General features: G+C 41.1%; 7 protein-coding genes across 23 annotated transcripts; 6 read left to right on the top strand and 1 right to left on the bottom strand.

Annotated features, from left to right (window-relative positions):
* Positions 1-15,196: 15,196 nt before the first annotated feature.
* Positions 15,197-38,459, bottom strand: dthd1 (death domain containing 1). Its single transcript, XM_061914657.1, has 11 exons — positions 38,326-38,459; positions 37,105-37,417; positions 36,855-37,034; positions 35,404-35,660; positions 35,052-35,210; positions 28,085-28,374; positions 24,955-25,205; positions 24,810-24,867; positions 24,457-24,739; positions 20,084-20,181; positions 15,197-15,210 (listed from the first exon to the last, which is right to left on the bottom strand). The coding sequence occupies exons 1-11, from the start codon at positions 38,457-38,459 to the stop codon at positions 15,197-15,199; spliced, it is 2,037 nt and encodes a 678-aa protein (XP_061770641.1).
* Positions 38,460-85,848: 47,389 nt separating this feature from the next.
* On the top strand, positions 85,849-183,128 carry si:ch211-200p22.4 (phosphatidylinositol-binding clathrin assembly protein). 13 transcript variants are annotated; one of them, XM_061913782.1, is made up of 21 exons: positions 85,849-86,406; positions 86,706-86,851; positions 125,617-125,759; positions 154,612-154,687; positions 154,758-154,860; positions 155,235-155,328; positions 155,399-155,510; positions 155,710-155,816; positions 156,901-156,942; positions 159,973-160,058; positions 160,120-160,243; positions 164,715-164,848; positions 165,283-165,383; positions 170,739-170,849; positions 176,707-176,847; positions 176,930-176,960; positions 177,037-177,169; positions 177,533-177,556; positions 179,614-179,670; positions 179,736-179,852; positions 179,947-183,128. In XM_061913782.1, the coding sequence occupies exons 2-21, from the start codon at positions 86,722-86,724 to the stop codon at positions 179,959-179,961; spliced, it is 1,881 nt and encodes a 626-aa protein (XP_061769766.1). In that variant the 5' UTR covers positions 85,849-86,406; positions 86,706-86,721; the 3' UTR covers positions 179,962-183,128. The 13 variants fall into 13 exon arrangements, with proteins under 13 accessions (XP_061769766.1, XP_061769769.1, XP_061769761.1 ...); XM_061913777.1 differs by having other exon boundaries at positions 85,850-86,406; positions 164,709-164,848; positions 165,280-165,383; XM_061913780.1 differs by having other exon boundaries at positions 85,850-86,406; positions 164,709-164,848.
* Positions 183,129-184,679: 1,551 nt separating this feature from the next.
* On the top strand, positions 184,680-193,543 carry zgc:92429 (uncharacterized protein LOC445063 homolog). The gene is made up of 10 exons (XM_061913792.1): positions 184,680-185,056; positions 185,329-185,378; positions 185,484-185,540; positions 185,616-185,770; positions 185,837-185,940; positions 189,053-189,105; positions 189,175-189,245; positions 189,309-189,411; positions 192,774-192,956; positions 193,030-193,543. Exons 1-10 carry the CDS (start codon positions 184,993-184,995, stop codon positions 193,465-193,467), a joined length of 1,278 nt encoding a protein of 425 aa, XP_061769776.1. The 5' UTR covers positions 184,680-184,992; the 3' UTR covers positions 193,468-193,543.
* A 4,441-nt stretch (positions 193,544-197,984) lies between these two features.
* LOC133560826 (AP-1 complex subunit sigma-1A) lies at positions 197,985-227,730 on the top strand. Of its 2 annotated transcripts, XM_061913794.1 has the most exons (6): positions 197,985-198,150; positions 205,464-205,642; positions 215,040-215,148; positions 224,399-224,536; positions 224,694-224,759; positions 226,812-227,730. In XM_061913794.1, exons 1-5 carry the CDS (start codon positions 198,148-198,150, stop codon positions 224,739-224,741), a joined length of 477 nt encoding a protein of 158 aa, XP_061769778.1. In that variant the 5' UTR covers positions 197,985-198,147; the 3' UTR covers positions 224,742-224,759; positions 226,812-227,730. The 2 variants fall into 2 exon arrangements, with proteins under 2 accessions (XP_061769778.1, XP_061769777.1); XM_061913793.1 differs by having other exon boundaries at positions 224,694-227,730.
* Positions 227,541-233,729, top strand: vgf (VGF nerve growth factor inducible). The gene is made up of 3 exons (XM_061913791.1): positions 227,541-227,683; positions 227,783-228,160; positions 229,414-233,729. The coding sequence occupies exon 3, from the start codon at positions 229,459-229,461 to the stop codon at positions 231,175-231,177; it is 1,719 nt and encodes a 572-aa protein (XP_061769775.1). The 5' UTR covers positions 227,541-227,683; positions 227,783-228,160; positions 229,414-229,458; the 3' UTR covers positions 231,178-233,729.
* Positions 233,730-240,789: 7,060 nt separating this feature from the next.
* LOC133560829 (tubulin polyglutamylase ttll6-like) lies at positions 240,790-262,301 on the top strand. Its single transcript, XM_061913801.1, has 12 exons — positions 240,790-241,296; positions 241,381-241,431; positions 244,136-244,195; positions 255,011-255,051; positions 255,184-255,302; positions 258,748-258,878; positions 258,962-259,115; positions 259,187-259,330; positions 259,397-259,482; positions 259,546-259,771; positions 261,826-262,004; positions 262,080-262,301. Exons 3-12 carry the CDS (start codon positions 244,137-244,139, stop codon positions 262,279-262,281), a joined length of 1,341 nt encoding a protein of 446 aa, XP_061769785.1. The 5' UTR covers positions 240,790-241,296; positions 241,381-241,431; position 244,136; the 3' UTR covers positions 262,282-262,301.
* A 400-nt stretch (positions 262,302-262,701) lies between these two features.
* Positions 262,702-285,943, top strand: gc2 (guanylyl cyclase 2). 4 transcript variants are annotated; one of them, XM_061913799.1, is made up of 25 exons: positions 262,702-262,846; positions 268,414-268,749; positions 268,818-268,946; positions 269,004-269,183; positions 274,334-274,451; positions 274,514-274,815; positions 274,882-275,013; positions 275,078-275,181; positions 276,974-277,092; positions 277,259-277,343; positions 277,408-277,504; positions 277,577-277,699; positions 277,798-277,878; positions 277,943-278,119; positions 279,906-280,062; positions 280,122-280,271; positions 280,357-280,505; positions 280,571-280,734; positions 280,879-281,071; positions 282,754-282,928; positions 284,602-284,700; positions 284,764-284,858; positions 284,921-285,006; positions 285,139-285,239; positions 285,542-285,685. In XM_061913799.1, the coding sequence occupies exons 2-24, from the start codon at positions 268,468-268,470 to the stop codon at positions 285,236-285,238; spliced, it is 3,297 nt and encodes a 1,098-aa protein (XP_061769783.1). In that variant the 5' UTR covers positions 262,702-262,846; positions 268,414-268,467; the 3' UTR covers position 285,239; positions 285,542-285,685. The 4 variants fall into 4 exon arrangements, with proteins under 4 accessions (XP_061769783.1, XP_061769784.1, XP_061769781.1 ...); XM_061913800.1 differs by having other exon boundaries at positions 277,580-277,699; XM_061913797.1 differs by lacking the exon at positions 285,139-285,239 and having other exon boundaries at positions 285,542-285,943.
* Positions 285,944-288,358: the final 2,415 nt, after the last annotated feature.

The following is a 288,358-nucleotide window of genomic DNA, read 5'->3' on the forward strand; positions in this document are numbered from 1 at the left end:
CCAAACAGAGAAAGAATGAATATAGAACTGATGGTTTGGCTTCTCCAGGTTAGGAGTCCTTCATTTTTGATCTGAGCTCCTCTAGGTACTGCAGACCTGTTTAATGACACTCACTTGTAATAAAGCAACTATATGTTCAGCAAAGCGTCTCCGACGTCTTTTTTATCCAGCCGCACTGCCGTGTCACCTCCGGGCTGACGGGCACCTGGCACGGTGTAATGTGTTAGTTTTGTCCCTGACAGTTTGGTTATGTTTTAGTTTGTCTTTGTTTCCTGTCAGTGTTTTTTCTTTTGGTTATTTCCTGCTTTTCTCCCTGAGCGCTGTTTCCCCTCAGCTGCGGCTGACGGGCACCTGGCCACACCTGGGGTCAATCAGCCGGCTGTTATTTTAACCTGACCGAATAATCCAGCACCACGTTGGGGTTCGTGTGGTGCTGGATTATTCTGGCAGGTAGTGTTGGTGACGAACCCCAAGATGCAGAGTATTCTGTCAGGTTTAACTAGCAGCCGGCTGATTGTAGCTGAGATAGGCACCATCGACCCCTGTGACCCCAAAGGGAATAAGGGGCAGGAAATGGATGGATGGATGGATGGATGGATGGATGATTGACACCAGGTGTGGCCAGGTGCCAGGCAGCCGCAGCTGAGGGGAAACAGCGCTCAGGGAGAAAAGCAGGAAATAACCAAAAGAAAAAACACTGACAGGAAACAAAGACAAACTAAAACATAACCAAACTGTCAGGGACAAAACTAACACATTACACCGTGCCGAAACATAACACTTTGCCAGTTCAGCTGGGATAGGCTCCAGCCCCGCGACCCCAAAATGGACAAGGGCTAGAAAATAAATGGATGGATGCTAAAAATGCAAGTTTAATGTTGATGATGTAAATTTGTTAAAGTAAATTGTTCATTTTTTTATATTTTCTCTGAATTAGGCATTGAAGCTATACATGTCGAGCAAACTAATGGATAGCTTACTTGACTAATAAAATAATCAATAGCTGCAGCTGTGTGTGTGTACGTGTGTGCGGGAGTGAGAAGCTTGGCTGCCACAGAGCGTCAGCGTTGGCGAAAAGCCAGTGGCCCCTTTTGATAAGGACTGTGTGTCAAGGGTGTGAAATGAGGTCACAGCTCAACAGAGAAGCCCGCTTTTCGTGAATCACCTACCTACTTTTGGTGGGCCGTCAAATGTTTTTTAATGCATTCACTTTGTGCTCTGATGCCGTACTTTACCGTTTGGATGTTAAGACAACAAAATGTATGTTGGGACCAATTGTCAGCATGGCATGATCTCAATGTTAAATGGAAGCACATGAGGATGTTGCAACAGTGTTCTCTTGTGGATTAAAGGGAGATTGCAAGATGCTTCAATGGTTGGCACACATTATTAAAAAAGGCTCTTTCTTGCTCATTACAGGGGTATTTAAAATTATATTGTATCCCTCTCTGGAACAATAGTTTATTTTAATAAAATACTCCATAAATCTCATGTTGTGTGCGGTGTTATTCTGCATTCTTCTCTTCTGTTCAGATGCTCCAGCCTCCTCCCCAATAACTAATTATTTAGAGGGGAACATTATCACCAGACCTATGTAAGCATCAATATATACTTTGATGGTGCAGAAAAAAGACCATATATTTTTTTAACCGATTTCCCAACTCTAAATGGGTGAATTTTGGCTAATTAAACGCCTTTCTGTTTATCGCTCTTTTTGCGATGACGTCAGAACGTGACGTCTCCGAGGTAATACAGCCGCCATTTTCATTTTCAACACATCAGCTCTGTTATTTCCGTTTTTTCGACAATTTTTTGGAACTTTGGAGAAATCATGCCGGAGGGTGTAACAACACTAACAGGGAGGGGGATTCAAGCTGCACCACTGGCCCGAAGATGCGAAAGTGTCTGCCGCCAGACCCCCATTGAATGTGCCAGAGTGTCTCCACATTTTACCGGCGATGACAGACATGACACAGAGATGTATGGATAACCTGCAGATGCATTTGCAACTATATTACGTTTCCTTCCACCCACATTTAGTGCGAAAAAAACACTTACCAATCGAAGGATTTAAGTTGCTCCAGTGTCACGAGATGCAAAAGTCCTGATTGTTTGGTCCGCACATTTTACCGGCGATGCTAACGCAGCTATTCGGCCATGCTTTGGCTATGAATAGCGTCAATAGCTATTCGCTCAATAGCTTCAGTTTCTTCTTCAATACTTTCATACTCCAACCATTCGTTTCAATACATGCGTAATCTGTTGAATCGCTTAAGCCGCTGAAATCCGAGTCTGAATCCGAGCTAATGTCACTATATCTTGCTGTGCTATTCTCCATTGTTTGTTTACATTAGCAGCACTGTATGAAGTCACAGGGAAATGGATAGTCACATCCCAAATAGCAAAAATCAAGCACTTTAAAGCTTTTTTTAGGGATATTCGGGACTGGTAAAATTTTGAAAAAAAATTCAAAAAATACAACAAGCCACTGGGAACTGATTTTTATTGTTTTTAACCCTTTTGAAATTGTGATAATGTTCCCCTTTAACAACTAATATGGATACTCACGATCAAAAGTTTACATACACTTTGTCATGTCTTTGTGATCATGTTTTGTTTAGTCGTGTTATGTTACTTCAAGACTCCATTAGTTCATGTTTTTTCACTCCATTGTTTTGTCTCCATGACAACCCATTAGTTTTCACCCCTCCTCATGTCACGCACCTGATTCACTTGGACTCATGCACCTGTTGTCAATCGCCACATCACTTTTAAAGCCTGCAGTTGCCAGGCAGTCAGCCTGGCGACATCACACTCTATACACCCTTGTTATTCATGCTGATGATCCAAGCTGATCTTTTTCAGGCTCTTTTCTCTTTCCAAGTGAGTTTTCTTTATTCTTGCCATAGTTTGCAAGTTTTGTTTTATTTCCAAAGTTCTGCTTTTGTGCAAGTTTTTGTTTATTCCCTTTGTTTTTGTAGTACTTTTGAGTGTTAAAATTAAAAGGTGTCATTACCTTCACGCCATGTCCGATCCAGTCGCTTCGCACCTCGGGAAAACAATCCACACCATAGTACCTTTCATTACTAGGAATATGGTGTGGATTGTGTTCCCGAGTTGCGAGGTACATAATGTCATTGCTGTTTTGAGTTTCCAATAATTTCTACATGTCTTGTTTTTTTTTTGTTTTTGTTTTTGATGATAAGAGTGATTGGAGCACATACTTGTTGGTCACAAAAAACATTCATGAAGTTTGCTTCTTTTATGAAATTATTATTGTGACGTCTTGGTGGCATTGTGGTGACGAGTTGTTCTCTCGTGGGTGCAGCGAAGATGGACACAGCGTGAGGTAGGAACAATAATTTATTCATACTAACTAAAACAGACTAAGAACCAAAAACACTTGCTCGAAGGCACTAACAAACAAAACAGAAAGCGCCAGCATGAGCTAGGGACAAATAACTGAAATAGCATGGAAGCTAATGTACACGAAGGTAGTTACCACAACGCTGGAAAGAGTGACGTCAACTGTAGCATGAAGCAAACAAGAGTCCAAGAAAGAATGTCAAACAAAGGCGGTCTTAAATAGGGCGATAACTAATCAAGGGCAGGTGCACGTGATCAAAGGAGAGACAGGTGACACTAAATGGGTAACTATGACAACGGAACAAAACCAGGAAGTGACACAAAGAACTGAGGAAGACAAATAATAGACAGAATGTGATAACAAACAGAACCAAAACCAGAATAAGCCATGATCCAAGACGTGGATCATGACAATTATGGGTCTACTGAAAATGTGACCAAATCTGCTTGGTCAGAAGTATACATACAGCAATGTTAATATTTGGTTACATGTCCCTTGGCAAGTTTCACTGCAATAAGGCGCTTTTGGTAGCCATCCACAAGCTTCTGGTTGAAATTTTGACAACTCCTCTTGACAAAATTGGTGCAGTTCAGCTAAATTTGTTGGTTTTCTGACATGGACTTGTTTCTTCAGCATTGTCCAAACATTAAAAGTCAAGACTTTGGGAAGGCCAGAGGAGTTGTTGGCCATTAGAGTGCACAACTCCTCTCTGGGGGGGTAGGGGGTACTGGGATGACAGGGGATGTAAAACAATAACAGTGCAATACTTTTTCCTAACATGGTCACTACTGCCTAGTTTCTCTTGTTATATTCTTATTTTAATGTTATATTTTTATTCCCATTGTTGCTTTTTATTTGTATTTTTAATGTAATATGTTTCTATTTTGTTCCCATTATTACCCCCATTATTTACTTTTTACTTTTTAAATTTGATCTCAATTATTTCTGTTCACTGCTGCTGGAATTAAAATTTTCCTGAGGGAACTCTCCTGAAAGAATCAATAAAGTACTATCCATCTATCTATCCATCTATCTATCTATCTATCTCTAAAACCTCTATTCTAGCCTTATTTATCCATTCCTTTACCACTTTTGACGTGTGTTTGGGGTTATTGTCCTGTTGGAATTGTTTCCCCAGGATGCAAACGGATCACTCCGGACAGGACTTGCAGGTAAGAACATATTTGAATCTTCTCAAGAAATCTTGGCAGGGCATGAGATAAACAAACAGCATGAATGAACTGTGGCATGAAACAAACACGACTTACTTGGCAAGGCATGAGGTAAACACTCAGCACAAACTATGGCATTGTATGACACAAACAATGACGTCAGGCCGACTGACCCAAAAAGGCAGGCTTAAATAATGTCTCATGATTAGAGCCAGGTGAGCGTCCCGAACACAAGAGGCAGGTGAAACTAATACGCAACCATGGCAACCAAAACAAAAACAAAATGCACAAAAAACAGGAAATAAAGTCCAAAACTAACAGAACATGACAAAAACATGATCCGGACCATGGATCATGACAGGAACACCCAACTGCGCCCAAGACCCAACCTCCGGGCTGATGATTTTAGGTTGTCCTGAAGAATTCGGAGGTAATCCTTCTTTTTCATTGTCCAATTTACTCTCTGTAAAGAACTAGCAAAACAGGCCCAAAGCATAATGTTACCACCACCATGCTTGACAGTATGAATGGTGTTCCTGGGTTTAAAGGCCACACCTTTTCTCCTCCAAACATATTGATGGGTATTGTGGCCAACAGCTCAATTTGTGTTTCATCTGACATCACATTGACAAAAATAAGACCTTCTGGAGGAAAGTTCTGTGGTCAGATGAAACAAAAATTGAGCTGTCCGGCCAGAATACTCAGCAATTTGTTTGGAGGAGAAAATTAGAGGGCTTTAATCCCAGGAACACCAACCCTACAGTCAAGCAGGGTGGTGGTAGTATTATGCCCTGGGCCTGTTTTGCTGCCAATGAAATCAAGTTTTCCAGTTCGAACGTTGAGTATTTTGTCTTTGCAGTCTATTCAATGGAATATAGGTTGGAAATAGTTTGCAAATCATTGCATTGTGTTTTTATTTACAATTTTCACAATGTGCCAACTTCACTGCTATTGGGTTTTTATATACTTATAATAGAACCATTTTAAAACAGGTCAGCGGTTGCAAAAGTTGCTCCTTTCACTGCTAATGTATACTATAGCGTAATGTGTAATTTCTGGTTTTCAGATGTGATTGCTTGGACTCTATTTGAATTATTTACTTGCTATGCTTTTATTCACCTACTTGACAATTTTCTGTTCACAGCTAGTTGCTCTTCGCTGTCACGCAGTTCCAGCTGTACTTTTTTTACAGTTTACAAAGCACATTTTTTGCTACTTTTCATTATTCCTTGTCCTCCAGTGATAATGGAACTTGTCAGATATGTAGTAAATTTGCCATCTTGATTAAATATTTCTCAAAGCTCAGCGGCGGAGAGAAGACTTAAAGGCAGAGCCGATACAGGTGGGTTAAATCCAAACACAGGCAGATGTAAAAGAGACAGAAGGCAAGGTTGAGTAACCAATGGTTCAACGTACATGGGACAAGGTCATGACATAAAGGCAACAAACTGAACAACAGGGGAGTATTTATAGACACGGTAATGAAAGAGCTGTGATGGAAAGCACCTGGGTAGACATGGACAGACACTGATTGGGAACACCTGAGCAGGCAAGAGGCAGGCCTGACAATATTAGTAACTTTTTTTTTCGCGACATTTAGCTGCATTAGACTAATGTTCATGGTTAATTGCAACGACTTGTTGGACTAACCCCAGCACACTGCAAAAAGTCAGTGTTCGAAAACAAGAAAAAAAAAAGAAATGAGGGGTATTTTATTTGAACTAAGCAAAATTATCTGCCAATAGAACAAGAAAATTCGGCCTGTCAAGACTTTCCAAAACAAGTAAAATTAGCTAACGACAATGAACCCAAAAATACCATAGAATAAGTATATTCTCACTAATAACAAGTGCACTTTTCTTGGGAGAAAAAAAATAAGAGAGACATTTTTGCTCAATATGTTGAAAAATATTCTTAAATTAAGTAAATACTAGTGCCATTATCTTGACATAATGATATACAGTTGGGCAAAAAAGTATTTAGTCAGCCACCGATTGTGCAAGTTCTCCCACTTAAAATTATGACAGAGGTCTGTAATTTTCATCATAGGTACACTTCAACTGTGAGAGACAGAATGTGAAAAAAAAATCCAGGAATTCACATTGTAGGAAATTTTAAGAATTTATTTGTAAATTATGGTGGAAAATAAGTATTTGGTCAACCATTCAAAGCTCTCTCTGATGGAAGGAGGTTTTGGCTCAAAATCTCACGATACATGGCCCCATTCATTCTCTCCTTAACACGGATCAATCGTCCTGTCCCCTTAGCAGAAAAACAGCCCCAAAGCATGCTTCACAGTAGGTTAGGTGTTCTTGGGATGCAACTCAGTATTCTTCTTCTTCCAAACACGACAAGTTGAGTTTATACCAAAAAGTTCTATTTTGGTTTCATCTGACCACATGACATTCTCCCAATCCTCTGCTGTATCATCCATGTATCCATTTTGGTATAAACTCAACTTGTTTATACCTGTAGTACAGTGCCAACTGTACTACAATATGAGTACGTGTTTTCTATTGTTTCATTGAAAATAAAACAGCAAAGGTCATTTGGCCGTCATCAGTTTTTATTATGAGACACAATTGTGTCAAAGTCATGATTTTTTTTTATGTTTAATATAAGAAATTATTATTTAAAAAAAGTAGTTTTATACTTGTGAGTGTTGATGACACGGCTTTGCAACAGTTGCTATTCTAGTTTCAAGCATGTTTTACTCAATACAGGTCATAAAATCTCAGCAACAAGCTTTAATATCTTACTGAGATCATTTAGGACCAAAACACTTAGAACAAGTAAAACACTAACATAAAATCTGCTTAGAGAGAAGAATAATCTTATCACACACAATATAAGCAAATATCCCCCTTATTTGAGATATTTGAACTTACTTAGCTTTCAGTTTTTGCAGTGCAGCTCTGGCTTGCTCTGTTGCAATTGGTCCAGGGTTAAAGGGTGGAATGGTTGACTCCAAACCGTGGAACCTGAAAGTACGTTGAGATGCACAACACCTTGATCACCCAATTACATGGACCTGCTATTCAACTAAATTGCCTTGGAAGCTACAGGGGCCACATTACTATAAAGTATAATGACCGGCAGGGCAAAACGGTTGAGATAAAAAAAAATATCATTTACCATGCTTTGGTTGATGAATAAACAAAGAACTACACAGAGAAGAAGCCGCCATCCACGACTCTTGTCCTTTGTGAATTTTTCGAAGGTACCATGGTTTCCGGACCATTGGGCACACCAGATTATAAGGCGTACTGCCTATGGTCTATTTTTGATCTTTTTTCATGTATAAGGCACACCTAATTATAGGGCACATTAAAGGGGTCATATTTTTCTTTTTTCTTTTTCTAAATGTAAAACATTTCCTTTTGGTCTACATAACATGTAATGGTTGATTTTTGGTCAAAATGTTGCATAGATTATGTTTTACAGATCATCTTCAAGCCGCTTTCTGACAGTCGCTTCTGGGTGTGTCGTTTTGTCGGCGGTCTTATTTACGTAGCTCACCTTTTTTCAGCGTCTTCTCCCCGTCATCTTTGTTGTTGCGGTGTTTCCTGCGGGTGTTAATAGTAACAAACTGCTGCAGAGAGATGGCTAACAATGCAGGTACTAGCGATTGAACTAGTTTGCCTTTAAAGCCCTCCAACAGTGTTTTAAATACATGCTGTAAGTATGTCTGTAATGGAATAACAGGTACCCTATTTTCCGGACCATAGGGCGCACCGTATCACAAGGCGCACTGCCGGATTATAGGGCGCATTAAAGGAGTCATATTATTCCTATTTTTTTTCTTAATGTAAAACACTTCCTTGTGGTCTACATAATATCTAATGAGGAATCTTTGGTCAAAATGTTGCATGGATTATGTTTTACAGATCATCTTCAGGCCGCTTTCCGGGCCGTATTGTGGGCGGTCGTATTTACGTGGCTCACCTTCGACAGAGTCTGCTCCCCGTCATCTTTGTTGTAGCAGTGTAGCGTGCAAGGATGGGAGTGGAGGAAGTGTCAAAATACGGAGTTAACTGTTTTAATGACTGTGGAGAGGCGGAGCCGACGGGCCGACAGCGGGATAGGACAAATCATGGTCCTACCCAAGATGGCGGCCAGGAGGCGGAGTATGCTGTGGAACGGAGAAACGGGGCGCGCCTGGAGTGCCGCTGCAGCAATCCGAGTCAGGTGCGTAAATCACACAACTGCTCTCAATCCCTGCATTTTCTTCTGCAGTCCAAAAGGAGAGAAGGAGGAGCGATCGGGGCAGAAGTAGAAGGAGAGAGACGAACAACCAGACGGAAGACCAGACGAGCGAGAACCACAGAGAGCCACGGAGCGACCGAAACCAGCACAGGAAAGACGCGGACGACTGAAAAGGAGACCGGCGCGAGCAGCGGATGTGGAGCTGAAAGAGTGACCGACCGACACTGCGAGCGACACAAGTCGTACTAAAACACTTTGATGGACAGGGCTAAAAAGTAGGGCAAAGGGGTGTATTGGGACCGTACTTGCCAACCCTCCCGGATTTTCCGGGAGACTCCCGAAATTCAGCGCCTCTCTCGAAAACCTCCTGGGACAAATTTTCTCCCGAAAATCTCCTGAAATTCAGGCGGAGCTGGAGGCCACGCCCCTTCCAGGTCTATGCGGACCTGAGTGACATGTCGACAGCCTGTTTTCAAGTTCGCTTTCCCACAACATAAACAGCGAGCCTGCCCAATGACGTTGTAACTGTAGAATGATCGAGGGTGAGTTCTTGGTTTCTTATGTGGGTTTATTGTTAAGCAGTTTCATTAACGTCCTCCCAGCGCGGTAACAACACACAACAACAGCAGTAACGTTTTCATCTACCATAAAGCAGTTCGTCTGCCGTAAACAGCAATGTTGTGACACTCTTAAACAGGACAATACTGCCATCTACTGTACATACATATGTGACAAAAACATCCATGGCTTTCAGAGAGTGCAGAAGAACGAGGAAGATACAGCAACGCCGACAACGAGTAAGATGAAGAAATATGCTTGTACGTTTCAAGTCTCAGCTGCGATTGGACCAGGATTGCCACCGGGAAGAAGTAGTGGACTACCAATTGCTTGGCAGTGAAGATCTTCCTCAGGAAGCAAATATTGACCGGTTTTGGGCCATGCTAGGGAGAGATGGAAGATTCCAGACTCCAGTGCATTTGATGAAGAGCACACAGCAATGCATCATCAGAGAGGGTGTTCAGCATGGTTAGGAAAATAGTGACAGACAATAGAACAAGGATAAACAACTCAACCCTTAACTCAACAATGAGTAGAAGAGTGTTATGTGTGTATATGTGTAAGTAAATGAACACTGAAATTCAAGTATTTCTCATATATATATATATATATATATATATATATATATATATATATATATATATATATATATATATATACATGCACCTGGGGATAGGTTGATTGGCAACACTAAATTGGCCGTAGTGTGTGAATGTGAGTGTGAATGTTGTCTGTCTATCTGTGTTGGCCCTGCGATGAGGTGGCGACTTGTCCAGGGTGTACCCCGCCTTCCGCCCGATTGTAGCCGAGATAGGCGCCAGCGCCCCCCGCGACCCCAAAAGGGAATAAGCGGTAGAAAATGGATGGATGGATGGATATATATATATATATATATATATATATATATATATGTAGGTGTGGGAAAAATCACAAGACTACTTCATCTCTACAGAACTGTTTCATGAGGGGTTCCCTCAATCATCAGGAGATTTTAATGGAAGCATTCACATAGAATGGTTTACATAGGGCACAGAGTGGGTGGGTACAGGCAGGCGTAGGGCCGTGGTGATTGGCTCATGTGTTGCCTAGGAGGTGTTTCCGTCTGTGGCGGCATGTTGAAATGATTTCACTGCGCTTGTTGAGGGATGATAGATCTGGATGATATATAATAAACAGTTTCTCTTTTAAGCATAGGTTGCATCTTTTATTACCACTTTTGTAAGGTGTGCTGGATGCAAGAATTTGCCATGTTATTGAATATTCAACATTATTGTCTTTGAGGTTCCAAATGTGTTTGCTGAGTTCTGTAGAATTCCGCAAAGTCTGGTTTCTAAAGGAGGCGTTGTGATTATTCCATCTTGTTTTGAACGCTCCTTCGGTTAATCCTACGTACGTGTCGGATGTGTTAATGTCCTTGCGTATTACCTTTGCTTGGTAAACGACTGATGTCTGTAAGCACCCTCCGTTGAGAGGGCAATCAGGTTTCTTGCGACAGTTACATTCCTTATTGGTTTCAGAGTCGTTTAGTCTGGGGGTAGGCAGTCCTTTTGCAATTGCTTTGTTGTGGTTTGAAATGATTTGTTGTACGTTATTCATACAGCTGTAGCTCAATTTAATGTTGTTCTTGTTGAATATTTTTCTTAGGGTGTTGCCTTTGGGGAAGTGTTTGTCGATCAGAGTGAGGAACTTGCGGCCGATGTTGGTTGAGACGTTTTTACTGAATGGCGGATTGTACCAGATGATGTTGTTTCGTTTTCTGCTCTTTTTTGGTTGGTTTCCTGGAGTGGGTTCATAGGTGAGGGTGAAGTTGTATCCGCTTTCATCAAGTGCTTTCTGGTACGGGGGGGTTGCTTGGTCGAATTCAGCTTTGCTAGATGACAGCATCGATAACCTTTTATTAATTCCGGTAGGTATTCTTTTCGTGGTGGTGGGTGGGTGGTTGCTGTCATGGTGCACGTATTGGAGTGTTGTGTTGGGTTTCGTGAATGGTTGGTAGCTGTTATTTCTCAGGTTGAAAGTGACGTCGAGGAAGTTGACGGTTTGCTTGTTGGCTTCAATCGTGATCCGTAGGCCGTTTTCTTTGAAGATTTGGCATATGCGCTTCTTGGTGTTCTCGCTGCTCCTTGGTGAGGCGCGGCACACTGCCAGTCCGTCATCACGGTAAATACCAAGGTTCAGGTTGAGGCTAGCAAGCTGGGAGAGGAGGAAACTCCCAACGAGTTCGCACGTTTCTGCTCCGTCAAAACTCCCCATAGTAACGTCAAATGTTATATTGTTCTTTTTTTGCCATGGTGTACTGTTGTGGATGAGTATGGAGTTCTTTGCGTGGATGATGATGTTTCTTTCGTTGCCTGTGATTGAGTCGTAGTCCGAGACGAAGTTTAGTGCTTGGGTCAGTAGGTCTTGCGTGATGGAAGGGTAAAATTCTTCGATGTCGAAGGAGATAAAGTTGTGTTGTTGTTTGTCTTGGATGTTGTTAAACCATTTGATTACTGCTGCTGTATTTCTCCATTGGTTGAGTGGTGTTTTGTCCTTGATTTTTGTGTTGATTCTGTCCAGGATTATTTTGCTGATTTTTCCTATTTCGGATTTAGTTGGGTTTATTAGTCGGCATGTTGGGTTATTTGCGAAGTTGGGTTTGTGGTCCTTCAATGTGATGAAGGCTTCTTTGTTGGCTGTGGCGTCCACCCTGTCCTCAATGTCCAGTTCGGTTGCGATCCGCTTGTTTTCCAGGTGGATGTTCTGTAAAGTGTTGGATTGCGCTTTTTTGTATGATTTGGTGATGTTTTGTCCAGTAAAGAGTTATGTTCTGGTATGTCCATTCTGTAGAAGTTTGTGGTTTTATCGGCGGCTATGATGAGGTTGCTTACTTTCTTGATGCGCTCTGTATCATTTTTCAGCTTGGTGAGGAATGGGTTGCGGGCTGGCTTAAATTTGACTGATTGTATCATTTTGAGCATGTCGTTCTCAAAGTCCTTTAATTCCTTGACTGTGGGTGGGTTCTTGGTAGATTTGAATCCGTAAGTTTCCTTTTGCGTTCCTTTTGTTTCAGGGTGGAGGAAAAAGTGTGCTTTCCACCGCATCCTTCTTAGGAAGTGTTCCGTCTTTTCTATGAGTCTTTGCTTGTAGTCCTTCTGCGCGGGTATGGGAATGTTCTTCGTGGAGTAGTCGATGCTGAACTTTTCCATTTCGGATCGTCGCACAGTGCTCAACAAATGTCAATTTGGAGCGGAATATGGTGCTGATTATTTGGTGCTGATTATTTTCACCGGCCTCTGATTAGTGTTGGGGACGCTCACCTAATCAGAGAGCTATTTATTCCTGCCTTTCACCACACTCTGTCTGGCTGTCTTGTTTGCTGTCAGCAACAAGTTACGTGTGTGTATACCTTTATTCTGGTGCCTGTGCCTGTTTATTTTTTGATTCCTGTGCTAAGTTTCAACTTAGCTCGCCGTATTATCGGCATGCTTGTTTGTATTTTTGAATTATTTAGGAGAATAAATCATCGTCTTACCTGCACTGCCTCCGGAGTTCCTGCTGCATCTTGGGAGTACGATCCGCGCATCACCATGCAACCCAGACATAACACTTACCCTTGTATTAAAAATGAAAAAAATTATTGTGTTTATTGATACATCACTGAACAGTTTTGTACAGTATTTCAAGTCAAAGCATAACGTGAAAGAAAGTACAAGGTTGTAAGGTTGTATCAGCTATTATTTCAACACTGGTGGCCAAACGATAGTAGTAGAAGCAGTAAGTAACCATTTTATATCATAATTAGCAATGAATATGTTTAAAATGCTGCAATCTTCGGCATCATCGTTGGTCGCGCCATCAACAGACAGCTGGCTAGCAATAGCATTAGCATTAGCACTGGGTTTTTCTGTGGTTTTCACACAGGTGTTAGTCATAAAACTGTTTTTTTTGTTTTTGTTTTAAAGCATATCAACTGACAGGTAAAAATCATTTGGGAACTCTTCAACTCTTAGGAGTAACATATTTGTTTCATGGTTTTTTCGCAAACTTGTTTTTGAGGTCGTTCCAGAGGCAGAGTACTTGCGAGAGAAAGTGGGGGGGGGGCGGCCGGCTAAAGTGCGGGCGTGGCTCCATAGAGGTGGTTGAATGGTAAAGTTTTTGTTTATGAGAAGGCGCACAAGATAAATACAAGATACTTTATTAGACATTACACTTAAAAAGTTCAACAATTTGTTTACAGTCAACCCGTCCAAGAAACAGAAGTAAAATATGACAGGGGGTAACAGGACATGGGTCACTGCATTGGTGATACCCTGTAAACAGATGATAAAAAGAAAACATGAGGGGCGGGGGTGAAAAGAATCCATGCCCAAACTATGCTACTAATATACTAATATACAACGGAAACTTTAACCTTAGTCCTAACCTAAATAATAAATATAAATCGTTTGAGGTGCTTACTATGAGCTCTGTCACACTGCTGCCTCTATACCTGGCTGTTATCTACCGCACCCCAGGGCCCTATTCTGACTTTATCAGTGAATTCTCAGAGTGTGTTCCTGATCTAGTGACGCACACCGGTAATATAATGGGGGACTTTAATATCCATATGAATAACCAATCGGACCCACCGTGCATGGCGCTCCAATCCAATCCAATCCACTTTATTTATACAGCACATTTAAACAACAATAACGTTTCCAAAGTGCTGCACAGCCATGTTAAAAACAATATTATGCTCCACCAATGACTGAATAAAACAAAAAATGAATAAAAATAAAACCAATAAAAACAATATAAAAACAAATATGATTAAAAACTATTTTAAAGGGTAAAATCAATTAAAACAGTAAAATAGAAATCAAAGTGTATATAAAACACAGAGGACAATAGAGGTCAGAGGACCACACAACTCACGTAGTGTTAAAAGCCAAAGAATAAAAGTGGGTCTTAAGACGAGACTTAAAACACTCCACTGTGGAAGCAGTTTGAACATGGAGCGGCAGAGTGTTCCAGAGCTTAGGGCCGACCACAGAGAAGGCCCTGTCTCCCCTGGTCTTAAGTCTGGTCTTGGGCACCACGAGCTGGAGCTGGCTTTCGGACCTCAGAGCGCGCGCAGGGATGTAAATTTGGATGAGGTCCGAGATATATTGAGGTGCCAGTCCATGTAAAGATTTAAAAACAAACAGCAATGTTTTAAATTCAATTCTAAAATGAACAGGGAGCCAGTGCAAACTCTGAAGAATTGGGGTTATATGCTGGCGTTTCCTGGCCCCTGTTAAAAGTCGTGCTGCCGCGTTCTGGACTAACTGCAACCGGGAGAGAGCTTTTTGGCTAATGCCAGCATAAAGTTTATTGCAGTAGTCCAGGCGACTTGAAATAAAAGCATGCACGACTTGTTCAAAAAGGTTAAAAGATAAAAACGGTTTAACCTTTACTAAAAGACGAAGGTGATAAAAACACGATTTTAAAACGCCATTGACTTGTTTGTCTAGTTTAAAATCGCTGTCTATAGTGACGCCAAGGCTGGTGACTTTGGGACGCACATAATATTGCAATGGTCCCAAGTCAGTAAGGGCCGGACCAAAAACTAAAATTTCCGTTTTTCCCTCATTCATTATTAAAAAATTCTGGGCTAACCAAGCCTTGACGTCGCATAGACAGTTAAGAAGGGGTGTCAGGGGGCCGTGGCTTTTTGAAATCGGCATATAAATTTGGCAGTCATCTGCATAAAAGTGATAAAACACTCCATGTTTCTTAAAAATATCTCCAAGAGGGAGGAGATAAAGAGCGAACAGGATGTGGGCTAATATAGATCCTTGGGGGACACCACAGCAAAGCGGGGCAGAAGAGGAGGTGGCGTCCCCCAGCCTGACAGAGAAGGACCTCTCAGACAGGTAAGATCTGGACCACTCTAACGCAGGCCCCCTGACACCCACACAGTCTCTCAGGCGATCTAAAAGAATTGTGTGGTCGACTGTGTCAAAGGCAGCTGTAAGATCTAAAAGCACTAAAATGGCAGAGCTGCCAGAATCAGACATTAAAAGCAAGTCATTAAAAACCTTTAAAAGTGCAGATTCAGTACTGTGCAAAGCTTTGTATCCAGACTGAAATGGATCTAAAGTGCTATTTTCATCTAAAAAAGGCTGCAGTTGTGCCAGAACACATTTCTCCAAAATCTTTGACACAAAAGGTAATTTGCAAATGGGCCGATAATTTGACAAACTTGTCGGATCAAGACCTGGTTTTTTAATCAAAGGCTCAACAACAGCTCTTTTACAAAAGAAGGGGACACAGCCAGAAATCAAGCTGCTGTTGATAATGTTCCTAACAGACGAATCAATAGTGTCCCAGATTTCTTTAAAAAAGCGAGGGGGAACTGGGTCTGTGGAACATGATGAGGGTTTTAGCTTGCCGACTATTCCTGTAAGTTCAGGCTTGGACACAGGCTCAAAGTGACAGAACACAGTCGAGCACTGAGTGGCCACATTAAAACTTAATGGAAAACGCGAAAGATTTGCCCGAATAGAAGCAACCTTATCATTAAAAAAGGAGAGAAATGTTTCACAAGTTTCACTTGTCATCTCCAGTGAAGTGGCTGGATTCGGTTTAAGAACATTACTGATAGTATTAAAAAGAACACGTGGCTTACTGATGCTATTTAAAATTAAGTCTGACAAATATTTTGTTTTCTCAGCTTTAACCACACTTTGATAATTTCGACAGTTTTCTTTTAAAATTTGATAGGAGACTTCCAAGTGATCCCCTTTCCACTTGCGCTCCACCCTTCGCCACTCACGCCGAGCTGTGCGTGTGGTTTCATTGAGCCATGGTTCCTGTTTTAGTTTGGGACGTATAGCTCTGAGGGCCGCTATACTATCCAGAATCTTAGAACATGTCGAAAGAAAAGAGTACATCAATTGTTCAGTGTCTGCAGGGTGTGATATACTCTGCATGTACTCAGTAAACAAAGTAGAAAAGGCGGCTGCGGTGTCAGACCTAATAACACACGCATGACGCACGGCAAGCGGCTTTACATCAGGTTCAAAACTTAAATTAAACATAACAGGACTGTGATCACTGAACACCGCATCACCAATAACAACATTGTCAACAATAAAACCATAAGACAGTACAAGGTCTAGTGTATGCCCGCGTTCGTGTGTAGAACCACACACAGACTGTACAAAGTTAAAAGAGTCAATGACATTCAGGAAGATCCAGGATAAAGGTTTGTCTGGGCAGCAGGTGTGAATATTAAAATCACCAACAATTAAGATACGATCATATTTGGGCAGGATTTCGGCCAGAAATTCAGAAAAGTCATTTATAAAGTCTTTGTGGTACTTGGGTGCTCGATATACGACGACACACAGGACGACATCAGAAAGACCCAGTTCAAACATGCATAGTTCGAAGCTTGAAAAGGAGGATTGCAGGCGAATCTGACGGCATTTAAAGTCATTTTTAAAAACGACTGCTAATCCTCCTCCTTTTCGGCCGGACGTCCGCGGAGAATTAAAATAGGAACACTCCGGAGGCAGAAGTTCATTAAGAGCGGCGGACTCACCGACTCTCAGCCAGGTTTCTGTCCAACAGAGGAGGTCCAGTCCGCGGGAGACGAATAAATCCTTCAGGATAAATGTTTTGTTGGTCAAGGATCTTGCGTTAACAAGACTGAATTTAACGGGGGCCGGCTCGTCCAAGGCCGCTGCTAATCCGGGTGGGGCCTGACACAGAGCCCGCAGGTGGCGGGAATTCACGCCGCGTCTCCGGGGGCGGGGACAGCAGGAGCGAGGCGGGCGAGCTTCCCTCTGCAGACAGACAACAGGCACAATCCAGGACCCGGGGGGATCCAGCGAACGCGGGTGCAGGAAGAGACCAGGTGCCGGACCATACCTCCTTCGGGAAGCCACGGAAAGGCGGGCCAGGAGTGCCCTAACTCTCACCAGCTGGCCGCCACGTTTGCCGCGGCGCCGGTGGCGCTTTCGCCGGGGGGGAGGAGCCAGTGGGCGAAAAAGGAAAGGAGGAATCCGGCCAGGTGAGAACGCTGACTTGGACGTCGAAAAACCAACGTCGAAGTTGATCATGTCCGTGTGAGAGGGACACAGATCCAACAGTGTTTGGCAATCATACACAAACAGTGAGTCGACAGGGACAACAAAAAACGTGAACAGCACAAAAACAAACAGAACTGACAGCGATAGACGGCAGGCCATAGCACACACTGGCGCCATCTTGAATGGAGAAAAGAAAGAGACTATAATGTATAGCTGTGGTCTTACATGAATAATAAATGAACCCACGCATCGCAATGGTAATACGATAGACCTAGTGCTTGTCAGGGGTATCACCGTTTCCAAAGTTATGATACTCCCGTATACTAAAGTAATGTCCGATCATTACCTTACAAAATTTGAAGTTCAGACTCATGTTCAGCAAGCTAATAATGATAAGAACTGATAAAGCAGCCGCAACATTATTGCTGCCACAATGACGACTCTTGCTGACCTACTGCCCTCGGTAATGGCACCATTCCCAAATTGTGTGGGCTCTATTGATAACCTCACCAACAACTTTAACGACGCCCTGCGCGAAACCATTGATAGTATAGCACAGCTGAAGTTAAAAAAGGCTCCAAAAAGGCGTACCCCATGGTTTACAGAAGAAACTAGAGCTCATAAATTATCAAGTAGAAAGCTGGAACGCAAATGGCGCACTACTAAACTTCAGGTTTTCCATCAAGCATGGAGTGATAGTTTAATAACCTTAGCTAAAGCAAAATATTAACCAAATCTCATCCGCCTTAATAAAAACAATCCTAAGTTTTTGTTTAGTACGGTAGCATCGCTAACCCAACAAGGAACTCCTTCCAGAAGCTCCACCCACTCGGCAGATGACCTAATTAATTTTTTTAATAAGAAAATTGAAGTCATTAGAAAGGAGATTAAAGACAATGCGTCCCAGCTGCAACTGGGTTCTATTAACACAGATGCGACTGTAGATACGGCGGATACTGTCCTCCAAAATAGTTTCCCTCTTTTTGAAAAAATAACATTAGAAGAATTGTTACAACGTGTAAGTGGAATGAAACAAACAACATGTTTACTTGACCCACTTCCTTGGAAACTTATCAAGGAGCTCTTTTTATCATTAGGTCCATCAGTGCTAAATATTATAAACTTATCACTTTCCTCTGGCACTGTTCCCCTAGCATTAAAAAAGCGGTTATTCATGCTCTCCTTAAAAGACTTAACCTCGATCCTGACCTCATGGTAAACTACCGACCGGTTTCTCACCTTCCCTTTATTTTGAAAATCCTCGAAAAAATTGTTGCAGAGCAGCTAAATAAACACTCAGCGTCCAACAATTTATGTGAAACCTTTCAATCCGGTTTCAGGGCAAATCACTCTCCAGAGACAGCCTTCGCAAAAATGACTAATGATCTATTGCTAACGATAGATTCTGATGTGTCATGTATGTTGCTGCTCCTCGATCGTAGCGCTGCTTTTGACACCGTCGATCATAATATTTTATTAGAGCGTATGAAAACACGAATTGGTATGTCAGACTTAGCCCTGTCTTGGTTTAACTCCTATCTTACTGACAGGATGCAGTGCGTCTCCCATAACAATGTGACCTCGGACTATGTTAAGGTAACGTGTGGAGTTCCTCAGGGTTCGGTCCTTGGCCCTGCACTCTTCAGCATCAACATGCTGCCGCTAGGTGACATCATACGCAAATACGGTGTTAGCTTTCACTATTATGCTGTGACACCCAACGCTACATGCCCTTAAAGCTGACCAACACGCCGGATTGTAGTGAGCTGGAAGCGTGTCCTAATGAAATTAAACGATGGATGTCCGCTAACTTTTTGCAACACAATGCCAAGAAAACGGAAATTCTGATTATCGGTCCTGCGAGACACCGACCTCTATTTAATAGTACAACTTTTACATTTGACAACCAAACAATTAAACAAGGCAACTCGGTAAAGAATCTGGGTATTATCTTCGACCCAACTCTCTCCTTTGAGTCACACATTAAAAGCGTTACTAAAACGGCCTTCTTTCATCTCCGTAGTATCGCTAAAATTCGCTCCATTTTGTACACTAGCGACGCCGAGATCATTATCCATGCGTTTCTTACATCTCGTCTGGATTACTGTAATGTATTATTTTCGGGTCTCCCCATGTCTAGCATTAAAAGATTACAGTTGGTACAAAATGCGGCTACTAGACTTTTGACAAGAACAAGAAAGTTTGATCACATCACGCCTGTACTGGCTCACCTGTACTGGGTTCCTGTGCACTTAAGATGTGACTTTAAGGTTTTACTACTTATGTATAAAATACTATACGGTCTAACTACAGCCTATCTTGCCGATTGTATTGTACCATATGTCCCGGCAAGAAATCTGCGTTCAAAGGACTGCAGTTTATTAGTGATTCCCAAAGTCTGCGGGCTATAGAGCGTTTTCCAATCGGGCTCCAGTACTCTGGAATGCCCTCCCCGTAACAGTTCGAGATGCTACCTCAGTAGAAGCATATAAGTCTCATCTTAAAACTCATTTGTATACTCTATCCTTTAAATAGACCCCCTTTTTAGATCAGTTGATCTACCGTTTCTTTTCTTTTTCTCCTCTATCCCCCTCTCCCTTGTGGAGGAGGGGGACACTGGTCCGGTGGCCATGGATGAAGTACTGGCTGTCCAGAGTCGGGACCCAGGATGGACCGTTCGTCCAGAGTCGGGACCCAGGATGGACCGCTCGCCTGTGTATCGGTTGGGCACATCTCTGCGCTGCTGATCCGCCTCCGCTTGGGATGGTTTCCTGCTGGCTCCACTTTGGACGGGACTCTCGCTACTATATTGGATCCACTTTGGACTGGACTCTCACCGTTATGTTAGATCCACTATGGATTGGACTTTCACAATATCATGTTAGACCCGCTCGAATTCCATTGCTTTCGGTCCCCTAGGGGGCGGGGGGGTTGCCCACATATGCGGTCCTTTCCAAGGTTTTTCATTGTCACTGTCACCAACGTCCCACTGGGGTGAGTTTTTCCTTGCCCTTATGTGGGCTCTACCGAGGATGTCGTTGTGGTTTGTGCAGCCCTTTGAGACACTTGTGATTTAGGGCTATATAAATAAACGTTGATTGATTGATTGATTGATCATTTGTAGTGCAGCTGAACACATATGAACACACATTCTGACATACAACTAAAGACTTGCAAAAGCGGGGGGTTGTTTTTTCTCCCAAAGGACTTATATACTTTTCAAAGGGGGGTTTAGTTGTCTTTGTCACATCTAACTTTGGTTTTAATGGTAACGGCTCCTTTGCTGACTTAGCTTGATAATTAATACCTCACACCCTCATGTCGGGGCTCTATTGTGTGTACCTTTATTCGTGAGGTATTTTAAAACGAATCATTTAGAGAAATACCTAATTATATACCCCAATAATTGGATGATAGTTAGCATGCAGAAATATGATGGGAAGATCGATATACTTGTTTCATTAGGTGTTTGTGTATTCTAGCAATATATATAGTTAGCATTAAAAATATTCACATCATTCTCTTTGGAGAACAATACAGAGAGATGCTCCAAAAAAACTAAAGAAGGCAAAAAAAGACTAAAGAAGCAAAAGCAGGGTAAATAAAAGGGAGAAGGGAGGTAAGCGCCCGCCTTTATTGAAAGCAAGCAGAAAAATCCAAAACAAAACTTCCCTAGACGTGCAGTTCATATGTTCCTTCTCCTCACAATGATCGTATTTCAGTCACACTACGTCAATTTCCGTGACTTTCCGCGTTTAATGGTAGATTTGGTGTTTATTGGTCAAGTCTGTGATTCCGTCCGCCATTACAGTAACGCGGAATCAGAAGCCCCTATGATCCGGTTTCGTTTTATAAACTGTACCATCCATGCTAAAACAGAAGCGTGCCGCTGTTTTTAAAGGCCAACTGAATGAAACCCAATACTACCGACCACGCAGTCTGATAGTTTATATATCAATGATGAAATATTAACAATGCAACCCATGCCAATACGGCCGGTTTAGTTTACTAAATTACAATTTTAAATTTCCTGCGGAGTTTCTTGTTGAAAACGTTGCGGAATGATGATGCGTATGATGACGCGTATGATGACGCGTGTTTGTGACGTTATTGGTTGGAGGGGACATATTAGCCCAGCGCCACTTACGGCCAAAAGTCGTCTCTTTTCATCGCATAATTACACAGTAATTTGGACATCTGTGTTACTGAATCTTTTGCAAGTTGTTCAATTAATAATGGAGACTATAAAGAATAATGCTGTTGGTGGAAAACGTGGATTGCAGCTGCCTTTAGCACCAAAACATAGCCTGTGTTTCTTTGGTTGTTGTGATTTTTTAACACAGAGCGGTCAAGCAAACATGTTTCTCTACGTCAACCAGCAGGTTTTTGGATGGGAAAATTGTGATATTAAGTCGGCTCTTACCGGAGACTTCAGTGGATTATGCGACTCCCTCCCGCAGCTCAAAAAGGCAGCTGTGATCTTGGCTCCTCCATTGGCTTCTCTGAGAGACACTGGCGTTCACCGCAGCCATCCGACTTTCAGGTATGACTTTATAATAAGGGATCTTCCAGAATTATCCTATTAAATGTGTATAATTACATCTGAAACGGTCCCACTGCCGCCGCCTGGAGCCGTCGCTTTTTCTTTTTTTTTCTTCCTTTGTTTTTTTTGTGTGCTGCACTCTAACTTTCCTCATCAACAAATCTTTCATCCTCGCTTAAATTAATGGGGAAAGTGTCGCTTTCTCTGTCCGAATAGCTCTTGCTGCTGGAGGCTCACATTATAAACAATGTGAGGGTGTGAGGAGCCCTCACACCGGTAACGTCACGCGCACATCGTCTGCTACTTCCGGTAAAGGCAAGGCTTTTTTATTAGCGACCAAAAGTTGCGAACTTTCTCGTCGATGTTCTCTACTAAATCCTTTCAGCAAAAATATGGCAATATCGTGAAATGATCAAGTATGACACAAGGAATGGACCTACTATTCCCTTTTAAATAGGAAAATCTCATTTCAGTAGGCCTTTAAGGACTAACTAAAAAGAGATAGTCAAAGATAATCTGCATGACACTGGTCTAGGGATTTTGGAATCTGCTGCAAAAATATCTTTTAACTGAATTCCTTTTTTGATAGCTGTGTGCTAATGGTTATGAGCAAACAGTAAAGAAGAATTGGATAAAAGATGTAATTGGATGAGGTAAGTCATTATGTCCACTGAAAACAATAAGATCTTCCCATCGCTGCCTGTTGAGATACATGTTTCTTACACTTTCTGGCTGCCGGTTTCAAGAAAAAGTACTGAGCAGCAGTCGCTGATTAAGGCTTAACACTCAGCAGGTTGTCATCCATGGACTTCCTGATGCTGTGATGTGATAAATTCAAAAGATCTCATGGATATCGTGTGAAGTTCTTCAATCTGACTATTCTCAAGATTTAGCAATACTATAAAAACAAAACCTGCAGGGATCATATAAAAACACACCAACCTCATGATAAGGCACTTCCACGCCATGTAGAACAAAAGTACCTTCAACTTATACAAAACCCAAAACCAGTGAAGTTGGCACGTGTAAATCTTAAATAAAAATAGAATACAATGATTTGCAAATCCTTTTCAACCAATATTCAATTGAATAGTCTGCAAAGAAAAAGATATTTATCATTCAAACTGGAAAACTATGTTATTTCTTGCAAATATTAGCTCATTTGGAATTTAATGCTTACAACATGTTTAAAAAAAGCTGGCACAAGTGACACAAAAGACTGAGAACATTGAGGAATGCTCATCAAACACTTATTTGGAACATCCCACAGGGGAACAGGTTAATTGGGAACAGGTGGGTGCCATGATTGGGTATAAAAGCAGTTTCCATGAAATGCTCAGTCATTCACAAACAAGGATGGGGCGAGGGTCACCACTTTGTGAACAAATGCGTGAGCAAATTGTGGAACAGTTTGAGAACAACATTTCTCATCCAGCTATTGCAAGGAATTTAGGGATTTCACTATCTATGGTCCGTAATATCATCAAAAGGTTCAGATAATCTGGAGTAATCACTGCATGTAACACTCAATGCCCCGTGACCTAGGATCCCTCTGGCGTTACTTCATCAAAAAGCGGCATCAGTGTGTAAAGGATATCACTACATGGGCTCAGGAACACTTCAGAAAACCATTGTCAGTAACTACAGTCCGTCGCTTCATCTGTAAGTGCAAGTTAAAACTCTACTATGCAAAGCGAAAGTCATTTATCAACAACACCCAGAAACACCGCCGGCAGTGCTGGGCCCGGGCTCATCTAAGATGGTCTGATGCAAAATGTAAAAGTGTTCTTTGGTTTGATGAGTCCACATTTCAAATTGATTTTGGAAATTGTGGACGTCATGTCCTTCGGAAGAAAGAGGAAAAGAACCATTGTTCTAGGCGCAAGTTCAAGAGAAAGCATCTGTGATGGTATGGGGGTGTATTAGTGCATGAATAACTTAATCATCTGTGAAGGCACCATTAATGCTGAAAGGTACATACAGGTTTTGGAGCAACATATGATGCTAACCGAGCAACGTTATCATGGAGGCCCTTGCTTATTTCAGCAAGACAATGCCAAGCAATGTGTTACATAGTAAAAGAGTGCAGGTACTAGACTGGCCTGCCTGAAGTCCAGACCTGTCTCCCATTGAAAATGTGTGGTGTAATGTGAAGCCTAAACATACTGAGACCCTGGACTGTTGAACAACTTAAGCTGTACAGAATTGAAGAATTCCACCTGAAAAGCTTAAAAAAATCGGTCTCCCCAGTTCCCAAACGTTTACTGAGTGTTGTTAAAAGGAAAGGCCATGTAACACAGTGGTAAAAAAAAGCCCCTGTGCCAACTTTTGCAATGTGTTGCTGCCATTAAATTCTAAATTAAGGATAATTTGCAAAGAAAATTCAGTTTCTCAGTTCCAACATTAAATATATTGTCTTTGCAGTCTAGTCAATTGAATATAAATTGAAAAGGATTTGCAAATCATTGTAGTCTGTGTTTATTTACAAATTACACAACATGCCAACTTCACTGGTATTGGGTGTAAAGTAAGCCCGTTAAGGAGCAGCGTCTTTATTTCATATTGTGTGAGGTCGCTGCCTGGCGTAACAACAGCTCTGCAGCAAGGTCAGGCCTGCCGCTCCTGGCCAAGCAGCGTGCCAGCTGGGAGGCCTGGGGCCATAGCGAGGAAGCAGGCAGTTCCCTCCTCCACATGGTCAACATGCGGAAAGCCTCGCCGGGAAGGTTGTCCCCGGCCCGGAGCTTCGCCAGCTGAGTGGAGCTACGGCGAATACGCAGAGAATGCGCCAGAGGGCCTAATTCTTCTTCTGAAAGCTCCCCGGACAGCCAGAGAAGGAGCGAGTCTGGGAGGGAGTCTGGTGGGATTCGTGGGAAAGAAGTGAAAGTTAGGGGCAGACTATGCTTTGTTGGTCAAATACGTCTCACCTGTCCTGTCACAGAGCGATATCTTCGGCGTGACGGGCCGTCTGATGCTTCGGTCTCGCTAAAATTAAACAGCAAGGGAAATTAAACAAGCGGGCTCTAAAGTCGCGGATTACTTACTTGTTCATGAATCATTTGGAAAAAGCACCTTAGGCAGAGTCAGAGGCAGCGTGCACACAGGTTCCCCCAGGTTCTCCACGTCCACCCTGACCACCTTGTCCCATCGCCACTCCGCCTGACCTCTGGTGGCCTTGTAGAAGACGGCCGCGCCCTTGTAGTGAGGTGAGCTGTAGTTACCGAAGGGTTCCACCTCAGTCAGGGGCACCAGCAGCTCGTTCCTGCGCTGACTGTGGAAAGTGATGCGCTCTTTTAGAACGCCACACTTGCTTGCCCGAGGTCCTGCGGCAACATATAACATCTGGATAGGTCATCAAACAAAGAACATCTTGCATTTCCTCACCACAGGACAAAGGTAGCTCCATCATACAGTAGATTCCACGTGTGTACAAACTGTCTGCACCTGCATGGTCGTCATTAATCTAATATAATTAGAGACAACCGCTCATGCAAGCAGCTGTGTAAGCAAAGTGCTGCTTGCAACCTTTCCGGCTACCTTTCTTTGCATGTTGTGTTTAACCTTTTAGCATCAGGTCGCTGTTGAGCACAGTTTAAGCTTTGTTTAGTACACAATGATGCGTCAGAAAAGTATTCGTCTCAGGGAGTAAGTCACTGTTCAATCCCAAATTCTTTCGGATAACTATGAAGGACGGCCCTGCGATGAGGTGGCGACTTGTCCAGGGTGTACCCCGCCTTCCGCCCGATTGTAGCTGAGATAGGCGCCAGCGCCCCCCGCGACCCCAAAAGGGAATAAGCGGTAAAAAATGGATGGATGGATGGACTATGAAGGACCATCAAGATAGAATAGGAAGATTACCAAGTTTCAGTCTAAGCCTGGGCCCCTGGAGAGCGGGTCCAGACTGAAGCCAAGGGAAAAAACTCATAGCCATAGCCCACATAAGCATGTGTGCAAGAGGGAAACAAACATCAAAGAACACAAAGGACATTAAAGACATCAAACGAGCAGAGCTGATGCACCCAGACATTTCTACATACAGTCCCAGAAGTAAAACAACAACAACAAAAACATATACACTGTGGTGGCCTCTGCAGTGTTCCACGCAATCGTCTGCTGGGGTGGAGGGAGCATGGCCAGAGACAGGAGCAGACCCAACAAAGCAACCAAGAGAGCCGACTCCACTTTCGGCCGCCCTCTAACACTGAATTTGTGTGGTGACTTGTCCAGGGTGTGCGCTGCCTTCCACTCGAGTGCAGCTAGCATAGCCTCCAGCCCCTTCCCACTATCCCAAAAGGGACACAAATGAATAGAAAAATGCATTAATGGATATCTTTACTTGATTTACTATGGACTAAAAGGAAAAGGTCACACAAAAAGAGTCCCACGTCTTCCTCTCGACAAATTTTTGACTTGTTTGAATATATTTGAAAATACATTTTTGATGCCACATTCATCTTAAAGGGCAACCGCACTTTTCTTTGGAATTTCACAATCATTATGAAAGACTCGATGACAGATTGGTCATTGGTTGATTATTATTATTATCACCTAGCGGCAGCATGTACATGCTGCCGCTAGGTGACATCATACGCAAATACGGTGTTAGCTTTCACTGTTATGCTGATGACACCCAACTCTACATGCCCCTAAAGCTGACCAACACGCCGGATTGTAGTCAGCTGGAGGCGTGTCTTAATGAAATTAAACAATGGATGTCCGCTAACTTTTTGCAACTCAACGCCAAAAAAACGGAAATGCTGATTATCGGTCCTGCTAGACACCGAACTTTATTTAATAATACAACTCTAACATTTGACAACCAAACAATTAAACAAGGCGACACGGTAAAGAATCTGGGTATTATCTTCGACCCAACTCTCTCCTTTGAGTCACACATTAAAAGCGTTACTAAAACGGCCTTCTTTCATCTCCGTAATATCGCTAAAATTCGCTCCATTTTGTCCACTAAAGACGCCGAGATCATTATCCATGCGTTTGTTACGTCTCGTCTCCATTACTGTAACGTATCATTTTCGGGTCTCCCCATATCTAACATTAAAAGATTACAGTTGGTATAAAATGTGGCTGATAGACTTTTGACAAGAACAAGAAAGTTTGATCACATTACGCCTGTACTGGCTCACCTGCACTGGCTTCCTGTGCACTTAAGATGTGACTTTAAAGTTTTACTACTTACGTATAAAATACTACACGGTCTAGCTCAATCCTATCTTGCCGATTGTATTGTACCATATGTCCCGGCAAAAATCTGCGTTCAAAGGACTCCGGCTTATTAGTGATTCCCAAAGCCCAAAAAAAGTCTGCGGGCTATAGAGCTTTTTCATTTCGGGCTCCAGTACTCTGGAATGCCTTCCCCGTAACAGTTCGATATGCCACCTCAGTAGAAGCATTTAAGTCTCACCTTAAAACTCATTTGTATACTCTAGCCTTTAAATAGACTCCCTTTTTAGACCAGTTGATCTGCCGTTTCTTTTCTTTTTCTCCTATGTCCCACTCTCCCTTGTGGAGGGGGTCCGGTCCGATCCGGTGGCCATGTACTGCTTGCCTGTGTATTGGCTGGGGACATCTCTGCGCTAATGATCCGCCTCCGCTTGGGATGGTTTCCTGTTGGCTCCGCTGTGAACGGGACTCTCGCTGCTGTGTGGGATCCGCTTTGGACTGGACTCTCGTGACTGTGTTGGATCCATTATGGATTGAACTTTCACAGTATCATGTTAGACCCGCTCGACATCCATTGCTTACCTCCTCTCCAAGGTTCTCATAGTCATCATTGTCACCGACGTCCCACTGGGTCATTATTGTCACCGATGTCCCACTGGGTGTGAGATTTCCTTGCCCTTATGTGGGCCTACCGAGGATGTCGTAGTGGTTTGTGCAGCCCTTTGAGACACTAGTGATTTAGGGCTATATAAGTAAACATTGATTGATTGATTGATTATTTGCAAAACAAAATTAAGTTTCTCATATCTTGTTTTTGCAGTATATTCAATTGAATATAAGTTGAAAATGATTTGCCAAATCATTGTATTCTGTTTTTATTTACCATTTACACAACGTGATTTGGTATTTTTACAGCAGTTTTGGGGTAGCTGGTGTTTTTTGGTACCTAAGAAAAAATGTGTGAGTAAATTGATGATTAAAGTTTACAGTCAAGTTACCGGGAATGATTCTCTTGTCTAACCTGCACAGGTGACATTCCCGCAAAGGCGTAGGACGAGCTGATCCCCCTCCCGCATGCAGATCTCCGGTGACGTCTGCAGGGCTGCTCTGTCACCTCCTGCCTGCAGTCTGGACATTTCCCAACTGAGCTCCCTGCTCGGCAAGGCGGACACCTGGACGGCACGGGGCTCACCCTGGCGGTGCCGGATGACCACTCTAACCAGGTGGCCACGCACTGAGTCCACCAGGTCCTCTGCCAGGGATGTGAGCTGGCAAGGCTGCATCGGGGAGAGGAGGCGGACCACCAGCAGTCTGCAGGAGGACGGAACAAAAAGGATGTCTCTTTCATTCTTGCTGCACACGCAAGACTTTTATTTGCATACGGGTGTTCACATTAAGAAGTACGGCAAAATTCAGTGCACTGTCAGTGCTTAGATGTGGCATTCAAAATGGACACTTCACCCTCGATTGCTTGGTTTTAAATTATGTCACGTCCCTCTCATTAAATATGCGTGGTGGTCAAGCTAGCGTCTGTTCTCAATGGGTACAAGGCGCCATTTAGCCTTTCTCAAAGTTAAATGCCCCGCCTGTGTGTTGTTTTCGCATGTACAAACTGTTCAAATCGCCACAAGGGTAACATTTTCTTCAAAGTTCCTGGAGAGGTTGATGTGTATTTCTGGTCTTGTCACCCCCTCTCAGCCATTTTGGTGACAAGGCAGTGCGGCTGGATCAAAAGAGACATCGGAGATGCTTTGCTGAACAAAAAGTTGCTTTCTTACAAGCGAATGTCATTAAACAAGTCTGCAGTACCTGGAGGAGCTCAAGTCAAAAATCAAGGACTATGTTTAGCGGTTGTTGTTTGATTGTGCACATGACAATGTTGTTCTTGTTTGACATTTGTGTGTGCATTTAAAAGCGAGTAATTTTGGTGTGGCCCCTTTAAAAGTTTCCCAAAGGTGGGGGTTTGTTGTTACCGCCATTTTTTGAGTCATGTGACGTAAGCGGTCATTCATTCTCGTCTTTGAGGAATAAATGACGCACACATTTCAAAGATTTTCAAGTTGTCTTGCTTTTAATTTGAAGGAGCCAAACCCATCTATCCATCCGTTTTCTACCTCTTGTCTCTTTTGTGGTCGCGAGGGATGTCGCTGGAGCATATCTCGGCTGCATTCAGGCAGAAGGCGGTGTACACCCTGGACAAGTTGACACCTCATCGCAGGACCAACACAGATAGACAGACAACATTCACACTCACATTCACACACTAGGGTCAATTTTAGTGTTGCCAATCAACCTATCGCTGGTGCAAGTTTTTGGAGGTGGGAGGAAGCCGTAGTACCCGGGGGCAACCCACGCAGTCACAGGGAGAACATGCAAACTCCACACAGATAGATCCCGAGCCTGGGGTTGAACCCAGGACTAAACAGGACCTTAGTATTGTGAGGCAGATGCACTAACCCCTCTTCCACCGTTCTGCCTAGGAGCCGAACCACCGTCTTATATTCCTTCTTTCTCTGTCTGGGTATGTGTTAATTCAGGAGGGTACAACCTGACCATTTAAGGATATGTTCATCTGTAAGTGACCGGAAAACAACCTCTAAAAGTTGTAACTTAGAAGTTGACATGAAGACAGACATGGAGTCTCTCCTCCAGGATGGAGCTATCACTTTAGCATTCCGAAGTCTGAATTTATTGCCTCTTCTCGTGAGAGAGTTAACCCAGTCCATATGCGAATGTCCAACTAAGGCTCTTTAATTTTTCATGGACTCAAACATTATTTACTTAAACCTGGTGGTTCGCTTTCTCCAAGGTGAATATAAACATTCACCATGTGTTGAACATAATGAGTCAATTGATTCTCTTCAAGGTAATCAAGTACGGCGGAAGAGTGCAAGATTTAACGAAATGATAACAAAAAAAGTCGCATGCATTCTAGTCCAAGGGAGCAGAGTCGAAGAACAACTTTCCATAGGTGATGTTCTACAGACCATTTTCAAGCCGCTCTCTGGCAGTCTCTTCAAAATACGCTGTTGTGTGGACAGTCTTATTTATGTGGTTTCCATATCGAGTCTACTGACAGATATAAGTTAGAACGATAGGCTACTTTGTGTTAGAAATGGCAACAGCGAGGATGCATGTGCATGTACGAGCCAGTCTGCCCCACAACAAGAGTGTAATGAAAAAGAAGAAACTTATTGACTACAGTATCGAATTACAATGGCGGAAATGCGCAAAACACGAAATGTCTACCATTTATAGAGATATCCGCTGATGTCACAACTGGGAACAACGTCACAAATTGGGCAAATTCAACACGGCTTGTTAGGAGGAAGTATAAAGGAAGGCAAGATTGTTTTAGAAATATCTCCGCCATGCCTCCATGGTTTGTTTTTAAATTTGGGGGGCTTATGCAGGTCCCAAATACCCCAAAACAGGCACCAATAGGAAAGAAAATTTAACATACATGGTCGACCACTTCTGGATAAATCCGTCTATTAATGTCGATATGTAGTATTGTTAAAACAGAACTGCATTTTTATTTTTTGCCTGTCGTTTACAATCATTATTAAAGACATGACGAGGGATGGATTTTTTTTTTAATGCTTTCTAAATATTTAATAAAAGTAAATAAAAGTCATCTGACAGCGGAACCAATGGGAGCTTCTCTATTTTGCCGATAAAATCCAATAAATAACAAATCAAAAACCACCAACAATACTCCATTTACATTTTGTGACCTGAATATTAACCAAGTATTAGTGATATTGTTGTTATAAGCGCGAACACAGACAAACTATTTATCGCGGTGAAATTAACACTTCCATGTGTCCCTATGTTTACATCGTCGAGTGGTCTGCCGCTTTCTCGCTTTCTTGTTTCCTGTAAATTTATTCCAGATTATAAATCATGCCTCTCACCTGGACGGAAGAAGTCTGAGAAAGTGTTCCGACAAGTTGGTACTCTTTGACTGCCATTTAGGACCCGAAACTGGAGAGGAAGACACAAAAAAGATGCTTGGTCTCCCCCGCCCCCCACCACTTGTCTTCGCGAGGAGTCATTCTTCACCTAAATGGGAATATATGAGCAGTCGGCATCCTAATGACAGCAGACATTGTAAAGTAAGTAATGTTTTATTATGTTAGTTGGCTTTCAAGAAGTCTGCAGTGAGTAATAATTGTTGTGATGCGTTTTTGAAATGGATGATCAATGATCAATATACAAACATATTAAATATACAGTACAGGCCAAGAGTTTGGACATACCTCCTCATTCATCCATCCATCCATCCATTTTCTACCGCTTGTCCCTTTTGGGGTCGCTGGAGCCTATTTCAGCTGCATTTGGGCAGAAGGCGGTGTACACCCTGGACAACTCTCCACCTCATCGCAGGGCCAACACATTTAGACAGACAACATTCACACTCACATTCACTCACTAGGGCCAATTTAGTGTTGCCAATCAACCTATCCCCAGGTGCATGTCTTTGGAAGTGGGAGGACGCCGGAGTACCCGGAAAGAATCCTGAACCTGGGATTGAACCCAGAATTGCTCAAGACCTTCGTATTGTGAGGCATATGCACTAAGCCCTGTTCCACCGTGCTGCCCGATCCTCATTCAATGTGTTTTCTTTATTTCCATGACTTATTTACATTGTAGATCAGGGGTCACCAACCTTTTTGAAACCAAGAACTACTTCTTGGGTACTGATTATTACAAAGGGCTGCCAGTTTGATACACACTTAACAAAATTGCCATAAATAGCCAATTTGCTCTATTAACCTTAAATATATATATATATATATATATATATATATATATATATATATATATATATATATATATATATATATATATATATATATATATAAATATATATATATATATATATATATATAAATTGGTCCGTCATTCCATCGTACATTTTTTTTCCTGATAAAAAATGATAAAATAAACTTAATTGAACGGTTTAAAAGAGGAGAAAACAGGAAAAAAATAAAATAAAATTTTGAAACATAGTTTCGGGAGGTGTTTAGGGCACGTCCAACCGGTAGGAGGCCACGGGGAAGACCCAGGACACGTTGGGAAGACTATGTCTCCCGGCTGGCCTGGGAACGCCTAGGGATCCCCCGGGAAGAGCTAGACGAAGTGGCTGGAGATAGGGAAGTCTGGGCTTCCCTGCTTAGGCTGCTGCCCCCGCGACCCGACCTCGGATAAGCGGAAGATGATGGATGGATGGATGGATGGATAGTTTATCTTCAATTTTGACTCTTTAAAATTCAAAATTCAACCGAAAAAAAGAAGAGAAAAACTAGCTCATTCGAATCTTTTTGAACAATTTAAAAAAGAATTTATGGAACATCATTAGTAATTTTTCCTGATTAAGATTAATTTTAGAATTTTGATGACATTTTTTAAATAGTTTAAATCCAATCTGCACTTTGTTAGAATATATAACAAATTGGACCAAGCTATATTTCTAACAAAGACAAATCATTTTTTTTTTCTGGATTTTCCCGAAAAAAAATTTTTTAAGAAATTCAAAAGACTTTGAAAAAAGATTTAAATTTGATTCTAAAAATGTTCTAGATTTGACAGAATATTTTTTTTTATTTTAATCAAAATAAGTTTTAAGAAATATTTCACAAATATTCTTTGTCGAAAAAACAGAAACTAAAATGAAGAATTAAATTCAAATGTATTTATTATTCTTTACAATAAAACAATTAATTTACTTTAATTTATTTATTTTAATTGTCAGGAAAAAAGAGGAAGGAATTTAAAAGGTAAAAAGGTATACGTGTTTAAAAATCCTAAAATAATTTTTAAGGTTGTATTTTTTCTCTAAAATTGTCTTTCTGAAAGTTATAAGAAGCAAAGTAAAAAAATAAATGAATTTATTTAAAAAAGTGAAGACCAAGTCTTTAAAATATTTTCTTAGATTTTCAAATTCTATTTGAGTTTTGTCTCTCTTAGAATTAAAAAAGTCGAGCAAAGCGAGACCAGCTTGCTAGTAAATAAATACAATTTAAAAAATAGAGGCAGCTCACTGGTAAGTGCTGCTATTTGAGCTATTTTTAGCGCGTTGGTGACTCCTGTTGTAGATTGTCAGTGAAGGCCTCAAAACTAGGAATAAACACATGTGGAGTTATGTACTTAACAAAAAAGGTGAAATAACTGAAAATATTTTTTGTATTATAGTTTCTTCAAAATAGCCACCCCTTGTTCTGATTACTTTTTCGTCCACTCTTGGCATTCTCTTGATGTGCTTTGAGAGATAGTCACCTGTAATCGTTTTCTCTTCACAGGTGTGCTTGAAGCTCATCGAGAAAATGCCAAGAGTGTGAGAAAACAGTGATCAGAGCAAAAGATGGCTATTTTGAAGAAACTAGAATACCAAACATGTTTTCAGTTATTTCATCTTTTTTTAGTTAAGTACATAACTCCACATGTGTTCATTCATAGTTTTGATGCCTTCAGGGACAATCTACAATGTAAATAGTCATGAAAATAAACAAAACGCGTTGAATGAGGAGGTGTGTCCAAACTTTTTGCCCGTACTGTATATTTAATATTTACCTATATTGATCATTAATTTCAAAAACGCATCGCAACAATTATTACTCACTGCAGAATTCATGACAGCCAACAAACATAATAAAACATTACTTGTGTGTGTCCAAACTTTTGGCCTGTGCTGTACATACAAATGTGCTCAAATATTAAATTACATATATACATACATAATGTATATAAAACCTCAATGGAGGTGTTTGGAAAAAAATTTAAGGGCTTTATTGACAGAATTGCGCGGCTCCCACAGGCTCCACTGTAAGCAAACTTTTGATAGCATTTACGTCCATCATCATGTCGCTCATAATGATTGTGAACGATAGGCAAGATTCCCCAAAAAGTGCAAGTCCACTTTAAGTTCATCATTAATACTCATGTGCAAACGTCAAAATGGTTTAAAAACATACGAAGAAGGATGGGCGAAGCAAAAAAAAGTGGTTCTCAACCTTTTTTCAGTGATGTACCCCTTGTGAATTTTTTTTTTAATTCAAGTACCCCCTAATCAGAGCAAAACATTTTTGGTTGGAGAAAAAAAAAGAGATAAAGAAGTAAAATACAGCACTATGTCATCAGTTTCTGATTTATTAAATTGTGCAAAATGTTACTTATTTGTAGTGGTCTTTCTTAAAAGATTTGGAAAAAAAGATAAAAATAACTACAAACTTGTTGAAAAATAAACAAGTGATTAAATTATAAATAAAGATTTCTACACATAGAAGTAATCATCAACTTAAAGTGCCCTCTTTGGGGATTGTAATAAAGATCCATCTGGATTCATCAACTTAATTCTAAACATTTATTCACAAAAAAAGAAATATATAACATCAATATTTATGGAATGTATCTACAAAAAAATCTAGCTGTGAAGTGAATTATATTTATATAGCGCTTCTTCTCTAGTTACTCAAAGCGCTTTACATAGTGAAACCCAATATCTAAGTTTTACATTTAAACCAGTGTGGGAGGCACTGGGAGCAGGCGGGTAAAGTGTCTTGCCCAAGGACACAACGGCAGTGACTAGGATGGCGGAAGCAGGGATCGAACCTGCAACCCTCAAGTTACTGGCACGGCCGCTCTACCAACCGAGCTATACCGACCAACACTGAAAATTGCATTGTTGCATTTCTTTTCACGGTTTATGAACTTACGTTCATATTTTGTTGAAGTATTATTCAATAAATATATTTATAAAGGATTTCTGAATTGTTGCTATTTTTAGAATATTTTTTAAAAATCTCCCGTACCCCTTGGCATACATTCAAGTACGCGTTCTCCCATTTGAGAACCACTGTGAGAGGTACTTCAAAGGCTTCAGTATACACATTCATTTGAATACTTCTGAGTTGGCAATTTGTATTGTCATCAGTTTGCCCTGGTAGCAGCCTGAACACATACTGACAAACAAAAACAGTCCAAACCTGTCAAAATTCTCCATCAGTTCAAAAGACACGAGGCCATTCTGATGGCTCTGGATGTCGATTCCCTTGGCAACGTTCCACTGATGGTCTTTGCAGCACAGCACGCTCAGAAGCTCAACAGGGTTGTCTTTGGAGGACTGAATAGAGGAGCCCAGCATCCTAGCACAAAAAGTATTTTTTAATGCTAAGTTGGATTGAAAAGGCAATTACCTGTGGAGTCATCACATTAAATGTTGCTGAGGGGACACACTTTTTAATGAGCATTTAAGAAATGCATCCATATGTGTCACAATAAGTAGATTATTCTAACAAAATTATATGTATTATTTTCAACAATTGCTTCTTCGTTTACCTCCTTTGCTGGGAAGATGATACTGCAGGGCCAGCTGCAGGCAGAGTGAATGAACGCTTCACAAGGACCACCTGTCCTCTCATGTCTTTCCACTTGTCAGGATTTGGCGGACAGGGAAGTGTCACCGTGAGGGGTCTGAGCAGGGGCTGAGAGGACGGGTGGGCAAGGCAGAGGAGCGGGCTGGTGGACACCACCCTGAGGTAGGCTTCACTTTTGGACTTGACGGTGGCCAGAAGGATGGTGTCAAGCGGCTGGATCTGAGGTTTGGGACAAAGGTGTTTTTTCCAAACTCATCTAAGCACGGGCACATAAATTGTCATCAATGTGTAGAAATGCTTCCTGTCATGTATCATGTCTTAAAGGCCTACTGAAATGAGATTTTCTTATTTAAACGGGGATAGCAGGTCCATTCTATGTGTCATACTTGATCATTTCACGATATTGCCATATTTTTAATGAAAGGATTTAGTAGAGAAAATCCACGATATAGTTTGCAACTGGAGAAAAGCCCTGCCTCTACCGGAAGTCGCAGACGATGACATCAGAAGTTGATGGCTCCTCACATATTCACATTGATTTTAATGGGAGCCTCCAACAAAAAGTGCTATTCGGACCGAGAAAACGACAATTTCCCCATTAATTTGAGCGAGGATGAAAGATTTGTGTTTGAGGATATTGATAGCGACGGACTAGAAAAAAATTTATAAAAAAAAAACGAGATTGCGATCGCGTTGCATTGAGACGGATTCATATGTTTTTAGAGCCATTTACAAGGATAATTCTGGGAAATCCCTTATCTTTCTATTGTGTTGCTAGTGTTTTAGTGAGTTTAACAGTACCTGATAGTTGGAAGTGTACGTCCACGGCCGGGTGTTGACGTGCAGTGACTCAGGGAGTCGACGGCAGCTGTATGGACGGCACAAGCTCAGCTGATCTCCGGTAAGAAGCGACTTTTTAACCACAATTTTCTCACCGAAACCTGCTTGTTGACAAGTGGTCGGGATCCATGTCCGCTGTGATCCATAGGAAAGTTTCAACTCCGTGAATTTTAAACAAGGAATCACCGTGTGTTTGTGTGGCTAAAGGCTAAAGCTTCCCAACTCCATCTTGCTACTCTGACTTCTCCAATATTAATTTAACAAATTGGAAAAGATTCAGCAACACAGATGTCCAAAATACTGTGTAATTATGCGGTTAAAGCCGACGACATTTAGCTGTGTGTGTGCGCAGCGCTTATACTTCCTAAAAACCCGTGACGTCTTGCGTACACGTTATCATTACATAACGTTTTCAAGAAAAAACTCCCGGGAAATTTAAAAATGCAATTTAGTAAACTAAAAAGGCTGTATCGGCATGTCTTGCAATGTTAATATTTCATTATTGATATATAAACTATCAGACTGCGTGGTGGGTAGTAGTGGGTTTCAGTAGGCTTTTAAGACGACTCGTACCGTGTACTGCACAATGACGGAAGCCGTGAAGGATCCCGGGAGGTAGTAAAGGCAGATGCGAGGGTCCACGAGAGGTTTGTGAGACACGCCCCTTCTAGGAACTGTGAAGTGTTCTCGCTTAAGACATGAAACCACGGCAAACAAACCCAGTGAGTACACCTTCACTTCTGCAAAAGAGCCCTGAGGCCACAATTTCACAGGTCGTTTGGACCATCCAATGAATTATTTGATCATGTAATTGTTGCTTTACCCTCTGTCCACCGTGTGTGCCCTCTGTTGTCATAGGAGTGAGGTAGCTGGCCCTCCTCTCGCGGTCCACCAGCTTGACAGCGATGGTCCTATAGGTGCCGCGGTGACGCACACAGAAGGGAATTGCAACAGTCAGAGGGTAGCGGATGACACCACAGCCGTCAACTCTGACCCTGATCACTCTGCTGACCAGCTCCTCTGCATCGCTCACCATCAGGCAGCTTAGAGCGTCAGCCACTTCACAGTGCAGGACTTCAGCCACACCTAAAGGTGCTTGTATGAAGCATGCACCCAGTATATCCGAGTTCTGGAGTCTACAAACCAAAACAGTGGTCAATACATGGATATGGTGCATGGTATGTGTGAAAAAGAGACAAAATGACCACAGGTTTATCCCAGCATGCCTGTTTTGTGGTGTGGTAAATTATAATGTGTACAGTTTTCTAATATAATTATGAACTAGCATGTATTTAGACTTGTTCACAGAATCTTTTAGGGGATTGTTCTATAAGGAAATATGCCCTTAGATAGCTTTGGGTGCAGATGTCCATCAAAGCTCATCCAGAGAGTGATGACCCTTGTCCCCAGGACAATTGGAATCCTAAAGAAATGCAGGCTTGTTTTTTAGGAGTGACTATAAACACATTAACAACATCTGGGGGGAGTCCCACAGGTAGGAGTCGAGGGGTTGGAGGACACATGTCTTACACTGAACAGAGGAATAAGGTCAGGAAATAAATTGACAACAAACTGTGTTTGTCCAGACTGGCCGGCTCTGAGGCTAGAATTACAAAACAAATAAAGCTTTTTGTTAGACGATTCCTCGTTGGCGTCTTCTTGGCTCATCACCCGTCACAAAGTCACTTTGTCCTGGGTGAGTGACACGTTCAACAGATATACAACAGTGGTTACCCACTTATCAGGGGATTTAATGAGAATGTGCTTTACCATCGCTCATAAACAGAGTGGTTTACATCATGCACTGTGAACTTTGACAACAGTCTAAGTGTTGCACAAACGGGCTTTGTTCTGCTGGCGGCATGAAGATACAAGCTCATTATATTTGTTAAGCATGAAAAGTTCCAGTGAGCAGATAATCAATCATTTCTTTCTGAAACATAGGTTGCACCTTTTGGTGGAATTTGCTGTATGGTGGTTCCAGATGTGCGTGCTGAAGATTTTGTGTCTCTAATGTGGCAGAATGACGCACTGTGGTTCCTACCCCTTTTTTTCCAAGTCATTTTCCGTTAGTCTAATGTACGTGTCCGTCTTGTCCTTGTGACTTAGTAAATGATGGTAGGTGATTGGAGGCAGTTTCCGTCGAGTGGCAAGGCGTCCCTTTGTCGGCAGTTGCATGTCTTGTTTACTTCTGATGTGGCGGCGGTGGTATCATTTGCTTCTGGAGGTGTTAGTATACATTTGTTTTGGTTCTTGATTATCTGTTTGCGTTTCTACAAAACCCAAAACCAGTCAAGACTTCACAATCTACAGTCCGTAATATCATCAAAAAGTTTAGAGAATCTGGAGAATTCACTGCATGTAAGCGATGAAATTACGGATCTTCAATCCCTGAGGCGGTGCTGCATCAAAAACCGACATCAGTGTGAAAAGGATGTTACCGCATGAGCTCAGGAACACTTCAGAAAACCACTGTCAGTAACAACAGTTGGTTGCTACATCCGTAAGTGCAAGTTAATACTTTACTTTGCAAAGCGAAAGCCATTTATCAACAACACCCGAGTTCATCTAAGATGTTCTGTGGTCTGGCAAGTCCACATTTCAAATAATTTTTGGAACTGTGGACGTCGTGTCCTCTGGAACGAAGAGGAAAAAAAACGTCCTGATTGTTGTGAAGTGATTCACCAGTAAACTACTGGGTGAAGCAAAATCTGGAATGCTGACCAGCTCTAGGGAAGATGTGGAGGTGTTCCTAAGGGAAACTCATAATGACAACTACAAAAATCAGGCCCTGGGTGCCAACCATAACACCGACAGCTTGGAAAAACCAAGAAAGGAACTCATCATCAGTGAACCATCCTGGAAGGAAATCCAAGATGTGGTGAAAAAGGCCAGAACAGGATTTGCCCCCAGCCCTAGTGGTATACCCTATAAGGTGTATAAAAAATGCCTGATGCTCCTTCGGAGGCTGTGGATGCTGTTCCGGAGGATCTGGAAAAAGGGCACCATTCCATCATGGTGGAAAAGGCAGAAGGCTGATTTGTGCCAAAGGTAGAGAACTCCTCAACCATAAATCAATTGCGTACAATATCAATTCTTAATGTAGAAGGCAAAATCTTCTTTTCTGTAATGGCAAAAAGGATGACCTTACACGTGACTGAGAACGGATATATTGACACCTATATCCAAAAAGGTGGAATTCCAGGCTTCTCTGGATGCCTGGAACACACCGGAGTTCTCTGTCAGATGATCTGGGAGGCCAAAACAAGCAAAGACAACCTGACTGTTGTCTGGCTCGATCCGGCTAACGCCTACGGATCAATCCCTCACGCCCTCATTCACACTGCATTAGACCATTACCACCAACCCTTTGCACATCAAGGGAATGATAACCAGCTACTTTGGGGGCATCCCAAAACAGCCAATTTCACAACTCAGTGGCAAAACCTGGAAAAAGGAATCGTAACTGAATGCACAATCTCCACCATCCTCTTCATCATGGGTATGAACCTCCTCATAACATCTGCTGGGAAAGAAGCCAGAGGACCAGCAATGGAATCAGGAATTCGACAACCCCCAATAAGGGGTTACATGGAAGATCTCACCGTGACGACTACAACCCATGTGGAGGCGAGATGGGTGCTAACAATTCTGGACCACATGGCAACATGGTCCAGAATGAAGTTTAAGCCCAAAAAATTCAAGGAGCATGGTGATCCGGAAAGGTAAACTGACGAAGAGGTTCAAGCTGCAAGTGCAAGGAGAAGTGATTCCATCGATTGAGTAGAACCCTATTAAGTTGAATTAGCGAGGTCAATAGGGGCAGAGATTGGAGAATCTATCAAAGCCAGTTTGTGCCAAAATGTTATGCCTGATCATACACCCACTGTAAACCCTGACCGCAGCATGTCTCCCACCCTGACCAGTGTGGCACCACTGATATTGATGCTTCAAAGCTGAATTTAGTACTAGGTTCTGACGTTAATATTCCACCGTACTTTAGAGGGGATAAAACAGATAAATACTCCATCTTGGAGTGGGAGGAGTTAATGAGGAGCTACACATCCAAACAGGAATACAGTGGTACAGAGAGTATTGAGGAGGTTGTAAACAGACTCCTGGGCAAGGCCAGGGATGTCACCAAGGTATGGCTGCGCAGCAATCCTGACACAATGGATGTTAATGCATTCTATAGTGTGTTAAGGCGCCATTTTGGTGACGTTGTGCACTCTGACCTACCTTTAGCTAACTTCTATGCAGTACAGCCTGTTGCTGGAGAAAGCCCTCTAAACTGCTGTGTTATACTCAACAAATCAGCTGAAATGACAGAGCAATGCTTAGTCAGTGAAGGCGAGCCTGTTACGGAGTTGAGTCGTCAGGCAGTTATTTTGTTTGTCCGTAACTCCCCTCATAAAGAACTGGCACTGATATTTAAAACAAAACCACCTCGTGAATTGTCTGCCCAGGAGGTACAAGAACACCTTGATAACCATAGGACGGTGCAGACATTTTGTGGGAGTCAACCGTCAGTACAGAAGGAGGTGACAGTGGAAGTGGATAGTCAGTGATATTCAGATGGGTGGGATTTTATCCTCTGCTCCCAAAGTCATACCGGACCAACTACACTCTGTTGAGGAAAAATCCACGATGGACAGAGTTTTGCAGTTACTTGAGCATACATTGTGTAGTAATGCTCAACTAGCACACAACTCGCCTCATGATACGGCACACAATTCATCGCAGAACAGAGCATCCAGATACACTCGCGACTGCAGAGTGTGTGGCAGTTCTGACCATAGCACCAGTGTGCACTGCCAGATGAACAAGTTGTGGGTTCTTCCGAGGATGTTGTAATCGTAATGATTTGTGCAGTCCTTTGAGACATTTGTGATTTGGGGCTATATAAATAAACATTGATTGATTGATTGATTGATTATGCTTCAGGTGTTACTTAAAAGGCCATATTGGTGCTAATTGTAGTCAAACAGTTCCGACTCAGTCACCACCCAATCGGGTCCCTCAGAGTTCGGAAAACTAGACAGCTCCTCTTTGGCGGAGGGCAATGTGGGGCTAAGTGGTTTTCCCTCTATTGATGATGATATTCAATCAGTGTTTTCTGCTGCCTGCGAATTAGTGCCATCAGACAAAACTGTGATTTTTCAGAAAACTATAAGGACAGGCGAAAGTGACAGTTTGTTTTTCACTACTGTGGTAGCAGGGGACAAAGTCAAGGTTCGGGGGATGTTAGATAGTGGGTCCATGGCCACTTCTCTGCGCGCAGATCTTGTACCTCATTTGAGGGAGGCGGGAGTAGTGGGTGGCGATTTAATATCCTCTACAGATATTGTTCTCATTGGGTGTGGTGGGAAGCAGACAGAGCCAGTGGGGATTTGTGAGATGAAACTCAGACTGTTTGACTCTGACTATCTTGTTCCAGTGCTGATTATTGACGCACAGGTGGACAAAATGATTGTGGGCACTAATCTTCTGAAACCGATCATCAAAAGATTTAAATCTGATGAGACTTATTGGCGTAGAGTGGGCAAATCTGATTCGACGCAGCAGCAAGTGTCCAGTGAGTTCATTCGGTTGCTAGCCAATCTGGAAAAGTGGAGGGGGGACAAGATTCCGGACAGAGTGGGGACAGTCAAGCTTAAACAGGCAGTAACATTGGAGCCTATTAGTGAATATGTTGTGTGGGGCCGCCTTCCCAAAGAGACTAAACTCTCAGTTGGCAGTACTGTTATCTTGGAGCCAAGTTTATCACTTTGTGTGCCCCGTAACATACTAGTCGGCAGAGTAGTGACTCCTTTGTGGGGAGATGTGTGGGTCCCCGTAAAAATAATCAACCCGACTACATCCACATTGACTTTGAGAAGAAATGCAAAAGTGGCAGATGTTTTCCCGTGCATCGCATTGGAGGATCTTGATGATGGTATTGAAGAGACTGTTAACCAAAATGTGGTGAGAGTTGACAGCACACAGCTTGGTGATCGGCAGTGTGATAAGAGAGGATTCTATGCTCGAGGGTCTGAGTCTCGAGGGTTGTCAGTGAATGAATGTGACATATCTCCAGCTTGGAAAGAGAAATTGACTGATTTGATTGTGAAATATGAAAGCGTGTTCTCCAGACACACTTTGGATTGTGGGGAGGCTACTGGCTTTTGTCACCGTATTCGTTTGTCTGATGACCGTCCCATTAGGTCGCCTTATTGGAGGCTCTCTCCAGCACACTACCAGAAGTTGAGAAAGACTCTGGATGAGATGGAAGAACGGGATATAATCAGAAAGTCAAGTAGCGTGTACGCTTCACCTTTGGTGTTGTGTTGGAAGAAAAATGGTAACCTCAGAGTGTGCACAGATTTTCGCAGGTTAAACGCCGGCACAGTCAAAGACGTTTACCTCTGCCTCATCAGGCGGACGTGCTGGCAGCGTTGGGGGGTAATGCCTTTTTCAGTACGCTTGATCTAACGTCGGGCTATTACAATGTGCCACTCCATGAGGATGATAAGAAATATACTGCCTGTTCGTCACCTCTGGGATTACATGAGTACAATCGCATGCCTCAGGGCCTCTGTAATAGTCCAGCAACTTTTATGAGAATGATGCTTACCATCTTTGGTGATCAGAACTTCATACCTCTGCTTTGCTACCAGGACGACGTGTTGGTCTTTGGCAGGACAGAGCAGCAGAGTCTGGAAAGGCTGGAGCTAGTTTTCAAGCGTTTGCAGCAGCACAACCTGAAGCTCTTTCCGGCTAAATGTAAATTATTGCGGAGATCTGTAAAGTTTTTGGGGCATATGGTTTCTCAGGAGGGTATATCCACTGATTCAGACAAGGTGCGGGCCATTGTGAGCGTGAGTGAGTCTGACATGATGGACAATGATGGGGTCACGCCGTCAGTTGATAAGTTGTGCTCGTTCCTTGGTATTGTAATATATTATCAACATTTCATTGAGAATTGCTCTATGATAGCTAAGCCGCTTTTTCAACTTCTCTCAGGGGGTAAACACCCACGTGGAGCTCTGGTAAACTGCGTCGAAAAGCTGTACGCAGACTTACTCCTGCCAATTGGAATGAAGAGTGTAAGCAGGCTTTCGAAGCTCTGAAGCAGGCTCTTGTCGACCAGGTTTTGCTAGCCCATCCTGATTTTTCTAAGCCTTTTATTCTGTCTGTCGATGCATCCACCAGCGGACTGGGGGCTGCACTTTCACAAGTTCAGGACGGTTATGACATAGCTAGGCTTGTTGCCTTTGCTAGCAAGTCATTGAATCACGCTCAATCAAAGTACCCAGCTTATAGACTTGAGTTCCTTGCAATGAAGTGTGCCATTCCTAAGTTCAGTCATTCGTTGCAGGGACAGAAATTTACTCTGTGGGCGGATAACAATCCGCTCAAATACATACTGTCGAAACCAAAACTGGATGCATGCGAGCACAGGTGGGTGTCTAAACTGGCTACATTTGATTTCGACATCCAGTATCCTCCTGGACCCAAGAATACCGTGGCTGATGCTCTGAGCAGAGAGCCTTTTGTGAGGTGTAAGGTGATGCATAGGTTGACGAGAACTCCTTATGATGTTTTGTTAAGGGAGGCAAGTGGCGTTTTAGGGTTCCAAGTGCAAGATATGTTTTATCTGTCCTGTGAGCAACCAGGAACGAGTGAGCAGCATCCAGCTAACTCTCGTTCCTCTATAGTCCATGGGGGTGAGGCTTGTGCTGCCGGTAAGATTACGAGACAGGAAGTGTCCACAGTATTGGATGCGCATTGTCACTGGGAGGATGGTGTTTCGGTTAGGACCGTCTCTCAGGGGAACGGCCAGGCTGAGCGATTTAACCGCACCGTGAGTTCGATGAGTCGAGCTCTACTGCCACATTTAAAAGCAAAATGGCCTCAGATGTTGACTTCACTGACTTTTGCATATAACTGCAAAGTTCATGAAACCACAGGGTTTCCGCCATTTTTCTTGATGTTCGGTCGCACTCCTCGATTGCCTGTCGATGTGATGTTTGAGAGCGTTCTCTTGGATGGAGAGACCGTGGATGTGGACAAGTATGTTCAGTCTCTGGGACAAGATCTGAGGGAAGCAAGGACACTAGCTCTGAAACATATCAGGAAACGACAGGCCGAGCAAGCTGAAGTGTATAATCGAAAGACAAAAGGATTCTCGGTAGAAGAAGGTGATAGAGTTTTGCTAGCCAACAAAGGAGAGAAAGGTAAAACGAAATCATCAGATCGTTGGGAAAGTGCAGTACAGTGGGGCAAAAAAGTATTTAGTCAGCCACCGATTGTGCAAGTTCTCCCACTTAAAATGATGACAGAGGTCTGTAACTTTCATCATAGGTACACTTCAACTGCGAGAGACAGAATGTGAAAAAAAAAATCCAGGAATTCACATTGTAGGATTTTTAAAGACTTTATTTGTAAATTATGGTGGAAAATAGGTATTTGGTCAACCATTCAACGCTCTCACTGATGGAAGGAGGTTTTGGCTCAAAATCTCACGATACATGGCCCCATTCATTCTTTCCTTAACACAGATCTATCGTCCTGTTCCCTTAGCAGAAAAACAGCCCCAAAGCATGATGTTTCCACCCCCATGCTTCACAGTAGGTATGGTGTTCTTGGAATGCAACTCAGTATTCTTCTTCCTCCAAACACTACGAGTTGAGTTTACACCAAAAAGTTCTATTTTGGTTTCATCTGACCACATGACATTCTCCCAATCCTCTGCTGTATCATCCATGTATTCATTTTGGTATAAACTCTGTCATCATTTTAAGTGCGAGAACTAGCACAATCGGTGGCTGACTAAATACTTGTTTTGCCCCACTGTATATGTAGTTGTAAGCAGGGATGACAAACTTCACACATACAGCATTCGACACCCGGTCACTGGGCGGATCAAGACAGTTCACAGAAGTTTGATCATGCCAGTTAAGTTTTTGCCGCTTCCTTCATGGGAGGAATCAGATGAGGAAGTTGAGTTTTCCGTCCTCAGTGATAGTCAGAGTCCGCGGTCTGGGGGTTCGTTGGGCCAGGAAGAGCAAAGTGATGCTAAAACTGCACGTTGGGTATCTGGTCTTTCTGAGTCGCCAGTAGAGGGGGAGGCTGATTTTTCTGTTTTGTCAGATTTACTCGAGGGTCACGGTGATTTAAGAAAAGGACAGCGTTTCGATAGGGGGGATGTCAGTGGTTCTCCTGAAACAGTCGAGGCTAGTTCAGGTAATGTTCATCTGCTTGACCATTGAATCGACACTCATGCTGTGTCTGAGGTACGAGATTTTGCATTCTCAGTTGTGACTCCGTGTGTGAATTCTGTTGCTGGGAGCCAGTCCCAAACTGTAGTTACTGTGCAGGAGGGGGGTTCTGTGAGATCTTTGAGAAGTGGACTCCGCACAAGATTAGGTAGATTAGTTAGGCCGGTAAATAGGCTTATCCAAGTTATGTTCACACAGAAAGTTGAGGTTAGGGGTTAGAAACTTCCATCTTTAAGGGTGAAGTTTTTTTTTCTCCCTTGTGTCTTCTTCTCTCCTCTTTTTTTTATAATGAGGAGTTTTTGAAATGCTGACAGAATTTCTTATTTTTTTTATCAATTTTTTTTCCAGATGTTTATAGTATCGGGTACATATTGCTGCCACTATGTATTTTTAAAGCCTTAAATTGTGTATACGACACTTTTCCCTATGGTTGAGTAAGAGATTGATCACCTCGTGCTCATCCTGATCCTGAGTTGGATAGTTTTATTAACTGGGTAGGCTAGTTTATGAGTTTGTAATGAGAGAATTAAATAGTGGTACCTGAAGATACTATATATACAATTTTTTTTTCTGTATTGTCTAATTAAAGCTGTGAGTCACGTTCATCTTATAGCACAAAACAGTGGGGGTGAATGTAATAGCGTGATGTTGTTGCGCTATATTATGAACGACACAGGGTGTTGTGTTTTATTTTGAAGTATTGGTTTTATTTTGAAGAACCGGATGTCCGGTGCGGGAAGTGACTTTGCTGTTTTTTTCGGATGTTTACTTCCTCTTCTTTCGGACTTTTGATGAGGAGGTAATAGTTCTTCACTGCTCCGTGTTTCTTAGAGTAAATATTATTTCTAAACTTTCATAATACTTTAAAAGTTAAAACATTAATGTTGTAGGTATAAGTGATGTGTTGTTTTAAGTATTTTTTTATGCACACTTTTGTTAAGTAAGGATTAGAGCGTCGAATGTTTGAAATGTTTGGTCATAATTAGGCATGGTATTTACGCAGGTATCACTCCGCCAGAAAGTAGAGACCTGTGTATGTGTTTCGTGTTTCCAACGCAGGTATGTGGATTTGTGCATTATTTTTATTTTTTTTGTGATAAAACGTTTTTGTTAACGTAATTTAAATGATTATTTTTATATGAATGAATGTTGTTTATTTTTTCTTCTTTCGGACTTTTGATGAGGAGATATCACTCTGCCAGAAAGTAGAGACCTGTGTATGTGTTCCGTGTTTCCAACAGAGGTGGCCAATAAATGATGAAACGATGGAATGGTGGAGTGTCTCTTAGTTAAAAAAATACACAACGCAGAATAAGACCGTGACAATATCCTCTCTACTGGAGGATATTGTCACGGTGTCAGTTTTTCCGTTTGTTAGCTGTGATTGTTTTGTGTTCTATGGTGTAGTTGTATCTGCTTTCGTCGAGTGCTTTCTGTTATGGAGATGTGGTGCGCTCAAATGATGCTTTGTCGGATGAGAGTGAGAAAAGGTGTTTGTTGATGCCTGTTGAGTTAATGTTTGTTCTGGTGGGTGAGTAGTTATTTTCGTGGAACCACACCGCCGTATTCCGCCAACTCACCAAGCACATCTGGAACCTGAAGGACAACAACATTGAACATTCATCACATTTGTCGTACAGCAGTTCCAGCAAAAGATGCAACCTTTGTCTCAAAGAGAAATTATAAATTATCTGCCAACTGGAACTTTCCACGCTCAACACACGTAATGAGCTCGTTACTTTATGCCGCCACAGGAACATAGAACCTTTTGTGCAACATTGTTAAAGTCTGCACTGCGTAAATTAGATTTGGTAACCATGAAACAGGCATGTGGGGATAAACCGGTAGTCCATTTCTCTCTCTCTCATGTTGAGAGAGAGAGAGAGAGAGAGAATATAGTTGTTGCCATATTTTGCCTTGTTCATTCTTGCAATATTTCCTGCCATCTTGTGTTGATTTATATGGGATTTCCAGTTCATCTTATCATCCATCAGACACGCAAACATTTGATCTTTTTTGCTCTTATAATGTCTACACCGTCTATTTGCATTTGTGTTTGGCTTTCTCTTTTGCTGTTACCAAATAACATTATTTTAGTTTTACTGAGATTCAGAGATAATCTGTTTTTGTCAAACAACACTTTAAACTTGTTCATTTTTTCGGTTATTATTTTTATCGGTTTGCGTGTGGTCTAATTTCAACAAAACACAGTTGTGTCGTCTGCAAATAACAACAAATTTAAATATTTTTATAACTTTACAAATGTCGTTCATATAGAGATTAATCAACTTTTGTCCCAGTATTTATCCCTGAGGTATGCCATAAGATATATTTAGTGTCATGTTTAGTGATCATGTTTTGTTTCGTTGTGTTATGTTACTTCAAGAATCCATTAGTTCTTGTTTTTTCACTCCCTTGTTTTGTTTCCATGACAACTCATTGGTTTCACCTGTACTCATTTGGACTCACGCACCTGATTTGTTTAGGACTCACGTACCTGTGTTTATCATGTCACTATAATTTAAGCTGGTAGTTGCCAGGCAGTCGGTCTGGCGTTATTGTTGTTGTTCCATGCTCATTCTCATTCATGTTAATTCTCTTCATGCCATAGTTCATGCTTCATGCCCTGCACATAAGTTTTGTTTATTCAAGTCACAGTTAGTGAGTTTTTCATGTCCTATGTTTTTTGCCTTTGTGGTAATTTTTTTTTTTTTTTAGCCAAGTTTGTTTTCCGCCTTGTGCGCGCCTTTAGTTTGCACTTTTTTTTATAGATTAAAAAAAATATGTATTTACTTTCACGCCATGTCCCATCACCACACTATAATCCACGTTCTGACATTTAAAGTTGCACTCGTAGTTTCACGTACTGTTTCCTGTTGGTTAACCAGCTGCTTATCCAATTTGAGACCAGCTCTCAGATGCCATACAGTTTTAATTGGTTGATTACGATATAATGATTAGTTGTGTCGAATGCTTTTGTTAGATGCATAAACACTGTCGCTGCACACTGTTTACCATCTATTGCATAGGTAATCACCTCCGTTAGGTTGGGTAATGCCATTGATATTGACATTTTCACTGTGTATCCGTATTATTTATCAACAAGTGTAGCCTTTTCTTTATTATTTGTCCAGTCTTCTGTAAAATATTGTTTTAATAATTCTGGAAAAATATGCAAGTATGGAAACAGGTACATAGCTTGTTACTTGGTGTCTGTCACCAGTCTTATAATTTAGTAACATTTTTGCAATTTTCACTGTTTTATTTTAGAATTTACCTGTTTGTATTAGAAATGGCAACAGCAAATGATGCATGTGCATGTACGAGCCAGTCTGCCCCACAACAAGAGGATAGAGAAAAACAAGGAACTTACAAATAAAATCTATCATTATTATAATTATTATTATTGTTATCATTATTATTATTATTGTTATTATTATTATTATTATTGACAAAAGAATCGGACTACAATGGCGAACAACGGAAAAGCTCTTTGAGTAAATCTCTAGCATATATAGATCCGCTGACGTCACACTTGGGAAAAACTCCACAAATTGGGCAAGTTCCAAATGGCTCGTTTGGAAGAAGTATGAAGGAAGGCAAGATTGTTTCTTTAAATATCTCCGCCATGGTTTGATTTTATGTTTTTGGGACTTATGCAGATTCCAAACACAGAAAAATAAGGACCAATCCGAAAGGATAGTTGTTTTTGCATAATAGTTATCCTATAATCGCGCTAATGAGTTTTTAGAAAACAACAGTGCAGCAAGTATATTTAAAGTGCAAGCTGAGGTACATAAAGCTGCTCGTCAGGACGTTGCCAATGTTTCTTCAACGATGGCAGACTTGGCGGCTAATTGAATAGAAGTGTCAACTGGAGCGTTTACAGTTTGAGGACGACAAGGTTCCATACCCGACTGTGATCCATTCTTTGCTCGTCTCCTTCTGTATATTCTCAGAGACAGTGTCCAATTTGCTTTTTCCGTCACAACTTTGATCGTTGTAGTTCAGTCCTCCTTCTGTGTCGTCGTTGTTGGTAAAAGAGGCATGGCCTTGATCTTCTCCCTCTTTAGCCTGTTCTTCACACCCTGACTGGGCCTCTTGAGGTGTCTCTTTACGGTTGGTTTCTATCAAGTTCTTACTTGCAGCTCTTTCTGCACTCACTTGTATTATTTCAGTGTCCAGCTTTTTGAATATAGTGTTAAATTGGTCAAGAATGTGCTCCAAATCGTCGATAACACTCCAATAAATTCCACAGTCCGGAAAATGAGAGCATTTGCATTGAATGTCATCTGAAACAAAACACATGCATATGTCACGAGTATTTGTCACAAACTTTTTTAGGTTGCAACCACATGAAATACAAGTTGTCCTCTTTACTACCATGCTCAAATAGATGGCTACTGTTTATTTACTTTCAGCAACGCATGTTTTTTTTTCTAGAAAGTAGGTTAAGTGAAAACTCCAAGTATGTAAACTCTAAGATGCCATGGGAACTTACTCCTTGATCTAACCTGGTCATTGGCGAAAGCCTGACTTTTTTTTGTGTCTCTTTCTTTGTGATAAACCGGAAGCAAACTGTCAGACATGATGTGTCTGTTCCTTTTTAACCAGTACATGTCCAAACATTCCTGAACATGTTTAGGTTGGGAGAGAATTTTGAGGCCATGATTACTTAAATATACAGTAATTATATAACACTACTAAGAAAAAAAGATGTTGATAGTCAATGATACAAATCCTTAAATTTTCACTTAACCTGTTTTCTGGAATACCCTCTGATCGACCACTCTTCTTTAGACATGCAAGAAGTAGAAGTACACAAGTATGGAGACACATTTCTTTATACGGATGTTACTTGAATTAAGCATGAAGTCATAGAAGACAATATTGGGCTCATTTGGGCATCTGTATGTCCTGGGGTGACAAAATGACCTCTGTGGTGCTTTTTTTGTGGACTTTTGGATCTGCCTCCCGGGAGCCTTTTGGCCATGGAGACCAGCTGCTGGGTCTCTGCTACACCGGAGTCTATTTGAAGGGACTGGAGGAGGTGCGGATGAGGGGACAGGGCTGCGGAGCTAGCACTGAGCGCTGGGACAGAGAGGCTTCGCGGTGTCTCGACTGGGTGAGCAGGTGTCGGACACCTCAGTCACCTTGGACGTATCCTCGCTCATCCATGCGGACTGGACATTGGCCGAGAGTGGGGTCGGCAGTCTTGGTTGCTTTGTTGGGTCTGCTTCTGTCTCTGGCCATGCTCCCTCCTCCCCAGCGGATGATGGCGTGGAACACCGCAGAGGCCACCACAGTGTATATGTTTCTTTTACTTTTTATTCATAGCTGTATGTAGAAGTGTCTGGTTGTATCTGCTGCTTTAATGTCTTTAATGTCCTCTGTGTTCTTTGATGTTTGATGTTTCCCTCTTACATGTGTGTACTATGGCTATGAGTCGTTGTTTTTTTTTTTTCCCCTTGGCCTCAGTCTGCACTCCCACTCCAGGGCCCAGGCTAAGACCGATTTTTTATTTTTTTTATTTTAATCTTCTATTCTTTTCTCCCATGCCCCCACACCCTGTTTACCTGTATGTCATCTTTTTTGTAAGGGGCGCTGGAAGCCGGCAGACCCGTCGGCGATCCTGTTCTGTCTCCCTGTAATGTTTGTCTGATCTTGAATGGGATTGTGCTGAAAATTTTAATTTTCCTGAAGGAACTCTCCTGACGGAATAAATAAAGTACTATCTAATCTAATCCATCTAAATGACAGCCCTCGGGCAAGTGCTGCCCACCAGCTTCCTCAATTTGTCCCGCGAGATGTCATGTGTTCAACAAAGCATCACACCGTGGATTACCCTCAAATTACTCTGACATACCAGGTGGGTTTCTAAATTGCAACACAATTGCTGCCATCTAGTGTGAAATGTGAGTAAATCAGATCAATACTTGGAAGTACTTGAGAGCAACAGCACAGTCCAAACAAACCTGCCCTAGTCATGGTGCAAAAAAAAAAATGCAACTGTCATAAAGATCAACGCATATGGTTACACATAGTACAACCTGCTCACTGAACATTATGACCTTTGAAAAGGTCATCACAGAAGTAAACAAAGAAGGAGTCAACCTTTCACATACTCTAATTATCCAATTACATTGATTATATATCCATTATATTAATGATATATTCACCATTCTAATATGTATACACACATACTCTATGTATGTATATTATATATGTATATATGTATATACATATATACTGTATGTATATATGTGTGTGTGTGTGTGTGTGTGTATATATATATATTTACATAATTATATGTATATATGTGTGTGTGTGTATATATATTTATACATACTCTATGTATGTATATGTATGCATACATATATATATGTATATAATATATATAATCATAATAATTATACACATATATACATACATAGAGTATGTATATATATATATATATATATATATATATATATATATATATATATATATATATATATATATATATATATGTATATACATACATACACTCATACACATACAAACCCTGTTTCCATATGAGTTGGGAAATTGTGTTAGATGTAAACATAAACGGAATACAATGATTTGCAAATCCTTTTCAACCCATATTCAGTTGAATATGCTACAAAGACAACATATTTGATGTTCAAACTGATAAACCTTTTTTTGTTTTGCAAATAATCATTAACTTTAGAATTTGATGCCAGCAACCCGTGACAAAGAAGTTGGGAAAGGTGGCAATAAATACTGATAAAGTTGAGGAATTCTCATCAAACACTTATTTGGAACATCCTGCAGGTGTGCAGGCTAATTGGGAAAAGGTGGGTGTCATGATTGGGTATAACAATAGCTTACGTGAAATGCTCAGTCATTCACAAACAAGGATTGGGAAACAGTCACCACTTTGTGAACAAATTCGTGAGCAAATTGTCAAACAGTTTAAAAACAAGATTTCTCAACGGGCTATTGCAAGGAATTTAGGAATTTCACCATCTATAGTCTGTAATACCGTCAAAAGGTTCAGAGAATCTGAAGAAATCACTGCACGTAAGCGATGATATAACGGACCTTCATTCCCTCAGGCGGTACTGCATCAAAAAGCGACGAAAGTGTGTAAAGGATATCACCACATGGGCTCAGGAACACTTCAGAAAACCACTGTCAGTAACTACAGTTGGTCGCTACATCTGTAAGTGCAAGTAAAAGTCTACTCTGCAAAGCCAAAGCCATTTATCAACGATACCCAGAAACGCTGCCTGCTTCGCTGGGCCCGAGCTCAGCTAAGATGGACTGATGCAAAGTGCAAAAGTGTTCTGTGGTCTGACGAGTCTACATTTCAAATAGTTTTTTGGAAACAGTGAACGTCGTGTCCTCCAGACCAAAGAGGAAAATACCATCAGGACTGTTCTAGGTGCAAAGATGAAAAGCCAGCATCTGTGATGGTATGGGGGTGCATTAGTGCCCAAGGCATGGGTAACTCACACATCTGTGAAGGCACCATTAATGCTGAATGGTCCATACAGGTTTTGGAGCTACATATGTTGTCATCCAAGCAACGTTATCATGGACATCCTTGCTTATTTCAGAAAGACAATGCCAAGTCACTTGTTACAACAGCATGGCTTGATAGTAAAAGATTGCGGGTACTAGACTGGCTGGCCTGTCGTCCAGACCTGTCTCCCATTGAGAATGTGTGGCGCATTATGAAGCCTAAAATACCACAACGGAGACCCCAGACTGTTGAACAACTTAAGCTCTACATAAAACAAGAATGGGAAATAATTCCACCTGAAAAGCTCAAAAATGTCTCTCCTCAGTTCCCGAAGGTTTATTGAGTGTCGTTAAAAGAAAAGGTGATGATACACAGTGGTGAACATGCACTTTCCCAACTACTTTGGCACGTGTTGCAGCCATGAAATTCTAAGTTGATTATTATTTGCAAAAATAAACAAAGTTTATGAGTTTGAACATAAAATATTTTGTCTTTGTAGTGCATTCAACTGAATATGGGTTGAAAAGGATTTGCAAATCATTGTATTCCGTTTATATTTACATCTAACACAATTTCCCAACTCATATGGAAACGGGGTTTGGATTATTAGAGTATAGCGAAGAAGTAAAGCTTCTCACTTACACGAGACAACGCTTGTGCAAACCCAGGTTCCATATGAGTTGGGAAATTGTGTAAGATGTAAATACAAACGCAATACAATGATTTGCAAATCCTTTTCAACCCATATTCAGTTGAATGCACTACAAAGACAAGATATTTGATGTTCAAACTCATTAACTTTATTTTTTTTTGCAAATAATAATCAACTTAGAATTTCATGGCTGCAACACGTGCCAAAGTAGTTGGGAAAGGACATGTTCACCACTGTGTTACATCACCTTTTCTTTTAACAACACTCAATAAATGTTTGGGAACTGAGGATACTAATTGTTGAAGCTTTGAAAGTGGAATTCTTTCCCATTCTTGTTTTATGTAAAGCTTCAGTCGTTCAACAGTCCGGGGTCTCCGCTTTCGTATTTTACGCTTCATAATGCACTACACATTTTCGATGGGAGACAGGTCTGGACTGCAGACGGGCCAGGAAAGTACCCGCACTCTTTTTTTACGAATCCACGCTGTTGTAACACTTGTCTTGCTGAAATAAGCAGGGGCAGCCATGATAAAGTTGTTTGGATGACAACATATGTTGCTCCAAAACCTGTATGTACCTCCCAGCATTAATGGTGCCTTCACAGATGTGTAAGTTACCCATGCCTTGGCCACTAATACACCCCCATACCATCACAGATGCTGGCATTTGAACTTTGTGCCTATAACAATCCGAATGGTTATTTTCCTCTTTGTTCGGGAGGACACCAAGTCCTCTGTCTCCAAATATAATTTGAAATGTGGATTCGTCAGACCACAGAAAACTTTTCCACTTTGCATCAGTCCATCTTAGATGAGCTCGGGCCCACTGAAGCCGGCGGCGTTCCTTTGTGTTGTTGATAAATGGCTTTCGCTTTGCATAGTAGAGTTTTAACTTGCACCTACAGATGTAGCGACCAACTGTAGTTACTGACAGTGGTTTTATGAAGTGTTCCTGAGGCCATGTGGCGATATCCTTTACACACGGGTGTCGGTTTTTGATGCAGTACCGCCTGAGGGATCAAAAGTCAGTAATATCATAGCTTACGTGCAGTGATTTCTGCAGATTCTCTGAACCTTTTGATGATTTTACGGACCGTAGATGGTAAAATCCCTAAATTCCTTGCAATAGCTCGTTGAGAAATGTTGTTCTAACACTCTTCGACAATTTGCTTACAAAGGGGTGTACCTTACCCATCCTTGTTTGTGAATTACTTAGCATTTCATGGAAGCTGCTTTTATACCCAATCATGGCACCCAACCGTTCCCAATTAGCCTGCACACCTGTGGGATGTTCTAAAAGGGTATTTGATGAGCATTCCTCAACTTTATCAGCATTTATTGCCACCTTTCCCAACTTCTTTGTCACGGGTTGCTGGCATCAAATTCTAAAGTTAATCATTATTTGCAAAAAAAAAAAAAAAGGTTTATCAGTTTGAACATCAAATATGTTGTCTTTGTAGCTTATTCAACTGCATATGGGTTGAAAATTATTTGCAAATCATTGTATTCCGTTTGTATTCACATCTAACACATTTTCCCAACTCATATGGAAACGGGCTTTGTAGATATATAGATATATATATATATATATATATGTATATATATATATATATATATATATATATATATATATATATATATATATAGTAACTAATTAGATTACCATAGTAACTAGTATATCATGCAAAAGCGCAGATTCCAACCATTGAAATACTTTTTATAGTTCAAGACTTTCGGTAATTTGAAAACATCACTGCACATCATAATGACAGTTACAGTTTCCATCTTAAAGATCTAAAAAAATCAGTTGGCAATGTCCGGCAGGCCAAATTGAAAACCTTCACGGGGCGCAAGCGACCCCCAGGCCTTAATTTTTCCAGGTCCGTCATACACACTGGCGTCACCAGAGGCTGTGTGGTGGAGGGACGCAACAGTGGGCATCTAGTTCCAGCCACTAGATAAAGGACTACACCACCCATAATGCAACCAGGCCAAGAAGCTGACACCTGAGGCTGCTTTGGGCCATCCCAGGCTGGCCAAAGCCCATCACAAAGAAATAGTTGAGCTCTTTCCTGAACCTTATCAGTTTTCGGTTCATGGTCCTGGACAAAGCCACGGGAATGCCGATGCCTTATCCGAAGGGACGTCTTTTGCTCATGGTTCCCCCTGCCGAGGGCGTCAGGGTTGGAGAGGTAAGATGTTTGGCGTCACTAGAGGCTGTGTGGTGGACGGACTCTACATTGCTTTCACAGTGGGATGCCACTTCCAAAATTGCCGGTAAATAAAGGACTACAGCTCCCGGAATGCAACCCGGCCAAGAAGCAGACGTCCTTGAGGCTGCTTTGGGCTAATTAACGACTTACAAAAGACTCCTGAAACGAAGCGCAAGAAAATGAGCAGAGCTCGGGGGCTGGAAGGACCAGGAGCAGAGGAATAAGGATTGCATTTACGGACTTTGACAAGAGCACATGAGACCTTTTAAAGAAGACTAATGGCAGCACGGGGGAACAGGGGTTAGTGCTTGTGCCTACCAATACGAAGGTCCTGCGTACTGAGATCTTTCAGTGTAGAGTTTGCATGTTCTCCCGTGACTGCGTAGGTTCTCTCCGGGTACTCCGGCTTCCTCCCACTGCCAAAGACATTCACCTGGGTATAGGTTGATTGGCAACACTAAATTGGTCCTAGTGTGTGAATGTGAGTGTCCAGGGTGTACGCCACCTTCCGCCCGAATGCAGCACCCCCCGCGACCCCAAAAGGGACAAGCAGTATAAAATGGATGGATGGCTGGATAATTGATAACCTGATTTATGTTGAAGAACAGTTTAAATTGAAGCTGAAGGAACATTTTAATTTCTCATGCTGGATTGAAACTCCCACTCTTTGCTATGACAGTGAAAATAAAGAAAACAAACAGTTACTGGAGAAAACACAACAATATATATGAAATAACTTTGACCAAATTTCATATTGGAACCATTTCACATGCATGCAGCATTTTCACTCTGCTATGAACTGACTTCTTAGGAATTTGCCCACCATGTGCTTGAGTGCATGGCATTCAGTCTTAGCAGGCATACCTGGAGAAAGCGCACCCTCCTGTGGCTCTTTGTCGGGAATGCACCCTTGGAGAGCATCTCTCCAGGCCGTCACTTTGCTTGCATGAAAAACACTCAGCTGTTTCATCGCTCCCAAAGTCCTCCGTCTCCTCTCGTTGTCCCCGCCGTGTCCTCCCGCTGTTCCCCGGATGGTGTCAACCAGCATGCGGAGGAGTGCGTCGTCCATGCTTTGAAAACCCTCACTCATGTTTGTCATGAATTATGAGCGGAAAATGCAGCCGGAACTCGGTCAGAAATGTCAAAACACACTTTTTGACGTCCTTAGGCAGATAATAAAAAACCTTCTTACTTTCTAACACTTTGCATGGAACAGTGTCCTTCAGGCTTTTGAGGGTTCTCATGAGCGCTATCCTAGTGTACAGGAGTCAATGCTTTAAGGCTTGCAGTTGTAAAACATGTTGCCAAGGTGACCCCTAAAGGCGTGACATGGAGGCACAAAAGAGATGCCACACAGAGGCAAACTCACAAGGAGACAAGGACTGCCTGTCCCTTTACTGTTGCTCATTTTACACGCTATTGCAACTTTAGAGGTTCCTTATACCATCACTGTAATAGTCTGCATGGGTTGGTTAACATCTCTGTTTTTGTGCTTATCTGCATTTGATGATCAGCTAAGGGTGTACTGAAGGTCGCATTCCGACGTTATTTTTATAGTCAACATTTTTTTGCAGGTGGATACCAGACCAAATAAAAGATTAAAATAAAATAAAAAAATCGGTCTGAGCCTGAGCCCCTGGAGAGGGGGTGCAGACTGAGGCCAAGGGAACAAAAAACAACTCATATCCATAGTACACATCCCTCTTACGTGTGTGTAAGAGGTAAATATCAAACATCAAAGAACACAAAGGACATGAAAGACATTAAAGCAGCGGAGCTGATACAACCAGCCACTTCTACATACAGCTATGAATAAAAAGTAAAATAAAAATATACACAGTGGTGGCCTCTGCGGTGTTCCACGCCATCGTCTGCTGGGGTGGAGAGAGTATGGCCAGAGACAGGAGCAGACCCAACAATGCAACAAAGAGAGCCGACTCCACTCTCGGTCGCCAACCAACTCTCGGCCAGTGTCCAGTCCGCATGGATGAGCGAGGATACGTCCAAGAAGACTGAGGTGTCCGATACCTGTTCATTCAGCCAAGACACTGTGAAGCTTGTCCGTCCCGGCGCTTAGTGCCAGCTCCGCAGCCCTGTCTCTTCATCTGCATCTCCTCCAGTCTCTTCAAACTGACTCTGGTGTAGCAGAGACCCAGCAGATGGGCTCCATGGCCAAAAGGCAGATCCAGAAGTCCACAAAAAAGCACCGCAGAGGTCGAAAAAGTGCCACCCCTTGTCACACAGTCCCAAAGGGTCCCAAAATGCAAAAAAAATAAATACATATATATATATATATATATATATATATATATATATATATATTATTTTTTTTTTTTTTTTTTTTTTTTTTTTTTGTTTTTTGTTTTTTGTTACAGCGGCGCCATCTTCAAAAAAATCCACCCATTTCATACCGCTTATTCCCTTTGCGGTCGCGGGTTCGCTGGTGCTTATCTCAGCTACAATCGAGCAGAAGGCTGGGTACACTCTCGACAAGTCGCCAACTCATCGCAGGGCCAACACAGATGGACAGACAACATTCACACCAATATTCACACACTAGGGCCAATTTAGTATTGCCAAACCACCTATCCCCAGGTGCATATATATATATATATATATATAGCCACTCCAGCAGTGCCAGTTGTTCATACAGCTACAAAAGTATACATATAACAAAACAAAAATATATATATATATATATAAAAATGTATCAATAATTTATATTGCGCACACATGATTGTACCTTGCATAGACAAGCAAACCAAACAAAAACATAATCTCAACACTCTTATACACTGTGGTGACCTCTGCGGTGTTCCACGCCATCGTCTGCTGGGGTGGGGGGAGAATGGCCAGAGACAGAAGCAGACCCAACAAAGCAACCAAGAGAGCCGGCTCCAGTCTCGGCCACCCACGAACTCTCGACCGGTGCCCCGTCCGCATGGATGAGTGAGGATAACTCATTCAGCCAAGTTTGTCCGTCCCGCAGCCCCGTCTCTTCATCCACATCTCCTCCGGTCTATCCAAACTGACTCTCTGGTGAGGCAGATCCAGAAGTTCACAAAAAAAAAGCACCGCAGAAGTCACAAAAGTGCCAACGATTGTCGTACGGTCCCAAAGGATTCCGAACCGAAAGGAAAAAAAAACACATGAAAACATCAGGAACACTAATGGGTGATACAAGAGCACAGAGCTCCTCCCACCAGCAGCCACTACAGCGGCGCCATCTAGGGAAATAAAACACACTTGGTATGTTTACATGCCCTTAAAAAAAATCATTGCAATGATTTGGTTGAAACCATTCACATTTCAAAAATATGGGATTTACATCTCAAGAACATATCTAGATATTCCCCTTAACGTGTTTTTATTTAAAAATATACATATATTTTTCAAATACAATTTCAAAATAAAGTGGCCAAAAGCTGAATTTAAATAATCATATAACCTGTCATATTCATTTAAATAGTTTTCCTTTACATGAGAATATAAAGAAGAGATTATTTTATTACTCAGGATAATCATCAGTGGAAGATAAGAATCGTAATAATACATCAGTATTATTATTATTATGACTATACTATTATAATTGGATCCCGTGGAATTTAAGTCTCCCCCGGTCTTTAAAAACAAGTGACGCCTCTGTTTTTAACTTTGTTTGGGGGTCTTTAAACACATCACTGTTATGTGCAATGGGACGCTAAAGTCAAACTTGTACATAACAGACCCAACAAAGCAACCAAGAGAGGGAAATATACATATATTTTAAAATACAATTTCAAAATAAAGTGGCCAAAAGATGAATCTAAATAATCATATATCCTGTCATACTTTTATAAATAGGATCTGTCAAGTTTTCCTTTACTTGAGAATGTAAAGAAGAGATTATTTTATACTCAGGATAATCATCAGTGGAAGATAAGAATCATAATAATACATCAGTATTATTATTATTATGATTATTGTTGCATTTTGGATGCATTTTGATGCGCGAGTTGTCACCCCCGAATGCTACAGGACTTCGAACAAGGCAGGATAGAAGATAGGAGCTTGTTTTAATATAAAAAATTACAAAATAACACTTGACAAAAGGTAAAGCAAAGACGTGCCAATACACTGGAAGCTAAATGCTAACAGTTAGCAAGAGTCGAGTTCAAAGTCCACTAGGGAAGGACGTGCAGAGCGCACGCGAAGCTAAGATGAGACTTAGCAGAGTAAATACAAAGAAGAATTACCAACGCAACTATTGCATAGAGCAAACAAAGATCCAGACAGAACTCAGGTAGCAGGCGGGCTTAAATACTAAAACAATAATCAAAAACAGGTGTGCAACAGAAAGGCAGTGCAGGTGGGGCAGATGACGTCGCCATGGTGATAGAAACAAAGCAGGAAGTGCACGAACAAACTCAAAAATCTAAACAACAAACGATCCGTGCAGCGGATCGCAACAATTATACTATTATAATTGCATCCCGTGGGATTTAAGTCTCCCCCGGTCCTTAAAAACAGGTAAAGCCTCTGTTTTTAACTATATGTGGGGGTCTTTAAACGCATCACAGTTATGTGCAATGGGACCCTAAAGTCAAACTTGTCCATAACATTCCCCAACGCTGCCATATACAATACCAAAACCAGTGAAGTTGGCACATTGTGTAATTCATAAATAAAACAAGAATACAATGATTTGCAAATCCTTTTCAACTTATAATCAATTGAATGGACTGCAAAGACAAGATATTTAATGTTCGAACTGAGGTGTTGTTCATAAATAGCTTTTACTTTGCATAGTAGAGTTGTAACTTGCACTTACAGATGTAGCAACAAACTATAGTTACTGACTGTGGTTTTCTGAAGTGTTCCTGAGTCCATGTGGTGATATCCTTTACATACCGATTCCACTTTTTGATGCAGTACGAAGGTCCGTAATATCTTCGCTTACGTCCAATGCTTTCTCCGGAATCTCTGAACCTTTTGATGGTATAACGGACCGCAGATGGTGAAATCCCTAAATTCCTTGCAATAGCTCGTTGAGAAATGTTGTTCTTAAACTGTTCGACATTTTGTTCACGCATTTGTTCACAGAGTGGTGACCCTCGCCCCATCGTTGTTTGTGAATGACTGAGCATTTCATGGAAGCTGCATTTATACCCAACCATGGCACCCAGCTGTTCCCAATAAGCCTGTTCCCCTGTGGGAGGTTCCTAACAAGTGTTTGATGAGTGTTCCTCAACTTTCTCAGTCTTTTTTGCCACTTGTGCCAGCTTTTGTTTAATATGTTGCAGACATCAAATTCCAAATGTCAAGTTGTGTTTTGTTTGTTTGTGCTCTCCCCTAACTTGAAAAGGGTTTTGACTTTAGGACCAGGGGTTACAATGGGACTTCCCTCTTGTTTTAATCCAATGAGACAAAACTCTGTAATTCCACTTCTGTCCCCTGGGGGGAAATGGGAGCCAATTTCACATTTGGACATGAGGCCCTTCTGTTTGGGTGAAGGCTTTGGTCTTGTGTAGAGTTTGTCAAAACACCAAATGCGCTAATATTTGCAAAACATTAACAAAGTTTACCAGTTCGAACATTAAATATATTGTCTTTGCAGTTTAAGTTGAAAAGGATTTGCCAATGATTGTATTCTGTTTTTATTTACGATTTACACAACGTGCCAACTTCACTTGTTTTGGGTTTTGTGGATAGAATTGTTATATTTTTTAATTTTTCCTGTCACAAACTACTTTGAAAATGCTAGTGCTGTGTGTGAATACTTACATTTGAACTTTGATGAAGTCATTACATCTGTGTAGAGTGAAGTTAAGTGCGAGGTTTGGCGCTATACAGATGGAAAAAATATTTCGTATTTTTGATAGGTGGAGTAGGTAGTCCTTAGATATTCTTAATTTGATTCAAACATATTGAACTGCCATGCCTGTATTACTTTTATATCAACGTTTAGGGTCATTTTTTTAATAAATTACAAAAATATGTATTTATTCTCGCAATTAATGTATTTTCTTTATGCAAAAAGGCTACATTTACAGTAAAAATCTAAATAAACTAAAAATGTGTAATTCTAAAATACTGAAAGAAAAATTAAGCATAACAACAGCTTGAGCTCGCCTTTCTCTGTAATATCCTCTCAAGATCTCTGCATAGCTTTTAAAATCTCAGCAATTGAACCATTTTCATTTTTTTCTTACTCTCCCTGATGTGTCTTTCATGTATTAAACTAAATCAACATAGAAAGTGGGTCAATTTGAGTAGGTCAGCTTGGTCAAAAACATTGAGTTTTATCTTATATAGTGGAATTTCAAATTGCCATTTCATATCACTATTTTGGCTGCTTTTTAGACAGCAACATGTGCATTTATTTATGACTGAAGTTTTCTTCCTTGTCTCTCTGTCCTGTGTGCTCAGCTGGAAATCACACTCTGATAACTTTTGCAACATACTGCAGCAGAGGCTGTGTTTTATGAGACAACTATGAGGCTGTAAATTACATTGTGCTGATTTTCTGCAAAGCTATCTTAGAGTAGAGCTTTGATTAGTGTGGTTTTGCAACCTAAAGTGCCACTGGGATGCAAATTGGTTAACATACACAGAATAGCAATGGTAGTAGACAATACAATTGATCATTTGTATATTGACTGAATTATGACCCAAACAACAAAGACATTTTCAAACTCACCTCAACTGCTGTCCTCAGAATAGAAACATCTCCAACCAGGAGGAAGATTATCTGAACCAAAGTGCAAAACAAATTGTTTCAACTGAACACTATGTAAGAGAGCAATGTGCCATAACACCAGCGCTTTAGCACTTTTACTGGCACATTACATTGTCCAATGTCTTTTATATGTTCCTAGGTAGTCATGTTTAGTCCTTTTAGTAGTTGATGTATGTGTTTTGATGTAATTGTGTATTTTCTGCACTGTGAATCCATAAGACCCAAGAAAAATTTCCCTAATTTTTGCTTTTCATTTGTATCCGTCACTCTTTCTCTGTCACTTGTACGTGTCAATCGCTTCACTTCTGTGTTGTCTTTTTTGTCCGTCTCTGCATGGATTGTACCGATAGGGATTGGCTTAACCGACATGCAACTGGCGGATCAGCAGCGCAGAGATGTCCCCAACCGATGCATAGGCGAGCGGGTTATCTTGGGTCCCGTCTCTGGACGAGCGGTCCATCTTGGGTCCCGATTTTGGACAGCCAGTACTTCATCCATGCCTACCGGACCGTACCCCCTCCACAAGGGAGGGAGGGACATAGGAGAAAAAGAAAAGAAACGGCAGATCAACTGGTCTAAAAAGGGGGTCTATTTAAAGGCTAGAGTATACAAATGAGTTTTAAGATGAGACTTAAATGCTTCTACTGAGGTACCATCTCGAACTGTTACCGGGAGGGCATTCCAGAGTACTGGAGCCCGAACGGAAAACGCTCTATAGCCCGCAGATTTCTTTTGGGCTTTGGGAATCACTAATAAGCCGGAGTCCTTTGAACGCAGATTTCTTGGCGGGACATATGGTACAATACAATCGGCAAAATCGGCTGTAGGTAGACCGTGTAGTATTTTATACGTAAGTAGTAAAACCTTAAAGTCACATCTTAAGTGCACAGGAAGCCAGTGCAGGTGAGCCAGTATAGGCGTAATATGATCAAACTTTCTTGTTCTTTTCAAAAGTCTAGCAGCCGCATTTTGTACCAACTGTAGTCTTTTAATGCTAGACATGCCATCATCCATCCATCCATCATCTTCCGCTTATCCAAGGTCGGGTCGCGGGGGCAACAGCCTAAGCAGGGAAACCCAGACTTCCCTCTCCCCAGCCACTTCGTCCAGCTCTTCCCGGGGGATCCCGAGGCGTTCCCAGGCCAGCCGGGAGACATAGTCTTCCCAACGTGTCCTGGGTCTTCCCCGTGGCCTCCTACCGGTTGGACGTGCCCTAAACACCTCCCTAGGGAGGCGTTCGGGTGGCATCCTGACCAGATGCCCGAACCACCTCATCTGGCTCCTCTCGATGTGAAGGAGCAGCGGCTTTACTTTGAGTTCCTCCCGGATGGCAGAGCTTCTCACCCTATCTCTAAGGGAGAGCCCCGCCACACGGCGGAGGAAACTCATTTCGGCCGCTTGTACCCGTGATCTTATCCTTTCGGTCATGACCCAAAGCTCATGACCATAGGTGAGGATGGGAACGTAGATCGACCGGTAAATTGAGAGCTTTGCCTTCCGGCTCAGCTCCTTCTTCACCACAACGGACCGGTACAACGTCCGCATTACTGAAGACGCCGCACCGATCCGCCTGTTGATCTCACGATCCACTCTTCCCTCACTCGTGAACAAGACTCCTAGGTACTTGAACTCCTCCACTTGGGGCAGGGTCTCCTCCCCAACCCGGAGATGGCACTCCACCCTTTTCCGGGCGAGAACCATGGACTCGGACTTGGAGGTGCTGATTCTCATTCCGGTCGCTTCACACTCGGCTGCGAACCGATCCAGCGAGAGCTGAAGACCCCGGTCAGATGAAGCCATCAGGACCACATCATCTGCAAAAAGCAGAGACCTAATCCTGCGGTTACCAAACCGGAGCCCCTCAACGCCTTGACTGCGCCTAGAAATTCTGTCCATAAAAGTTATGAACAGAATCGGTGACAAAGGACAGCCTTGGCGGAGTCCAACCCTCACTGGAAATGTGTTCGACTTACTGCCGGCAATGCGGACCAAGCTCTGGCACTGATCGTACAGGGAACGGACCGCCACAATAAGACAGTCCGATACCCCATACTCTCTGAGCACTCCCCACAGGACTTCCCGAGGGACACGGTCGAATGCCTTCTCCAAGTCCACAAAGCACATGTAGACTGGTTGGGCAAACTCCCATGCACCCTCAAGAACCCTGCCGAGAGTATAGAGCTGGTCCACAGTTCCACGACCAGGACGAAAACCACACTGTTCCTCCTGAATCCGAGGTTCGACTATCCGACGTAGCCTCCTCTCCAGTACACCTGAATAAACCTTACCGGGAAGGCTGAGGAGTGTGATCCCACGATAGTTGGAACACACCCTCCGGTCCCCCTTTTTGAAGAGAGGAACCACCACCCCGGTCTGCCAATCCAGAGGTACCGCCCCCGATGTCCACGCGATGCTGCAAAGTCTTGTCAACCAAGACAGCCCCACAGCATCCAGAGCCTTAAGGAACTCCGGGCGGATCTCGTCCACCCCTGGGGCCTTGCCACCGAGGAGCTTTTTAACTACCTCAGCGACCTCAGCCCCAGAAATAGGAGAGTCCACCACAGATTCCCCAGGCACTGCTTCCTCATAGGAAGACGTGTTGGTGGGATTGAGGAGGTCTTCGAAGTATTCCTTCCACCTGTCCACAACATCCGCAGTCGAGGTCAGCAGAACACCATCCGCACCATACACGGTGTTGATAGTGCACTGCTTCCCCTTCCTGAGGCGGCGGACGGTGGTCCAGAATCGCTTCGAAGCCGTCCGGAAGTCGTTTTCCATAGCTTCCCCGAACTCTTCCCATGTCCGAGTTTTTGCCTCCGCGACCGCTGAAGCTGCACACCGCTTGGCCTGTCGGTACCTGTCCACTGCCTCCGGAGTCCTATGAGTCAAAAGGACCCGATAGGACTCCTTCTTCAGCTTGACGGCATCCCTCACCGCTGGTGTCCACCAGGGGGTTTTAGGATTGCCGCCCCGACAGGCACCAACTACCTTGCGGCCACAGCTCCGATCTGCCGCCTCGACAATAGAGGTGCGGAACATGGTCCACTCGGACTCAATGTCCAGCACCTCCCTCGTGACATGTTCAAAGTTCTTCCGGAGGTGGGAATTGAAACTTTGTCTGACAGGAGACTCTGCCAGACGTTCCCAGCAGACCCTCACAACGCGTTTGGGCCTCCCAGGTCTGTCCGGCATCCTCCCCCACCATCGCAGCCAACTCACCACCAGGTGGTGATCGGTAGAAAGCTCCGCCCCTCTCTTCACCCGAGTGTCCATAACATGAGGCCGCAAATCCGATGACACAACTACAAAGTCGATCATGGAACTGCGGCCTAGGGTGTCCTGGTGCCAAGTGCACATATGGACACCCTTATGTTTGAACATGGTGTTCGTTATGGACAAACTGTGACGAGCACAAAAGTCCAATAACAAAACACCACTCGGGTTCAGATCCGGGCGGCCATTCTTCCCAATCACGCCTCTCCAGGTTTCACTGTCGTTGCCAACGTGAGCGTTGAAGTCTCCCAGTAGGACAAGGGAATCACCCGGGGGAGCACTTTCCAGTACTCCCTCGAGCGCTCCCAAAAAGGGTGGGTACTCTGAACTGCTGTTTGGTGCATAAGCACAAACAACAGTCAGGACCCGTCCCCCCACCCGAAGGCGGAGGGAGGCTACCCTTTCGTCCACCGGGTTAAACTCCAACGTACAGGCTTTGAGTCGGGGGGAAACAAGAATTGCCACCCCAGCCCGTCGCCTCTCACTGCCGGCAACGCCAGAGTGGAAGAGGGTCCAATCCCTCTCGAGAGAAGTGGTTCCAGAGCCCTTGCTGTGCGTCGAAGTGAGTCCGACTATATCCAGCCGGAATTTCTCGACTTCGCGCACTAGCTCAGGCTCTTTCCCCCCCAGTGACGTGACGTTCCACGTCCCAAGAGCTAGCTTCTGTAGCCGAGGATCGGACCGCCAAGTGCCCTGCCTTCGGCTGTCGCCCAGCTCACAATGCACCCGACCTCTATGGCCCCTGCTATGGGTGGTGAGCCCATTGGAGGGGTGACCCACGTTGCCTCTTCGGGCTGTGCCCGGCCGGGCCCCATGGGAACAGGCCCGGCCACCAGGCGCTCGCCATCGTGCCCCACCTCCGGGCCTGGCTCCAGAGGGGGGCCCCGGTGACCCGCGTCCGGGCGAGGGAAATCTGGGTCCATGATGTTTCTTCTTCATATAGGTCTTCGAGCTGCTCTTTGTCTGATCCCTCACCTAGAACCTGTTTGCCTTGGGAGACCCTACCAGGGGGCTTTATGCCCCCGGACAACATAGCTCCTAGGATCATTGGGACACGCAAACTCCTCTACCACGATAAGGTTGCAGCTCAGAGAGGAGATGCTAGACATGGGAGACCCGAAAATAATACGTTACAGTAATCGAGACGAGACGTAACAAACGCATGGATAATGATCTCAGCGTCGTTAGTGGACAAATTGGAGCGAATTTTAGCGATGAAAGAAGGCCATTTTAGTAACGCTTTAAATGTGTGACTCAAAGGAGAGAGTTGGGTCGAATATAACACCCAGATTATTTACCGAGTCGCCTTGTTTAATTGTTTGGATGTCAAATGTTAAAGTTGTATTATTAAATAGAGGTCGGTGTCTAGCAGGACCGATAATCAACATTTCCGTTTTTTTGGCGTTGAGTTGCAAAAAGTTGGCGGACATCCATTGTTTGATTTCATTAAGACACGCCTCCAGCTAACTACAATCCGGCGTGTTGGTCAGCTTTAGGGGCATGTAGAGTTGGGTGTCATTAGCATAACAGTGAAAGCTAACACCATATTTGCGTATGATAAGTGAATTTAATGATCTGATCACAACCAGTACAGCAAAGGTCGATAAGAGCTGAGTCAATCAAGTTAGAAGCGCCCTGTCAAAACTTTAAGTCGTTTACTATAATTTCTTGAGTATATGACAAGTCCGTATGGGACGGCAACAGCGTCTGGGTTCGGAGTCAGACCGTAGCATACTTGCCAGCCTTCGAGAGCTCTGAATTTGGGAGATGGGGGGTGGTTGAGGTGGGCGGGGTTTGGTTGTAGCGGGGGGGGTGTATATACTAGCGCCTCGTAAGAGTTAGTGCTGCAAGGGCTTCAGGGTATTTGTTCTGTTGTGTTTATGTTGTGCTACGGTGCGGATGTTCTCCCGAAATGTGTTTTTCATTCTTGTTTGGTGTGGGTTCACAGTGTGGCGCATATTTGTAACAGTGTTAAAGTTGTTTAAACGGCCACCCTCAGAGTGACATGTATGGCTGTTGATCAAGTATGCCTTGCATTCACTTATGTGTGTTTAAAAGTCATATAATGGGACTGGGCCAGCCCGCTGTTTGTATGGAGGAAAAGCAAACGTGACGACAGGTTGTAGAGGATGCCAAAGGCAGTGAAGTGAAGTGAAGTGAATTATATTTATATAGCGCTTTTCTCAAGTGACTCAAAGCGCTTTACATAGTGAAACCCAATATCTAAGTTACATTTAAACCAGTGTGGGTGGCACTGGGAGCAGGTGGGTAAAGTGTCTTGCCCAAGGACACAATGGCAGTGACTAGGATGGCTGAAGCGGGAATCGAACCTGCAACCCTCAAGTTGCTGGCACGGCCACTCTACCAACTGAGCTATACCGCCCCAATGCCTTTAAAGCACGCCCCCAATATTGGTGTCCAGGTGGAAATCGGGAGAAATTGGGGGGAATGGTTATTTTCTGGAGGGGCCCTGAAATTCGGGAGTCTCCCAGGAAAATCGGGAGGGTTGGCAAGTATGGACCGTAGTTCGCAAGTTTGTGACCCCTGGTCTAAAAGGTTGCATGAGCCACCATCATCATCATTATAGCAGTCCGTCGGGCGTGACAATGACTGTGCCATTTCGGTCGGACCATAGACCTCCACTCAGCCCTGTCTTTTGCCTTCAGCTGCCAGGTTGAAGTGTCGAGATTCAATCCCCTCAAATTCCGTTCAACGGTGTCCTTGTACCGTTGCCCTGGCCACCCACGGTTTTGTTTCCCTTCCTCCAGTTGTGAGCACAGCAGATTCCGAGGGAGCAGCTTGTGACTTGTTGATTACATGTCCGACCCATCTCAGGTTCGTTTGGGTTAGCATGTCATCCATTGATGGCAGTCAAGCACGACTTAGGACCTCTGTGTTCGGGATTTTGTCTCTCCAGGAGATGCTCATGATGGCCCGAAGGTGTCGTATCATGTGGGCGTGAAGTTTCCTGAGGGTCCAAGTTTCAGCACCGTACAAAAGTGTAGCTAGCACAGTTTCTCTGTACACCTTGCACTTGACACAAATAGAGACATGCCTGTTATTCCAGAGTCTTTCCCTTAATTTCCCAAACACAGCACTCGCTCTCCCCATCCTGAGTCTGATTTCAGTTTGTGACCCCTGATCTAAAAGGTTGCTAGAGCCACCAGAGGGAGAAAAATGCTTGCCTTTGTTGCACTATTCCTAAAACTGTTGTTGATTGTGAAACCCGTTGTCTTCCAGACGACAGACATCATCAAAGGAGGGCTATCATCCTTGTAAGTTCATTACAATGACATCGTTTTTAATGTTGTTGTGTGAGCAGTTCCCTCATCAATTGGTGATTAAACATCCTTGTTAACGTATTTCTCAGCCCATCATGAGGAAAGATGTCATTGTCTTCTTTAGCCTGCTGTTGGTTCTTCACTCCAGCAACGGTCAGTTCTTGTTATTCTACTTGACGAACCACAGTTGTGTAAAGATATCCGTTTCCAACTACCTGTTGTGCAATAGATGTTGGAACACCACAACTCAGGAAAATGACTCATGGTTTGTCGGTCTCCCAGTAAGATTTGTGTGATGACTGGAGACTCTTAAAATTGTCCATAGATGTGAATGTGAATGTCAATCTGTCGTGTAAGTGACTGCTGACCAGTATAGACTGTAAACCGCCTCTAACCCATACATTCAGATGTAATCATAGCTCCAGGTATGACGCTAAGGAGGACACAGAAAATATATGGATGCAATAGCTAAATGTTTAAAGTTAAAGTACCAATGACTATCACACACACACACTAGGTGTGGTGAAATTTGTCCTCTGCATTTGACCTAACCCCTTGTTCGCCCCCGGGCGGTGAGAGGAGCAGTCGGCAGCAGCGGTGGCCGCGCCCGGGAATCTAATTTGGTGATTCAACCCCCAATTCTAACCCTTGATGCTGAGTGCCAAGCAGGGAGGTAATGGGTCCCATTTTTATAGTCTTTGGTATGACTCGGCCTGGGTTTGAAGTCACAGCCTAGCGATCTCAGGGCGGATGCTCTAACCACTAGGCCACTGAGTAGGATAGAATAGCCATATGTTTGAATTTCTTAGATTTTTAGGGACAATATTGTGACATACTACGTTATTTTAGTGACATTTCCAACCATCCAACTTTATGCGTTCCGTCCCGTCTAAGTCATAGGAGTCGCTGCTGTTTTGGATCCGCTTTGAATTGAACTCTCGCGGCTGTGTTGGAGCCACTATGGATTGAACTTTCACAGTATCATGTTAGACCCGCTCGACATCCATTGCTATTGGTCCCCTAGAGGGGGGGTTGCCCACATTTGAGGTCCTCTCCAAGGTTTCTCATAGTCATCATTGTCACTGGCGTCCCACTGGGTGTGAATTCTCCTTGCCCACTGGGTGTGAGTTTTCCTTGCTCTTATGTGGGTTCTTCCGAGGATGTCATAGTCGTAGTGGTTTGTACAGTCCTTCGAGACATTTGTGATTTAGGGCTATATAAATAAACATTGATTGATTGATTGATTGATTGATTGAAAGTACAGGGCCTATGTGGAGTTTGCATATTCTTCCCCGTTTATGAGAATTTTATCTGAAGACATCCTCCCCAACCCCCAAAACATTCATGCTAGGCTCGTTGGTAACTTCAAATTGTCCATAGAAGGGAGTGTGAGTTTGAATGGTTGTCCTGACACAGAAAATTTACCCTTACCCTGTTGGGACTCTAGGACCGGAGCTGAAATTCTGTTTCTATGCCATTTTTCCTCGTCATATCGAAAGGCCTTAGCTGTTTGTTTGGGTCCAAACATGCTTTGTTTTTGGGTGAAATTCTTTGATCTGTGTGCAGTTTCTGCAATGGAAAATAATTATAAATTTGCAGAAACTAATAAGATCCACCTCATTACATCGGTTCCAGGGGAAAAATTGCCTATTCTCGGTTGAACGTTCCAGCAGTGGAAAGAGTGCTTGTACTGTATGTGCCCTATGATTGACTGGTGACCAGTCCAGTATGAACTTCTAATGTCAGCTGGGATAGGCTCAAGGTATAACTCCAATTAGGATGGATGGAATTGTTGAGGGTAATCCAGGTGAAAGGTTGCACACCCATAAGGGAATTATTTCTCTTAATTAGCTTCAATCTTCTGGTCTTTGATTTATTGCTTTAGCCTACAACGCCGCAGCCACCGCCGCCAACACCAACTCCTTCCACGCCACGCTAACCGACACTCCACCCCTCGCCAACCTGCCCCTGCTGGTCATGACAGCGGTCCCAACGGGTATCATCTTCCCGGGGGTGCTGGGGTACGTCTGCATGGGCTGCTGCCAGCCCGTCGCTGTTGACCCGGAATCTTTGGCCAATATGTCTTTAGCCCTCATATGAAGGAGGACTTTATTACAGGGTAAAATATTTTTTTTTCAGAAAATAGCAAACTTGTTGATTATATTTTTAGACACCAATTGAAAAGCTCGGAAGTTTCAAATGCAGGAAAAAAGGATCACTTTGAACAAAACACATGTAATTATTTTTGTAAAATGTGAGTCAACAAAGTTTATGATGACACACGCAAGGTAACTAATTCACAACTTCTTCAAAATTTGCTGACGAGAAGTGATTGGTTGGTAGGTTGGTACAGTATGGAGGACACCATTGGGCGCAACACTGCTTTGTTTAGGCCCACAAGATCAAGATGCCCCCATCGGGGCAACAAGGTAAAAAAAGGCCCAACACATGAAGACGATCGAATTTAACAACACAACAATATTAATATTGATTACACCAAGTTCAACAATATTAGGCAAAGTACTTTGTGACGACCAGGTCGCATGGTGATGCGGGGTTTGTTCTCCCAGGATGCAATCCGACTTCGGACACAACGTGCAGGTAGGAAATGATTTCTTTTAAAAATAAATCAGACGGGAACCAACAAAAACCTATATAAAGCACGGACGGCAAAAACCAAAGGGGCTAGCGTGGGAGCTAGCAACAAACAGAGCTTAGCGTGGAAGTTAGTCTTCAGGTACCAGGAATCAAAAGTCGCCATCTGTTGCATAAAACAAATTAATAAGCCAGACCAAGTGAGGCCAAGGCATAGACTAAATAGCCCTATGATTAAAGCCCGGACAACAGGTGAGCGTCCCGGACACTAACCAGAGGCAGTTGAGTGCAATCTGCCATCATGGCAACTGAAAAAAACAAAATCAAGAAGTGTTGAAAACACAAGTGACAAGAAAACGTAAACAAACTGTGATCCGGGCAGCGGATTAATTCATACATCATCCAATATGTTGTTATTCAATCTAGATCACTATATATTTACAAACTCCATTTCCATATGAGTTGGGAAATTAAGTTAAATGTAAATATAAACGGAATACAATGATTTGCAAATCCTTTTCAACCCATATTCAATTGAATGTACTACAAAGACAAGATATTTGATGTTCAAACTCATAAGTTGTTTTTTTTTTTTTTGCAAATAATAATTAACTTGGAATTTCATGGCTGCAACACGTGCCAAAGTAGTTGGGAAAGGGCATGTTCACCACTGTGTTTCATCACCTTTTCTTTTAACAACACTCAATAAACATTTGGGAACTGTGGAAACTAATTGTTAAAGCTTTGAAAATGGAATTCTTTCCCATTTTTGTTTTTATGTAAAGCTTCAGTCGGTCAACAGTCCGGGGTCTCCGCTGTCGTATTTTATGCTTCATAATGCCCCACACATTTTCGATCGGAGACAGGCCACGCTGTTGTAACACTTGTCTTGTGAAATAAGCAGGGGCGTCCATGATAATGTTACTTGGATGACAACATATGTTGCTCCAAAACCTGTACGAACCTTTCAGCATTAATGGTGCCTTCACGGACGTGTAAGTTACCCATGCCTTGGGCACTAATACACCCCCATACCCTCACAGATGCTAGCTTTTGAACTTTGCGCCTATAACAATACAAATGGTTATTTTCCTCTTTGTTCTGGAGGACACCACGTCCTCTGTTTCCAAATATAATTTGAAATGTGGACTCATCAGACCACAGAACACCTTTCCACTTGGCATCAGTCCATCTTGGGCCCAGCCAAGCCGGCGGCATTTCAGGATATTGTTGATAAATGGGTTTGGCTTTGCATAGTAGAGTTTTAACTTGGACTTACAGATTTAACGACCAACTGTAGTTACTGACAGTGGTTTTATGAAGTGTTCCTGAGCCCATGTGGTGATATCCTTTACACACTGATGTCGGTTATATCATCCCTTACGTGCAGTGATTTCTCCAGATTCTCTGAACTTTTTGATGATTTTACGGACCGTAGATAGTAAAATCCCTAAACTCCTTGCAATAGCTTGTTGAGACATGTTGTCTTTGTAGCATATTCAACTGAATATGGGTTGAAAATGATTTACAAATCATTGTATTCCGTTTATATTTACATCTAACACAATTTCCCAACTCATATGGAAATGGGGTTTGTATAATGATTATACTCCAGTATTTATCTATATATTTATCCTCCATGTATATATTTATTCTAATAGCTTTATTTACGTTTTGTTCATAATATATTACTCCTATTGGTTATATTTTGTACTTTTACTTGTGACATTTTTTAAAATATTTTTTCAAAACACCAGCCGTTTTTTTTAGTTTAAGTTTTACTCATATATAGCTTATTGATATTTATAATAATGGGTTGTACTTGTTTAGCGCTTTTCTACCTTCAAGGTACTCAAAGCGCTTTGACACTCCTTCCACATTTACCCATTCACACACTGATGGAGGGAGCTGCCATGCAAGGCGCTAACCAGCACCCACCAGGAGCAAGGGTGAAGTGTCTTGCTCAGGACACAACGGACGTGACGAGGTTGGTACTAGGTGGGGATCGAACCAGAGACCCTTGGGTTGCGCACGGCCGCTCTACCACTGCGCCTACTTCCTTCTTTTCTTCCTGTCACTGCTCAATCAATGTCCATCAATTATTTATGAATTGTGCATTAGTTTTTATGAATAACTAGTTGCTCCAGCATCTAGTTATTTATTCATTTATCTTTATTGAATGTTTGTTATTATTTTAATTTACTCCTATGACATGCTATGTTATATTATCTTCATTGCACAAGCTGTACAGTCAGTCTTTTTTACTTCAATTTGCTCACAGTATTTTATTTCTTTATACACACTTTCCTTGTTCTTTTCTTTCCTTCATCAAAGCAAAAACAATACATCTGGAAAGTATTCACAGCGCTTCACCTTTTCCACATTTTGTTATGCTGCAACCTTATCAAAATTGAATGAGTTCAATACATCCTGACAGAGCTTGAGAGGTGCTGCAAAGACGAATGAGCGATATTGCCCAAAAAGTGCCGTGCCAAGTTTATGACATTGTATTCAAAAAATGTTGAGGCTGTAAATCCTGCCAAAGGTGCATCAACTAAGTATTGAGCAAATGCTGTGAATATGTGCGCTTTTGATTTTTGATTTTTGATACAAAACCCAAAACCAGTGAAATTGGCACGTTGTGTAATTCATAAATAAAAACAGAATACAATGATTTGCTAATACTTTTCATCTTGTATTCAATTGAATATCAATCAATCAATGATTATTTGTATAGCCCTAAATCACTAGTGTCTCAAAGGGCTGCATAAACCACAACGACATCCTCGGTAGAGCTCACATAAGGGCAAGGAAAACTCACACCCATTGGGACGTCGGTGACAATGACGATTATGAGAAACCTTGGAGAGGACCGCATATGTGGGCAACCCCCCTGCAAAGACAAGATATATAATGTTCAAACTTAGAAACTATTTTTTTTTTTGCAATTAATCATTAACTTAGAATTTAATGGTGACAACACATAGCAAAAAACGTGGGCAGAGGTGCATTTTTACCACTGTGTTAGATGGCCTTTCCTTTTAACAACACTCAGTAAATGTTTGGAAACTGGGGAGACCAATATTTGAAGCTTTTCAGGTGGAATTATTTGCCATTCTTGCTTGATGTACAGCTTAAGTTGTTCAAAAGTCCGTGGTCTCCCTTGTAGTACAGTATTTTAGGCATAATATTGTGCCACACATTTTCAATTGGAGACAGGTCTGGACTACAGGCAGGTCAGTCTATTACCCGCACTCTTTTACTATGAAGCCACGCTATTGTAACACGTGGCTTGGCAAAGTCTTGCTGTAATAAGCAGGGGCATCCATGATAACGTTGCTTGGATGGCAACATTAATTAACAGCATTACTGGTGCTTTCACAGATGTGTAAGTTACCCATGCCTTGGGCACTAATACACCCCCATATCATCACAGATGCTGGCTTTTGAACTTTGCGCCTATAACAATCCAGATGGTTATTTTCCTCTTTGGTCCCTAGGACACTACGTCCACCGTTTCCAAAAACAATTTGAAATAGGTTATCAGACCATAAAACACCTTTTACACTTTGCATCAGTCCATGTTAGATGAGCTCGAGCCCAGTGAAGCCGGCAGTGTTTCTAGGTGTTGTTGATAAATGGCTTTGGCTTTACATAGTAGAGTTTTAACTTGTACTTACAAATCTAGCTACAAACTGTAGTTACTGACAGTGTTTTTCAGAAATGGTCCTGAGCCCATGTGGTGATGTCCTTTACACATTGATGTCACTTTTTGATGCAGTACTGCCTGAGGTATCGAAGGGCCGCAATATCATCGCTTACGTGCAGTGATTTCTTCAGATTTTCTGAACCTTTTGATGATATTACGGACTGTAGATGATAAATTCCCTAAATTCCTTGCAATAGCCGGTTGAGAAATGTTCTTAAACTGTTCGACAATTTGCTCACGCATTCATTCACAAAAAGGTGACCCTCGCCCCATCCTTGTTTGTGAATGACTGAGCATTTCATGGAAGCTGCTTTTATACCCAATCGTGGTACCACCCTGTTCCCAATTAGTCTGTTCATCTGTGGGATGTTGCAAATAAGTGTTTGAGCATTCTTCAAGTTTCTCAGTCTTGTTTGCCACTTGTGCCAGCTTTTTTGAAACATATGTAAGCATCAAATTCCAAATGCGCTAATATTGGCCAAAAAAACCAAAGTTTTCCAGTTTTGTCTTTGCAGTGTATTCAATTGAGTAAAGCTTGAAAATAATTTGCAAATCATTGTATTTTGTTTTTTTATTTACGATTTACACAATGTGCTAACTTCAATGGTTTTATGGTTTGTACATTTTCCCCAAAAAATGTTTAAAACATTTTTTACATTTTCAATGTAGCGTATTGTTTGTAGAATGTTGAGGACACAAATGAATGTATTCCATTTTGGAACAGTGAATTAATGAAGTAAATTACATTTATAAGGCGCTTTTTTTCCCTATTTAGACTCAAAGCGCTTTACACAGTGAAACCCATTGTCTACAGCTTAAGCTACATTCAAACCAGTGTGGATGGCACCGGGACCGGGTGGGTAAAGTGTCTTGCTCAAGGACACCACAGCAGTGACTAGAATGGCTCGGCCGCTCTACACCAACCGAGTCACGCCGCCCCAATGAATAGGGCGGCAACATAACAAAATGTGGAAAAAGTGAAGCATGATATGCTGAATTGCACAAGTGTAGCCACGTGATGCAACTTGTTAAAAACATACCATACAAAACAAAAATGATGTTCATTATTGCTGTTATAGTTGAAAGCAATTGTCGGCTACCCATATACCGCGTTGTCCTGCAGTTTTTATATTTGAATAATCTTTACTTAATCATAAGGCTACTGTTTGAGTGTTATCCATGTGCTGGTACACTGGTTGCCAGGTAGCAACACGGGCTGCCAGCATCCACGCAGTCACCGTGGCAACTGAGAGTCTGCTTCCTCGCCTGCAGATGGCAACAGAATCTCGTCTTCCCTACATGGCAGAGCCCCCAACCCACCCGCGCTCCCCAAGGAGCTGCGATTGAACGGAGCATCATTTGATGTACTGTGGGTGCTGCAGTCCTCCCCCCCCCCACTCCTCATCATCTTCTCCCCCCCCAAACGCATCAAAGTCAGGTGCAAGACGTAGAATCCCTGCGCAGTGACTGACAGCTGGCTTTCAGTTAGCTGTATTGTCTCCACACTTCAGAGCGATATCTCTTGATTGCAGGCATGAGAATGAAGGAAACACGTGGTTAAATTTCAGCAGGGACCTATACGCTTATCTTTTCCAATGGAACGCCAAGTTCAGTGTTAAACAAAGAAATATCGAATGGAGAAGAGATGTCGCTGTGTGCAACATGCTTCATGCATTCTGCACGCAGATCATGATGAAGGACACGTCACACGAGGAACACTGTCTGCATCAGTTAATCTTCACATCCTGTGTGTGATGATGACCACAATAGAGTTTGTTCACGGTGCAGCGTGGCTGGGTGTGTGAGTGTGTGTGAGTGTGTGTTCGTAGTGGCGGAGGGGGCGCTCCGGCTGTTTCAGCACACGGTGTTCCATATAGTCCTGAGTCAAATAAGGACACGGATCCGCCTTCAACAAATGTAGCTTGAGAGCAATGGCAGTGAAGTCAGCACAGTGTCGTTTTGTTCTTTAGAATGCCTCAGTGATGCATCCATCCATCCATCCATTTTTCTACCACTTGTCCTTTCTTTGGGGTAGCGGGGGGTGCTGGAGCCTATCTCAGCTGCATTCGGGCGGAAGGCGGTGTACACCCAGCGCAAGTCGCCACCTCATCACAGGGCCAACACAGATAGACAGACAACATTCAAACTCACATTCACACACTAGGGCCAATTTAGTGTTGCCAATCAATATGGCAGGTGCATGTTTTTGGTGGTGGGAGGAAGCCGGAGTATCCAGAGGGTAAATGGTAAATGGGGTTTCTACCTTTTTAAGGAACTCAAAGCGCTTTGACACTATTTCCATCAATCCATCCATCCATCAATTTTGTACCCCTTATTCCCTTTGGGGTCGCGGGGGGCGCTGGTGCTTATCTCAGCTACAATCGGGGTAAGGCGGGGTACACCCTGGACAAGTCACCACCTCATCGCAGGGCCAAGATAGTATTTCCACATTCACCCATTCACACACACAATCACACACTGATTGCGGGAACCCATGCAGTCACGGGGAGAACATGCAAACTCCACACAGAAAGATCCCTAGCCCGGGATTGAACTCAGGACTACTGAGGACCTTCGTATTGTGAGGCACATGCACTAACTCCTCTTCCAACGTGCTGCCCCTCAGTGATGCAATGAAGTGTAAAAAAAAAACAAAAAAACACAAAATTGCCGCGGTAATGTGCACTGTGTACTAGGCAGGTCGTGCTTTGCGTGCGTTTATGTGCACACTAAAAAATGTTGGGTTAAATAATAACCCAATTTTAAACCAACGGCTGGTTCAGAAAAGTTGGAACCCCTTATTTGAATTATTTTACTATTTTGTGTAAAGACATGCACCTGGGGATAGGACGATTGGCAACACTAAATTGGCCCTAGTTTGTGAATGTGAGTGTGAATGTTGTCTGTCTATCTGTGTTGGCCCTGTGATGAGGTGGCGACTTGTCCAGGGTGTACTCCGCCTTTCGCCCGATTGTAGCTAAGATAGGCACCAGCGCACCCCGCGTTCCCAAAGGGAATAAGCGGTAGGAAATGGATGGATGGATGGATTTGGGCTAAATTTTTTTAACCCAACTTTTGCCTTCAACTATTTAACCAAAAAGCTGAGTTATGATAACTTAATGTTGGGTTATTTTCCAACTAAACTATTGGGTTGAATTATTTAACCCAAAAGTTGAGTTATGCTAACTCAATGTCGGTTGATACACAACACAACTATTGGGACACAAAAGCTGAGGTATGCTCAATGCAATGTTGGGTTATTCCAAACCCAACTATTGGGTTGCGCAATTTAGCGCTCCTCAACCCAAGAGTTGGTTAAAAATTATAAATGTTACTGCTGGTTGAGACTTCCTTTTATTGTCATTCAAATTTGAACTTTACAGTACAGATGAGAACGACATTTCGTTGCATTAGCTCGTTGGCGTGCAGGATAAAAGAGCAATAATGTGCGGATATACAAACCCCGTTTCCATATGAGTTGGGAAATTGTGTTAGATGTAAATATAAATGGAATACAATGATTTACAAATCATTTTCAACCCATATTCAGTTGAATATGCTACAAAGACAACATATTTGATGTTCAAACTGATAAACTTTCTTTATTTTGTGCAAATAATCATTCACTTTAAAATTTGATGCCAGCAACACGTGACAAAGAAGTTGGGAAAGGTGACAGTAGATCCTCCCACAGGTGTGCAGGCTAATTGGGAACCGGTGGGTGCCATGATTGGGTATAAAAGCAGCTTCCATGAAATGCTAAGTAATTCACAAACAAGGATGGGGCGAGGGTCACCACTTTGTAAGCAAATTGTCGAACAGTTTTAGAACAACATTTCTCAACGGGCTATTGCAAGGAATTTAGGGATTTTACCATCTACGGTCCGTAAAATCATCAAAAAGTTCAGAGAATCTGGAGAAATCACTGCACGTAAGCGATGATGGACCTTTGATCCCTCGGGCGGTACTGCATCAAAAACCGACATCAGTATGTAAAGGATATCACCACATGGGCTCAGGAACACTTCATAAAACCACTGTCAGTAACTACAGTTGGTCGCTACATCTGTAAGTGCGAGTTAAAGCTCTACTATGCAAAGCCAAACCCATTTATCAACAACACCCTGAAACGCCGCGGGCTTCGCTGGGCCCGAGCTCATCTGAGATTGACTGATGCAAAGTGGAAAAGTGTTCTGTGGTCTGTCGAGTCCACATTTCAAATTTAATTTGGAAACAGAGGACGTGGTGTCCTCCCGAACAAAGAGGAAAATAACCATTCGGATTGTTATAGGCGCGAAGTTCAAAAGCCAGCATCTGTGATGGTATGGGGGTGTATTAGTGCCCAAGGCATTGGTAACTTACACATCTGTGAAGGCACCATTAATGCTGAAAGGTCCATACAGGTTTTAGAGCAACATATGTTGTCATCCAAGCAACATTATCATGGACGCCCCTGCTTATTTCAGCAAGACAATGCCAAGCCACGTGTTACAACAGAGTTGGATTCGTAGTAAAAGAGTGCGGGTACTAGACTGGCCTGCCTGCAGTCCAGACATGTCCACCATCGAAAATGTGTGGCGCATTATGAAGCGTAAAATACGACAACAAGACCCCGGACTGTTGAACGACGAAAGCTCTACATAAAACAGGAATGGGAAAGAATTCCACTTTCAAAGATTCAACAATTACTTTCCTCGGGTTCCCAAACGTTTATTGAGCGTTGTTAAAAAAAAGGTGATGTAACACAGTGGTGAACATGCCCTTTCCCAATTACTTTGGCACGTGTTGCAGCCATGAAATTCTAAGTTAATTATTATTTGCAAAATAAAAAGTTTATGAGTTTGAACATCAAATATCTTGTCTTTGTAGTGCATTGAATTGAATATGGGTTAAAAAGGATTTGCAAATCATTGTATTCCATTAATATTTACATCCAACACAATTTCCCAACTCATATGGAAACGGGGTTTGTACATTTTTAGCCGTCGTAACTATTGCGTGGAAGCAAATGAGAAAGCCTGACTAAGTTTGGCGAAAAGCAGAGAATAAGTAGCCCTCTGATTAGTGCCCAGGTGCTTGTGAGCGTTCCAAACACAACATTATGATTTGTACAATTTCAAAATGTGCTATTTCTATTTGTAAACAAAGAAAACCATGTGAAGTTGTGCCATGATTTTGAGTTTGAGTTTGAGTTTATTTCGAACATGCAAGCATACAACCTGATGGATCACAATTTCCAGTTTTTCTTTACCAGTCCGGCCCACTTGGGAGTAGATTTTTCTCCATGTGGCCCCCACTCTGAAATTAGTTTGACACCCCGGGTGTGCACATTTTGACCGGTACTGGGTAATTGTATTTGTATTGGCACACGAATAAAATAAATCAACAAGATGAAGCAATTCCTGAAGGAATTGCGTGGGAATGCTACAATGCTGAAGTTGAACTGAAATCCTGGATTTTTTTTTTAGAATTGGTGAAGTCGAGCACACAATTCCCAAACAGGCTGAATATTTTGAATCAAATGACAAATGTGGGAGTTGTGGAACTTTGCAGAATATCCCATTGATTTCAATGGGAATTGCCCCCAAAATATGGGAATTTCTGGAAAAGCGGGAATTTTGGGGAAAATGGTAAAAAAAAACTTGAATGGTCTGAATGAATTGTTGATGTTGCAGTTTTTCAAATCGGTCAAAAAAATGTTGAAGTAGTAACAAGTTGAATTGAGAAATGGTATTACGGAAATTCCTGTAATTTCGGGAAAACCGAGGATTTTTCCAGTTCAAAAAACAACTCTGTTTTTTTGTCTTAATAAAGAGGAATGTTTTGACGGTGGAACGGTTGAAATGCGTTAAAAAATGTGGAAGGGGTAGTCACCAGAACAAAGGGTGGAAATGGAGCATTCTGGAAAATCCTCAATTTTTTTTTACAAATATGTTTTTTGTGCTGATTATAGGGAATGTTTTGACGGTGGAACGGTTGAAATGTGTTGAAAAATGTGGAAGGGGTAGTCACCAGAATAAAGGGTGGAAATAGGGCTTTCAGGAAAATCCTGGAATTTTTTTTTACTTGAAAAAGGGGTAGTTTAAATTTCAAGAATGGTGACATTTGTTTGAGGTGGAATGGTTTGAATTGGGGCAGCACGGGTTAGGGGGTTAGTGCATGTGCCTCACAATACGAAGGTCCTGAGTTGTCCTGGGTTCAATCCCGGGCTCTGGATCTTTCTGTGTGAAGTTTGCATGTTCTCCCCGTGACTACGTGGGTTCCCTCCGGGTACTCCGGCTTCCTTTCCTCCCACCACCAAAGACATGCACCTGGGGATAGGTTGATTGGCAACACTAAATTGGCCCTAGTGTGTGAATGTTGTCTGTTTATCTGTGTTGGCCCTGCGATGAGGTGGGGAATTGTCGCCTTCCGCCTGAATGCAGCTGAAGTAGGCTCCAGCGACCCCCCGCGACCCAAAAAACGGGACAAGCGGTAGGAAATGGATGGATGGGTTTCAATTGGTTGAAAATTCTGAAAATGGTGGCAGTTTGAAAAAGGCCCATTTTATTTTGAATGGGAAAAAATGTCCCGGAAAACCTGGAATTCTGGGAAATCTGGGAATTTCTTATTCCAGAATAGGCTGAACAGTTTGAAGTTGGAATGGTTTGAATGGGATGAAAATGTGGAACGTAAAGTGTGCCAAAATCTGGAAAAGACCCCGACTTTAACAAGTTGAAAAACTTATTCGGGTGTTACCATTTAGTGGTCAATTGTACGGAATATGTACTGTACTGTGCAATCTACTAATAAATGAATCAATCAATCAATAAAAAGAAGAGGAAGTTGGTGTTGAAAACCGTATGTGTAAATGATTTGGAGCAGTGGTTCTCAAGTGGGGGTACGCGTACCCCTGGGGGTACTTGAAGGTATGCCAAGGGGAACGTGAGATTTTTTTTAAATATTCTAAAAATAGCAAAAATTCAAAAATCCTTTATAAATATATTTATTGAATAATACTTCAACAAAATATGAATGTAAGTTCATAAACTGTGAAAAGAAATGCAACAATGCAATATTCAGTGTTGACAGCTAGATATTTTGTGGACATGTTCCATAAATATTGATGTTAAAGATTTATTTTTTTGTGAAGAAATGTTTAGAATTAAGTTCATGAATCCAGATGGGTCTCTATTACAATCACCAAAGAGGGCACTTTAAAAAATATTCTAAAAAAAATAGCAACAATTAAAAAATCCTTTATAAATATATTTATTGAATAATACTTCAACAAAATATGAATGTAAGTTCATAAACTGTGGAAAAAAAATACAACAATGCAATATTCAGTGTTGACGGCTAGATTTTTTGTTGACATGTTCCATAAATATTGATGTTAAAGATTCCTTTTTTTTGTGAAGAAATGTTTAGAATTAAGTTCATGAATCCAGATGGATCTCTATTACAATCCCCAAAGAGGGCACTTTAAGTTGATGATTACTTCTATGTGTAGAAATCTTTATTTATGATTGAATCACTTGTTTATTTTTCAACATGTTTTTAGTTATTTCTACACCTTATTTTCCAAATACCGTATTTCCTTGAATTGCGGCAGGGCAGATAGTATGCGCCTGCCTTGAATTACTGCCGGGTCAAACTCGCGTCCCAAAATAATTAGCGCATGCTTAGTATTACCGCCTGGTCAAACTCGTGACGTCACGAGTGACACTTCCCCTGTCGTCATTTTCAAAATGGAGGAGGCTGATTTCAATACCGGTAATTTGAAATCGCATAAAGGGAAGAGATTAAAGGCCTACTGAAACCCACTACTACCCACTACCCAGTCTGATAGTTTATATATCAATGATGAAATATTAACATCGCAACACATGCCAATACGGCCTTTTTAGTTTACTAAATTACGATTTTAAATTTCCCGGGAGTTTCGTCTTGGAAACGTTGTGTAATGATGACGTGTACGCAAGGCGTCACGGGTTTTTAGGAAGTATGAGCGCTGCGCACACACACAGCTAAAAGTCGCCTGCTTTAACGGCATAATTATACAGTATTTTGGACATCTGTGTTGCTGAATCTTTTGCAATTTGTTCAATTAATATTGGAGAAGTCACAGTAGAAAGATGGATTTGGTAAGCTTTAGCCTTTAGCCACACAAGCACACGGAGATTCCTTGTTTAAAATTCCTGGAGGTGAAACTTTCCTATGGATCAGAATGCGGTCAAGAGAACATGGATGCCGACCACGTGTTAACCAGCAGGTTTCGGTGAGAAAATTGTGGTTAAAAAGTCAGTTCTTAATAGAGAAAAGCTGAGCTTGTGCCGTCCATAGCGGCCGTCGACTCCCCTGAGACACTGCGCGTCAAGAAACCCGTGGAGGCACCCTCCCGACTATCAGGTAATATTAAACTCACTAAAACACTAGCAACACAATAGAAAGATAAGGGATTTCCCAGAATTAACCTAGTAAATGTGTCTAAAAACATCGTAATCTGTCCCAATGCAATCACGTTTTTTTTTCTAGCCCGTCGCTGTCAATATCCTCAAACACAAATCTTTCATTCTCGCTCAAATAAATGGGGAAATTGTCGTTTTCTCGGTCCGAATAGCACTTTTTGTTCGAGGCTCCCATTAAAAACAATGTGAATATGTGAGGAGCCATCAAACATGTGACGTCATCGTCTGCGACTTCCGGGCATTTCTCTTAGCACCGAAAGTTGCGAACTTTACCGTGGATGTTCTTTACCAAATCCTTTCAGCAAAAATATGGCAATATCGCAAAATGATCAAGTATGACACATAGAATGGACCTGCCATCCCCATCTGAATAGAAAATCTCATTTTAGTAGGCCTTCAAAGATTTCTTTTTTTGTGAAGAAATGTTTACAATTAAGTTCATGAATCCAGATGGATCTCTATTATAATCCCCACAGAGGGCACTTTAAGTTGATGATTAGTTGAATTTATAATTGAATCACTTGTTTATTTTTCAACATGTTTTTAGTTATTTTTTTCCAAATAGTTCAAGAAAGACCACTACAAATGAGCAATATGCACTCCTATACAATTTAATAAATCAGAAACTGATGACATAGTGCTGTATTTTACTTCGTTAACTCTTTTTTGTTGTGGTGAAGAAGGAGCTGAGCCGGAAGGCAAAGCTCTCAATTTACCGGTCGATCTACGTTCCCATCCTCACCTATGGTCATGACCGAAAGGATAAGATCACGGGTACAAGCGGCCGAAATGAGTTTCCTCCGCCGTGTGGCGGGGCTCTCCCTTAGAGATAGGGTGAGAAGCTCTGCCATCCGGGAGGAACTCAAAGTAAAGCCGCTGCTCCTTCACATCGAGAGGAGCCAGATGAGGTGGTTCGTGCATCTGGTCAGGATGCCACCCGAACGCCTCCCTAGGGAGGTGTTTAGGGCACGTCCAACCGGTAGGAGGCCACGGGGAAGACCCAGGACACGTTGGGAAGACTATGTCTCCCGGCTGGCCTGGGAACGCCTCGGGATCCCCCGGGAAGAGCTAGACGAAGTGGCTGGGGAGAGGGAAGTCCGGGTTTCCCTGCTTAGGCTGTTGACCCCGCGACCCGACCTCGGATAAGCGGAAGAAGATGGATGGATGGATGGAACTCTTTTTTTTTTCAACCAAAAATGATTTGCTCTGATTAGGGCAGGGGTAGGGAACCTTTGGCTCTAGAGCCAGATGTGGCTCTTTTGATGACTGCACCTGGCTCTCAGATCAATTTTAGCTGACATTGCTTAACATGATAAGTAATGAATAAATCCGCTGGTAATCACAGTATCAAAAATAACGTTGATGCATTTTCATCCATCCATTCGGGTACTACTGCACCTGTTCAAGAAGTCGCATTAATGGTAAGAAGTATTTTATTTATTTTTGGCTAGCCTCAGAATAACAACGTTATTAAAAAGAATAAGAGACTTTTTATACTCTAAAAATGTTGGTCTTTCTTTAAAAAAAAAAGAAAAAAAAGTTGTATGGCTCTCACGCAAATACTTTTTAAAATATTTGGCTTATATGGCTCTCTCAGCCAAAAAGGTTCCCGACCCCTGGATTAGGGGGTACTTGAATTAAATAAAATATTCACAGGGGTACATCACGACAAAAGGTTGAGAACCGCTGATTTTGAGCTTTCACATAATATGTCGTCACCCACTTTTAAATAAACGTGAAAAGTAGTGTATAGAATATTAACATTTTGTATGTAGTTTTACATCTCTTATGAATGGATGAATTATTTGAAAAAGAAAAGAAAAAAAAAAGGCGATGCTCCGAAAGCTGAAAATTCCCAGCCTCAGTATCGTCCCTTGAAGGCCTCTAGGTTGTGAGATCAGCTGATTTTTTTACGCTGCCATTTTGTCCGGTGGAGCCTCAGACAGCCGCCAGACAAGTCTTCTCTGTGTCAAGACCGACCCGCTGCCAGCTCCAACCCCCGCAGAACGACCGCCGTCCTTTCACAAAGTCGCCCTAACCCCTGGGGTGCCAGCGAGAAGACGGAGCCGAGCGAACCAGAGGGCAGGCGGAGGTTGCTGCCATTTTTTTCTAAACTTCACCTCCCCGCCGGCTTCGCGCCAGCTATCCCCGCTCCTAGCCCCTCTCGGCTACCCTCCGCCCCTTCCAGAGCTCCCGCACCGGGAGAGACGTCACCTGTCATCGCTGGGGTATTTTTTGTTCTGTTTGTTTTTTTCTTCAAACTTTAAAGTTCCAGCAATGTCCCTGGCGGGTGAGACTGACTTTTCACGCCCATTGGAGGAGTTTACTGGCACTTTTACGAGCGGCAGCAGCTAACGAGCTAACAAGTTGACGTGGAGGAAGGAGGAACTTTGTTGGGTGGATTTAGTCCCAAAGTGCGCTTATTTGCCCTGAAAATACATCACCAAAGCGACATAGCGGGACAAGTATGTTTATTTATTCAAACACATGGTTATTTCCTGGTGTGAACAAATACCGCAGCGGGAGTCTCTCTTTTAGGTCGAGTATTGCAGCGGAAGCGTGAGCTAACGCAGACTAGCTGAGAATATTTTGTGGTAGATTTAGAGAAAAAGAATCCCCCCAGACACGTATTCCACATCGACTGGGAGTTACCCAATTGATCCCATTGTTTTGTGTGTGTGTGTGTGTGTGTGTGTGTGTGTGTGTGTGTGTGTGTGTGTGTGTGTGTGTGTGTGTGTGTGTGTGTGTGTGTGTGTGGAAAAAGCATAGACGGAGAAGCTATGTCTGGCCAATCAATCACCGATCGGATCGCGGCGGCTCAGCACAGCATGACCGGCTCGGCGATCAGCAAGGCGGTGTGCAAAGCTACCACGCATGAAGTCAGTGGACCCAAGAAGAAACACCTGGACTGTGAGTGCATATTTTTTTACATTTATTTGACCATTTTAGTATGTATTGCTGCAGCGTATCCACATTAATTCCTCCCATCAAAATCACCAAAGCAGTTACAGTGCACTACCTTCTTACAATCTTAATTGGACACTGCAAACATTGTTGACCAATCAGAGGACAGAATGCTGTCCACTTACCATCAATAGATCAACGTGGACCCGGACCTCAACATGTTGAAAAACTTATTCGAGTGTTACCATTTAGTGGTCAATTGTACGGAGTATGTACTCTACTGTGCAATCTACTAATACAAGTATCAATCAATCAAAAGTCCACGTTGAAAGGAAAAGTTGCAGGTTGTGAAAGTAGCGGCCATATAAACCAATCATCCATCCATCCAGTTTATACCGCTTGTCCCTTTCGGTGTTGCAGAAGGTGCTGGAGCCTATCTCAGCCGCATTCGGTACACCCTGGACATGTCAGTTAAAGATCATACTTGCCAACCTTGAGACCTCCAAATTCGGGATGTTCAGGGGGCGGGGTGGGTAGCGGGGGTATATTGTAGCGTCCCGGAAGAGTTAGTGCTGCAAACGGTTCTGGGTATTTGTTCTCTTGACTTTGTTGTGTTAAGGTGCAGATGTTCTCCCTAAATGTGTTTGTCATTCCTGTTTGGTGTGGGTTCACAGTGTGGCGCATATTTGTAACAGTCTTAAAGTTGTTTATACGGCCACTCTCAGTGTGACCTGTATGGCTGTTGTGTTTATGTTGTGTTACGGTGCAGATGTTCTCCCGAAATGTGTTTGTCATTCTTATTTGGTGTGGGTTCACAGCGTTTCGCATATTTGTAACAGGGTTAAAGTTGTTTATATGGTTACTCTCAATGTGACCTGTATGGCTGTTGTGTTTATGTTGTGTTACGGTGCGGATGTTCTCCCGAAATGTGCTTGTCATTCTTGTTTGGTGTGGGTTCATAGTGTGGCGCATATTTGTAACATTGTTAAAGTTGTTTATATGGTTACTCTGTGTGACCTGTATAGCTGTTGTGTTTATGTTTTGTTACGGTGCGGATGTTCTCCCGAAATGTGCTTGTCATTCTTGTTTGGTGTGGATTCATAGCGTGGCGCATATTTGTAACAGTGTTAAAGTTGTTTATATGGTTACTCTCAGTGTGACCTGCATAGCTGTTGACCAAGTATGCGGGCATTCACTTGTGTGTGTGTGTGTGTGTGTGTGTGTGTGCGTGTGTGTAAAAGCCGCTTATATTGTGTGACTGGGCCGGAACGCTTCGTATGGAGGAAGAGCGGAAGTTACGACAGGTTGTAGAGGACGCCAAGGCTGTGTCTTAAAGGCACGCCCCCAATATTGTCGTCCGGGTGGAAATCGTGAGAAATTCGGGAGATTTTCGGGAGGGGAACTGAAATTTGTGAGTCTCCTGGGAAAATCGTGAGGTTTGGCAAGTATGCCACTGATGGTCTCACACACACACACACACACACACACACACACACACACACACACACACTCTATGTGTGGTGAAATTACCCTTTGCATTTGACCCATCCCCTTGTTCCACTGCTTGGGAGGTGAGGGGAGCAGTGAGCAGCAGCGGTGGCCACGCTCGGGAATAATTTTGGTGATTTAACCCCCAATTCCAACCCTTGATGCTGAGTGCCAAGCAGGGAGGTGATGGGTCCCATTTTAATAGTCTTTGGTATGACTCGGCCGGGGTTTGAACTCACAACCTATACTCGAACCACAGGGCCACTGAGCAGACTAAAAGCTCAACAGAAGCTTGAAGAAAGTCATTTCCAGTCTAGTAGCCCATATTGACTGATCCTTAACCAGAATATGTTGATGATATTTTCAGCTATCCCTGAATAATCCAAAATGTTTTGTGGTTTTTGGGGTACTCTTGTAAATACTATTTGATGTAAATGAGAAATATAAATAAAATAAAGTATTGTAATATGGCGATATAGATTGCAATTTTCTACATCAGGGGTGTCAAACTCATTTTAGATCGGGGGCCACTTCGAGAAAAATCTACTCCCATGCGGGCCGGACTGGTAAAATCACGGCATGGCATGAGAACTTGAAAATAAAGACAACTTTTCTTTGTTTAAAAATAGAACAATCACATTCTGAAAATGCACAAATCATAATGTTGTTGTTTTTTTACACTTATATCTTGTGGTTGATAGCATTCTATTATTATTTGTCCTTATTTATACTTTCTGAATACATTATGTAATACCGTATTTCCTCGAATTGCCGCTGGGGTGCTAATTAATTTAAAACCTCTTCTCACCTCTTCTCACTCCTGCGCTTACCAAAGGCATGCGGTAAAAGTAAGCATGCGCTAATAATTTTAAAACCTCTTCTCACTCCGGCACTTACCAAAGGTATGCAGTAAAAAATTGAGTGTGATGTAAGCTTGGACCTTAAATCCTACTGAATAGCTCTTAATCTTCTTCCCTTTATGCAATTTCAAATTAGCGGTATTGAAATCAGCCTCCTCCATTTTGAAAATGACGACAGGAGAAGTGTCACTCGTGACGTCACGAGTTTGACCAGGCGGTAATACTAAGCATGCGCTAATTATTTTGGGAAGCGAGTTTGACCCATCAGTAATTCAAGGCAGGCGCATACAAAATGCCCTGCGGCAATTCAAGGAAATACTGTAATATTCATCAGCTCAATGGTGATCATTTTGAATCTATCAAGATACAAAAAAAATACAAAAATCTAATTACTGGATGTTATTTATGTAGTTTGCTCGTTTTCCCTGACTGGTGCTCTAAAATCATGTGGTTTATTTTTTTTGTTTACAAATATAGCATAATTTACAAAGATACAAAGAATTGCTATTGTGACATGTAATGGACACATTTAGAACAGCAGTTTTTTCATTCAATAATTTCTTCTAATTTTTATACTTAGAAAACTCTTCCCGTGGGCCGCATTAAACCTTTTTGCGCGCTTTACGTTTGACACCCCGGTTCTACATGGTTAACTGATAGATTTAAAAGGATTCTTAAAATAAAAGCTAGCCGTGACGCATTTGCTACCTGGCCACACAGAAACATTAAATAATTTGTAAACGACTACATTTTTCTCCAACTTAAATTGGCTGTCCCACTAGACCAGGGGTTGGCAACCCAAAACGTTGAAAGAGCCATATTAGACCAAAAATACATAAAGCTAATTTGTCTGGAGCCGCAAAAAATGAAAAGCCGTATAGAAGTCTTATAATTAGGCAACACATGATGTCAGTGTCCATAGTAGCTATATTGGCCTACTATCAAAATGACTGTGTCACAGGCTGAAGCAAAATTGACATAAATGTTGAAATTTAATATTTATTCTACACATTTTTACAAAATTAGAAACCATTAGTAAATCAGAGGCTACTTAGAGGGTGCGATAACTCCTGGAAATTGCTCGCTTTTAATGGCCAAAGTTACAGATGTGTGTGTCTAAGGTAAAGGAAACTGCAGGGTTTCGTTTTCTAATAGATTTATTACAATCTTTGCAAGCTGGGTAATGTTTGCTGAGATCTGGAACAACATGGCACACAAACAACTATCAGAAAGGCAGCCACTATTACATACAGATAATGTGTCCTGAGACATGCTAAACTAAATTATATATAAAGAGGATATAAGTAAAGGAAATTAAATTTAATATGGACACTTCCATCATGTGCTGCCTTCATTTTAAGACCTATTTACGGCTTTTCATTTTTTGATTCTCCAGACAGATTAGTTTTTTGTATTTTTCGTCCTATATGGCGCTTTCAACGTTTTGGGTTGCCGACCCCTGCACTAGTCACACCAATAAGCTTGTTCGTAGATGTACAAAAAAACTCCTCATAGAATGTTGCCACTCGTTATATTTTTTATAACTTTGTGAGATGATACAATACATAAATGTAGCAGATTGTAGCCAAAGACTGATTTTCATCTGCAGTCCACAACAGATTGATGGTAACCTGCTGGGAACTCATTCCAAAGAAAAAAGCTAAGGGCTCCTACTAATTCAGCCTTATAGTGATTTGTATTTTTCATGCGCTTGTTTTTGCTGTTGAAAGCTGGTCTCTTAAAATAATGCCTATACTAAACTGGTCCTTGGTGCAAAAAAGGTTGGGACCACTGCACTAGATGACAGTAATAATTAATTAGACAAACAGGGTCACAAAAACTATCTAATTCAAATGATGCATTTCCTTTTATTGCGGTTGTAGAGAAAGTGGATCATGTTTTTTCTTGGTCTTAAATTAGCCCTATAGTGTGTACGTCAGCGTGAATGTTGGGACCCCGAGAGGGACAAGCTGTAGAAAATGGAAGGGTAGAATTTGGACCCATGATGACTTTAATCTACATGTAACACACTTCCTTGTGGTGTAGATATTAGGTGTGTGAAAGTTTTTTGGTACAAACCGATAACTGATTTTAACTTATGAGATATGAACACATCGTTTGGCGAGCCGGTGGCTCGTCTTAGCCACAACTCTGAAATGTAATCACATCAACAAATACACTGTTCATTATGGATGTATGTTCTACTATTTGTTCATAATTAATACAGACACCCCCTGTTTTGTGTCTATTTAAAAAATAAACACATGACATTGTTCTGAGATGATAGATGTAATTTTCTTTTCACCATGCAAACCTTCCATCTGCATCGAATTGTATTGTATCGAAAAGTGTTGTTAGTGAATCCTAACCTTTGTATCAAGATTCATATCACTTTGGTGTAAATTTTGCTCCACAGTCACAATTATAACTTACTTTTTGCATATGTCTGCAAACGGTTAGTTTGTGTAGGTGTTCTCTTTTTATATTGGGAATGACACTCTCCTTGCACCACCCTCTCCAAAAGTATCAGGTGTTATCTTATAGAAATTTACACAGTTAAAATCTAAATCTTAAAGATGAAAACCACTCCAGTTACTTCCAGTCACAGTTCAAAATAAACTTCAGCTTATAGATTCACAAGTCACAACATTAGCTACACTTTGTGTGACGCACAATGCTGGATCAAAAAAGTTGTATTTACTAGCATTTATGTCACTACCTCTAACACGTCAGTGTAGGGTTGGGCGAATTATCGAAACATGATCACACACTATTCTGGCTTCAAAATAAAAGCGCTACGCTATACGTCTGGTTTAACTACATTTAGGATTTCTCTTTAATGTACAGGCTTCATAATAACCGCCACACCTAACAAAATAAAGTAACATAATGTATAGTAGCTAGGGCTGGGCAATATAGCTTTTTTTAATATCTCAATATTTTTAGGCCATATCGCAATACACAATATATATCTCAATATTTTGTCTTAGCCTTGAATTAACACTTGATACATATAATCACATCAGTATGATGATTCTATGTGTCTACATTAAAACATTCTTGTTCATACTGCATTAATGTATGCTCATTTGAAAATTTCATGCAGAGAAGAAAATCACAACTAAGTCAATTTACCAAAAGTGTACTTATTAAACAGTTATTAAGCAATGGCCCAAACATTCATGTCATTTCCTAAACAAAAAGTGCAAGATTGTCAGAGACATTTTAAAACAAGCTATTAATGCACTTTGTGCATGATGTCACTGAGATGACATATCAAAACAACAGTAAATTAGAGTGCACTTTTTGTACAGAACGCCACTACAATAGTTTAAAACAAATAAAGTGCACTTTTGCGCTTGATATCACACAAGGTATTTAAAATAATGTTCAAATAAAAATTAGCTGCATTATAGGAAATCAAATAGTGTTTGTCCTTTGCTATGTGGTAGGTTACTACGGACGTTGTTAAATTCTGTTGACAATTTTTTTCATAAGGTTTTGATCTGGAAATTTTTGCCTAGTCATTTTGATGGTGTGGGCGTGTGGCACCGAATGGAAATGTTGATATAGATAGATAGATAGATAGTACTTTATTGATTCCTTCAGGAGAGTTCCTTCAGGAAAATTAAAATTCCAGCAGCAGTGTACAGAGTTGAGATCAATAAAAAAAAAAAAAGTAAATAATGGGGGTTTAAATGGAAACAAAATAGAGAAATATTACAGTAAGAATAAAAAATAAAAAGCAACAATGGGAATAAAATAACAGTAAAATAAGAATATAACAAGACAAAGTAGGCAGTAGTGACCATGTTATGAAAACGTATTGCACTGTTATTGTTTTGCATCCCCTGTCATCCTAGTACCCCCCGCCCCCCGCCCCAGAGAGGAGTTGTACAGTCTAATGGCGTGTGGGACAAAGGAGTTTTTGAGTCTATTAGTCCTGCACTTGGGATGAAGCAGTCTACCACTGAACAGGCTCCTCTGGCTACTGATAACGCTATGCAGAGGGTGACTGGCATCATCCAGGATGCTCACTAGTTTGTCAACAGTCCTCTTCTCTGCCACCGTCACCAGTGAGTCCAGTTTCATTTCCATTGTTGAACCAGCCCGCCTGATCAGTTTCTCAAGTCTGGACCTGTCCATCTTAGATGTACTGCCCCCCCAGCACACTACCATGTAAAAGAGAACACTGGCAACCACAGACTGGTAGTACATCCACAGAAGTTTTCTACAAATGTTGAAGGAGTGCGGTCTCCTGAGGAAGTACAGCCTGCTCTGTCCTTTTATTGTACTGGTGGTCCGAGTTGACAGTCCAGTCCAGCTTATTGTCCACCCAAACCCAGAGGTACTTGAACGAGTCCACGGTCTGTACCTCAACTCCCTCGATCACAATAGGTTGTGACCGTGGACTCGACCTCCCAAAGTCAATGACCAGCTCCTTCGTCTTTGACGGATTGAACTGCAAGAGGTTCGTGTGGCACCAGACAACAAAGTCCCTCACAAGGTTCCGAAACTCCTCCTCTCTGCCGTCCCTGATGCACCCGACGATGGCTGTGTCATCCGCGTACTTCTGGATGTGACACAGCTCTGAGTTGTAGCAGAAGTCAGCGGTGTACAGGGTGAAGAGAAGAGGGGCCAGCACCGTTCCCTGCGGTGCTCCGGTGCTGTTGATCACAGTGTCGGACGTGATGTCCTTCAGTCTGACGTACTGTGGCCTGTCGGTGAGGTAGTTTGAAATCCAGGCAACCAGGCAGGGGTCCACTCGCATTTTGTAGAGCTTGTCCTGAAGGAGGCGGGGCTGGATGGTATTAAAGGCACTCGAGAAGTCCAGGAACAGGATCCTCACAGTGCCATTTATATGTGGAGTAAGCACTCTTCATTCTCGAGCAGGTGACTTTTCAGTAGTGCTACTTTTTGTAGCAACGCTTTTGGTCAACACTTGACAAATTACGGTTGTCTATTTGACATATTCCCACTTGAAGCCAAATCACTGCCAGACGATGGACCCCCTGTTGTTTTTCTTGAGAATTAATTCTTCCTTCATTTGCACTACCTTTCTCTCGTATTACCACTCGCACGGCTCCACCTGAGGGATCGAAGGTCCGTATTATCATTGCTTACGTGCAGCTAACGCTACCCATGCTGCTACCTCTCTGCTCCGCAAGGTTGTATGACGTTGCATGTGACGTATGTAAGAAGGTATGCTTGCTGTCTGTGAGAAGGAGACTGGAAAGAGCGAGAAGAGCCTGTAGTGTAATGCCAGCAGCTAAAAGCAACTGCGTGAGAACGTATACTCGAATATCACGATATAGTCATTTTCTATCTCGCACAGAAACAAACCCGCGATATATTGTGTATATCTATATATCGCCCAGCCCTAATTGTAGCGTCTAGAAGAAAACAATGTCTGACTTTGGTTCTCTCTTTTTTAACCAATTTTTTTATAACTGGCCCAATTCCAACAAGTATTTCCTCCAAGCACACGGGTCTGCCCCCGTGCTTTACTCCTTGGCACACCACACTTGTTTATTCTCCTCCGACACGGTGTATTCACAGACCATGGGAAAAATTACCATCACAACACACTAACGTACACATTAACATTATAGTATGAATGGCTATGTATAGTTTTTTTATTTGCACACTATTGACTAATGATGCACTGAAAATTTGGCTGGAAAAGACATATACTGTACATACATGCAGACCTTGAATTGGAACTTTTTAAGCTCAAGGCAAGCGTTGCCTTAAAGGAGGGCTCATATTTTAGGGCACCAAGGCAAGTTGGAAGGGCACCCAGGCAAACATTACTTTCTTTGCCGCCCTACCTGGCTGTTCTAGGGAGCAAGTGCCTGACCTAAATTCACAGAACATATGACGTCCTTTTAGACCCTGATGCAACTAGTGTATCTCTCGGAAAGTCTCAGAACAACTCGGCTGTTCTCGTTATCTGTTAACGTTTGACACACGTTGCCCAAATTGCTGCGCCTAAGTTGTTTATCCTGATTAACGTTAATTATGTGATGTCTAAACAGTTGAAAATGTAAGAAAAAAAGTAATGTCGCTGTGTTTTTATCAATTTATTCGACGAAACAATTAAGTTACAATTGTCCATTATAGGAATGTCACGGTATGAACGTTTCTTTACACGTTATTGTGACCAAAATTATCAGTTATTTTTATCACAGTAATTTTAAATGTGCAATTTCAAAAACTGCTTGTACTAAAATCCTTTAACCAAGTTTTATTTTTTTTAAAACATTGAACAATCAATCAATGTTTATTTATATAGCCCTAAATCACTAGTGTCTCAGAGGGCTGCACAAATCACAACATAAGGGCAAGGAAAACTCACACCCAGTGGGACGTTGGTGACAATGATGACCCAGTGGGACGTCGGTGACAATGATGACTATGAGAACTTTGGAGAGGACCACATATGTGGGTAACCCCACCCCCCACTAGGGGACCGAAAGCAATGGATGTCGAGCGGGTCTAACCTGATACTGTGAAAGTTCAATCCATAGTGGATCCAACACAGCTGTGAAAGTTCAATCCATAGTGGATCCAACACAGCCGCGAGAGTCCAGTCCAAAGCGGATCCAATACAGCAGCGAGAGACCCGTCCACAGCGGTGCCAGCAGGAAACCATCCCAAGCGGAGGCGGATCAGCAGCGCAGAGATGTCCCCAGCCGATACACAGGCGAACGGTCTATCCTGGGTCCTGACTCCTATGTCCAACAAGGGAGAGTGGGACATAGGAGAAAAAGAAAAGAAACGGCAGATCAACTGGTCTAAAAAGGGAGTCTAGAGTCTAAAAAGGCTAGAGTATAAAAATTAGTTTTAAGGTGAGACTTAAATGCTTCTACTGAGGTGGCATCTCTAACTGTTACCGGGAGGGCATTCCAGAGTACTGGAGCCCGAATGGAGAATGCTCTATAGCCCACAGACTTTTTTTTGGCTCTGGGAATCACTAATAAGCCGGCCTCAGGATGGGGGGAAGTGGTGTTCTGTGGGGATTAGCCTTTTGCTTTGTTTTTAGCCCCGCTCGGCATCCGCGCTTCCGATCACACCGCTGGCGTCTACTCCGTAGACAGCCTCCGCTGGTACTATACCCCCCTGCTTCACAGGCCGCTCGATGTAGCCGGTGAAGTATTCCCATGCTAGTTAGCAGGTCTAGCAAGCACGTGTCTATCAGTCCAAAACGGCCCGATCTGTCCACATCCAGAAGTGTCTGGCGGTCGTAAGTTATCACGGAGTGACCAAGCTGTAAGCCAGCCATGAAATTTGCAGAATTGTCCGGTATTTCTGCCAAATGTTCCATCTTTAGCAGCAAGTGGAAAGTTGAATGTGCATATGAAAGCAACACAAGCATTATAAACAAAGTAATATGGCAGAAACAAAATCATACTATAGATGAATAAAAAATAAATGTGAAAAATTCGGAAGATGGCATCTTATGGATATAAGACGTAACTGTACTTTTAGTCCGTATAGATAAAATAGTGTTCATATATGAGGTCAAGTCTTATACATAGGACTGCACGATTATGGGCAAAATGATAAATATTAGTTTTATCAATATTGAAATCACAATTCTTAATCGTGATTATTCATTGTTTGGTAAAACAGTGTTGGGCTGTGTATGCAACGCCATCATGTAATTTGTAATATCTAATACAAATGCTCTAGATTTTGGATCTATATATTTACAGACAAATATTTGTGTTTTTGTTCATCAGCAGTATCACTTTTTTAATTACATGATGCCTTTATCTCCAGTTTTACATTTTCACAGAGAGAGGTATTTTTAAAGTTACAATATATGCATTTGCATGTACTAATCTGTGTACCTGTACATGCTGTATCAGGACAGATCCATTGAGAGTTTGAGCAGAAATGTCATGTATGAATTACTTATACACCATAAAACATTAACAAAATGCTATGGTTATTAAAGTGATTACTTTGTGGAATGGAAAAAAACAAGTCATGTAAAAAAACATGGTGTTTACTTTTTGATATCAATATAAAACACAAAGCAGTTTGGCTAATGAAGATACAGTCATATAAACAAGCTTTGTTCTTCAACAACAACCGTGTACTTGAGTGCAACAAAACAAAAATAAAGAGTGATACCTCTCAAATCTAACACACAATCTTTGTGCCTCACCGACAACTCAGCCAGTGATCAATTCGATGAAATTACAAAACATTTTTTCCAGTAATTATGTTATTGGAACACTAAGAACGGACAAGTGAGCATCCCCGTAAACAAACTACAGACTTTATAATAAACAAGTCCTTGCAACGTTCACGACACTCCACGGAAGTAGAAGCGATTGAAAGGAAGCGATCGGCTCCGTTAGCTTGTAGGGAACATTTTCAAAGCATAGTCCATTGAGTTCATGTTTCTGCCGCAGCATTTGTGCATGCGCACTAGAGCCGGCTCTAGTGCGCACGCACAAATGCTGCGGCGCTTCAGTGTTCAGGAAGTAAGCAGTTGCCTAAAATGCATTAATAAATGATGGCTTTTCTGTAAATAAATAATTTTAACGGTGTTAGTAACCGTCTGGAAATGTACCACTGTCTATCATTATACCATTTATTGTTACATCTCTCGTCTTTTAACAAGTAAAAAGTCAATGACGCCCTGCCGAGGTTGAACATACCCTGAGAAAACATCACGCAAGTGCGGGGAGAACCCTGCAAATTCCACACTGATATGTTCCTACATCTCCTTACTGTGAGGCAGACGTGCTGACCACTGCACTAAAACATTGTTTGCAGGAACGTAACCAATATCAGAGTTGTCAAAGCAACAGGCGGCACTCTTACCTCCAGCCTTGAGGGCTTGAGCCAAACAGGAGCCTGCAAAAAAGTACTTCTTTAAATAAAGGCACAATGTGTTAGTCCGGACAAACTGGCTTGCAGGAACCACAGTGGTGTCATTGTTCCAGACAGCCACATTATTGAAGCTTATTAATATACTGTAGAAACCTGAACATGATAAGGGCTAGAAAATGAATATAAATTGTAGTGTTTGATATCGCCTCAAGTATTATACCTTGTGAACCTGACCTTTGCAGACGATACACCACGTGGAGCTTAATAATTGCACAGTATTGATTTTTTTGAGTGCGACAACCTTCGTGTCAGCAGTCGGTGGCCGAGTGAAGAGTGTCCGGGTGATTGGCACCAATAAAAGACAAATCAAGGTAGGGCTGGGCGAAATGGCCTTTTTTTAATATCGCAATATTTTTAGGCCATACCGCGATATACGATATATATCTCGGTATTTTGCTTTAGCCTTGAATGAACACTTGATACATATAATCACAACTGTATGATGATTCTATGTCTACATTAAAACATTCTTCTTCATACTGCATTAATAATTGCTACCTTTAAACTTTCATGCAGAGAAGGAAATCACAAGTCAATTTGTCAAAACTGTATTTATTAAAGTTATTAGCAGGTGACTTTTCAAATAATGCTACATATTAACAGTAATGCTACTTTTGGTTGCAACGCTTGTGCCCCACACTTGACAAATTAATGTTGTCTATTTGACATATTTCCGCTTGAAGCCGAACCACCGCCAGACGATGGACCCTATGCTGTTTTTCTTGGGAATTAATTCTTCCTTCATTTGTTGCCAGATTCACACCTTCTTTCTCTTGTATTATCCGCTAGCAACACTCCGCTAGCAACACTCCGCTAGCAACACTACAGCTAAGTTTAGCCCCACTGCTAACTCTGCTGGGCGAGGGCGTATACGTATATGACATGTGACGTGTGAAAGTTTGTGCGCTCGCTGTCTGTGATAAGGATACACAAGAAGGAGTGGGAAGAGCCTGTAGTGTAATGCCCGAAGCCAAAAACAACTGCGTGAGAACGTATACTCGAATATTATGATATAGTCATTTTCTATATCGCACAGAGACAATCCCGCGATATATCGCCCAGCCCTCGATCAAGGTCATCATTCCTGTTAGGGTTGTGGGTGTAGTTCAGCACCAAATACTCATATTTACTCTCTTGGAGTTAGTTTGTTTGTTAGAAATGGAGCTCAGGTGCTACACTTGCAATAATAAAAAAGTCCAGCACAGTGTGACGCTGCCGCACAACCTCACTGAGCACCTTAGCTCTCGAGCGCTTTGAAGCTGGCTCCCCGAGGGGAGCTATCACATAACTGAAGCAGTTAGGGAATCGGTGCCAGGATGTGGTTTTCCTGAAAAGTCAGATGTGGTGAGAGGAGAGGAAATGAAATCAAGAAGTTTGCTCACAGGCCCCAACTGAAGTTCCTTTTCACTCAGTGATCATGCAGAGGCTGCAGCTGTTTGACGCTTGAGGTGGGGGGGGGGGGTGGCGAGACCTGGCTAGGTTTGAGTAGATGCTACATCTTATTCACGGATGCAAACATTCTTCCCCTGAGCTCAAAGTCTGTCTGACAGCAAGCTGGGAATTATCTCAGCGGCGTATTTGCAACCCGGCCAGAGACCTTTCAACACCAGCAGCATCACTAAGTGTGACATTCATGCACCACTTGTGAAAATAAGTACCATTTGAAAGCCACTTAGCATCACCATTTAGACTGTCCACCTCAATTTCCCTTGCTTCTGTTTGGGAATGAGGCATGAGAATACTGCGCTCCGTGCAAATGTTTAACATTAAATCAATGAGGGCTGATTTTTTTTTTTTTAAACAGTTCGGAATAATTTGCGTCTGTATGCTCTCCAGGGAGCAGTTTCCAGAGTGACTCCTGTAAGACCGCGCGTTTGGTTGTTCTTTTTCTCGTGTCATGCCTGTTGTTTTGCCATCTCTTAGTGATTACAACAGAGTTGTGACATTTTAAAGTCATGTCTGTTTTCCCCTCCTCCAGCACTTTGTCGTCATGGCAGCAATGCAGGCATCCGGCTGCTGTTAAATGGTCTTAAGCGGCATAGCAAACCCACAATGATGCTTCTTGTTTACTTTGGGTTCCTGGAACCTTTAGTTTTTGGAAGTATAGGTTGTTATAGACATGTGCTGTTTGTGTTTCCACCGCATTTCACAGTTAAGAGTAGTTTATACAAATCCGGCTGATGACATATTGTGTAAATAAACAGACAATATTAGGTTTGATGTATTTTACTTAGGTTAAGTAAATAAAATACAAAACAATAAGATACCAAATGAACACAACGAATGATTTAAAGACAAAGTGTACCAGATTTTACATAAGAAGTCAGTTTTGTCCACAATCCCCAGTGTCCAAGGTCAGAAAGCTTTCACTTTAGACAGTTGGGGCGTGGTGACATCTTGCGTGACAACAGAAGGAAAATTGGCAAATGAATTCCTGGAATTGAAATATTGGGAGAACTTTTTTTTGATTCCCATCCCGAGGATATACTGACAATAGACAAAAAGCCATACTCACTGCTTAGCTAGCAGGAATGTGAAGTAGTGAAACAACAAAAAAGTAAGTGCATTTTACAGTTTAACAAAAGTCTGACGAGAACGTGTTACAGCAGAAGAGAGTAACCAGATAAGAGGACTTTAGCAAATAGATTAGTAAGTCATGAGAGTGAGCAGTGTCGACACAATGTGACAGCACTGTGAGCCATAGATAGCCATGGGTGAATACGACACACCTATAAAACTTTTGAAATTATTTTAAATATGTGAAGTTACTTTTAGAAGATATATTGCACAGTGTTGTGTTTTATCTGTCATTACACTGCACATGCATAAGGTATTATTTGTTTTTGTCCATTTATACCTTTTTAAATGTGGATAAATGGTCCAGGGTTGCCCCGAGATTTCCACTAAATATGTGGTGGAGGCATGGTTAGTATGACATCATCATATATATGATGTCATGATAATTTTGATATACAATGATACATATTATTTCTGTAAAAAGGCTCAACAAATGTATGTATATTTAAAAACAAATGTGTTAGTTATTAATAATAACATATATTGTTCTTTGTTATGAGAATCGAAATATGCTTTATTAGCAATGTTTAACACAGAGAATTTGACATGGTATACTTTGTTTTTTGTTCAGTGCAATTTCAGTTGTTGCTGCTTATTGTAAAACGCAACAAAAATAATACACTATATTCTGCTCTTCCTGAATGTTGCAAGATACTTTGCTGAATATGTAAACAGTCCTTTTGAATTAGATATGAAAAACATAATTTGGTCTGTTTTGTTGCTATTCTCCACAATGCACTGTAAAATTAATCACACTAAGGAAAGTACATTATATATTCACATGAAGTGCACATAAGCCCTGCGATGAGGTGGCGACTTGTCCAGGGTGTATGCCGCCTTCCGCCCGATTGTAGCTGAGATAGGCACCAGCGCCCCCCGAGACCCTAAAGGGAATTAGCGGTAGGAAATGGATGGATGGATGAAGTGCACATAAATGTAGGAATAGCGTTAAATTAATAATTTGGTTTGGAAAGAACTGAAAAAAGCAGTACAGTTATGCAGAATGTGGGTTGAGCTCGAATGCTGCTAGCTTAATGCTAACATACAAATATTAGCTCATAGACTGGCTAACCAAAATTAGCATGGATGATTGCAATTCTTTCCATTTTGACAGAAAAAGATCCATGTATTGCATGCAATTGCATATTTTGAAAAATATAATATGAATTTCCTGTGCTCTGTGTGGAGTTTGCATGTTCTCCCCGTGACTGCGTGGGTTCTCTCCAATTACTCCAGATCTTCCCACCTCTAAAGACTTGCACCTGGGGATAGGTTGATTGGCAACACTAAATTGGCCCTAGTGTGTGAATGTGGGTGTGAATGTTGTCTGTCTATCTGTGTTAGCCCTGTGATGAGTTGGGGACTTGTCCAGGGTGTACTCCGCCTTCCGCCCGAATGCAGCTGAGATAGGCTCCAGCACCCCCCGAAAGGGACAAGCGGTAGAAAATGGTTAAACTCCAACGTGCAGGCTTCCACTTTCCAGTACTCGAGGGAGTACTGGAAAGTGCTCTCCCGGGTGATTCCGTTGTCCTACTGGGGGACTTCAACGCTCACGTTGGCAACGACAGTGAAACCTGGAGAGGCGTGATTGGGAAGAATGGCCACCCGGATCTGAACCCGAGTGGTGTTTTGTTATTGGACTTTTGTGCTCGTCACAGTTTGTCCATAACAAACACCATGTTCAAACATAAGGGTGTCCATATGTGCACTTGGCACCAGGACACCCTAGGCCGCAGTTCCATGATCGACTTTGTAGTTGTGTCATCGGATTTGCGGCCTTATGTTTTGGACACTCGGGTGAAGAGAGGGGCGGAGCTTTCTACCGATCACCACCTGGTGGTGAGTTGGCTGCGATGGTGGGGGAGGATGCCGGACAGACCTGGGAGGCCCAAACGCATTGTGAGGGTCTGCTGGGAACGTCTGGCAGAGTCTCCTGTCAGAGAAAGTTTCAATTCCCACCTCCGGAAGAACTTTGAACATGTCACGAGGGAGGTGCTGGACATTGAGTCCGAGTGGACCATGTTCCGCACCTCTATTGTCGAGGCGGATGATCGGAGCTGTGGCCGCAAGGTAGTTGGTGCTTGTCGGGGCGGAAATCCTAAAACCCCTTGGTGGACACCAGCGGTGAGGGATGCCGTCAAGCTGAAGAAGGAGTCCTATCGGGTCCTTTTGGCTCATAGGACTCCGGAGGCAGTGGACAGGTACCGACAGGCCAGGCGGTGTGCAGCTTCTGCAGGCCGCTGAGGCAAAAACTCGGACATGGGAGGAGTTCGGGGAAGCCATGGAAAACGACTTCCGGACGGCTTCGAAGCGATTCTGGACCACCGTCCGCCGCCTCAGGAAGGGGAAGCAGTGCACTATCAACACCGTGTATGGTGCGGATGGTGTTCTGCTGACCTCGACTGCAGATGTTGTGGATAGGTGGAAGGAATACTTCGAAGACCTCCTCAATCCCACCAACACGTCTTCCTATGAGGAAGCAGTGCCTGGAGAATCTGTGGTGGACTCTCCTATTTCTGGGGCTGAGGTCGCTGAGGTAGTTAAAAAGCTCCTTGGTGGCAAGGCCCCAGGGGTAGATGAGGTCCGCCCGGAGTTCCTTAAGGCTCTGGATGCTGTGGGGCTGTCTTGGTTGACAAGACTCTGCAGCATCGCGTGGACATCGGGGGCGGTACCTCTGGATTGGCAGACCGGGGTGGTGGTTTCTCTCTTTAAGAAGGGGGACCGGAGGGTGTGTTCCAACTATCGTGGGATCACACTCCTCAGCCTTCCCGGTAAGGTTTATTCAGGTGTACTGGAGAGGAGGCTACGCCGGATAGTCGAACCTCGGATTCAGGAGGAACAGTGTGGTTTTCGTCCTGGTCGTGGAACTGTGGACCAGCTGTATACTCTCCGCAGGGTTCTTGAGGGTGCATGGGAGTTTGCCCAACCAGTCTACATGTGCTTCGTGGACTTGGAGAAGGCATTCGACCGTGTCCCTCGGGAAGTCCTGTGGGGAGTGCTCAGAGAGTATGGGGTATCGGACTGTCTTATTGTGGCGGTCCGCTCCCTGTACGATCAGTGCCAGAGCTTGGTCCGCATTGCCGGCAGTAAGTCGAACACATTTCCAGTGAGGGTTGGACTCCGCCAAGGCTGTCCTTTGTCACCGATTCTGTTCATAACTTTTATGGACAGAATTTCTAGGCGGAGTCAAGGCGTTGAGGGGTTCCGGTTTGGTGACCGCAGGATTAGGTCTCTGCTTTTTGCAGATGATGTGGTCCTGATGGCTTCATCTGACCGGGATCTTCAGCTCTCACTGGATCGGTTCGCAGCCGAGTGTGAAGCAACCGGAATGAGAATCAGCACCTCCAAGTCCGAGTCCATGGTTCTCGCCCGGAAAAGGGTGGAATGCCATCTCCGGGTTGGGGAGGAGACCCTGCCCCAAGTGGAGGAGTTCAAGTACCTAGGAGTCTTGTTCACGAGTGGGAGAAGAGTGGATCGTGAGATCGACAGGCGGATCGGTGCGGCGTCTTCAGTAATGCGGACGTTGTACCGATCCGTTGTGCTGAAGAAGGAGCTGAGCCGGAAGGCAAAGCTCTCAATTTACCGGTCGATCTACGTTCCCATCCTCACCTATGGTCATGAGCTTTGGGTCATGACCGAAAGGATAAGATCACGGGTACAAGCGGCCGAAATTAGTTTCCTCCGCCGTGTGGCGGGGCTCTCCCTTAGAGATAGGGTGAGAAGCTCTGCCATTCGGGAGGAACTCAAAGTAAAGCCGCTGCTCCTTCACATCGAGAGGAGCCAGATGAGGTGGTTCGGGCATCTGGTCAGGATGCCACCCGAACGCCTCCCTAGGGAGGTGTTTAGGGCACGTCCAACCGGTAGGAGGCCACGGGGAAGACCCAGGACACGTTGGGAAGACTATGTCTCCCGGCTGGCCTGGGAACGCCTCGGGATCCCCCGGGAAGAGCTAGACGAAGTGGCTGGGGAGAGGGAAGTCTGGGTTTCCCCCGTGACCCGACCTCGGATAAGCGGAAGAAGATGGATGGTAGAAAATGGATAATGGATAGATGATCGCAGGACACATTAATAGAAAACGTAAACATTCATACCTACGGACAATTTACTGTGTTTCCAATAAATCTCACATGCATATTTTTGGAATGTGGGAAGCTGGCTTACCCAAAGAAAAAACACACACACACACACACACACACACACACACATGCAAGGGGGTTCTTCCACACAGAGACTCCAAACAGAGGTTCGAAGATGAACACGGCATAGCGTTATTGTCGGTAGTAATGTCAAAAGAATTAGGAACAATAAATATTTAAATAACTTAAAATATCTTTCTCTTCAGCTTTCTGTTCTTACTTTTGCTGGCTGTCAACCGATTATGTGCGTGGTCAGCTGTATCGTACTTACAGGCGATTTAGATGCACATTTTTTTCTGTTAATATGCCCTTTTTTCTAAAATAAAGCATAGAGAAACATTTTTTATGATATTTGATATGTTTTTCAAACTTATTATGGCCAATAGTACATACATTGTAGACTATTTACAGTACATCTATTCATAGAATATATTACATAAATTAGTTTTATGTAAAAAAATATATATATTTATTTTGATGGTTTTACTTGCTGTTGTACTCTGTCTCAAAGTGTTAACATGTGCTCAATGTTTACCTTACCATTATTGCTAAGTTGTGTATTACCATTGTTGGTATTTTGTCTATTACCATTGTTGGTATAATCATTATACCAACAATGGTATAGTGGCAGCACGGTGGAAGACGTTTTAGTGCGTCTGCCTCGCAATACGAAGGTCCTGAGTAGTCCTGGGTTCAATCCCGGGCTCGGAATCTTTCTGTGTGGAGTTTGCATGTCGTCCCCGTGACTATATGTGGTTTCCCTCCGCGTACTCCGGCTTCTCCCCACTTCCAAAGACATGTACCTGGGGATAGGTGGATTGGCAACACTAAATTGGCCCTAGTGTGTGAATGCGAGTGTGAATGTTGTCTGTCTATCTGTGTTGGCCCTGCGATGAGGTGGTGACTTGTCCAGGGTGTACCTTGCTTCCGCCCGATTGTAGCTGAGATAGGCACCAGCGCCCCCCGCGACCTCAAAGGGAATAAGCAGTAGAAAATGGATGGATGGTTTGTATATTCATTATTCCTACATTATTAATACAAATTATTGTTTCAGTGTAATAATTATTGTTAACTGTGGTAATGCCACTATGATATAACATTTGTATTATAATCCTTGAACAAAGTAACAGTGAAACTCATGTGAATAATCACTGAATGGAGAATTGGGGCTGGGATTAAATAGTTATCTTCTTCCCACTCCCTTTCAGACAAAACTGGAAAATCATGTATTACATACTATACATTATCTTTTGGACTTTATAAATGTATATTATTATGTGTTGTCATCTTTGTACTTTTTTAATTATTATTTTTTTTAATGTTATTGCCTGAAATAAATAAATAAATGATATGGTGTGGTGGCATTTATCTAGCACTGGCGTGTGCCACAATCATTTACATGTCAAGGAAACCCTGTTCTCCAACCCTTGTGCATAGATGGCCGCCCCGATAGCCCGCTAGCCAGCACCACTACTCAATGTGATAGTATATGCTATCCAAACAGAGCAGGGCTGCCCCTCCCTGGGTGCAGAACAAAGATAGGCCCAGTTTAGACTCTCAGGCCGGAAAGGAGGGTTATTGCTCACTTTGACTGTATGGCACTTTGAGTTGACCGGACGTATTAATGTAAGCTTTGTGATTAACACTTCAGTTCAAACACTGGGATCACAAAACTACACTGGCGTGACATTAAAAGTAGATGAAAGTATGTGTTGTTACTGTGTGTTTGAGAACATTCAGCGCTTCTGTTCCCGGCCTGTTCTGATGTGGGGAGTTTATTTATAACCGTGTTCTCTCTGGAGCCTTTGGCCCGATTCAACGGTGTGTTTTTTACTCTACCTGTGTCTGTGTGTGTCTGTGTGTCTGTGTGTGTGTGTGTGTGTGTGTGTGTGTGTGTGTGTCTGACTGACGCACTCCGCAGTGCCCAAGTGACTTGTTTACAGAAGCACCACCACTATACCCGAGACGAACAGTACAGAGACACCCTCCAAATCCCCACATGCACCTGAAGAGGGAGTCTTGTGTTTAGTTCGGTGCGACTGTGCCCGCAGAACCGTTTTTAGGTGGAAACGGTAAAGATATGTACCCTTACAGCTTTTTATCCCCACACAAAAGGTGTTTTAGGTGGTCTGAAACCTAAGTTTTTGAGAACAGCCTCCAGAGGTCTGAAAACTCAGGCATTGTCGTTTACATTGGGGTGAAGGAAGTCGAGAATGGCCTTCTCCCCGTGCCACAGCTGTCAATAACAAACGTGTGATTGTTATTAACAATAATTCCTACTATTAGCTCTATGGCAACAAAACCTTGCCATGGGGCAGGGGTCGGGAACCTTTTTGACTGAGAGCCATACAAGCCAAATATTTTAAAAAGTATTTCCGTGAGAGCCATATAATATATATTTTTTAACATTGAATACAACTAAATGCGTGCATTTTTAAGTAAGACCAACATTTTTAGAGTATAATAAGTCTCTTATTCGTTTCAATAACATTGTTATTCTGAAGCTAACCAACAATAAATAAAATTATTCTTACCGTTAATGCGACTTCTTGAACAGGTGCGGTAGAAACCGGATGGATGGATTAAAATGCATGAGAATGTTTTATATTTTTAACGTTATTTTTGACACTGATTGCCAGCGGAATTATTCATTACTTACCGTGTTGAGCAATGTCAGCTAAGATTTATCCGAGAGCCAGATGCAATCATCAAAAGAGCCACATCTGGCTCTAGAGCCATAGGTTCCCTACCCCTGCCATAGGGCATGTCAATTAGACACGCACTGCAGAAACATACACATAATATAAATGTCATATATTATCATATTATTTTTAATACCACAATGTCACGCTCGGGCCACCAGAAAAACATGTGCTGGTTTGTCTCCTTTACTATATTGTACATTACTGCTAAAACCAGTGTTTTACTTATATATACTATACTCCAAAACCAGTGAAGTTGGCACGTTCTGTAATTCGTAATTATGTAATTCCAGTTTGATCCTTAAGTATCTTGTCTTTGCAGTGTATTCAGTTGAATATAGGTTGAACAGGATTTGCAAATCATTGTATTCTGTTTTTATTGATCATTTACATAACATCCCAACTTCACTGTTTTTGGGTTTTGTATTGGGTACTAGTTTGGTTTAATATTGTAAGTTTTGTTAAAATTATGGATTGAGACGGAGGTTGGTGAATTGTGTGTATGTGATGTAAACAATGACAGTCACTTTCTTACTTTCCCTTATTTAGATTGACTTTTTAAAATAGCACACATACAGTATCAAACAATACAATACTACATACATCAGTCTATATAAACGCAATCCAACATCCTCTTCTTTATTTTCCCATTTGCGTGCATCTCCTTTGAAGAATTTCTGTATTCTGTCTCCTCTGCCGCTGCCGCGTGTTGGTAGATTAGCCAAGCAGCCCTGAAGCGGTTGTCTTTTTGGGGGACAAATCTGGGCTCTGTGCATGGAGCCAGGCTTGATGTGACAGGATGACCATGTGTGGGTTACAGCCAGCTTGCTTTGGGCTGCAGGTACTCCTAAGTAGGGCGGGGCGATATGGCCTTTTATTAATATCTTGATATTTTTAGGCCATGATAAATATCACAATATTTTTGCCTTAGCCTTGAATTAACACTTGATGCATATTATAACACCAATATGATGATTCTATGTGTCTACATCAAAACATTCTTGATCATACTGCATTAATATATGCTCGTTTTAAACTTTCATGCAGAGATGTAAATCACAACTAAGTCAATTTACCAAAACTGTATTTATTAAACACTCAGTAAGCAGTGGCACAAACATTCATGTAAATTCCAAAACTGAAAGTGCACTTTTGTGCATAATGTCATACAAGATATTTCAATAACTTTCAAATAAAAATGAGCTACAAAAAAGGAAATCAAATAGAAGGGGTGTAATGTTACACACACATTTCGGTCAGGTACGTACCTCGGTTTAGAGGTCATGGTTTGGTTAATTTTCGGTACAGTAAGAAAACAACAAAATATAAATGTTTTGGTTATTTATTTACCAAATTTGTAAACAATGGCTTTATCCTTTTAACATTGGGAACACTAATAATTCTGCCCACGTTGTTTCACATTAAACTGCCTCAAGGTTTTGCTTTGATTAAATAAAATGAAAAAACCTTTCTTCTACATATAAAAAGCGCAACATTAAAGTTTCAAGTCAACTCATCATGCTTAATTTATCACAATTTGGGAAGCCTGTAGTTGACTTTTATTATGTAAATGTTATATTTTTATCAACATGTTATAGCAGGGACCCTGCCATTCAAAACTAGGCTGCTACATTACTAATGATTAATGTAACTATTGCTGAAAAAATAATACAATAGCAATAGGAGATACTATAGGAGTTCAATGAAATAACAGACAGGGTTTTGCTGCCCCTAACACACACACATACAGCAAAATGAGCTAACGTTACGCTAAAAGCTAATTAGCCTTCACCTCAAGCCTATACTGCGAGCTAGCTGAGCTACAGTTTAAGTTTCTAGAAGGTCAACGGGCTCATAGTGATGTTTGTAATAGTTTTGACTGGGAAGTGTTTTTTAAAATTTGGGTAGAGTACCCTGTCCGCTGCTTCCCTGCCAAACGATATCTGTTCGACGCTGAAGCATTGACTACATCGCGCTCAATGCGCACTGCTGATTGGCTTTGTATGTAACCAATCACATGGTTGTGTGGGCGGAACAATGCTTGCTGCTGACACAGAGGCAGAAAGCAGAGCAGCTTGCGAAGACTTTTGCTTACAAACTCGTTCGGTACGCCCGTGTGCCGAACCAAAACCCCCGTCCCGAAACGGTTCAATACAAATACACGTACCGTTACACCGCTGTCAAATAGTGTATGTCCTTCGCTATGTGGTAGTTTCCTGCGGACGTTATCTCCTTCTGTTGTTGACTATTTTTTTCATACAGTGTTGATAAAAATGGTTGCTTGGGCATTTTGTTGGCTGTGGCACCGGCCGAGATGTTGACATGCGGAGTTTCAAACACTCTTCATTCTGTAGCCGGTGACTTTTCAAATGATGCTACACATTAGCAGGGCTGCTACTTTTTGTAGCAACGCTTTTGCCGCATAGGTGGAAAACATCTTCCCATTTGAAGCCAAACCACCGCCAGATGATGGACCCTGTGCTGTTTTTCTTGCTAATTAATTCTTCTTCCATTTGATACCAGATTCGCAACTTCTTTCTCTCGTATTACCACTCGCACCGTTCCGTTAACATCACAACTAACGTTACCCATGTCGCTGCCTCTCTGCTCTGCGAGGTTGTACGACGTTGTGCTCGCGACGGTATGTGACGTATGTAAGAAGGTTGCGCTTGTTTTATGTCTCTGTGAGAAGCAGAGACAAGAAAGAGTGAGAAAAGCCTGCAGTGTAATGCTCGCAGCTAAAAGCAACTGTTTGATGACGTATACTCGAATATCACGATATAGTCATTTTTTATATTGCACAGACACACACCCGCGATATATATAGTATATTCGATTTATCGCCCAGCCCTACTCCTAAGTTAACAAAGTAAACAATTGGCTGCCGTCAGAACCAAGACACTTCCACTGCTAGCCTGCTAAGCTAACAAACACAGCTAAAACTCAGACTCGCTGACTGACACTAGGCAACAGGCACCGCCTTTTAAAAGGCACCCGCTGAAACTTATCTCAACTGCATTATGACAGATATTTGAAGTTTATTTTTTAAGTGACACATTCATTAATTTCCCTAGTAATTAATTGCATTTATTAAAGAGCAATTCAATTAGTTATTCAGTTACTTTTTTGGTAAAGTAAGGAGTAACTATAATGAATGCCTTGTTAAAAATAATTTTCAGAACATGTCACACAGCAGGTTCATTTTCCTGACCAAAATATTAGTGTGTATGTCCTATAATAATGTTTGTTAAAGGTCAATTATTTTCATGTTGTTGCCGACAATTAAACATGTCTTAAACCATACCACTTGATTTTACAAGTTATGTTGTGTTTTGTATTAGCTGAAGATTTGAACATAGCTAAATGTTTTCTTTTAAAGAAGATTGGAGATTACATTAGACTCTTCCTATTATTTTCAAGGCTTTTTCTTTTTTATTATCTCAAAACACCCTTTAAGTAGGGATACTATTATGCAAAACCTACTTTTCTTACTTGTTGGTGTCTGTTTTTGTGTATTTGGGATCCCCATCAGTGCCGAAAAATATAAAATCAAGGTATGGTGGAGGAATTTAGTTTTGTCAACAAATATTTCCTTTATGGGTTAGTTTATGGGCTATATTGATCCATATTGCCCAGCCCTACACTCGTGTTCGCTACAATGCTAGTACAGTTTAGAGATGTTCTGTGTTTATATGAGCAGTACAGTAGGCCTTATGATGGCATTGTGTGCACATTCAGTGTTAATAACAAAATTGTGATACTTAAGACATTTCATATTGCCACGGAAAATATTCTGTGCTACCAAAAAAATGTTGGGCTACTAAAATTGTTCATTTAGTAGCACCTGTGCTACTAGTGAAAAAGTTAAGCCTACGTCCCTGTCGCCCAGGCCGAGCTATATGTTTTGGTAGTGGCTAAACGAGCATGCTGTGATACTTTCTACAGGTGATGACATCTGCACTCAGCAGATGTGCAGAGGGTTGAAACAGCTCTTGTCTAGTCTGCTGACAACATCAATTCATCCATTTATTTTTTTACTGCTTGTCCCTCTCAGGGTGGCTGGAGCCTATCCCAGCTGCATTCAGGTGGAATCTGCTGACAATACGTCACACCCATTCAGTGGCTCTAATTTAACATCCAGGTTTTGATTGCTAACAATACAGTTGAGTACTTTATTCAGAAATATTTATACATACTGTAACTATGCCTGTCAGAAGGCTGTTACACAAATAACTATAATTCCTTTGTCCATTTAAAAGCGAGGGAAAGCAAAGTGCTTATAAACACAAGCAGCATTAACAACAAAACGACAGCAAACCATGTAGCCTTCTCAAAAAGAAAATTGCCATTTTAGGTGATGTTTGGAAAATGCACATTGGTTTAGCTGGTGGACTCTGGCTAAAATGATAGTTAAATCTATTTTTCAGGTGTCATCCGCTTTAAATGCTTCTGCATCACATACTGCCACAAAAGCAAAGTTTGCTTGGCAAATCAGGCAAGCGTTTTGCATCTTCGACATATTTAGTTTTTCACTCGCTGTTTTTGCAGGGGTACTCCAGGGTATACCCCGCCTTTTGCCCAAATGCAGCTGAGATAGGCTCCAGGACCCCCGCCACCCCGAACGGGACAAGGGGTAGAAAATGGATGGATGGATGGATGTTTTTGCAGTGACTGTCTCTGGGCTTTTTTTCTTTCTATGTCTAAGCGGTAACCGGTCACACCAGCTGTCACGTGCATGCTTGTTTATATCAGCGAAAAAAGAGAGTGATGACGTCATCGACTATTATTTATAAATGGTGGATTTATATAGGCTAACCTATATAAATCCACCATTTATAAATACACTTCAGTAGGCTAAATGAACCTCTTCAATATGTCATCGACTATTATCGGCAAACGAAGATGTCAGCATCAAATTGAATTGATTTCAACAAATGTTTGCACACTACTAGTTACTGTGATTTTAAACACAAGGTTTTGTTCACAATGTATTGTTTTTCATGGGAAAAATGAGGTGGGATGCATCGATAGAGTTTGACTGTGTCCTTTCAAATTTGAATGAGTTAGGGATGCAGGATGCATATCCACTGTAGTGGTTATTAAAATAAGAGGCTCTGATTGGAGGAGGCCAGCTGGTGGTCTCTCCTACTCGCCGCTTGATCCGCCTGACCACATGCTTGCTCTTAACACTGAAACGAGTTTGTGAGTGCTCAACGCAAGGCTGAACAGCAACACACACACACACACACACACACACACACACACACACACACTTCCATGTGCTCTATTGGTGTCAGGCAGTCTCTGGTCTATTGTGGCTGAATGAAAGGCCAAAGATGAGCAATAGCAATAGTCCTCAGTTCAGAGAGCAATAGAGTAGATGACTGTCAAGTGTGAGATCACATGTACAACAATCAAGTCTGTTAAATGTCACTCTTGAATGTATTTTACACCCGTGGTCATAAATGCCCAACCTCAACACTGTTTGTGCTCGCTGTCAAATGAGAATCGGAGGTAAGAAAAGGAAGCTTATGTCTCTTTGAGCTGCCGCGTCTTTTATTTTTCTGAGTGTGCGGAAGCATGTTGGCCCCTCTCTGTGTTGATGGTGTTGGCACCTCGCTTCTTAATTTCCATAACCTCTTTCATCTATCTCTTCTATTTCTTTCTTCTTGATGAAATTATTTCTTCTTGGCTGTCAGTTGCGTGTTGTGTGTCACACTTCATGATATTGTGTTTCGGAAGTCGGTGCATCGCTTCCAGAGTGGCAATCGCGTCTTTTGTCTCTTAAACTTGCTGTGGAGGTACAGTATCTCTCCTTCGGGTTCTTCGGACCACCAAGTACTGACATGAAAGCTCCTTTTCACAATTGAACACTGTTTTATTTTTAGTCTTTCTGGTGCATTTCAGCAACCGTCTTTTTGGTTCGTATGTCTCGTTCTCGTTCGTGCTCCACCTCCAACTCAACTCTCCTCTCCTCTCCGGCTGCTGCCTTTTAACAGAGCGACATGTGATTAGATAAGCAGGCCCAGGTGGGCTATCTACGCACCTGTCACTGATTTCGAAGCCGGTCCAGGGACACCCCGCTTCACTGCAGGTCCGCAGGCCACGACCCCTCCCCCACGCTTGCATTTCAGCTTTAAATTATTGTCTTGTCGTTTGTATTTGTAATGGCTTTTGCAATCATGCTGAAGCTGTAAGTTTGTGTGTTGTAATTAATGATGTCGTTTTGTGTCGTTTACGTTGGGTGTGCCCTTTCTCCGCCATTTTTGTTTTGATGACGTCACAGACAGCAACACAGACCTAACTTTTAACGTCCTTATTTTTAAAAGTGCTAAACTTCATTTCATGTCTGCCGTTCCTGAATCCCATGTTTTCCTATTTCTAGCATCGATAAAATCGATAGATTAACTTTCAAAACGATATTGGATTGATACCCATCCTCCAGAGGGCAAACTTACCAAGCACATCTCAATGTAGTTGAATAAATAAATTGATGTATCAATCAATCGGTGCACCCCTATTTTATTATATTTGCATGTTTTAATACAACTTCGTTATGAGTGTGAAGAGTACTTTATGAGCACATTCAACAATACCGTAATCATAATGATAACCGTGATATGAAATTTTCATATTATTACATCCCTAAACTGCGCCATACCTCCATGGTTTGATTTCTAATTTAAGGAACTTATGTAGATCCAAAATACTCAGAAAACAGGTACCAGTATGAAAGAAAAGTTGTTTTGCATAATAGGGCCTCTTTCATGAAAATCAGCTTTAGTCCAATTGGGTTCATTATTATATTTACAAACCCCGTTTCCATATAAGTTGGGAAATTGTGTTAGATGTAAATACAAATGGAATACAATGATTTGCAAATCCTTTTCAACCCATATTCAATTGAAAGCCCTACAAAGACAAAATATTTGATGTTCAAATTCATACACTTTACTTTTTTTTGCAAATAATAATTAACTTAGAATTTCATGGCTGCAACACGTTCCAAAGTAGTTGGGAAAGGAAATGTTCACCACTGTGTTACATCACCTTTTCTTTTGACAACACTCAATAAACGTTTGGGAACTGAGGAAACTAATTGTTGAAGCTTTGAAAGTGGAATTCTTTCCCATTCTTGTTTTATGGAGAGCTTTAGTCGTTCAACAGTCCGGGGTCTCCGCTGTCGTATTTTATGCTTCTTAATGCACCACACATTTTCGATGGGAGACACACTTGTCTTGCTGAAATAAGCAGGGGCGTCCATGATAACGTTGCTTGAATTACAACATGTGTTGCTTCAAAACCTTTATGGACCTTTCAGTATTAATGGTGTCTTCATAGATGTGTAAGTTACCCATGCCTTGGGCAATAATACACCCCCATACCATCACAGATGCTGGCTTTTGACTTTGCGCCTATAATTATCCGAATGGTTATTTTTCTCTTTGTTCTGGAGGACACCACGTCCTCTGTTTCCAAATTGAATTTGAAAAAATTATATTTTGGTTCCATCTGACCACATGACATTCTCCCAATCCTCTGCTGTATCATCAATGTATCCATTTTGGTATAAACTCAACTCGTCATGTTTGGGGGAAGAAGAAAACTTAGTTGCAGCCCAAGAACACCATACCTACTATGAAGCTTGGGGGTGGAAACATCATGCTTTGGGGCTGTTTTCCTGCTAAGGGGACAGGACGATTGATCTGTGTTAAGGAAAGAATGAATGGGGCCATGTATCGTGAGATTTTGAGCCAAAACCTCCTTCCATCAGTGAGAGCTTTGAATGGTTGACCAAATACTTATTTTCCACCATAATTTACAAATAAATTATTTAAAATTCCTACAATGTGAATTCCTGGATTTTTTTCTCCCCATTCTGTCTCTCACAGTTGAAGTGTACCTATGATGAAAATTACAGATCTCTGTCATCATTTTAAGTGGGAGAACTTGCACAATCGGTGGCTGACTAAATGCTTTTTTGCCCCACTGTACATACACACATACACACACACGCACACACACACACACACACACACACACATATAATATATATATACAGTATATATATATATATATATATATATATACAAATACTTATTTGCCCCACTGTATGTATGTGTCTATCTATATGTGTGTGTGTATATATATATATATATATATATATATATATATATATATATATATATATATATATATATATATATGTGTATGTATGTTTGTATCTTTATGTGTATATCTTATATCTATATATGTGTGTGTGTGTGTGTATATATATATATATTTATACACATATGTACACCTACATATATATATATATATGTTTGTATCTTTATGTGTATATCTATATATGTGTGTGTGTGTGTATATATATATAAATATATATATATATATATATATACATACACATGTACATCTACACATTTATATATGTGTATATATATATATATACACATGTACATCTACACACATATATATATACATATATATATATATATACACACACACATGTACATCTACACACACACACACATATATATACATACACACACACATACATGTATGTATATAATGTGTGTGTGTGTTTGTGTACAGTCATGGTTGAAAGTTTACATACACTTGTGAAGGACATAATGTCATTGCTGTCCTGAGTTTCCACTAATTTGTACAACTCTTATTCTTTTGTGACAGAGTGACAAAAATCATTCATGAAGTTTGGTTCTTTTATGAAATTATTAAGAGTCTACTGAAAATGTGACCAAATCTGCTGGGTGAAAAGTATACATACAGCAACATACATTATTCATTTTGGTGATGTAGAAAAGTTACAAACAAATCAATTTAACTTCATGGCATGGCCTCTTAACTTCATGTGGGTGATTATGATTGACAACATTTAAATAGAGCTCATGTGATGCAGTCATTAGACTTGGTTATAAACGCGACAATGGGAAAGTCAAAGGAACTCAGCACAGATCTGAAAAAAACGAATCATCGACTTGAACAAGTCAGGAAAGTCACTTGGATCCATTTCAAAGCAGCTTAAGGTTCCAAGAGCAACTGTGCAGACAATTGTTTGTTAGTATAGAGTGCATGGAACAGTTTGGTCACTGCCACGATCAGGAAGAAAACCCAAGTTATCTGCTGAGAGAAAATTAGTCAGTATGATCAAGAGTCAACCGAGAACCAACCAAAAGCAGGTCTGCAATGAATTGGAAGCTGCTGGAACACAGGTGTCAGTGTCCACAGTCAAGTGTGTTTTGCATTGCCATCGACTGAGAGGCTACCATGCAAGAAGGAAGCCCTTGCTCCAGAAGCGAAACCTTAAGGATCGTCTAAAGTTTGTTGCTGATCACATGGACAACGGTAAGACCTTCTGGAGGAAGGTTCAGTGGTCAGATGAAACACAAATTGAGCTGTTTGGCCACAATACCCAGCAGTATGTTTGGAGGAAAAAATGTGAGGCCTTTCATCCCAGGAACACTAGGCCTACCGTCAGGCTTGGTGGTAGTAGTATTATGCTCTGGGCCTTTTTTTGCTTACAAATGGAACTGTTGCTTTACATAGAGTAAATGAGTTAATGAAAAAGGAGGATCTTCAGGACAACCTAAAATCATCAGCCCGGAGGTATGGTCTTGGGCGCAGTTGGGTGTTCCAACAGGACAATGACACCAAACAGACGTCAAAAATGGTAAATTAATGGCTAAAACAGGCTTGAATTAAGGTTTTGAATGGCATTCCCAAAGTCCTGATTTAAACCCCATTGAGAACACGTGGACAATGCTGAAGAAACAAGTCCATGTCAGAAAATCAACAAATTTAGCTCAACTGCACCAATTCTGTCAAGAGGAGTGGTCAAAAATTCAACCAGAAGCTTGTGGATGGCTATTGCAGTGAAACTTGTCAAGGGACATGTAACCAAATAATAACATTGCTGTATGTATACTTTTGACCCAGCAGATGTCTTCACATTTTCAGTAGATTCAGAATAAATTTATAAAAGAACCAAACTTTATGAATGTTTTTTTGTGTAAAAAAAGTATGTGCTCTAATCACTCTATCACAAAACAATTTAAGTTGTAGAAGTTTTTGAAACTCAAGAAAGCCATGACATTATGTTCTTTACAAGTGTATGTAAACTTTTGACCACGACTGTTTATATGTAAGTTACTTTGCATGCAGTTGGCTTTCGGCCAGCGGCCAAATATTTTAAGATCCCCTTAAAAAACGTTGGGACACCCCTGTTACACCCAGACCTGTGTATTGAATTCATACCTGACGGTCACATGATATCACAACCTCTGCGGATAGCCTATATCGTCAGGTACGAAATCAACACACAGGTCTGGCTATAACAATAAAAATTACATGGATAAGCTATGTAAAACAACAACAAATAAACAATGAAATAGAATAAATAGCTAAACTAAGGTTAAGGCTTTGAACAGCTATAAAGGGAGTGACTACAGAGAAACTGAGTTAGAGCGAGCACGAGAAAGACAGAAAGAAATGGCAGATAAGTTTCTCCTTATCTGTCAATAGTGTTCTCCAAGTAAAGTCTCTGCGCTATTCTTCACAGAGACCTGTGGAATGTACTAGGCTCAAAGTGCTGTTTACCTCTGCATAGAAAAGTCTGTTAAACTAAATAAGAATGGTAGGCGGAATAGTGACCTTCCTGACTAAAAGCACTTAAAATTACAGATTGCAGTAATGTGCCATAATACAAAGGTAAAAACATGTTCAGTGTTAAAAGGTGATTAAACGTTTGCATGCTCAATGTAAACAACACATATTATTAATAATAAATACATTAACTAAATAACAATTGTATTATTATAACACTAAGAATAACTTTGTTGAGTTCCATGGGCAAGAATGTTACTCATGAACTGTCATCAGTTATCCATGCCTATTTAATCTCATTGTTTGGGGGGAGGTGTTGCTCAGATGGTGGGGTTCCTGTTTCGAATTGAGCTTTTGCCATCCTAGCCCTGCCATTGTGTCCTTGGGCAAAATACTTCACCCACCTTGCTCCCAGTGCCACTCACACTGGTCTAAATGTAGCTTAAATTTAGATAATGCATTTATCAATGTAAAGTGATTTGAGTCATTTGGGAAAAAGCGCTAAATAAATATACTTCCCTTAATCATTGATATTATGCTGTGTTATTAACTGGACTGCACATAATTAGATCCCATGGTATAGCAGTGTTTTTCTACAAGCTCCAGATGTTATATTAGTGTTTTCCACTTGCTATATTAAGATGCCGATGGTTTATTCAACACAGACAGGAAGAAGCAATCTCTTTCAAAAAGGTGTCACTGAATGAAGAGGAATGAATGACAGGAGTGCCTGTTGCTGTTTGTTTACACTGAACTGACTCGCCTTTAAGCTATTGATTGTAGGTGACACGTTTATATTTAACCTCCTACCAAATCAACTCTTCATGAAGTAACTTGCCAATAACACATAATTCAACTCAGTCATCATGTCTTGCCTTTACTTTGGCGTGTAAAACTGGGTGGTGGTCCCTCAAATGCCTCACCATATTGGACATATTAGACCCTTTAGTCCCATTTTCATTTTGGCAGGTTTTTCAAGTGGGTGAGCCATCATCTTCAGTGACTCCCTGGTCATTTTTAAGCACCAGAAATGTTCAACCGCTGCCGACTTCAGTTTTATTTGGGTGGAGAAAGTTTGCTGCTTGGTCCTGCAGCCATTTTCAAGCTAATGTAGCATTCTAGCAAGTCTTTCGCTAGGTGAGTATAAGTGCGTGGTCTAACTTTGTTTTGTTCCTTTCAGATTGTCCTGAAAATAACGTACTGTATTCGACCAAAATAGCAATCACAACAAATTCCCACCTTTGGGTAAAACTCTTGACCGTCACTTAAAGGAGCCACACCAAAATACTCACTCTTTACTGCATATGTGAATGGTAAACAAGTATAACATTGTTATGTGCACAATAGAACAATGGCATTGAATAATGACGACATAGTCAAGTAAATCAGGTTTAGTGAATTATGTCCTTAAAGCAACTGCTACAGTACCAGCGTAATGTCCGTTTATAGTGAATGCACAGGACTGAAACACACAGAAACATGAAATAATTGTGACGTTTTTAATCACGGTTAATAATGAAACTGATTAATTGTTGCTTACCTACTGTGGGTTACGTGTGCCGTGACTTGTTCAAGTGTTGCACTGTCCAACTTCACAAATGTGTTTTCCTTTGGTTTATGAGCAAAACGTACATTAAAAATAAACTGTTGTTACTGAATGATTACTTAAGTTTCAGTGCCAACAGCGATCTGAATGTTGCGCTCGTCATTGTTCACTACCACACAAGATAAATATCAAGTCAAAGGTAGCTGGGAATTGATGGCAAAAATCTAAATCATGATTGTATGAACTTTTGGTGCAATTTTTGCTTAATTCAACATTTGTTCCACTCTTGACTACTACTGTCTTTTTTTTGACTTCATTCTTATTGTAGCCAAAGTGTGTCCAAACAACCAACATTCCTTTTGAGTGCATACAAGACTGGATGGGACACTGTTACTTGCTTTCTTCTTCTGTTTGGTTTTTGTCAGCCTTTACACTTTGCGACATTTGGCTTCCTGTCTTGTAACTACACAATCAGTACTGTATTTTTAGGGGATGGTGATCATGGTGTACGAGTAGATGGAAAATTACAAAGAGAAAAAAATCTGAATAATCAACCCAGGAGTTTTCCCTGGGTTAAAAGTTCTAAAAGTCAGTCCATTGTGTTTCGATTAATCACCCACCTCTATGTGGTTTCTCCCTCAGGACAAACTGCCCTTTAGCGCTTTGGTTGAGAATTTTAAGTCTCCTGTTCAAGAGTATAACTACCTCATGAGGCGTCAGTAGTCCGTGCAGAAAGCAGACAATTTAGCACAGTGATTGTGGTACGTGTACCACTAGTGTTACACAGGTTCAATCTAGTGGTACGCCGAAGAATAACTTAAAGTACAGTGTTTTATTTTCCCATAGTCAAACACACTTTAAACTAGGGCTTGGCGACATATCAAATATAATAGATATATTGCGAGTTTGTCTCTGCGCGATATAAAAAATGACTATATTGTGATATTCAAGTATACGTCCTCACTCAGTTGATTTTAGCTGCAGGCATTACACTGCAGGCGTTTCTCACTCTTTTTTGTCTCTCCTTCTCACTGAAACATAAAACAAGCGCACCTTCTTACATACTTCACATACTGACGCGCATGCAACATCACACGCCCTCGCCGAGCAGAGAGGTAGCGACATGGGTAACGTTAGCAGTGGCAGGTGCTAACGGAGCGGTGCGAGTGGCAATACGAGAGAGAGAAGGTGCGAATCTGGTAACAAATGAAGGGAGAGTTAATTCCTAAGAAAAACTGCAAGGGGTCCATTGTCTGGCGGTGTTTTGGCTTCAAGCGGGAATATTTTTTACAAGTATGCGGCAAAAGCGTTGTTACAAAAAGCAGCACCACTGCTAATTTGTAGCATCATTTGAAAAGTCACTCGCTCGACAATGAAGAGTGCTTGAAACTCCGCACGTCAACATCTTTCGGCCGGTGCAACACCCACAAAAAGCCCAAGCAACCATTTACCTATCAACACCATATGAAAAAAATAGTCTAAAACAGAAGGAGATAACGTCCGCAATAACCTACCACATAGCGAAGGACATACACTATGGGGCTCATTTATATTTGACAGATTTTGAAATATATTGTGACATCATGCACAAAAGTTCACTTTTATGTTTCAAACTATTGTAGTGGCGTTCTTTACAAAAAGTGCACCTTAATTTAGTGTTGGTTTTATATGTCTTCTTAGTGACACCATGCACAAAAGTGCATTAATAGCTTGTTTTAAAATGTCTCTGATAATCTTGCACTTTCTGTTTTGAAATGTACATGAATGTTTGTGCCACTGCTTAATAACTGTTTAATAAATACAGTTTTGGTAAATTGACTTAGTTGTGAGTTCCCTCTCTGCATGTAAGTTTAAAATGAGCATATATTAATGCAGTATGAACAAGAATGTTTTAATGTAGACTCATAGAATCATCATACTGCAGTGATTATATGCATCAAATGTTAATTCAAGGCTAAGGCAAAATATCAAGATATGTATTGTGTATCGTGACGTGGCCTAAAAACCTGCCTTATTTTTAATAAATACTTAGGCCTACAGTGTTACTGTATTTGAATGTTGGATATATGGTGCTACTTAGAGAGCCAAGTGTTTTCAGAGGTGGGTACTTGGTGAAAAAAAGTTTGAGAACAGAAAAAAACAGACTTTATTGTCATTATATTTGATACAACGAGATTAAAGACTCCAACTTAAGGTGCTGTTGTGGGAACAAATATGGGGTAAAATAAATAACACAAGAGGTAACAAAGGAAAACTAACAATTGAAATAAACAGACTACTATCCAATAAAAATAGCAATCAATCCTGTTGAGGACCACTGCTTTACCATAATGGAGAGTTTGTTAAACATACACTGTATTTTTCAAATGTATGCCATTTTATCTGAAAATCACTGCACACTCACATGGTTCAGGTTGCCATTGAAACCCCTAAATGAGTCAGTTGTGCTGCAGTGTGCCTTTGTGATATGTTGTAAGATGGAGTCGGAGTGATGAACTGAGTAAAGGCTATTGGGTGGATGGGCTTTGCTGAATGACCTCTCAGGCACATGCGCATGTACAATTATGATGATGAAGTCCCCTGACAGGACTTTCCCCGCTGTTGTCCTTTGGTTGCCAAATGAGAAGCAGTTTCCGTAGTTACCAGGTGTGAGAGCCAGCATCTTATCATGTCCTGTGGTGAAGAACAAAGAGACGAGGAGAGGAGGGGCCCGAGGAGCTTGGAGGGCAGAGGAATGAAACAAACAAGAGGCCCATTTGATAGTGCTATCGATCACACTTGCATATGCCTATTTACTTGCTTGCCATCAGAATTAATGTAGTTTGAGACTTAAGATGCAACTATTAACCGGTTTTACTATTAAACGAGATTGAAAATGTCTATTTAAATGCACAGGCTCCACAACACCGTGTGTTTCAGTTCTTCTCACTCACTATAAAAGGACATTATTATTATTATTATTATTATTATTATTATTATTGGGACGGCGAAGCTCCGTTGGTACAGCAGCTGTGCCAGAAGCCGGAGGGTTCCTGGTTCGATCCCCAGCTTCCGCCATCCTAGTCACATCCCTTGAGTCCTTGGGCAAGACACTTTAACGTTGCTCCGGATGGGTCTTATTTAGGGCCTTGCATGGCATCTCCCGCCATCAGTGTGTGAATGTGGAAATAGTGTCAAAGCGCTTTGAGTACCTTGTAGGTAGAAAAGCACTATACAAGTATAACCCATTTATTTTCGACACAACCTGCACGGAACAAAAACAAAGTTCCACTAGCAGTGCACAAGCTTATACACACCTATCGAAAGACACGCTAGTATGCTACCAGCTGCTACAATGCTATCATCTTAAAATCGTTAGTAGGACCAAGTTCCAATCTGAAAACAATTTGGACATGGGAAGTAGGGCTGGGTGATATTTCTTTTTTTTAATATCGCGATATTTTTAAGCTATATCACGATATATGGGCTTCACGGTGGCAGAGGGGTTAGTGTGTCTGCCTCACAATACGAAGGTCCTGCAGTCCTGGGTTCAAATCCAGGCTCGGGATCTTTCTGTGTGGAGTTTGCATGTTCTCCCCGTGAATGCGTGGGTTCCCTCCGGGTACTCCGGCTTCCTCCCACTTCCAAAGACATGCACCTGGGGATAGGTTGATTGGCAACACTAAATTGGCCCTAGTGTGTGAATGTGAGTGTGAATGTTGTCTGTCTATCTGTGTTGGCCCTGCGATGAGGTGGCGACTTGTCCAGGGTGTACCCCGCCTTCCGCCCGATTGTAGCTGAGATAGGCGCCAGCGCCCCCCGCGACCCCGGAAGGGAATAAGCGGTAGAAAATGGATGGATGGATGGATCACGATATACGATACATATTTTGCCTTGGCCTTGAATGAACACTTGATGCATATAATCACCGCAGTATAATGATTCTATGTGTCTACATTAAAACATTCTTCATACTGCATTAATATATGCTCATTTCAAACTTTCATGCAGAGAGGGAAATCACAACTAAGTCAACTGACCAAAAGTGTATTTATTAAAGTTATTAAGCAATGACACAAACAATCACGTCATTTCCAAAACATGAAGTGCAAGATTGTCAGAGACATTTTAAGTGTCAAAGAAAAATGAGCTGCATAATAGGAAATCAAATAGTATTCGTCCTTCACTATGTGGTATGTTACTAAGATTTTGAAATTCTCTTCATTCTCTAGCGAGTGACTTTTCAAATGTTGCTACATATTACCAGTAATGCTACTTTTTATAACAACGCTTTTTTACCCCACACTTGACAAATTACGGTTGTCTGTTTGACATATTCCCACTTGAAGCCGAGCAACCGCCAGACGGTGGAAACCCTGCTGTTTTTATTGGGAATTAAGTCTTCCTTCATTTGATACCAGATCTGCACCTTCTTTCTCTCGTACGGCTACGTTAGCAGCTAACGCAGCCCAGTCTGCTACCTCTGCCCTGCGAAGGCGGACACACATGTGATGTATGACGTGACGTATGTAAGAATGTGCGCCTGCTTGTCTGTGAGGAGACACAGGAAAGAGTGAGAAGAGCCTGAATGCCCGCAGCTAAAAGCTACTGCGCGAGAACGTATACTCGAATATTACGATATAGTCATTTTCTATATCGCACAGAGACAAACCCGCAATATATCGTATATATCGATATATCGCCCAACCCTAATGGGAAGCATGGGAACATTTTGAATTGAAGTTCATTTTGAAGTTAATTATATTCATATAGCACTTTTTTTGTTTAGTGACTCAAAACATTGAACCCATTATCTACATTTTAAGCTACATGTATACCAGTGTGGGTGGCACTGGCATCAAGATGGGTGAAGTGTCTTGCCATAGGACCCAGGTGACTAGAATGGCGGGAGCTGGATTCCAACCAGGAACCCTCAAGTTTGAAATTGACCGCCCTACCTTCTGAGAAGCTACCCCACTTAAAAAAAAAATGACCAAGGAGTCCTTTAAGATGATGATCCACCCAAATAATATATAATATGTCCAATATGGTGCAGCATTTCCGGGATCACCACCCAGCTTTACATGACATCGAGGGGGAAATATCTATTGACAGATTAAATTATGTTAGTGGCAAGTTACTTCTTTAAGAATTGAGTTGTTGAGTTGGTAGTGACTTAAATATAAATGTGTCACTCACAATCAGTGACAATCTGTTGTGTAGTAGTAGTGACATAAGCTAGCTAGTGTTGTTCTTGTTAGAATTTTGGCTTTGAAAACTTTTACTGTGAGTAAGTTGCAAACAGTGCGTTTAATCTTAGTTTCATATTTATATATTTTTTTTATTTAATTTGTTAATATTTTGTGTTTATATTTATTATTTTGTGTTAGTATAATGTTATTCGATTACTGTTATTTCCAACAGTTAGAAATAACACATCAAAATCTCTCAGGAAATTGTGACTTTACAAACTTTTTTTCATAAAATTAATCAATGCATAGTAATTGTAATAATCTTGAAACCTTGATTATTACTTGGCTATGACTAAAATAGTACAATCAAATCTATAATAGTTGCATTCTTAGTTGAGACACTCTTTCACTGTCTTTCGTAACCTGACCTCAATAATTACATTGTCGGATGGCAAAGAAAACAGCCCGTGTTGCTGTGGGCATCCCAACATTACTTTGTCCTCCATATGCAATGAATGAGGGAGACTTGACGCTGTGTTGACATGTCGCTGAAGAGGAGAAGGGACACTGTCAAAGTCAAGTCAAAAGACGAAGTCGGTACCTGTCCACATTTTATTCATTTAGTAATTCTGCTGACATGTCATGTTTTTGTATGTTCTCAAAGGACCCACCGTGTGAAAGTTCTCTTTGTATCAACAGCAATTTTGCTAATGCTGTCAAACTGTTTTTCACCGCATCCTCTTTGTGTTATGTTGCAGATTTGATACACTGCACCAATGAGATGAATGTGAACATTCCCCAGCTGGCCGACACGTTGTTTGAGCGCACCGCCAACTCCAGCTGGGTGGTGGTTTTTAAAGCCCTTATCACCACGCACCACATCATGATGTATGGCAACGAGGTGGGTGAAACACAACCACATATGCATTCACAAAAATGCCTCTTGGGCCGTTCTGCGGCGGCTGCATCAATATGTTGTTTTGTTACTCAACTCTGTCTCACCCCCACCCTCACAAATACAAACTCACTTGCATTAATTCATGTTGTTGTCTACATTAGAATCAGTGTCTGGTAAGTACTAGGTCAGGGATCGGCAACCTTTTGCATCAAAGGAACCATTAGTGTCCGTTTCAACCGGATCAAAACCCATTTGAAGCGCAATGTATATTCATGTTAAAAAAGATAAAGGTTTTGGATCATCTTTTGTCCCTGTATGGTCATTGTTGTCTCTTATGAAGTTTGCAATGATTAGTGGTAGTTCTTGTTGTTGACGGAGGCAGGATGAGTTACTGTGCGCTCCGTGAAATTAATACGGCCGATTAAAAAGTTGAGGTAATGCTTTAAATGATTGCTGAAATGAAAACGATTTACCGTAGTTTTCGGACTATAAGTCGCAGCAAAATTTCCTGAAGCTGATTACATTTTTCCTTCAAAGGCTGATGGTGGGTCCTGCAAACAAACCACTGGTGAGATGCACTGGTGTATAAAAAAAATAGTCAGGTTATGAAAGACATATACCATTTGAAATTCTTGTTTGGTACAGTTGTGATCAAAATTATTCAAGCCCCACACAATTTTGGTGTTTTAGCAAGTTGGACATTTATTCCGTATTTCGTTTACAGTCATATCAAAGAAAGATGTGTCAAATAGACGAAAGCAACTTCAATTGTAACACTGTATTTTACAAAATACCAAAAAAGGACATTTTTCTTAATATCTCATTGATAAAATTATTCAACCCCTTGAAGATCATAACTCTTAAAGGGGAACATTATCACCAAACCTATGCAAGCGTCAATATATACCTTGATGTTGCAGAAAAAAGACCATGTATTTTTTTAACCGATTTTCGAACTCTAAATGGGTGAATTTTGGCAAATTAAACGCCTTTCTGTTTATGGGTCTTTTAGCGATGACGTCAGAATGTGATGTCACCGAGGTAACACACCCGCCATACTCATTTTCACATTACGAACACCGGGTCTCAGCTCTGTTATTTTCCATTTTTTCGACAATTTTTTGGAACCTTTGAGACATCATGCCTCGTCGGTGTGTTGTCGGAGGGTGTAACAACACTAACAGGGAGGGATTCAAGTTGCACCACTGGCAAGAAATCTGCCGCCAGACCCCCATTGAATGTACCAAAGTGTCTTCACATTTGACCGGCGATGCTAAGACAGACATGGCACAAAGATGTATGGATAACCTGCAGATGCATTTGCAACGATTAACTCAACGAAATCACAAAGGTGAGTTTTGTTGATGTTGTTGACTTTATGTGCTAATCAGACATATTTGGTCACGGCATGACTGCCAGCTAATCGATGCTAACATGCTACGCTAATCGAGGCTAACATGCTACGCTAATCGATGCTAGCATGCTATTTACGCTAGCTGTACGTATATTTGAAACTAGATACCCACATTTAATGCGAAACAAACACTTACCAATCGACAGATTTAAGTTGCTCCAATGTCACAAGATGTGAAAGTCCTGATCGTTTGGTCTGCACATTTTACCGGCGATGCTAATAAGGCAGACATGCTATGGGCCACTTCATTAGGTACACCCACGCTATGGCCGAATAGCGTCAACAGCTATTCGCTCAATAGCTTCAATTTCTTCTTCAATTTTGTTTTCGCTATCTGCCTTCATACTCCGACCATCTGTTTCAATACATGCGTAATCTGTTGAATTGCTTAAGCCGCTGAAATCCGAGTCTGAATCCGAGCTAATGTCGCTATATCTTGCTGTTGTAACCGCCATGTTGTTTGTATTGGCAGCCCTGTATGACGTCACAGGGAAATGGATAGTGGTTTGGAAGATAGCGAAAATAAGGCACTTTAAAGCTTTATTTAGGGATATTCTGGGACCGGTAAAATTTTGAAAAATACTTCAAAAAATACAACAAGCCACTGGGAACTGATTTTTATTGCTTTTAACCCTTTTGAAATTGTGATAATGTTCCTCTTTAAGAACAGATTTTGAATAAGGTCTTTTCAATCAGGTGTTGAAAACACCTGTAGATGTGATTAAAACCATAACAAGCAACAATTAAACTGATTGAAAAAGACTGTGACGCTCAGCTTCTTGTAGATGGTCAATGGTGTATTTGCAACTTGGTGAAGTCCAGGGAGTGGTCAAAAGAGGAGGTAATTACTCTTCATAAGAAAGAATATGGATATAAGAAAATAGCAAAGACATTACACATTCCAAGAGACACAGTTGGGAGCATAATTCGCAAGTTTAAAGCTAAAGGCACAGTGAAAACACTACCTGGGCGTGGTAGAAAGAGGATGCTGTGTGCGTACAGTGGTGAAAACAGCTGAGGAACTACAACAGAGGGGGGAACGCAGGTTTCTTCCCAGACAATAAGGCGCGCACTACGAGATGAAGGCCTCCATGCCAGAACTCCCAGGCGCGCCCCACTTCTGACTACCAGGCACAAGAAAAATGGACTCCAGTATGCCAAAATCATCTGGACAAACCCCAAAGGTTTTGGGAAACTGTTCTATGGAGTGATGAGACAAAACTGGAACTCTTTGGGCCTATGAATCAACGTTATGTCTGGAGGAGAAAAAATGAAGCTTACAAAGAGAAGAACACCTTGCCTACTGTCAAGCATGGTGGGGGGTCAATCATGCTCTGGGGCTGTTTCTTTGCCTCAGGTACCGGGAATCTCCAGCGCGTCAAGGCATTATGAATTTTATTTCCTACCAGGATATATTAGCTGCAAATGTCATGAAGTCAGTGGCGAAGCTGAGGCTTGGGAGACGTTGGACCTTCCAACAGGACAACGATCCCAAGCATATCCAAATCAACATCAGAGTGGTTGCAGAAGAAGGGCTGGAAGACTCTGGAGTGGCCTTCACAGTCGCCAGACCTAAATCCTATAGAAAACCTGTGGTGGGACTTAAAGAAAGCAGTTGCTACACACAAGCCCAAGAATATGAATGAACTGGAGGCCTTTGCCCAAGAGGAATGGGCTAAAATACCTGTAGATCGTTGCAAAAAGCTTGTGTCCGGTTATGTATCACGTTTGAAGGATGTACTTACTGCCAAAGGGTGTTCTACTAAGTACTAAAGGTGCATGTAACTAGGGGGTTGAATAATTTTGTCAATGAAATATTAAGAAAAATTTCCTTTTTTGGTATTTTGTAAAATACAGTGCAACAATTTAAGTTGCAGTTGTCTATTTGACACATTTTTATTTATTATGACTATAAACAAAATACGGAATAAATGTCGAACTTGTTAAAACACAAAAATTGTGTGGGGGTTGAATAATTTTGATCACAACTGTAACTGTTAATTTGAAAGGAAGGTCTTATTGTATTTAGTACACCAGTGATGCTTTGCTCACTGCAGAATGCAGTTTTTCTTGCCAAGGTAAAATAAAGGGAGATTTTTGAGAGGTTTTACAAATCTTTACACCCAAAAAACGCACCGAAACAGAAACGAAACCGTGGCCTAAAATGAGGTGCTGCTAATTGGAGTAATTCATTCTGCCTCTAAATCACTCTAAAAATGCATCCAAAAACCACCAACAATACTTAATTTACATTCCCTAACCTGCACCGTAACCAAGCTGTAGCGACATTTTTATTTTAAGAGCATACACTGAGGAACTGTTTTTCTGACGTAACACTTCACTTTGCGCAGAGACACCAACACTGCTACGACATTAGCCGTAAGATAGCTTCGGCGTCAGCAGCTGAATTGCTTTTGAGTTTGTAATAGACAACTCAATGCGATAGGACATCAAACTGTATTTACATAATAACATGAGCAATCATCACAGTATCTTTAAAGTATTTGGTAGGGTTGGGCGATATGGCCAAAAAAATTATAATTTTTTTCATATCATCCGATCATGATTATGACACGATTTCTTTTATTTTTTTTAGTTAAAGGAGGTTGTCCCGTGCAGGATATTACAGAGTAGCATTGCATTCCTACTGTTTACTACTGCAGTATCTTGTCACAGACCTTTTCACTGTTTGATCAAGGTGATATACTTTATGCTGAAAATTGACAACTGTTATTTTGGTCACATAATAATAATAATAATAATTTAGATTGACATAACGCTTTTTTAGACACTCAAAGCGCTTCACAGCGAAGTGATAACCCATCATTCATTCACACCTGGTGGTGGTAAGCTACTTTCGAAGCCACAGATTTTCTGTGTTAGGCTGACAGAAGGGTGACTGCCAGTTTGCGCCTATGGCCCCTCCGACCACCACCCGTCATTCATTCACCAGTGTGAGCGGCACTGGGGGCAAAGCTGAATTGTCCTGCCCAAGGACACAATCGCAGCGATTTTGATGATAAGAGGCGGGAAGCAAATCGGCATCCCTCAGGCCGCCCCTATCTATAACTGTGTTTACTAGAGGTGCCACGCTAACCACGCTAAGGTCCGTACCTCGGTTTTAGGGCCACTGTTTTGCTTCTTGTTGGGATGTTTTGTGGGAGTAAAGAAAATAACTTTTTTCCTTATCAAAGTTTTTTTTTTTTTTTTAATTATCACAAATGTATTTTGCAGTAAACAAATGTTTTACTGAATACTATAGAAAAATTAATTCACGTTCAGTCAGCCAGTTGACATTGGGACTCCACTGTAATTAGACGAGAGAAAAGAGAGAGGTGGTTTTTTTTTGGCAGAAAAAAGAAATGCAGATATTACTTTGTTGCCAGTAGTAAAATGCTCTGAAATCATTATCAAACATAACTATGTATCTGTTGTTGAATATTTGCAGTAATGGCAAAAACTTTCAAGTGCGACTTAAATTTGTGTATAACAGAACAAGCAATTTTTGTAGGGATCACAAAATGAAAAGGAAGCAAAATTATTGATGCAAAAAACACAACATGTTTGGCCTTGGCTGTAAATGCTAACATTAATTGTTTTCCCACACAAGAATATTTGCACTCCTTTCAGTTTCTATTGAAGCAGGAAAGTGTTGCTTCCTTGTTCAGTCAAGAATATTTGTGTTAACATGAAGCAATGCTTCCTTTAGTCGCTTCCGTGTGTATTGTCAGATTGAAAAGAGGAATAATTTACTGTGGGGTATTTTTCTGTTTCTAGAATGACTTCTGCCTCACTGATTTCTATGTAGATAAACTGTTTAAACAGCAGTCCCCCTGAAAATTCAATGGAATTTTGATGGTTTAACCAAATCCTACACTCAATAATTAAGCCCCTACTGAAGCCAAGACTATAAATACTGTTTAGAAACACCAGTTCATCACATGACCGTGTTAAATGTTTACCCAAGCTCTGCAAATTCGCAGAACATTTTTTCAAAACCAAAGGTTGTTAAGTAGGTCAACGCAGTGCAGCAGGGATTTCTTTAGTTGTGTTTTCAAGATGTCCGGGCTCAGTGACCTGACTTTTCATCGTCATATGTAACTTAGTTTGAATCTTGATACATCACTTAAGCCGTTAAGTTTAGTCTTTGACCAACACAAAAAGCGGCTCATTTAAGAGTGTGCTTAAATCGTACCCAGAGGATTGCTGCCCTGTAGACATTTTAAATTCAACACAATACTACTACTTGGTTATTATGAACAATGTCAGACGAATATTCAGCCATTACAAAGAACACAAGCAACCTTACAACATACTGTATTATACCACTGCTTTTGTGGTATGGTAAGGCTCCACTGTGGTAGAGAGTATACCAATAGGTCTGCATTCATTAGGGGCCTGTTGGGACACTTGTGCTGACTGCAGCTGAGCAGCCAGTTGCCCCTGTTTCACCCGGGCAAACTAATCCATAAAGTCCATCCATCCATCCATTTTCTACCGCTTGTTCCCTTTTGGGGTCGCGGGGGGCGCTGGCGCCTATCTCAGCTACAATCGGGCGGAAGGCGGGGTACACCCTGGACAAGTCGCCACCTCATCGCAGGGCCAACACAGATAGACAGACAACATTCACACTCACATTCACACACTAGGGCCAATTTAGTGTTGCCAATCAACCTATCCCCAGGTGCATGTCTTTGGAGGTGGGGAGGAAGCCGGAGTACCCGGAGGGAACCCACGCATTCACGGGGAGAACATGCAAACTCCACACAGAAAGATCCCGAGCCTGGATTTGAACCCAGGACTGCAGGACCTTCGTATTGTGAGGCAGACGCACTAACCCCTCTGCCACCGTGAAGCCTTAATCCATAAAGTCACAGCTTTTTTTTTTTTTTTTTTTCTCAGCTAATCCATAAAGTCACAGCTGAAAAAACATTTTTCAATAAAATTAAACCACAGACCCAAGGAATTGGGGTCAAAGGACTGAACATGCCCTTTCTCATCTATGCGCCAACCGTCTCCGGATTTGCAATCATTGAAACCAAAAGTAAGCTACATGACTTTCTTATTTTAATGGAACTTTTTGCTTTACTGTGGAAATGTTTTCACAAACTCTCTAGGTCGTCCTCGGGCGAGCCTTTCATCGTTGCTTCCAGTCATCCCGATTCTCCATACATTTGGCCAGTTCCTTGGTACTCTGAGCTGCTGCATCCTTCTTGAGTATGTCCACGTATGTTAGTGTGGGACGTCCTCTTGAACGATGCCCATGTGTTGGTTCCCACAGCACTAATTTGCTGGCTGGCAGCTCCTGATGCCTTTGGCAGTGTTCTGATATTTTCATCCTCTTAACAGCAATCTTCTCGCTCACCCTTGGTATTTCTTTGTAGAGGATTCTGTTGGTTACGTGCGCACTCTTGTTGATGTTATGCACTGTACGCAGTCTCCTGGTGTAGCAACCATCCAGAGACTTCTCCAGGGTTGGCTTCAGGGTCCAGCATTCGCTGCCATAGAGGAGAACGGTCTCAACTGTCACGTAGTAGAAGCTGAGTTTGATTTGGTGGGGGAGGTTGGAGTTCCATACACTGGTCATGCCGTTCAGGGCCCTCCATGCAAGTGACTTCCTCACTTTTAGATCTTGCTCAGTTGAGTTGACCCATGCGCCCAGGTATTTAAAGTCCTCAACTTTTTTCAGCACAGTGCCTCCTGCTGTTACCAGAGGTTGATGTTCTGGTGGAACGTTGTAGGTCATAACCTCAGCTTTTTTGGCATTTAGCCTAAGGCCAACCTTGGCACACTCTAGCTTTACCCTGTGTAGTAGTTCTTGTGCTTGTTCCACGTTGTTGGAGAGCAGACTGATGTCATCCGCATAGTCAAGGTCTGGCAGGACCGCTGCCGGTGGTCGACTCGACTTCCTTGGTGTCAGCGTAAAGCCAAGTTCCTGCTCTCGCCCATTTATTGCCTTCCTGAGCGCATGATCAAGGACTATGATGAAGAGGAAGGGGGCTAGTGTATCCCCTTGTATAACTCCAGCCAGGATGTTAAACTCCTCGCTGTTGCCATCTGGGGTCACCACCCTGGTCCTTGTTCCTGCGTACATGGACTCTATTGTCACATACATACCGTATAATAAACTTGTTTAGTGTCCTGGGATATCAGCATGGACCTTTTGTTTTTGATAGATCAATGTATATCAGCAGGAAGCCCCAAACAATGACAACGCGAACTTATTTCCATCACCTCAGCTCCAGCCTTCTGCTCTAATTTCTCTCTCTTTGCAAGCTCGACAGTGAAGATTCTCCTTCAAGTAACCAGTTCCAAAAAACAATAATGTGTCCAGCCACAAGTATTGGACAATATCCGTAATATTATTTTAAAATTGATTCTAACTAAGACTTGACAGTGGGGATAAAGATTCAATAAAAATTAAATCCTTGTTGGGAATGAAACACAAGTATAAGCAACCACTAGCTAAGCATTCTGCCAATCAGGTCTTTATGGCAAAGGGCAAATAGAATGCAATTTCCTCCCAAAAGCGGCTGACTGCCAACCGGGGGGTTTGCTAAAAGGAACGCTTAAATCACTTACAACCCATAAGGAATCGAACTCCTTTTTCAAATTAAACTAAGATTGGATTAATTGGCCGTAATTCCCATCTTTGCTCAGTGAGGAAAGCAGGCACAGAGTAACACCTGTCCTGGAATGTTTGGTTCCATCAAAATAGAAAAAAAAATGGACATTGATAATCAAACCATCCTGAGAGGGCTTTCAGAAAATCAATATTAAAATGTTATTTGCTGAGGGTTTGAAATTGCATGTGATGCACTGGTTAAGCAAATTAAGTTCTGTAGGACGCACTGTGACCCTAATTTTAGTTTTATAACTCTGAGTCAGTGCTTTTGTCGTCTCAGCAAAGAAAAAAAAAATAAGCCTCTGCAGCCATGACATCCGTGATATTTTCCCTGGTGAAATGCCGTTTATTATTAATAGCCCTCAGTTTATTTTTCTGTGCTAAGCTTTCAATGAATTTCACAGTACAAATATTGTGAACAACTGGCGGTACTGTAGAACAGAGCTTCTCAAAGTCTGGACTCCGGTCCAGATTCGTACAGTGAGGCAGGTTTTCACAAACTTGTCATCTTTCCTCCTTCTGTCCTGTGCTGCTGTGTGTGCTTGTGTGTGTTACACAGCTGACAGCCCTGCCAGCTGTGAAACACTCCAAGGAGGGTGGGGCACAATGCTCATATGAATGACAGGGAACAAGCAACCTATAAATTCACAAGTTTGACAGATTACAGCCAATCAGAAGCAGAGTAGGGTGGGTCAAAACACCACTAGCAAACCAGTGTTTCAAAACAACACACGTAAGTCAAACAAAATGAGATGTCGTCGATGTCAAAACACAATGAAAACAAACATGCATCAAGAAGAGAAATTAGGAGGAATGGACATGAAAAAAATAATAATTTTGGCCCCAATTGCCACAAAGCCAATGAATTTGATTTGTTCCGATATTAATGATTACACTAGAAAAAGGGCCAATGTAAGACGCCATAATGAAACAAAGCATGGCAATTATCCACACACTAAACCTTTGAAGAAAACAAAACATTTGAAGACATCCTTTGAATGAATAGATTGTAAAATCGACATCACAACAAGAAGTATGAAGATGTACTTACTCCCCCTATTTAAGTGGTTTTACAGTAAGTTTTTGAAATTTAGTAACGTTTCTTTTTTTTGGTATGTTTTCACATCAAAAATTAAGTTTCTTTTGAAAAGCCTAATGTTATGTATTTTTTATGACTTTCTTTTTTTATCTTTTTTTTTTGCATTACAAATTGCTCTGGACATCCGATTCTCAATAGAAATTGAATGGGGACTTTTGAGAAGTGGTTTGGGAACTCCCCGCTGTTGAACAATATGTTATAATTAAGCTCTTTTATAGGAGTTTGTTTTCAGGGGCATCAAAATCTTAACACAGCAGGAATCGGAAGGATGGGTCATATGCAGAGACAGAATTTGCTGTACCTCTTACATATAACAGTAAATCTTTTTTTTGTCCTGTTGAGCTACTCAGGCAAATCATATTCTTGATGTAGATGCCCATATTTGCTCTGGAGAAGAAGTGTCGTATTCTTCTCTCGTTGCCTTATTTGTATCTGATTTTATTAAATGGATTTATATTATTGTTTGGCGCAGCAGGACCGGAGCAGGATGGGATAAAAAGAGAGGTAAAAAGGAAGACTGAGGGGGGAAATTGCAGGGACAAAAGGGGAATAAGACAGAGATAACCACAACAACAGAAAAGCATCAGCAGATAAGATATGTACAAATATGATGGCAAAACTTATAGCAAATAAAGCAGTTAGTGAAGTAAATATTAATAACACAGAAATGACAATGAACATCATTACACTACAAATGGATTAATACAAATACCAATAGAAAAAGCTTTATTGATAATGAATAATAATAATTGCCTCTATAATCAATAGTAGAATTGTTTCAAATACAACAATACATATATGTATTGATAACTTGCAACACAAGAGAACGATGTTCTTTTTCAAAAGATTCAGAGCCCAGGTTCAAGTGCGGATGGTGTGTATTGGCACAGCATGGAATTGTCGAGTAAAGTCATTTAAAACATCAATAGAGGCGGTCTAGCGAGGACACAGGCAAAATCACTGGTGTCAGCAAGACACACATTTTACCCTTGTGTTTGTGAAAAATACCGCTAGGAACAAGTTGCCATCCATGAGTGCATTCTACACCAAACAGAAGCTTTTTGCAACCAACAATTGCACAGGTAGCACGGTGGGGCAGGGGTTAGTACATGTGCCTCACAATATGAAGGTCCTGAGTAGTCCCAAGTTCAATCCCGGGCTCTGGATTTTTCTGTGTGGAGTTTGCATGTTCTCCCTGTGACTGCGTGGGTTCCCTCCGGGTACTCCGGCTTCCTCCCACCTCCAAAGACATGCACATGGGGATAGGTTGATTGGCAACACTAAATTGGCCCTAGTGTGTGAAGGTGAGTGTGAATGTTGTCTGTCTATCTGCGTTGGCCCTGTGATGAGGTGGTGACTTGTCGAGGGTGTATCCCGCCTTCCGCCCGTGTGCAGCTGAGATAGGCTCAAGCACCCACTGCAACCCCGAAAGGGACAAGCGGTAGGAAATGGATGGATGGATGGATTTGCACAGGACTTGCTTTGCCTACTGAGCTAATGAGCTTTGCCAGAGACCATTGTGATGACAGTGAGGCACTTACCTACTAGGGCCAGGAAAATGGTACCTTCTATTGATGAGGAGAACCTATTGATATGGAGTCATTTGTGTCAGTGTCATATGAGCTTTGCACAAATGTCAGTTTTGGGTAGGCATTACCGATGCCCCTCCGTATCAAAACGATCTCAAACCACACGTGCATTTTTAAAACTGTTTCTGTCCTCAAGCAAACACATACTCATGATGGCCTAGGACTGTAGGCAAACTTGACTGTTAATGGCAAGAAGGAATTATATATGTGGACTAACTTAGGTAGCGGTACTTTTAAAGTATTGTTTTGGGATTTAAAATTAGCAATATTTAACAGTGTTGAGTGAGAAACTTGCCAGTTCAAGTATGGTGACATTCTTACCTTTTTTGGGACCAGTACAGACTTGGTATGGTACAGATTTGGATGAACATTAGAGCAATTGCCTCATTGGAAAGAAGAAATTACAAAAACAGTCAGCACTAAACTGAAAGCGATTTGTGACAAGTACAGGTTAGCAGTCGACGCTGGTCGAAGAAGCGGCTGCGGTAGAGTTGTTTAACTGTACCATATGTTTCGGACTATAAGTCGCTGTTTTTTTTCATAGTTTGGCTGGGGGATGCGACTTATACTCAGGAGCGATTTATGTGACACATTATTAACACATTACCGTAAAATATTAAATAATATTATTTAACTCATTCAGGTAAGAGGCTAGGCGTATAAGATTTCATCGGATTCAGCAATTAGGAGTGACAGATTGTTTGGTAAATGTATAGCATCTTCTCTAGGTTATAGTTATTTGAATGACTTTTACCATAATATGTTACGTTAACATACCTGGCACCTTCTCAGTTGGTTATTTATGCGTCACATAACGTACACTTATTCAGCCTGTTGTTCAGTATTCTTTATTTATTTTTTTAAATTGCCTTTCAAATAAATGTCTATTCTTGGTGTTGGGTTTTATAAAATAAATTTCTCCCAAAAATGCGACTCATACTCCAGTGCGACTTATACTCCGGAGCGACTTATACTCCGTAAAATGCGGTACTTCGAACTAGGCGAGCAGATCGGGGGCGTTTCTCCTTCACCTACATCCATTCCATTTGGCATAGACTGCCTGGTATAGACAAGGGTATGCCAAATGATGAACAGAAAGATTCCAATGGGAAAAATCCACAAAACTCTGTGGTGAAGGAGAGAAGGGTTTGGATCAACATATACAAACAACCCCTGACAACAGTGAGGCACTCACGAGACAGAAAGGATGTTCATTCAGGTGTTTAATTAGGTAGAAAAATCAAACAGTAACAGACATGATACAAAGTTATACCGATAATTTATAAAGAGCTTTTCTTGACATGCAGTGTTTTACAGTGATGTTTTCAGCTTCCAGGATTTGTGTACTGATCTTTGCAACATGGGGCCGTGCATTGTCATGCCTCAACATGAGGTGATGATCTCGGGTGAATGGCATACCAATGGGCCTCAGGATCCGTAGCCCTGAGATTCTGTGTATTCAAAATGCCGTCAATAAAATGGACTTGTGTTCCTTGTCCATAACATATGGACATACCATAACCCTCGCCCCACCATGGGCCACTCGATTCACAATGTTGACATTAGCAAACTGCTCTCCCACACGACGCCACACACGCTGTCTGCCATTTTTGCCCTGAACAGTGAAAACTAGAATTCATCCGTGAAGAGAACACCTCTTCAATGTGCCAGACGCCATCGAATGTGAGCATTTGCCCACTCAATTCGGTTACGACGAGGACGTGCAGCCAGGTCGAGACCCCGATGAAAATGATGAGCAAGCAGATGAGCTTCCATGTGGTGGTTTCTCGCAGTTTGTGCATAAATTGTTTGGTTAATTGCAGCAGTTGAGCGGATGGCTGGTCTCAGACGATCATGGAGGTGCACCTTCCTGATGTGGAGGTCCTGTATGGTGTTGTTACATGTGGTCTGCGGCTGTGAGGCCGGTTGGATGTAGTGTCAAATTATCTGAAACGCTTTTGGAGACTAATTATGGTTGAGAAATTAACATTCAATTCACGGGTGATCAAATCAACTGTAGGAACCTGATGTTTAATCATGGCAAAGTTCAACCTTTTCGCCGATACATCTTTTTCTGGTTGGGTCAGATTTCTGCTGTAAAAATGTGTTACCCATCTGTGGTGTGGTTCATTATCAGTTGGGTTCCCAGTTTTCTGCCTCCTAATGAGTGCTTGCGGTGTGGAGGTGTTGTTACTAAGTTGTAATTTTTGAAACTTTGTTAGTTTTGCTGTGGTTGTCCAAGTTGAGCTTTGATTGTGAAATTTTTCACCTTTTCCCAGAACATTTCAGGCAAGATATTTTGCAATTTGAAGAGTAACAAATCAAATTTTACTCTGTGGCTTTCAGTTGTAAATTTGACTTGTCTTACACTCTCATTCAAGAGTTGTTTTTGCACTTTCAACAGGATTGTCTGTCCTGTGGCCTTTCATGGCAGAACAAAGGCGTAGGCTTGTGGCCATTTTGTCTACATCCTAGGTCAAACCTTAGGTGGTTGCGGTAGTCTGCAACCTTATGAGCCAACCTTTCATATTCCCACACCATTTTTAGGGTATCCAACCCAAAATGTTTAGAAACATGTCTATGAATGTTGCCATTCATCCAGGTCATCTCAGCTACAAAGGATAGCCAATAAGATGCTTTACTTTGTGAGATGAGGAAGTTGGATTTCTCACGGCAAAACCAAAATTTATTGATTTACATGTTCCACATTGTTATGTATGCACCTGAGAGAAAGTGAAGTCCTGAGATGACAATGACCTGGATGAATGAGTACTTCTTAGTATGGGGCAGCACAGTGGAGCAGGGGTTAGTACATGTGCCTCACAATACGAAGGTCCTGAGTAGTAGGGCATGGGGTCTTTCTGTGTGGAATTTGCATGTTCTGCCCGTGACTGCGTGGGTTCCCTCCGGGTACTCCGGCTTCCTCCCACCTCCAAAGACATTCACCTCGGGATAGGTTGATTGGCAACACTAAATTGGCCCTAGTGTGTGAATGTGTGTGTAAAAGGTGTCTGTATATCTGTGTTGGCCCCCGTTTTCCGCCTGAATGGAGCTGAGATAAGCTTCAGCACCCACCGCAACCCCAAAAGGGACAAGCGGTAGAAAAATGGATGGATGGACTTCTTAGTATGTCATTTTCTCTGCCCCAAGTAATGTATTTATTTTTAAATCATAAGGCGTAACAACCTTTAATGTGGACCAAAGCGGTTCTACCGCGCTCATAATATTATGAAGATGTCATGCGTCGTAACTCTGTTTCACAAAACACATGCTTAGCAGACATATCATAAAATAAATAGAAAAAGTATCTGAAAGATATTTACTTTTTTGTGGGGCAAAAAATTACTAAACTGACCATATAATCATGCTACTTTTGTATAAAACTGTGTTGCAGGTAGTCTAAATAAAGGTGCTTTCAAATAACATTTTAAGACGCCTTATTTTTTTTACTTTATAGTTTAGTCAACTAAATGTATTCTAATCTTAGCTGACTAAAATTTTGTGTAATTTTGTTGACTAAAACTAGACAAAACTAAATCAATTTAGATGACTAAAATTTGGCTATGACTTAAATACATTTTCACCAAAAGACAATGACTAAAACTAAATTAAAAAATAACACTGGTTGTGAGCCGTCATAAAATAAAGCAGAAGCTAGAGCTGCTTCTGCTGTATTGCCTTTCAGTTAGGAGAAAAAAAAATGTTCTAGGTTATGAATCATTGTTCACTCCTGTATAGTAGAAGGATGCTGTAACCAAGCCGGGAAGTTGAATAACTTTAAAAATCTACACTTGACACTATATGACTGTTATTTAATGAAAGGCAGCAGACCATTGTAACATCACTGGGAAGCATATTTTTACTTGAGGAGTGAGCTTTATTCTGAATTTAGCAGCTCAAGAGAGAAACATCTCATCAGTAGGCATCCCACTGAGTGCAGACATTGGAAGTGACTGTTATAAATTCTTTTTTGAAACTTTTAGTGCATAAGAACAAACACTGTTGCTATCCACTCTGTGAAATGAATGTGCCCAGGAAAGTAATTTTAGTAATGTTTAAATGACCAAAATACTGTAAATATTACGCTTATCATAAATGTTCCTGTTACTTCATTACATACATACTTACATTACAGCATGTATATAAAAAGTGTTGAAGCTTTCTGGATGTTTTTAGAGGGTGTTACAGGCACAATATGTCCCACCGCCATGACCTTTTTTTCAATATTTTGAATACACAGAAAAAGGGAATAACATATGTGTTCTTGTCTCTCATATGACTTGTGAACGATGGAATTAATTTAAAAGTGCAGTTCCCCCTTAAGCTTAATGTGCCCACATTTTTGTTTTGTTAAGCCCTACGATGTGTTTATTCTGTAAGTTCAGTATTTATTACTAACTAGCTGTTTGATGGGGCAGCATGTTGGGACAGGGGTTGGTGCATGTGCCTCACAATACGAAGGTCTTGAGTTCAATCCCGGGCTCGTCATCTTTCTGTGTGGAGTTTGCATGTTCTCCCCGTGGCTGCGTGGGTTCCCTCCGGGTACTTCGGCTTCCTCCCACATCCAAAGACATGCACCTGGGGATAGGTTGATTGGCAACACTAAATTGGCCCTAGTGTGTTAATATGAGTGTGAATGTTGTCTGTCTATCTGTGTTGGCCCTGTGATGGCCCAAATGCACCTGAGATAGGCTCCATCACCATGCTTCACTGTAAGAGATGGTATTGGCCTAGTCATAAGCAGTGCCTGGTTTACTTCAAACATGATGCAAGGCATTCACCCCAAAGAGTTCATTCAATATTTTTCTTATGGTCTGGGAGTCTTTCATGTGCATTTTGGCAAAAAAAAAATACCAAGAAATGTCTTTTACAACACCATACAGCAGTGTTTGTAAACTGTGGTATGCGGGCTCTATCTAATGGTACGCCAAATAATTGCTTAATTCAGAGTCCCCAAACTACGATACTAATTCAGAGAACCTTCTCAATTAATTCATCAAAAACCAAATCAGAATGTTGATATATGTAGTACAAAAACACACAACTTGCCCTCTGAAGTACAAACCCTGTTTCCATATGAGTTGGGAAATTGTGTTGGATGTAAATATAAACGGAATACAATGATTTGCAAATCTTTTTCAACCTATATTCAGTTGAATGCGCTACAAAGACAATATATTTGATGTTCAAACTCATAAACTTAATTTTTTTTTTGCAAATAATAATTAACTTTGAATTTCATGGCTGCAACACGTGCCAATGTAGTTAGGAAAGGGTATGTTCACCACTGTGTTACATCACATTTTCTTTTAACAACACTCAGTAGACTTTTGGGAACTGAGGAAACTAATTGTTGAATATTTGAACGTGTAATTCTTTCCCATTCTTGTTTTATGTAGAGCTTTAGTCGTTCAACAGTCTGGGGTCTCTGCTGTCATATTTTACAATTCATAATGTGCCACACATTTTTGATGGGAGACAGGTCTGGACTGCAGGCGGTCTTGGAAAGTACCCGCACTCTTTTACTACGAAACCACGCTGTTTAAACACGTGGCTTGGCATTGTCTTGCTGAAATAAGCAGGGGCGTCCATGATAACGTTGCTTGGATGACAAAATATGTTGCTCCAAAACCTGTATGGACCATTCAGCATTAATGGTGCCTTCACAGATGTGTAAGTTACCCATACTTTGGGCACTAATAAACCTCCATATCATCACAGATGCTGGCTTTTGAACTTATTGCATATAACAATCCGAATGGTTATTTTCCTCTTTGTTCCAGAGGACACCATGTCCCAAGTTTCCAAATATAATTTGAAATGTGGACTCGTCAGACCACAAAAAACCTTTCCCCTTTGCATCTGTCCATCTTAGATGAGCTCGGGCCCAGCGAAGCCAGCGGCCTTCCTTGGTGTTGTTAATAAATGGGTTTTGCTTTGCATAGCAGAGTTTTAACTTGCACCTACAGATGTAGCAACCAACTGTAGTTACTGACAGTGGTTTTATGAAGTGTTCCAGAGCCCATGTGGTGATATCCTTTACACACTGATGTCTGTTTTTTGATGCAGTACCGCCTGAGAGATCAATGGTCTGTAATATCATCGCTTACGTGCAATGATTTCTCCAGATTCTCTGAACCTTTTGATGATTTTACGGACCGTAGATGGTAAAATCCCTAAATTCCTTGCAATAGCTCATTGAGAAATGTTGTTCTAAAACTGTTCGACAATTTGCTTACAAAGTGGTGACCCTCGCTCCATCCTTGTTTGTGAATTACTTAGCATTTCATGGAAGCTGCTTTTATACCTAATCATGGCACCCAACTGTTCCCAATTAGCCTGCACACCTGTGGGACGTTCCAAATAAGTGTCTGATAAGAATTTCTCAACTTTATCAGTATTTATTGCCACCTTTCCCAACTTCTTTGTCACGTGTTGCTGGCATCAAATTCTAAAGTTAATGTTTATTTGCACACAATTTTTTTTATCAGTTTGAACATCAAATATGTTGTCTTTGTAGCTTATTCAACTGAATATTGGTGGAAAATGATTTGCAAATCATTGTATTCCGTATACATTTACATCTAACACAATTTCGCAACTCATATGGAAACAGGGTTTGTATGTAGACATTAAAAAGTGTCTAATACACAATCAAAAACACCTCCATTTCACCCACTTAAAAAGCCTACTGGAAAATATGCAAAACACTCTCCATACTTTGACATGATTGACGCATTTTAGCTGCTTGAGGTACATTAATAGAAAATGGATGGATAGATGGAAACTTCTGATTGATTACAAAACTTTCAGGTTGTCAGTGAAGTTAACAAGGTAGGAATAGTTCACATAGTCTTGATTTCAATATTTTATCATTTACACTTCATGTTGTAGTGATGGGAATGTCACCATGTTCAGTGTTAGCTAATGCTTTGTATTGCTATTGGTTACAATAGCTAATGCTGTTGTAATATATACATATAAACATATGTATGCATACACATATACTGTATATACACATATGTATATATATATATATGTATATATATATATATATATATATATATATATATATATATATACAGTATGTATACATATATACATACATATATATGTGCATACATTTATATAGATACCACTTGAAACTCAACTCAACTGAAAGCAAAGTTAAAGTACCAATGATTGTCACACACACAGTAGATGTGGCGAAATTATTCTCTGCATTTGACTCATCATCTTTGATCACACCCTGGGAGGTGAGGGGAGCAGTGGGGAGCAGTGGGCAGCAGCAGTGCCGCGCCCGGGAATCATTTCTGGTGATTTAACCCCCAATTCCGACCCTTAATGCTGAGTGCCAAACAGGGAGGTAATGGGTCCCATTTTTATTGTCTTTGGTATGACTCGGCCGGGGTTTGAACTCACAACCTACCAATCTCAGGGCGGACACTCTAACAACTAGGCCAGTGGTTCTCAAATGGTGGTACGCGTACCCCTGGGGGTACTTGATGGTATGCCAAGGGGGACGTGAGATTTTTTTTAAATATTCTAAAAATAGCAACAAATCAAAATCCTTTATAAATATATTTATTGAATATTACTTCAACAAAATATGAATGCAAGTTCATAAACTGTGAAAAGAAATGCAACAATGCAATATTCAGTGTTGACAGCTAGATTTTTTTGTGGACATGTTCCATAAATATTGATGTCAAAGATTTCTTTTTTTGTGAAGAAATGTTTAGAATTAAGTTCATGAATCCAGATGGATCTCTATTACAATCCCCAAAGAGGGCACTTTAAGTTGATGATTATTTCTAAGTGTAGAAATCTTTATTTATAATTGAATCACTTGTTTATATTTGATGGGGCGGCATAGCTCGGTTGGTAGAGTGGCCGTGCCAGCAACTTGAGAGTTGCAGGTTCAATTCCCGCTTGTGCCATCCTAGTGACTGCCGTGGTGTCCTTGGGCAAGACACTTTACCCACCTGCTCCCAGTGCCACCCACACTGGTTTAAATGTAACTTAGATATTGGGTGTCACTATGTAAAGCGCTTTGAGTCACTTGAGAAAAGCGCTGTATAAATATAATTCACTTCACTAATATTTCAACAAGTTTTTAGTTATTTGTATATCTTTTTTTTTACAAATAGTTCAAGAAAGACCACTACAAATGAGCAATATTTTGCACTGTTATACAAACTTGATAAATCAGAAACTGATGACATAGTTCTGTATTTTACTTTTTAAACCCTTTTTTTCAACCAAAAATGCTTTGCTCTGATTAGGGGGCACTTGAATTAAAAAAAAAATGTTCACAGGGGGTACATCACTGAAAAAAGGTTGAGAACCACTGCACTAGGCCACTGAGTCGTAGTGAATGCATGAACTTATCGTCACATACAGTACTTGTCCTCCTAATAAGATAATAAGGGCAATAATGGCCACATCCAATCAGCTCGCGGTGCCAACTCCACTGCCAAAATGAACAGTTGCTATTTTAAATCATGTTTATGTGAGGCTGTGGTCACTTAATGAAATTCCCAATGTAGCCTCCCACCCCGCCCCCAAGTTGTTCCAGGAAAATGCAAGGCAGGTTTATTTATAGAGCCCAGTTCGTACACAAGGCAATTCAAAGTCCTTTACAGAAAATTACAATGATAAAAAAATAAGATCATAAAAATAATTGCAATTTAATTTAAAATGTGAGTGTAGATATGTTACTTTCAGTTGCCATATGCACAATTAAATAAGTGTTTCAGGCTGGATTTGAGCATTGCCAACGCTGAGGCCTGTCTCACATCTTCTGGAAGACTGTTCCAGACTTAAGGAGCATAAAACTGACACGCAGCCTCACCATCTTCCGTCCTGACTGAGCACCAGTAGGAGACCACCCCCTGAGGTTCTTAGAGCCTGTCATGGTTCATATGGTTCTAACATGTCAGAAATGTACTTTGGCACAAAAACATGGCAATACTTTTACACAAGCAGATTTGTTTTAAAGTCTATTCTTTGAGAATCAGAATAGAATAGAGAGGACTTTATTGTCATTATCTTTGCATATAACGAAATTAAGGACTCCAACTTAAGGTGCGGTAGTGGGAACAAATATGGGGTAAAAATAAATAACACAAGAGGTAATAAAGGAAAAACTAACAATTGAAATAAACAGACTACTATCCAATAAAAATAATAAGCAATCATGTACAATAACAAAACACTATAGAAATACTTTACAATATACAGAACAAGACAAGAGTACCGAAGAAATAAATAACAATCAGTGTCATAAATAACAATCAGTGTTGGACGTATTGCACTCGAAGGTAGTATTGCACAGTAGGGTTTTAGGTTAGGATATTGTATAGGGGTTAATTATTATTATTATAAGTTAGAGTTCAACATGGTGACAGCTCTGGGAAAGAAGCTGTCTCTTAGCCTCTTTGTTCTGGCTCTGATGCACCTGTAGCGCCTGCCCAATGGTTGCTGGTCGAACAGGTGGAAGCCAGGGTGTGTGCTGTCTGGTGATTCTTTTTGCTCTGTTGAGGCAACGGGAGTTGTATATATCCTTTAGGGAGGGGAGGGAGCAGCCGATGATTTATTGTGCAGACGTTATGACCCTCTGAAACAGAAAGCCAGTGCAGTGACATAAGAACTGGACTAATATTGTCATATTTCCTTGTTCTCGTCAGGACTCGAGCTGCATCATTCTGCATGTACTACAGTAATTACACTAGTTTAAACTGATAGAGATGAAGGCATGGTTTAGTCTTTCTAAGTCTGATTTAGACATTCTTAGAATTTTTCTGGTGGTAGTCCTGGCTTCGATCCTGGGCTCGGGATCTTTTTGTGTGGAGTTTACATGTTCTCCCCTTGACTGTGTGGGTTCCCACCGTGTACTCAGGCTTCCTCCGTACTCCAAAGACATGCACCTGGGAATAGGTTGATTGGCAACACTAAATTGTGTGTGAATGTGAGTGTGAATTTTGTCTGTCTATTTGTGTTGGCCCTGCAATGAGGTGGCGACTTGTCCAGGGTGTACCCTGCCCACAGCCCGAATGCAGCTGAAATAGGCTCCAGCACCCCCCACGGCTCCAAAAGGTACAAGCGATAGAAAATGGATGGATGGATGAATGGAAAAAGCATCCCATGCTATTTACTTAATGTCGCTGTTTAAGTTCAAGTCTAAGTCAATTATTGGTCAATGGCTTATATGAATGATATAATTCCCTTCATGCATCTGGTCATCTATTACTACTGCTGTTAAATTGTGTTGAAAACATGTTGTTTAATGCCAGGCTTTTGTCTTGGTAGGTAGCTGTGCCACCCTGGACATAATAGAAGTTGGATTACGATGAGCTGTTTTGCTTCATTACCTTTTTTTAAAGTAATGACTTCAGCTTTGTTGACATTGCACTTACTGTTGCACATGTTTTGCTGGCACACTGGTCCAGTCGTGTCCACTGAGAACAGGTCCTCATCATTGTCAGATTAGCCTTGATAATTTGCTGCAAAAAGACAAACACATGTTGCTGTGCTGCATCGCTCCGTAGTGTAAATAATTCAACCCACACTTATGAGTCAACGTCTTTCAGCAGAATTGTGATGTTCCTCCTCATTGTCCTCATACAGTGTGTGTTTATGTTAGCAGCTTCAGCTTGTCTTGATGTACTGTAATACATGTATTTACCTATAGCAGGAGTTTTACATTTGTATTTGTGCGGGCTATATACACAAGGAAGGATGAACAGTAATGCTGTTTGCTCTGTGCATCGTTTTCAGTTTTGAGGCTAGCAGTCAAAAATACATGAAATACCCAATACACACCGACATACCATAAAGTCTGTAGCTGTGTGAGTTTTTCTATTTTTTCATTCAGTTGTCTCGCACCATTTTGAAAAGTGTATATCTTTCCGAACCATGTATGTTTTATATATAGATATATATATATATGTATATATATATATATATATATATATATATATATATATATATATATATATATATATATATATATATATAGGGCTTCACGGTGGCAGAGGGGTTAATGCGTCTGCCTCACAATACGAAGGTCCTGCAGTACTGTGTTCAATCCCAGGCTCGGGATCTTTCTGTGTGGTGTTTGCATGTTCTCCCCGTGAATGCGTGGGTTCCCTCCGGGTACTCCGGCTTCTTCCCACTTCCAAAGATATGAAACCTGGGGATAGGTTGATTGGCAACACTAAAGTGGCCCTAGTGTGTGAATGTGAGTGTGAATGTTGTCTGTCTATCTGTGTTGGCCCTCCGATGAGGGGGTGACTTTTCCAGGGTGTACCCCGCCTTCCGCCCGATTGCAGCTGAGATAGGCGCCATCGCCCCCCGCGACCCCGAAAGGGAATAAGCGGTAGGAAATGGATGGATGGAGATATACATATATATATATATATATATATATATATATATATATATATATATATATATATATATATATATATATATATATATATTCAATGTGTGCAATTAATATCTGAACAGTGTGGCGAGGACATCATAAAGTGCACTGTACAGGTATTTTCCTTATTATATTGGCAGGTAATATTGGTTGTACTTGTATAGCGCTTTTATACCTTCAAAGGTACTCAAAGCACTTTGACACTACTTCCACACTTACCCATTCACACACACATTCACACACTGATAGAGGGAGCTGCCATGCAAGGCGCTAACCAGCACCCATCAGGAGCAAGGGTGAACTGTCTTGCTCAAGGACACAACGAATGTGACGAGGTTGGTACTAGGTTGGGATTGAACCAGGGATAATACAAAAGTAGTTTGTTTTAAAATAAGTATTATTTGAAGTTCGAACATGTGGACATGATTTAAGCGACCTTGCTCCTGCTCTACTGTCTTTAATTAGTTTAGTTTAGTTAACACAAATAATAAAGCAAAGCAAACAAACATATTACTGTAACCTATTAGAACAACATAAAAATAGCATACAGGGTACGTGGAAAGTTTTAAATGGTATCTTTAAAAAAAAAACATGACACATAAGGAACATCCTAGCTATTTTAAAGAAAATAATCAAACTATAAATGACCCTAAAAGAATAACAGATGCTTTTAACAATTTTTTTGTAAATGTTGGACCTAATCTAGCAAATGAAATTGTACAACCTGAAAACAGTGAAAAATGTAATGAACAAACCATTAAAAACAATGTAGAATAATTGTTTTATTTCCCCCGTTCATGAAAGTGAAATCACTACAATTGTACATTCTCAAAAAACAAGAAGTCAACAGACTGCTGTGACTTGGACTTTTTTCTTATCAAGGAAACTGTTGATTTTATAGCTGATCCCTTCACTTACATCTGTAATATTTCTTTTACAAAAGGTGTCTTCCCAAAGAAAATTAAAACTGCAAAAGTCATTCCCATCTTCAAAAGTGGAGATAATCATCAGTTAACCAACTACTCTCACAATTTTCATAAGTCCTCGAAAAATTATTTGTGTCAAGACTAGATAGTTTTATTGATAAGCATCACTTGTTAAGTGAAAACCAATACGGTTTCCGATCGAATAGGTCCACTTCCATGGCAGCGATGGAACTAGTTGAGGAGGTAACCACTGCAAGTGATAAGAGGGAGTTTGCTGTTGGTGTTTTTATTGACCTGAGCAAGGCCTTTGACACCATTGATCACACATTACTTTTAAACAAATTGCAGAGGTATGGTGTCAGAGGTCTTGCTCATGATTGGTTGAAAAGTTATCTTGGTGGCAGAGAGCAGTATGTGCATGTGAACAATTTAGATTCAGATAAAAAGATTATAACACATGGAGTACCCCAAGGTTCTGTACTGGGACCAAAATTGTTCTTACTGTATATTAATGATATTTGTAAAATCTTTAAAAAACTCAACTGTATTATTTTTGCTGGTGATACAAGTCTGTACTGTTCTGGGCAAGACCTTGACCAACTCCTAGAGACTGTAGAGATTGAACTTCACATACTAAAGCAATGGTTTGATGCCAATAAACTATCAATTAACCTCAATAACACTAAATATCTAACTTTTGGAAATAGGAAAAATAACATACAGCGTCATATAAGAATTGATGATATGGAAATAGAAAGGGTGTATTCAATAAAATTTTGGGGAATCTATATAGAAGACAAATTAAATTGGAAACTGTACATAAATATACTTAAGACAAAGACGGCAAAAAATGTTGCTATAATACATAAAATTAAAAACTGTAATGTAAATCAAAAAGCTCTTAACATGTTATATAATTCGTTCATACTCCCATATCTCAATTATTGCGTTGAAATCTGGGGTAACAATTACAAATCAAACATCAACTCTAAATTCTTACTTCTAAAGAAAGCGATTAGAATTGTAAATTTTGCAAATGATCATGACCATACCAATGCTCTGTTCATTAAATCAAAAACATTAAAACTGCACGATCTTGTTGACTTCAATACTACTATTGTGGCTTACAAAGCTCATAACCACATGCTGCCTGGGAGTCTACAAGTGACATTCAAAACCAGGGAGAATCCCTATGACCTCAGAGGTTCAGCTCTCTTTCAGAAAGCAAAAATAAGAACGAGCTTAAAAAGTAGATGTGTTTCTGTTAGAGGAGTTCAACTGTGGAACAGTTTGGATAATTCCTTAAAATGTTCCAGTTCCATTCACACATTTAAAAAACACGTTAAAACAATTGTCTTGAAGAAATATATCACTCTTGAATCAACATTGTGATTAATGTTGATTGAAAATTAAACTTGGGATATAAATAATAATGAAAGTATAATAGTTTGTATATCCATCCATCCATTTTCTACCGCTTATTCCCTATTGGGGTTGCGGGGGGCGCTGGCGCCTATCTCAGCTACAATCGGGCGGAAGGCGGGGTACACCTTGGACAAGTCGCCACCTCATCACAGGGCCAACACAGACAACATTCACACTCACATTCACACACTAGGGCCAATTTAATGTTGCCAATCAACCTATCCCCAGGTGCGTGTCTTTGGAAGTGGGAGGAAGCCGGAGTACCCGGAGGGAACCCACGCATTCACGGGGAGGACAAATAGTTTGTATATATAGTATAGAATTAGTGCAAAGGTTTAACACGTGTGCAAGGATTTTTGTTTTGTTTTTATTCCTTGACTAAATTGTCAATTAATGATATCATTGTTCAAGTCAACGTGCTTTTGTTTTCATTTATGATCCTAATTTTGTCAAAGGAAAACAGGTCGTTGACAATAACAAAGACAAACATTTTTAGTCAACAATATGAACACTAATGTATACATCCATCCATCCATTTCCTACCGCTTATTCCCTTTGGGGTCACGGGGGGCGCTGGAGCCTATCTCAGCAACAATCGGGCGGAAGGCGGGGTACACCCTGGACAAGTCGCCAACTCATCGCAGCTATATGAAACGGTCCCATAAAATACAGGTATTCTAATGTATACAGAGTACCTGTATTTTTTGGGACAGTTTCCTAATTGGTTCGGTATTCTTTTAATTCACATGCCTGTTGTAGTTATGACTTTTCACATTCAGTTCAAGTGCCGCTGCTACACATAAAAAAGACACAGGTAGATATTAATCAGCTTGTGACAATCACCAATAAGGAAGCAATGCCACACTGTTTGTAACAAAAAAAATAATTCCTCCTCAAAACTCCCTCAAAGTCACACATGCTAATAGGAGTTAGTGTCAGTTTGAACATGTTTTTACTCTTGACCGCTGCTACCGCGCTTCATCAACCTTCCTCTTAGCGATCCAGTAATCCACAGGCCAATATTAGTCCACTCGAAGTGAAAAATTTAAGTAATCAGTGGTTCTTTTTATTGCTATAGTACACACTACACAGTTACATACATCGGTAGCTGTCAACACTCAACATGGCGTTTGGTCCGTCATTCAAATACGTCCGTGTGTAATCTAAACTCAAATAACTATTCCTGTTGTTACTAAATACACACCTAACATTTATGTTCAAGTCAACTGCATACCTAGTTGACTTGTTTGAGACTTGAATAAACGGATGTTGATTAAAGACTTCCCTGTTGTGATATGTTACATAATGTTGGTGGTGTATAAACTATTGTAGTATTTTCACATGTGTATTTACGCCGGTTACATTTAGAACCGATGAATATCGATATTGGTATCGGTATTGATAAAATCCTACAATACCTTATGATAGGTCCTCTTTGAACATTATTTAGTGGGTTGTTGATCAAACTTGAACATTACATGATAATGTAATGTTCCTTCTTGACTGCACTTAAATGTAGAATATATTTATACTATTCATATATTATATATTTTATATATTATTTATTATTATTATTGTCTATTGTGAGCGAACTGTGGTGCTGAATTTCCCCCAGGGATCAATAAAGTACTTTTTATTCTATTGTATTCTATAATACAGACTTGTTGCTCAAAGAGCTTGCTGTATGTTAAAGCAAGTACCGTATTTTTCGTTGTGGAATAAAAGTCGCACCTGCCGAAAATGCATAATAAAGAAGGAAAAAAACAGATATAAGTTACACTGGAGTATAAGTCGCATTTTTGGGAGAAACGTATTAAAAAAAAAACAACACCAAGAATAGACATTTGAAAGGCAATTTAAAATAAATAAAGAATAGTGAACAACAGGCTGAATAAGTTTACGTTATATGACGCATAAATAACCAACTGAGAAGGTGCCTGGTATGTTAACGTAACATATTATGGTAAGAGTCATTCAAATAACTATAACATATAAAACAGTGGTTCTCAAATGGGGGTACACGTACCTCTCGGGGTACTTGAAGGTATGCCAGGGGGTATGTGATATTTTAAAAATAAAAAATTTTTATTAAAAAAAATCCTTTATAAATATTTTTATTGAATAATATTTCAATAAAATATGAATGTAAGTTCATAAAGTGTGAAAATAAATGCAACAATGCAATATTCAGTGTTGACAGCTCGATTTTTTTGTGGACAAGTTCCATAAATATTGATGATAAAGATCTCTTTTTTTTGTGAAAAAATGTTTAGAATTAAGTTTATGAATCCAGATGGATCGCTTTTACAATCCCCAAAGAGGGCACTTTAAGTTGATGATTATTTCTATGTGTAGAAATCTTTATTTATAATTGAATCACTTGTTTATTTTTCAACAAGCTTTTAGTTATTTTCATATCTTTTTTTCCAAACAGTTCAAGAAAGACCACTACAAATGAGCAATATTTTGCACTGTTATACACTTTAATAAATCAGAAACTGATGACATAGTGCTGTATTTTACTTCTTTATCTCTTTTTTTCAACCAAAAATGCTTTGCTCTGATTAGGGGGTACTTGAGTTAAAAAAAATGTTCACAGGGGGTACATCACTGAAAAAAGGTGCTATACGTTTAGCAAAACAATATGTCACTCCTAATTGCTAAATCCGATGAAATATTATACATCTAGTCTTTTAGATGAATGACATAAAATTATTTGATATTTTACGGTAATGTGTTAATAATTTCACACATAAGTCGCTCCTGAGTATAAGTCGCACCCCTGTCCAAACTATAAAAAAAAACAACTGTGATTTATAGTCCGAAAAATACGGTATTAGGATTAATGGTCAGCCATTTTGAAAACGTTTTTAACCACGGATAGAGGCTTCAAACCCTGGGTGCGCAGTCATCAAAAGAAAAGACAATAAACTCAAATAAATGCTCTCCTATAAACAGTTACAATGCTTTTTAGTCCAACTTGAATCCAACACATATTCCTGCATGTCAACGTGTGCTCACAAAATCAGCCTCACATAGACAGCACATGTTTGCTGCCAAATCGGGAACTGGGGAAGTGGCAAATCTTTTCGAATATTTTAAGTGGGCTAAGTAGAGCTGCTCAACGCCGAGCTCCTTGGTCCTCTGAGGATTGCCAAGACTTCCTGCATTGTGCACACTTATTGAGGGAAGACAGATGTTATGTGAACACTGCTGTCAGGAATGGAGGAGTTGAACAGTTCAGGTGGGTTGATTTTCGACTGTCTGATTTTTGGGGGTGCATTTTTTTATTCGTTAGGGTTAGGGCTGCAGCTGGGATAGGCAACTACGAGAGGGACAAACGGTAGAAAATGGATGAATGGATGTATTGGTTCCGGCTGCACGACTCGAGAAAAGAGTCTTAAGTTTCTAGCTTAGAATTGACATGGGGATTTTCTGACACAATTGTTGGTACATACACACCATGATCAGGAAAAAAGAAAGTCCAATGTTCTTAATTTTGTTCATCATGAGCGGCACGGAAAGACTTTGTCAGGGGACTTCTAGATACAAATGATTACACATAATCCAAGTTCAAGACCTTGTATGCTACTTTACTGCACATAATAAGACAAGTAAAAAAAAAACTTGGTCAATTAATTGGATTGCTCCTCCCATAAGCTGTGAAACGATTGCGTGGAACCGAACAGCAGAGTAAACTTGTGAGCGGCAAGGCTTGATGAATAATAAAGAAAAAGGTGTTGCAGAGTTTGTTTGTGACGGAGCTCGTAAAGTAGAAAATAACAAATCGTCTTCATTTACTTACTTACTTGCCTACTTACTTTACTTACATAGTTGTGTAGGCAGATGCAGAGAATGCAACACCATGTTAAATGCGTACATGATGCCAAATAATGCAAGCTAACCTGTTCCATAGCGTGTTCCTCAGTAGTCAAAAGACGTCATGCCATTAAGTGCTAAAATAACAAGAGGCTTGAGACAAAATGGATTTCACTTTTTTCTTTATTATATTTCCTTGGCTGAAAGGTGGTGTGACGTATCTGTTTGTCAGGTGTGTGTAATAGTCTCTTTCACATTCTGTCCACTAGCCCAAGGTCTTCAATGTTTCTGAGCCTGTATCTCTTAAAAATGCCATGTAGGAAAAGTACTATATTGGATGGATAGAGATTTTGGGTTGGGGGGATATTTTTGGAAGAAAAAATATGGCCCAACTTATGTCTTTCTTGTCCATTATTCCAATTTATAACCCCTCACTGAGGCTAGTTGGCTGCAGAAAACATGCTTAAATGTTGTATTTGGATCATCAATTTTAAAACCTTTTTTTTTTTTTTTTTTTTTTGCATCCCCAGCGTTTCATCCAGTACTTGGCCTCCAGAAACACCCTCTTTAACCTAACCAACTTCCTGGATAAAGCAGCCCTGCAAGGTACAAACAAAAAAATAAAAGTTAATTGATGAAACTGCACACTCCTTGCTCTTCCATTCTTCTCTCCCAGGTTATGACATGTCAACCTTCATCAGGAGATACAGCCGTTACCTGAATGAAAAGGCAATGTCCTACAGGCTGGTGGCTGTGGATTTCACCAAGATGAAGAGGGGGTAGGCAGGCCATGCACAAACTTGACATTTTAGCAGTTTTTCTCTCCTCATTTCACAGTTTTTATGCAAGCGGTTTTGCCAAGCTCAGTTAATCATCTGCAACCTGTAGTTAAAGATTTACCTGAGCTCTTTAAATGAATTGCAACTCCAATGTGACTATGTGAGCTATTAAATGCCCATTATTAAACAAAATAAAACAATTTTCATCATTGAGGGGATCATTTGTATCAGAATCTCATTATCCGAAAATCAGTTGCAAGCACCATCAATGGGAAAATGCTCTTCCTTATGTATCCCTTTTATGTGTGTATTTCTTATTTGGAATCTGAGTGTCCCACAACAATTCCTCGGGTGTGGGGTTTGTCATTGTGCAGGACTGATGGTGTGATGCGGACTATGAACACAGAAAAGCTGATTAAGACGCTGCCCATAATTCAGAACCAGCTTGATGCACTGCTAGACTTCCAGGTACTGTGCGCGTGCGTACGTGCAAGAAAGCTTATATTGGAAATTCATGTTGACCACCTCCGCTCTGCAGGCTAACCCTAATGAACTCACAAACGGTGTGATCAACTCCGCCTTCATGCTGCTCTTCAAAGACTCCATCAGGCTGTTTGCTGCTTACAACGAAGGGGTCATCAACCTCTTGGGTACCACACTCACCTTCACTTAAGAGCTCTTGATATTCATCATACCAGTGAGGCAGATGAGAGGGGGGTGGCATGTTGCAGTGGCACTCACACAGCAGTTGTCATGACAGCAGTATTGGTTTCAAAAAGCATTCACTTGACGTCATGTCTTTTTTTGGATGCATCCCTCACTCCCATCATCTTCCTCTGGCTGTTGAAGAGAAATACTTTGACATGAAGAAGAACCAGTGCAAAGATGCTCTGGACATCTACAAGAAGTTTCTTTACAGGATGACAAAGCTGTCAGAGTTTCTGAAAGTTGCAGAGGTATGAATACACACTCAAGCATGCACACACACACACACACACACACACACACACACACACACACACACACACTCACACTCACAAAGTATATCAATGGCCTGATTTTTGCGCTTCGTCTTCCTGACAAGTATGGATACCCATGCGACCTTCCTTTACCCAGTGCGCACATGTTATTCCTCTCTTTCCTCTCATTTGTTTCAAACAGACGTGAAACAGTGCGAGTCGGCTGTCGTAACATCAGCAGCAGAACAACAGCCCTTCCATCCGTGTGCGCTCAAACAAACCAAATTAAGTCCCATTGTCTCCTTCTAATTAGTTTTCAAGGAGCTCCCTGAATAATTCACTGTTAACACATTATTACTAATAATAGAGGATTTAAATATATATATATAAATATTAATCTACTTTTAAGCATAAACAAGTAATTTCTTCCAAATTGCAAATTGTGTTTTCTGGGTAACATTGTCCCTCAGGGAATATGAAAATCCCTTTGTGCAGCAATAAAACACTGAAAAAGTGTTTTGAATATTAACAAGTAGATGATTATTTTAATTCGTAAAAACAGCGTTTGGTCAACTAGAAAATGAATTCCATTAAGCACCACATTAATCTTCCTTGTCTTTGCTGTAAAATCATGCAGCGTGAAATCAGAGCTTAAGTTTTTACTTTTCTAGATGTAGCAGCCGCTTTGGAAGGTGCACCGGATGGTGTGAGGCAGAACTAGAGGCCACGATGGTGATTGTTCAATCGTCCTTGACCTAATGTTCTTTATCTGTGTCCAGTGAGTCGACGTGTGCACACGAGCGTTATGTGTCCGAGCTGTTAGTCTTCTTGGCGATGGATTTGGCGTTTTCTTAATCAATGTGTTGTCACCATACAATTCATTTATGTCGCTTCATCCCTCACACCACATTGGTCACGCACATTTGTTATCACCGCTCAGTGTCACACGTTTCCTTGTTTTCGTTAGCGCATGAATTAACGAATCCCATGTTTCCTTTCTCACGTGGTACCTGCCCTTCCTTTTTTTTCTAAATTTTTTTCCCACCCACCTTCCTCCCTTTTTTTTTGTTTTCCACAACAGGAAGTTGGAATAGATCAGGGTGACATCCCAGATCTTTCACAGGTCAGTGTGCATCTCACCACCTTCTCCTCTTACTCTTGTTCTTCACCTCTCCTTCTCTTACTTTTCTTCTCTGCCAACACTCATGTTTCCATCCATACTCACACATTATTTAAATTCTGATTGCATTTTCCTCCTTCACAAGCAGCTCTATTTTTCACTCTCCACGAGGGATGGTCTGAGCGGATTTTCAGGATTGGTATTGATGTAATACTGGCCAAATTTACTGGATCAGATTATATGTGTAAACCTGTGGACATGAGATTTTTGAGTTTTTAATTTATAATAAGCTTGCAAAAAAATTCACATTTCTGTTTTTTCTGTCAAGATGGTATACACTAATGAGAAATAGAATGAAGATTTTTGATTTTAGCAAATGACTGTAATGAAACAAAGAGTGAACAATTTAACCGGGTCTGAATACTTCTCGTACCCATGTGCAGTATATTTTTGTGTACAAATATATACATTGTATTTTTTAGATTCACTGTAATTAACTGTATGATATATAAATATAACCACATCTGTCCGATCCAAAAGCCAAACTATTACATAAAGGCTAAGTTTAACATACAACGACATGCCGCAAACAAATATTAATTTAATAATATTTGTGTTTTGTGTTATCATTTTGGTTATGGACCACATGATTGCTGTGTCATTGAGGCCACATTGAGTGTGACTTGTCTTTATTATTCCTTACTAAATAAGACTCCGATTTGAAACCTCTTTATTCACTTTTATTTTTGATATTCAGAATGTGCTGCTTGGTTTGGTGACCAATCATAAAAAATATATATATATTAAAAGTGGTAAAGTTGAAATAAAAAGCAGTGGCAGTAGTCTTACATAACTTTGTTGCTTGTCAAGTTGTGGCAATTTTATTTTAGTTTTTCATTAAAGCAGGATATTTATTGCACCAGTTAAACATTGAGTTTATTGTGTATATTTATATCAAGCAAAGCACATGCATACCAATTAATTTATTACGATAACATATATTTGTGTCTGGCTATTTCAGTCTTCTGGCATCGATATTAGACATGCATAACTGCTAGCAGGCCACTCCTGTGCGCCACTTGGTTTTTCGTTATTTTACAATTTAAACTTGCTGGTAGTAATTAGGGAAGCTCCCACTTTTTTGGATTCATCCTGCATTTTCTTTTTCGCAATTAAAGGTTCATTCTAGATTGGGTAGAAGGCACAGTGTAACACTGCACCATTACCACCTGCAGGTTGCACGGGTTAAAGCGGTACTAACTACACGAGGAACGTGCTTTGTCATGCAAAAGTCATATCTTCCTTTGCTCAAAAATAAAACCTGGTAAAAAAAAAATATGTATATTGGCCCACAATAGACAAACTCGGCATGGCCGTCACAAATTGTGTTTTCTTCTTCCTCCTTTGTCGCAGAAAACAAAAGGAACTTACATTGTAGGTGGTGGGTTGCATATTGTGTTGCGTCCCCGTTCCTTCCCACTCGTGTAGACACCACTGCATGAAGACCAATCTTTTCCTAAATACTATCTCACACCCAGACCGCATGCACAGCTTGTTTCCAGCGCGTATGTCTGTCGAGCTGGTACCGATTGCTTTTTGCTCTCTGGCGAGCAAGACCGGCGTGACAGAGAAAAGGCCTTAAAACCTTATGAATAGAAAATGAGGACTCACCACGCCAGACTGTCTTGATATGCATGACTCCTTACTCAGGGTCCCACTGCCTCATTGGAATTCTACCCTTCCGTCATGTTGTTGATCTCATTTCTGTCACGAACGCCATCATCTGCTTCCACAGTTGCTTTAATTGCCACTGACCCAAGATTTACATTGTAATCCTACTGTGCAGAATAAAGACATGCGTGAGTGGGGAACTAGACGATGGCTCATGTCCCGAAACTTTGTATCATGAATGATTAATAGCAACGCACACCTTTCACTCTCGGTGTGTGTGTGTGTGTGTGTGTGTGTGTGTGTGTGTGTGTGTGTGTGTGTGTGTGTGTGTGTGTGTGTGTGTGTGTGTGTGTGTGTGTGTGTGTGTGTGTGTGTGTGTGTGTGTGTGTGTGTGTGTGTGTGTGTGTGTGTGTGTGTGTGTGTGTGTGCGTGCGTGCGTGCGTGTGCGTTTGTGTGTGTGTGTGTGTCACAAAATATTGACTCTGCTTAAAGGTATTCTTCACCAAGCTAACTACTGTCTAGCCCGGTGAAAAGCATTCACTAGACAAAATACTTCCAGATGTGTGTGTGTGTGTGTGCGCGCGCAACCCTGCCAAGAAAACACTCCGCATTCTTGTGGACGGTGACATTGTCATATTTTGGCTGTAGGAGAATTTGCGCTACAACAAGCCATGAAGTGGATCTGAACTATTGATTTGTCTGTAGAATGTTGCTGTTTCCTTTGTGTATGTCCTTATATGAAGCTCCTAACTAGCACAAGGTGAATAAATGTCAACATGGACATAAATTAACTAAATTAGGCTCCAGCCTCCCTGCGACCCAGAGAGGAACAAGCGGTAGAAAATGGATAGAGGAATGGACAGTGTTGGCGTAGAGGTAGCTTAGCAACAATCCCCATATAGCCTACTCAGCAACTATACATACCTCCAAGCACCTAAATGGGATTTTACCTGGTTAAATAAAGGCTAAATAAATAAAATACAAGCAAGCATTTTAGAGCTAAAATTTAGATTTGAACAAAAGCACAAATTAGAGCTGTACAGGCACTTAAAAAAGGATGATGCTACTTCACTTCTCCGAAGAAGACGAGAAACAGTGAATTAAAAAATTAAAGGAACCGCATGACCTCTCCTCTTCTTGCTCTTAGTTTCAAAGCTTTTTGTTGCTTCTTGACTCGCTGTGTGAATATTGGCTGCATGTTGCCATGGCTACCTGTTGGTGCCTGAGCACTCCTTTGAGACCAACTAACTGCGGGTGATGTGTGTTACTCTCTAAGCAGGATCTTATTGTTAGAAAAGTTGACTTGATTATTCAATGTACTTCTTCTAATTGTCTACATTCTTCCTGTCCTTATGTCCCAAGGCCCCCAGCAGCCTCCTGGAGGCTCTGGAGCAGCACCTGGCCTCCCTGGAAGGCAAGAAGACCAAGGAACTTAATGCAGACACTAGGTAAACATTTCAACGATGGCAAGAAAAGTGCTGCAGTGCTTATCCATCACTTGTCTTGCAGAGCGTCCACTCTGTCCAGCGCCGTCTCGTCTCTCTCCTCCACCGGCCTGTCCTTCACCCGCATGGATGAGAAGGAGAAGCAGCTGGCCCTGGAAGAGGAGCAGGCCAGACTACAGGCACTCAAGGTACTTGTCAGCAAAAAAGTGTATTTGCTTCAATGTTAAGAGTGAAAAACTAAGTGAGAGAGCTGGGGGTCAGGGGTTCTTGTATGGCTGTCCTGCTTTAACCCAGGGGTTGTCAACTCAAAGTGTTGAAAGTGCCATATTGGACCACAAATACCAAAAAGTAATCGATCTGGAGCCACAAAAATTTACACAATATAAGTGTTACATTGATGGCAACACATGATGTCAGTGGCTAACTAGGTATATTAGCCTACTATCAAAATGACTGTGTCACAGGCTGACGCAAATCTTTGTTGACAGAAATGTTTAAATGTATTATTTATTCAACACGTTTTTACAACACTGAGAAATATTATTAAAGCTTCTCAGAGGGTGAGATAACTCCTGGAAATTACTGTTTTTGAATGGCCAAAGGTATAGACGAGTGTGTCCAAGTTAAAGGAAATGACAGGCTGTCTTCTAATGGATTTATTACAATCTTTGCCAGCTGGTCTGGAAATGCAGCCAATATTACATACAGATAATGTGCCATGAAACATGAAAAATAAACTAAATACACAGAGGACATAAGTAAAAGAAATTGAATGAACTCAAATATACCTACAAACAAGGGATAATGATGCAATATGTACATACAGGTAGCCTAAATAACATGTTGACATGGATTAGCTTGCAGTCATGCACTGACCAAATATGCCCGATTAGCACCCCAATAAGTCAATAACATCAACAAAGCTCACCTTTGAGCATTTACGTACAGTATAAAACATTTGGTGGACAAAATAAAACAAACAAGTCCCATAAAACACGTATTTCTGTGGCAGCGTTGAAAAAAGTTATACACGTAAACAAACTGAGTCAAAGTCCACACAATGGTGAGTTGAAGGGCCACTGAAATTAGTAGGACAAAACGGCGTTTGCCAAATACTTTCATCAGTGAAGCATAAACACAAACATATTAGACAGTGGGCTTTCTAACAATTAGGAAGACTTGTGTCATGTCTGTCCTTCTATAGAAACCATATTAAAACAAAAAATATATTTTTCACCCCATTTTTTTTACCATTTCCATACATTTTTGAAAACGCTCCAAGGATCCACCAGGGCGCCGCTAAAGAGCCAGGGGTTGCTGACCCCTGCTTTAACCAAAAAAGAGCATCCATCCATCCAATTTCCTACCGCTTGTCCATTTTGGGGTTGCGGGGGGTGCTGGAGCCTATCTCAGCTGCACATGGACGGTAGGCGGGGTTCACCTTGGACAAGTCGCCACCTCATCACAGGGCCAACACAGATAGACAGACAACATTCACACTCATACACTTGGGACAATTTAGTGTTGCCATTCAACCTATCCCCAGGTGCATGTCTTTGGAGGTGGGAGGAAGCCTGAGTCCCCCCTTCTGCGACGGTGGCGTCCTGCCCCATGAAGGCTGGGGTTAGTGAAGCCGTCGATGAGTGGGGCTGGGAGGGTATATAGGTATGCCTGAACAGCTCATTACAAGGGGGATGAGGACTTCACACGACTGGTGAAGACGGGGGGAGAACATGCAAACTCCACACAGAAAGATCCCGAGCCCGGGATTGAACTCAGGACCTTCGTATTGTGAGGCACATGCACTAACACCTGTTCCACCGTGCAAGAGCAGCACTTTCCATTTGTTCCCTTCTTGACTCAGTCAAAATGCAAATGAGGATGTGTTCCGTATTGCTGAGGCTGCGTTAAAACTGACGCTTCTGTCATACTTTCAAAGTGGTCAGCAACGGTAGTGGTGTTAATCTCAAATGTATTTTTTTTTCCTTTGGAGGTTGTAGGCTTTGTAGAGTGCTGATTTTCCATGCCTTTATTTTTATAGCATGGAGCTGAATGATAATGTGTATATAAAAAAAAAACAAATGTCAAAATTTTTCAGCCTTAAAATTTATTTTTTAGCACATGTTCCCACAAATGAAATATATTGATCTTTGTGATGCTTGCAAAAATAAGTTTCGGAGGGCAGACAGATGGAATATTAAGAGAACCGTCCTGCAATTGCTTCTTGTAGAATGAACAATAAAAGCTGACAAATGGTGAAAACCCTCAATAAAACACTGTATATGCATATGAGATGAGACAAAGCAGGGTGCTGGTATTTCAGTGTGTTGCTGCATGAGCACACTTGAGGCTGGATGGTTCTAGCAAGCCTGCAATAATGAGCCCAGCATCAGACATGAGCTGTCTTGATTTCAAGTTCAAGCAAGAAATGGAAAGTGTGGCGTGGACGATGTGCAGCTTATGATTGCACTGTAATATCTTCAAAGTGTGGCGGAGTTGACCTTAGAGCAGGGATGAGCAAACTACGGCCAGAGGGCCACATCCGGCCCGCTGGTTTTATTAATCCGGCCTGTCTAATACAACAAAATTAAGCAAATATCTGTTTTGAGAATTGCTGATACTATACTTCGACGCAATGGCAAAAAAATGGTGATCCAAAACAGTGCTCCCACTGAAAGACAATGTAAGTGTAACCCTGTAATACAATTGTTGTGTTTCTTTGAGGTCCTGATATGAAACTGTTAAAAATAGATGTATAGCCCATGTTTGGGAAGTCTACCCTACTCTCAACAGATGCTTGAAATGCAGCATGTGCTCGCTGACCCCTGCTTTAGATTGTCCTATTATAGAGCCATTCCTTTATGATTTCATGCAGATTTGCATAATAGCAACGCTACACAGCTTGACTACATTATGCATGGCGGTAGCACCTTGGGATAGGTTGATTGGTAACACAAAATTTGCCCTAGTGTGTTAATGTTTTCTATCTATGTTGGCCCTGTGAGGTGGCAACTTGTACAGGGTTTTCCCTGCTTTCTGCCCAAATGCAGCTGAAAGACTCCAGCACTAAGAGACAAGCGGTAGAAAATGGATGGATGGTAACGTCGCTACTTTTTATTAGTTGCGATTCTTGTAGCTTATGTATTTTAGACCCATGTAATGAGGTAACTTACATCAAAGCTACAAATAAGGAAAATGGACCGCAAATCCATGGGGGGAAAAAACACATTCAAGCGACACGTTGTTTACTTGATAAACCAAAATCCAAACTGCTTTTGACCTCCAAGACGTACAACACAAATTTAAGAAGACACATTGATTTGGGTTGAGTTCATGAAAGGTTTTACTGCCTATACCATTAAAAACTGTTTCAAAACAAAACACAAGCGATTGTACTTTTTTGTCAACATTGAGAAAGCTGCTGTTTTTATTTACAGTAGGCCGGAAAAAAAAAAAAAAAATATATATATATATATATATATATATATATATATATATATATATATATATATATATATATATATATATATAATATATAATATATAATATATAGGGGTGGGCCAAAGAAAAGGCAAACTAAAATAAATACGTACGTGAGGTGTGGAGAGTTCCAGTGTGTCCCCAGCTAAATGACAGATAGTTAATAGTAACGGACCCTGACTGGGTCCATTTGGTTCCATTTGTATTCTCAGTTACATGAATATTGATATTGATCTCTACGATGCTGATCCGCCTCCGCTTGGGATGGTTTCCTGTGGACGGGACTCTCGCTGCTGTCTTGGATCCGCTTTGAACTGACCTCTGTGTTGGAGCCACTATGGATTGAACTTTCACAGTATCATGTTAGACCCGTTTGACATCCATTGCTTTCGGTCCCCTGGGGGGGGGTGCCCACATTTGAGGTCCTCTCCAAGGTTCTCATAGTCATCATTGTCACTGGCGTCTAACTGGGTGTGAATTCTCTCTGCCCACTGGGTGTGAGTTTTCCTTGCCCTTCTGTGGGTTCTTCCGAGGATGTCGTAGTCGTACTGGCTTGTACAGTCCTTTGAGACATTTGTGATTTAGGGCTATATAAATAAACATTGATTGATTGATTGATTGAAAGAAATGCCATTAAAAAAGATCAGTAGCTTAATGCATGTTAAACTGGGGGTCCTTGAAATGAAAATGGGTGATGATAATAACTCCTAGTGCCGTAAAACCTGTAAATCTTTTTTTCCGGGGGTCCCCTGCGTATTTTTTCTATTTTATGTCTGTGGAGGCAGTGCTTGTTAATTTAATATGTAGTGTTGAAGTTGCAAGCTACTTTTGCTGTGTAGTTTGCTACAATTCTCTGGACACAGCCTCCTCTGTATCTTAGCTCCACATAATCCTGAGTAACTAGTAGCTTAGTTTACTACATTCTCCAAGCAGCTTCCCCATCACTGAAATAGTGTATTATTTGCTAATCTGTATTCAAAAGCAAAGGATGTTTACTGCTGATTAATCTCCATTGATTTGTGTCTTAATTAAACTATTGATGCGCCTTTATCTTTGAGCCCACCTTAAACTGTGTATTTGTAACTTTCGCTGAATTTTCTTTCAATTGGCAAATGTTTTTTCTAAGCCTTGTATATAAATGTGTGCGTGTGTGCGTGTGTGCGTGCGTGCCAGGACCAGCGTCTGAAGGAGATCAGCTTGCAGACTCCGCCATCTGCCTCCCCAAGCAGCCAATCAATAGGCAGCGCAAACAACAACCACCACCACGTCACACAAACACCAGAGTTGTTTGGCCCCACACTCTCAACCAACAGGTGCGTATGTGAGAGAATACGCGTTCACTCACAGCAAGCCAAACATTATTTTACAGTTATTTCTTTTATCGCGTCACCAACCTAAAGAAATAGTGGCGCTAAAGACACAAAGTATAAAGTGAAGTGTAGTCACTTAAGATGTTTTTGTAACCTACTTGACTCAATCTAGCTGTCAGTATAAAGACACAAACATTCCTTTTTTATTTTCTTCGGGGACTTGTTTGTTTTTTGGACGCGGCCCTTGCTGTTTATGCCCAGGCAATTAATTATTGATGTCTGTCTTTCCATTTTCTGTGCACTTTTTCTTCATCTTTCACTGATCCGCTCCTCTTTCCCCATTAAATTACCACTCGTCATCCTTCCCATCGCTTGGTCCAATTTCTTTGTATCAGTTTACTCCCCTCAACACCTTTTTTCTACTCCCTTCTTAGCAGTGTGCCCAACCTGAACAGCGACCTGTTTGATCTACAGCCAGCCTTTATCCCCACGGTGCCGAGCGCTCCTTCCATCTCTACCGCCAACAGTGCCTGGGGAGGTAGGGCACACACGCACACAACTACCTGCATTTGAATATTCTTAGAAGTACGATTGGAGGCAAGAAAGACACAAAGGGAACACTTTATTAGCCCCTCCTTCTATCCATGTATTTATTGACGCCACCCACCCACCATCATTGTCCCTCATTTCATGATCTTATAACTGAGAAATCCTGTATGAAAATAAACAGCCCTACCTTATTTTCTCAACCAAATTTTTTTATGTGGGAGATTGGGAAGGAAGAGGGCGAGAGTTTTAGCTCTTGCAGTTTGTAGGGCATTTGTTGTGACATCTGTTCCGAGGAGCGTGTGGGCAAGCAGTTGCGGGCAGGAGTTTTGGGGCATGGACATGACTTTTCGGACATCTTAATTTCCCCTTTTTTCTGCTCATCCATTCACAATTTTTTAATTTTTGCTTTTCGTCCATTTTGGTGACGATAATTTAAGTTTGTCACTTTTTGATGACAAATGAATTAGAGGAAGTGTGACTCGATCGTTCAGACTGCAGGTGCATCATATGCATATCGGGTTTATATCCGGATATGAAAGAGGCCTAGGTGGGATTTGAAAAAAAGGGGAATTGTACCATTCCCTTTTTCATGTTAACGTGAATTTCATATTTCCATGAAAAAATCAGCATTAGGTCACATATGGACAAAATAATCAAAATTCTAGACTGCATACGGTGCATGTGGAAATCATTCACAGTGCTTCACTTAATAACGTAAAGGCCTTATCCGCCAGGGGATTGTATAATCCTTCCTGTTGGTAGTTAGCAGGATAACTCAAAAGGTTATGGGAAGATTTTCAATAAACTCTCAGGAACAACTTATTGGATTTTGGGCGCAATCTGCTTTATGCTGTGTTACCCTACATTTATGCACCTAGTGTCCCTGCAGAGACCAAGACAGTGGATGACTGACAAATGTTCACCCTGTTTGTTTTTCCGCTAAAAGGAGGTACTTTTTGTCCAACATGAGAAAAGCAACAAGTTATTACATTTGGGGCTGAACTGGATAATTTCTACTATGTTGCACGCTTCCAACTTTTATGGGTGTATTCTTGTGGGCCTGCTTCCAAACACAAAGACAGGGACAGTGAATGACTTACAAATAGATGTATCAGAAAGTTATGGACGTATTGTGATGCAACTTTCAGGAAATGTAAAAATTTGGGTAAGGAAGACAAGATTACATTTTGCTGTGATTACTTTTTTACTATTTGGTAGGTAGGGCCTGGGGGAGGTCTGCGCTCTCAGAGTGCTTTTCTAATTCCAAATGTAAAAGATTTCCCACAATACAACCCAAAATGACAACACGTGAAATATTTTTTTGCAATGTTGGCAAATTTCTATAGGTTAAATGGGAAGTGTCGCTAGTCCAGCAAATGTTGAAAAAAATGAAGCGCTGTCAATACTTTCGTGATGCAATGTACATAGCCAAACATGTTCACATACAGTGCATCCAGAAAGTATTCACAGTGCTTAACTTTTTCCACATTTTATTATGTTACAGCCTTATTCCAAAATGGAATCAATTCATTTTTGGCCTCAAAATTCTACACACAATAAATACCGTATTTTCCGGGCTAAAGAGTGCACCAGTATATAAGCCGCGCCCACTAAATTTTACAAGAACACATTTTTTTCCCCCTTTTAGCCTCACCTAACTATAATCTGCAGATATATACATTGTGAAATTACCGGTAGTTATTTTACACAGAAAGATTTTGTGAATGTTTATTTACATGCCCTAATTGTTTCCAAACGCTGTCTATAAGACAGCAGCAAAACAGTGATCAAACAAACCAGAAGACATTGTCATGGACCCACTGGTTGCGTAAGCTAGCTCTCCGTTCAGCCAAACAAACTCAATAACTGCACGGGGACACCAATTTACTTAAAAATTTGTGAAACTGAAACAATACAAACGGATTGTCATCGTAAGTTAATAATACTAGCCCTTGTAAACATGTTAGCATAATAGGTAATGCTTAGATGCTAGCTTCATTACTTTACAATAGCACGTACAAATATGCATGAAAAAATTCCTGCGTAGACATCAAACATGGGATGGTTTAGTAAGTAAGAATTTGTTATACTGTGAGACTTACAAACGTTGCTTGGAGTGATAAATGAAGAATATACACAAGTATAAACTCTATTGAGGGCTACAAGACAAAATGGCCCTGATACAACAGGTCGAAAGCACTGAATGAAAGGACACTGCAGTATCTGCAGTGAGCAACCTCCTAAAGATAGTGCCATAGAACAAAAAAACTACACACCTTTTGTGTGTGTGTGTGTGTGTTTTCTAAGCTATTTGCATAATAGCTGTCAGCGAAGAAAAATCCATAAATAAGCCACACAGTTTTAGAAGCCACAGGGTTCGAAGTGTAGGAAAAAAGTAGCGACTTATAGTCCGGAATTTACGTTATCTAGGAGTGTATCGACTGATCGCTATATCGGTAGATCCATTCATATTCCTAATTTTTTGGAGTATATCGATCTGTTTGGCAAGTTCCTTCCAGGAGATAGGTATCGATCCAACATCAATTTAAAAGGCAATTTATCGATTTTATTGTTACTAGCTTCCTCCCACCTCCAAGAACATGCCCCTGGGGATAGGTTGATTGGAAACACTAAATTGGCCCTAGTGTGTGAATGTGAGTGTGAATGTTGTCTGTCTATCTGTGTTGACCCTGCGATAAGGTGGCGACTTGTCCAGGGTGTGCGCCGCCTTCTGCCTGAATGCAGCTGAGATAGGCACCGGCACCCCCCGCGACCCCAAAAGGGACAAGCGGTAGTAAATGGATGGATGGAAAAAAGAAAACATTGGATTTAAAAACGGCAGACTTTGTTTAAAGTTTGAAGCACTTTTAATGACAAGGATGTTAAATGTTTAGTCTGTCGACCCATCTGTGGCGTCATCAAAACAAAAAAAGGCAGATACCTATGGTGGTCAAGAAATGTCCTACCAAATGCCACAAGACAATATCATAAATTACAACATACAACTTTCAGCGAGCGTGTGATTGCAAAAGCTACAATAAATAAAAAGAACACGACATAATATTATAAAGCTACAACTTAACTTGAAACCACAAAAGTTGCAACGGACAAAACGGAAATAATAGCAAAGCAAGTTTGCCGATGCACCAGGCTGAGAAGGAAGGTTAAAACAGTGTAATGATCATACTAAATTACTATTATTAAAAAAAGTAGTTTATGACTGAAAAGGTGGTCACACGTAACTTACTTTTCCAACTTCATTCATTACACCCTCGGCCATTCGGTCCGTGCATCGCTAAAACTTGTACACTGTTGCTTCCGATACATCTTTGAGGTCTGTGTTCATTAAAATATAGTATAGAAGGTCAAGCATTAAGAGATGTTGGTTGTACTTTATTTTTGTTATTAATGTTACACATATCTTGTTTTTATGTTGAAAAACCAGAGCTAAAGTAGCAGTTAAATGTTAAAATGTTGGTTACTGTGCTTTTATTGAAGTCAGTCAATTATATTTATATAGTGCTTTTATGTGGTGACTCAAAGCACTTTACATAGTGAAACCCATTATCTTCATCTTTAAGCTACATTTAAACCAGAGTGGGTGGCACTGGGAGCAGGTGGGTAAAGTATCTTGCCCAAGGACACAGCCACAGTGACTAACATGGCGAAAGAGAGGTTCGAACCTGCAACTCTCAAGTTGCTGGAACGACCCCTCTACCAACCGAGCAATGTTTTGAATTTTCGAAAATAAGAGCAGAAAATGTTTCTTCTTGTTAATTCAACCTAAAGTGTTGGTTGCTCTTCTATTCAGATACAATGTGAATGTATTGGCCTTTAATTGTTGTTTACCTGCTTGTTTGTTTCAATAATTAATTTATCTAATTCCCATTACAAGAAATAACAGGAATTTAGGAAACTTCACCTGCAATGTCCAGTATCATGTAGCCGCTTAAATTTTTTTTTTTTTTTGTGCTAAAAAGTTACAGAATCGATTTCAACTCAGTGAATCTTTTGGGATCGTGTTGTTCTGAAAAAAATATTGTCTCCGAATCATATCGGCAACCAAAAATTCTGAATTGAATGGAATCGTTGTTAAAACGAATGGTTACACTCTTAACAATATTCGATAGGTAAAATGTACAAACGTTTTTTTTTATAGAATTTTTTGCAAATTTATTGAAAACAAAAAACTAAGTGATCCAGTGTACATAAGTATTCACAGCATTTGCTCAATACTTTGTTGATGCACCTTTGGCTACAGTTACAGCCTCAAGTCTTTTTGAATACGATGCCACAGGCCTGGCACACCTATCTTTTGGCCAGTTTCGCCCTTTCCTCTTTGTAGCACCTCTTCAGCTCCAACAGGTTGGATGGGAAGTGTCGGTGCACAGCCATTTTCAGATGTTTCCAGAGGTGTTCAATCGGATTCAATTCTGGGCTCTGGCTGGGTCACTCAAGGACAATTTCTTCGACTTAATGCTTGGTTTGTGGTCTTCCATGCACTGTCAAGTGTGGGACCTTATATGTAGACAGGTGTGTGCCTTTCCAAATCATGTCCAACCAACTGAATGTGCCACTGTTGGACTGCAATTAAGCTGTAGGAACATCTCAAGAATGATCAGTTGAAACAGGAAGCCCCTGTGCTCACTTTAGAGCTTCATGGCAAAATCAGTGAATACTTATGTACTTGTGATTTATTTTCATTTGCAAAAATCTCTCTTTTGTACATTGTAATTATGATTCATTGTGTGTAAAGTTTTGAAGACAACAATGAATGTGTTTCATTTTGGAATGAGGCTGTAAAAAAGCAAAATGTGGAAAAAGTGAAGCGTTGTGAATGCTTTCCGGATGAGTTGATTTTTAAACCCTGTAGTCCGCATGTTTCAATAAAAATGTATCGCAGACATACACCCTCAGGGGTGTTACAAGCTTAATGAAAAGGGCTTTAACTTTAGCCTCTTCATCCCCTGCCTGCTTCCTAAATTGTTAGTTGTTAAAATTACCAGACAAAAAATGGAGCTTGCTGCTTTTGTCATGCAATACATCAAACTTAATCCCTGCCAGGGATTCAGCGGCAAGGATAACAAAAGGTGTCTTGGTGGATTTTCCTGTGTGGATTATTTTTTCTACGAAAGCCTACCAAGCATCTCTGGTTACTTAGCAACAACATTGCTGCAAAAACAGGGTAAATGTTAAGTCTGTAAAGTCATTTTTGCAGCCCAGGTAACACTCCATATGATGTCCAAGTATTTATCATGTGGAGTCATTCCAAAAGATGTCATCGCAGCTGTTATTTCCTGCCACAGTACACACTGCGCTTTAATGTTGGACCTACATCCCTCAGGACTGGAGAGCCAGCCCCTGCAGCAGAGCATGTCAACCATGACTGTAGATTTTGATGCTGTGTTCGGGAATAAGGCCTCTCCCGCTAACGACGGAACGCAACCAGCAGCCGGTAAAGCCTCTCCCCCTCAACCCCATTTGACCGTCAGACTGGGAACTAAAACATTTTGGCTCTGCGGGTAGCACCAGCCTCGCTTCAGATTAACCCCCGTTCTTGCGTAGCTGTACTACCGCACCTCTGCTACCCTTCTAACCTAATTTGGCTGAGGCTTAACTGTTATCAATCCTCTAATTTGGTGCATTTGCCTCATAATAAAAAGTGTAAGAGGGCCTTTGCTTTTCTTGGCGTGCATGCCTGTCTGTTCTGGTTGTACTTTTGCTAACTCAACGGAGAGCTTTACTCTGAAGCTTCTAGGGCCTTCCTTCCTGCTCGCATCTAATCAAAGTGCAATTATTTTGCAGTGCATCTCCATACTGACAGCTCTCATCAATCAGAATTGCTACTGGAAGATGGCCAGCTTTAATCAGCCAGCTGTTTCCCATTTGCTGTTGCTGCATGTGCTAGTCGCTGTGCTTTTCCCTCTCTTCCATTATTGTTTAAACGAGAAATCTTATAGAAGAGTAGGTGTATTCAAGCGTTTAGTGCGTTCAACTGATGGTTACAGTACTCACTGGTAACCTGGAGCATTTTCCAAGCGTCATTGCTATGCCTGTCGCATAGTGTACAAAATACTTTGTCACACCCTGGGTACTGTAATTCCTCTAAATTAGAATTGGGCTTCGATGTGATAAAACCACGGGCGTGTGTTCTATCTAAAGTTTGCCAATTTGACAGTCATAGACATGACTATTTGCCATGTTGTTGGGTTTTAGTGTTGTCATTCCACATTGCTCACGCCAAAGTCTTGTCAATGTCATGTGGAGCTGATTATGCTGAAGATCAAGCGCTTCAACAGAGTTCATCTCCACGTGGCATTGCCCTGCTTATAGCTGTTAGTATCAATTGCCACGCCAAATCGAGATTTGTACATCCCGCATCTCGTCTTCTGATATCGCTCACGTAAATAGCTTACCAATGTGGAGATGTGTTATTGATGAGTGTACTTGAAGATGAAGTGCATCAACAAGTTGCTCAAGCTGATTGTCGCGGTGAAGATACAGTAGTGCCAAGTATAGCCACCTTGTTGTTGGTAGCATTGTTCACTTTTAACCCGGAAGCGAATATTTTTGTGGCTAATATTCCATAACGAGACAAATACTGCACTTAAATACATGTAAGACTTTATTAAACACTTAATTTGGGTAAAAATATGTTACGTATGCATTAGGATTGTACGGTATACCGGTATTAGTATAGTACTGCGATACTAATGAAATATTTTGGGTACTATACCGGCTCTGAAAAGTACCAATCCGCCATTGGTGGATCTACACCTAACATCCACTGTAATTATACCAAATACAGTAGTGTATCTAGTCGATACTACTATGATTACGTCGATATTTGTTGGCATCACATCTTCTTTGGTTTTTTTAAAATGTATATTATGTTTATAAATTCAGAAAATATGTTTCTGTACTTTGAGTATGACCAATAGATCCTGTATCTATTTGGTATCGGATTGATACCCACATACGTGGTATCATCCAAAACTAATGTAAAGCAGTGGTCCGTGGCCCGATTGGTACCGGGCCGCAGAATAATTTTTTATTACAAAAAAATATATATATATATTTTTTTTTTTTTATTAAATCAACATAAAAAACACAATATACACTTAGAAATAGTGCACCTACCAGAAATAACTCCCTTTTTCATGACAAAAACGTCCCTTTTTCGTGACAAAGAAGAAAGAAAAAAAAAAAGAAGAAAAAAAAAGGACACCCCCCCCGGGCCGCGGGACAAATTATTAAGCGTTGACCGGTCCGCGGATGCAAAAAGGTTGGGGACCACTGATGTAAAGTATCAAACAACAGAATAATAAATGATTATTACATTTAACAGAAGTGTTGATGGAACATGTTAAGATAGAATGTAAATGGAACAAGTACATTAAAAATTATTGTTTTACCACTTGTCCTTAGTAATTTTGACAAAATAATAAAATGGAAAATGTTACTGCATATGTCAGCAGCTAAATTAGGAGTGTCTGTTTGTTTAGTTACTACTAAAAGACAAGTTGTCTTGTCTGTTCACTATTTTATTGAAGGACAAACTTGCAATAAGAAACATGTTTAATGTACCGTAAGATTTTTTTATTAAAATAAAACCAGTAATGCAATTTTTTGTTGTCCCCTTTATTTAACAGAGTACCGAAAAGTATCGAAATAATTTTAGTACCGGTACGGTACCAAAATATTGATATCGGGACAACACTAGTATGCATACATTTTTTGCTTAGTTTTTAAATCTGCAATGTAGAGAAACTGCAATATTTGAAGCGCAAGGTGGCTAGGGACAACTATTGTAATGATGAATAAATGTTTTTCTGTAAAATGTCCCTGGCGCTAGTAAAATCAGGCTTCAGGCCAAATTTTGGTAGCTGCTCAGTGCTCGTGGTTTGTTCTGTCACACGCAGGTGTGTCTATTTGCCAACACAACATCTGCCTGACTGGCAGCGTCTCACTACAGGGACTTTGTTTCCCAGATATTGTGTGTGTGTGTGTGTGTGTGTGTGTGTGTGTGTGTGTGTGTGTGTGTGTGTGTGTGTGTGTGTGTGTGTGTGTGTGTGTGTGTGTGTGTGTGTGTGTGTGTGTGTGTCGATTCTGCTTTGTCTCACTGGTAAGCTTTTTGTCGCTGCTTGTCGTCCATCCATCCATTTTCTAAATAAATGATAAATGGGTTGTACTTGTATAGCGCTTTTCTACCTTCAAGGTACTCAAAGCGCTTTGACACTACTTCCACATTTACCCATTCACACACACATTCACACACTGATGGAGGGAGCTGCCATGCAAGGCGCTAACCAGCACCCATCAGGAGCAAGGGTGAAGTGACTTGCTCAGGACACAACGGACGTGACGAGGTTGGTACTAGGTGGGATTTGAACCAGGGCCCCTCGGGTTGCGCACGGCCACTCTCCCACTGCGCCACGCCGTCTACCGCGTGTCCCTTTGGGTTCACATTATTTTGTTGTTCCCATCATGCTTGGTGGAGCAGAGAATCACCCAGGCATCTTTGTTACACCTACTTGCCTCCCGTCGTTTTTATCTCACACGTTATCTACTCTGAAAGATGTATTTTGTTCCCCCTGTGTGTGCATCTCACACGTTATCTACTCTGAAAGATGTATTTTGTTCTCCCTGTGTGTGCAACATCTTAGCACATTTGCTCTTCTAATAGAACACTGCATGTTTCATCACCGCGCCCTCTCTCATACGCTCCCTCTCTACCCTGGCATTTCTCGCTGCTCTCTTTTCTGTTTGATCTTTTTCCTTTCCTTTTCTTCTTCTGCAGTCGGTTTACTCATGACTGGGGTAAAGGATTGCATACGAGCTACAACAGAGAAATTAGACACCATGAGAATTTGTATTTATTTTTTGCTCATTGCCTCCTCCTCCCTCTGCTAGCCAAGCAGGAAAAGTATGCTGGATGTCTTGTGTCAGCACCACTGTCAGAGCTACAAACCACTTCCTAACTAAATATTATTCCTCACTCTTCCTTCCTGTCCTTTTCTGTCTTGTGTTACACAGGGTAAAAACTGGTCATTTTGCACCTCTTTTTTTTCCCCTTTTTTTTTTTTTTTTGAAACACCACTTAAAAAAAACATCACATATTTAAGCACCTGCAGCTGGGCCAGTTTTGTTGCATCTTTTGACTACAATGACAATAAAGATTGCATAGAAGTGCAAATCTTTCTTCAGGTAGCTAAAAAAATCCCCAAAAATGGTTACATAAATGGGTGCATTTTGTTAGTTGCTCCAGTCAAAACCAGTTAAATATTTCCATGCTTGTACAAAACCCAAAACCAGTGAAGTTGGCATGTTGTCTAAATCGTAAATAAAAACAGAATACAATATTTAGCAAATTCTTTTCAACCTATATTCAATTGAATAGACTGCAAAGATAAGACACGTAACGTTCAAACTCGAAAACTTTATTTTTTGCAAATATCAGCTTATTTGCAATTTGATGCCTGCAACGTGTCTCAAAAAAGCTAGCACAAGTGGCTGGGGAAGTTGAGGAATGCTCATCAAAAACTTATTTGGAACATCCCATAGGAGAACAGGCTAAGTGGTAACAGATGGGTACCATGATTGTGTATAAAAGCAATTTCCATGAAATGCTCTGTCATTCCCGAACAAGGATGGGGTGAAGGTCACCACTTTGTAAACAAATGCCTGAGAAAATTGTTGAACAGTTTAAGAACAACATTTCTCAACCAGCTATTGCATGGAATTTAGGGATTTCACCATCTACAATCCATAATGTCATCAAACGGTTCAGAGAATCTGGAGAAATCCCTGCACGTAAGGGATGAAATTACAGACCTTTGAATCCTCTGGCGGTACTGCATCAAAAAGTGACATCAGTGTGTAAAGGATATCACCACATGGGCTCAGGAACACTTCAGAAAACCACCGGCAGTAACTACAGTTTGTGGCTACATCTGTAAGTGCAAGTTAAAACTGTATTATTCAAAGTCAAAGCAATTTTTCAACAACACCCAGAAAGGCCGCCGGCTTCGCTGGGCCCAGGCTCATCTAAGATGGACTGATGCAAAGTGGAAAAGTGTTCTGTGGTCTGACGAGTACACATTTCCAATTGTTTTTGGAAACTGTGGACTTTGTGTCCTCTGGAACAAAGAGGAAAAGAACCATCCGGATTTTTATTGGCGCAAAGTTCAAAAGCCAGCATCTGTGATGGTATGGGGGTGTATTCGTGCCCAAGGCACCTGTGAAGGCACCATTAATGCTGAAAGGTACACACAGGTTTTGGAGCAACATATTGTAATTTTCCTCAGGGAACTCTACTGAAGGAATCAATAAAGTACTATCTATATATGTTGCCATCCAAGCAAATTTATAAAGGACGCCCCTGCTTATTTCAGAAAGACAATGCCAAGCCACGTGTTACAACAGTGTTGTTTCATGGTAAACGAGTGCGGGTACTAGACTGGCCTGCCTGTAGTCCAGACCTGTCTCCAATTGAAAATGTGTGGTGCAATATGAAGCCTAAAATACCACAACGGAGACCCCGGACTGTTCAAGCAAGAATGGGAAATAATTCCACTTGAAAAGTTTAAAAAATTGGTCTCCTCAGTTCCCAAACGTTTACTGAGTGTTGTTAAAAGGAAAGGCCATGTAACACAGTGGTAAAAATTCCTCTACGTCAACTTTTTTGCAATGTGTTGCTGCCATTAAGTTCTAAGTTAATGATTATTTGCACAAAAAATAATCAGTTTCTCAGTTCAATCATTAAATATGTTTTGTCTTTGCAGTCTATTATCTATCTATCTATCTATCTATCTATCTATCTATCTATCTATCTATCTTTCTTTCTATCTATCTATCTACAGTATCTATCTATCTATCCAACTAAATATAAGTTGAAAATGATTTGCAAATCATTGTATTGTCTTATTTAGAAATTACACAACATGCCAACTTCACTGGTTTTGTGTTTTAAAGCTCACTTTGAATAAGTCACTTTGTGCACGTTTTAACGTCAGAGGGCTAGTTAGTAGTATGTTGCTATTACCATTCATCTTAACAATACTACAGCATATGTTGACATAATGACCTATTTCTCATAGAAATTACCTTTTACCACTGTTATGGACTCATTAGTTTGATTGAAAGCTGACCCAGCCACTTAAACTCATACGCCGGCACATGAAGGCTGGAAGTTGTTATTGGCATTTATGCCACCTGGCAATAAATTGACAGAATATAATTTTTTGGAGTGTGTGCACGAACAGCCCACAGTCAACATTCACATTACAAGATTGGATGTGCTGCTACCTCAGGTTTTAACGCCTTGGGAACGCTGTTAAAGCCTTCGGTTCCTGCACACACAGGGCCTCCTCTCCCCCCTCAAATGGTCTTCCAGTCTGGAGGGAAGCTGCTCGCCAACGACCTGGACTCCTCTCTAGCCAGCCTCGTGGGCAGTGAGTGAACCATGACCTTGCTACTTTGTATATAATGCAGCTATACTACATGACTATGATCAACGTTGTCCTATCTCCTCAGATCTGCAGTTTGGTGGAACACCATCCAAAAAGTAAGACCTGTCTTTCCGACTTTTGTCTTTTATTCCGTATATTGGCTCACATCCCGATGCCGTTGAACCTCTCCAGGCCAGAGATGCATTGGAGCCAGCAGGGAGAGAAGAAACTGACGGGAGGCCATAACTGGCAAAACAAGACCATGTCCACTACCCACTGGAGCCCGGCCCCCATGGTCGCACAGCCCATGCCTGTGCCACACGTGGTGAGTTGCACGAGTCCATACCATGTGTTACATGCACGCAAATGAGAATCCCTCATATGTTTTATTTTTACGACCATTTGCTTGCTGTCACTGCCTCCCCCCACTTTGACCTCTTCAAGCTTTTCTTCCGTCTGGTTTGCAGCGTCATGCCTTCATTTTCCTTCCCTTCTTTGCTTGTACCTCCGTTTTGCTTTGTCATCTGCTTACAATTTATTTCCCTGTTACCCATAATTGGCCCTTGTTTGTCTTGTATGTGTTATGTTTGTATTAACCTTCATTTGTCTTTTTCCTCTTCTCACTTCTCTATCTGTGTCTGCTCGTCCTTCTGTTTTTTTGTAATCTTCTTGTTGCATCCTGATGCAGAATGGAATGTTCTATACAAGTTATGTAAGTACCCTAACATTTGCTCCATTAATGGGTTGTTCCTGTCAATCTTTTGGTACAATATACATGCATACGCATGGGTTTGCTTGTTCTGTTCTCATGCTAAGTATGACACTAAATTACCCTTATAAGCCAGTTAAGATCCGCAGTGTGGAGAAGAGGTATTCAATAATGGAATATGATGGGCTGTGCTTCCTCCTACTCTTTTCAAACTTGTTGAATGGCGTAAATGTAAACATGTGATCTTTATGAATGTCAATTCTAAAGCATGTCTGAAACAAATAAACCGTAGCCTAAACATAAGTGGCTGAAAAGAAGGAGCTGGGTGGGTAAAAAGCCATGAAGGACAGACTGATTTCCCTGCCGCATCCCTTACACATAAAGCTACATGCTGGCAGAAAGAGAGAAACAGTGCCCTCATAAAACGGACATATGGACAGAGAGGGTGTAGTGGTGCATAAGAAGTATTTTGGGTATGTTGCTACATGTCAGGAGTGTCCAAAGTATGGCCTCGCAACTTCTTTATTATTGACCCTCACCATATTGTAAAAATCATAATGAGACAGTGTAGGATATTGCATTAATTTACCGTGTCACCTATTCCAAAAAGCTAAGATGTTTTGTTTATATATTTTAGTATAGATTGACATACATTGGATTAGTTTTAGCATGTTTGATGCACTAAAGAAATGTAATATCTTAATTTTTCTGTCTGTGCCCTCGCTGGAAAAAGTTTGAACAACCCTGATGCAAAGCAGTCCTCCGACAGGCTAACATTGAAAATTGCTTTCATTTTAAAATATTACCTTAGTCTTAGAAATGTGTGCACCATGTAGGGGAAAAAAAACCCTGGGACTTGTTAACTCGACTAATGTTAACTCAAGTGAGAGTAATATTATGGTGTTTACACGCGCTGTGCAATGTCTGCCTTGATCCGCAAGTTGCTTCTTTGCCAAGCAGCCTTTTGTGGTTATTTTGTGGCTTGAAAATAGACACCTCATGCTAAGTTTGTTCGGACTTGTCAAGCATGGCGTAAAGGTCATATTATGATTTTTTAAAAATATTTAAAACACTTCATTGTGGTCTACGGGCCGTGGCCAAATTTGTACCGGGCCCCAGAAGATTTTTTTTATTCATTTTTATTAAAAAAAAAATAATCAACATAAAAACACAATATACACTTACAATTAGTGCACCAACCACAAAAACCTCCCTTTTTCATGACAAAAACGTCCCTTCTTCATGATAAAGAGAAAAAGAAAAAAAAGGACCCCTCCCCCCACCCCCCGGGCCGCGGGACAAATTATTAAGCGTTGACCGGTCCGCGGATACAAAAAGGTTGGGGACCACTGGTCTACATAACATGAATGCTGGTTCTCTGGTCAACATTGTGCATACATAATTTTTTACACACCGTTTTAATGCCACTTTTTGACCTTCTGTTCCGGATGCGCTGTTTTGTTGTAGTTTTTAGCGCTTCCATAACAAGTCCACCGACGCTACTTTGTATTAAAAATGGCAATAGCGGAGGATGCGTGTCCATGTACGAGCCAGGATAGCGAAAAAGAAGGAGCTTATTGACTACAGCAATGACTACAATGACGGATTCGCGCAAAGCACTTTTTGTACAGTCATACCATATATGGATAATCTGGTGAAGTTTTTCCCCAACCAGTGACATCACAAGATGGGCGAATTCCAAACAGGTTGTTTGAAAGAAGTATGAAGGAAGGCAAGATTGCTTTAGAAATATCTCCGCCATGCCTCCATGGTTGGATTTCAAATGTTCTGGGCTTATGCAGATCCCAAATACACAACAGCAGGTACCATTGGGTAAGAAAAGTTGGTTTGGGCCCATTTAAATGCTTCCCTGTCAATATTCCCATTGGGATTCCCCTAAAAACATTTACTTGTGCTCCTGGCATGCACGCACTTATCAGCTTTAAAGGTTTACTTACTGATGGGGATTGGCATTTGTTTCCAGTGTCAACAATTCCTGCGTCAGGCTGCCTCAACTTTTTCGAACAATGCTCAGTCATTTACCCTTTTCTCTTCCAAAGGCTCCTGCTTCAATGGCTTTCCCCATGACGACACCGCAAGTGCCTGTGTATGGAATGGTAAGGGAACAATGCACTTTCAAAATGTTTAGGACCACCCACTACCTTTCGTATGTTCTCCACAGGTTCCTCCCCAGTTGGGTCAAGTGGGTGGGGTACCAGTCATGGCTCCTCAGCCAATAATGTACAACCAGCCTGTTCTCAGACCCACTAACCCCTTTTCACCCATGCCAGGAGCCCAGGTCAGACCACAAAGAAACACACAGCATGAAAAGTAACATTTTAGTGTGGTATTTGTCACAAAACTGAGCTTATTTCTTGTTTCCCTTAATTTAGATGCAGTTCATGTAATTCAGTCAAGGATGTGGGGAGCGGAGCAAAGTGCCAAAAGCGACAAATTAACAAAAAGGAACAAGACAAGCTGGAATAATTATTTGATCAAGTTAAGAAGCCAAAAAGACTGAAAACCAACCGATGCTTCAAAAGAAGTTGATGACCTAGTAAAGGCTGGAGGCGACCTGATAGGTTGTTGTCTGAAGCAACATGCTAAAGTGTGAGTTGTGCCAGAAATGTATGACAAATGTGCGTATGATGCGTGTAAGATGTGTAAAATATGTGTGCGTATGTGCATGGAGGAATGTTTGAGGCTGAGAGGATGCACGTGAGTGTTGCGATGCTCTCTGCTGCCACATAGCTTTATTTCATACTGGTGCTATTTTCTTCCCTCTGGGCTCTGTCTGCCTGCAACGGCCTTCCAGAGCACTTTGGAGATGGTGTGTGTGTGTGTCTGTGTTTGCGTGTGTGGTGTTGCTTAAGACAACTGTCCTGCTGTCAAGCTACTCCCTCGTTTGCCACCCAATGGTCCAATTAATGATCAAGTTGGAGGCCAGTCTTTTCAAATATGCTTCTGTCAGGACATTTTTGTACTTTTCATTTTTCATTTTCTTGTGCTCGCTCATGATTGTTGAGATATTCATATGAATATTTGGAGATTGTTTTACATTCTAAGCCAAATTTTTGTTTTGGTTTTCTCTGTTTAAAGTGACGTAACCACACAAAGATGCAGGGCTAAAGTTGTGCTAGCATGGCAAAGAGGTGATCATATCAAGGCCCCACTCAGAAAGATTGTTTTGGAGCTTTTTGAAATTCATTAGATTTTTTCATTTTCCCTAACCTGTCCACTGATAACTCATCCAGTCCACTGTTAACTCAGACTATACATATTCGTATAGTCCGAGCAAGTCAACCATGATGATTGTGCTTCCCTGTGATTTATCACGCGATCGACGAATTTATAAGTTAATAAGTTTTTCCCCTCTGTTGTGGTTAATGTCATTTTTTATTTTTAGATCACTTAAATTGCACTGACTCTATTTAAGTGTCTTTAACGCAAACCTCCCTTACGCCCAGTGCTTGTCAAATGTCTTGTTAAAAAAAAAAAACTTTAAGTATCCATCACAATTATTTAACTGCATTTTGTGCAATTTGAGGTTTATTTGTCAAGGTGACATAATGTCAAGAGTTTTGCATTTGCCTTGTCTTTAAGGTGTCAAAAGTGCGGGGGAGTGGGGGGTGGAGAAAAACATCAAATGTGACAACATTTTGGAGTTTTACAAAAACACAATAGCCACTTTAGCAGGTAACAAAACATCCCTGCCATTTAAACAACAAACTATTTCTCTATTCTTGGCCACTACCAGTGATAGTTCGGTCACGTCCATCCTCAGCCTTGTCTTTAGTCGTTCTATCTCTAGATGGCTAGTCCCATTGTTTTGCCGTGTGTAGATATGTAAAGATTACCAATGCTAGTAATAGTCTCAGCCGTCACTGTTGCTAATGGATAGATATTGCTCCAGAGCGCTTCTCGTTGCGGTCTTGTGTTAACGTTCTAGACTCCTCACCGTGCACTGCCTGTAGACTGAAAATGCCGTAGATGTCCTGCATCGCCTTGTGCTGCTCCAGTTTCTTTGAATCAGTCTCGGTGTGTCTGGTGTTGTTTTTGCTTCTCTTCTGTCTGTTGGCATCACTGCCCTCTTCTGATAGAGGTTTTCTTCTTCAAACTTGGTCATCTGTGCCTCTTTTAACGATGTCAGCAGCCTACACGCGCTATGATCGGACGCCTGAATGTCCAGAGCAAACCATGTTATCCAGGTCTTATGTCACAAAGACTAATAACACTCAGCACTTTTCTAGAACATGTCGCAGTTTAAAGGTGGACCTGTTTTGAAGCGAGTTTCACGCTAGCAGCTTCATCTGGTTCAAGCTGTATAGAAAAGACAATCGCCCTCTTTGTTTAGGTCAAACCTTGGAGGACCTAAAATCGATCCCTGAGGAACACCACGTGTGTATATATATATATATAAATATATAAGAATTTAGTAATTGCCGCCAGTGTGTGTTAACAGTAATTAAAAGGTTATTATGGCCCAGGGTTTTGCTTGTTCACAACAATTTGAAAGGGGAAATGTGGCCACGGACTGCTACACGTTATATATGCTTTTCGCTTGGAAATAAACATTGTAAAGAGTACATTTAGTGTTTGCATTCCCACTTGTGCACAGTGGAATCAGCAGCAGCAGAATGTTTTCCCCCTCAGCTGATGTAAGAAGGCGAAACCAAACCAGATAAAACCTCACTAACCCAACTTCAGCCATGTTTTACTGACTTACGTTACGTCCACTGTTCATCGCAAAGTTTTTCTGCATGAGACGCTGAGCTCTTCTTGTGTCCTGAGTGATTTGTTGCCGTGTGGCGGTGAAGACGAGTGTGGCTCTTAGATGTTGATGGTCGTTGAGTTTTACGTGAATGACTTGTTGGTCCAGTTCCTGTTTGATACTGGGAGTCAGTGATGAGAGCCTGAATGAGCCTCGGTGTCATGATTATTTTCTTTACTGAGCACTTTTGTGTATCTCCTCCAAGGTCAGTGAGTGCATGTCCTTGATGGTCATTTGTTCCAAAAAAGCATGACGTGACTGTGATGAGATGAGGATCTTTTTTTGTTCAGCACAATCTTCCCTCATTTGGTCTTTATATTATTATTGTTCTCACTTGCTGGTCTACTCTTGTAGATGAACCACTGTAGTGAAGTTATCTTTGCTGGTGTGGCGCCACCTGGTGTTCACTGCAACTGTGTGAGTTACTTAAGAAAAAGACAGAGGACAACGCTACCGCCCCACTTAAACAGAAGAAACACCTTTGCTAACATCATAACCTGAATTATATACATTTACGCTTGTTTTTGTCAATGCAGCCAACCATGTAAGATATCAGCACAGCTGTTCTATTCCTGCTCATGTATCCGGGGAGGGGGAGCCCAGCATTCACTGATGCCAAAGGCGACACCGTTTGATCTCTTTGTACATGATTTCTATTTATTTAATGCAGAATTATATGGATTGTATACAGCATGGAAATGGCAAAGCAACAAAAATCACAGGCTTTTATTTGACGGCAGTATATTTGTTTATTCAAATGATTGTTTTTCTCTCCTTTTGGAAGAATAAATTCATTTTCCATTCCTGGTGTGTCATTCCTATTCAATGTAGGTTTAAAGTAGCATATGTAATAATGTGGCCCGAAAAGTACTGTTATCACGGTCAGAATTCTGGAGTTTCCTCCCCGTCTCTCTTACCAAGGTTGCCAGATCCTCAGGCGAATTCAGCTCAATCGACTGGGCTACTCTATTTTACACAGAAATTAGGCTATTTTTAGGAAGAAGTACGTCATGCCTGCGTAAAATATTACGACACATGGCAATCATATGTTTATTGTCAGTACTACCAGAAAAAAAAGACTAAAAGGAACTAATAATAATAATAATAATGGATTAGATTTATATCGCGCTTTTCTATTGTTAGATACTCAAAGCGCTCACAGAGAAGTGGGAACCCACCATTCATTCACACCTGGTGGTGGTAAGCTACATCTGTAGCCACAGCTGCCCTGGGGGAGACTGACGGAAGCGTGGCTGCCAGTTTGCGCCTACGGCCCCTCCGACCACCACCAATCATTCATTCATCATTCATTCACCAGTGTGAGCGGCACCGGGGGCAAGGGTGAAGTGTCCTGCCCAAGGACACAATGGCAGCTACTTTGATGTCAATAGGTGGGAAGCGAACCTGCAACCCTCAGGTTTCTGGCACAGCCGCTCTACCCACTACGCCATGCCGCCCCAAACTACAACCAACGCTAGCAATGGTCATACTGGTGAAAATAAGTAGAGCATACTTAGCAGCCTAATGTACAGCCAAAACTTAAGAGGTGACAATTTACCAAGGTATGCCTATAAGCTACTGTTTCAAATGTTTCAGATTGCCATATAACTTGGTACGTGTTGTCCACAATATGCAAACACGAATGAGGAATTATTTTATCGTGTGATTTGGCTGTCTCCATTAGTTTCACATCGCAATGACAGCCGTGCTAATGTTGGAACCAATTTCCTCAGCGTATCAGCATATTGAGAACGAAATAGGCACCGACACTACCCATATCCACATAGGTTTTATTTTGTCGAAAATATATTTTGCCGTGTCAGTTCGATTACACATCGGGCATATATTTACCCCGTTCGTATGCTCCCATTGACCGGGCTCGCATGCTAAGCATTCGTTGCAAGAACATACTAGCTTTGTTAGACAAGGTCATAGACTGTATTTGACGATATAGTTTACATACAAAATATCCATTTCCATTTATTAAAAGTAATAAAAAAATGCCTTACTTACCTATCAAGGACGAAAATTAGCAAGTTTGGCGTCCGATGAAAAAACATTCTCCGCCTTCAATTGTTTCCATCTTTCAAAGGCATCCCCGATACAAATATTTGTTTTGTTCCTGGCTCTTTCATGAATAAGTAGAGAATCATAACGAGGCATTTTAGATTTACTGACATCGGACATGTTTAGTAACTTCACCAGTGACAGGAGCAAGATGGTAGTATATCCCGGCTGAACTACTGTTATCAGTTATAGAGCTATTCGAAAAGAACATGACTTATTAATGCTTTTTGACGTTTCAGGGCCATTCAATGATGACTTAACTTTCATTTTTTACATATGGCACCTTTAATTATTGAACTCTTGTTTCTTATCATCCGAGGCTAATGACTGTGTGCTCAGATTTACAACATATCTCGAAGTCTCACAGGCCTTGAGCCTCGAGTGACCCGACCCCCACCAGCATGAATGTCCCAGCACACACACACACCCGCCTTCACAGATAAACCTTGACAGCTGTAGTGTGCGACAGGAGAGCCGCTATTTTGGTCTTTCACCCAGCCAGAAAGAGAGCTGGATCACTCACGGCCACGGAAAGTTCTGGATCGGTGGCCTCCAGACTACTAAAGACCTTCGAGCGCTCCAGGAAGGAAGAGGAGTCAACATGACGCTGCTGTGCTACAACAAAGGCTGCGGGCAGACATTTGAGGCGGACAAGAACGAGGATGGTGAGCTCTTGCTGTCAGTTTTAAGTTCTTTTAAGTTTCTCCAACCGGAAGAAGAGAACTGTTCTTACAAAATAGCTTAAAAATAACAATAGGATGATAAAAAGCTGTTTTACCTGCAAGTTTGTAGTATCTGCAAAAACAAAAAAAGCCACATGTCTCTGGGTGAATGGCAGCCACCATGTTTCCTTATATGGCACACACACACACACACACACACACATGTAAAAAAAAGCTGACTTGCCATGTTAACTTGTCTGCACACTGTCCTAAAGATTCATGTGTCTTCCATCCTGGAATCCCCATCTTCCACGATGCCCTAAAGGTAAAAACCTCATGGTCCAACTTTGACTGACTTCGTAAATATTATTGTATTTTTTTAAACTTTTTATTTAAACCTAAAAAAAACATTTCGATCTCCTTCATGCAGGGTTGGTCATGCTGCCGCAAGAGGACCACAGACTTCTCCGAGTTCCTCTCCATCAAGGTAGAACTCCTCAAGGACTCAACTCTGCACCTTGTATTTTGCGAAACTTACAGAGCGCCGCTCCTCTTTAAACAGGGCTGCACCCGTGGGCACCATAGCAACGAGAGGCCCTGTGAACCTCTTGTACCTGAGGTGTCATCAGACAAGGCGGCCAGCAAACATGTCAATGGGCAGGAGATCATCTACAAGGGACCCAAATCCGCTGAGAAGCTGAAGAGAGAGAGACCAAGGTTGTGTTGTGTTATTGAGCAGATGATATAAGATACAACTATGTATAACAACTTTGCTGTGCACAGTTCAGACCAGCCAAAGACCAAACTGCCTGTCAAAGTGTCACCGTCCCTGGCCAAGGAGCTGGAGAAACTGGATATCAGCGCAAGAGCTGAGAATGCAAAGAAAGGTAAGAAATACAGTGCACTTCACTTTTTCCACATGTTGTTGTGTTACAGCCTTATTCCAAGATAGAATACATGTTTTTGTGTACTCACAATTTTACAGAAAAAACACCATAATTACAATGTGAACAGGTTGGATGGGAAGCATCGGTTTTCATCACATTGTTGCATCTTTTTTAGTCTAGTCAGGGAGGTGACCAAGAACCTGATGGTCACTCTACAACAGACCTGGGCAAATTAAGGGCCGGGGGCCGCATGTGGCACGATGAGCTTTTCAATTTGGCCCGCTGGACATTCCCAGAAAATTGTTTTAGATCTTTAAGATGGAAAGTATAGCTGCCATTATCATATGTTTTGTAATGACCGTAAGTCTTCAACTATACTAAGTATTTCAATGCTTAGAATCTGCATGATATACTAGTTACTATGGTCATATAATTAGTTCTATGGTCATCTAACTAAATGGTAAATGGGTTGTACTTTTAAAGAGCTTTTCTACCCCTTTTTAAGGAGCCCGAAACGCTTTGACAGTATTTCCACTTTCGCCCAGTCACACAGTGATGGCGGGAGCTGCCATGCAAGGTGTTAACCAGGAGCCATCAGTAGCGAGGGTGAAGTGTCTTGCCCAAGGACATAACGGACGTGACTAGGATGGTAGAAGGTGGGGATTGAACCAGTTACCCTCAGATTGCTGGCACAGTCACTCTACCAACTTCGCCACGACGTCCCCCAAGTAATTAGTTACTTTGGTCACTATGAGACATCTCAGCATTCATATTTCACTGTTTGTTGCATTTTGGTTGTGTTTCGCTTGATTGTGAAATATGTTGTTGATATTCAGTGTTTTATCCTTTATAGTTAATATTGTAAATCCATCCATCCATCCATCCATTTTCTACAGCTTATTCCCTTTCGGGGTCGCGGGGGGCGCTGGCGCCTATCTCAGCTACAATCGGGCGGAAGGCGGGGTACACCCTGGACAAGTCGCCACCTCATCGCAGGGCCAACACAGATAGACAGACAACATTCACACTCACATTCACACACTAGGGACCATTTAGTGTTGCCAATCAACCTATCCCCAGGTGCATGTCTTTGGAGGTGGGAGGAAGCCAGAGTACCCGGAGAGAACCCACGCATTCACGGGGAGAACATGCAAACTCCACACAGACAAATCCTCAGCCTGGAATTGAACCCATGACTGCAGGACCTTCGTAATGTGAGGCAGACGCACTAACCCCTCTCTCACCGTGAAGCCCACATTTTTTATTTTCATGTACATTCTGGGTGTCTCATTCAGTAAAAAAAGTCAAATTCCATTCCGTTTTTTAAGGCGGTCTGTCACAACGTTTTTAGCTTTCAATCATTATTGTGAGTTTTTGTATTACTGTTCCTAAAAATAAATATACCGGCCTCCAGACACACGTTTTTATTTAAAATATGCCCCCTGAGTAAAATAATTGCTCAGGCCTACTCTACAACATTCCTCTGTTGAGAGAGGAGAACCTTACAGAAGGACAACCATCTCTGCAGCAATCCACCAATCAGGCCTGATGGAAGCCGTTCCCTTGTAAAACTTTGCAAAAATTCATCTGAAAGACTCTCAGACCATAAGAAAGAAAATTATCAGGTCTGATGAGACAAAGGTTGAACTCTTTGGGGTGAATGCCAGGCGTCATGTTTGGAGGAAACCAAGAACTGCGCATCACCAGGCCAATATCATCCCTACAGTTAAGCATGGTGGTAGCAGCATCATGCGGTGGGGATGTTTTTTAGCAGCAAGAACTGGTAGATGAGTCAGGATAGAGGGAAAGATAAATGAAGCAATTTACAGAGACATTCTCCAAGATTTTTCTTTGTGCCCATAGTTTTGAGTTTTTTCTTGCCCTGATGTGGGATCTTAGCTGAGGATGTCGTTGTGGCGTGTGCAGCCCTTTGAGACACTTGTGATTAAGGGCTATATAAATAAACTCTGATTGATTCATTGATCCTGGACGAAAACCATCACTTCCCATCCAACCTGATGGCGCTTGAGAGGTGCTCCAAAGAGAAACGGACCAAACCGCCCAAAGATAGGTGTTGCCGAGCTTGTGGCGTCGTATTCACAAAGACCTGAGGCTGTAATTGCTTGCAAAGGTTCAACAACTAAGAATTGAGCAAAGGCTGGGAATACTAATTTTATTTATTTATTTTTATTTTTTTTAATACATTTGCATTCAAAAGAAAACATACGTTTCACATTGTCGTTATGGGGCATTGTCTGTAGAATTTTGGAATGTACCATAACAAAATGTGGAAAAGCTCTGTGAAAACTTTTCACAGTAGCAGGGCGACAATCATGATCATTTAAACCAGGTGTGTGAAACTCCATTTCATTGAGGGCCACATCGCAGCAATGGCTGCCTTCATAGGGCCAATTTTTTTTTTTTATTAATTACAATTATGCATGCGGGCATGCATAACATTAACCTGTTATTAATTAAAATTGAAATGTATCTGATTTGAAAAAAATACATCGTTTGACAGCATTCATATAGATTTGTACCAGTAATCACCTCATATTATAACACCATTTCCTATGCTTATTATTAGATTTTTTCATGTACAAATTAATGGGTACATCATAAATAAAAATGACAAGCAAATATTCAACTGTTCATTTTTATCTTTACTGACATCCATCCATCCATTTTCTACCACTTATTCCCTTTGGGGTTGCGGGGGGCGCTGGTGCCTATCTCAGCTACAATCGGACGGAAGGCGGGGTACACTCTGGACAAGTCGCCACCTCATCGCAGGGCCAACACCGATAGACAGACAACATTCACACTCACATTCACACACTAGGGCCAATTTAGTGTTGCCAATCAACCTTGTAATACACTATATTATAATGTAATATTTGGCATGATTACATAATAACGTTTAAAAGATACGCATTTTTCCTGTCAGAATCAAAATAATTATTTGCATTAAGCAAAATTAAGTGTTTTATTACCACACATTTCTCCCAGGCTTCTGCGGGCCAAGTACAATAATGTAGCGGGCCAGATCTGGCCCCCAGTCCTTGAGTTTGGGACCTGTGATTTAGACTTAACTCTTCCAATCTTTTGCCAGAGAGTCATGGTGTGGTGCCAGGGACAAGATGCAAGAATGCTGGATGCAAAACAGTGAGTCTCTTTTCTTGTTGGAATTGAGTAGTCTACATACTTTGTTTGCAATGTATTGTTTTTATTCAGGTCTATGAAGGCCCAGAAACGGAGGCGGGGGTCTGCACTCATCACTGTGGAGGGCCAGTCTTCCATGAGGGGTAACATGCACAAGCACAGAAGGTGTGGTGTTGGCATGGAAGTCACTTCTGACCTCTCCTCAGTTACAAGTACTGGAGTTGCTGCTGTATCAAGACAATTGACTTCAACGCCTTCCTGGACCAGAAGGGCTGCACAACAGGGAAACACTGCTGGCTCCCCAAGCAGGTACTGCAAAAAAAAAGTGTGGTAATGTCAGTCAAAGTCAAATCAAATCAAAGTTTATTTAATATAGCCCTTAAAGGCCTACTGAAACCCACTACTACCGACCACGCAGTCTGATAGTTTATATATCAATGATGAAATATTAACATTGCAACACATGCCAATACAGCCGGTGTAGTTTACTAAATTGCAATTTTAAATTTCTTGCGAAGTATCGTGTTGAAAACGTCACGGTATGATGACACTTATGATGACGCGTGCGCGTGACGTCACGGGTTGTAGCGGACATTTTGTTCCCGCCCCGATTCCAGCTATAAGTAGTCTGCTTTAATCGCATAATTACACAGGATTTTGGAAATCTGTGTTGCTGAATCTTTTGCAATTTGTTCATTTAATAATGGAGAAGTCAAAGAAGAAAGATGTTTGTGGGAAGCGGTGTATTGCGGCCGCCTTTAAGCTTTTAGCAACACAAACACAGCCGGTGTTTCCTTGTTTACATTCCCGAAAGATGACGGTGAAGCTTTACTATGGAACAGAGCGGTCAAGCCAACATGGTTCCCTACCACATGTCAACCGGCAGGTTTCGTTGAGAAAATTGTAGTAATAAGTCGGCTCTTACCGTAGACATGAGCAGAGAGCTTGCGTCGTTCCTCATGCACCTGTCAAAGAGGCAGCTGCGGACTCTTTTGCCGCCCCCGAACGTGGAGTGCTTCCACCGTGGAGGACGGAGGGAAAAAAAAATCTGAGCCCGGCCCAACGGCTGCCTTCGGTTCGCCTCGTCGAAAAACGTGGCTTCCCTCAGAGACACTGGCGGTCGCCACACCCCTCTGTCTTTCAGGTACGACCATATAATCTCACTAAAACTTTAGTAACACAATAAGCAGATAAGGATTTTTTTTTAATTATCCTAGTAAATGTGTCTAATAACATCTGAATCGCTCCCACTGCCCTGTCTTTTTTTTTTCTAGTCTAGTCCTTCCCTCTCCCTTTCTTCATCCACAAATCTTTCATCCTCGCTCAAATTAATGGGGAAATTGTCGCTTTCTCGGTCCAAATCGCTATCGGTGCTGGTGGCCATGATTGTAAACAATATTCAGATGTGAGGAGCTACACAACCCGTGACGTCACGCGCACATGGTCTGCTACTTCCGGTACAGGCAAGGCTTTTTTATTAGCGACCAAAAGTTGCGAACTTTATCGTCGATGTTCTCTACTAAATCCTTTCGGCAAAAATATGGCAATATCGCGAAATGATCAAGTATGACACATAGAATGGACCTGCTACCCCTGTTTAAATAAGAAAATCTAATTTCAGTAGGCCTTTAATCATAAGTGTCTCAAAGGGTTGCACAAGCCACAACCACATCCTCGGCTCAGATTTCACATCAGGGCAAGAAAAAAGTAAATCCATTGGGATACAATGAGAAACCCCCTCCCACACAGCGACCAGTGCAATGGACGTTGAGTGGATCTAGTTAATAGTCTGAGAGTCCAGTCCATAGTGGGGCAGGAAGGGGATCATCTTGAGTGGAAATAAGTCAGCAGCGCAGAGACGTCCACAACTGATGCACAGATGAGTGGTCCACCCTGGGTCCGACTTTGAACAGCTATTAATCAATCAAAGTTTATTTATATAGCCCTAAATCACAAGTGTCTGAAAGGGCTGCACAAGCCACAACGACATCCGCAGATCAGTGCCCACATAAGGGCAAGGAAAAACTCACAACCCAGTGGGACGTCAATGAGAACGACTATGAGAAACCTTGGAGAGGACCGCAAATGTGGGTAACCTCCCCTCCCCAGTCTAAGGTAGGCCAGATGCAATGGACATTGAGTGGGTCTGACATAATATTGTGAAAGTCCACTCCATAGTGGCTCTAACATAATAGTGAGAGTCCAGTCAATAGTGGCTCTAACATAATAGTGAGAGTCCAGTCCATAGTGGATCCAGCATAATAGTGAGAGCCCAGCCCGTAGTGAATCTAACATAATAAATAGAGTCCAGTCCACAGTTGGGCTAGCAGGAGATCATCCCGAGCGGAAACGGGTCAGCAGCGCAGAGATGTCCCCAACTGATGCACAGGCGAGCGGTCCACCCCGCGTCCCGACTCTGGACAGCCAGCACTTCATCCATGGCCACCAGACCTGTACCCCCCCTTCCACAAGGGAGAGGGGGCAGGGCAGAAAAGAAAAGAAACGGCAGATCAACTGGTCTAAAAAGGGGGCTCTATTTAAAGGCTAGAGTATACAAATGAGTTTTAAGATGGTACTTAAATGCTTCTACTGAGGTAGCATCTCTAACTGTTACCGGGAGGGCATTCCAGAGTACTGGAGCCCGAATAGTAAACGCTCTACAGCCCGCAGATTTTTTTTGGGCTCTGTGAATCACTAATAAGCCGGAGTTCTTTGAGCGCAGATTTCTTGCCAGAACATATGGTACAATACAATCGGCAAGATAGGCTGGAGCTAGACCGTGTAGTATTTTATACGTAAGTAGTAAAACTTTAAAGTCACATCTTAAGTGCACAGGAAGCCAGGGCAGGTGAGCCAGAATAGGTATATATGTAGGTATATATGTTTATAGGTATATAAAGGTATATACAGTATAGGCGTAATATGATCAAACTGTCTTGTTCTTGTCAAAAGTCTAGCAGACTTAATGTTAAAGTACCAATGATTGTCACACACACACTTGGTGTGGCGAAATTTGTCCTCTGTATTTGACCCATCCCCTGGTTCACCCCCTGAGAGGTGAGGGGAGCAGTGGGCAGCAGCGGTGTCGCGCCCGGTAATCATTTTTGGTGATTTAACTCCCAATTCCAACCCTTGATGCTGAGTGCCAAGCAGGGAGGTAATGGGTCCCATTTTCATAGTCTTTGGTATGACTCGGCCGGAGTTTGAACTCACAACCTACCGATCTCAGGGCGGACACTCTAACCACTAGGCCACTGAGTACACATTTTGTACCAACTGTAATCTTTTAATGCCAGATATAGGGAGACCCAAAAATAATATGTTTCAGTAATCAAGATGAGACGTAACGAACGCATAAATAATGATCTCAGCATCGCTGGTGGACACAATGGAACACATTTCAGCAATATTACGGGGATGAAAGAAGGCTGATTTAGTAAAACTCTTAATGTGACTCAAATGAGAGAGTTGGGTTGAAGATAATACCCAGATTCTTTACCCAGTCGCCTTGTGTAATTGTTTGGTTGTCAAACATTAAGGTGGTATTATTAAACAGGTGTCGGTGTCTCGCAGCACCGATAATCAGCATTTCCGTTTTCTTAGCGTTGAATTTCAAAAAGTTAGCGGACATCCATGTGCCTTGTTCTTTCTCAACCCGATAATGTCACCAGGACAAGAAGAAGGTGGCGTGTCGACACGACTGGCACCAGACGGCGAACAATGTTGTGGTGAGCATCTACGCCAAGAACACCAACCCAGAGATCAGCAGCATCGAGGCCAACGGGACAGTGGTTTCATGTCAGATCCAGTTTGAAAACGACAAGCTTTTCCGGAGGGACTTCCACCTTTGGGGGGTGAGCGCCTGCTGACTGTGTTAAGAGCTTGTGTGCTGATGCACCCCTGACCCTCTTCTTTCTCCGCTCTCAGGTCATCAACATCCAACGCAGCTCCGTTAACATGATCCCCTCCAAAGTGGAGATCAACCTCTGTAAGGCCGACCAGGTGGCGTGGGGGAAACTGGAGGACCCCACCTACAAGCCGCAGCCGGAGCCCGCGGAGGACACGGCGGTCGAGGTCCTCGAGGCGCAGCGCCCGGACTGGGACATCGACGATGACGACATCAGCGACTCGGACGAGGAGTGGGCCGACGATGCGCCGCCGAAGGACACGCAGGAGATGGCGGCGTGCGAGGGCGAGAGGCGGGTGGATGGAGAAGACGTGCAGAATGAACAGAGGAGAGAGGTGGAGCAGGAGATGAGGAGAGCCATGGAGGACAAAAGGAAGAGCGAGGAGGAGAGGAGGAAGCTGGAGGAGCTGAGGCGTCAGGAGGAGGAAGGTTACGAAGAAATGCCCGATTTAGAGTAAAACTTCAACATTTACATTTTTTTTTTATGACATTTCAATCTGAAAGTTTGCATGCAATAAATCATTTTCTTTTTTATGATGACTTTTAATGCTTTTTTTCACAACATGGAATACTAATACCCAATTAATCCATACCATACAGGTCGAATTGACCAATTCAAATTGTGAACGCAAATAAAAAAGCAAGTACTACATCTAGACTATCAAATCATTCAAATAGTCCTGTTCAAATGGATTGCTCATGCCCTGAAATTCACTATTTTTCTAATGAGGACGGTGTTTATATTTTATTTCAGTTGAACTCTGCCTTCTGCCCTTGGTCGGCTAGGATAAGCTCCAGCAGACCTGGGCAAATTAAGGCCCGGGGGCCACGTACGGCCCGTTAAGCTTTTCAATTTGGCCCGCCAGACATTCCAAAATATTTTTTTAAGATGGAAACTGCAGCTGCCGTTATGATGTGTAGTGATGTTTTCAAATGGCCGTAAGTCTTGAGCCGTACAAAGTATTTCAATGGTTTGAATCTGCGCTTTTGCATGATATACCAGTTACTATGGTCATCTAATTAGTTACTGTGGTCATCTAATTAGTTACTATGGTCATCTAATTAGTTACAATGGTCATGTAAATCACTGCAGGCACCAAGCAGTGTGGGTGGGGAGCGTTTCCACAGAGTGTTTTCAGAGCGGCCAGCCTGAAATGCGGGTGTCAGGGACAGATTCGGAAGGAGATTTTTTACAACAAAGATTTAAAGCTTAGTCATATATGAGATTGTTTATATTTCGCTGTTTGTTGCATTTCGCTTGATTATAAAATATGTTAATCGAGAGGGGGGGTGACATCCATATGTTGTCAATTTTCAATGTTTTATCGTTCATAGTTAATATTGTAAATCCAACATTCTTTTTTTTTCATGTACATTCTGGGTGTCTCATTCAGTAGAAAATTTTAAATTAAATTCCGTTTTTTTAAGGCAGTTTTTCATAATGTTTTTAAGTATTCAATCAGACATCATTGTGAATTTTTGTATTAGTGTTCCTAAAAATAGATATACCGGCCCCCAGACACATTTTTTTCTCAAAATTCAGCCCCTTGAGTCAAGATAATTGCCCAGGCCTGCCCTTGAGCAGTGGTTCTTAACCTGGGTTTGATCGAACCCTAAGGTTTCGGTGAGTAGGCCTCAGGAGTTTGGCGAAGGTCAAGACACACCTGACTCATCGTGTAAGTACAAACTTCTCCCTGCCGGCGCGTTATGGATACGGCAACAGCAGAAGTCACACTGATTTGCAGGTGTGTAATTGTGAGTTCGTGCACGGTGTTGGTTTTGTTCTTTGAACAAGGTGATGTTCATGCACGGTTCATTTTGTCCATCCATCTATTTACTACCACTTATTTCCTTCGGGGTCGCGGTAGGCCCTGGAGCCTATCTCAGCTACAATCGGGCGAAAGGCGGTGTACACCCTGGACAAGTCGCCATCTCATCGCAGGGCCAACACAGATAGACAGACAACATTCACACTCACATTCACACACTAGGGACCATTTAGTGTTGCCAATCAACCTATCCCCAGGTGCATGTTTTTGAAGGTGGGAGGAAGCCGGAGTACCCGGAGGGAACCCACGCAGTCACAGGGAGAACATGCAAACTCCACACAGAAACATTGCGAGCCAGGGATTGAACTCAGAAATACTAACTCTAGACCTTCGTATTGAGAGGCAGACGCACTAACCCTTCTAACACCGTGCTGCCCGGTTCATTTTGTGCACCAGTAAAAAAAAAATATATATATATTTATACATAAATATAGATTTTTTTTCCCCACTGGTTCATTTTGTGCACCGGTGAAAAAAACATATAACTTTGTCTTGAATTAAAAAAATAATAATGACATATAATTATATATATTTTTTTTTAGTTTTTATTTTATTTTATTTTTTTCACTAAAGAAGGGTTCGGTGAATGCGCATAGGAAACTGGTGGGGTTCGGTACCTCCAAAAAGGTTCAGAACTACTGCTCTATAGCAGACCTGTGCAATTATTTTGACTCAGGGGCCACATTTAGAGGAAAAAATGTGTCTAGGGCCGGTATATCTATTTTTAAGAACACACAAAACCTCACAATAATGTCTAATTGAATGCTAAAAATGTAATGGAATTTTAAAATTTTCTATGAACGATAAAACACTGAATATTGACAAAATATGAATGTCACACCCCCTTTCGATTACAATAAAGTGAAACGCAACAAAATTGCAACAAACAGTGAAATAGGAACGCGAGGGGTACAAAATAAACCCACCTACATTCTGATATATCTGATACGTCAAGCTTTAGAACTTTGTTTAGAAAATCTCCTTCCGCGTCTGTGGAAACGCTTCCCGCCCACACTGCTTGGTGCCTGGTCTAAGCTGCTGTGACGTAGATGACCAGAGTAACTAATTAGATTACCAACTTGTATATCATGCAAAAGGGCAGATTCCAACCATTGAAATACTTTGTATAGTTAAAGACTTACAGTGATTAGAAAACATGACTGCACATTATGATGGCAGCTACACTTTCCATCTTAAATATCTAAAAAAAAATATTTCGGAATGTCCGGCGGGCCAGATTGAAAAGCTTAAAGGCCTGCTACCCACCATGCAGTCTGATAGTTTATATATCAATGATGAAATATTAACATTGCAACACATGCCAATACGGCCTTTTTAGTTTACTAAATTGCAATTTTAAATTTCCCGGGAGTTTCTTGTTGAAAACGTCGCGTAATGATAACGTGTACGTGTGACGTCACGGACTGTAAGGAAATATAAGCGCTGCGCACACACACAGCTAAAAGTCGTCTGCTTTAACCACATAATTACACAGTATTTTGGACATCTGTGTTGCTGAATCCTTTGCAATTTGTTCAATTAATATTGGAGAAGTCACAGTAGAAAGATGGAGTTGGGAAGCTTTAGCCTTTAGCCACACAAACACACGGTGATTCTTTTTTAAAATTCCCGCAGGTGAAACTTTACTATGGATCAGAGCGGTCAAGTGAACATGGGTCCTGACTAAATATCAACCAGCAGTTTTTGGTGAGAAAATTGTGGTAAACAGTCGCCACTTACCGGAGATCAGCTGAGCTTGTGCCGTCCATACAGCTGCCGTCAACTTCCCTCAGACACTGGCGTCAACACACCCGTGGACACACCCCTCCGACTATCAAGTACTATTTAACTCACTAAAACACCAGCAACATAATAGAAAGACAAGGGATTTCCCAGAATTATCCTAGTAAATGTGTCTAAAAACATCTGAATCCGTCCCAATGCAATCGCCTTTTTTTTTTAACTTGATTTTTTTTTTTTTTGTATCCCTTCGCTATCAATATCCTCAAACACGAATCTTTCATCCTCGCTCAAATTAATGGGGAAATTGTCGTTTTCTCGGTCCGAATAGCTCTTTTTGTTGGAGGCTCCCATTAAAAACAATGTGAGGATGTGAGGGGCCATCACACGGGTGACGTCATCGTGTGCAACTTCCGGTAGAGGCAAGGCTTTTCTATTAGCGACCAAAAGTTGTGCACTTTATTGTCGATGTTCTCTACTTAATCCTTTCAGCAAAAATATGGCAATATCGCAAAATGAACAAGTACGGTTCTCTCCCAGAAAAGGGTGGAATGCCATCTCCGGGTTGGGGAGGAGACCCTGCCCCAAGTGGAGGAGTCAAGTACCTAGGAGTCTTGGTCACAGGTGAGGGAAGAGTGAATTGTGAGATCGACAGGCGGATTGGTGCTGCGTCTTCAGTAATGCGGACGCTGCACTGATCCGTTGTGGTGAAGAAGGAGCTGAGCCGGAAGGTAAAGCTCTCAATTTACCGGTCGATCTACGTTCCCATCCTCACCTATGGTCATGAGCTTTGGGTTATGACCGAAAGGACAAGATCACGGGTACAAGCGGCCGAAATGAGTTTCCTCCGCCTTGTGGCAGGGCTCTCCCTTAGAGATAGGGTGAGAAGCTCTGTCATCCGGGAGGAGCTCAAAGTAAAGCCGCTGCTCCTCCACATCGAGAGGAACCAGACGAGGTGGTTCAGGCATCTGGTCAGGATGCCACCTGAATGCCTCCCGGTAGGAGGCCACGGCGAAGACCCAGGACACGTTGGGAAGACAATGTCTCCCGGCTGGCCTGGGAACGCCTCGGGAACCCCCGGGAAGAGCTAGACAAAGAGGCTGGGGAGAAGCAAGTATGGGCTTCCCTGCTTAGGCTGCTGCCCCCGCGACCCGACCTCGGATAAGCGGAAAAAGGTGGATGGATGGATCAAGTATGACACATAGAATGAACCTGCTATCCCCGTTTAAATAAGAACATCTCATTTCAGTAGGCCTTTAACTGAAATGCCTTAATTTGCCCAGGTCAGCCCGAGAGGGATAAACTGTAGAATTCTGCAATACTTAAAAAAAGGCAGCAGTCGGCGGTAGTGTACCGACCTTCCACGTCACCAACCGCCGATCAAAGTCATGAAGAAAAATGTCTGCGCATGCTCAGTACGAGTTGTAACCTGCCCAGCGAAACAGGCGATGGGCTCTGCAGTCCCAGGAGCTGACATGAAGGGTCAACATTAGCCGCCGTCTCAGCCCTTGTCCCGTGGCACGTTTTGTGTGGAGCGTTGTGCTATTGCTCGGAGAAATCACCTCGAAGATGGTAAGTTGTTCGTCCTCACCGAGGTCCCGGGTGTGGGAGTAAAAGCAGCGTTACGAGCTAAAGCTAAAGGTGTATGCTACCAGGAAGTGTCTACCTGGACCATCAAGCTCCACCTGCCATCTGGCAGCATTAGAATCGCGTATTGTAAGGGGAACTCTCCCTAAAAAAAGACACTTCAATAATTGTCTAATCATCTTTTTAAGGTGTGAATAAAAAAATAAAAACTTAGTATTTTGAATGTTAAAAAAAGATGAGGTGGCGACTTGTCCAGGGTGTACGCCGCCTTCCACCCAAATGCAGCTGAGACCTCAAAAGGGACAAGCGGTAGGAAATAGATGGATGGAAAAAGAAGTCTACTTCCTGGGTGTTGACGATGAAAAGACTCGCGCCCCAGGCAGTATAGTCTGTGTCAATAATGAAGGAGACAGACAGACAGGGGGCAGTTATTCTGCCTTTCCAAATAAGCGTGAGAGTTATTATTTCACTTGTTTTCTCACCATATATGTTACTAAATAATAAATAAATGGGTTGTACTTGTATTGCGCTTTTCTAACTTGAAGGTACTCTAAGCGCTTTGACACTACTTCCACATTTACCCATTCACACACTGATGGAGGGAGCTGCCATGCAAGGCGCTAACCAGCACCCATCAGGAGCAAGGATAAGGTGTCTTGCTCAGGACACAACGGACGTGACAAGGTTGGTTCTAGGTGGGGATTGAACCAGGGTCCCTCGGGTTGTGCGCGGCCACTCTATCACTGCGCCACGCCGTCCCTAACTCCGTCTTAAGTTTCCTTTGATTATCCATCCATCCAACCATCCATCCATCCATCCATTTTTTTTATCGCTTGTCCCTTTTTTAGGGTTGCAGGGGGTGCTGGAGCCTTTCTCAGCTGCATTTGGGCGGAAGGCTGTGTACACCCTGGACAAGTCGCCACCACACTTGCCAACCTTGAGACCTCCGAATTCGGGAGATTGCGGGGTGGCTAAGGGGGTAGGAGTGTATTCATAGCTAGAATTCCCTGAAATTCAAGTAAAAAATAAACAAAAGGCAAGTGCCGCTAAAATAAAAAACATTAAAGCTGAGGGATGGTTATGCAAAACAAAGCTAAAACTGAACTGTCTGCAAAGTGAACAAAAAGAGAATACTGGACGACAGCAAAGACTTACAGCGTGTAGAGGAGACGGTGTCCACAATGTACATCCGTGACAATACATACAATACATGACAATCAACAACAAAGTAGGAGCGCAAGGCAAGAACTAAAACACTACACACAGGAAAACACCAAAAAACTCCAAAGAAATCACGGCGTGATGTGACAGGTCGTGACAGTATTCATATCCAACAATTGCGAGAATATATGCAATACATAACAAATCCCAATTACAAAGTACAATATTACAGTACATGTACCAGCGGCAGCAACAAAAAAAAGGTGGCAGCATACAATAGAGAGTAGATCGAGCAGAAAATAAACTTTATAAACAAAGAGAGGTAGCTAACATAGAAGCGTTTAGATAATACACAAATATCATCTATTGCTGTATGGCAAGTGATTATACAGCTGGATGGAATGCGGAATGAAGGAGTTCTTGAATCGATCACTGTGGGAACGAAGCTGAAGGAGCCTGTTGGAGTTTGAGCTCCGCTGTCCCTCATTTGTCTTTCTCTCAATTATAGGACAATTACTGCCACTAAATAAGAATAATATCACCGCTGAGAATCGAACCCACGTCATGTTGCATACAAGGCAAGTGCATGGACCAATGTGCTACCAAAGAATTGCTGAGGTATCAACCAAATTTAGCATATACATCTTGTTATGTTTAAAGTTTTTGTTATTCATAGTGCTCATGGAGCGGTAAATGGCTTGGATTAAGTTTGCCATCCAATTTAATATCATAATATTAATTTATTCTTTTGGCATTAAAAAAACAAAAACTTTTTGTTCTCCATTCAGATTCAGAACAAACTGCAACTCTCAAAAGTCAATATTTTAAATGGAGTTTGGACGGCTTAGCTGTTGTCGAATCACTCCATAAAGCAAGCGTCTTCTATTACTCGACACACGCCTTATTCGCCCTCCACATCCTGTCACATCACTAGATTAAGAACACTCCCACCACCTGCAGGATATTGTTCCACATCTGGGGTTGGGTGGACCCTCGACACGCAACAGGTTAGCACCGCGGCCTCGCAGTCTGGGTTTGAATTTCCATTAAGGCTGGGCTGATGAAATGATATTACATGATAGACATATAACCGATGTCAGTATAAAATGCGTTTGTTAAAACATTCGCAATATATTTATATTTTTTGGTCGTGAGAAACAAGAAATTATGAAGCAAGATTTGTTGCATGAAGTCACTCACGGTCTGGGAACTCAGATAAACAGAAAACAGGAAGTGTCACTGAGCAATGGGGGTGACGTGCTAACAGCCAATCAGGTAACAGTATCAACTACCAACTTTCTGTCTTGCTGTGGATTCTCTGCATGAAGTGAGGAGAGAAACTTGGATATCTTGATATATCAACTCCAATAACAGAAACTTGTCTTTCTTTTGGTTTTAATGCAGACGGTGCGGTAACATCCAGACACTACAAATGTGTCGTTTTAAGACATGTCCACATGAACACGGACACTTAATAAAAGCATACGTATCTCTGCATTTAGGCCTCTTGTCCACACGCAAACGCATACTTTGGTCTTTCAAAACACATACTTTTACAAACCCCGTTTCCATATGAGTTGTGAAATTGTGTTGGATGTAAATATAAATAGAATACAATGATTTGCAAATCCTTTTCAACCCATATTCAAGTGAATGCACTACTAAGACAAGATATTTGATGTTCAAACACATAAACTTTATTTTTTTTTGCAAATAATAATTAATTAAGAATTTCATGGCTGCAACACATGCCAAAGTAGTTGGGAAATGGCATGTTAACCACTGTGTTACATCACCTTTTCTTTTAACAACACTCAATAAACGTTTGGTAACTGAGGAAACTAATTGTTGAAGCTTTGAAAGTGTAATTCTTTCCCATTCTTGTTTTATGTAGAGCTTCAGTCGTTCAACAGTCCAGGGTTTACGCTGTTGTATTTTACGCTTCATAATGCGCCACACATTTTCGATGGGAGACAGGTCTGGACTGCACGCGGGCCAGGAAAGTACACGCACCCTTTTTTTACAAAGCCACACTGTTGTAACACTTGTCTTGCTGAAATAAGCAGGGACGTCCATGATAATGTTGCTTGGATGACAACATATGTTGCTCCAAAACCTGTATGGACCTTTCAGCATCAATGGTGCCTTCACAGACGTGTAAATTACCCATGCCTTGGTCACTAATGCACCCCCATACCATCACAGATGCTGGCTTTTGAACTTTGCGCCTATATCAAACCAAATGGTTATTTTCCTCTTTGTTCTGGAGGATACCACGTCTTCTGTTTCCAAATACAATTTGAAATGTGGATACTTAAGACCACAGAACACCTTTCCACTTTGCATCAGTCCATCTTAGGTGAGCTCAGGCCCAGACAAGCCAACGACGTTTCAGGATATTGTTGATAAATGGGTTTGGCTTTGCATAGTAGAGTTTTAACTTGCACATACAGATGTAGCGACCAACTGTAGTTACTGACAGTGGTTTTATGAAGTGTTCCTGAGCCCATGTGGTGATATCCTTTACACACTGATGTCGGTTTTTGAGGCAGTACCGCCTGAGGGATTAAAAGTCTGTAATATCATCGCTTACGTGCAGTGATTTCTCCAGATTCTCTGAACCTTTTGCTGATTTTACGGATCGTAGATGGTAAAATCCCTAAATTCCTTGCAATAGCTCATTGAGAAATGTTGTTCTAAAACTGTTCGACAATTTGCTTACAAAGTGGTGACCCAGGCCCCATCCTTGTTTGTGAATTACTTAGCATTTCATGGAAGCTGCTTTCATGCCCAATCATGGCACCCAACTGTTCCCAATTAACCGGCACACCCGTGGGATGTTCCGTATAAGGGTTTGATGAGCATTCCTCACCTTTATCAGTATTTATTGCCACCTTTCCCAAATTCTTTGTCACGTGTTGCTGGCATCAAATTCTAAAGTTAACGATTATTTGCACACAAAAAAATGTTTATCAGTTTGAACATCAAATATGTTGTCTTTGTAGCATATTCAACGTAATATGGGTTGAAAATGATTTGCAAGTAATTGTATTCCGTTTGTATTTACATCTAACACAATTTCCCAACTAATATGGAAACGGGGTTTGTACAAACGCTGGCCAAAGTGTAAAGTTTCAAGACTCTTCCCTTAGCGCAGGGGTCGGGAACCTTTTTGGCTGAGAGAGCCATTTAAGCCAAATATTTTAAAATGTATTTCCGTGAGAGCCATATAATATTTTTTAACACTGAATACAACTAATTGTCTGCATTTTTAAGTAAGACCAACATTTATAGAGTATAATATGTCACAAACTCGCTTGGCAGCAGTAATGGCGACCCTAAGATGCAGGAACCAGGAGAGCGAAGAGCAGGTAAGATGCTTTTAATATCATCAACAGAGGCGAATGAAGCAGTCTTGCATGTACAGTTCTAAACAATAGTCAATCTTCGAGCCTTCAGGAGCACGTGAGACAAGCATAAATAGAAACATGCTGATTGGCAGCAGGTGTGGACCAGCTGCCCATCAACAGCAGGTGAGGGAAAAAAACACAGCGCCTAGTGCAGGGGTCGGGAACCTTTTTGGCTGAGAGAGCCAAATATTTAAAAATGTATTTTTGTTAGAGCCATATAATATTTTTTTAACACTGAATGCAACTAAAAGGGTGCATTTTTAAGTAAGACCAACATTTTTAGAGTATAATAAGTCTCTTGTTCTTTTTGATAACGTTGTTATTTTGAAGTTAACCGATAATAAATAAAATACTTCTTACCATTAATGCGACTTCTAGAATATGGATGGATGGATTAAAATACATGAGAATGTTCTACATTTTCAACGTTATTTTTAACACTGATTACCTGCGGAATTATTCATTACTTAGGGTGTTAAGCAATGTCAGCTAAGATTTATCTGAGAGCCAGATGCAGTCATCAAAAGAGCCACATCTGGCTCGAGAGCCATAGGTTCCCTACCTCTGGCCTAGTGGGACAAGCAGGAAATGGAAACAAAATAAGACCACTGATGGGAAGTAAATGCAAAACAAAGAAGCAGAAATAGAAATGAAGTGACAGATCTTAACATAATACGTCTGTTATTCTTTTTAATAGGATTGTTATTCGGAAGCTCACTGATGATAAATAAAATACTTCTTACCATTATTGCGACTTCTTGAACATGTGCGGTAGAAAACAGATGGATGGATTAAAATGTATGACAATGTTTTATATTTTGAACGTTATTTTTAACACTGTGATTACCAGTGGAATTATTCAGTACTTATCATGTTAAGCAATGTCAGCTATGATTTATCTGAGAGCCAGATGCAGTCATCAAAAGATCCACATCTGGCTCGAGATCCATAGGTTCCCTACCCCTGCCTTAACGTATTCGTGTACACGGCACAAACAGAGACGTGTGGTGACGTCACTGTTGTGTGCTGTCAAGCTCAACAACACTGCCTTGCTGCCGTTAAACACACTATAAGAGGACTTACTGTATGTTCTAATGTAAACATTAATAAAAAAGACACATCAAAATGGACTTTGAGACACTCCCGCTGGTGCTAATGACAGTTAGCTGTTTTGGATACGATGGCGTCGAGCCTCCACTTGATGGGACAACTTTGACAAGCAGACTTTTTGCTCCATGTCATAAGAAAGGTGCAACATTATCTTACGTTTTCAGTCCTTATTTAACGACAAATCATGAATTACGTGTGTTGCTTCCTCTCGTTTTGTAGACGGACATAAAAAGCGACCAAGCAACAAGATTAAGCGTTCCCCTTGTTAAACTTAAACTACCAATGAAAATCACACACACACACACTAAGTGTGGTGAAATTTGTCTTCTGCATTTGACCCATCCCCTTGTTCGCCCCCTGGGAGGTGAGGGGAGCAGTGGGCAGCAGCGGTAGCCGCTCCCAAGAATAATTTTTGGTGATTTAACCCCCAATTCCAACCCTTAATGCTGAGTGACAGGCAAGGAGGTAATGGGTCCCATTTTTTTATAGTCTTTGGTATGACTCACAACCTACCAATCTCAGGGCGGACACTAACCGCTAGGCCACTGTTTTGTGTACTGATGTCGTTAAAGACAATATACACTTCTTTGCACATGTACCATATAACTATATCAATGATTAAATGATTTATAATTCCACGAGAGTTTTGCAGTGGCACGTGCACGTCCGTGTGCTTTATATCAGCACTTAAACATGCAAAAGGGTTTCTTTCGCTCATCATTGCATGCTGATTTTAGAAATAATCTACACTTCAATCACTGCACATGTGATACATCACCATGTTGCTAAACATGTTATAATTCCATGTGTTGGGTTTCCGCAGTACAGGTGTGCATGCACACTTCAAACACTGAAAAAAAGATACATAATGTTCCCAGAGTTATGTGTACATCAGGGCTGGTTTAAAGATTATGTACATGTCATTGCACGTCTAAAGTATATCATAATAAACATAATAGAGGTGTAATTCCACCAAGTCACCTGTTGCTGCTTTTAATTGGCCTGTGATTGGATACAATGTGCATGACTGCAAGTATATACGTTTGTGTGTAGACATAGACAGTTTTGAAACTACACTTGTCTGGATGGAGATCGTTTTAACCTCATTAATGCATTTTTGAAGCTCTTTGTTTTCATGTAGACATGGCCTTAACGAACAACTTCCCAAACTACTCTGTGTCGTGTTCGATAGCTCATACACTACTGCCATTTAGTGTCTCAAAACTGCAACGACCTGCAATTGTATTGCAATTATTTTACCACCTGGCTACCTTCTCTACTGATAAATAGCACCCTTGGTAAGTTGGACATTGTATTACTGTATTCATTGGCAGGCTTAAATAAGTCATACAAATATCAATAATTGTTTATCAATCAATATAAAAAATCTATATTGTGATACAGTTTTCAGCCAAATCGCCACGCCCTAATTTCCATCAACAGTTTGTCTACATGTCTATATCTCTCGCCAAAGGCGCCTATGGTTCCATCTCCAGATTGCCATTGACACTAATAAGAACAAGCGAAAAGAATACCGGATGGATACATTGAACATCCTCCACACAGCCAGAGAGACAACTAAACATGCAGTGTTTGCTTCATCTTTGGTTTGCACAGATGCGCTTCATGCTGCTGTTCAGTCGGCAGGGCAAGCTGCGGCTGCAGAAGTGGTACACGGCCACGGCAGAGCGTGACAAGAAGAAGATGGTGAGGGAGCTAATGCAAATAGTGCTGGCACGCAAGCCCAAGATGTGCAGCTTCCTTGAGTGGAGAGACCTCAAGATTGTCTACAAGAGGTAGCCTCGGAAATGTTTTTTTGTGCTTTTTGTTGTTTGACTGATGGAACACAATTTGGAATGCTGCACATGCACTACTTATTTCTATTTTCTATAGTAATTGAAGAATTGGCTTCTGCTATTACAGTTGCCTTAGGGGCTTACGCTCTCATTTATCTGACTGACACAGTAACACACACACAAACACACATTGGTGCTAATTACAGTAAGTCGAGCGGAGATGTGGGAAAACAAAAAAAAGGAGGTGCTAGCAGTTTGTATGTTTGGGAGGAAGATGATGCAGAGGGATTTTCTGCCGGGGGACGGAAAGTCTTATGCATAAGAGAGATAGTCATGGCACTGTGAGAGAGCTATTAAATAAAAGTATTATTTTGATTTTAGTTTATGATATACTGTATTCATGTTCTTTTATTGTGGTTGCATTTCAACCACAACAATATGAATGTAATGTTTAATCCTTAAATGTGAAATGAGGTAAAAGTTGATCTGAAAATAGATATTTATTTTAAATACAACACTTTGATATTTACAGTCAGGTCTAACCACAGATATGATGTGTTTTGTTGTTAATTTTACACACAAAATATAGGGTACCCATCACATCTCTACTATGTTACTATGGTAATTGTGTTAGTTGGTACAATTGTAATACAAAAGCAAATAAAAAGATACGTACGTGTTTTTTTAACCTCATGTATAAACCCCGTTTCCATATGAGTTGGGAAATTGTGTTGGATGTAAATATAAATGGAATACAATGATTTGCAAATAATTTTCAACTCATATTAAGTTGATTATGCTACAAAGACAACATATTTGATGTTCAAACTGATAAACAGTTTATTTTTGCAAATAATCATTAACTTTAGAATTTGATGCCAGCAACACGCGACAAAGAAGTTGGGAAAGGTGGCAATTAATACTGATAAAGTTGAGGAATGCTCATCAAACACTTACAGTATATGGAAAATCCCAAAAGTGTGCAGGCTAATTGGGAATAGTTGGGTGCCATGATTGGTTATAAAAGCAGCATCCATGAAATTATAAGTAATTCACAAACAAGGACGGAGCGAGGGTCACCACTTTGTAAGCAAATTGTCGAACAGTTTTAGAACAACATTTCTCAACGAGCCATTGCAAGGAATTTAGGGATTTTACCATCTGCGGTCCGTAAAATCATCAAAAAGTTCAGAGAATCTGGAGAAATCACTGCACGTGAGCGATGATATTACGGACTTTTGATCCCTCAGCCGGTTCTGCATCAAAAACCGACATCAGTTTGTAAAGGATATCACCGCATGAGCTCAGGAACACTTCATAAAACCACTGTAGGGAACTATAGTTGGTCGCTACATCTGTAAGTGCAAGTTAAAACTCTACTATGAAAAGCCAAACCCATTTATCAACAATATCCTGAAACACCGCCGGCTTGGCTGGGCCCGAGCTCACCAAAGATGGACTGATGCATAGTGGAAAGGTGTTCTGTGGTCTGACGAGTCCACATTTCAAATTATATTTGGAAACAGAGGACGTGGTGTCGTCCAGAACAAAGACGAAAATAACCATTCAGATTGTTATAGGCGTAAAGTTCAAAAGCCAGCATCTGTGATGGTATGGGTGTGTATTAGTGCACAAGGCATGGGTAACTTACACATCTGTGAATGCACCACTAATGCTGAAAGGTCCATACAGGTTTTGGAGCAACATATTTTGTCATCCAAGCAACGTTATCATGGACGCCCCTGGTTATTTCACCAAGACAAGTGTTACAACAGTACATGTAAAAAGAGTGCGGGTACTTTCCTGGCCCGCCTGCAGTCCAGACCTGTCTCCCATCTAAAATGTGTGGCGCATTATGAAGCGTAAAATACGAAAGCGGAGACCCCGGACTGTTGAATGACTGAAGCTCTACATAAAACAAGAATGGGAAAGAATCCCACTTTCAAAATTTTGACAATCAGTTTCCTCAGTTACAAAACATTTATTTAGTGTTGTTAAAAGAAAAGGTGATGTAACACAGTGGTGAAGATGTCCTTTACCAACTACTTTGTCATGTGTTGCAGCCATGAAATTCTAAGTTAAATATTATTTGCAAAAAAAAAAATGAAGTTTATAAGTTTGAACATGGGTTTCACGGTGGAAGAGGGGTTAGTGCATCTGCCTCACAAAACGAAGGTCCTGAGTAGTCCTGGGTTCAATCCCGGGCTCAGGATTTTTCTGTGTGGAGTTCGCATGTCCTCCCCGTGACTGAACCATGGGTTCCCGGCTGCCTCCCACTTCCAAAGACATGCACCTGGAAATAGGTTGATTGGCAACACTAAATCGGCCTCAGTGTGTGAATGTGAGTGTGAATGTTGTCTATCTATCTGTGTTGGCCCTGCGATGAGGTGGCGACTTGTCCAGGGTGTAAACCGCCTTCCACCCGATTGTAGCTGAGATAGGCACCAGCGTTCCCCGCGACCCCAAAATGGAATAAACGGTAGGAAATGGATGGATGGAGTTTGAACATCAAATATCTTGTCTTTGTAGTGTATTCAATTGAATATGGGTTGAAAAGGATTTGCAAATCATTGTATTCCGTTTATATTTACATCTAACACAATTTCCCAACTCATATGGAAACAGGGTTTGTATTACACCTTATGCAGGCACCATTTGTTGTACAAAGCACATCAAGACGGTAGTCAATTTTTTGCCAAGTTCGCTGTAGCGCAGCCTCATCAGTAGTGGTAATGGCATCAATAATATTTTGCTACAGGTCAGTAATGTCCCGTATCTTTGTCCGATACGACAGAGCAAATCTGACTTCGATATCTCATCACGCCACTCTTCTATATCAGTCGCAGCTCACCAAGATCATGTTAATTTCTTTTAAGTTGTTTACTGGCAGGACTTTTTCAGAGTAAAAGGAACTCATATGTTTTGAAACCTTTTGTGTGTTATATCTGGCTCCAACTAGTGGTTTAGGATGGTCATTACACTTAAAACCCATATGCCTTGTACAGTATTTCAAAAGGATATGTGTAAATGAATTCAGTATTAATTGGAAAAGCATTACAACATCAGGACTACAGTAATATAAAATATGCATTATAATCCAAGTCAATGGGGACAAAAAGGCTGAGATGTGTGTTTTATTTCCGTGTAGCCAACATGTCATTTTCAGTATTTGTTATGTTTCTTGATGTTTTTGACAGCAAGTACCTAGGTTTCTTTTGGTCCTCTATTTAACTTGATGTAGATTTTACAGTTGGCGGAGGCCTGCCTCCTAAAAAGGCGAGGATTCTTGGCAATGTCAGTGTTGCGATTTGTCAGATGCTCACTGAGGAAGATGTCTGTTTCTCCCAGCTTGACTCTCTGCCTCAGCAATGCAACCATTCCCTTTCCTTGTTGGTAAACTTTATAATCATGACATGCGTAATGTTCTTCCTCCTAAACATTTGCAATATGCCTACTTACTGCACATTTTAAAATAAAGCCTACTAGGGCGGCATAGCTAGGTTGGTAGAGTGGCCGTGCCGCAACTTGAGGGTTCCAGGTTCAATTCCCGCTTCCGCCATCCTAGGCGCTGCCGTTAAGTCCTTGGGCAAGACACCTTACCGGCCTGCTCCCAGTGCCACCCACACTGGTTTAAATGTAACTTAGATATTGGGTTTCACTATGTGAAGCGCTTTGAGTCACTACAGAAAAGCGCTATCCATCCATCCATCCATCCATCCATCCATCTTCTTCCGCTTATCCGAGGTCGGGTCGCGGGGGCAGCAGCCTAAGCAGGGAAGCCCAGACTTCCCTCTCCCCAGCCACTTCGTCTAGCTCTTCCCGGGGGATCCCGAGGCGTTCCCAGGCCAGCCGGGAGACATAGTCTTCCCAACGTGTCCTGGGTCTTCCCCGTCGCCTCCTACCGGTTGGACGTGCCCTAAACACCTCCCTCGGGAGGCGTTCGGGTGGCATCCTGACCAGATGCCCGAACCACCTCATCTGGCTCCTCTCGATGTGAAGGAGCAGCGGCTTTACTTTGAGTTCCTCCCGAATGGCAGAGCTTCTCACCCTATCTCTAAGGGAGAGCCCCGCCACACGGCGGAGGAAACTCCTTTCGGCCGCTTGTACCCGTGATCTTATCCTTTCGGTCATGACCCAAAGCTCATGACCATAGGTGAGGATGGGAACGTAGATCGACCGGTAAATTGAGAGCTTTGCCTTCCGGCTCAGCTCCTTCTTCACCACAACAGATCGGTACAACGTCCGCATTACTGAAGACGCCGCACCGATCCGCCTGTCGATCTCACGATCCACTCTTCCCCCACTCGTGAACAAGACTCCTAGGTACTTGAACTCCTCCACTTGGGGCAGGGTCTCCTCCCCAACCCGGAGATGGCACTCCACCCTTTTCCGGGAGAGAACTATGGACTCGGATTTGGAGGTGCTGATTCTCATTCCGGCCGCTTCACACTCGGCTGCGAACCAATCCAGTGAGAGCTGAAGATCCCGGCCAGATGAAGCCAACAGGACCACATCATCTGCAAAAAGCAGAGACCTAATCCCGCGGCCACCAAACCGGAACCCCTCAATGCCTTGACTGCGCCTAGAAATTCTGTCCATAAAAGTTATGAACAGAATCGGTGACAAAGGGCAACCTTGGCGGAGTCCAACCCTCACTGGAAACGTGTCCGACTTACTGCCAGCAATGCGGACCAAGCTCTGACACTGATCGTACAGGGATCGGACTGCCATAATAAGACAGTCCGATACCCCATACTCTCTGAGCACTCCCCACAGGACTTCCCGAGGGACACGGTCAAATGCCTTCTCCAAGTCCACAAAGCACATGTAGACTGGTTGGGCAAACTCCCATGCACCCTCAAGAACCCTGCCGAGAGTATAGAGCTGGTCCACAGTCCACGACCAGGACGAAAACCACACTGTTCCTCCTGAATCCGAGGTTCGACTATCCGGCGTAGTCTCCTCTCCAGTACACCTGAATAAACCTTACCGGGAAGGCTGAGGTGTGTGATCCCACGATAGTTGGAACACACCCTCCGGTCCCCCTTCTTAAAGAGAGGGACCACCACCCCGGTCTGCCAATCCAGAGGTACCGCCCCCGATGTCCACGCGATGCTGCAGAGTCTTGTCAACCAAGACAGCCCCACAGCATCCAGAGCCTTAAGGAACTCCGGGCGGATCTCACCCACCCCTGGGGCCTTGCCACCGAGGAGCTTTTTAACTACCTCAGCAACCTCAGCCCCAGAAATAGGAGAGTCCACCACAGATTCCCCAGGCACTGCTTCCTCATAGGAAGACGTGTTGGTGGGATTGAGGAGATCTTCAAAGTATTCCTTCCACCTATCCACGACATCCGCAGTTGAGGTCAGCAGAACACCATCCGCACCATACACGGTGTTGACAGTGCACTGCTTCCCCTTCCTGAGGCGGCGGACGGTGGTCCAGAATCGCTTCGAAGCCATCCGGAAGTCATTTTCCATGGCTTCCCCAAACTCTTCCCATGTCCGAGTTTTTGCTTCTGTGACCGCCGAAGCTGCACACCGCTTGGCCTGTCGGTACCTGTCCACTGCCTCTGGAGTCCTATGAGCCAAAAGAACCCGGTAGGACTCCTTCTTCAGCTTGACGGCATCCCTCACCGCTGGTGTCCACCAGCGGGTTCTAGGATTACCGCCACGACAAGCACCAACTACCTTGCGGCCACAGCTCCGATCAGCCGCCTCGACAATAGAGGTGCGGAACATGGTCCACTCGGACTCAATGTCCAGCACCTCCCTCGTGACATGTTCAAAGTTCCTCCGGAGGTGGGAATTGAAACTTTCTCTGACAGGAGACTCTGCCAGACGTTCCCAGCAAACCCTCACAATGCGTTTGGGCCTGCCAGGTCTGTCCGGCATCCTCCCCCACCATCGCAGCCAACTCACCACCAGGTGGTGATCGGTAGAAAGCTCCGCCCTTCTCTTTACCCGAGTGTCCAAAACATGAGGCCGCAAATCCGATGACACAACTACAAAGTCGATCATGGAACTGCGGCCTAGGGTGTCCTGGTGCCAAGTGCACATATGGGCCAAAAGAACCCGGTAGGACTCCTTCTTCAGCTTGACGGCATCCCTCACCGCTGGTGTCCACCAGCGGGTTCTAGGATTACCGCCACGACAAGCACCAACTACCTTGCGGCCACAGCTCCGATCAGCCGCCTCGACAATAGAGGTGCGGAACATGGTCCACTCGGACTCAATGTCCAGCACCTCCCTCGTGACATGTTCAAAGTTCCTCCGGAGGTGGGAATTGAAACTTTCTCTGACAGGAGACTCTGCCAGACGTTCCCAGCAAACCCTCACAATGCGTTTGGGCCTGCCAGGTCTGTCCGGCATCCTCCCCCACCATCGCAGCCAACTCACCACCAGGTGGTGATCGGTAGAAAGCTCCGCCCTTCTCTTTACCCGAGTGTCCAAAACATGAGGCCGCAAATCCGATGACACAACTACAAAGTCGATCATGGAACTGCGGCCTAGGGTGTCCTGGTGCCAAGTGCACATATGGACACCCTTATGTTTGAAAATGGTGTTTGTTATGGACAAACTGTGACGAGCACAGAAGTCCAATAACAAAACACCACTCGGGAAGGAGGTTTTGCCTCAAAATCTCACGATACATGGCCCCATTCATTCTTTCCTTAACACGGATCAATCGTCCTGTCCCCTTAGCAGAAAAACAGCCCCAAAGCATGATGTTTCCACCCCCATGCTTCACAGTAGGCATGGTGTTCTTGGGATGCATCAGTATTCTTCTTCCTCCAAACAAGACGAGTTGAGTTTATACCAAAAACTTCTATTTTGGTTTCTTCTGACCACATGACATTCTCCCAATCCTCTGCTGTATCATCCATGTATCCATTTTGGTATAAACTCAACTTGTCGTGTTTGGAGGAAGAAGAATACTGAGTTGCATCCCAAGAACATCATACCTACTGTGAAGCATGGGGGTGGAAACATCATGCTTTGGGGCTGTTTTTCTGCTAAGGGGACAGGACGATTGATCCGTGTTAAGGAAAGAATGAATGGGGCCATGTATCGTGAGATTTTGAGGCAAAACCTCCTTCCCTCAGTGAGAGCTTTGAATGGTTGACCAAATACTTATTTTCCACCATAATTTACGAATAACTTCTTTAAAATTCCTACAATGTGAATTCCTGGATTTTGTTTTACATTCTGTCTCTCACAGTTGAAGTGTACCTATGATGAAAATTACAGACCTCTGTCATCATTTTAAGTGGGGGAACTTGCACAATCGGTGGCTGACTAAATACTTTTTTGCCCCACTATATGTATGATGGTATATTTTCACTGTCACAATATGGTATTATAGTTTCATAAATGTGTTATATTTAAATGCCTTTATTGCAAAAAAAGACTGAAGTAAACTTTTCATCTCAAGTCATTTAAAAAAATATATAATAGAACATAATGATTGAAAAATGTTTAATTAAAATGTAGAATATATTTAAAATAAAGCTTAATGTTCCCACAGCTTAAGGCAACTGTAATAGCAGAAGCAAATGTCCATTTATTACAGAAAATAGAAATAATGTGCAACTTTGCAAATTTAAAATAGATAATGAAAAATAGATCATTCTAAATGAATGATAGTGTTGTTCTTAACATAGTCTACTTTTGCTAAACTTGCAACCTGAACGACATCATCAATGGTTTATTTGTCAAAATAAACTTAAAAAAAATGCAAATAAATGTAATCATTAAGTGGCTTAGAAAGATTAAAATAAACATAATTAATAAAAAGACACTTTGAAAAAACAAAAACAAAAGCACGAGCTATAATTGACTCACAACATGTTTTTGTAGATCTGCTCACAATTTGTCAACAAGAGTGTTTAGGAGTTCTTGAAATGTGTATTGGAGTTCAATTAATTTGTTTTTTAGCGTTAAATTAAAACTGTCTTTTATTCTTCATGTCTTGTTAGCTAGATGTTGTTAGCCATGGTAGCATGCCATATCCTGAGTAAGTTGGTGCCAGATGCAAAGGGAAGTTAGTTCATGTCAAGACAGCTTTACTTTTATCTAAAAATGAGCGCTTAACGATTGTTGGTGACCCCGTAGATGCACGATCATGTATGATGTGTTGTCTTTCTCTATCTACCATGTCTGCAAGCATGTTTATCATGTTGGGAGACCTTCTTCCTCCACTGTAGCCATTTAGAATTGTATGGCAGGTGAAGAACTCTCAGAGAGACGATTTAGTCATTTTAAACAGAGGCAAAAGTTCAGGCGTCTGGCATTCTCCAGTTGATGTTGCCACTGCAGCGTGAAGGATTTCACTTTCACTTTCACTTACACCGTACGGACAGTATGAAGGAAAATTGTAGTGGTTTTAAAACAGTCACTATTACGGGGGGACACCTTAAGACTGGTAACTGGCCCATGCCTAGTCCCGACAGCAGCACACACTCTTTTAAAACTTTATTACTGACCTTAACACACCAATAGCAGTCCTCAGTTCCAACACTGTATTCAAATTCACCCATCTTTTATCTGTTGCTCTCCACACCAACAACACAACACTTCCTGAATTATCTACCGATCACGCTCACGGCAAGACGCTTTCACTAACACCGGCGTTCTGAATATCAACATTATAACACGAGCAAGTCATGACACTGCACATTTTTGCGCAGTTATTACATGACCCTCGCATGTTGTATAAAGTAGCAAACACTGTACTCTATTAGAAGTGTATACACTTAATTGCTGCAATTAAATATATTAATAGCAGTTTATAAGTAGCACACAATCTTTTAAAACTAAAAAGGCATTGTTTTTTGGACAACATTTGTATGTTTTCTCAACCCTAGATGTGTGTGATGAAAATAAGATTGTTCTGTTAATTGTCATCTATAAGGCTAACATAGCATGATGCTGCTGTTAAAATGTGACTGTCACGTTAGCCCCTTAGCTTATGTACATTCATGCACTGCTTAATGTTACTTTATGCGATATATGGCATCCATTTCGTCGAACAAGTGCAGAGTTACAGTAGTGTATACGTAGTAAGTGAATTTAACGCTTAATAGCCTTTCTTGGAGACACGCGCTCTGCTGGAGTGGAAAAACAGTACGTTCCCAGTAGGGCCCGGTAAAAACACCATTTAACTGCGTAAATTCCGGCATCAAAGCTACGCGCACACAAATACACACATTGTTGTAAAATACTAACATCTGGGATCCTTTAGCTAAATGATTTCCCTTTTTCTATTATTACGATTTATCTCTGTAAATTCCAGCATCAAAGTTACATTTTGTACAAGAAATACACAAAATGTTGTAAAATATGAACATTTAGGATTGTTTAGATGAGTGATTGATTGTGTTTTTTCACTTTTAAAGGTACGCCAGCTTGTATTTCTGCTGCGCAGTGGAGGAACAGGACAACGAGCTGATTACGCTGGAAGTCATCCACCGCTTTGTCGAGCTCTTGGATAAATACTTTGGCAGCGTGAGTCACACATCTGAGGGTGTGTTTTTGTGCCTGTATACTTACCCGTATATTTTAGTAATTTCAATTTTTTTTTTTTGATTAGATAAGTCACGCTTTTGAATTTGGATTGATCAGGAGTAATCACCGTTGCTACAGAAGCGTTGCTTAAAGGGGAACTGCACTTTGTTTCGAATTTTGCCTATCATTCACAATTCTTATGTGAGACAAAAACACACATTTTTCAATTTTTTTGTGCAATCGAAGTTTTAATCACTGCTAGTATCGTATTTTTCGGATTATAAGTCGCTCCGGAGTATAAGTCGCACTGGCCGAAAATGCATAATAAAGAAGGAAAAAAACATATACGTCGCACAATCCAACACCAAGAATAGACATTTGAAAGGCAATTTAAAATAAATAAAGAATAGTGAACAACAGGCTGAATAAGTGTACATTATATGACGCATAAATAACCAACTGAGAAGGTGCCTGGTATGTTAACCTAACATTATGGTAAGAGTCATTCAAATAACTATAACATATAGAACATGCTATACGTTTACCAAACAATCTGTCACTCCTAATCGATAAATCCGATGTAATCTTCTTCCTCGATGTCGCTTCTAAACAACTCTGCCAATTCCAAAGGTATGCGCCGCTTCCTCTTGTCGTTTTCTGCTGCATATTTCACTACTACTTTTCGGGGCCATTTTTGTTCAGCCCTTGCCGCCAATGGTGAAATGATCCATTTTAATAGCTACATCCGAAGCATATAAGATATAGCAGTTAGTATTCCATGACCCACAAAGCACTTCTGCATATTTCGCTACGTCCAGCTTGTAATCTGCAGTACATGATTTCCTTTTCGGTCCAATTTTAGTTCAGCCCTTCTCAGTTTTTATAAGTTATCGCCAACGATGAAATGATCCCTTTTAATAACTACGGCAGTAGCATATAGCAGTTAGCATTCTATGACCCACAATGCACTTCTGCCATGACCTTCCCTCGCCGAATTCTTATTGGTTGACGTGTATGTGAGGATTGCTGACGTTTGTGTGACGATTGCTGACATTTTCTTGGTCTCTTCTGCGTATGAGATAAATAGTATTATTTGATATTGTATAATCTGCAGTACATGATTTCCTCCTCGTTGCCATTTTTGTTCAGACCTTCTCAGTTTTTATAACTTACCGCCAACGATGAAATGATCCATTTTAATAGCTACGGTAGTAGCATATGACATATAGCAGTTAGTATTCCATGACCCACAATGCACTTCTGCCATGACCCTCCCCCGCCGAATTCTTATTGGTTGACGTGAATGTGACGATTGCTGACGTGTGTGTGACGATTGCTGACATTTTCTTTGTCTCTTCCTCGAATTAAATAAATAATATTATTTGATATTTCAGGGTTATGTGTTAATAATTTCACACATAAGTCGCTCCGGAGTATATGTCGCACCCTCGGCCAAACTATGAAAAAAACTGCGCCTTATTGTCCGAAAAATACGATACTAGACAGCTCACAATGTAGCTAATGGGATTCATCTATTCCACCCTTGAAGCCTCCTAAAAAAAAATCAAAAATCTGCCAAAAATACTCCATCTACATGTCAACCTTTTACCGCCCCACATCTGGTTACAAAGGTCCATCCGTTTCCTACCGCTTGTCCCTTTGGGGTCGCAGGGGGCGCTGGTGTCTATCTCAGCTGCATTCGGGCAGAAGTCAGTATACACCCTGGACAAGTCGTTTTGTCATCACAGGGCCAACACAGATAGACAGACAACATTCACACACTAGGGCCAATTTAGTGTTGCCAATCAGCCTATCCCCACGTGCATGTCTTTGGAGGTGGAGTCACGGGGAGGACATGCAAACTCCACACAGAAAGAGGCCGAGCCCGTAAGTGAACTCAGGACTTTCGTATTAAGAGGCACATGCACTAACGCCTGTCTCACCGTGCTGCCCTGGTTACAAGAGTGAGCGGAGGTAAATGGAATCATACATCTACGCATCAATGGAGTCACAGACGAAATCAGTGTTTGCGAAAAACACAATCTAAATGCGGAAAGTAACGGAAATTGTCGTAATGTGACTGAGATTGAGAGGAAAAAGGGAAATCATGTTTACTTGACAGACACTCCTTGCAGCCTGGCAAGCCAGCAGCCAGCAGCACGCTGGCTTAGTGGTCCCCAAACAGCGGTCCGGGGACCAGTACCGGTCCATGACGCAATTACTACCGGCCCGCAGAGAAACATTAAACTGCATTTTCTCCGACTTAACTTTCCACTAGACGATAGGTGTCAAAGTCGAGGACCGCGGGCTGGACCAATGAATTATCTATGGCCCCCGGGGATGATATTTGATTAGAACCAGCAGCCGCCTGTTGCTGCTTTGCACGCACCAATACTCCATCAGTGTTGGCGCTAGGAATTTTTAAAACGGGGTCCTATCAAGTCATAAAAATGGGGTCCCACAGTACATTTTTGGGATCCCACTTTTTTGTAACCGTTTTAAAAAACAAACGATAAATGTATGCATTATCCTGTTATATCTCACATTCTATATTGTGTTTCGGAAAAAGGTAATCATAAACTTTACTTAATTCATTAAAAAAATAATACAAAAAAAAAAAATTTATGAATATGTAAATTTATTCAGTTATAAACATTCATTCACTTTTTTCTTTCCTTCATGGATCTAAACTTTACCGCTGCCAGTCTTTTTTTCTATATTTTAATTGTAATATTTTCAGAATGTATTTGTTCCATTTTTGGCCAAAGTAAGACAAAAAAACAATCTGAAGTTGTCTTCATTTTTTTAGTTTAAATACCATGATTTTAATAGTGCGGCCTGCGTGTGCACAGATTTTCCTCCATGCGGCCCCTGAGCTAAAATGAGTTTGACACACCTGCACTAGACGCACTAATAAGCTTGTTTATAGATGTACAATACAAATCCTCATAGGAAGTTGCCATTTGTTATAAATTTGTGACATGATACAATGCACATTAATACAAATATATAATATAAATGTGACAAATATATAATATAAATGTGACAGATATATAATATAAATGTGACAGATTGTAGACAAAGGCTGGTTTCCATCTGCAGTCTCATTGCAAAGAAACAAGCCCAGGGCTCCCACTAATTCAGCATTATAGTGAGTTATATTTTTCATACACTTTTTTTTTGCTGTATTTATCTGGCACAAGTGGAAAACCGGTCGCTGAAAATAATGTCTGCATTAAACCGGTTCATGGTGCAAAAAAGTTTGGGGACCACTGCCAGCATCCATCCGGAGCCATCTCTGTGCCTGCCTCCTTGACACGTGGCCACCTTAAGCTAAGAAACTTACTCCAAAATACAGAGGCAAACAGTTCACAAATGACAAAAAGCTGTCTATAAAACATGGTGCTACTACTGCCAGTGTTAGGAATTGTTGACAAGACCACCAATCTTCATTGGTAAGTTAATGACTACATCATAGTAGGGCTGCGCAATATACCAGTATATCTTTTGATGTGCCTTTGTGAGCAATGCTTTGGACAACGACTGCATTCGGCGATTGGAGAGTGACTACAGCTTTATTTAAACATACACCAAGTGGCGACGGTTGGATTTTTTTTCCGCATTTAAAACACTTCCTTGGTGGTGCTTTGGTTAAGGTTTTGCATTGATTATGTTTTACACACCGTTTTCAAGCTGCTTTCTGACAGTTTCCGGAGGATGCACCGTTTTCTGGGCAAATTATTTACGTGGCTCCACTTCGACTGCATCTTCTCCCGGCCCCTTTGATGTAGTTTTTAGTGCTTCCATTGCGGGTCTACTGACAGATTAAGTTCAAACTTTACAGGATAGAGAGCTTATTGACTACAGTGTCGGACTACAACAGTGGACCCACACAAAGCCCTTTGGGTACATTTCCACCTTTATAAGGATAATCGGCTGACATAACAATGAGAAAAGCCTCACCATCCATCCATCCATTAATTTTCTGCCTATCTCAGCAAATAGGGCAAGTTTCAAACGGCTCTTTTCCTGGAAGTATGAAAGAAGGCAAGATTGTTTTATGAAGATTTCCACAATGCCTCTACTGTTTGATTTCAAATTGTTTGGACTTGCGCAGATCCCAAATACAGAACAGCAGGTACCAATAGGTTAGAAAAAGTTGGTTTTGCATAATCCGGCCACATTTAACAACAGTTTGGACAATTTCATTAATAAAGGTGGAACACTCGCGGGCAAGCAAAACTAACACAGAGCTAACATTGCAACATCGATGATGTAGCAGCCACATATCCCGGATAATATTGGGTTTTGACTCTTGAATGACACCCTTGACTCCCGAGTGAATTTGCCGTAGGTTTAGTTGTTTTACAAAATAAGATGACAAATGAGTGATAAACAAAATGTACTATAAAGTAAAGGGGTAAACCAAAAAGTGTGGCACCCAAACCTATCTTCTCCTCCTGTCCTCTTTCTTTTCCTGTTTCCTCTTTTCCTATGTCCTACTTTTTCCACAGGTGTATGTGCTCTCTTCAAATACCAGAAAACACACCCACCTGTGTCCATGTCCAACTCCACTGTGAAAGACACACCCACACACACTGCTCCTCAAGCCCTAAATTCTGTTTCCTACAGATGGCATTAATCAAAGTAACTGAAGAGATTACCATACAATAGATAGTAAACAGTGTGCAGTGTGTTCATAATATATGAACAAATAAGAAAAGTATGGCATTAAAGGGTTGGTCTTGAACATGTTTACAATTTCAACATGGTACATCACTAAATTTCACATGTTTTTAAGTTCTCTTTAACATGTCCAGAAAGGAGTAGGGAGAAGCAAAGTGTATTTTAATCACACCCCTTTTCCATTTTATAGCAATTACTTACACATTTGTTCACTTCCTTTTTTCAATTTGTAACACCATTTGCATCATTGAATTTTAAATAAAACAGTTCCTACAGTAATAGTTGGGTCAATTATATTTTATGACATAATATATTTTTCTAATAAAGGTTATCATAATTCCTTTTTATTGTACTATGTAAACACTTGGTTGAACATCTCCTTGAATTGCATAACGTTAGTACATTGAGTTATTTGCTCTTAATCCATTCCATAATTTAATTCCACATACTGTTATACTAAAGGTTTTAAGTGTTGTATTTGCATGCAAATGTTTTTAAGTTGCATTTTTCTCTAAGTTTATATTTCTCCACTTTTGTTGAGAATATTTGTTATACATGCTTGGGTAGCAGGTTAGTTTGCTTTGTAGATAATTTTAACTGTTTGCAAATGCACCAAATCATTGCATTTCAATAGTTTTGATTCAATAATTTAAGGGTTTGAGCACCGTCCCCCTAAAAAAGCACACTATTATTCTAACTCCCCTCTTTTGTTAACACGGTTAGTGAATGCAGCGTTCTTTTGTTATTTTTCCATATAAGGTACCAAATAAGGTAACAATAACGAGCAGTAAAGAATGTTGTGATTTTTCGTCCAGTACATATTTTGCTGTGGGAAGAGATTTTTCAACCGTGAATAAAGCAATTACTTGTAACTAATATGTTCTGGACCAAAATCATTCCAAATTTTGTACTGCTCGCTGGTGTTACCATATCTGACTTTTTGTGTAGAAATTTGGGGAAATAACTACAGAAGTACACTTACTTATTTATTACTGACAGTGTTACAAAAATTATCAGTTTGAATAATACATCAAGTTGAAAATGTGTCCGTGTTGTTGTTCCACATCGCTCAGACCAAAAGTTGTTATTGATGTCAAAGATAAAGTGCATCAAAAGAGGTCATCTCCACTTTGGCGGGGGCGCTGCTAATAGCTTATCGCTGTCTTAGTTTACCTGAGGTGCCGCGCTGAGAGTCCAATGCTGCTTTCATGCAATGCAGTAAAGCCACAAAATCCCAACCACGATGCAGCGAGGCACGACTGTATTTTGAAGCCAAATTTGCCACCAGTTGGAGTCTCCTCACACATCTTTACACATAGAGTACAGGCCAAAAGTTTCTCCTCATTCAATGCGTTTTCTTTAATTTCATGACTACCTTATTTTTCGGATTATAAGTCGCTCCGGAGTACACGTCGCACTGGCCGAAAATGCATAATAAAGAAGGAAAAAAACATATACGTCGCACTGGAGTATAAGTCGCATCTTTGGGGGGATATTCATTTGCTAAAATCCAACACCAAGAATAGACATTTGAAAGGCAATTTAAAATTAATAAAGAGTAGTGAACAACAGGCTGAATAAGTGTACTTTATATGACAGCATAAATAACCAACGCAGAACGTGCCTGGTATGTTATCATAACATGCAAACCCTGTTTCCATATGAGTTGGGAAATTGTGTTAGATGTAAATATAAACGGAATACAATGATTTGGAAATCGTTTTCAACCCATATTCAGTTGAATATGCTACAAAGACAACATATTTGATGTTCAAATTGATAAAGTTTTTTTTTTTTTTTGCAGATAATCAATAACTTTAGAATTTGATGCCAGCAACACGTGACAAAGAAGTTGGGGAAGGTGGCAATAAATACTGATAAAGTTGAGGAATGCTCATCAAACACTTATTTGGAACATCCCACAGGTGTGCAGGCTAATTGGGAACAGGTGGGTGCCATGATTGGGTATAAAAACAGCTTCCCAGAAAATGCTCAGCCTTTCACAAGAAAGGATGGGGCGAGGTACACTCCTTTGTCCACAACTGCGTGAGCAAATAGTCTAAACAGTTTAAGAACAACGTTTCTCAAAGTGCAATTGGAAGAAATTTAGGGATTTCAACATCTACGGTCCATAATATCATCAAAAGGTTCAGAGAATCTGGAGAAATCCCTCCACGTAAGCGGCATGGCCGGAAACCAACATTGAATGATCGTGACCTTCGATCCCTCAGATGGCACTGTATCAAAAACCAACATCAATTTTTAAAAGATATCACCACATAGGCTCAGGAACACTTCAGAAAATTACTGTCACTAAATACAGTTCGTCGCTACATCTGTAAGTGCAAGTTAAAGCTCTACTATGCAAAGCGAAAGCCATTTATCAACAACATGCAGAAACGCCGCTGGCTTCTCTGGGCCCGAGATCATCTAAGATGTACTAATGCAAAGTGGAAAAGTGTTCTGTGGTCTGACGAGTCCACATTTCAAATTGTTTTTGGAAATATTCGATATCGTGTCATCCGGACCACAGGGGAAGCAAACCATCCAGACTGTTATTGACGCAAAGTTCAAAAGCCAGCATCTGTGATGGTATGGGGGTGTATTAGTGCCCAAGGCATGGGTAACTTACACGTCTGTGAAGGCACCATTAATGCTCAAAGGTACATACAGGTTTTGGAACAACATATGCCGCCATCTAAGAGCCGTCTTTTTCATGGACGCCCCTGCTTATTTAAGCAAGACAATGCCAAGCCACATTCAGCACGTGTTACAACAGCGTGGCTTCATAAAAAAAGAGTGCGGGTACTTTCCTGGCCCGCCTGCAGTCCATACCTGTCTCCCATCGAAAATGTGTGGTGCATTATGAAGCGTAAAATACAACAGTTGAACGACTGAAGCTCTACATAAAACAAGAGTTGGAAAGAATTCCACTTTCAAAGCTTCATCAATTAGTTTTCACAGTTCCCAAACCTTTATTGAGTGTTGTTAAAATAAAAGGTGATGTAACACAGTGGTGAACATGCCCTTTCCCAACTACTTTGGCACGTGTTGCAGCCATGAAATTCTAAGTTAATTATTATTTACAAAAAAAATAAAGTTTATAAGTTTGAACATCAAATATCTTGTCTTTGTAGTGCATTCAATTGAATATGGATTCAAAAGGATTTGCAAATCATTGTATTCCGTTTATATTTACGTCTAACACGATTTCCCAACTCATATGGAAACGGGGTTTGTATTATAGTAAGAGTCATTCAAATAACTATAACATATAGAACATGCTATTCGTTTACCAAACAATCTGTCACTCCTAATCGATGAATCTGATGAAATCTTCTTCCTCAATGTCGCTTCTAAACAACTCTGGCAACTCCAAAGGTATGCGCCGCTTCCTCTTGTCGTTTTCTGCTGCATATTTCACTACGTCCAGCTTGTAAGCTGCAGTACATGATCTCCTTTTCGGTGCCATTTTTGTTCAGCCCTTCTCAGTTGTTATAAGTTACTGCCAACGATGAAATGATCCATTTTAATAGCTACTGCAGTAGCATGTAGCATATAGCAGTTAGCATTCCATGACCCACAATGCACTTCTGACAGGACCCGCCCCCGCCAAATTCTTATTGGTTGACGTGTGTGTGACGATTGCTGACATTTTCTTCGTCTCTTCAGCGAATGAGATAAATAATATTATTTGATATTTTACGGTCATGTGTTAAAAATTTCACACATACCGTATTTTTCTGACTATAAATCGCGTTTTTTTTTTTTTGTAGTTTGGCCCGGGGTGAGACTTAGCCAAACCATAAAAAAAATTTAAAAAAAATAAATAAATAAATAAAATAAAAAAAATAAAAATATATATATATATATATATACATATATATATGTACATATTCTTTTTTTTTTTTTTTTTTGGTTTGACCGGGTCTCATCCCCCCGCTGGACTTGAGAAGACTGCGACTTATAGTCTGAAAAATACGGTAAGTCGCTCCGGAGTATATGTCGCCAAACTATGAAAAAAACTGCGACTCATAATCCGAAAAATACGGTATTTACATTGTAGATTGTCACTGAAGGCATAAAAACTATGAATGAACACAAGTAGAGTTATGTACTTAACAAAAAAAGGTGAAATAACTGAAAACATGTTTTATATCGTAGTTTCTTCAAAATAGCCACCCATTGTTTTGATTACTGCTTTGCACACACTTGGCATTCTCTCGATGAGCTTCAAACACACCTGTGAAGTAAAAACCATTTCAGGTGAATACCTCTTGAAGCTCATCGAGATAATGCCAGGAGTGTGCGAAAAAGTAATCGGAGCAAAGGGTGGCTATTTTGAAGGAACTAGAGTATGAAACAAGTTTTCAGTTATTTCACTTTTTTTGTTAAGTAGCTAATTCCATATGTGTTCATTAATAGTTTTGATGCCTTCAGTGACAATCTACAATGTAAATAGTCATGAAAATAAAGAAAACGCATTGAATGAGAAGGTGTGTCCAAACTTTTGGCCTGTACTGAAAAAAATATTGATATAAGTTTTTTTTTTTTTTTTTTGCAGGTGTGTGAGCTTGACATCATATTCAACTTTGAGAAGGCTTATTTCATCCTGGATGAATTCTTGATGGGAGGAGAGATTCAGGACACATCCAAAAAGAGTGTCCTCAAAGCCATTGAGCAAGCTGACATTCTGCAGGAGGTCATTGAATAATACTTTTACACTTACATAATTACACTTTTAATGATAGTTTAAGGTTCAAAAGATGTTTAAATATGTTTTTGTGCTAATGGAGTTAACTTATAATTTCTACATACAAGCTTTGGCAAGTCCGTAACAAACATTTTCGCTCTGGCAGGAAGACGAGTCGCCCAGGAGCGTGCTGGAGGAGATGGGATTGGCATAGTGACTCTTCCTCTTTGAGGTGGACCACATAAGACTGAACACTCTTCTGTGGCTCTTACAATGTGATGATGCGTTGATACAGTTTGTGTGCGAGTGTGTACGTGAGACAGAGAGAGAGGCACGTCTCTTGTTAGTGTTTTGATTTAAAGCTTGAGATGGATGCATACATACGAGTAAGTAGGACAGGCTGGCAAATGGGGGCAAAAATGATTAAAGAGAGCATTTAATTATGACACATTATGAATAACAATCTCAATAACAGACCAGAAACAGTTCTGTTTTAATGTGACATTTTCCAACATTGTGTACTTTGATGCTGTTGTATGTGTGGTGGCAGCTAGATGTTGTGTAACACTGCATTGGACAAGGTTATTGTTGGAGAGCAGGACTGTTAGGATAGTAAAGAGAAACATCAGTCAAAGGACGCGCCCCCCCCCCGTGCTAGCTTTGGTCTTTTTATTGGGTGTGTCCACTGCAAGAAAAATCCACTCCTTAATTTTGAGAGTTTTTGCAATGCTAGTTTTGTACCATTTCATGGCTGCGCTACCTTCAGGCGACAAAAGGTTTGCCACTTGATTTGCAAGAGTGTGCTGCCATGCCAACAACAGTGTGGCGTGAGTCCTTGAGTAAAAGGGCATTGTTTGTTTGTGATGCAGCTCCTTAGGTAAATTTAAAGTAGCATTGAAAATCCTGTCGCAGGGGACAGTCAGCATGAAATACTTCTCCATAACTTCCACTACATTGGAACTTGTTAACCAAATGACTCAGAGTCGTGTATAAAAAGAGTATGGCCATAGAAACGAGAGGCGCCATGACTTCTACCAGGGACTGTGCGGCTGTGCCTGAAGGCGTGCAATTGCTGTTGTTTTGACGTTAGGTTTTCTGACGAAATATATCAAAATAATACGTCTATAAATATATATATATATATATATATATATATATATAGTTCTAAACATACTCAAGCCTATGAAATTACAAAAAAACATTCTTTTATTTCGTGAAAGTATAATTTTGCGGTCGTATTTGATGAACTCAGCTGCTACATTCCTACAGTGTTTTGTGATCAGCAGGCACTCTAGCATTCACCCGACAGAGCAATAAACGTAAAGAAGTACATAGAAGACCAAAAAAATTATTTATTTTCATTTTGCCAAATCTTCATTAGCTTTGGACCAACAATCACAGAGAAAGTGTGACTTGTGTGAAGTATGTCCTCTGATTGTCTGCAATGTATTTGTAGTCACTGTACGTATCTCTCATTATGTATTATTCTAAATGATCTTCTTTTTTATAACATGCTAAGTGAAAAGGTCTCTCTTTGAATTAATTTTAAAATTTTTCCACACGATAACTCAGATATGGTAACACTAGCGAGCATTAGAGAATCTGGAGTGATTTTTGTTCTAGAACATATCTTGCTTTATTTAATATAGACGTATTTCTTGACACTTTGTTATATATTTTTAATGAGATTCATTTTTCATCTATTAGTACACCCAAAATGTAGTTTATTTTACTCTTTCAATGTCCGTCTATTTGTATTTTTGTTTGACTTTCTCTCCTGATGTTACAGACTATCATTATTTTAGTTTTACTCAGATTCAAAGATAGTGTTTTCATCAAACTTTTCTCTTGAAATTCCTTTGTTATTAACTGTTTGTTCTCCCCTGAACAAAACACAGACGTGACACAGTAGTTGATGGCGAACCTTCGCTTCCCATACTTGTCTTCTGTCCGGGTTGTCGGGAAAGCGATGTAAAAGCTTTCCACAATTCTCGCGGGAGAATCCGCCCCATGCTGCACAACGGGTAATTTTTACACGTCGATAAACTAGCGAGGAAGTCCCACAAACACATAGCATCAGCTCAAAGTTAGTAGCAGTCATGGCGCTCTATAGTCACGTGAGTGCCTTTTGACCAATCACTGAGATCGCCTGAAACCGAGTTGGCTATAGTCTCTTTATACACGACTCTGATGCACTAGTACTACCTAGTGTTTGTCTCATGAATAACAATATTATTGTCTTCAATTGATGAAATATGCTTTTGTGTTTGGTTTGACTCATCAGTGACACTACGGACCATAAACGAGGACATCAAACCTTGTTTTAATGATGGATCTGGCACTAAAGGGCGACTTGATGCAGTGCAAGTGTCTGGTGACGGGTGGATTTAGAAAAAGGAACCAAAGACTTCACTGCCGACAATACACACCTGCGTGTCCAGAGGGACGTTTTTATTGTTACTGCATGACCTAGTGACCTCACATGACTACATTGTGTGACAGTAAAAGGAGGGAGAGCTGTACCGCCTTGTAAACACTCTATTAGGGTTAAACTGACTCTGCAGCCAGTTTCGAATGTATTCTTGCTTTACATCGAGCCCGTACCTCAGCTGTTAGGTTTGTGTTCCTGAAGTCCAGGCAGGCTGTTTTTGTTACACTACAAAATAACCTAATGATTTTTCAGGTCAGGTTTTTTTTTGTTGTTGTTGGAGTATTCTCACTTATGCATTTGCTCTGCTTTACACACTTGTCTTACTTACTGCACTATATAAATTGCTTTTTTGAGGGTGGCTAACCTGAAAGGTGGTGGTGCATACTTCCTATACGGTACTGTATTAATTTGTCTGTAGGGTTTTTGCTGCTTGTACACTCTTAAAGCCTCACAAACGGTCCTTTCTGGATGCTTAAGTCCAGCTTCCATCCTTATGCATGTGTTTGCAGCTTTGTGTGAGCCTGTTCTGACCCAATGAAAGAACAAAGGTAAATATCACCTGATCATGCTTTTTGTAGCATTAAGAACATGTGCATCAAGCTTTTTGGAGGCGTTTTATTTAAATTGTATTTAACAGTCTTGCTTTAATTGGACTTAATTCTAGTTAATCTTTTTTAAGAGTCGTCACGAGAGCCTGTCAATTCTGTGATGTTCCAGTCTATAAGGTGTGTGGCAGCAGTTTTATAAGGATGAAATAAACATTTGATGCTAAGTGAAAGTGTTCGTGCATGAATGCAGAAGACAATCATTATTTTTTTAATTAGATTTGCTTTCAGAGGCTAAAAAAAAATGTGAAGCTGGAGCATTGCAGCTAATTGCTTTGAGCAGAGGAGGGAGCAGGGAGAAATTCCTTGTGAATGGAACCCAGTCCGTGACGTCAATGGGGCGCTTGACGCATGCATCACGTGCCTGGTGGGCGGGTATAATAAGATGCTCCTGGCGCTGTCCGCGGTCCTGAAAGCTGACGCGCAGGAGGAGGAATCCCTTCCTGTGGATGTAAAAGTCAAGGCTAGGAAAGAACTTGCAAGAGAAGAAAACGACAGAAGGGAGACACAAGCAAGGAGAAGGCTGTGAGCGTGACAACAAGACTGACGTCCTGCGGAGTGGATGCTGGAATCCCCCCACACTGCTCCCACGCACCTGTAAGTAGTCTCAACTTGTTTATCATCTTTTTTAACACTATGTGTTTCCCCTTCACGCTGTTTTTGTATTTGTGTTTTTTAGATTGAAATCCTCATCAACAATTAATGCGGCTCATGTTGTTGAATACATCACATGACTTGCTTGAATTGCACACATGAGGTGGTCATCCTTCTGATTGTCAATACCTTCATCAGCGTCACAGCCAAGCTTATTATCATCATGACTCCCTACCCTCCCCCGACAAAAATAGCCAAAGCGGTAGAATTCCAGCTGCTGCCCAAAAGCTTTGTGACGTGCAACCACCAAAAGAAATGTTTAAAAAAAAAAAAAAAGGACAATTGATATTTTAGTGGTATCATCTTTAATGCTCTTGAAACTGTGACCTTATCAGGCCAAGTTGTTTTTGTGTTGTGTGGTGCATGAAATCATGCACCCACTCAACCCCCACACCTCCTTCCCCACAACCATTGCCACACAATGAAATGGTGACTCTTGTGTCTATTCCCAGAGCATGTTTTTTAACAAAATAATACACAATAATACAATTCCAATTCCATAACCAAACCCGGCCCAGCAACATTCAGAATAGCAATCAACGGAGTAATTGAGAGGAAACACTTGACACAAAACAATCTACAAGTAGTCAAACAAAAATTGATAATATCAACAACAATATCAATATTAATAAGAATTCCAACAAAACAGTGAATAGAAATCCATCATTATTGTCATCACAGCCATTTGTATGAAAACAAATAAACACATAAGCGAACAATAGTGTCACAGTGTCACAATTGATTAACGTGGACCCCACCTTAAACAAGTTGAAAAACGTATTCGGGTGTTACCATTTAGTGGTCAATTGTACGGAATATGTACTGAACTGTGCAATCTACTAATAAAAGTTTCAATCAATCAAAAAAAAAAAAACAGTGGCTTACTCTTGCATGGCATCTCATAAGCTGAACACATTGTGTCCAATATTTGCCACAAAGATAAAAGGTTGGATTAGTAACACTAGTCCTTTAGTCGCAGTTCTGCACAATGTTAATTTTTGTTGTTTTTATTTCATTTTTGCTGTGTTTTTAAAAACGTATTATTGTAAAACTACACTGCATCATGCAGAAAGCTCTAATGCTGTACTGCAATGGATGAGCATGATTGCACTTTATCCAGGTTGAATGAAGTGGGACCTTAAGGAGCTTGTTTTGATCATTTGCATTGAGGTCTTTTCTTTGCCTCCCATCTGCAGAAGTATTCTTGTCCTGCTCTCTGGTGGCAATCCTGAGTGTCCATAATGGCTTCCCGCAACACCTCAAGTGTCCTTATCCTCCTGGTTTTCCTAACAATGGCCTTTGCCGCTGAACCCGCTGTCACTCCTGCCGGCATGACGATGTCAGGAGGCACGGAGGATGAGGGGAAGATTGAAAAAATATCACCGAAAGGAGATGACCTCTTTGATGACGTGGAACCCAAAACCCTCGCAGCACTTTTCCTGGAGGCGCTTAACTTGACCCGTGTCGAGAGAAGGCAGGAGGAAAAGGATGTGGAAGAGACGGGGACACAACGAGACCGAGACGGCCGGCAGAGGCTGGAGCTGTTTATGGCCGCCCAAGGCCAGGAGGAGGCCGAAGAGAGGAAGAAGGCCGAGGAGGAAGAAGAGAGGATGACTGAGCGGGTGTCCAGTCGGACCAGCAGCCAGACTCTACAGGTCCAGACGCAGCAGCCCCCCGCCACAGGGGGACAGGAGCAAGGCGGCGGAGAGGAGGAGCAGCTCAACCCTGAGGAGTTGAGGAGCCTGGAAAGCATGATGAAGGAATTTCCGCGTTTAGACGTGGCCGTAAAGCGAGCAGGGGATTCAAAGCCAACCCAGCGGGAGAGCCGAGACTACAGCAGCTTTAACGACATCATCCCGCTCGGCAAGGGCAGCTTCTCCCAGAAGAAACTCAAATGGCAAGAGGAGACGCAGAAGGCCTTGAACATGCCATCGTTCAGGGGCGGCAACTTTAAGGATGACTTTGAAGGCAACGCCGCCGGGACTGTGGCACAGCCTCTGCAGTCAGAGCAGATGGAGGAGAGTGATGATCCAGATGAGGAGGAGGTGTTGAGTCCAGAGGAAGAAGAGGCTCAGGCTAAGGCGGAGCAAGAGGAAATGAGGAGGCAGGCGGCCGAGGTGCAGAGAGCCAAGATGGAGGAGGAAAAGCTGGCCGACATTGCATCTGACATGCTGCTGCGCTACATGGTCAAGCAGAAGGGCGGCGGCGGAAAGTACGCCACTCAGGCTGACACCGCTGCGGACAAGAGGTCCGAGGAAGAGCAGGAGCAGGATGACATCGACCCTCAGACTATTGACAAGCTCATTGAGATCTCAAGCAAGCTGCACTTGCCCGCTGACGACGTGGTAGACATCATCAGCGACGTGGAGAAGAAGAAGAAAAAAGACATGGCGCCGGAGCTTATGACGCACTGGCAACGCCCACAACTGCCCTCGGCTGATTCCTTTCCTGTCTCCAGGCAACCTCCCTCGGTGGGCCATCTCCTTAAGAGCTGGACTCAGGAAACTTCAAAGTCCAAACAGTTCTGGAACAATCCTAATAATCTCCTCCTATGGTCAAAACCTCTCAAGTCTGTCAAGCAGGAACAGTGGATTCAAACCCCAAGACCTCTTTGGACACGCTACCCATCTTTCTACCAGAGGAAGAACAGTCCGGACTATTACCCTGTCTACTTCCGTCCTCCAAGACCAACATTCCGGTACTTCGTCCCCAAGCCTGCTTTGGCTTTCAACACCTTCCTGCATCGCTCCCGGGATGGCGCTAACGGCTTACAGCCCAAACAGCGTTACCTCAACTGGGTGCCTCCCAGAAAGCCCGTCGTCGCCCTCTACCCCAGGCGCCCCCTCTCTTTCTATCCCTTAACCGCCCCCAAACTTGGAATCCCTCTTTACCAGTCGGCACCCAGGGGACATTTGGGCAAATACATCGAGCAGCTCCTCATGAACAGGCCACAGGACTGAGAAGGTGGTGGAGTTCAGCAGGGGCAATGTTGAGGGAATAGGAAATGATTAATTTCTATTTGTCCCACTCCCTTTCATTTGATATCCTTCATTTGTTGTGTGGACATTCCAAGAGGGCTCTTTGTATAAACAATTGCGGAATCATCCAAAGGCTCCGTGTGGACAGTGCCTGGTAAGGAGGACATTTCCAAGGGCCTAAGGAATGATGAACAGTGAAGTTTGGACTGCAGCGTGATAAACAGCCACAAAACATGGAAATAATATTTTTTTGTACTTGAAAACAATCCTTAAGACATCCCAAATACATATTAATATCCTTGTCTCCCAACCGTTTCATGGATTTTTTAAAATACTTAATTTTCTGCGCTTTTAGTGAGAAGCCAGTCAATTCCCACCTACAGTATTTGATTGAGGGGGCAGGGAAGCAGCACAATAATGGCTAGGATGACTCATGCCTTTTTGTCACTTCAATTACCTTGTTGCTATAGCGCCAAAGTGTACATTCTTGTTTTTGAAGGCTGATCAGTCCTGCAGAGTCACGTTGGAGAAGGAAACAAAAATCTAACTCCACAATCATTTTTTCTTCTTTCTTCAAACATCCAGGGGTCGGCAACCCAAATTGTAAAAGAGCCATCTTGGACCACACATACAAAAAAGTAATCAGTCTGGAGTAGCAAAAAATTAAAAGACTTATATAAGTGTAATGATGATAGCAACACATGATGTAAGTGGCTAATTAGCTATATTAGCCTACAATCAAAATGACCATGTGTCACAGGCGGATGCAAATCTTCATTGAAAGAAATGTTGAAATGGTATTTTTATTCTACACATTTTAACAACATTATAAAACATTATTAAAACTTCTCAGAGGGTGAGATAACTCCTGGAAATGGTCAAAGGTATATAGATGTGTGTGTCCAAGTTAAAGGAAACGGCAGGCTGTCTTCTTCTAATGGATTTATTACGATCTTTGCAAGCTGGGTAACGTTTGCTGTGGTCTGGAACAACATGGCGCACAAACAACTATCAGAAAGGTTGCCAATATTACATACAAGAATTTCATGAAACATAGAAAAATAAACTAAATACACACAAGTAAAGCAAATTAAATAAACTCAAACACAGCTACAAATGAGGCATGTTAGTTAAATAGCATGTTAGCATCTATTAGCTTGCAGTCATGCAGTGACCAAATATGCCTGATTAACCCTCAACACAAAAGGATAACATCAACAATGCTCACCTTTTTTGCATTCACGCACAGCATAAAAAGTTTGGTGGACAAAATCAGTCACAGTCCACAGAATGGTGAGTTCAAGGGCCGCTGAAATTAGTAGAACAAAAGGGCGCTCGCCGAATACTCTCATCAGCGAAGCATAAACACAAACATATCAAACAGTGGGATTTCTAACAATTAGGAAGGCTTGTCGTGTTTGTCCTCTTACAGAAACCATATTACAACAAAAAAACATATTTTACCCCATTTTTATTTTTTTATTTTCCATACATTTTTTTAAAAAAGCTCAATGGAGCCACGATGGCGCCGCGGGTTGCTGACCCCCGTCCTAACCCTATCAATGCATCCAGCCATTTCTACCGCGTGTCCCCGTCCGGGTCGCGAGGGTGCTAGAGCCTATCCCATTCACACCCTGGACAAGTCCCCAGCCCTACCACGTGTACCTCACTCAGTCGATCCACTTCACTGTGTACACTCGCCGTGAAGTCGCTAAGTGTGCAAATTGGGGTCGTCTTGCACACTTACTGGAAATTATCTCAAAATGTATCTGCTCCTTCACTCCTTTTTTAAGTGTGAAGTGCCACCACTCCCATTGGTGGTGAAGTGACCAGTACGTGCTACACCTTTTTGCCGTACCTAATGTAAGCTCACTCATGCACTCCAAAGACGAGATGTGTGCAAATTGAGACACAGCCTAAGACTTGGGCCCAAAGTGTAAACACAAAAGTGCCCAAATGGAGACACAGCCTAGGTGTAAGTGTACATCTGTCATGTACTTAATTTCCGGGTATGTGAATCCTGACGTAGTCAAATTGGTTTAGTGTGGAAGGTCCGTGGTGAATTTATACTTCATTATCAAAAACTATCTGCATTTCAAAGTAGGAAGACGTTTACAAGCTGCTGCCTTTCAGGACAAAGTGACATTACTGTTTAATTTTGTATGACATTTATGCCATTTATTATCATATTATAAGGAATGTTGGCACATTTGTAATAATTTCATAATATATGAGCTCAAAGAAGGAGGAATGAAGCGAGTGTGCACGCTAATGTGTAATTTGCATTTAAAGTGTCTTCTCCGAGAAGATCACATAGCAACAAGTTTAAAAAAAAACAATAAAAAAAAACAAAGCCTTTTAAGATGACAGAAATGATGTTGTTGTACCTTGAGATCCTTGTTTGAGTGGCGTACGCTGTTGTTGCTCTTGTTATTGTTGTGAATAAACATGCGTTGGCTGCATATGCATACGGGCGCATGTCAGTGACTACTTTTGCTACACACGTCAATAAAGTTAACTACTTTTTTTATCAACACTTTGCCTCACTACGACGTTTGTCTGTGAACGTATTTAAAACTCCACACTGCGGCTTCCTCCCACTTCCAAAGACATGCACCTGGGGATAGGTTGATTGGCAACACTAAATTGGCCCTAGTGTGTGAATGTGAGTGTGAATGTTGTCTGTCTATCTGTGTTGGCCCTGCGATGAGGTGGCGACTTGTCCAGGGTGTACCCTGCCTTCCGCCCGATTGTAGCTGAGATAGGCGCCAACGCCCCCCGCGACCCCAAAAGGGAATAAGCGGTAGGAAATGGATGGATGGATGGATATGTTTTGTGGCTATTTGTATTACAAAACCAGTGAAGTCGACACGTTGTGTAAGTTTTTAATAAAAACAGAATACAATAATTTGCAAATCCTTTTCAACCTATATTCAATTGTATAGACTGCAAAGACAAGATATTTAATGTTCAAACTAAGAAACTTAATTAATTTTGCAAATAATCATTAACGTAGAATTTAATGGCAGCAACACGTTGCAAAAAAGTTGGCACAGGGACATGTTTACCACTGTTACATGGCCTTTCCTTTTAACAACACTCAGTAAACATTTGGGAACTGAGGAGACCATTTTTTTAAGCTTTTCAGGTCGAATTCTTTCCCATTCTTGCTTGATGTAGAGCTTAAGTTTTTTAACAGTCCGGGGTCTCCGTTGTGGCATTTTAGGCTTCGCAATGTGCCACACATTTTCAATGGCAGGCCAGTCTAGTACCCGCAGTTTTATAATGAAGCCACGCTGTTGTAACACGTGGCTTGGCGTTGTCTTGCTGAAATAAGCAGGGGCGTCCATGACAATGTTGCTTGGATGGCAACATGTTGCTCCAAAACCTGTGTACCTTGCAGCATTAATATCAGTCAGTTCATTGGTCATGTTAACATTTATTCTGAATTAATTTAGTGTACACTAGCTGTGTTCATTATACAGTTTTTCTGTTGTTTTAATTTTGTTTACAAGGTTTTAGAATGATCAAACACAGGTCGTGAACAGACTACCAGTAGTTGCAGAATTATTCGAAAGTGGTTAAATTGAATAAAATCAGCTTCTTTCTACAGTGAACATGTTCCACTTTTTAAAGGGTAAGTTCCTTTATGTGGTGTTGTTAAGCATGGATGAAAGAGACTACTATAGTATTGGTATAAATTATAAAAGCTCATTGGGTGAACAAATAATCAACAGAATGCTTGCTATAGGCTTTGAATAATAAGTAGAAGCAGGATACTGCATTCTTGTGCATATTAACAATCATTTTATTGAGTTCCAAGTCTTGTGTTGCATGCACCATTTTTTTAGTCATGTTTTTTTTTTTCTTACAACAGTCTACATGTTTGCGTCTGTAGCTTTTCCTATCAAAGCTGCTGACTTGTGCTCTACGTTTGTGTACGCATGCACATGTGTGCAGAAGGGCTTCTGTTGCTCTGCAGTGAGGATGTTGGTGGATGAGTCACCCAGTTCTCGCCATGTGACATGAATCACTGCACCTCTTCAGTAAGCAGAGTTGCAGCCATCCAGCGCTTTGCTTCCAACACTAAAGCCTGGTCTTTTCTTATGGTTATGACTGGTAGCCAACCCCCCCACACCCTCCCTGTCATCATGCGTGGTGATGCTGATAACACAGGGGTGTATTTTCACTGTGCACATGACCCTATCTTATCAACACTACTGTATTGTTGAGCAATAATACAAAACCAGGGAAGTTGGCACGTTGTGTAAATGGTAAATAAAAACAGAATACAATGATTTGCAAATCCTTTTTAACCTACATTTAATTGAATAGACTGCAAAGACCTGTGATGAGGTGGCGACTTGTCCAGGGTGTACCCCGCCTTCTGCCCGATTGTAGCTGAGATAGGCGCCAGCGACCCCAAAAAAGGGAAGAAGCGGTAGAAAATGGATGGATGGATGGACTGCAAAGACAAGATACTTAAAGGCCTACTGAAATGCGATTTTCTTATTGAAACGGGAATAGCAGGTCCATTCTATGTGTCATACTTGATAATTTCGCGATATTGCCATATTTTTGCTGAAAGGATTTAGTAGAGAACATCGACGATAAAGTTTGCAACTCTTGGTCGCTAATAGAAAAGCCCTGCCTTTACCGGAAGTATGTGCACGTGACGTCACGAGTTGCAGGGCTCCACACATATTCACATTGTTTTTAATGGGAGCCACCAGCAGTAAGAGCAATTCGGACCGAGAAAGCGACAATTTCCCCATTAATTTGTGCGAGGATGAAAGATTTGTGAATTAGGATATTGATAGTGAAGGACTACAAAAAAAAAGTGACGGCTCCGGCAGTGTGAGCGTTTCAGATGTAATTAGACACATTTACTAGGATAATTCTGGAAGATCCCTTATCTGCTTATTGTTTTAATAGTGTTTTAGTGAGATTTTAAATATTTTAAAAGATTGTAAAGACATACCTCGAGGTCGGATGGCTGCGGTGAACACGATGTGTATCAGAGAGAAGCTGAGGAGCCAAGCTCACAGCTGCCTTTTAAATAGCTGCTGCAGGACGACGAATAATCCAATGATTTCTCCGGTAAGTTATATATCACAATTTCCCCATCTAAAAACATGCTGGTTGACCGCTCCGCTTCACAACAAACAAAGAAACATCGGCTGTGTCTCGGTGCTAAAGACAACTGCAATCCACCGCTTTCCACCAACAGCATTGTTTTTTATAGTTTCCGTTATTAAATAAACTAATTGAAAAAGATTCAGCAACACAGATGTCCAAAATACTGTGTAATTATGCGGTTAAAGCGGACGACTTTTAGCCGCGAGTGGTGCAGCTGCTAATATTTCCTGACAGTCAGTGACGTCACGCGTATACGTCATCATTCCGCAACGTTTTCAACAAGAAACTTGCGGGAAATTTAAAATTGCAATTTAGTAAACTAAAAAGGTCGTACTGGCATGTGTTGTAATGTTAAAATTTCATCATTGATATATAAACTATCAGACTGCGTGGTCGGTAGTAGTGGGTTTCAGTAGGCTTTTAACGTTCGAATTGGGAAAACTTTATTTTCTGCAAATATTAGTTAATTTATTAATAGGACAAGAACTAAAACACTACACACAGGAAAACAGCAAAATATAAGTGTGATATGACAGGTCGTGACAGTAAACCTACTTTGAGATAAGAGCTATATTGATGCATGGTTGATTATGGTTTAAAGCAGGCCTGGGCAATCATTTTGACTCGAGGGCCACATTTTGAGAAAAAAATGTGTCTTGGGGCCGGTACATCTATTTTTAGGGACACTAATACAAAACCTCACAATAATGTCTGATTGAATGCTAAAAACGTTATGACACCGCCTTAAAAACATAATGGAATTTTACATTTTTCTATGAGCGATAAACACTGAATATTGACAAAATATGAATGTCACACCCCCTTCCGATCGACATGTTTTACAACCAAGTGAAACGCAACAAACACAGCAAAATATGAACGCGAAGGGTATAAAATAAACCCACCTACAATCTGATGTATCACTAAGCTTTAGAACTTTGTTGTGAAAATCTCCTACCGCGTCTGTGGAAACGCTTCTCACCCACACTGCTTGGTGGCTCGTCTGAACTGCTCTGACGTAGATTTACATAGTATCTAATTAGATTACCATAGTAACTAATTAGATTACCATAGTAACTGGTATATCATCCAAAAGTGCAGATTCCAACCATTGAAATACTCTGTACAGTTGAACACTGGCAGCTACACTTCCCATCTTCCATCCATCCATTTTCTAGTGCTTATTCCCTTTGGGTCGCGGGGGGCCCTGGTGCCTATCTCAGCTACAATCGGGCGGAAGGCGGTGTACAACCTGGACAAGTCACCACCTCACCGCAGGGCCAACACAGATAGACAACATTCACACTCTTATTGTACAATTCTTATTGGTTGACGTGTGTGACGATTGCTGACATTTTCTTGGTCTCTTCTGCAAATGAGATAAATAATATTAATTGATATTGTATAATCTGCAGTACATCATTTCCTTCTCGGTGCCATTTTTGTTCAGAGCTTCTTAGTTTTTATAACTTACGATGAAATGATCCATTTTAATAGCTACGGTAATAGCATATAACATACAGCAGTTAGCATGCCATGACCCACAATGCACTTCTGCCGTGATCCTCCCCCGCCGAATTCTTACTGGTTGACGTGAATGTGACTATTGCTGACGTGTGTGTGACGATTGCTGACATTTTCTTTGTCTCTTCCGCGAATGAAATAACTAATATTATTTGATATTGTACGGTAATGTGTTAATGATTTCACACATAAGTCACTCCGGAGTATATGTTTTTATAGTCTTTGGCCAGGATTTGAACTCACAACTTACTGATTCCAGGGCGGACACTCTAACCACTAGGCCACTGAGTAGGTTGGTAGTGTGCCTATGGGTTTTTTCAAGGCAAAAAACGTGCCTTGGCTCAAAAAAGGTTGCAAAACACTGCCTGAGGCCATCGAGAAGGCCTTACTGACAACTCGTGATCTGATTGGCTATCGCAACTGTCAAATGTTTGTGTCCGTTCACTTACAGTGCACAGACGCCCGCATTGCTGATTCTGAAGGCTCTAGGGCAGTGGTCACCAACGCAGTGCCCGCGGGCACCAGGTAGCCCGTGAGGACCAGATGAGTAGCTTGCTGGCCTGTTCTAAAAATAGCTCAAATAGCAGCACTTACCAGTGAGCTGCCTCTATTTTTTAAAATTTTATTTATTTACTAACAAGCTGGTCTGGCTTTGCTCGACATTTTTAATTCTAAGAGAGACAAAACTCAAATAGAATTTGAAAATCCAAGAAAATATTTTAAAAACTTGGTTTTCACTTGTTTAAATAAACTCATTTATTTGTTTTACTTTGCTTCTTATAACTTTTCAGAAAAACAATTTTAGAGAAAAAATGCAACCTTAAAAAAGATTTTAGGATTTTTAAACACATACATTTTTACCTTTTTAATTCCTTCCTCTTCTTTCCTGACAATTTAAATCAATGCTCAAGTAATTTTTTTTTTTTTTATTGTAAAGAATAACAAAACCTTTTTAATTTAATTATTCATTTTAGCTTCTGTTTCTTCGACGAAGAATATTTATGAAATATTTCTTCAAAGTTATTATGATTAAAATTAAAAAAAAATATTCTGTCAAATCTAGAAAATCTGTACAATCAAATTTAAATCTTATTTCAAACTCTTTTGAATTCCTTTCAAAATTTTTGATGTGGAAAATCTAGAAGAAATAATGATTTTTCTTTGTTAGAAATATCAATCAATCAATCAATCAATCAATGTTTACTTATATAGCCCTAAATCACTAGTGTCTCAAAGGGCTGCACAAACCACTACGACATCCTCGGTAGGCCCACATAAGGTCAAGGAAAAATTCACACCCAGTGGGACGTCGGTGACAATGATGATTATGAGAACCTTGGAGAGGAGGAAAGCAATTGATGTCGAGCGGGTCTAACATGATACTGTGAAAGTTCAATCCATAATGGATCCAACACAGTCGCAAGAGTCCAGTCCAAAGCGGATCCAACACAGCAGCGAGAGTCCCGTTCACAGCGGAGCCAGCAGGAAAACATCCCAAGCGGAGGCGGATCAGCAGCGCAGAGATGTCCCCAGCCGATACACAGGCGTGCAGTACATGGCCACCGGATCGGACCGGACCCCCTCCACAAGGGAGAGTGGGACATAGGAGAAAAAGAAAAGAAACGGCAGATCAACTGGTCTAAAAAGGGAGTAAATTTAAAGGCTAGAGTATACAAATGAGTTTTAAGGTGAGACTTAAATGCTTCTACTGAGGTGGCATCTCAAACTTTTACCGGGAGGCTCTATAGCCCACAGACTTTTTTTGGGCTTTGGGAATCACTAATAAGCCGGAGTCCTTTGAACGCAGATTTCTTGCCGGGACATATGGTACAATACAATCGGCAAGATAGGATGGAGCTAGACCGTGTAGTATTTTATACGTAAGTAGTAAAACCTTAAAGTCACATCTTAAGTGCACAGGAAGCCAGTGCAGGTGAGCCAGTACAGGCGTGATGTGATCAAACTTTCTTGTTCTTGTCAAAAGTCTAGCAGCCGCATTTTGTACCAACTGTAATCTTTTAATGCTAGACATGGGGAGACCCGAAAATAATACGTTACAGTAATCGAGACGAGACGTAACAAACGCATGGATAATGATCTCAGCGTCTTTAGTGGACAGAATGGAGCGAATTTTAGCGATATTACGGAGATGAAAGAAGGCCGTTTTAGTAACGCTTTTACTGTGTGACTCAAAGGAGAGAGTTGGGTCAAAGATAACGCCCAGATTCTTTACTGTGTCGACTTGTTTAATTGTTTGGTTGTCAAATGTTAGAGTTGTATCATTAAATAGAAGTCAGTGTCTAGCAGGACCGATAATCAGCATTTCCGTTTTTTTAGCGTTGAGTTGCAAAAAGTTAGCGGACATCCATTGTTTAATTTCATTAAGACACGCCTCCAGCTGACTACAATCCGGCGTGTTGGTCAGCTTTAGGGGCATTTAGAGTTGCGTGTCATCAGCATAACAGTGAAAGCTAATACCGTATTTGCGTATGATGTCACCTAGCGGCAGCATGTAGATGCTGAAGAGTGCAGGTCCAAGGACCGAACCCTGGGGAACTCCACACGTTACCTTAACGTTGTCCGAGGTCACATTGTTATGGGTGACGCACTGCATCCTATCAGTAAGATAAGAGTTAAACCAAGACAGGGCTAAGTCTGACATACCAATTCAAATATAGCTTGGTCCAATTTGTTATATATTCTAATAAAGTGCAGATTAGATTTTAACCTATTTAAAACATGTCATCAAAAATATTTATTTATTGTGAGAAATCATTAAGATGATCAGTGTTTCCACAAAGGTAAATATAATTAATTATTTATAATAACATAGAGTTAAAGGTAAATTGAGCAAATTGGCTAGTTCTGGCTATTTATTTAAGTGTGTATCAAACTGGTAGCCCTTCGCATTAATCAGTACCCAAGAAGTAGCTCTTGGTTTCAAAAAGGTTGGTGACCCCTGCTCTAGGCAGATTTCGTACAGCATGGCAACATAAACTAGCTGAATTCTGATTGGATAAAAACTCTATAACCTAAAAACAACAGCGCTGGAAGGAGCATAATATGACATGAATAGAATATCAATACTTTTCGATATTTATGGAAAGTAAATTTAAAAATAATTTTTTCTTTAATTATGATCATGATTTCTGGTTATGTTGGCCCGCCACTGGTTGACTGTGAACCGTTCTGGTAAGAGAAAAAACCTTTATCGGTCAGTCGGCGTTTAACAACATTCCACCGGAAGCTGCCATCTTTGTTTTGGCTGGAGTGGTATCGAAGCGGCAGGTTTAGTTAATTAATGAATTATTAGCCAGGCCAGTGGCATTTGCTTGATTTCACGCTGGGGTTGAACAAACAACAAACAAAACGTATCATGTCATTTAAACGGAGCACAACTTTCCTGCAAAGAGACACGAGTGTGCCTTCATGACAAAGGTGAGCGCAGTAGACGTGAGGCGTCACGGAGCAGATAGATTCTTACTTTCCAGACTGGCCTGAAATCTAACATGTTATTTTTAGTTTGAAGGACAACATATCCCAAGCAGATGTGGCTGTGGTTGCCTTTACCAGGTGAGGCATCGTTACTGGGTTTAAAAAACACAACCCTACATGTTAACATATATATATGTATATATATATAAATATATGTATGTATATATATATATATATATATATATATATATATATATATGTATATGTATATATATGTAGTGGGCTTCACGGTAAAAGAGGGGTTAGTGCGTCTGCCTCACAATACAAAGGTCCTGATTAGTTCTGGGTTCAATCCCTGGCTCGGGATCTTCTTTCTGTTTTGAGTTTGCATGTCCTCCCCGTGAATGCGTGGGTTCCCTCCAGGTACTCCGGCTCCCTCCCACCTCCAAAGACATGCACCTGGGGATAGGTTGATTGGCAACACTAAATTGGCCCTAGTTTGTGAATGTGAGTGTGAATGTTGTCTGTCTATCTGTGTTGGCCCTGCGATGAGGTGGCGACTTGTCAAGGGTGTACACCGCCTTCCGCCCGATTGTAGCTGAGATAGGCACCAGCGCCCCCCGTGACCCCAAAAGGGAATAAGCGGTAGAAAATGGATGGATGAATGGATATATGTATATATACATGTATATACAGTGGAGCAAAAAAGTATTTAGTCAGCCAGTGATTGTGCAAGTTCTCCTACTTAAAACGATGACAGAGGTCTGTAATTTTCATCATAGGTACACTTCAACTGTGAGAGACAGAATGTGAAAAAAAATCCAGGAATTCACATGGTAGGAATTTGAAATAATTTATTAGTAAATTATGGTGGAAAATAAGTATTCGGTCAACCATTCAAAGCTCCCACTGATTGAAGGAGGTTTTGGCTCAAGATCTCACGATACATGGCCCCATTCATTCTTTCCTTAACACAGATCAATCGTCCTGTCCCCTTAGTAGAAAAACAGCCCCAAAACATGATGTTTCCACCCCCATGCTTCACAGTAGGTGTGGTGTTCTTGGGATGCAACTCAGTATTCTTCTTCCTCCAAACACGACGAGTTGAGTTTATACCAAAATGGATACATGGATGATACAGCAGAGGATTGGGAGAATGTCATGTGGTCAGATGAAACCAAAATAGAACTTTTTGGTAAAAACTCAACTGGTCGTGTTTGGAGGAAGAAGAATACTGAGTTGCATCCCAAGAACACCACACCTTTTGTGAAGCATGGGGGTGGAAACATCATGCTTTGGGGCTGTTTTTCTGCTAAGGGGACAGGACGATTGATCCGTGTTAAGGAAAGAATGAATGGGGCCATGTATCGTGAGATTTTGAGGCAAAACCTCCTTCCATCAGTGAGACCCTTGACTGTTTGACCAAATGCTTATTTTCCACCATAATTTACAAATAAATCCTTTAAAATTCCTACAATGTGAATTCCTGGAATTTTTTTCACATTCTGTGTCTCACAGTGGAAGTTTACCTATGATGCAAATTACAGACCTCTGTCATCATTTTAAGTGGGAGAACTTGCACAATCGGTGGCTGACTAAATGCTTTTTTGCCCCATTGTATATATACATACATATGTATATATATGTATATATACATGTATATATGTATGTGTGTATATATATATATATATGCATGTATATATACACATATATACATCCATCCATCCATTTTCTACCGCTTATTCCCTTTCGGGGTCACGGGGGGCGCTGGCGCCTATCTCAGCTACAATCGGGCGGAAGGCGGGGTACACCCTGGACAAGTCGCCATCTCATCACAGGGCCAACACAGATAGACAGACAACACTCACACTCACATTCACACACTAGGGCCAATTTAGTGTTGCCAATCAACCTATCCCCAGGTGCATGTCTTTGGAGGTGGGAGGAAGCCGGAGTACCCGGAGGGAACCCACGCATTCACGGGGAGAACATGCAAACTCCACACAGAAAGATCCCGAGCCTGGATTTGAACCCAGGACTGCAGGACCTTCGTATTGTGCGGCAGGCGCACTAACCCCTCTGCCACCGTGAAGCCCCACACATATATACATATATATATATATATATATATATATATATATATATATATATATATATATATATATATATATATATATATATATATATATATATATATATATATATATATATATATATATATATATGTATATATATATATATATATATATATATATGTATATATATATATATATATATGTATATATATATATATATATATATATATATGTATATATATATATATATATATATGTATATGTATATATATATATATATATATATATATATGTATATGTATATATATATATATATATATATATATATGTATATGTATATATATATATATATATATATATATATATATATATATATATATGTATATGTATATATATATATATATATATATATATATGTATATGTATATATATATATATATATATATATATGTATATGTATATATATATATATATATATATATATATATGTATATGTATATGTATATATATATATATATATATATATATATATATATATGTATATGTATATGTATATATATATATATATATATATATATATATATATATATATATATGTATATATATATATATATATATATATATATATATATATATATATATGTATATATATATATATATATATATATATATATATATATATATATATATATGTATGTATGTTGTGTTTCGTAACAGTCTGAATGTTTCTGTCACTATTGTAAATAAAGCAGGTTATTTCTACTCAGGATGTTCTTTTGGGACAGCAGCAGCTACACAGATGATGAAGACGACGATCCACTTTGCAGGTAGATGACCACTGTGTTTTTTCATGTCCCTTAATATTCATATTCTGTAAATGTCATTGATTGAGTGATTGAGAAGTTTATTGACATCTTAAAGAATAATTTAAAAAAGGCAAATGGATGGCACCAAAAGCCAAAAGGCTTGTTTCCATTGTGGTCCATTAAATATTCATCACATTTGATACATTCAATAATAAAATATATATAGCCTGTAACATGTATATAAAAGATTACGTTAAAAAAACAAATAAATTATGTACATATAGACATGACATGTCAGGTGATTTGAAAAACAATATATACAAAAAATAGGGAGTGTATACACTATAGACATCTTACAAGGGTACGCAGCTTGGAGCTCTACTGCCTACTGGCGCTGACGATATGCGTGGCCGCCATCTTGGAGTGGTGATCCGCTCCACTCAGTGCAATTCATTTGGCAGGAGCAATGAACTGTCAGTACACTGAATTAATCTTATCTCACTGAATACTAGAGATTTCTGATAATATCGGACTGCCGATATTATCGGTCGAGAAATGCCTTAAAATATATCGGAAATTATCGGTATCTTTCAAAAAGTAAAATTGATGACTTTTTAAGACGCAGCTGTACGGAGTGGTACACGGACGTAGGGAGAAGTACAGAGCACCAATAAACCTTACAGGCACTGCCTCTATGTGCCGGCCCAATCACACAATATCTACGGCTTTTGACACACGCACATGAGTGCCATGCATACTTGGTCAACAGCCATACTGGTCACAATGAGGGTGGCTGTATAAACAACTTTAACACTGTTACAAATATGCGCAACACTGTGAAACCACACTAAACAAGAATAACAAACACATTTTGGGAGAACATTAGCACCAAAACACAACGTAAACACAACAGAACAAATACCCAGAACCCCTTGCAGAAATAACTCTTCCGGAACGCTACCACATCCGAGATAAAACCTGGGAATATAATCCCAGAAAAGGGGGAAAAAACGGTCAGCTATATTTAACTTCAAGAAACAATATTATTAGGTTATATATACATGCGTATATCCTACATAAACAAGGTATGAATACATTGTAGACTAGAGTTTATTCTGTCTTGACACTTTCTATTGATATTTTGTATTGCAATCTTTCCTTAAATGATAATGTTTACAGTGATCGTTTTATATGTATTTTTTAATGTATGTCACTTTGTAATAAAGCGTCTGCCAAATACTTAAACATATATAAACACCTGAAAGTCTTTATATCAGCTAAAACCACCAATCTGTTTCACTGGATTCAGAATAAAACCAAATTCTGTCTTACCCAACAATGTTGGTATTTGAGTATTGTTACTTGAAGACTTATTCTTGGTTACAATTATACTGTTAAGAAAGTATTGTCTTATACTTTGCCTACAATGAGAATGCATCATAATCAGTGGCGGCTGGTGAATTTTGTTTTAGGTGTCACAGTCATTTATTTAAACTTTGTTATTTCAAGTATGACTTTTTCAAATTTTATTAATTTCATTGACAAGCAATTCTATTATGGTCATACTCTTGTTTGCTACCGGCTATGATTTCACTACTATTGAAGATCTTTTGCTCCTTCTCAACTCCGTGGTAATATTCTTTTCACATAATACAACCAATAGTATGTTAATGTTAAATCTTACTTGTGAAAAGTAATCCCCCGATTCCTATTTTCAACAGTTCGCTCATTTGAACAGGGAAACGCTGAACACCAGCCCGACATCTTTGTTTTCTACCTGTCAACTGTCAGTATAGGCTGCTCGCCGGCTCCTCATCACCACTTCAAGATGGCGGCCCAATTTCTCGCGTCACAGCAGCCGATGCTGCGTCGACTTATAAGACGTCTATGATATACACTATGTACATGACACTATCTACATGACTATGCACACGTTGACTCCAAGAGTGTGCAAAACAGAATGAGGAAATATATATACACTATAACCACATATAAACCTGTTTGATGCTTTGAAGAGTTGCCTGGGATCAATTTTGGTTCAGCTGAGCCAGGATTTTATGTCAGTTTTAAAATTTAGTAGGGAAGTTCCAATTTTAAGGTTTGATGGTAGTGCATTCCACTGTGTGGTGGCAAAATAGTAGAATGCATTTTTTCCTATGAGAGTCTTGAATTTGGGGGGGACAAGGTCTGAGGAACTTCCTCTCGTGAAGTACCTGTGAGCAACACTTACTCTGGTGAAATAGTTTGACAGGTACTTGGGGACAGTTTCTCTGAGTATTTCGAATATCAGGCACATTGAAATTTGGTGTACTCTTTCTCAACTCTAAGCCATCCTAATTTGGTAAAGTGGGCTTGAGTTAGGTGAGTCCTGTATGGGGGTTTGAACAAGAGTCTCACCAGCTTGTTTTGGGAAGTTTTTAGTGGCTTGGGGATACTGGTGAACCATGAGGTGCAGGCAAAGTCAAAATGACACTGCATGGAGTAGGGGTGTAACGGTACACAAAAATTTTGGTTCGGTACGTACCTCGGTTTAGAGGTCACGGTTCGGTTCATTTTCGGTACAGTAAGAAAAAAAACAAAATATTAATTTTGAGGTTTTTTACTTACCAAATTTGTAAACAATGGCATAACATACAACACACAGGGTCCTTTGCCAAGGTTAATGTGGTCAACATATATAAAATAAAAACTAAATAAGGCACAGAGTGGTTTATTAACATAGCCTTTCTACATATAAAGTGCTTTTTTTGATGGATTGATTGATTCAGACTTTTATTAGTAGATTGCACAGTACAGTACATATTCCGTACAATTGACCACTGAATGCAAACACCCCAATAAGTTTTTCAACTTGTTTAAGTTGGGGTCCACGTTCATCAACACCCCCCCAGCCTGGCTAACTTGGCAATAAGAGGATATATGGGGTTATTGTTCTTACACCATAAAAGTGGGTCAAAATCTAGTTTTTAATGCAATACAGCAACCCACTGTGACCCTGAACGGGACAAGCGGTAGAAAATGGATGGATGAATGGTCTTAAATCTGCTGCTTTAAAAACATTTGTTATTGCTTCAGCCCTTCCTGACTCGCTGAGGAGAGGCTGCTTGAATGCGGTGGTGCCGCTTCAAAGGAGTGAGCATGTTTGACGTGTTTGCAGAAGCATACCCTACTGCTGCTGAACAATGTCGGCAAACCTCCGTCCTCCATTGTTGTATCGCACCGAGCAGCCAAAGTGTTCCCAAACAGGAGATGTTAACGAGGCAGGAGGGTCTTCCAGCTCTGGCTTTTGCATGTTGTCCTAGCCCGGTCGCTGCTAGCCTGACGTGTGTTGTGCCTCACTCTGCATTGTTTACACAACGTGCGGTGCGCTACCTAATATGTCCGTGTGGAAACTCGTTCGGTACACCTACGAACCGAACCGAAACCCCCAAACCGAAACGCAGAAATCCTACCCCAAAAATCCAGTTTTATTATTATATTGTGATTGCTTTTAATGCCATTTTTTCACTCGAGAGTGTTGTCCAATATACAACCTAGGTAAATTACCTCGTATTTGCTGGTGATTATGGTATCACCTACTTTAATCGTAAAGCTCAGGGATTTACCCAGGTTGTGCTTGACCCCAAATACAAAACACCGTTTCCATATGAGTTGCGAAATTGTGTTAGATGTAAATATAAACGGAATACAATGATTTGCAAATCATTTTCAACCCATATTCAGTTGAATATGCTTGCTACAAAAAACATATTTGATGTTCAAACTGATAAAAAAAATATTTTTTGCAAATAATCATTAACTTTAGAATTTGATGCCAGCAACATGTGACAAAGAAGTTGGGAAAGGTGGCAATAAATACTGATAAAGTTTAGGAATGGTCATCAAACACTTTTATGGAACATCCCACAGGTGTGCAGTCTAATTGGAAACAGTTGGGTGCCATGATTGGGTATAAAAGCAGCTTCCAAGAAATGCTAAATAATTCACAAACAAGGATGGAGCGAGGGTCACCACATTGAAAGCAAATTGTTGAACAGTTTTACAACAACATTTCTCAATTCGCTATTGCTAGGAATATTGGGATTTTACCATCTACGGTCTGCAAAATCATCAAAAAGTTCAGAGAATCTGAACAAATCACTGCATGTAAGCGATGATATTACGGACTTTTGATCCCTCTGGCAGTACTGCATCAAAAACCGACATCAGTGTTTAAAGAATATCACCACATGGGCTCAGGAACACTTCATAAAACCACTGTCAGTAACTACAGTTGGTCGCTACATCTGTAAGTGCAAGTTAAAACTACTATGCAAAGCCAAACCCATTTATCAACAATATCCTGAATCGCCGCCGGCTTGGCTGGGCAAATTGTCCAACAGTTTTAGAACAATGTGAATACTATTCTTAGCTCCACCAATGACTGAATAAAAACAAAATAAATAAATATAACACCAATATGAAACCAACAATGTGATTAAGAACTATTAAAAAGGGTAAAACTAATTAAAACAATACATAGAAATAATGGACTGATGCAAAGTAACAAAATAAGTAAATATAAAACCAATATGAAAACAACAATGTGATTAAGAACTATTATAAAGGGTAAAACTAATTAAACCAATACATAGATAAAATGGACTGATGCAAAGTGCATAGGTGTTTTGTGATGCAAAGTGGAAAGTTGTTCTGTGGTCTGACAAGTCCACATTTCAAATTATTTTTGGAAACAGAGGACGTGGTATCCTCCAGAACAAAGAGGAAAATAACCATTTGGATTGTTATAGGCGCAAAGTTCAAAAGCCAGCATCTGTGATGGTATGGGGGTGTATTAGTTCCCAAGGTATGGGTAACTTACACATCTGTGAAGGCACCATTAATGCTAAAAGGTCCATACAGGTTTTGGAGCAACATATGTTGTCATCCAAGCAACGTTATCATGGACGCCCCTGCTTATTTCAGCAAGACAAGTGTTACAACAGCGTGGCTTCGTAAAAAAAGAGTGTGGGTACTTTCCTGGCCCGCCTTCAGACCAGACCTGTTTCCTATTGAAAATGTGTGGCGCATTATGAAGCGTAAAATACGACAACAAGACCCCGGACTGTTAAACAACTTAAGCTGTACATCAAGCAAGAATGGTAAAGAATTCCACTTTCAAAGCTTCAACCAAATAGTTTCTTCAGTTCCCAAACGTTTATTGCGTGTTGTTAAAAGAAAAGGTGATGTAAAGGCACCATTAATGCTGAATGGTCCATACAGGTTTTGAAGCAACTTATATTGCCATCCAAGCAACGTTATCATGGACACCCCTGCTTATTTCAGCAAAACAATGCCAAGCCACATGTTACAACAGCGTGGCTCTGTAGTAAAAGAGTGCGGGTACTTTCCTGGCCCGCCTGCAGTCCAGACATGTCTGCCATCGAAAATGTGTGGCTCATTATGAAGCGTAAAATACGACAACAAGACCCCGGACTGTTGAACAACTTAAGCTGTACATCAAGCAGGAATTGGAAAGAATTCCACTTTCCAAAATTCAACAATTAGTTTCCTTAGTTCCCAAACATGTATTGAGTGTCGTTAAATGAAAATGTGATGTAACACAGTGCTGAACATACCCTTTCCCAACTACTTTGGCACAAGTTGTAGCCATGAAATTGTAAGTTAATTATTATTTGCAAAAAAAAAATAAGTTTATGAGTTTGAACATCAAATATCTTGTCTTTGTAGTGCATTCAATTGAATATGGGTTGAAAAGGATTTGCAAATAATTGTATTCCCTTTATATTTACGTCTAACACGATTTCCCCTTCTCATATGGAAATGGGGTTTGTATTATGGTAAGAGTCATTCAAATAACTACAACTATATGATGAAAATTACAGACATCCGTCATCATTTTAAGTGGGAGAACTTGCACAATCGGTGACTGACTAAATACTTTTTTGCCCCACTGTATATACATCTAACATAATTTCCCAATTCATATGGAAACGGGGTTTGTAGGATGGACTCTGCTTTTCACAGGTGTAGTGACAGTTTGTTATCGGAAAGCCAGAGATAGAGATTACTTAGTTCGGTGCTGAGTGCACTTTCAACCTTCAATTTGTCCCTGTCCGAGGCCAGGATAGCAGAATTGTCCGCAAACAGGAACAAATTGCTGTTATACGCTGATGATTCATAGGATATCGTGTATACCAGAGTAGACATAACTACACTAGTTATGCTGTGATTGATGGGTTTCAGTTATGTTGTAAAAGTTCCATTAAGTGGGAATTTCTCAGTGTGATTTCTCTTGGAGATCAGTCCAATCCACTTTATCTATATAGCACATTTAAACAACAAAAATGTTTCCAAAGTGCTGCACGATAATGCTAAAAACAAGATTGAAATACTATTCTTAGCTCCACCAATGACTGAATAAAAACAAAATAAATAAATATAAAACCGATATGAAAACAACAATGTGATTAAGAACTATTATAAAGGGTAAAACTAATCAAAACAATACATAGAAATAAAAAAGAAAAAACACAGAGGACCACACAACTCACGCAGTGTTAAAAGCCAGAGAATAAAACTTAGACTTAGACTTCCTTTTAGTGTCATTCAAATTTGAACTTTAGAGTACAAATAAGAATGACATTTTGTTGCATTAGCTCGTTGTAATGTAAGGAGAAAAGAGCAATAAGGTGCAGATGTACATAAACAGATTACTGTACAGATAAATATATTGCAGTTTTGCATATGCATCCACGTTTATGGATGTATGTTATATTGTCTTTATATTCCAGCGAGTTGATCCGTTTTTGGGGGGAATTGAGGGGATTATTATGATGCGTTCAAGAGTCTTATAGCCTGAGTGAAGAAATTGGGTCTTAAGTTGAGACTTAAAACACTCCACTGTGGGGGCAGTTGGAACATGGAGGGACAAAGTGTTCCAGAGCTTAGGACCAACTACAGAGAAGTGCCCTGTCTCCCCTGGTTTTACATCTCGTCTTGGGCACCACGAGCTGGAGCTGGCTCTCGGACCTCAGTGCGCGCGCAGGAGTGTAAATTTGGATGAGGTCGGAGATATAATGAGGTGCCAGTCAATGCAAAACTTTGAAACCAAACAGCAACATGTAAACTGAATTGTAAAATTAACTGGGAGACAGTGCAAAGTCTCAAAAATTGCTCTTGTTTCCTGGCCCCTGTTAAAAAGTCAAAAGCCCTGGGGCCAAATTTGGCCCGCCACGTTATTTTATGTGGCCCGCAAAAGCCTGGAAGTAATATGCGTTAATAAAATGCTTAATCTTTTTCCTACTAAATATATTTGTTATTTCCCTTTTGAGCGGTATAGCTCAGTTGGTAGAGCGGCTGTGTCAGCAACTTCAGGGTTGCAGGTTCGATCCCCGCTTCCGCCATCCTAGTCACTGCCAATGTGTCTTTGGGCAAGACACTTTACCCACCTGCTCCCAGTGCCACCCACAGTGGTTTAAAAAAAAAATTAAAAAAAAAAATGTAACTTGGATATTGGGTTTCACAATGTAAAGCGCTTTGAGTCACTCGAGAAAAGCGCTATATAAATATAATTCACTTCACATAAAAAAATAATGTACTGCATACAATTGCATATATTTTGAAATTCAATATTATCAAAATATGTTATGTATTCCAAAAACATTTTTTGTTAAAATAAAGATAAGTACTGTACTTCAATATCTGCCTGACTTATGATTAAAAAAAAACAATCAATCAAATTGTACACTGTAAAATTGACAATAGATTTTACATTTAAATTCCACTGACTGGGTTTTTTTTTTACCGTAAAATTAACTTTGGTGCTGTTTTTTTCCATATACAATGGGACACTAAAACAGGGGTGTTAAACGTACAGTCCGAGGTCCTAATAAGAACACGTTTCATCCGGCCCGCGGGATGACTTTTTGTAAGTATAAAAATGTACCTGAAATTTTTCAATTAAAGAAACAGCTGTTCTAAATATGTCCACTGGATGTTGAAATAGCAATTCTTTGTATATTTGTAGATGATGCTACATATGTACAAAACAAACCACGTGATGTTAGTACACCAGTCGAGGAAAATGATTGAACTATATGAATAACATACTGTAATTTGATTTTAATATAATTTTTTTATCTTGATATATTGAAAATTAACATCAATGATTTGACAGATGAACATTATTTATTAATAAAATATAAATAACAGCAAATAAAGAGAGTACTATTAACCGCAACATGTAAGTGTAAAAAAAAACCAACAACATTATGATTTGTTCAATTTCAGAATGTGCTTGTTCTATTTTTAAACAAAGAAAACAATCTGAAGTTGTCTTTATTTTTAAGTTATCGTGCCGTGATTTTACTCGGGAGAATATTTTTCTCCATGTGGCCCCCGATTTAAAATTAGTTTGACACCTGCACTACAGCATTTAAAAAACAAACCAAAAATACATTAAAACAAGACTTTACGGTAAAAAACAAAACAAACTGACACCACTGTTGCTTGAATTTTACCGCTAAAAACAGTGGTATTGTTTTTCCATTCCATCCCATTTATTCCATTTTTTTTATTTAGTGTAAAAAACCCACTGCTTTACTGTAAAATTGTGGTGACTGAGATGCCAGTTTTTAAAGTAAAATTTAAATATTTTTTTGCAGCTTATGTAAGAACATATATACATGTATATTCATATATTACTCATTGTTAAACGCCACCCTCTGAGGGTAACTGTGATGTGGCCCTCAATGAAAACCAATGTGACACCCCTGGTAGATATATCATCGTCCATCCATCCATCCATCCATCCATCCATCCATCCATCCATTGTATCTAAGAAACAACATACTTGTCATGTCTTGTGATCATGTTTTGTTTAGTTATGTTCTGTTTTGCTTAAGACTCCATTGTTTCCTGTTTTTGCACTTCCTTGTTTGTTTTGTTTCCATGACTACCCATTAGTTTTCACCTGTAATCATGTCACGCACCTGTCTCACGTTTTGCACTCGCACACCTGTCTCTAATCATGTCTATTGTTTAAAGCGAAAGTTGCCAGGAAGTCAGCCTGGCGACTTTTTCCTCTACTCACGTCATGCCATGTTACCTCTACTCACGTCATGCCATGTTTACGATTCACGCCGCTTGTTTCTTGGTTCCATGCCACATAAGTTTTTGGTTTGTTTAATGCCACAGTTAGTGTGTTTTGTTTTTTGACCATAGTTCTGCCTTTATGCTAGTTTTGTTTTCATTAGTCAAGTTTGTTCTCCGCCATTGTGCCCGCCTTTTGTTTGCCTTTTTTTGTATTTATAGTGTAAAAATAAAATGTCTTTTACCTTCACGCCTTGCCCGCGCCAACTTTCCTTTGCCCTCCGGAAAAACAAACCCTATAGTCCACGTTCTGACAATACTACCATTTGCACAATTCAACATATCCAAATATATAGATACAACTATTAGTTTTGTAACCTTTAACACAAAGCAAGGATATTTAGTTCAGATAGCTTACCACATACTGCTGACAGTACATTAATTTTATTTTAGAAGCTTAGACTCTAGGATACTTTTTGGTATGTGACTGTAAAGGTATTTTTAAAACAAATTATTAAGAAAAATATATACATACAAATCTCAACTCAACTCAAGCCCATATGAGGAAAATTTGTTTTTTTTTTGTAAATGTCCCACTTTTTTTTTTGGAACTCCACTCATAACTTATAATGGAAATATATCAAATGTATATTTAAAAAAAAAAAAAAACGCATGTACAAATTTAGCAAACAGAAAAAGACCTGGGATAGTTTTAATTCATTATGTACACAATAAATCCTATATAATAATCCTACAATAAATACTATTAAAAAGTATTTGTCCACCTTAAAACCCCTAAAGGCTCAGTGGCCACATGCGTGGACAGCACCTTTTAGCCTATTTACAAAATTGTGTTCACTACTAAATTGGTGTCTTTTGGCTGCTTATTTGGACACTTATACTGCCATCTAGGGACGGCGTGGCGCAGTGGGAGAGTGGCCGTGCGCAACCTGAGGGTCCCTGGTTCAAATCCCACCTAGTACCAACCTCGTCACATCCGTTGTGTCCTGAGCAAGACACTTCACCCTTGCTCCTGATGGGTGCTGGTTGGCGCCTTGCATGGCAGCTCCCTCCATCAGTGTGTGAATGTGTGTGTGAATGGGTAAATGTGGAAGTAATGTCAAAGCGCTTTGAGTACCTTGAAGGTAGAAAAGCGCTATACAAGTACAACCCATTTATCATTTATTTATTTATCTTGTGGTGTCAGAAGAGTATAACACAATGGAATTTGGAAAAAAAAAGTGTAAAAATCAGAATTAGCATGTCACTACACATGAAGTACCCATTTGTGTACTTATGGACTAAGTACATCAGATCAAAATATTATTCTTAGTTTTTATTCTAATTATGGTCCTATAAGCCCAAATAACAAAGAGAAATAAAAAAAAGCACATAAAAAAACAGCTTGGGCCTTAAGAGGTTAAGAAAGCATTCTTGATCATCCAGGGTGGAAAAGTCCAAGAAAGACAAGATGGCCACATTACTGCACTGTAGGCTCACATTTTCCCTTCTTTCTGCAGTTACGACTCTTAATGCTTTGATCATAAAAAGTGCCTGTGTTTGTGTGTCATCATGCGGGGCCACAGGTTGCACTTGCATCATTTTCCACGTTAAAATGCGTCTTCTGAGACTTGATATACAAAATGTATCCAAGTGATCCCTTGCATTTTTACATATTTTCTATATTTTCCCTTGCTTTAACTGCCATGTGCATGCATTCTAACAGCCTGTCCTCTCTTGCAGTTGCCAAGGCATCAACCTCACCAATTGCCGCCATGACAGTGGTATGTTTAATGATCACATTTTGCAATTAAGGAAACAAGAGTGTGTGTAGGGCTATGGAACAGTGCTGATTTACTTTTTGCCTGTGCAATCGTGCATATATCAATATATGTATTCCATGCTGTTTGTGTCAGTGCGGCGTGCTGCTCAGAAACTCGGCATTAAAGAGGTACAGGTGGGTGAAGACTGGACGTTGTTCTGGACAGACGCTCGCCCCTGTGAGGACAAATTTAAGGAATTGAAACCATACCAGGTACCAAACTGTACTCACTTAGGCCGTGTCTCATTTGGTGCACTTACGTACTTGCACAAAGAATTTTGCGAGCATACCTGTGTTCACACTAAGGAACAATACTCAAAATGGGGTGTTTGCAGTGATGGACGTTTACCACTTTCAATAGTCTCAGTCTGGGGCACAATTAACTTCAAATAGTGTCAGTGGTAGTAGTACTAGTAGTGATCAGAAAATACAAGGGGTCGTCAGCAAGAACCTCAGGAAAATACCTCAGGTCACACTCATTTTGTGCTATTCGGTACTTAAGCATTTTTACTACAAAAGTGAACAGACGTATCATTTTGAGTAAACATATCTTTGTGTGTTCATTTATGCCAGACCTGGGCGAAGTAAGGCCCGGGGGCCACATGCGGCCCGTTAAGCTTTTTAATCTGGCCCGCCGGACATTCCCGAACATTTTTTTTTTAGATCTTTAAGATGGAAACTGTCGCTGCCATTATGATGTGCAGCGATGTTTTCCAATTAACGTAAGTTTTGAACTATAAAAAGTAGGGGTGTGGGAAAAAATCGATTCGAATACGAATCGCGATTCTCACGTTGTGCGATTCAGAATCGATTCTCATTTTTTTTAAATAGATTTTTTTTTTTTGGATTAATTTTTTTTTTTTTTATCAAACCAACAAAACAATACACAGCAATACCATAACAATGCAATCCAATTCTGAAACCAAACCTGACCCAGCAACACTCAGAACTGCAATAAAAAGCAATTGAGAGGAGACACAAACACGACACAGAACAAACCAAAAGTAGTGAAATAAAAATAAATAGTATTATCCACAGGATTATCAATATTAGTTATAATTTCAGCATAGTAGTGATTAAAAATCCCTCATTGACATTATCATTAGACATTTATAAAAAAAAATTAAAAAAGAACAATAGGGTCACAGTGGCTTACACTTGCATCACATCTCATAAGCTTGACAACACACTGTGTCCAATATTTTCACAAAGATAAAATAAGTCATATTTTTGGTTCGTTTAATAGTTAAAACAAATTTACACTATTGCAATCAGTTGATAAAACATTGTCCTTTACAATTATAAAAGCTTTTAAAAAAAAAATCTACTACTCTGCTAGCATGTCAGCAGAGTGGGGTAGGTCCTGCTGAAATCCTATGTATTGAATGAATACAGAATCGTTTTGAATCGGAAAAGTATCGTTTTTGAATCGAGAATCGCGTTGAATCGAAAAAAATCGATATATTATCGAATTGTGACCCCAAGAACCAATATTGAATCGAATCGTGGGAGACCCAAAGATTTGCAGCCCTAATAAAAAAGTATTTCAATGGTTGGAATCTGCGCCTTCGCATGATGTACTAGTTACTATGGCAATCTAAGTCACAGCAGCTCAGGCGAGGCACCAAGCGGTGTGAGTGGGGAGCGTTTCCACAGAGTGTTTCCGGAGCGGCCAGCCTGAAATGCGGGTGTCAGGGACGGACGCGGAAGGAGATTTTTACAACAAAGTTTTAAAGCTTAGTGATATATCAGATATATCAGATTGTAGGTAGGGTTTTTTTTACCCTTCGCATTCATATTTCGCTGTGTTTGTTGCATTTTTGTTGCGTTTCGCTTGATTGTAAGATATGTCGATCAAGATGGGGTGTGGCATTCTTATGGTGTCAATATTCAGTGTTGTATCATTCATAGATAATATTGTAAATCCCACATTCTTTATTTTCATGTCCATTCTGGGTGTCTCATTCAGTAAAAACATTTTTTAATTCCATTCAGTTTTCTGACATAACAGTTTTAGCATTCAATCAGGCATTATTATGAGGTTTTGTATTAGTGTTTCTTAAAATAGATATACTGGCCCCCAGACACATTTTTTTCTCAAAATTCGGCCCCTGAGTCAAAATAATTGCCCAGGCCTGATTTATGCGCTCAAATTGCTTAAACTTTGGAAGCAGAGAGACACACTAGCCTAGTCTTGAGTGTACAAGATCATTCATATTAAGAAGTATTGCAAAATGCTGTGCACAGTCAGTATCTGAATGTTGCACTCAAAACTAGGGATGTAAATCTTACAACCACTCACGATTTATTTCGATTTCGATTCTTTGGTTGACAATTCAATTCAGAATCGCTTCTCTATTCAACATGATTCTCAACAGTTTGTCATTGGAAAAAGGCCTTTTTGAATAGTCATGTTCTCTTTAAAATAACACCAAATAATTTCTCAGTAAAACAATTTAAGTCCAAATAAGGGAACAACTGTTAGTCCCCAAGATTGACAGAGTTTCCAGTTGCTGGTGACCTGTCTGCTGTCCCCCTGGCCTGGGTTTACAGTAACCCTGTGTTTTGGGCCCTCAATCTCTCCAGCACCCTCTTCAGCTCCCGGGGCATACAATCTACCTTTTGGGGTGTACTGATGGAAGTATTCCATCTGAGACACAGCCACATTTTGCTTGACTTAAGTTGTGCTTCAGGTTAGGCACTTTCATGCATACATCCGTAAACGTGGATGCATATGCAAAAGTGGAATATACTGTATTTATCTGTACAGTATATCTAATTATATCTTTTGTAAATGCAATCACTCTGCACCTTATTGCTTTCTTATCCTGCACTACAACGAGCTAATGCAACAAAATGTTGATCTTATCTGTACTGTAAAGTTCAAATTTGAATGACAATATAGGAAGTTTAAGTCTAAAATTTAGTCCATTGACTGCAAACAAGATTTCACACAAGAAGAATGGGAAAATGCTGTGCACTGTTAGGGATGTAACTTTTACAACATCTCATGATTCCGATTTTTGGGGTGACGATTCCTTACAGAATCGCTTCTCAATTCAACACCAATATATTATTTGGTGTTAAAATTATAATACAACATCTTCAAAGCAGGTTACCGGTTATAAAAGCTCCTCTTGGTTGCTGACATATGATGTATATGTGCAGCAAGTAAGGGCGTAGTTGGTCTTAAAAAAAAACTAGTCTTTAAAATAAATACAAATTAATCCTTGAAAATTACGAATCTATTCCTAATCAATGGGAATCCTGATTTGAATGTGAAATTATTATTTTTTTTTTTTTCACCATCCCTACTCAAAATGGCCAAACACCATTTTGACTTCACAGTTGGAAGGAGAGGGTCCAGGTTTAGTATTTGCAATTCACAATTAAAAAGTAGAGAAGTATAAAAAGCGAGTTAATATTTTGATTGTCATTCTCTGTAAATGCACGACGACGGTAAGTGATTTGTGGGAGGACTACTCTGTCAACATTTTCCCACTCAGGAAGTAATTACACAGTATACTCTGTATACATGTACAAGTGATCTGACAGAAATATTCCATTTGAGACACAGCCTTAGTCTTTCCTGTAAAATATTAGATACCTCCCGGATACTCTCACTGTTACTGTCACCATTGTGTGTCGTGTGTTACAGAAAATCAACCATTTTCCCTCAATGACTGAAATCTGCCACAAAAATTCTCTAGCAACTAACTGGAAGCACATGATCAAGTTTTTCCCCAAAGACTACAACATTTTCCCCAGAACATGGACCTTTCCTATTGAGTGTGTTTGCTGCTTTCCCCCATGCCAATTTGTCGTCAATTTCTTGCTGGGGCGCGCTGACGCCATCCCTTTTTCTCTTGCAGGTACAGCCTGTTCAAAACCTACGCTAGGGACAAAGACAAGCGTTACATTTGTAAACCAAACGCTGGCAGCCAAGGCAAAGGCATCTCTATCTTCACGTCTTGGGAAAAAGTGCAGCTTGAGCAGGATATGATCTGTCAGGAATACATTGACAAGGTGAGCCAGGCATTGAAAGCTGCACATATGAGTAAAAAAGACGCTTACAACGCTCCATCTGCTCACTCCAGCCTTTGCTCATCGACGGCTTTAAGTTTGACATGCGTATCTATGTGCTGGTGACCTCGTGTCACCCGTGGAGGATTTACATGTACAAGGAGGGGCTGGCTCGCTTCTGCACAACCAAGTACCAAGACCCGACAGACAAAAATGTGGTGGGTGGTGCTTGTGATACATTTTAATTTAACTTTGACAATTAACCACAGAATTTCACTCGTTAGAACGACAAGTGCATGCATCTCACCAACTTCACCATCAACAAGGACAACGAGAACTTCATCCACGATGAGAAGACAGGCAGCAAACGGTATCATCCATGTCCGTCCCGTGCCTGCATTTGGACATTATTTAGGCTTCTGTTGTCCTCTAGGCGATTGTCCACACTGAAGAAGCAGCTGAGGTCCACCTACAGGAACACAGAAAAGATCTGGAGCAACATCGAGGACGGCATCGTGAAGACGCTGGTCCTGGCGCACTCCCGCATCCAGCACAGCTATATCACTCACTTCTCCAAGCACATGGTTGGGAGTGCCTGCTTCCAGGTCCTGGGCTTCGATGTGCTGCTAGACGAGCACTTCAGACCCTGGGTGCTTGAGGTAACGCGCCAACGTGGCTGGGATTATGTTTTAAAAAGAGGGCAATTTGTGTACAAAACCCAAAACCAGTGAAGTTGGCACATTGTGTAATTTGTAAATAAAAACAGAATATGATGATTTGCACATTTTTTTCAACTTATATTCAATTGAATAGACTGCAAAGACAAGATATTTAATGTTTAATCTGAGAAACTTTTTTTTTTTTTTTTTTTTTGCAAATTATCATTAACTTAGAATTTAATGGCAGAACACGTTGCAAAAAAGTTGGCACATGGCCTTCCTTTTAACAACACTCAGTAAACATTTTGGAACTGAGGAGACTGATTTTTGAAGCTTTTCAGGTGGAATTCTTTCCCATTCTTGCTTGATGTACAGCTTAAATTGTTCAATAGTCCGGGGTCTCCGTTGTGGTATTTTAGACTTCATATTGCACCACACATTTTCAATGGGAGACAGGTCTGGACTACAGGCGGGCCAGGCTCGTACCCGCACTCTTACTATGAAGCCACGCTGTTGTAACACGTGGCTTGGCTTTGTCTTGCCGAAATAAGCAGGGGCGTCCACGATAACGTTGCTTGGATGACAACATATGTTGCTCCAAAACCTGTATGTACCTTTCAGCATTAATGGTGCCTTCACAGATGTGTGTGTTACCCATGCCTTGGGCACTAATACACCCCCATACCAGCACAAATGTTGGCTTTTGAACTTTGCACCTAATAACAATCAGGATGGTTCTTTTCCTCTTCCTTCCGGAGGACACAACGTCCACAATTTCCTAAAAACATTTAAATGTGGACTCGTCAAACCACAGAACACTTTCCCACTTTGCATAAGTCCATCTTGGATAAGCTCAGGCCCAGCGAAGCCGGTTGCGTTTCTGGGTGTTGATAAATGGCTTTGGCTTTGCACAGTAGTTTTAACTTGCACTTACAGATGTAGCGACCAACTGTATTTAATTAAAGTTGTTTTCTGAAGTATACTTGGCCCATGTGGTGATATCCTTTACACACTGATGTCGGTTTTTGAGGCAGTAACGCCTGAGGAATTGAACGTCCGTAATATTATTGCTTATGTGCAGTGATTTCTCCATATTCTCCGAACCTTTTGATGATATTACGGACCGTAGATGGTAAAATCCCTAAATTACTTGCAATAGCTCGTTGAGAAAAGTTGTTCAATTTGCTCACGCATTTGTTCACAAAGTGGTGACCTTCGCCCCATCCTTGTTTGTGAATGACTGAGCATTTCATGGAAGATGCTTTTACAATAATGGAACTCACCTGTTCCCAATTAACCTGTTCACCTGTGGGATGTTCCAAATAAGTGTTTGATGAGCATTCCTCAACTTTTTAGGTCTTTTTTGCCACTTGTGCAAGCTTTTTTAAACATGTTGCAGGCATCAAATTCCAAATGAGCTAATATTTGAAAAAAATAGCAAAGTTTTCCAGTTTGAACGTTAAGTATCTTCTCTTCTTTCAAACACGACGAGTTGAGTTTATACCAAAATGGATACATGGATGATACAGCAGAGGATTGGGAGAATGTCATGTGGTCAGATGAAACCAAAATAGAACTTTTTGGTATAAACTCAACTCGCCGTGTTTGGAGGAAGAAGAATACTGAATTGCATCCCAAGAACACCATACCTACTGTGAAGCATGGGGGTGGAAACATCATGCTTTGGGGCTGTTTTTCTGCTTAGGGGACAGGACGATTGATCCGTGTTAAGGAAAGAATAAATGGCGCCATGTATCGTGAGATTTTGAGCCAAAACCTCCTTCCATCAGTGAGAGCCTTGAATGGTTGACCAAATACTTATTTTCCACCATAATTTACAAATAAATTCTTTAAAATTCCTACAATGTGAATTCCTGGATTTTTTTTCACATTCTGTCTCTCACAGTTGAAGTGTACCTATGATGAAAATTACAGACCTGTCATCATTTTAAGTGGGAGAACTTGCACAATCGGTGGCTGACTAAATACTTTTTTGCCCCACTGTAAGTGTTAGGTTGGTGGAGGTTTCTCATTAGGTGCTGTTGTTTTATCAGGTCAATCATTCTCCAGATATGTCTACGTCGCTGCCTCTGGACCGTGAAGTCAAGGACGCCCTCCTTTATGACACCCTGGTTCTTATCAACTTGGGTCCCTTTGACCGATGCAAGATGATAAAAGAGGAGAAGCGCCGTGTGGAGGAGCGCCTGAAACAAAACGTGCGCGCGGAGGAGAGGTATGCCACGGGGGGGCGGCCATCTTTGTTGTTTCCCCTGCCTGGCGTGACGCTGATGGTGTTTGTTTCCCCCAGGCAGGAGACGGAGCAACAGCGGCGCGCGGCTATGGTGGAGGAGATGGAGAGCTATGAGGACGAGCACCTGGGAGGCTTCAAGAGGATCTACCCCAGCGATGGCAAAGAGAAATACGACAAGTACTTAAAGGTGGAGGACAGGCTCTACAAGAGCAGGAGCAGTGACGTCGGCGGACATCTGGAAAATGTGCAGTCAAAATAAACTTGGATGTTAATTACACTATTTAGACTTATTTAATGTTATTGATAGCATTGACTGGTGGTTGCTGTGGATACACAAAGGCAGTCTCAGAAGTATCCTTGTTTGCAATTTTAAATACAGTAAAAGTATCACCTTGTGGTGAAATGAGCAAACTTATATTCCTGAATCATGTGCATAGTATGAAATCAATGCTGATTGCTATGGATTCATTATCCTGATCATGCTGAAGCCGTTAAATTGAGGTGTTGAAGGTGTAAAAGCCTCACAATTACCAGTATAATATTCACCTCATGCAGTGTACCTTAATGCCGCAAGGGAGATGATTGGATTGCAACTAATCTGTCAGGGCAGGATGTGCATACCTAACCGAACTCGTGTGTCCCTCTACACTCACCTGCTGAGTTGTGTGTGTATATTATTTCCTCGCAGGGAGACCGCTAATTTCTGGATGTTGGGACTTAAGTCGAGGACTACAGTATTTCCCTGCACACTAGAATTTTTGAAGGACACACCCACCTGTCTTTGCATCAGAATATGCAGGATGCTTCAGTCTCTTCTCAGCACGGTAGGAAACTTTAAACCATTAAATAAATAAGGACTGAATGCATTTTAAATAAAAATTGAGGAATTTTCAAGATGAAAATACTAAAGCAACTATTTGGGGAATGAGAATTATACGCATTTAAATTTGCAAAACAAAAGCCTTCCTAACTGCTTAGGAGGAATAATTTGTGTTAGTGACCCCCACTCACATGTTTTGTTTGTCAAACATACAATTGTAGGGACTCGAGTGCTAACTATTCCAATGAATTAACTGCAAATATAAATGTAAATAAATCCTACCCTGTTTTCCGGTATCACGTAGGCCAAGGAGCAGCTGACACAACTGTGAATAACTGAATTGTTACACAACTAGTGTTGAAAAAAGGTGAGTGCGGGCATTCATGGAACATTTACTCAAGTAGCGTTCTGAACAAACAACGGGAATTATCAGATTACCTCTCCAACAGAATATCCTTGAAACTGTTTAAACTGCATGCATTTCTGTCCATCCATCCATCCATTTTCTACCGCTTATTCCCTTTCGGGGTCGCGGGGGGCGCTGGCGCCTATCTCAGCTATAATCGGGCGGAAGGCAGGGTACACCCTGGACAAGTCGCCACCTCATCGCAGGGCCAACACAGATAGACAGACAACATTCACACTCACATTCACTGTCTGTCTGTCACCTTTTATTATATTGTTATGCAACATTGCTTTGATGACCTAGGCTCATTCAAGCTGGAGATCATATGTAGGCCCTTCTACAGTTTAATTACACCTGGGTCAGTCGACAATACCAGTTAATCCACACCATGCCAGACGAGTGTGGACACGTCTTCTGCCCATAGTCTTAAACTGCGGTGTCCAAATTGAATGATACAAGGACCCCTTTGATCAATTTTGTTCATTAAGATCAAATTTTGGTCAATAAATAACACACGCATCTTATCTTTTAATTTGAGCAGTTCTTCTCAATAGTATTCTATTATGCCCACTAGGAAGAATAAACCATTTTGCACTCCCACACTCTGTTTTGACTCTAATTCAGGGGTCTCAAACATGCGGCCCACGGGCCAATTGTGGCCCGCGAGACTATATTATGCGGCCCGCGCTTTGATATGACAATCTAATGTTGGTGCGGCCCGCGAGTTTAATATGAACGGCGCTTGACAGCGTCATACTTGCTAACGTCCCCAATTTTCCCGTGAGACCCCTGAATTTCAGGGCACCAATTCTCTCGAAGCCCCTGTTAGTTTATACCAGATTAACAATAATCAGGGAGTGCCATAATGGCACTGCCTTTAGCGCCCCCTACATCCTGAACTGACAGCGGGCAAGCAGTTGTGAGTTGCATCTGGCCATGAGATACACACGTGTGTTATTGCAAGATATATTTGTTCAACAGCAACACACGTCCCACTAAGGGTGGCCGTAAAAAAAACTTTAAAACTGTTACAAATATGCGCCACACTTTGAACCCACACCAAACAAGAATGACAAACATTTCGGGAGAACATCCACACCGTAATACGACATAAACACACCAGAACAATTACCCAGAATCCCATGCAGACCTAACCCTTCCGGGCTACAATATACATACCCCCGCTACCACCAACCCCCCACGCTCCTACCCTCCCTACTTGCGCCGGTTGAGGCGTTGTATATTGTAGCCCTGCAAGGTGTTCTGGGTATTTGTTCTCTTGTGTTTAAGTTGTGTTAGGGTGTGGAAATTCTCCGAAAAAGGGTTTCTCATTCTTGTTTGGTGTGGGTTCACAGTGTGGCGCATATTTGTAACCGTTTTAAAGTTGTTTATACGGCACCCTCAGTATGAACTGTATGGCTGTTGATCAAGTACGTCTTGCAGCCACTGACGTCTGCACGAATCTCACACAATATGTTACAGTTGTGTGATATAAAAGCGTGCGCGATGACATGTAGTGAAGCAGCAGTCTTCTTTAGGGGTTGCGCGGACCCCTGGAGGTACTTGAAGGTATGTCAAGGGACAATTGAAATTTATTAAAAACTTTCTAAAAAAACAGCAGCAATTCATACATCCTTTATACATATGTTTATTGAATAATATTTCAATGAAGTATGAATGTAAGTTCATAAACTATGGAAAAATAATACAACAATCCAACATTCAGTGTTGACAGCTAGACTTTTTGTGGACATGTTCCATAAATATTGATGTTAAAGATTTCTTTTTTTGTGAAGAAATGCTTAGAATTAAGTTCATGAATCCAGATGGATCTCTACTACAATCCCCAAAGAGGGCCCTTTAAGTTAATGATTACATGTGTAGAAATCTATTTATAATTGAATCACTTTTTTATTTTTCAACAAGTTTTTTTTGTTATTTTTATATCTTTCTTTCCAAATAGTTCAAGAAAGACCACTACAAATGAGCAATATTTTGCACTGTTATACAATTTAATAAATCAGAAACTGATGGCATAGTGCTGTATTTTACTTCTTTATCTCTTTTTTTCAACCAAAAATGATTTGCTCTGATTAGGGGGTTCTTGAATTAAAAAAAATGTTCATTTTCAACCAAAAATGATTTGCTCTGATTAGGGGGTTCTTGAATTAAAAAAAATGTTCACAGGGGGTACATCACTGAAAAAAGGTTGAGAACCACTGTTGTAGAGGATGTTAAAGGCAGTGCAGTCACGGCAGCCCTTAATAATGTCGGCCGGGTGAAAAGTGACAAATTCGGGAAAATGGTTGCACCAGTAGATTGTCGGGAGGTGCACTGAAATTCAGGAGTTTCCCGGAAAAATCGTGAGGTTTGGCAAGTATGTTGCTAGGGCGGGAAAGCCATTCATAGAAGGTGAATTCATTAAAAAGACTCTGATGTTAGATTTTTTAAGAAATTTTTTCTTGCGGCCCAGGCTCACCCAGTTTCGGCATCCAGTGGCCCCCAGGTAAATTGAGCTTGAGACCTCTGCTCTAATTAGTATAATTTGTCTATAAAACTGTTGTACGTACACATCTGCATAACATCCATCCATCCGTCTTCTTCCCCTTATCCGAGGTGGGGTCGCAGGGGCAGCAGCCTAAGCAGGGAAGACCAGACTTTCCTCTCCCCAGCCACTTCGTCCAACTCTTCCCAGGGGATCCCGAGGCGTTCCCAGGCCAGCCGGGAGACATAGTCTTCCCAACGTGTCCTGGGTCTTCCCCGTGCCCTCATACCAGTCAGACATGCCTTAAACACCTCCCTAGGGAGGAAGTTCAGAGTTCCCCCCGGATGGCAGAGCTTCTCACCCTATCTCTAAGGGAGAGCCCCGCCACCCGGCGGAGGAAACTAATTTCGGCCGCTTGTACCCGTGATCTTGTCCTTCCGGTCATAACCCAAAGCTCATGAACATAGGTGAGGATGGGAACGTAGATCCAGCGGTAAATAAAAAAGCTTTGCTTTTCGGATCAGCTCCTCCTTCACCACAACGGACCAATACAGCGTCCGCATTACTGAAGACACTGCACTGATCCGCCTGTCGATCTCACGATCCACTCTTCCCTCACTCGTGAACAAGACTCCTAGGTACTTGAACTCCTCCACTTGGGTCAGGGTCTCCTCCCCAACCCGGAGATGGCACTCCATCCTTTTCCGGGTGAGAGCCATGGACTTGGACTTGGAGGTGCTGAGTCTCATCCCAGTCGCTTCACACTTTTGACCGCTCTTGTTTCCAGGAAACATCTGGAATCTGTTCCTTGAGGGGGGATCCTGTAACGATCTGTCACTTCAATTCTGTTGGTTTTCCTTGTTTTTGTATTTACTTCCCGTCAGTCCACTTATTTTGTTAAATTTCCTGTTCTGCGCGAGCACTGTTTTCTTCTCACCTGCCGTTGATTGACAGCCGGTCCACACCTGCTGCCAATCAACATATGTCTATTCATGTTTTCACTCGAGCACTCCTCAGTGTTCGAAGATAACACTCCGTTTGTAACTTCAGTTTGCAAGACTGCTTCCTTTTTCTGTTTGATGATAATTAAAGTCATCTTACCTGCTCATCCTCCTCCTGGTTGTTGAATCTTGGGGTAACAAAACGGCAGCCATGCGTTTTCCTAACAAACATAGATAGACAACATTCACAATTACATTCACACACTAGGGCCAATTTAGTGTTGCCAATCAACCTATCCCCAGGTGCATGTCTTTGGAAGTGGGAGGAAGCTGGAGTACCCGGAGGGAACCCACGCAGTCTCGGGGAGAACATGCAAACTCCACACAGAAAGATCCCGAGCCCGGGATTGAACCCAGGACTACTCAGGACCTTCGTATTGAGAGGCAGACGCACTAACCCCTCTTCCACGGTGCCTCCCCTGATTTATTTATTTTTAATCAAAATGAGGAAGCTCGTATTAATGGCTACAATGATATGCAAAGCTTTGTGAAGCAGGGTTTAAAGCATGATACTGATAAAGCATGTTTCTCGGGGTCACATGCGGACCTCGCATCCCTCTCCGCCCCTCTGTGTTAAAGTAACAATAAATTAATAATATTTTGTATATTCAAAATAAATACAATATGCTAAGGCGGGCTTCACGGTGGCAGAGGGGTTCGTGCGTCTCCCTCACAATACGAAGGTCCTGAGTAGTCCTGGGTTCAATCCCAGGCTCGGGATCTTTCTGTGTGGAGTTTACATGTCCTCCCCGTGAATGCGTGGGTTCCCTCCGGGTACTCCGGCTTCCTTCCACTTCCAAAGACATGCACCTGGGGATAGGTTGATTGGCAACACTAAATTGGCCCTAGTGTGTGAATGTGGGTGTGAATGTTGTCTGTCTATCTGTGTTGGCCCTGTGATGAGGTGGCGACTTGTCCAGGGTGTACCCCGCCTTCCGCCCGATTGTAGCTGAGATAGGCACCAGCGTCCCCCGCAACCCCAAAGGGAATAAGCGGTGGGAAATGAATGGATGGATGGAATATGCTAAGGCCCAAAAACAACTTGCTTGTTAGATTTTATATTTTCAGAATAAAACACTTGTTGATTATCATATTGTATTAGTGCTGCTGAAATTGAATTATTGTGTCTGTATTATTCTATTTTAGGGTAATATCCTGCTCATTTTAGGGACTTTTAAAATTACATTGGAGCCTAGTGGGAAGCCATAATATGTATATCCATCCATCCATTTTCTAACGCATGTCCTGTTCAGGGTTGCGGGGGGTGCTGGAGCCTATCTCAGCTGTTTTGGGCGGAAGGCGGGGTACACCCTAAACAAGTCGCCACCTCATCACAGATAGACAACATTCACACTCACATTCACACACTCATGGAGTATTTTATTGAAATAAACATAATATGTATACCGGTATTTCAATAAAAATACTCCATGAAATCTGCATTCTCTTCTTGGCCAAAATGCTCTGATTCTGCTTACTAACTCTGGGGTTGAGGTTGAGGGTCTGCTTTTAAGGTTAGCATTAAAACTACTTTATTACTAAAAGTTTAGTTTAGCCGAGAAATAAAAAAAAATAAATTAAATAAGAAGATACAGGTCACAGTTGCCCAGTAGAACTGCATTATTATGTTCTGTCCTCCATGTGTCCTTTCTAGAACAAAATCCACCCTTTGTTTGCAGGGCACCAAATCGTTTTCATCCATTTGATTTTGAACTCGGAAGTTCAAATTGGGAATGGAATGGCTGAGTCTGCTCTCTCTAACAACATTGAAGCAGGAGCAAAACCACCCCTCATCCCCACATGGACGTCTCCTCCTGGTGGCCCTGGCCTCATTTTGCGTGCTGATTGGCCCTGGCCATGGGACTTTGTTTCGTGTCGGGGTGGTGGGACCCTGGAGCTGTGACCCGCTCTTCTCCAAGGCCCTACCCAATGTCGCAGCACAGCTGGCTGTAAACCACATCAACAAGGACCCCCTGCTGTCCCACACTGACACCTTTGACTACACTGTGCTGCATGTAGGATCTTAACTCAATTAAGAAATGTGTTGTTTTTCGATGATCTTTACATGACTGTCTTTCTTCAGGAGCCATGTGAGACCTCAAGAGGTCTGGAGGCATTTGTGGCTTTCCACACCAAAGCCTCGGCTTATGTCGGACCTATCAACCCGGGCTACTGTGATGCTGCCTCAATGCTGAGCAAAGGCTGGAACAAAGTAAGTCATGTTTTCAAGTTTTGACAACTAAAACGTGCTAATGGACACCTCCGTCAGGCTCTGTTTTCATGGGGCTGCGTCGGCGACGAAATGGACGACGCTCGCAGCCACCCAACCTTTGGCCGCTCCATGCCGAGGCCCACGTGGGTGCTGGTGAGAATCATGCGGTACTTCCGGTGGGCTCACGTGGGGATCATCTCTTCCTCAGATGACATCTGGGTAGACACGGCGACCAAGGTTGGAGGCATCTAAACATGAAATACAAAACAAATATAAATAAAGTACAAAATAGATGCATCTATGGGGCATTCTACCGAATTAATCCAAAGTGCTGTGCCTTTACCAAAAGGTGGGGTTTAATAAATCTATAGAGTATTCAGACATGGATTTTTAATGGGATTATATTATGATTTGTTTAAACCCAGGGCAGGGGTCAGCAACCCAACATGTTGAAAGCCATAAAATAAAATCTCTCTGGAGCCTGACTGAGATAGATATCAACATATATCCATATTTAAAAGTTATTTCTCTTCTTCAGTCATATTTGAAATAGCTAGTGTTCCTTCCATCGTGTGCTCTTTTTATCTTTTCCTTACCTCATGACCGATGGTACACTGTAGACGACACTGAGCTTGGAATGCAGGAGTAGCAATACTCCTTCTTCCTATTTCTTTCTGTCTCCAGCTGAGGAAAACAATAGATAAGTGTATTCGCTATGTAGGGGGGGCTACTGGCGTATGCAAAAAGGCAAGACTTCCGTAGTGTTTGCAGATCAACTTGGGCGATGCGATTTGAATGTGTTGTTCATAGATTGGTCTCTCCAAAGCTTTGGAATAAAATGTCAAAATACGTATTCTGTCTGGGATTAATTTAAAATCATTTTATGTGTCAGCAAAATAACTTGGGGTTGACCAGCAACTTAAATTCCCTCGGAGGAACATCTGGTCCAAACGCAACATGTCACAAAAAGTTATAGCCTTATGTAAGTGTTCTAATCACATTAAGTGTCTCAGAGAGTTAGATAACTTCTGGAAATGATGGACTTAAAACCACCAAAGGTATAGAAGTGTGTGCCCAAGTTAAAGGAAAGGACAGGCTGTCTTCTTTTAATGGATTCATCGCAAACTTTGCAAGCCTGGTAACATTTGCTGTGGTCTGGAACAACGTGGCACACAATCAGAAATACAGCCAATATTACATACAGATAATGTGTCATGAGACATGCAAATATAAATTAAATACACAGAGGACAAAAGTAAAGGAAATTAAATGAACTCAAATAGACTTACAAAGGAGGCATAATGCTGCAATATGTACACACGGCTAGCCAAAATAGCATGTTAGCTTGGATTATTAACACTCCACGCAAGTCAATAACATCAACAAAGCTCACTTTTTTGCATTCACTCACAGCATAAAATCTTTGGTTGGCAAAATGAGACTAAAGAAGGAGTGGCATAACACACGTCTTTCTGTGACAGCGACGGAAGAAGATGTACACGTAAACCAACTACGGTGAGTTCAAGGATCGCTAAAATTAGTAGGACAAAACAGCGTTGGCCAAAAATCATCAGTGAAGCGTAAACACAAACATTAAACAGTGGGCTTTCTAACAATAGAAAGGTGTGTGTTATGTTTGTCCTTCTACAGAAAGATTATTAAAACAACAAATGTATTTTTTTTCCCCCATCTTTTTCCATTTTTGAAAAAGCTCCAGGGAGCCACTAGGGCGGTGCTAAAGTGCTGACCACCGACCCAGTGCATTAATTGAAATAGTGATAAGAAGAAAAGATACATCTTTTCAATCATCATTTGTAAAAATACCAATTAAAACATGTTTTATATTTGTTTCAATGGTGTACTTTAAAATATATTTATGACAAAGTTTAAACAGGTTGAAATACAGATTTCTTATGGGGTTCGTTTTTAAATTAAAAAACTGCGAAAAAAAAAACAAAAAACCTAAGTTTATATCTTGCTACAGCAGGGGTCGGGAACTTTTTTGGCTGAGAGAGCCATGAAAGCTAGATATTTCAAAATGTATTTATGTGAAAGCCATATAATATTTTTTAACACCGAATACAACGTACATTTTTAAGTAAGACCAACATTTTTAGAGTATAATAAGTCTCTTATTCTTTTTAATAACATTGTTATTCTAAAGCTAACCAATAATAAATATAATACTTCTTACCATTAATGCGACTTCTTGAACGGGTGCGATAGAAAATGGATGGTTGGATTAAAATACATGAGAATGTTTTATAATTTGAACATTTATTTTAACACTGTGATTACCAGCGGAATTATTCATTACTTATCGTGTTAAGCCAGATGCAGTCATCAAAAGAGACACATCTGGCTCTAGAGCCATAGGTTCCCTACCCCTGTACTACAGTAACACAAAAATTTGAGGTTTGGCTGATTCTAGATTTAGGCCACCCCCCTGTTTTTTTTTAACCAAGAAGTGACATAACATTTCTGCCCCTAATGGCGGCATTTTAGTAACCTATTCCTATAGTTTTTAAATAAATGTATTCCAAGTTCTAGAAATCAGTGTGTGTCTTTAAAAATGGTCCCTGCCAAACACATATTCTCTTCAATGATGTAAATGTTTTCAGTTTTTACAAACATATATATTTTTTTCAATGTACAACTCTACAAATGTGTGTTTGCTAGCCATATATGCTTGCTAGCATTATTTAGTTATGGTAAAACTTAGCCAGAATTTTCACCACCGAAACATGACAAAGATTCGGTGCTGACATGATCATTTCGATAGTGACAAAATTTAATTTTCAAATACTTGTGTTCACAAAAATGAGGGATTGTCTTCAATAATCATTGTTTTAATAATCCAGTTAAAGCAAATAAGCACTTTTTTAATGTAATGCAGGTTTACATCTGTAATTACAGAGTTCAGAGAGAAAGAATCAGGACGACACCTACATGCCAAAACCAAATAAAACATTGGAAAAGAACGTTTGCGAGAATATGAAGAAAGAGGGAAAGGTGATCCAGTTAAAAAGCAATATTATTTGAAGGAGGAAATAATTACATTGAAGAAGGGAATATTTATTGGCCAGTGAGCAGAGGAAGGTTAACCCTAGACCTGGAGGTCAAAGACTAAAGTCGACCACATTTTATAAGTAAAATGCTTTATCAGATGCTGGTATAAATACACACAGGCTCCAATGTGGCCTCAATGTCACTTACATGCACAGTTCGATGAAGTGAAAACAAAGGAAGTTGACTGCATTTCGTAAATGAACGAGGAAGTCACTACAACGGGAAAAAACATGGACGCCACAGATCAGTGTGTTAATGGGTTTGTGCCGTGGCTACGTTTGTTAAAGAACCAGTCAGATGATGGAAGACAACTGCAGAAGGAGAAATAAGATCATTGCTAAAAGGAAAAGTGATTGTGTTGCACACACAAATGACGTAGCTCGACCAAAGATAATGTAAATGTCGCAAGTATGAACATCGCTGTTTAGACTGCAGTCACGTTTGACAACATCGGATTCCAACTTGATTCGGACTAGCTACGGATGGGGCACATAATTCCGATATTAAAATATTAGATTTTAAACACTTTGGAGCATACAATATACAATCTGTGTCACTTGAGGGCAACACAAATCTGATTTCCCGTTCTGCCTGTGGGTGATCTCTTTATCCCACCGTTGCCACCAGGAAGTGTAATTGTGTAAATAATACACTGGGTATTACGGACTGGAACATGCTTTATTTCAGCCCTTTTGTTTACATAGCCAGCATAGGAGTGTTACATCCTAAAAGGTCATATCCGTCCCAGCACATATCAGGTCACTCATTGTCACTTCTTCTGCAGCCGAGTAGTCGCAAGAAGGATCACTAGCGCCCTCTACCACCAGGAGGCGGGAGTCATTTAATGACTCATATTTGACACACGCAGCTACGGTATTGTGACGGTCTCAAGCCGTCATCTTGCGGGTTCCCAGGACCACCAAGAAAGGACATGGCTTGAGCAGTTTGACTTTGTTTATTTTTCAATAAAACCTCAGTCCAGGTCGCTCTTCCGCTCCTCTCCGATTGCTCGCCGTCGCCGCCATCTTGGGCGTGCCCTGCCTGTCTGTCGGAACGTCGGCTCCACCTCTCCAAAGGTATATTAATAAAACATAGCTGCTTACTGTTATTTTTAGCCTACCGGTATTCAATAGCTTGGACCTTAAATCCTACTGAATAGCTCTTAATCTTCTTCCCTTTATGCGATTTCAAATTACCGGTATTGAAATCAGCCTCCTCCATTTTGAAAATTATGACAGGGGAAGTGTCACTCGTGACGTCATGAGTTTGACCCGGCGATAATCCTAAGCATACGCTAATTATTTTGCAAAGCGAGTTTGACCAAGGCAGGCGTGTACTATATGCCCGGCGGCAATTCAAGGAAATAGGATAGGATAGGTCTTTATTGTCATTGCACAAGTACAACGAAACTTTGTTTTCAGCACAAACCTGTTCAAGATTGGACAAACAAACAGTGTACAGGGTTACAGAACAAGAACGCTGATGGGTCGCCATAAGGCGCCCCGTAAAAGATGGAAAAAAGATAAACGTTGGGGAAGGATGAGTAAAAAAATACAATCTAGACTGGGCTCCTAAGGGGGGCCCAGTCTGGAGTGGGAAAAAACCTCCAAAGCAAAGCACATTTACGTATTACAACATACATCTGGAGATATCTAGCAACAGAGGGAAGGTAGTTCAAGGTCATGGTGGTAGGCCGCAGCTCTCAGGCGCTGTCCATCCATTCATCACCCCTACGGGATTTGCGTAGAGGGCGTTGGGTTTGGGGGTGGGGGGGGGTGTATGTGTGGAGTATATTTTTGTGGATGTGTGTGTGTGTAAGCCCGTAGTGTGTAATACGGTAATACGGTAATTAGTGTTTGCCATTTTAGAAAGAAAGATTGCATACCGATTTTGAAGAATTTAATATATTGAAGTAAGAAAATGGATTTTATTGTGAAAAACCTAAATTGTTTTTGAAGTTATTTTTACATGACGGAAGTAAGCATAACAGGTTAGCATAATTTTGTTTAAATTCATAACTGAATGCTATGTTTTGGTAGTGACAAGTTTGAGGAGAAGAAAAACATTCCCAAATATTCTGAAAAAAACAAGTTGACTGGTCTTTTTCTAGAAATGTATCCTTAAGATATTGTACAACAAACCTTGTACAAGGTTTTGAGAATATACAACTTACACATTTTTTAAATATTTCCAACCTCACTTTAAACCAATTAGGTAGAATGGCCCATATAATAGATACAAACGCTCAAAATTTAAAATTAAATAAAGTACATAACAAATGTTTGGTAGCGTTCACTGTGCTTGTGTTCATCTTTTAGGTGGCCGACTCCCTCCGTGCCCAGGGTCTTTCTGTCAGACTTGTCATTGTCATGGAGAATACACCTCATGGCATCAGGAGAACTCTGGGCAAAGTTCGCAAGATGAGAGAAATACGAGGTGGATCTCCTCTTTTATGTGTCCTAAGAAGACTTCACCTCAAACATCTATCTTCTCCTCAGTGGTGGTCCTCTGTATGCACTCAGTGCTGATAGGCGGCGAGCTTCAGAAGCTCCTCCTGGAGACGGCTCATGACATGCAGATGGTCGACGGCTCCCTGCTATTCCTGCCCTACGACACCATCCTCTACAGCCTTCCATACCGCAACGTCAGCTTCCCGGCTCTGAGGAGCAACCACAAACTGCTGAGGGCCTACGACGTCGTGCTCACCGTAACGATTGACTCGCTCCAAGGGTCGTTTTTCGAGGCCTACAAAGAGGCCATGGGGAAGGGCGAAGTGGCGAAAACCCTGGAGCCCCAACAGGTGATGTCAGTAAGGTGCCGTCTAAAAGGCCTACTCCCGTCTACAACATCCTGCTTGGCCCTGCAGGTGTCCCCTCTCTTTGGAACCATCTACAGCTCCGTGGTCCTAGTGGCTCATGCCGTGCAGCAAGTCCGACGTTCTAATCAGTGGATGTCTGGTGGAAATGTCGCTCGTCGAGTGCAAAACCACAGCTTTGAGGTACACTCTGGAAAATGTTTTGTGACTGTCAAAATGTATTTTTCGTATCTTATTCATGTTGCAGGGCTTCAGCCATCCCATGAAGTTTGATGGTTCTGGAAACATTCTGTTGGATTATGTCCTACTGGACACAGATGGACTGTCCTGGGAGCTGAAACCAACACACAGGTACAGTAGAACCTCTTAATGTTGATGCCACCTGGACTGACTAGACTGACGAATAATATATATTATATATGTATATGTTATATACTGTATACAGTGGGGCAAAAAAGTATTTAGTCAGCCACCGATTGTGCAAGTTCTCCCACTTAAAATTATGACAGAGGTCTGTAATTTTTATCAGAGGTACACTTCAACTGTGAGAGACAGACTATGAAAAAAAAATCCAGGAATTCACATTGTAGGAATTTTAACGAATTTATTTGTAAATTATGGAGGAAAATAAGTATTTGGTCAACCATTCAAAGCTCTCACTGATGGAAGGAGGTTTTGACTCGAAATCTCACGATACATGGCCCCATTTATTCTTTCCATAACACGGATCAATCGTCCTGTCCCGTTAGCAGAAAAACAGCCCCAAAGCATGATGTTTCCACCCCCATGCTTCACAGTAGGTATGGTGTTTTTGGGATGCAACTCTGTATTCTTCTTCCAAATAAATTCTTTAAAATTCCTACAATGTGAATTCCTGGATTTTTTTCACATTCCGTCTCTCACAGTTGAAGTGTACCTATGATGAAAATTACAGACCTCTGTCATCATTTTAAGTGGGAGAACTTGCACAATCGGTGGCTGACTAAATACTTTCTTGCCCCACTGTATATAATATGTAAATATGACATAATATGTATATAATATGTAAATGTGACATAATATGTTAATAAATATGTTATATTTTATATTGCTACTATGGTACATTTTTAGTCTACTTTATCATAATTTCCATTCTTTGTAACTGAGTTACTGTGTGGAACAATTTCCATTGTGAATCAATAAGTATTGTCTTAGTCCAAGTCGAGCATAGACACCAGCCGTTGCTTGCATATTTTGCTAGCACATTTACTGGTGACTACAAGCAAATTGGCAATAATAAATTAACTTTTGTCATCATATTTCTCCATTTATGCTTATTTTTTATTTCAATAAGCGGATGTCATTGATACAAATCCCTTGAACAGTGGCAAAAAATCTTATTAAAAAGATGAAATTAGTGCATTTTTTTAGTTGCTGTATTTGAATCCAGGTTAAGTCTACCATGCTCTTATTTTCCACTGAACAGGAAGTCAATGTACATTTTTGTACATTGCAGCTAGACAGCAGTTTGTAGCTGTTGTCATTTCATGTTGCTTAGCAACAATAATAATACTGACGATACTTACGTCAACATAAAATTTAAAAAAAATTCACTAAAAGGACCTCTCTGTCAAACTGGATGTTATAAAAGGCAATACAAGCATTTATGTCGAGTTGAGCGACAACTTTTTAATAATAAAAAATAAATAGGTAGAAGGAAACTGCGTGACATCCGATGAGGTTCTCGCCAGGTGAGGCATTGATGCCTTTGAAGTTTTTAGATTTTTTGCATATGTTGTATGTATGGCCAAGTGCAGTGCAGTGAGATTGGTCAATTCAATTTGAACATAAAATGTGACTTTACTTAAGAACATTTTAAATATGATAATAATCACACATAAATTACATTTTTAACATTGTTTAATGAACACATATTAACATTGCATGTTTTTGTATCATTTAAAAATGTTTCATCATTACAAATATGACTTCTGCCTCTCCTGACCGCACGTCCCTGCTGGCACTTGATGATTTAGACATGTCGTGTTGACATAGGCGGGAGCGACTTAATCAGGCTCCACTGTAGTAAGCTAGCAAATGTTTTGTCCTTGTATTCCTCTATGACTGGCATACAACTAAATGCTGGCTCTTGCGTAAATAAAAGACTCAACATGGAGGCCAACGTGGTAAACTTCCTCGGTCAAGACATTCACTTTCCTGACGGATATGGACCCAGAAAGGACGACCCATGCTGGTTCACGCCTGGTGTCATCTGCTCAAAAGGTGAGACAGGACAATCAATCAGTCAAAGTTTATTTAAATAGCCCTTAATCACAAATGCCTCAAAGGGCTTCACAAACCACAGTGACATCCTTGGATCCAAACCCACATCTGGGAAAGATGTAGGTGACAGGTGCAATAAAATGACACACACATGTCTCCTCTACAGGCATGGATTTGTTCTCCACCATTAGCATTGCCCTTCCAGCCATTGCTGCTTCTTTACTGACTGTGCTGCTGGTTTATGTTATCCGGTAAGTCTGAACTGACTCGGGCTGGAAGATCAAACACTCATAATCAAGGTGTCTTGTTTCCTAGGCGACGCATCAACCAGATCTTAATGGTCAAGGGTCCAAACAAGATCCTACTGACTCTTGCGGATGTCACGTTTATCAACCCGTCTCTTAGCAACAAGGTTCGCCCACATCTTGACTGATTCATCATACATCTGCATCTTTTGTTTGTAATTGTATGTACTGTTTTCCAGAAGCTGAGCTTGGAGGACAGCCGGGCGAGTGGCATAAAGAGCGTCTCAGAGCGAAGCCTCAACTCGCTCACATCTGCCCGATCCCCGGCCACCTACGAGAATTCCAACGTGGTCATTTTCGAGGTGACAAATTAGAGAAAGCAACCTCAACATCCATCCATCCAATTTCATTACTTATAGTAAACTTTATGAAGCTGATTAGTGCACATTCTCGCCACTAGGGGGACTGGGCGTGGCTAAAGAGGCTTCCAGATGGCTCATTCAGCAGCATTAACCCCAAAACAATCGACATGTTTGAGCTGGTTAGTTAATTAGCAGGTTATGTTACGTCCAAGTCAACAACACTTTTGACGTGTCTGCCGGCAGATGAAGGACATGCGACATGAAAACGTCAACCCTTTCCTGGGCTTCTTCCACGATTGCGGCGTGTTCGCCATCGTAACCGAGTTTTGCTCCAGAGGCAGCCTGGAGGATCTGCTACTGAATGATGACGTCAAGCTGGATTGGATGTTCAAGTCGTCGTTGCTGCTGGATTTGATTAAGGTTTGTTAGTTAGTGATCAAATAAATGACAAGAAGCTGGTGCAATGTAACCTGCATAAGTCAACCGAATTTATGGGGACAACTAGGGCTGGGCGATATATCGGATATACTCGATATATCGCAGATTTGTCTCTGCGCGATATAGAAAATGACTATCGTGATATTCGAGTATACATTCTCACGCAGTTGCTTTTAGCTGCGGGCATTACACTACAGGTTCTTCTCACTCTTTCCTGTCTCTCCGTCTCACAGACAAATGCACCTTCTTACATACATCACATACTTGTCATAAGCCCTCGCATGAGAGGTAGCAGGATGGATAACATTAGCTGTGATGCTAGCGGAATGGTGCGAATGGTAATACGAGAGAAAGAAGGTCCCAATATGGTAACAAATTTAGGAATAATTATTTTCTTACAAAAACATACTTGTCATAAGCCCTCGCATGAGAGGTAGCAGCATGGGTAACATTAGCTGTGATGCTAGCGGAATGGTGCGAATGGTAACACGAGAGAAAGAAGGTGCCAATATGGTAACAAATTTAGGAATGATTATTTTCTTACAAAAACATACTTGTCATAAGCCCTCGCATGAGAGGTAGCAGCATGGGTAACATTAGCTGTGATGCTAGCGGAGCGGTGCGAATGGTAACAAGAGAGAAAGAAGGTGCCAATATGGTAACAAATTTAGGAATAATTATTTCCTAACAAAAACAGTATGGGGTCCATCGTCTGGTGGTGGTTTGACTTCAAGCGGGAAGATGTCGAACAAGTATGCAGCTAAAGCGTTGCTACAAAAAGTAGCACCTACTGCTAATTTGTAGCATCATTTGAAAAGTCACCCGATAGAGAATGAAGAGCGCTTGAAACTCTGCTTCTCAACATCTCCATTCGGTGCCATACCCACAAAATGCCGAAGCAACCATTCCGAGATCGTATGAAAAAATTTGTCAACGGAATTGAATAACGTCCGCAGTAACCTACCACATACCAAGGGACATACACTATTTCCTGTTATGCAGCTCATTTTTATTTGACGGTTTTTGAAATATCTTGTGTGACATCATGCACAAAAGTGCACTTTATTTGTTTTAAACTATTGTAGTTGCGTTCTGTACAAAAAAGTGCATTTTAATTTAGTGTTGTTTTGATATGTCATCTTAGTGACATCATGCACAAAAGTGCACTAATAGCTTGTTTTAAAATGTCTCTGACAATCTTGGACTTTCTGTTTTGAAATTACATGAATGTTTGTGCCACTGCGTAATTGTTTGATAAATACAGTTTTGGCTAAATTGTGAATTCCCTCTGCATGAAAGTTTAAAATGAGCATATATTAATACAGTATTACCAAGAATGTTTTAATGTAGACACATAGAATCATCATACTGCTGTGTTCATTCAAGACTAAGGCAATATATCGAGATATATATCGTGTATTGTGACATGGCTTAAAAATATTGAGATAATAATAAAAGGCCCTACAGACAACCTGTTTTAGTGGAGTATCGCATCAACTCCTGGTTTATTCATAAAAATTTCTACACATTGTCTTGCAAATAAGCAAAAAAATATAATCAGCTGCTGAAAAAAAGATTATCGCATGTATGAAAAATTTTGTTAAAGCTATTTTCAGGTATGTTGACAACCGCTTATGTCCAAAGGATGTCGACTTAAATGGTTTCCACTGCAGCAGATTAAGGTCTTAGTTGGCGCACTTCCACACATACGCTTAGCATTTTGAGTGATCTTTCTATCTCATGCAAATGTCGCTTTTCTCTATCCCAGGGTATGAAGTACCTGCACCACCGTAGTATGTCCCACTCCCGTCTGAAGTCACGCAACTGCGTGGTGGATGGGCGTTTTGTGTTAAAGATCACAGACTACGGCTACAATGAGGTTCTGGAGGCACAGAGGTTCCCCTACGAGGAAGCCCCTGCAGATGGTTAGAGAATGCCACAATGTTTTGACAAACTTTTTGTAAATCGTCTCTTCGCTTTGCAGAGCTGTTGTGGACGGCTCCAGAGATTCTGAGGACTGTTCAGCCGGGCCAGCACGGAACGCTACCAGGCGACGTATACAGCTTTGCCATCATCATGCAGGAAGTGGTGATCAGAGGGCCTCCCTTCTGCATGCTGGATCAGTCGGCCGCAGGTAAAATGACAATCAAGCTGTACTGAAATGTAGCAATGACAATGACAATGTTTTTGCAATGACACCCATTTGGATTATGTTTCAGATGTGATCGAGAAGCTGCGTAGACCGCCTCCTTTGTGTCGTCCGGTGGTCAGCTTGGACTGCGCTCCATTGGAATGCATTCAGCTGATGAAGCAGTGCTGGAATGAACAGCCGGAAAAGAGGCCCAGGTTTGAGGAGATCTTTGACCAGGTATGTGAGATGTTGAATCCATCAACATTTTGATATTTTCTCACTCTGGTGGCTTCTTTGTCAAGTTCAAGGACATCAACAAGGGCAAGAAGACCAACATCATTGACTCCATGCTGCGGATGCTGGAGCAGTACTCGTCAAACCTGGAGGAGCTAATCCGGGAGCGGACAGAGGAGCTGGAGATTGAGAAGCAGAAGACGGAGAAGCTCCTGACGCAGATGCTGCCTCCGTGAGATGACCGCCGCACGCTTGCACAAGTTTACGGGCTTTGGCTCAATTGGCGCACTTAACATTTTCAGTTCACCTATGCACTCAAATTGGATGAATGTAAAAATGGAAATGAGCTAACCGTATTACTTTTTGTTCTCCTCAGATCCGTGGCAGAGGCGCTCAAGGTGGGCGGCACTGTGGTGCCGGAGTATTTCGACAGCGTGTCCCTATATTTCAGTGACATTGTAGGCTTCACTACCATCTCAGCCAACAGCGAGCCCATCGAGGTGGTGAACCTGCTCAACAGCCTCTACACGCTTTTTGACGCCATCATTGGCAACCATGATGTCTATAAGGTACTGCTTGTTTTGCCTTCTGTTGCCAATGACGTCACAAGCTCATCCTCTTGTATAAGGGGTGTCCAAACCTTGTCCCCTGACAGCCGCATGATGTAGAGCAGTGGTCACCAATCTTTTCGAGCCCAAGATCCCTGGTCTCAACCAAAAACTAAAGCACAATCTACCCCTGCGTTAACTATGTTTTTAACTATGATTGTATCTCTTGGCCTTTATTTGCACTTCCTTATTCCACTACTATTTCCTCTTAGTAAATCCTTTTTACATGCACTTCTCCTGCAGTGCTTGCATACCACTGTGACACCTTCCAAATTTTGCTACACTGTAACATTACATATGCTAGGCCACGGGTCACCAACCTTTTTGAAACCAAGAGCTACTTCTTGGGTACTGATTAATGTATACCAGTTTGATACACACTTAAATAAATCGCCAGAAATAGCTAATTTGCTCAATTTACCTTTAACTCTATGTTATTATTAATAATTAATGATATTCATCTTTGTGGAAACACTGATCATCTTAATGATTTCTCACAAATATATATAGAAATAGATAAATATCAATGTGCAACACTTTATTTTTATATTTTCTCCAATTTCAAATTTTTCCTATTGAACATTTTTAAATGATCACTTCTAAGACAGTCTTATGAAATCACAATATCCCATTTTAACTAGCTAGCCACTAACATTTTTTAACAAATCATGGATTACTTTGCACCCTGTTTGTACAAATAATAACTCATGTAAAATACAAAAGTCAACTCTCAAATTTTTAAATAAATTATGTCACACTTTGAACTGGACACCAAATCTGTTATCTGTTTCTTTGTCAGTTAGTGGGAAGCCTGGCATTGCTGTTAACTAGTGTGTTGTACTCTGGTGTTTAACTTGACACTAAAACTCTGAGTGAGTCTTGCAGATGTGCATCAGTGAGGCGTGTTCTGTGTTTGTTCTTGATGAAGTTCATGTCAGAAAAAGGCTGATTCACAAAGATAAGTAGAACCAAACAGGCTTGCAGCCTTCATAGCGGCTGCGCATACACCACTGTACTTTTCTGTGTCAACAAGACACCAAAAGTTTGGTGCAGCCTGGTGGGCTTTACATTTTAAATTGTCAGGAAAGAAGAGGAAGGAATTTAAAAGGTAAAAAGGTATGTGTGTTTAAAAATCCTAAAATCATTTTTAAGGTTGTATTTTTTTCTCTAAAAATGTCTTTCTGAAAGTTATAAAAAGCAAAGTAAAAAAATTAATGAATTTATTCAAACAAGTGAAGACCAAGTCTCTAAAATATTTTCTTGGATTTTCAAATTGTATTTGAGTTTTGTCTCTCTTAGAATTAAAAATGTCGAGCAAAGCGAGACCAGCTTGGTAGTAAATAAATACAATTTAAAAAATAGAGCAGCTCACTGGTAAGTGCTGCTATTTGAGCTATTTTTAGAACAGGCCAGCGGGCTACTCATCTGGTCCTTACGGGCTACCTGGTGCCCGCGGGCACCGCGTTGGTGACCCCTGTGCTAGGCTATCTAAACAAAACATTCGATTTTTGGACTGCGTGACGAAGCATATTATTTCATTAGTAATTAATACATTTCATTTTTACAATAAGTTCAGGGCTGATGAAAAAAGGAGGGTCTGCACACTGGCGCCCCTGTCCTAAGTTGTCATACCCCGCTCACAGGTGGAGACGATTGGTGATGCCTACATGGTGGCGTCAGGCGTCCCTGTTCCCAACGGCAACCGGCATGTGGCGGAGATAGCCAACATGTCTCTGGACATCCTGAGTGCTGTGGGAACCTTCAAAATGAGGCACATGCCAGATGTTCCCGTCAGGATACGCATTGGACTTCACACAGGTGGATGCAAAGTTAGCAGACAAAAAGTTGTAATCGATCCCATACAGTTATTGCCTTTTTAAATGAATTTTTTCAAGATCATTCAATTTTTTTGTGAAAAATGAAACAATACATAGACGCAAGAGTGTAACAATGTCAACAAAAGCATTCCCGCTGGTCCCGCCGTGCCATAAGTTGCCTCAAAAGTCCAAACCTGAAGTCCTCCGACACGTCTTATCAGTGCATGACCACACGCACATGGGAGATCTTCCTCACCGCCTTGTGGAACTACCTGCTTTTATTTGAGGAAAATAAAGTCAATAGTGCAAAAGAAGTAAACAAAAGCAAAAACTATATTGACTTAAATTAATCTTTTGCTTTTTTCCGCTAAAGCCCTCCTGTGTCCCAAGTTTTTGTTTCGTAAACAATATGCTATATAAACAAAACAATGTAACAATACAACAAAAACTGAATATTTCAAATGAATACAACTGAAAAATACTGATTTTAACACCCTAATACAGGGTTCGGCAACCTAAAATATTGAAAGAGCCATATTGGGCCACAAATATAAAAAAGTAATCCGTCTGGAGCTGCAAAAAAATAAATTAAAAGACTTATATGAGTGTTACAATGATTGCTAATCGGCTATATTAGCCTACTATCAAAATGACCATGTGTCGCAGGCTGACGCAAATCTTCGTTGACAGAAATGTTGAAAAGTAATATTTATTCTACACATTTTTCCAACATTGGGCAACATTAGTAAAACTTCTAAATGGGTGAGATAACTCCTGGAAATGGCCAAATGTATAGATGTGTGTGTCCAAGTTAAATAAAATATCAGGCTATCTTCTTCTAATGGATTTATTGCAATCTTTGCAAGCTGGGTAACGTCTGCTGTGGTCTGGAACAACATGATGCACAAACTATCACAAATGCAGTCAATATTACATACAGATAATGTGGCATGAAACATGGAAAAATAAACTAAATACAAGTTAATTAATTAAATGAGCTCAAATATAGCTACAAATGATACATGATGCTATATGTACATACAGGTAGTTTAAATAGCATGTTATCATCGATTAGCTTGCAGTCATGCAGTGACCAAATATGCCTGATTAGCACTCAAAACAAAATGATAACATCAACAAAGCTAACCTTTGTGCACAGCATAAATCATTTGGTGGACAAAGAAGGAGTGGCATATAACACGTCTTTCTGTGGCCGCGTCGGAGAAAGTCGTACATGTAAACAAACTGTTGAGTCACAGTCCACACAGCGGTGAGTTCAAGGGCCGCTGAAATTAGTAGGACAAAACAGCGCTCACCAAGTACTCTCACCAGTGAAGCATATTAAACAGTGGGCATTCTAACAATTAGGAAGGTTTGTGTTGTTTTTGTCCTCCTACAGAAACCGTATTACGACAAAATAACATATTTTTCACCCCATTTTTTTTGCATTTCAATACATTTTTGAATAAGCTCCATGGAGCCACCAGGGCGCCGCTATAGAGCTGCATGTGGCTCTAGAGCCGCGGGTTGCTGACCTCCACCCTAGTATCAATATGATACTGATTGATTCCTTGGTATCAATACCACCGATACTTGCATCAATCTGCCTGTCCCCTAGGTCATATAATGACAAGTGTATCTTTGTTGCCATAACGACTCTGTCACTTGCTGCAGGTCCATGTGTAGCGGGTGTTGTGGGTCTCACCATGCCTCGCTACTGTTTATTCGGCGACACGGTGAACACGGCCTCCCGGATGGAGTCCAGCGGCCTGCGTGAGTGTCAATGACGGCCTTCTCCGTCTGCTTCCCATCTGCTTCAATTTGCCTTTTTTCTAGCCTACAGGATCCACGTGCATGAGAGCACGGTCAAAGTCCTGCATGAGCTCAATCTGGGCTACAAGCTGGAGTTGCGGGGGAGGATGGAGGTCAAGGTGTGATGTCCCGCTGATGTCCTCCAATGATGTCATTTTCTCATCTTCTTCTCGTCGTTCAGGGAAAAGGAACAGAGGAGACCTACTGGCTTGTCGGGAGGGATGGATTCACCAAACCTCTTCCTGTACCTCCAGAACTAAAGTCAGGGTAGGAACAGACCTTGCCTTTGTATGTTTGTGTGAATGTGTATGTGTGCGTCCGTGCTGTTGCGTGCGTGTGCGTCTGTGCTGTTGCGCACGTGCACGCTCAGTGTTCATGCTGTTGACTTCACCCCAACAGGCAAATGGCCCACGGGCTACAGATGGCCGAGATAGCGCAGTACAAGAAACGGCAAGCCGAGAAACAGCGGCAGGAACAACTTGCAAAGAAGAAAAACTGAGGTAATGTTATGCATTCCCAAAATGTATAACATTACATACAGGCTTGGTTGGGAATGGTGCAGATTCAAAGATTGTGCAAAAGATGCTTAAAACCAACAAGAAGTGCCAAGTCCAAAGTGTTTCGGGGCTTTGTGTGACTCATATTCATGCAAGTAAACCATTACGATCTTAATTTTGGGAAGTGTTGATTGCTGGCAAAACTCAGTTCTTCTCCTTTACAAGTTTAAAAGACTTCTTTGCATTTGCCCAATTCAGTTCCCATTCTGTGTTAATTCCCCATGTCCTCTCCTTTGTGCTTTCAGCCTGTTCCCCAAAGAGCCAAAAGACTTGAAGCAGGTGTTCCACAAGGCGGTGAGGAAGATCTCCCATGTCCGCGTGGTCATGCAACTCTGCGAGGATGATGACAGCGAGATGACGTTTCATCATTGATAAGACGTGTCGGGGGGACCTCAGGTTTGGACTTTTGGGGCAACGTATGTCACCGCGGGACCCGCAGGCAGGCTGCTGGTGAAAGTTGGGATTAGCCGAGTTATGAATAGAGACTAATAAACAGCCGCTCAGCAAAGACGGGATGCACTCAGTCAGCAGGTGATGAACACAGATTATCCTTTAGTCCTTTTCCTTATGTCTGGGATGCAACAAGGTGCGTTTTTTTTTACTTTGGGGGTTTTATTAAAAAAAAAAAAACAAGCAGGATATGCTTACAGCAGAATAGCCAACATTTCTTATTTCCCCCCTCTGCTGAAAAATTCAGTATGGTGTTAAAAAATAGCACCCTCTAGTGGTAAAAAATTAAACCTTAATCACATGGTACATGCTAATCAATCCCTTGCCAACCTTGAGACCTCCGATTTAGGGAGATGGGGGGGGGGGGCATGGTTAAGAGGGGAGGAGTATATTTACAGCTGTTGTGTTCGGAGTTGTGCACTGCACTTTCTAAAGTAGATGTTATTGTCACATATGCATGATTGACTGATTGATTTAATCTTTTATTAGTAGATTGCACAGTACAGTACATATTCCGTACAATTGACCACTAAATGGTAACACCGCAATAAGTTTTTCAACTTGTTTAAGTCGTGGTCCACGTTAATCAATTCATGGTACAAATATATGCTATCAGCATAATACAGTCATCACACAAGTTAATCATCATAGTATTTACATTGAATTATTTACAATCCGGGGGTGGGATGAGGAGCTTTGGTTGATATCAGTACTTCAGTCATCAACAATTGCATCAACAGAGAAATGGACATTGAAACAGTGTAGGGCTGACTTAGTATGATATGTACAGCCAGCAGAGAACATAGTGAGTTCACATAGCATAAGAACAAGTATATACATTAGAAATACATTTGATTATTTACATTAGGTTATTTACAATCCGGGGAGATTGGATTTGAATGTAGAAGGATTAGTAAATGGTTGAAAATGCCTGGAGGTGTTGTGGTGCATACAGTAGATGGAAGTATTGTCCTGTTTAAGAGTGTCACATGCTGTTTACGGCAGACGAACTGCCTTACGGTAGAGTGGTAGACGTAAACGTGACTGCTGCTGTTGTGTGTTGCTACTGCGCTGGGAGGACGTTAATGAAACTGCCTAACAATAAACCCACATAAGAAACCAAGAACTCGCCCTCGGTCATTCTACAGTAATTATAACGTCATTGGGCAGACACGCTCTCAGACACGTCACTTAGGTCCTCATGGAGCTGGAGGGGGCGTGGCCTCCAGATCCGACTGAATTTCGGGAGATTTTCGGGAGTGGCGCTGGATTTCAGGAGTCTCCCGGAAAATCCGGGATTGTTGGCAGTATGGTGTCATTGTCTCAAAAAGTTTGGTATACTCTGTACCTGAGTGCACATTTTTACAGTGCAGTGCAGTCCCAAATCCGTTCAGGTTGTTGCGTACTTACCGCAAATGACAATAACAATACCCACTTCTTCGGTTCACTATTTTCCATCGCTGCGGTTGCTCCTCATGTTCCGTTAGTTCATCTGCACACACATCTGTTTTGAATACAAAATTAGGGTACTCCATTTTGTCATAATTGTCCTTGTCAATCCACTTGTGTTCATAAAAGATTAAGGCCGTGTCTCAAGTAGAATACTTCCATTCGTACACCCACGAGGTTTCTCATTGTCATTCACATTGACATCCCACTGGGTTGTGAGTTTTTCCCTTGCCTTGAGATGGGATCTGAACCGAGGATGTTGTGGCTTGTGCAGCCCTTTGAGACACTTGTGATTTAGGTCTATATAAATAAACATTGTTTGATTGTTGGCTCTCACCAAGTCACCCGTGATTATTAGTAGTTGGTGTTAAGAACTTTGTGATGCGCTCTGTGAAATTAATATGCCGGCATATGCTTAAAATGACCAAAATGTGGCAAATATAACATGTTTACTAAATTACATGAATACTTACAGCATGTACATTACAGGCCAAATGTTTGGACACACTTTCTCATTTTAATGCGTTTTCTTTATTTTCATGTCTATGTACATTGTAGATTGTCACTGAAGACATCAAAACTGTGACACCTGTGAAGTGAAAACCATTTCAGGTGACTACCTCTTGAAGATCATCGGGAGAATGCCAAGAGTGTGCAAAGCAGTAATCAGAGCAAAGGGTGGTTATTTTTGAAGAAACTAGAATATAAAACGTGTTTTCAGTAATTTCACCTTTTTTTTTGTTAAATACATAACTCCACTTGTGTTCATTCCTAGTTTTGATGTTTTCAGTAACAATCTACAATATAAATAGTCATGAAAATAAAGAAAACATATTGAATGAGAAGGTGTGTCCAAACTTTTGGCTTGTACTGTACATAAAACTTTTGTTGGAGGTTTTTTGGTAGGTTTTTTGGGCCTGAATAGATCAAATCACCATTACCTGCATTGTTAGCTGACGCTTGTTGGCATTTATTTACGTTTTAGAATTCATAGAGAGGATGAAGACATATATGTGCTTGTTCAACAAAGGAATTGTGAATGATAGGCAAGACTACAAGAAAATACAGCTCCCTTGTAATTTACATGTGTAAGTAAGCAAATTGGTACCATTGTATTTTCTGCAGCAACCTGCATTATGTGTCCGAATAGAAAATATAAATGT

The sequence above is a fragment of the Nerophis ophidion genome, linkage group LG10, assembly GCF_033978795.1.
Source record: "Nerophis ophidion isolate RoL-2023_Sa linkage group LG10, RoL_Noph_v1.0, whole genome shotgun sequence".
Classification (NCBI taxonomy): domain Eukaryota; kingdom Metazoa; phylum Chordata; class Actinopteri; order Syngnathiformes; family Syngnathidae; genus Nerophis; species Nerophis ophidion.

Coding starts and splice junctions, on each gene's coding strand:
- zgc:92429 (XM_061913792.1), top strand. CDS start 184,993: ATGACGCTGCTGTGCTACAACAAAGGCTGCGGGCAGACATTTGAGGCG. Junction 185,941..189,052: donor AGCTGAGAATGCAAAGAAAG/GTAAGAAATACA, acceptor ATCTTTTGCCAG/AGAGTCATGGTGTGGTGCCA. Junction 189,106..189,174: donor AGAATGCTGGATGCAAAACA/GTGAGTCTCTTT, acceptor GTTTTTATTCAG/GTCTATGAAGGCCCAGAAAC.
- vgf (XM_061913791.1), top strand. CDS start 229,459: ATGGCTTCCCGCAACACCTCAAGTGTCCTTATCCTCCTGGTTTTCCTA.
- si:ch211-200p22.4 (XM_061913777.1), top strand. CDS start 86,722: ATGTCTGGCCAATCAATCACCGATCGGATCGCGGCGGCTCAGCACAGC. Junction 155,329..155,398: donor ATGCACTGCTAGACTTCCAG/GTACTGTGCGCG, acceptor TCCGCTCTGCAG/GCTAACCCTAATGAACTCAC. Junction 156,943..159,972: donor ACATCCCAGATCTTTCACAG/GTCAGTGTGCAT, acceptor TTATGTCCCAAG/GCCCCCAGCAGCCTCCTGGA.
- dthd1 (XM_061914657.1), bottom strand. CDS start 38,459: ATGCAACTGCCGACAAAGGGACGCCTTGCCACTCGACGGAAACTGCCT. Junction 37,035..37,104: donor GCACACACGGTGGACAGAGG/GTAAAGCAACAA, acceptor TTGTGGCCTCAG/GGCTCTTTTGCAGAAGTGAA. Junction 20,182..24,456: donor TTGTTACGCCAGGCAGCGAC/CTCACACAATAT, acceptor GATCTAACATAA/CGGTGAGAGTCCAGTCCAAA.
- LOC133560826 (XM_061913793.1), top strand. Junction 205,643..215,039: donor CTCAAGATTGTCTACAAGAG/GTAGCCTCGGAA, acceptor TCACTTTTAAAG/GTACGCCAGCTTGTATTTCT. Junction 224,537..224,693: donor AAGCTGACATTCTGCAGGAG/GTCATTGAATAA, acceptor TCGCTCTGGCAG/GAAGACGAGTCGCCCAGGAG.
- gc2 (XM_061913797.1), top strand. CDS start 268,468: ATGGAATGGCTGAGTCTGCTCTCTCTAACAACATTGAAGCAGGAGCAA. Junction 277,505..277,576: donor ACCCGTCTCTTAGCAACAAG/GTTCGCCCACAT, acceptor ACTGTTTTCCAG/AAGCTGAGCTTGGAGGACAG. Junction 280,735..280,878: donor CTGACGCAGATGCTGCCTCC/GTGAGATGACCG, acceptor TGTTCTCCTCAG/ATCCGTGGCAGAGGCGCTCA.
- LOC133560829 (XM_061913801.1), top strand. CDS start 244,137: ATGTTCTTTTGGGACAGCAGCAGCTACACAGATGATGAAGACGACGAT. Junction 255,052..255,183: donor CAATTGCCGCCATGACAGTG/GTATGTTTAATG, acceptor TGTTTGTGTCAG/TGCGGCGTGCTGCTCAGAAA. Junction 262,005..262,079: donor AACGTGCGCGCGGAGGAGAG/GTATGCCACGGG, acceptor TGTTTCCCCCAG/GCAGGAGACGGAGCAACAGC.